This window comes from Phocoena sinus, chromosome 16, assembly GCF_008692025.1.
Source record: "Phocoena sinus isolate mPhoSin1 chromosome 16, mPhoSin1.pri, whole genome shotgun sequence".
Classification (NCBI taxonomy): Eukaryota; Metazoa; Chordata; class Mammalia; order Artiodactyla; family Phocoenidae; genus Phocoena; species Phocoena sinus.
Genome location: NC_045778.1, coordinates 42,355,155 through 42,643,512, shown reverse-complemented (window position 1 = coordinate 42,643,512; position 288,358 = coordinate 42,355,155).

Genomic DNA, 288,358 nt, shown 5'->3' with positions numbered 1-288,358 from the left:
GAATTATATATAAGGTAAGCTTTTGTGTGGCTTGATCACAAATCCCAAATGTATTATCATTAATCTCTGAATATCTTCACTTTCAAATATAACATACCTAGAACTCAATAAAATCTTATTGAATCCATGCTCCTATGTTCTGCTCGTGAACTAAATACAAGAACATATAATAATGGCACAATGAAAGGGTTTACCTAAGCTTGTTTCTTCTGCAAACAAGTCACTGGATTTTGAAAGAGACAATTAACTTTCCTTATCTATAAAATGTTTATAAATAATCTTATGATCCCACTTGATAACATTTAAATTTGTTTTAGAGGAAAATATGAACTTATGGCATGGTCTTAAAAATAGGCTAAGGCTTCATTCAATATAATTAGTGTCCTACTGGGAGCAGATAATTCAGAAATCCTAGTGTCTATAACATCTCAGGATTCAGATCCTAAACTATAAAGATGGCATTTCTGGGCTTCCCTAGTGGCGCAGTGGTTGAGAGTCCGCCTGCCGATGCAGGGGACGCGGGTTCGTGCCCCGGTCTGGGAAGATCCCACATGCCGCGGAGAGGCTGGGCCCGTGAGCCATGGCCCCTGAGCCTGCGCGTCCGGAGCCTGTGCTCTGCAACTGGAGAGGCCACAGCAGTGAGAGGCCTGCGTACCAAAAAAAAAAAAAAAAAAAAAGATGGCATTTCTAGGGAAGAATAAGGTAAATATAAGACTAAGATCCCTAAAGAGTAAAATCAATAAGCCAAGAATCAGAAGTAATCAAAAGATAAGGAACAAAATGAACAGGAAGAAAAAAGTTCCTTTGCAGGAAACATCATTTATGAATCAAATATTTAGTAAAATGCTAATTGCTAAATCACAGACAATGCTATCTACAACTGCTAGGTAGATAGTATGGTAAAAGACTAGTAAGACTAGAAGATGAAAAAAGACTAAAAGTATAGTATGTAAAATAGCCGTCTTCAAAAAGTTTATAACTATAAAAACATGCAATACAGTACTGCAGGCAATGTGGACTGTAACTTTGGATGCAGACATGTTTTTGAAGAACACCTACACAGTGATTCTGCTTTCTTTTGCAGGATAAGGATGCAGAATTGTTGGTGCCAAGTTTGGTTTAAGAACCAGATAAGTAGAAGTACAAGAGATCATTATTTTAAGCTCTTATGGAATGATGATGCAAATTTAAGTACAACAGAGTGATGTTAAGGCAATAATTGGTTTTCATTCTTAATTCAAAGTGGACCCCACATGAATAGAAAGGGCAGTTAGTAGCTGAGCACCCTATCAGAATTTAGAGACAAGGAAAAACCTTGTAAAATCTCCACTATATGTGGACCCCAATTTATGTAGCTATTCCATTTCTATAAAGGTCTCAATCCTTGGCTAAATATGAGTATGGTTTCCTCCTGCTTACGTGAAATCATTTACAATACATGATGTGATAGGAAAGAGATGGGAATGGAAAGTTAAGCACAGGCCAGCCACTGACTTCCTAAACTTTGTATGTAGTTTGAATTTTCTCTGGAGAAAAATGAGGACCATTTGAATAGTTTTAACTAAAAAGTGTCATTATCTCATCTGTGATTTGTGAGCAAGGTTGAAATGAGGAGACTAGAGCAAAGCAAGACTAGAAATATGGGAGCAATTTAAAATAAACCATTGCAATATTTTCAGGACTTGACATTAAAATTACATAGATAGGTCCCATGCAATGCTTATCTAGGTTCAATTATTTCCCACAGCTGAGGCAAGAGCCTTCCCTATAAGGTTGCTGCTCTAGTGGATATGAAAAGTCACCGTCCTCAGCACCGTGTGAGCACCAGGCACTATTATCTCTAATCTTTTGGGTTGTTCGTTCTCAGCTTCAGATAGTTTCCTCAGATATACACACTGATCAATACTCAGGTGGATACTTGAGGTGGCTCTCTCAAGATCCCTGGAGTTCTCTGTGTAGCTGTCTTTTCTTCAGTACTCTGCCCTATGAAATCTCTCTACCTTAGCTTCCTCAGGTTCTCCTCCTCCCCTCAGCACGAACTTCCTCAACCCACGGAGTCTGCACAGCTTTGCCTGGGTTGCTCTTCCCCGTACCACTATAGTAACTCTCAGGGAAATAACCTAACCGTTTCAGGTGGGAAGGTAAATCTAGTTCCCATTACTCTATTATAGCCAAGAAAGCTTCCACATCAAAGTATTTTAGTACTATAATCCTTTATGGTGAGATCCAGGGACTTGATTAAATTTAATTCTTTTAGAAAGACTATTTTATAGGTTGTACTGTATATTTCTTAATATATGTCATCAGGAAGCACATAATGTTGATTTTATTCTTTCTTTTATTCTTCTGGGGCTTATTTTAAAGTTATATATAATTAACATTCATACAGAGGTATCTCTGATGAAATACCCCAAATATAAAATTTTCAGTTGCTTATTTACTTTATAGGACATTCGAGGTAACAGTAACCAAGTTTTTTTTTAAGATTTCTAATATAACAGAGCACTCATAGTTTCAAAGACTCCTAGGACTTATTTTTCAGTATAATTTAATTCTCACTTCTGCACATAACAGAAACAGACTTTGCCAAAAATACCATATTCTGAATACATCATCTCAGGTGAAATTGCTGTATCTAATGAAGTAGTCATACTCTTACCATGGAAACATCACTACGCCACTGCCAAGTTTAGAAAATTCAATCACACTCATTAATGGCCGAGATGACCATTGTTATATCTGTAAAGAAGACATTGCTCTTTTTATTGAATCTATGAGACAAAGATAAATATATATTGATCTCAACACAGATTCACTACCACAAGTAGAACCACTTTACTAATTAAAGACGATGAATATAATGAATTTTCATGGACGTAAAATATGTTGTTAGTTTTATATATTTCCAAAAGTAACTGACATATACAATTTGTGATATATGTGTTCAAATTCTTAGGATGTGCTCATTTTTATGCCAGAACTAGGATATAACTCACACTCAGCTCTTACTTCAAGGAGGTTAATAGCCCACAAACCACAGGTCCTTTGGTATTTTTCCTATGACACACCACACACATGCAATGGGCAAGTAAAAATGGAAATGTCACTCATTCATTCTAGAAAGTAACAATTTAAAGGTAGAGTAAAAGAATTTTTACTGGCCAGGAACATTTAGAAGTTCTTCCACATACGGCACGGAGTGTCAGTATTCCCATTGCTGCTTTAAAGCATTCATAACTGGTTTCAATCAGTAATACTGTCATCTCAGGTTGGTAACCAGTATGCAACCAAAGGAAATGTACCTAACACCATGAGGTTAAAACTGCTTGTGAAAACCAGGCTGCTAAATGTATTACACCTGTTCAATCTTAACTCCAGCATTACTTTTTTTCATTAGGTGAGGCTCAATTACGTTTGCAATCTCCTGTGATCACTACAAAGTCTAGTTTCATCAATATATTTGTTCTTTTCCTTAGGCTTCGACAAATTTAATAAGCCTTGAAGGTTGCCAAGTTTGCCAACTGTAGTAAATGCAAGGAATACAGAATATACTAAATCCATAATATTTCTAGAATCACAAGTGATACAAAGTATTTCTTTTCAAGATGAGTTGGTTTAAATTAAGAGAAATATACAGGTGACTATTCTTTTCTGGTTGTGTATGGATGTTTTATGGAGTATGTGTTGATCTGAGGCAAAATCCTCACTGTGCACAGTTGCTACCTTCATCTGTCTGCACGTGAGCAAACATGAGAAAACGAGTGGGCAAATACAGTTGAAAATCAAATATAAGGGTCAGGACCCAGCAGCAAAAAGCCAAAAACCAGAAAACTGGCAATGACATCAACTACAATTCAATCATTTTAGACTGAATGAGATCAGCCCAACTTTCTAGAACAAATGTGAACAACGCAAGTTACTCAGACTTAACTTCTTGTACTAGAGTAGAATTACACTGATAGGAAATCCACCATAACGTTTATCATCCTGTAGATATTTTATTCCCCAATAATATGTATTCTGGCCTATTTGGGGAGGGGAAGAGTGGGAGAACTGGGACATAAATAGAAGATTCTCTGTTGAAGACTGGATCGATCAATGTTGCATTGTTTAAACATCATTGTTCCCAGAAGAAATACATAGAAAAATGTGAGAGCCATTGCTTGAGTATACAAATATATTTTCAACTCATTCAAAAATCCATAATAAGTCAAAGACCAGAATATAAATATTGTAATCCTTATGTCACCCCTCACTTCATCAACTCATTTTTAATAGAGGCAGCAATTTTTTTTTAAGTTTTAAAGAAAGGAACTGGGAATGAGCTTGCAGTCAATAGCATCAACCAGGAGACTCTCATAGCTTTATAATTAACTACAAAGCAAGTATGCATTTACAAACAAACACCAAAACAATGATGCTGAGGAACCTCATAAGGATGAATAAAGATTGTACAATATTGTTATGATTAAGCATTCTTTCCTCTGAGGGGCTGTTTAGGTTTTTATTGTTAGTTTGCAGTTTAATAAAAATGTAAATGCCATTCTGAATGAGAATAATGGGGAAAATATTGAGGAAAAATAGAGAGATAAGTGCCCCAGAGCACCTGAGTAACAGATGGCAAAAAAGATGGCCTGGGTCCACCTGGGGGATTTTAGGGCTCACCCGCGCATAGCATAGGTATGTGAATGAGGTAATTAAACAACTCCACAAGGCAACTAAACACAAGGCTACTTCGAAGATGTTGGTTCAAAAGCTGTAAAAATGGCCTAACACAGCAAGTTGGGGCAAAAATTATATGATCAAGCACATATTGAGAGAAACTGTGCTTGTGTAAAGCCCACTAGCTCCGAGGTAGTCCTTTCTATTTCAGCGTTTTCTTTTATTTTAATCCTTATTATCCCAACCCTTGGGTTTTTCACAGTTTAAAAGATGGAAATAGTGGTAATGAATGTGTTGTCATCAAAATAAAGACATTGCAGTGTTTTCTATCAAGAAGAAGGATACATTGAAGGGTCAGTTCCTCTAAACAAGTCACTGGGGTAAATTCAAACCCAGTAGTGGGTTTGAGCACTGGAGAGCACAACACCTTTAATCATATTTTCACTACAAGTCTATTCCATTTTAAATTTGTACCATATCACACAGTGCTTTCCAAATGTTCTCACTGGCCATAAAGGGCTAGGAACAAAACTCTGTCTCCAGACAGTTTAGACAACTCACAGTCTTTCATTAGTTGAGAGATCTGGACAAGATATTTAATCTTTCCAGGCTTTAGTTTGCCCACCTGTAAATTGGACACTAAGGTTTAAAGATAAAGCCTGTGTCCGACTAAAGCTTCGTCAGCTTCTCTAGAGAAACAGAACCAATACGATATCTGAGAAAGAGAGAAATTTATTTTAAATAACTGACTCACGCTATCGTAGGGCTGATAAGTCTGAAATCTGCAGAGCAGGCCGGCAGTCTGGAGACCCAGGGAGGAGTCGCAGTTGCAGCCTCGAATCGACGACCAGTATGGAGGAAAAACGTCTTCTTCTTGGAATTTATTTCCTGCGGGGCCTATTTAAGCACTTCGTGGAGTTCCCAGGGCAACTGCGTAACTGCACAGGTGTGTTGTATTGGGGGTTAAGAGGAGAGGATACAGGTGTGTGTAGTGCAGTGATTCTCAGACCTGACTGAAACTAGGATCACCTACAGAGCTTTTAAAACCTACTAATAGCGACCCCTCCCCCCAGTCTTAATGTGAAAGCTCCCCAGGTGATTCTAATGTGCACCCAGCTTTGGAAACCACTTTTGAAGGAAAAAGATTATTCTAGAAATAATTAGGGAAAGTATGTCATCCCTATATATCAGAGATATAAACTCAAACACTGCTCTAGCTCACGAATTGACTATACAGCATCACATTACCTTCAGTGTTGGCCCAGGGCTACCAGAGCATTCCTAGGTATAGGTGGTAAATCACCCAAAGTAATTCCCTTTCTGACATTGATATGTTACCTTATACACAAAACAGTTTGCTGAAACATTTTGCTAAGTGCAAGAAAGTTAAAACAATGTAAAATCCATGATATTCATTTCTTTACATTTCTTTAAATATTTATAGTAATGTAGTCCAAGGAAATCATAAACATGAATAAAATGCTGAAAAGCAACACGAAAAATGTCATGTAGTGAAAATGAAACTAATAAGCTTAATTAACATAAACTAAAGCTACCAATCATTCATCAAATCTCTATTTTGGCCTAGTTTTTATATTAAAACCTGTGAATGATATAGATATAATCCATGCATTGAAAGAGGTTACTACCACATTAGAGATGAGTGAAATATCATATGATGATGCTTGATAAATAATAACATCTATCATTTGTTTAACACCACATATTAAACTGTTTAAGCACTTACATCTATGAACTCAATTCTCATAACATGTATGAGTGGTAATTACCATTTTTCAGACAAGGAAACCAAGGTATACAATATTAACTAAATTGTCTCTTATACAGCTAATTACTGGCAGAATTAGAATGAAAATAGGAAACAGGGAAAACTGGAACTGAGAACAAGAGGTCAAGAAGTGTCTGACATGGAAATGCTGATCATTTACATAAAGATGACCCTGGAAGGTATAGGGAGGAGTTGAAATTACCTAGAAAAGAATATATACAAAATGCTTCCCACTCTCCCCAGATTCTCCACTCTTATTTCCCTCTACTTTTCTCTAGTATCTTATACTGAAAGCAATCTTCATCAAGTGTATTATCCAAGCAAAGCACACCTTTCTTTTTTTTTTTTTTTTGGCTATGTTGAGTCTTAGTTGAGGCATGTGGGATCTTTTGTTGCAGCACGCAGGCTCTCTAGTGGAGGCGCTCAGGCCCAGTAATTTTGGCGCACGGGCTTAGTTGCCCCACTACATGTGGGCTCTTATTTCCCCAACCAGGGTTCGAACCCCTGTCCCCTGCATTGGACGGCAGATTCTTAACCACTGGACCACCAGGGAAGTCCCAAGCACACCTATTTATAACTCCCTAGTGTTTTACCCATGATCCCTAGAGAGAAAATAGCCTGTTTTCCCGGCTGTACTCTTTCCCCTTTCTTGCCCATGCTGAATGTTTCTTTATCTCTCCCCTGGGAGGCTTCTTCAGGCTCTCTGCCAGAGCCTATCTGCTGACTCTCATAACATTTTTCACGTGTCACTCCTGTGTCACTGGAGTTTTATTTATTGGCAAACCTGTCTCCTCTCAGGGACTGTGTGTACCCTCAGAGTTCCAGTCTTACAGAGATTTATGTCCCAAGTTGCTCAATAAAAGAATGAATCTCCAATGAGGACAATGTCCAAGGTTTAAAAAACAAAAACACTAAACAAAATAAACAAAACAGAAAAAGAGGGGAAAAGACGGAATGGGGCTAGTGAAGTAGGCTTTCCAGAGTGGGCCGCAGGATTGGAACAGAGAGAAGGTAGACTGACCACTAGCTATCATGGAAAGAGGCTGGAAGGAAAGAAGGAGGGAAAGAAAACCAGTTAAACCTGGGAAGTGAGGCATCCTGGCTTTTCACAAAGTAGCAGAGGCTCCCAACACTGAGATGTCTAAGAGAAGTATAAATCTTGCCTGAACTATAAAATCCTTCACAAATCTAGAGCATGATGAAATTTGAAATGTGAAAATATGACTGAATTACAAAATTTGTTTTAAAGCTATGAGAAAACACTCATCTATATTTTCCACATTTTTCTAAGCAAATATTTTAGAAATGTACATATATGTACATATTTGCTGATATAAACTCACATTAAACAAAAAGTAAATTCATAAATGTATTCTGTAAAGAAATATATTCACTTTCTAATCCTCCTTTTTCTAATCCTGCTGCCAGTCCCAGGAGGGCTGTTTCATTAGTACCAGTCTACCTTTTACCTTTTTTCTTTTGAAAACAAAAACAAATACATATATATATATGTATATATTTATATATATATATATGGTTTAAATATACATTTTAGTGTTATGAATTCATTTTCAGTCATAGTCTATTGCTGTCAAATAAACAGTATTTAAATTCCTGTAAAAGAATCTTAGAAATTAGCAGAAAATTTTAATCCTAATTCTGTTCAGGAGTAAACAAAATAATCAGAAAAAAAGCAACATGTTTCACCAAGAATTAAAAATAAATGAGCTTTTCAGACCCTTTCCATCAACCCAATGGTACTTTCTTAACTGAGAAATTTTGCCATAAAAACTATAAATGAAGATTTTTGTTGATTGTCAGAAATCACTTATTAAAGAAGCAGTTTTTCAAGTGTTAAAAAAAATCAGTGATAGAATATGTGTAAATTGTTTGATTCTTAAGGATAAGCTTCTCAAGAAAACACTGAGATCAATTGCTGAAGGTTCCCAAACATAGACTCCAGATGGGTCTGCTGAATGAATTTTTTTTTTATGCGGTACGCGGGCCTCCCACTGCCGCGGCCTCTCCACCCGCGGCCGGACGCCCAGGCTCAGCGGCCATGGCTCACGGGCCCAGCCCCTCCGCGGCATGTGGGATCTTCCCGGACCGGGGCACGAACCCGTGTCCCCTGCATCGGCAGGCGGACCCCCAACCACTGCGCCACCAGGGAAGCCCATGAATGAATTTTTTAAAAAAGAAATCAGGCCACAAGAAGGGAAGAGGGAAATGGAATTTAGGATATCGATTTTTTTTCCAGCATAATCTAAACTTTGACTGGAATTTTATGCTAAAAGGTAATTCCTGAGCAGTGCTTAAGCTGCTTAAGCTTAAGCTTCCACCAGGAAAAGGTCACTATATGTTTAAATTTTGTCTTGTGTACCGGAAATTGAAAAGTGAAAATCACTTCAAGGCACGTTCCCTGCTATGGAACATAGGTTGTGGAATTTATCTTAATATTAAAATGAAAATACATGTTATTGACCTAATAAAATGTAATTAAAGCAAATATTTATATAAAGAATGTAACTGAAGCACTTTTCATAATTTGTTAATTGCTGTCATCTGCTACATATTTTATCCAGGGTTTAGTCTTCAGTGACAAAATAATAAAATGCCTACTTTAAAAAATATTTGGATATCATTCAAGATTTTATAGATGGGAAATAAGCCAATGAACATACCTAACACATTTAAAGGGCCTTTTTACCTACCAAAATTTAAGCAAAAAAAACTCTAACCTACATTATCTTCAGCTTTGAAGCATGAGAAAAAGCATAACAATTATTTTTTTATTTTCACACACTGTCACCTAATTAATTTCTTCAAAAACATGGGGAATTGTGCTTTGATTCTCTCCCTAAATCATCAAGATTAGCCTTTCATTCATCAACTACAAGCTGCTAAAATATCAACTGTCACTGTGAATCAAAGAAAACAGTTTTGGATTAAAAAAAACTGATACATTGGAATCTGATTAATTTTTCACACTGTCATCTTAGGAACCAAAGAAAAAGAAACAATGAAAGAGATATATAGAATGAATACAGTTATATGTTTATAAGGATTAAAATGCAAAGGCAGAAGGAACATGGATTGTGAATGATACCACTGGCTGAAAGGAAACACAATATGGAGGCCACAAATGGCTTAAGGGAAAAAATGTTCATGAAAACATGTATATGGAAAATTTTCATTTTCCTGGTTTTGCCACATTTAAGCATTACGATATATTTTTTTATCTTCTAGCTCGTTAACTTGCAACAATTTGCTCCATGGTTATTTCTCCACATTATTTCTAAGTAAATTGTTTAGGAATATACACATATGTACATATATGCTTATATACTTACATGAGTACATAACCTCACAGTTTTTTATGAAAATATTCTGCTTTATCCCTTGCCAGTATGTTAGAATCTTCTTCACTACAACCCACATACATATACTTTATTATTTTATATTGATATTGAATATGTGTTAACATTGCTATGTTATATATAATTATTACCCATTGATGAAAATTTAACTTGTGTCTTAATTCTTCCCCTAACAATTACTGCTGTGAATTTTATCATCTTTGTACAGATTTCTTTGTGAAGTTAAAAGTTTTCAAGGTTTCTGTTTTTACATGTAAGGTTATCTTTTTACTGTTTAATTTGCAGGAATAATATACTTATTATGAATATTAGGTCTTTGTCATATTGAAACAACTATTTTCCTCCAAGTTGTTTTCATTTGCTCAAATTTTTAATAATTTTATTCATGCCTTTTGGCAATTATGCCACACTTAGAAAAGTCATGATATAAAATAAAATATTAAACTCGAGATATTATGATATTAAAGCAGTTTTATGCATCTTTTCCTCTAGGGCTTTACGGTTTTATTTTTTTCACTTTTTAAGAACATTTAAATTGTTGAACTATCCAGAATATATTTTGGCTTAAGACAGCAGATGCCAATCCAATTTCTCCCCTTTTCTTCAAATAGTTAAATATTTGTACCCACTCCATTTATTAAACAATTCATTGTTAGCTTGATAAATGAATAGAAACCTGTATATTCTTAAATTCTTCAAGCTATTTATTTTGTTCAAGTAGGCTGTCTGTCAATATGCTATTCTGATTTCTATATTTTAACAATAGTTTCAATAGCTCATAATCTTAGTCTTATTTCACTACTCTTTTTCCCCACAAAATTTTATATCTGAGTTTGTATGTTCATACATTCAAACCAATTTTCATTCCGTTTTAATGATTATAAAGGTATTGTTAATTTGTTAGGGTGTGATTGAACATAATTTATTAGGTACTAACATTTTCAAATGAAGAGACTGTATCATGTAGAATTTGGTAGAATTATATAATTTACGAATAATTTATATATATCATTATATTAGGCTGGCCAAAAATTTTGTTCGGTTTTAAGAAACAATAAAAAACACATTTTTCCTTTTCACCAAGAACTTTACTGAACAACATATTCACTAACCAAACGAACTTCTTTGCCTACCCAATATATTGTAGTAAACATGGCTGATTACATTTACTCAGAGATAGTTTATGCTAGTATTAATATTTTTAACATTTTTTTAAAATTGTATTTCTAATGGATTATACTTTGTAGATAAAAGTTACTTATGTGTAAATGATATTGGCAATGAAATTATTAATACTAAACTAAGTTTAAAGACATATTAATTGTTTACTATATAAGTTAATCATGCTATATTCATATGAAAAGAATGTCTTCTCCTTTTAAAAATATATATTCTTTTTAATGTGCTGTTTTATCTACTCTAACTAGAAGAAATGTGAAATAAAAGTTGAGATAGAGGCATCTTTATTTTCCCATGAAAAGGTTATTTTTGTCTGTGAAAAATTTTAGCAATTTTCTGAAATATGTATTATTTGGCAGGATGGCAACATATTAAATTTTTAGATGGGTTTTTCTCTTATTCAGAAATAGGAATCTATCCTTATCCCTGACTTTGTATGTCTCAGCACAGCTTTAATTATTACAACATTCTCAAAACAAAAGTTATAATTCACTTAATTTAAATAATAGCATGTCTTTATACAATTTAAAGGAATGTTAAGTAAAAAAACACAAACAGTAATCAAATGTCACCCTCTCAGATAGGCTGAGGAATGTTGACTCTAAAAATTTGTTGCCTCTAAACTTTGGTTGTTAGGTTCAAGTCAGGGTCAGAAGTCATAAGTTCAAAAAGGAATTTTGAAATACAGAACTTATTTTTTATTTGAAGTGTATTAATGACATAGTTTAATACTGGCAATCATATTATTGGCCATAATTAATTGATGCTTAAAACTATCTTTCTAACAGATTCTGAAATATAAAACAGTAGTTTAAGTTTAAAAAAGACCCTTAGTATTATTCTTTTCTTTTTTTCATAATGGACCTCATTTCCATTAGGAAATCCTGTTGGTTCTACCTTCAAAATACTCTTTCCCCATGCTTGCTTCCTTGGGATTTTAGCTGTCTGTTCAAATGTTACCTTTTTAAAGGGGTCATTCCTGGCCATCCTATTAAAATTAGTAACCCCCTAACATTACTTTCTAACCTCTGGCCTGCTTTTTCACTCAGCAATATTCTCTAACTCAGTTAGTAAAACCTTGTAATAATAATAAATAACATCCAAAAATATTAAGGAATCACATTATTGTGAGGCTACTGAAAAACATCATTTTTAGATGTGGTTTGTATTGGCAGAAATTGTATACTGCAATAAGAATGTCCCAGTCACAAGGCAATCCTAGCTTACACAATCCTAGCTTACATTCATCTCCCACCCCTTAGAAGCTCAGAAATTTAGCCAGCCCATATTGGAGAACAAAACTGGGCAGACTGACAATTAACTGTCAGTCACATTATATTTGAATACAAGTTATCTCAGGTGCATTGTCTCAGGGTTTTACTTCATTTCACAATTACATATTCATTTATTTGTTGACTGTGACCGCACTACAATGTAGGCTCTATAAGGACAAGAACTTCGCTTAGTTCACTACTTATTATCCAGAGCAATAATACCAGGAGCTCAATATATACATGCAAAAACAATTATTGAATGGATTTGATTGCTACGGAACATGCCAGGGTGTGAATTATGTTTCTAAGAAGGCTTCAAAGGGATCCATTTCCTGGTCATTTAAATCTTCCACTACCCAAAAGATACTTGAAGATTTCAGTGGCTGCCTATGAGAATGGAACAACAGAATTCATTTCAGTCATGAGCAGAATTTAAAAGAGAAGCATCTGAAGCATAAGATAAAGCAGCAAATGAGTCATTTCCAGAAATTTGGTCTCTCACTTCATCATCACATAGCCAACTCCAAAACTAGTTGGTAGTTCAGGATCTTCTGAAAATTTGATATTTTAGTTGACAAAAGTTGGTAATGTTCCAAGAATATTGTCTTATGCCTTAGGAAGTTAAAATGAAATGGAAGAATGCTCCAAACTTTGTCCTTCATATAAAATACAATACAGCTATGGAAAGAATGATAGAATGACTTTCCATTAGTATATACTTGGAAAATCTAGTTTCAAAAGGAACAGTAAAGAAACATGCAGAAAAAGAAATTTCAGGTTGATTGCTGTATTATCTGGCTCTCAAAAAATTTAAACATGAAGAAAATCCCATTTTATTTAATCTGTTTAATGCTTACTTATTATGGCAATTTAAAGCTCTATAATTTTTCTTCTAAGCTATCTTGTATTAAAAATATAAGAGAATGGCAATTGTACTTACTCATGGCAATAAATATTCTGTAGATTGCCCCCAATTATCTTTTTTCCTTAATTATTGAACTGCCTAACAATCTTTCCCTTCATAAACTAAGAAAAACAAATCCATTCCTACATTCCTTTCATGAAATTTTAATCCTAGAATAAAATGCTTCCTTTGTAAAACAGCATGCAAACCATCAACTTATATTTTAATGTACTCGAATGCAAAACAATAAATTATCTCTGTATATTGTATATCCTTGACTGATAAAGAACCCAGATTCACTGAGAAGAGATACCCCTTCCCTTCCTTTTTTTTCCCACAGATCCAAATATTAGAATATAGTTATCATTCTTTTCGTTGGGCTTCAGTATCTCTTTTACTCCTGGACAGGAGAAAAGCATTTGGTTGCAGCAGAGGAATAGAGCACAGAAGTGAAGCCTTAAATGTATTGTGAAGCTTCTCTTTAGTATAGCTCCTTGGACTGGGCTTGAACATCTGTGTTTAAATGGAAGAGGGCCAGAACTCAAACACAATGTCTGTATAGGAGAAAGTATGAGATTAAGGACAACGGTTTGAGAACCAAGTCAAAAAACTGTTCAAAAGAGAATTATTAGATTCTGATCATAAGTAGGGTTGCTTCAGTGCTTCGAGGATATAGTCTGGCAGAGTGGAAAAGGGTCATTTCCTCTATGCCTGTCCAGAACTCATCAATGCTCTGAAATGCTGTGGAGTATAGATTGGGGAGCATGGCAGAAACAAAGTGCTTGGACTAACACATGGTATCACAAGGGATGACATTAGCATGCCATCATTTAGGGTTTCCAAGTGGCTTTTTTGGGCTTAGATGATTAGAATGCAATAATGTGTGAGGGCCAAGGCTGTGCTTACTGAGTTCAATGCTCTACTCAGATGCCTAGAACAATACTTTGTACAAAGTAGGTACCCAATAAATACAGGTTGAATGGATGAATGAAGTGCAAGCCTTAACAGAGGAGAAAGAATACGGAACATACTACATGAGGACCCTTCCTAGTCAGATGGGTGCTATTAACTATGGATATAAGCAAGAAACTCTTTGTTGATTCCCATGTTGAAGCAAATCTTCCTTTAGCCAAATCAAGACTGAGTCCATGTAATTTGTGCGTGAAAATAAATATTGTATCATTGTTTATGCATAAACTAGTGATATCAGGTGTCATTTGGATTTCACACACACAAAAGGTAAGGCACAAAGGTTAACTTGACCAAGAATATGATAAAATGTAAGTTAGGGAGACTTCCTATTTGTTTTTCATTTACATTTTCCCAAACACACAGTAAAGATAACTATAAAAGGATTTTTAAAACTCAGAAAATGTCTATATTTTTATAACATAGATCATGACTTCCATTCTTGGTAATGATAAGTAATACTCTTTTGACAACTACCCCTCAAAACACACATATAAAACCTGGGCACAACATTCTCCCCACACTGATCTATAGATTCAATGCATTCCCAGTAAAATTCACAAGAGAACTTTTGAATAAAATGACAAACTGATTCTAAAATTTAAATGGAAAGACAAATAAACTAGAATAGCCAAAACGGTTTCATAAAGAAAAATTTAGAGCACTTACACTACCTAATTTCAAGATTTACTCTAAAGCTGCAGTAATCAATGGAGTCCCTTGTTTGCATAAGCAGAGAGGTACAGATCAATAGAAAAGAGTCAAGATATAGATCCTGACTTATATAGTCAATTGACTTTTGACAAAAGTGTCTGGGTAAATCAGTGGAATAAACATACTAGTTTTAATAAATGATGATGGAGAAACTAGACACCTGTTTGGAAAAAGAATGAACCTTGACTTTTACTTCATAATGCATTAAACCCACAGACACACATGATGGATTTAAGACCTAAGATAGGCACTAAAACTATTAAACTACTAAAATAAAATAGAAAAAAACCTTTGTGACATTGGTTAAAGCAAAGATTTTTTTAAAAAAATAGTACAATTCATAAAAGAAAAACAATGATAAAATGTACTTTAAAATTAAAAGCATTTGTTCTTTGGAAGATGTAATAGAAAAAAAAATTAAAAAGGTCAGCCACAGACTGGGAGAAAATATCCATAAACCTATATTTGACAATGGAGTTGTATATGTAAAAATATTTTTTTTAATTTCTTATAAATAAACAAATAATAAAATATCATGTTAACATAATGGGAAAATACTCTTTATAAAGAAGATACATTACTGGACAAAATGTAATGGAAAAAATGCAAATTCAAATGACAATAAGAAACCACTAAACACACAATGCCAGAATGGCTAAAGTTAAAGAGACTGACATTATCAGTGTCAACAAGAATGTTGAAAAAATTTAACTCGTGTGTTGCCGGTAAGAATGCAAAGTGGCACAGCTGTTTTGACAAACAATTTGGCAGTTTCTCAAAATGTTAAACATAGGGCCTTAGTCTTGGTTCATACATGGTCCCCAGGAGAAAGAAATGACAATTGATTCCTTTCCTGTCATCCCAGGATACCATTAAGATGGAACTCCCAGGCCCATATATGTTTTCATACATAGGCTCTGACATTTGTATTAGTCTCTGCCTCCTCTCTGAGGCATCTCCCCACTGCTAATTTTCCTTTTAGGCAGTTTCACTGTATATTTAGAACTAATATTTTACTGGGTAAAAAACCTCTCCTACTACCTAAAACCTCAGCATTTTCACAAAATAGCTGTCCTTCATGCTTGACTTCAATGAAACATGCATTTTCCCTTTCATCAGAAAATAAAAGCACTCTCCTTAATGCTTATTTTATAAGACCATACAAAGTATGAAGACTGCAAGCAAATATAACCTTCTCTACCTTGCCTACAGTAATTTCAATCATTTATATTCTGTTCATAATCCCAAATCCTGCCTACCATTAGGGTCATGTTGTCTGATCAATTATACAGGTATATATGGGTGCTCTTCATGGCTTCAATGAAATGCTGGTGTACTCACTGACAGTCGAACAGAGCATTGAAACTTAGCTCTGAGCCCTTATCTATTCAGCTTTAATATCTTCCACCTTCACCCACATTCAGCGACACAATTGACACAATTCCATAACCACACCAGAGCTTTGTCATTATCAGATGCTTTCCACCTTATTTGCATTCAACATTTGCTTTCTTGAACCTTCCCCTTGAATTTTATTTTATTTTTTATTAATTTTTATTGGAGTATAGTTGCTTTACAACATTGTGTTAGTTTCTGCTGTACAGGAAAGTGAATCAGTAATACATATATCCACTCTTTTTTAGATTCCCTTCCCATTTAGGTCACCACAGAGCATTGAGTAGAGTTCCTTGTGCTATACAGTAGGTTCTCATTCGTTTTCTATTTTATATACAGTAGTGTATATAAGTCAATCCCAGTCTCCCTGTTCATCTCACCCCTCCCTCCCCTCCTTGGTAACCATAAGTTTATTTCTACATCTGTGACTCTATTTCTGCTTTGCAAATAAATTCATCTGTACCATTTTTCTAGATTCCACATGTAAGTGATATCATATATTTGTCTTTCTCTTTCTGACTTACTTCACTCTATATGACAATCTCTAGGTCCATCCATGTCGCTGCAAATGGCATTATTTCATTCCTTTTTATGGTTGAGTAATATTGCACTGTCTCTATGTACTACATCTTCTTTATCCGCTCCTCTGTTGATGGACATTTAGGTTGTTTCTATGTCTTGGCTACTGTAAATAGTGCTGCAATGAATATTAGGGAGCATGCAAACAAAGCAACTGACAAGGTATTAATCTTCAATATATCCAAACAGCTCATGCAGTTCAATATCAAAAAAACAAACAACCCAATCAAAAATGGGCAGAAGATCTAAATAGACATTTCTTCAAAGAAGACATACAGATGGCCAAAAACACATGAAAAGATGCTCAACATCACTAATTATTAGAGAAATACAAATCAAAACTGCAATGAGGTATCACCTCACACTGGTCAGAATGTCCATCATCAAAAACTCTACAAACAAGAAATGCTAGAGAGGGTGTGGAGCAAAGGAAACCCTCCTACACTCTTGGTGGGAATGTAAATTGGTACAGCCACTACGAAGAACAGTATGGAGGTTACTTAAAAAACTAAAAATAGAACTACCATATGATCCTGCAATCCTACTCCTGGGCATATATCTAGAGAAAACCCCTTGAATTTTAAAACGTGCACACCCATTAGTCAAGTATACAAAAAAATTGAGATATCCCATCCAGTTACTTTTTATGTCACTTCCCTTCCTTTATTTCCTTCCTCTCAGAGCATCTCCCTGAGGCATATCTAACCGCTCTACAACCAGAGCTCATAATAGTCTTGCTATTTTGTCCTTTTATTGAATGCTCTCTGATAAACTGGTTAAGTCCAGCTATCATATTTACCATTTTTGAGGGCTGCTATGAAATTTGACACCACAATCATGTATAACATTTAATTTCAAGTGTCTATTTATTATTTGATTTTCCTACATATCATCAACAACATGTATTTGAGCATTAAAACCTTACATGTTTGTAGGGTCCACTTCTAGAGCCTAAAAGTCTTTTAGAGTCTGTTCTGTAAGACTGACTTCAACCAACACATGTAATTTTAATTTATGATACTTGTTTTCACAACTCTGTATAGTTAAACTTGTGTTCGAGTCAAAAAGAAGCAAACATAATGTTTCAATAAATTCAAAGTCACAATCAAGGATTAGAAATTTAATTTTAGATAAAAAAATAGTATCGATAATTATTTCAAATGTAAGTAGGTTCAGTCCGGCAGGACTGATCAAATCAAATGTGTCATTTATTTTAGTAAAGGTAGAATTTCCAAATAGATCACTGCCAATTCATGTTGAGATGAATAAATATATAGTAATTTTCTCCAAGTCACAAGTATCCCACCCACCATATTTTAACTGAAAGTATAATTTTTAAAAATTAAAAATATTTCAAAATTTGAAATGTGGCTTTATACTTTCTTAACATAATGTGATTATTTGGCTGAGATTAATTTAAGATATTCTTATAGGTGAGGTTTTTAGTTTCTCAATAAACAATTGATCCCTACATATGAGATTGTCTACATTGCAATGTAGTTATCTAAACAGAACAGCAGTTAAACACATCAGAAGAACTTATTCTGCTATCAGTCTATGGAGGGCAACTTAGGCAGTCACATTGATTCACCGGGGCAGAAGAACTGAACTGAACTTTTTCATTAAAAGCAGAAGAAAAGCTTATTTTTAATTTTAGACATTTCAAATAAAAATATTAGACAGTCCATTTCTCTTGATGAAACTATCTTTGAGATCATTATTATGAGTTAAATATTGAATTTCATATGTAGCCCAATTTGTATAGTATTACCAGAACATTCAGACCCAATAAGGAAATAAACTGGAAAAGAAACTTAGTTTAATCCACTATTGAAATAATTTTTAAATAAAGAAGATCAGTTGAATCATCATCATCAAATTAAAATTGATCATGAGAAGTATAAAACGATTCAATTTTAGATATTCTAATTTACCAATAGAGAAAATTTGCATATAATATTGAACACTCAGAGCACACAAAAAAAGTTTTTTGTAAGCTGAAATGTTTTTCATTTCAGAATGAGTTAAGAAATACACTAGAATAGTATTCAGAAAGTAATGCATTAAAAGGTGTTGTAGTTTTTTTAAAGAGATATTTTAAATAGTTTAAGAATCACAGAAGCATCAATGGTGTTTAATAAGACATTGGCACTAATACATTCAAATCAAATTGAATTTTATTATTTAATTATAAAATAATTGATATATTCCATATACTTAAGAATATGCTTATATTCTGTGATTTATACTAACAATAAATTAATTATGCAAACTAAGAGGCAGAAATATATAAGAAAAATTTAAAAATAAGAAAAGGGTAATAATGGATAGCATTAGAAATACCTTAACCACCATAATTTTTATTTTCTTTTAGAAGAAAGGTAATTACCTACTGAAACAATTATATGGGTTATAAAAAGTTAACGCGTTACTTATCATTCAACATCATCTAAAAATTGTCACCTAAATAGTGATTGCAGAATTTTATTTCTGCCAGTGATAAATGTGGCAGAAAGAGAACAGGTTAGCTTTACCATTCCACCAGTTAGAAAACTATCGCTGTCTTGATATACCATAAAATTTTATTTAAAACCTATTGAGGGGCCTTCCCTGGTGGCGCAGTGGTTGAGAGTCCGCCTGCCAATGCAGCGGACGCGGGTTCGTGCCCCGGTCCAGCAAGATCCCACATGCCGCAGAGCGGCTGGGCCCGTGAGCCATGGCCGCTGGGCCTGCGCGTCTGGAGCCTGTGCTCCGCAGCGGGAGAGGCCACAACAGTGAGAGGCCCGCGTACCGCAAAAAAAAAAACTACTGAGAAGAAATAAATATGGAATCCCATAATGTCATTTTTGCATTCACTTTTTCAGAGAATATCTTCCCTTTAAAATATATGTTCTTACACTTTACAGGCAGTACTTAGCTTCCTAATGCAGAATCCACTTCCCACTTTTACCCCATGAATAATTCTGGTGTGGGAAGTTATCTCAGTAAATCTCTCACACATGCCAAGTAAGAAACACTTCCATTTATATCTTCTTATCAAAGAGAAATAAATAATTAACATCAAATGTTCCTTTCAAAATTCCTAAAGTTCATATTTAACCACAGACTAAGCAAAAATATGGTCTTTTATTTTTCTTCTGCCATCTCTAGAGCATTGAAATATTATATTGGCTTGGGCAGCAAATATTAGTCAATGTATAACTGATATCAATTTAAAGCTATACAAATACAGACTCAAATAACTAAACTTCTTTTTAGATGTTATCTAAAATATGAGAAATTAATGACTTGCAAGTGTAAAAGAAATGGAACTAGATGAACTTAGGTAGCAGTGTCTAAGATTAAAATAAAAGAAACTAAACTTTGCTAACCATTTCAAAAGTTGTTTTTCTGCTTAAAAGCATGTTTTTATCAATGAAACTATTGTAAAACCACCCTTCCCAAAATAAACAGAAAGAAACTTGGGGAAAAATATATGAAACAGCTCTTTTCATACATTAGGCCACAGACAGCAGATGATCCATGCGAGACAGGAAATACACTAGGTAAAGCGGCCAAGTTCCTAGCATTCTGCCAGGAGGCAATTTAACAACTACAGGGGAGAAAGGGAAAACACACAGAATCAGAGATTTTGCCACATTGAGGAGACACAGATCAGACTTCAGAGATATAAGGTTCCTAGAATTTGTAAGAGAACTGTAGAAGAAGGAGCTGTAAAGAGAAAGAGCTCCAGAAAGAGCTTCAGACCAATGGCTAACCTTGAATCTGTGGTTGAATAACAATCTGCATATTAAATTCCATGAGACTGGGCAAATAACACGTGCTAAGGAAAGAAACATTACAGTGGACTTATAAGCTAAACAATTTCCAGATCTCACAAAGTGATAGAAATCTTTTGAGCACCCACTAGCCAGGGTGAAGTGACATCATTGAGTACAGGGGGATTTGCCTAGAGACCCAAGAAGGGCTACACATTGGGAGCAGAGCTAATTAGCCCTAGAGTAAGGGAAACTCAGACTTTTCCTACAAAAGCTAAGAACTACACACACACAAATCAAGCTGACTTAGATATAAGTCTACCGTGTGTATAACTGTGTTAGCCAGAGGTGAATGGGCAAAAGGCAGAAAAAATATTTTAAGAACTCACATTCAATAAAAAAAATATAAACTAGTGATCCAAGAAGCTCAATAAAGCCCAAGGAGGACAAACATAAAGAAAATCACATAAAGACATGTCAAAATGAAGTTTCTATAAACTAAGATTTAAAAACATTTGAAAAACCTTCTATAATAAGCATTCTATTCAGGGGAAGAAAGATAAAACCAATCATAGAAGGGCTGGAATTACAGGTAAAAACTCAGTGGACCCTCTCCCCAGTAAAATAACAACTGGTGAAAATTATTCTTAAGAATTATTTAAAACCTTTGGAAATTTTCTGAAGGCCAAACAGAAAATGGAGAAACATTTCTTCAAAAGTCTACCAAATTTCAGTAAGAATAGTGAGAATCTGTGGTATTTGCGCCACAATCTGCTCCCCTACTACATCTTCCAGATCTGTGTTTTGGAAGCTCTAACCTGGAGGCTCTACCTCTGGCAGGTGTGGCCAAGAAGACTGAGGCCTCCTCTACCTCTGCCCCTCAGTCTGTGTCTGATTTCACCAGGGAGGAGCAGACTGCCAGTATTTTTCATTCTGCCTCTAGCCTCATTTGCAGAAGTTGAATTCTAGGCAGTTGTGGCTGAGAATACTGGGTCTCACTTCTCCCATCCAATTATTCTACACAGGCTCTACGCTAGGTGCAGCATGCTGAGAATATTGGCCCTGGCTTTTGCCCCTGGCCCCACTTGCTCATAAGGTGAGGTGGGTGGGGAAAGAATACGGGGGCTGTCACCCTCGCCCAGTCTCCTGCAATGGTGCAGGGATTCAGCCAAGGAGAGAGGCAGACCAGAAGAATGAAAGAATCTGCAGCTCAATTGGAAGGGGCTGCTTTTATTTGAAACAGAATATGGAAAGTTCTATTTTTAGGACCATTGTTAAAAATAGGGGAAATCTTGGTGGAGAGCAATTAGGAGGAGATGTTAGCTCCATAACACAAATAAAAATGGCAGAGTGGCCAGTTTAGTGAAGAGAATGAGGAAGAGAGCTAAGAATAGTTCTCCCGGAATTAAATTCAACTCTGGTAAAGAAGGCTGTGCATGTGTGCTGAGCTGCACCCACTTAGGGACAGTGACAGCAGGACATGTTAGCTTACATGAAATCATTCTCCAAGCTGCACATAAAACCATCAGTACAGCGCAAAAGCCTCATTGGTTCAAGGAATTTAAACACTACCTCTGATCACACACTGACTGAACAATAACTCTGACCTAGGGATGACACCTAGGAAAACAAGCTTGAATATAAAATAAAAATAGTCATTCCTGGCCATCTGGAAGAATGTGTGAACGATGCAAACTGCAAATGCTCAGAAATGATCAGAGAGGGAATATACAGTCTTCTAGTCCCAGGGCTAGAAGGACATGGGACAAAAACATAAATCCTCAGATTATGAAAGCAGCCCCTTTGTCCAAATCACCCACATATGTAATGGTAAATGTACAATTCTAACTGGCTATGGGGACTTAGGTGCAGTCTTTGACCAATAAATGGTTTACATCAATCCAGGGGCTATTTCTAGTTAACCGTTATAAAAGGTAATAAGGGAAAACAATATGAACAAGGACATCAGAGGCTGTAGACTACAGGGAAAATAGACTTCACTGAAGTAGTTCCACCACATCACTAAACAAATAAGTAAATGGCTGGGTGAGCAACAATAGCAACCCTCCAGAAGTGTGGGTAGAGATGGTGTCCATATCAAGAGTTCCAATATGTAACCTAAATTTTTTGGTTTTCAACAAAAACAAACAAAAGACAAGAAAGTCTGATCAATGCACAGGGGAAAATATGTGAGATATATATAACTCAACAGTTTGCTATAATTATTTCTTCATTTAATCTTACATTTGTGCATATAAAATTTGAAAAAGAACAAAGTTGGAGAACTTCCTAATTTCAAGACTAATGCAATGCTACAGTAATTGATGAAGTAATGTACCATCATAAATATACACATATAGGAATGTAATAGAATTCACAAATAAATCTTTGCATTTATGGTCAATTGATTTTTTTACATGAGTGCCAAGAATAGCTTTTCAACAAATGGTGCTAGTTATAACAGAATATCCACGTGCAAAAAAAATTGATATTAGACCCCGACTCAAACCATAAACAAAAGTTAGCACAAAAGGGACCACACGAAACTATAGTTTATCTAACAGCTAAAACTATAAAATTCTCACAGGAAAGCAGAGATGTATGTCTTTATGCCCTTGGGTTAGCCAGTGGTTTTTTAGATACAACACCAAAATTATGACCAACAAAAGATAAAATACATAAATTGTATTTTGTAAAAATTAAACACTTTTCTGCCATAAATATTACCAATAAGTAAAAAGACAACCAGGGAACAGGAGAAAATCTTGAAAGTCCTATCTCTAATAAGAGACTTCTATCCAGAATTTATAAAGAATGCTTTCAATTTAATATAAAAGATATAAACCGATTAAAAATGGGGAAAACATTTGAAAAGACATTTTTCCAAAGAAGATATACAAATGGCCAAAAGCACATGTAAGGATGCTCGAAATCATTAATCATTAGGGAAATGAAACTCAAGACCACAATGAAACATAGCTTCACATTCACTAGTATGACTGTATTTAAAAACACATAACAACTCGTATTGGTCAATGTGGAGAAATTAGAATACTCATACAATTTGGTGGGACTTTAAAAGTTGCAAATGCTTTAGAAAAACGATTTTCATTTTCTCAAAATGTTAACCATATGGACTAACAATTCCACCTCTACTTATACACCCCCCAAAAATGAAAATATACCCACACAAAAACGTGTACAAGAATGTTCATACCAGCATTATGAGTAACAGTCAAAAAGTGGAAATAATTCATTAGCTGATTTATGAAAAAATAAAATGTTGAATAGCCATATAATGAAATCTTATTCATTAGTGAAAACAAATGAATTAGATACATGCTACAACATGGATGAGTGTTAAAAATGTGCTAAGTGGAAGAAGCTAATGACAAAAGACCATATTGTAGGATTTTATTTTTATGAAACATCTAGAATGAGCAAATCTACAGGACAGAAAGTAGATTACTGAATCCCTGCAGGTGAGGGTGGGTGGATGTGAGAAATGGGCAGTGGCTGCTAGAGTTGGGTGGTTTTTTGGGGAAGGAATGAAAAATTTGAAATGCGATTATGGTGACTGTGCAACAATTGTGTGAACTGTTCAATACTAAAAACTTCGAATTGGGCACTTTAAATGGGTGAAATGTATTATGAGTGAATTATATCTCGGAAAACTTATATAAAAAAGAAATCACAGATTGTCAGAAACTCCATAAACCAGACATAATGGAACAATATCTTTAAAGGACTGCAGGCCAAAAAATAAAATAAAATAAAATAAAACCCCTATATATTTATATTTACATACACACACACATATACCCTAGGGTTATATAATTAAGTAAATAAGCTGTAGATAAAAAGATAGCCACGTTTTAACTGTCAGAGAAAACATAACAAATAAGCAAGAGGGGAGCATAAAATAAATCCTGTATTGCTGAATTTAAGTCTGAGATATTAGTTTGAACACATTTTAATGTTAATATATTCAGAAAACTATGGAAATATTTATAGATATGTGTACGCATATGGGTTAATATATATAAATACACTAGTTATATATATGTATATATATTATATATGTGTACACACTATACATTCATATTCACATATAAGTTAATCACACTATAGAAAATGAGAAGAAAAAGCCAAATGTACAAGATCAATAACACCTATATATTTTTTAAATTAATGTTTCAATTATTTTTGACAGATGTAATATAGGAAATATATCTGATTTCATTGTTGATTAATTTTTGAAAAGGGCAAGTTAATAAATTAACAATTTCTGCATGATTTCTCATTGACTTTAATAAGCTAATTTGTTTTATATATCTCCAAATTTGCACAAAATATACACTTTACTGGGATTTATTTGACCACAGAATATATTTCTGAGAGATTTTTCATGGGAAAAATTTGATAGGCTAGAATTAATTAGTCCAGATAGATGATGAAATAAAAACCTAAAGGAGGTAACAAAATACGAACTTACATTTATCTACATAGAAAGATGTATTTTTTTTAAACCATTTTTTAAAATTTGGGTTGGCTGTATCTTTTGCAAGTAATAGTAACAAAGCTTTGAAGAATTGATCACATCAATAATATAATTTCATAAAATTCCATCCAATTAAATGTTTCCTTGGACAGACATTTTTATATTAAACATGTTGTTAAAAATAACAACATTTAGGGATTTCCCTGGTGCCGCAGTGGTTAAGAATCTGCCTGCTGGTGCAGAGGACTTGGGTTCGAGCCCTGGTCCGGGAAGATCCCACATGCCACGGAGCAACTAGGCCCGTGAGCCACAGCTACTTCAGCCCGCGTGCCTAGAGCCCACACTCCGCAACAAGAGAAGCCACCACAACGAGAAGCCTGCACACGCCAAGGAAGAGTAGCCCCTGCTCGCCACAACTAGACAAAGCCCGTGCCCAGCAATGAAGACCCAACACAGCCAAAAATAAAAAATTTTTTTAAAAAATGTAACAACATTTAAATCAAAGAAAGCAAATCAAAATAAAATAAAACCAGTGTTTCTAAATGCCTTACCAAAATTATTTCTGGAAAAATAAAGACCTTAAGTTTTCTTAGACCATATATTAGAATCTTGCTCTCTGAATGCTGCTTCATCTCCCACTATTTGAATTCAGTTTTCACATAAGCTTACACCAAATATCTGGCAGGATGATTCTATCTACATGTAGATAAATGTAAGTGGAAAGATGTTAAATGACCAGAGTCAACTCTTGAAATTCTATCAAGTTCAAAATGTACAAGATTAACTGGCAATTGCTGGAGTTTTTTGATTTAAATTCTCTTTTATCTGTGGTTAAGTATAAATCTGTTGGGTTTAGCCTATATCTACTCTTAAGTGCAGCTTCATTAATGTTTATACTTTTGAAGAAAGAAATGGGTTCCAAAGATTCCATGTTCCTTATTTAACTGTAAAATGACTAAGTGCAGAATGCAGTTATCTCCACCTACATGTTTCTAAACAGATTCAGGCAGGTGGAGTGATTATATTTTACAGTCAAGTTTACACTTGAGGTTCCTTCTGGGTCTCATTGACTCATTGGAGATTTGGAAATGATGAAAATTTCTAAAAAAGCACAGGCTATTTAATTCGCCTTAGAGATATATAAGCCTAGACAGCTTCTTATGAACTAAAGAGACTTCTGAAGAATTGGCAACTAGGGTGCTTTTAAAATGGCATGAAGTTCTGCAGTGTGGCTGTGCCCAGCAAAAGAAGATCAAAACACCAATTTTATAATGCCTGTCCATTTATCTCAAAGGCAAAAAATAAAACCAAAGAACCTCTTAGAAGTTCAACATTTACTTTTCATCAAGGCACTTCCAAACAAGAACTGAAGCATATAATCATGGTGCCAAGTGTCTAATATACCCTGAAATGACAAATGAATTTTGGTTATACATAGTGTCACTGATGAATACTGCATTCTGTATCCTAGCACAATGAAAACTGAGTTATATTACACTAAATCTGCAATACACGAAGTACCAGATAAATAGTTGCTACTATAGATGGTTGCGATCCTTGGATGAACTTACACTTGAACCTTTTTGAATCTTAAGGCAGAAGCTGACATGGACCTTTGTGGTAGACAGAATTTCAAGATGGCTCCCCAAATTCCTACTCCCTGGTGTTCATGTCCTGTATAACCGTCTCCCCTTGAATATGGGAGATTAATCTGATAAGCCCTTTTAGAAAAGAATCTATATGTCAGAAGTAGAATTGAGATATTCAAAGAAGCAATAGATGGCTCTCCTGTTGGCCTTGAAGGAGCAAACTGCCATAATGTAGACAGAGCATCATGGCAGGGAATGGTGGGCATTCTCCAGGAGTTGAAAATGGTCTCCATTTGACAGCCAGCAAGAAAAAAAAAAAAAAAAAAGGCCTTGATCCTACAAGCACAAGGAACCGAACTCTGCCAACAATCAATGAGTTTGGAAGAGGCCTGGAGCCTTATATGAGATCACAGGCTTGGCTGATATCTTAATTTCCTTTTGGTAAGACCCTGAACACCAGATTCAATACCCATACTCAGACACCTGACCCAGTGAAATGAAGAGATAATAAATGGATGTTGTTTTAAACTTCTAAATTTGTGGTAATCTATTCTGCAGCAATAGAAAACTAATGCAATTTTAATACGATTTTCCAATGACCTGGAGAAAAAAATACATTTGAATGCAAGAACAAAATGCTATCAGTCTTCCTGAAATGATCACAAAAGGGAAATTTAAACTGTCTTCTTTGTTTAGTGTTGCTACACATATATAGATAATATTGCATTTTTCATCATGTCTCATTATTCCAGGTTTATTAAGCTTCATTCTCAAAAAAAATTCTTAATCATTTTGTTTATACTTTATACTACATTCTCTTTCGGTTTAATTGTCCAAGTCAACTGTCCAAGTATAGATGAAAGATTATCCAATTAAAAATTAATTCCCGGGCTTCCCTGGTGGCACAGTGGTTGAGAGTCTGCCTGCCGATGCAGGGGACACGGGTTCGTGCCCCGGTCCGGGAAGATACCACATGCCGCGGAGCGGCTGGGCCTGTGAGTCATGGCCACTGAGCCTGCGTGCCCGGAGCCTGTGCTCCGCAACGGGAGAGGCCACAACAGTGAGAGGCCCGCATACTACAAAAAAAAAAAAGAAAAAAAAAAATTAATTCCCTAGGATATCTAGGCAAGTAGCCCAAAAATATTCTGTGTGGAAATATAGTTTGAAATTGAGCTTAATTTGTAATGTTTTAGAACAGCAAATTAAAATATAAACCCTCCAAAATTTGTTTTTATGCAATATCAAAATGAATAGTCCAAATTAATAAAATTACATTTGTTTAGTGATAGTTTCTTTTAGAATAAAAGATTTCAATTATCATGTAGCTTAGACTAAGTAAATATGAAAGAGGTTTCAAAAATCCACATAATACATTGAAATAATTGAGTGATTTTACTACATGAGAATAAAAAGGCACACAGTTTTGCAAATTATGAGACATTTGTGCTCTATTAAATGAGAAAAGGTATTAGAAAATATAATATCTATTATAAATATGTTAGCCACAGTGAGTCATAGTGTAATATGACTATTTTAATAGTCAAAAAAGCAATTGTTAATGATGATTATGGGAATGGTCTCTTAAAATTGTATATAGGTTAATAAATCAAATAAGAACAACAGAACAGAATTTTGGAAAATGACTGGGGAAAAGAATACTGGTATTAGGATGCATGATGTTTTAAAATTTCCTATGGTTACAACAATTACTTTAGAATAAATTTGACCAAAGTATGTTCAACAGAAGATTGGAATATGTGGGAAAACTAAGCTATTGAAGTACTTACCCAAAACTATAATTATCTTTATTTATTTTTTTGATATTTACATTGATTAGCCTATTATTATATCTTTTATATTAGGTAGTGAGCAAAACAGATGATCAGGAAACAAGAATTTTTATAACATCATAGTTAGTTAAAAGACAATACAATTCTCTAGAGAAGCACTTCCTTATGTCTGGTATGAGTATGCATTTCCTAGGACTCATTAAAATGAAGATACTAATTCAGTAGGACAGGAGCAGGAACTTATTTTCTTCATTTCTAATAATCTTCCAGGTGATGTAAATGCTGCTGGTCTAGTGGCTCCACTTAGGATAGGGAGCCTCAGATCATTCCTACGGAATCATGGTCAGAGATGCTCTGTCTGCACTACCCCAACCCTCTGAATCTTTGGGCAACCTGTGTGAATTATGAATCAGCTGAACAAGAGGTAAAATCTTTGAATGTATATAAATTCAGAATTCTGTGTCTATTATTGCTTCTATGGCTATTTTAAAAATATTTAACAAATATATATTGATTATTTGACTCTATATGAGAAATGTCTCAATGTATTTCAAAGTGAGGTTGATCTTACGATCAAAATGAATGAATTGGTCATTGTTATGGGTTGAATTGTATCCCCCCAAAAAGATACATTGAAGTGCTAACCTTTCATACCTGTGAATGTGACCTTATTTTAAAATAGGGTCTTTGCAGATGTCATTAATCTAAGATGAGGTCATTAGAGTGGGCCCTAATCAAATATAACTTGTTTCCTTCTAAGAAGAGAAGACAGAGATAGGGAAAAGACTGCCATGTGACACCAGAAGTAGGAATTGGAGTTATACATCTATACGCCAAAGAACACCTGGGGCTATGCAAAGTTGGAAGAAACAAGGAAGGATCGTCCCCTAGAGGCTTTGGAGGGAGAATGGCCCTGCCAACACCTTGATTTCAGAACTTCTGAACAGTGAGATAGTAATTTTCTGTTGTTTTAAGAAACCCAGAGTGTGTTACTTTGTTATAGAACCCCTAGGAAACTAATGCAATTATTAATCATATGGGGGGAGGGGTACTTAAAGGCTTATTTGCATGAGAATACTGAATAGATCACCACATGCAATAGTAATATAGTGCATAAAAGAAATGGAATATTTGTTAAATTAAATTAGTATGTGTATATATTAGTTCTTTTTTTTAACTACCTAATATTTCACTTCAATTTCCTTATTTTTTAAATTAATTTATTTTTGGCTGCGCTGGGTCTTCGTTGCTGCACGTGGGCTTTCTCTAGTTGCAGTGAGCAGGGGTACTCTTCCTTGCAGTGCACAGGCTTCTCTTCGTGGTGGCTTCTCTTGTTGTGGAGCATTGGCTCTAGGTGTACAGGCTTCAGTAGTTGTGGCATGTAGGCTCAGTAGTTGTGGCTCGTGGGCCCTAGAGCACAGGCTCAGCTGTAGTGCATGGGCTTAGTTGCTCCGTGGCATGTGGAATCTTCCAGGATCAGGGCTCAAACCCGTGTCCCCTGCATTGGCAGGCAGATTGTTAACCACTGCACCACCAGGGAAGTCCCCATATAACTTTTTAAAATATGGATTGTAAAAAAGTTAACCACAGAATCTATGTATTTTACCATATCATAACACAAATGTTATGTTGAGGATGCATAGAATCAAAGTTGTAAAATTTTCTACAAAATAATCCCAGTCAACTGGTTATAGTGAAGATTAAAGGAAAAGGTAAAACTGGATGTAAAGCATTTACCATGTGCCCACAAAAAACTCAAAAATAGTAGTTTTCTTCCAAATGATATGAGCAGTAAGGGGTTAATATCCAACATATATAAACAGCTCATACAACTCAACATCAAAAAAGCCAAACAACCCAATTAGAAAATGGGCAGAAGAATTGAACAGACATTTTCCCAAAGAGAAAATGCAAATGGACAACAGGCATATGAAAATATGTTCAACATCCCACTAATCATCGGGGAAATGTAACTCAAAACCACAACGAAATATCACCTCACACCTGTCAGAAATGTTATCAAAAAGAACACAAATAACAAATGTTGGCAAGGACGTGGAGAAAAGGAAACCCTAGTACAATGGTGGTGGTAATATAAATTCATGCAGCCACTGTGGAAGAGACTATGGAGGTGTCTCAGAAAACTATAAACAGAACTACCATATGACCCAACAATTCCACTCCTGGGTATATATCTGAAAAAAACAAAAAAACTAATTCAAAAAGACACATGCACCCCAATGTTCATATCAGCATTATTTACAATAGCCAAGGTATGGAAGCAACCTAAGTGTCCATCAACAGATGAACAGATAAAGAAGATATGGTCTATAAATACAGTAGAATACTACTCAGCCATAAAAATAAATGAAGTTTTGCCATTTGCTACAACATGGATGGACTTGGAGGGCATTGTGCTAAGTGAAATAAGTCAGACAGAGAAAGACAAATACTGTATAATATCACTTATATGTAGAATCTAAAAAAACATTAAAAAAACTAGTGACTATAACAAAAAAGAAGCAGACTCATAGATACAGAGAACAAACTAGTGGTCACCAGTAGGGAGAGGGAAGAGGGGAGGGGCAACATAGGAATTGGGAATAAAAAGTACAAACTTAGGTATAAAATAAGCTATAAGGATATATTGTACTACATAGGGAATATAGCCAATATCTTATAACAAATATAAATGGAATATAACCTTTACTTCTCACAAAAAATAGTAGTTTTCATTGAAATCATAAAATATGTGACCACCTTTTTAATATTATAATGCATAATATTTCTTGAGAGGTAAACAGCTATCATCCACATCCGTGTGCTAGTGTGTGCACACATGTACACACGAGCTAAGTCCAGATATTGGAAACAACAGACTTAGATATCCTTCCTCAAAATATTAAAATGTAAACTAGAAAACCAAAGTAACAAAAATTTTCAAAAGAATAAAGAAATGCAAGTATTAATAATTTGAACTTTCCATTTGAACATGAACACTGTTATATGTTACAGCTGGAAAAACTGATCCAGCTGGCCTTGGGTTTTTATTGATTCAAGTTATTTATAAAATGACTAGACATTTTAATAACTTAAGGTCAACAAACACTTAAATACTAAAACCTAGTCATAGAAAAGGTAATGGTTACTCATATAGAATACTTCAGATTTAGACATGAGCAATAGCTAAGGTATATTTCTTAATCATGATCAAGTTAAGGTATCCAAATTAAAATTCTTCTAGCTACTTAAAAAATTAGTGTGGCCATTGAACTATTTTAAAAATTTAAGATATCCTAAATGACATACACAATATATACAAACTGAGGTAGAATATCAGAGCTTTGTCATTTTAATGATTTTGATAATCAAACAGAACAAATGCACCCCTACTCTTTTTAGCAGATAATCACAGAATCTTAATTTTTAAGGTTTTATTCTTACAAGTTTTTAAAAATTAGATGTTATTATGACTTAGTGGAGAAGAGCACAATTAAAGTGGGCTATATATTTACATGTTATGGCTGCACCATAGTAAACATGACTTAGAAAATAATATAAATGTATGGTTGTATTATGTAAGGACTGTGATATTGTTTGATTCAATGAAATTAGCATAGGAAGAGAATTATTCTTTTTTTTTTTTTTTTTTTTTTTTTTGGGTACGCGGGCCTCTCACTGCTGTGGCCTCCCCCGATGTGGAGCATAGGCTCCGGTCGCGCAGGCTCAGCGGCCATGGCTCACGGGCCCAGCCGCTCCGCGGCATGTAGGATCCTCCCGGACCAGGTCACGAACCCATGTTGCCTGCATCGGCAGGCGGACTCTCAACCACTGCGCCACCAGGGAAGCCTGAGAATTATTCTTTATTTAAACAATCTTTCACATATTCTACCATTAGTTATTGCTTCCCAACCAAGAAATTAACACAAGGCTTCTATGTGACGATCAATTGAAATTACAGCAGATTTCACTTCTGTACATTTGGGAAACACTGACACATTTTAACATAGCAGTGAAATTCAAACCAAAAACTACTCAGATAAGGTATTTCTAAGTAAAGTCAGATCATGTCAGCTTGTTTAATTCAAAGTTATATCCGGCCTTCAATTAGAACTAGAACGTATAAAACTGCAGAGGAGAGGAATCATGTTCATAGCTTTGAACCACTTTTCTATGACATTTCTCTGTACATAACCAGATTTTATGAGTCGACTTGAACATTTCCAAAGCCACAGGCTTTCTAAAATGGTTGGGGAAATTGTATTATTTGGTCTTTCCTCAAAATTCTCTGTACTTAATTCCTTACTTTATTCCCAAAGGGTATTACATGCCTCGTTATACTGTATGCAATGTAATAAAATAAAGTTAATTATTATAATAAACAAGCCAGATGAACAAGAGGTAAATTGTAAAGAAAGGCCAGGAACAAAACTATTAAGCAAAATGCATGTCAAATTATCCTACATAATTAAACACTGAAATTTCATATGTGAGGTCCAAATAACCAAACCAAAGTAAAACAAAACATTATTTATACCCATAAGGTAAAAGCTTAAAATACGTAAAACACAAATACATTTAATATACTATTTTGGGAGTAACACTGATATGATATAAGTACATGACAGAGAAAATCATATAAACTGATTATTTAAGAAACTGGAGTAAGGTACGGAGAGGGAAGTCAAAGCAATATGTCAAAGTACGCACATACTTAAAGGTCTCACTTAATTCAGAAATAAAATCAAGCATCAAGATCTGAAACTCAAATGCTTTCAGGATCCAGGCAATCATCGACGTGTTAAACTTCCTGATGCAACACAGTATTGAAAGGTGAAGAGGGTGATCAACTGTAAGAGTACATGCTTCCACATTAAAAATAATAAGGGTGCCCCAAACCTAAACCTAAACCAAATCCAAAAACAACAAGCAGACCTGGAAGCCAAATGAGGCACTCTGATTTACAATATCACCTACTTTAGAGGAATATCTCGAGCATAACTCAAAAAAGACTTCAAAGTTATAGTAACTAATAAAATTCTAGTTTACATACATTCTGCCCTTCAGTTAGGAGAGAATCCACCATTTAGAAATGTAAATGTGGTATATATGGCTGCCCCATTAAAATAATCACACCAATTGAGAACAGTTTACATAGACGTTTGCTTTCTAGAATTGTCAACAACCTTAGTATGGTAGGGTGCATATTAACTTTTCTTTTTTTATCATGATTTCTCAATTTCTCCACATTTGATTTGATAAGGCAGCAAAGTTAATTTTAAGCTTGTAGAAAATTGGGCTCTAAGTAAGCCATAAGGTAGCAACAAAACATGATTTATGATTCATGAGAAACAATTGTATATACCTCTGAGTCACAAATCATAGAACTACTGAAATTCCCAACTGGAAGATACCTTGGAGATACTATAATAATTTTACAGCTGAGGAAACAGCTACCTAGAGAGATGAGAAAATTGGCAGATGGCCCTGTAGTTTAACAGTGATGGCAGGATTGGAACTTAAGTCTTGGGACTCCTGAATGACAACTTTGCTACTACCTTCTACTATGACTTATTGCTTCCCGTGATATATAACAGTTTAACATCAGACAATTTATTGTATTTTGATCTGTTAGATAGGCATCAAAAGATTCTACTGAACTAAATCTCTTAACTCTAAGAAATGTAATTTTTAAGGGCAACTATATATTTGATTTTCTCTGATAATAAATTATAGCAATGTCATTTGTGTTTATAGATAGTGCTTAAATAACTACAGTATATTTTTGAAAATATGGAAGAGAAAAAGTCAAATATTTTCTTCATATAGTAGAATCATATATTAATTTGAGATAATATACTCCTGAAGCCCAAACTAAATAATTGGTGGTTCCCCCCACCACCAAATTCAGCTTCTTTGAGTCACAATGTTTACGTGTTTATAATTCAGGTAGAAGTATGAAATGTGGAAGTATGGAATTGATAGAAAAAAATGCCAGAAAAGCAACGGTTTAGAATCAGTAGTTAAATGTATTTTTCTCCCTTTAATCTTTAAAAAAGTTTCTAAACTATATACATTTCAATACTCATCATTCCTATTCTTAAAAGTCTAACTTCTTATTAGAAGACTTGATGAGCTAATTTCTGATGAATCTAGATGTGGGGCACTTGCTTATTTGTTTTAATCATATAATTTTTTAAAAGTGCTTATTCTTGTAAGAAAATTCTTCAAAATTCAAAAGCAAAACAAGGCAGAATATTGGAAAATAAGTTTTCCTTCAATTCAGACCCCAAGTTATTTAATTCTCCTTCTTGAGTCAAACAGTTTTAGTTTCTTGATTCTCTTTTTAAAAATAATTTAAGCATCTATAAGCATATATATTCATTTATTTTACACATTAATGACAACATAAATCGCTTTTTTCCCCTTAATGTTTATTGTCTCAAAATTTGTTTTGGAGAGAAAAATAATCTGATATTTTTAAAATAAATAAATATTTATTTAAAAATAAATATTTAAGTTAAACTCCATCTTTTGTGTATTTGGTATACATCAACATTTATGCAAATCAAGGATCAGAAAGAAACAGGATTAGCCATCTCCGTATTTCCCTTTGCACAGTGCATACAGTGGTTGGCATTAGTATGCACTAGCTGCAGTGTTATAGCACCTTATGAAGTAAGTAGTGTTTATTATAATAAAAAAAAATGTTAAGCTGCATCTCTGTAGAACATTTACTTTGCAGAGTGTAAAGCTGTCATATATTTTTCCAGCAGGATTTAACTCTTTCATTCCTAATTTTTTTGAAAAAAAAATCTTAAGTAATTTAACATTCCTTTATATCCTCTTAACAGTGGCAAATCTGGGGTAGAAGGGATTTTTTTTCCCCCAAAGGGCTCCATCTTTGTTATGTTTTGGTCACTCTTTGAAATCCAGTTATGATTAATAGATTTTTAACAGTTTATGGCTTCCCATATCAGCACTGGAGTGGCTGGTTGTGAATATTAAAACTTACTACTATTTTCCCTCAATAACATGTAATTGCTATGTTTTTGATTAGAAGGTATGGTTAGAAAAAATGTGAACAATCACTTAAACCAAACCAAGTTATAAGGAGTATTCTCTCCTGCTGGTTTACCTTCACCTCAGAACTACAAGAATATTACAGTACATAGTGAATAGTTGTCTATAACTTTTCTACCAGTTGTTTCAATAGCATATTTGGTCTTGGCATTTCTTGGCACTATGATTCTCTGTTCTTGGTGATGTCTTAATATTTTGTGATTTTTTTTTAATAACTAAGTGGGACTAGAAATGTAGATGTGTATCAGTACCAAGAAGTTCTTTTCTCAAATCCCTTTATTTCTGATTTCTATTCAAGTCTTTTAAACCTGTTTTTTCTTGCTGAGTAGCAAAGAACTTTTATTTTCCACTTTCCTATATACCTAAAAAGTATGGACACTGTGTTTCAATTAATTGTATTGCATACAGTTTTTTGCTGAAAAGTTTATCTGTAAACACAATTGCCTTGGTCAGTTTTGTTGTAAACTGACTTACCATAAGATGCACTGTTGATACGCTTTCTGATGTGTGTTTGTTTGATAAGGTTGATAAAATAAAGCCTAAAAATAAAAATATATACATAAAAAATTAAACTCTTTTATGGCAACAGATGCTAAGTTTCTTTCTCAGACTTTAACCAAGTCTGTATGTTGTGTGCATTGAATGTCTTGTATGTGCAAGATAAAATAGTATTTACAGACACAAATCAGACATGGTGTCCACCATATAGAAGAACACTAATATAATGTCATGTCTAACTTTTGTCCTCTTTAGTTCAAAAAATTTATCAAAACACTAATTTGATACTTAGAGGCCTTCTGTCCTCAGACATATTCTTCAGACATTAACGTAAAATCTGCCATTTGGAAAGTATTCATTACATTTTTAGGAGTTTAGCTACATATTCCAAAAACATGTTTTTACAGTAGGTGAAGATTTGGTGTGGACTTACAAGATAATTTTGATCATCTTTAGATAGCTAATAATCAGATTTGGTATTTATATTTCTGTCCACTTCAGTGCAAAGTTATCCTTATAAAGCCATCTCTTTTACCAGGCCTAAATCCAAACTTTACATACTTCAGAGTTGTATATTTGCCACTTTTCTGTACATGAGGATAATATAGGACATTTAAAATACTGCTATTATTAGCAGCTACAGGAGACTGACTATAAATATTAGTTCAGTTAATCAAGGTAAATAAATACCAGGTCAAATAAATACCACCCACACTGAAACAGTGACCAGTCTTATAAAGATTTGGATAGAGCTTACAATACACTAACTCATGGATACTATACTTATTAACATCTCGTCTCAGAATTCTTTCTGAGGGGAAAACATTTTGATGAAAAATGTTACCATTAATGTACTGAAGAATATTCAAGAAGATGCAATAAAAGGGGGTGTTGAAAATGAAGGGGATTGACTTTACTTAGGACAAGTCCATTTTCTTAGATAAAAAAGTAAAAGTTTTCCCAAGTGGTATTTATCAGAACACTGACTAGTGGAACTTTAAACGGTTCTTTAATTATAAAGTCAAAAGTTTGAGGACTACTAGTTAAACAATGATAAACTGGTTTCTTTATTTAAATATGTCTAAGATAATTTAATAAATTATTGATCTTCTGTGATATGAACATAATACTTAGAACCTTCTAAATTCATTTGTGTGAAGAATTCTTTTGTTATTCCAGGATATCTTGTGGGATTAATGCTCCTAGAATGCATTTCATAAAATGTGGCTGTAGGCAGCGTTTGGAACTTGAATTGTAGCTATAGAATCCTTCCACAGGCAACCTAAGTGCTTCCACTTTGATTTGCGTGGACCATCTACCTCTACCTAGGTCAATGACTAACGGATATTTGAGAATTCTTCCAGTGAATTGATGGAGGGGAAAATCACTAGTTTATTCTTGCTCAGTTACTGCAGAGAGTCTTTTAGTTCAAGTACCCTGACACCTTTTGTAAATACAATTGGCCGTTGGAAGAATGAAGCGTATTAAATTAAAATTTTTTTTCTAACCACAGGGGTCCAGGCCAAGCCACTGGAAGAATTGGTGTATCCTAGTTCTTCAGACTTTTGGTTCAGTGTTTTGTCATCCTCAGTCACTTGCTTTCCCAAAGCAGAAAGAACAGAGGGAGAAGTAATTAAATAAAATATCTTCCTCCTCTACAGGAAACCAAGATGACAATGGCAATTTGTTAACTTATGGAAATAAGAGAGCAATTAAGGGAGAAATAAATCTTAGAGGATATTCCTAAATCTTGAACTCCTTTTACAGCAGCTTATTACCAAGTGCCAGTGTGTATACTTGGCTTCATTTGGAACAATATCATACATATTTGTCACCTAATAAATTTGTGACTAATGGAGTGATTAGATAATCATTGGCAAAGAGTAACAAGGAGTAAAAATTAATAGTTGAGAAGATTTCAAGACAACATGATTGATAGTGTTTTTTGTGGAAACTTAGAGAAGCCAACAGTCCACCCCCATAAAAATATTTGGGAAACAAATTAAATAAATAAATAGAGAAGAAAGGGCGTATGTTTGCTGTAGGTAGTCGCTGACTCAGTTACATAAATATATAGATTGTGCCTCTGTCTTACTGGTGAAATCAAAACTCCATCCTTGTACTCAGTTCTGGTAACAGAAGTTAAACATTCTCCTCTGCTTTAAATTCAATCTTGGTCATCTATCTAGTGTCCTCTAGTATTACTCATGCCTTATATTTGCTTATACAACTCTGATTTTAATTAAAACTCGTGATTTGAACATTATATCATATTAAATATAATAAAAAATAAAAGAAACAAACATTAGAAGTACTTGGGAATAAACACACTCAATTATATCCCAGTTTATAAAACAGAAGAATAAAGTTGAAAAAAGTAAATAAGTTGTTTAATATTGCATCTTTGCATTTGATGGGATTTAATGGGATAATTCTATATTACTAATTATATATGCTTTTATTAGAAGAGTATTTTAAAATTCATATACAGATGGATAAAGAACAGTAGCTATAAATCTTGTGTTTTGACATTTTCTCTATAGCACTATGCTTTTCATATTTGTTCAGGCAGAAAAGATACCTAGAAACTAATTATATGAGGACTTCCTTGGTGACACAGTGGTTAAGAATCTGCCTGCCAATGCAGGGGACCATGGGTTCGATCACTGGTCCGGGAAGATCCCACATGCTGCAGAGCAACTAAGCCCGTGCAACTGCTTAGCCTGTGCTCTAGAGCTTGCAAGCCACAACTACTGAGCCCATGTGCCACAACTAGTGAAGCCCGTGTGCCTACACCCCGTGCTCCACAACAAAGAGAAGCCACCACAATGAGAAGCCCGTGCACCGCAACAAAGAATAGCACCCCCCTCACCGCAACTAGAGCAAGCCCACACGCAGCAACGAAGACCCAATACAACCAAAAATAAATAAATAAATTTTAAAAAAGAAACTAATTATTATAAACTCTATCTTAGCCCAAGACACTATTATTTTTGAGAATACATTATGTGTAAGGAGTCCCACTGAAAATCTATCTTTTGCAGCCTGGACCCAATCTTCTATCCCCAACTCCACTTTAAAAATAGTGTGGCAAATCATTGAAATATTCACAGTCCCATCTCAGATGCAAAATATTTCCGTATTTCTTTTAAATCAATTATTCTCAAAAGGTAGTCTGAAGACCGCTTGGATTCCTTGTCACCTTTTTTAGGGGTCTTTAAGGGCAAAATAATTCCATAATATTAATAAATGATATTTACTTTTCCCACTCCCATTTGTCCAAGAGTGTATAGTGACAATTTCCTGAGGATCCATGACATATGATGATTTTGTATAATGACATATTTCAACATATGAAATAACACAGTGACTAATATTTTCCAAATGACCGATACACAAAGTTATAAGATGCATTCAAATTACAAGACTGACAAGTGCATTTCAGCAAAACATAATGCAAAATGTTGTTTTATATGGTTTCAGATTCTCCATTGCAACTACCTTTAAGAAACTACCACTTGATGAGTTTTGGTGAAGTATCTAAAAATAATATTCTCTGTTATCTAAAAATGCTACTAAACACCCCTTTCTTTTCCAGCTACAGATCTATGGGAATCTAAATTTATTTCATGTATTTCAAGAAGAAGTACATATTGCAAAAGACTGAATTCAGAAGCAGATAGGAGAATCTGGCGGTCTTCCACTATTTTGAAAATAATCATATTTTTCATTAAAATATTTATTTATATTAATAAATAATAGGTTTAGTATTATTCTATTTAAATTAAATATTTACTATAAAATTTCACAATTACAAATTTTAATCTGGTTAGAATTAATAGGAATAGCCCACATAAACAAAAGTTATATGAAAGTCCCCAATAATTTTTAGGAATTAAAAAGAGGTCCTGAGATTTAAAAGTTTGAGAACTGCTACTAAAAAAAAAAAAACAACCCCCCCAAAAAACAGCTGTCATGCAAATCAAGGAAACTCACATATGCATATCAGCATTGTAATGTGGCTATTTCTGCTATATTTAATACACACAACTGATTATGCCCCAAAGTTTGTGAATTACTATTCCTTATATGCATTTGTATAACTTTTAAAAAGATCTTCAAAAGTATACCTATAGTCCTTATTTGCTTGTATTGAAGAAATTCAAGTTTCTAAAACACTGAGCAACCTTCAGTTTCGATCTTAAGCTCCACACATTTTTATCTCCCTGAAAAGTATGCATTTTGATTTCATTCATTGGTATAATTATATATTGTTCATACTAATTGGCTTCTGCAGGCCTTACTTTATACATGCGTCTTTAACCACTCGACAATCAAGAACTAAAGGACATAATTTCAGGTGGAAAGATGAGGAACACAACTCAGGCCACTGCCTTTTTACACAGCTAAATCTCCCTATGTTCCCTAGTTTACTGCAAAGGAAAGTTAAAAGCTTTTTAAAATTTTTCTGCTAGATTCACAGCATCTGCAAATCATACAGTTGTTAACTTTTTTACCACTCAACTCTCTCTATAAATTTTAGAATCTATTGGAGAGAATAAGGATCAGAGTTAGTAAGTTATTTTATAGGAATATTTGACTAGATGTCTAGGGGTTCATAATATTTGATATTTAGTACTTTGTACTGCAAGTTAAGCCAAAATTTAATATAATCATCTAGATCATCCATTCTGGGAAAAAATGATTTTAGAATTTTTGTGAGTGTGAATTTGATCACATAGACTGTGTATTTCAGTAACTGCTCACCTGCAATATTATATCAGCTAATGAAGACTTTATGTAAACTACCAACTATAAATACTCAAGTTTAAAATGACACTAAAAACTTGATGATTGTCACTCAATGAATACAGAAGTACAAATCTTGTGAAGGCAAATTAAATTTCTACAGGAAATATTAGAAGAATAAAGCAAAAATTAACTAGCTCAAGAAATAAGAGTATTTGAAGTATACTGAGTATTCAAAGTATTCATAAATAAAGAGGTTGAATAAAATGAGTTTAACATGATTTTAGAGGTAAGAAAGAGGTGTAAAATTCATGAAAATTGGAAAGTCAAATTTAATAGTCAACTACCAGCAAGTTCCTTCAAATAACATTTTACTTGCAAATTGGTCAAGATCAATCATGTTGTTATCCTTTGTTTTACCTCTGGAAGAAAGTGGAATATGAATTAATTAAATATTACATAGTTTGAGCATTTGAGTCCTGGTAGTTTTCATTATCTTAGGATTCAAAACACTTTTAGTATATTTCACTGGAAAGCTCTATAACTCTCTTTTAGATAGCGGAAGCACATGAGACCAGTGTACTCCAAAGTCAAGCTTTGGGCACCTGGTTTTCACTTTCAGCCATGGTTCACTCTTCTACGTCTTATTAAAATTATATCCACCCAGATAAAGGTTTAGTAATTGGATAATAGAATGGTAGAAATGAATAGACCAAAAAAATGGCCAAATAAACAAAACAGAAATGATCATTATTCAACAGTGATATTGATATTTTACCAATTTTCATGGTTATGGTAATCTGTATCAAATTGATGAAAATTTATTTGTGGAATTTATTTACTCACAAAATCCCCATTCTCACTATTTTAGCATTAAAGTAAACAGTAAACTTAATAAATCTTAGAAGATTTCCTATGATAACCTTTTGTATAAATCTATTATATCCAGAATATATAAAGAACTCTCAAAATTCAACAGTAAAAACCAAACAATGTAATTTTAAAATAAGCCCAAACGTGAGTAGGTATTTCATCATAGAGGATATACAGATGGCAGATAAGCACATGGAAAGATGTCAACATTGTTAGCTGTTAGGGAAATAAGAATTAAATCTATAATGAGATATCACTATACATTTACCAGAATGGTTAAATTTAAAAAAAAAAGCAATGACAAAATCAAATGCTGGTAAGGATGCAGAGAAACTCTATCACTTATACATTGTTGGGGGTAATGTTAGCTAATACAGCTACTCTGGAATACAATTTGGCAACTATGTGACCCAGTAATAATATTCCTGGAATTTATTCCATAGATTGAAAACTTAGATTCACACCAAACCCTACACACAGGTGTTCAGTGGAGCTTTATTACTAATATCCAAAACTGGTGATAGCCTAGATGCCCTTCAACAGGTGAATGGTTACACAAGCTGTGCTAATCCACATCAGGAAATATTCCACAATAAAAAGAAATAAACTACTGATACTGAAAAAGATTCTCTCTTTGAGCAAATTCTAGCAAGGCTCCTCTGAGTCCTCTTCTGGACTAAGCCTTAGCTTAGTCTATAAAGACTTGAACAAACACTAATATAGTTTCCAACAGCTTAAGACCACATCCCTTGGATGACCCTAGGTCCCCTTAAAGTGCCTGAGAAAACTAAAGGCCACCAAATGAGTTTAATGAGTTAAGCCTGTTCTTACCTGAAGATAGGGCCCTGTCTCCCAGTCTCTGTGGTAGGGTCAGAGCTTAACTTATAGATAAGTGCCAGTGAGCAAACCCAAATGGTTTTCCCATGGACTAACACCCCCTTTCAGCTTTTTGTAATTTTTCACTTCTCTGACTCCATTGATGTCCACTCATCCCACTCCCTATTCCTTCATTCTCCCTTGAAACTCCCAGTCATTTCTGTACAAAGAGAAGTTCAGTTCTCACTGGACTCTATTTCTATTGCTATAGCATATTACTGATTAAAATTTGTCCTTAACACTTTAACTAATGCCCGGGTTTATTTACCTTTGCCAGTACACATAACAGCCTGGATCAATCTCCAGAGAATTATGCTGAGTGAAAAAAAAAAAAAGCCAATCCCAATTTTACTGTAAAATTTCATTTGTATAACATTCTTGAAATAGCAACATTAGAAATGGAGAACAGATTAGGGGTTCCAGGGATTGAGTAGAGGATGTTCGGGGGTTGTGTGGGAGGGAAGTGGGTGTGGTTATAAAAGAGTAACATAAGAGACCCTTGTGGTGATTGGACTGTCATGTGTCTTGACTATGTCAGTGTCAATATCCTAGCTCTGATACTGTACTACAGTTTTGTAAGATGTTACCATTGCTAAAAACTGGGCAAAGTGTACATCAGATATTTTGTAGTATTTCTTATAAGTTTAAATCAATTTGCAATTAACTCAAATCTTAAAAACATTAATTAAAATACACTTATGGTAATAAAAATCTTAGAGGGCTATATGTTTAAAAATTGCAATAGGTCTTCTCCAAAAGTTAAAATATCCTTGACATTTAAGGGTATTTATATAAAACCCAAAGAGATGATTTCATTACATATATATATGTTTTACAGTTTCCCAATTTTCAGGTGTGAAATTATTTTAAAAGAGCTGTTGTTATATTCAAAACCTTTTACTGTTAATGTCAAGGAGCCCGTTTTTTTGTCACATAAGACCTAATAATATGATGTATATCAGGTGTGTGGTATTGAGTATGTTACTTGCATTCTCTGAGCCTCCTTAACTAAATCAGTATATGTGAGATATATGAACTTAGATTATAAGGTAGTTCTTTGAGGATAAAATGACTGATTCAACAAAATATTCACTGTTGAAGTCACCCTGTATAGAGCTGTAAGTTGGAAGTACTGGTTTTCTTGTGGGTACTGTTCTCATGGCCCAAGGTTTTTGAGTGTAGAAGGGAATTGTTAGATTTCTGTACAATATATTTAACTAATTTCAAAATAATATTACTCTCTGTATGTGTTGCACCAAGTTCTGATTTGCTTTCAGTATTTATTTAAATTTGGCCTATTTTTAAAGGAGATGGACAACAAAGTTTGGTAATATGAATAGAAAACAAAAGGATAGGCAAGACACAGTTATGTCTAAGTAAATTGCTCCTTCCTCTACAATTCCATAGTGCTGAGCTCTCCTTTACAGTAGCCACCAGTCACATATGGCTACTGAGCACTTGAAATGTGGCTGTAAGTGTATTACACACACCAGAAATTGAAGTCTTTGTATGAAAAAGAAGGTAAAATATGTTTTAAATGTTTATAATAATTACATATTAGATATTTGAATTACATAAACAAATTCCTAGAATTTATCTTAAATATGTATTTTACATTTTTAATGAAACCATTAGAAAATTTTAAATTATATGCATGTCTTGCAAACCATTTCTATTGAGGAGTGTTGCCATAGTGTTTTATCCATATCCCTTGTAAATCTTCATCCTACTGTAGGATGGTGAATTGTATGTGTGTCTTCCAATACCTCACCAAGCAATGAACTCTTTGGAGTCACTGATCATAGCTGATTTATTATTCTCAAAGCATAGCCATATGCCTGGCACTCAGTGGACACTCGATAAGGGCTGTGAAAGTAGTTTCTGATTATTTTCACTTTTAAAATGACAAAATTAGTCCAAACAACCAGTAAAGCAATGAGTTAAGTTCTGTAAAACAACTTTTAACATGTCTTTAAACAATATCTTTTAACAAATTAAACTCAGATTTTTAGATTTAATTACAGACTTCAATTAAGAAGTTATTTCTTGTCAAATGATTCTACTTTTGCGGGACTGTGCATATTAACTTCCACCACCACCCTAAAACACCTCAGGACCTTAACATTTAAAAAAAATTTGGCCTAGATTGGAGTAACTGCCACCCAGAAAGAGAAGAAGAACACAATGTAGGACTCTGAAATGTACAGTAGGTTGATTTTAGAGAAATATTTAGAATGAAATAGAGAGATACAAGCAACAGTAAAACACATTCGGATTTTGGCATTGTGAGTTTATGCAAGGGAAATTAAATTTTAATTCATATGGAATATTGTAAATATCTCAGAATTCTGATAGACGAGTGTCTTGTGTGAAATGTTTTTATTAGAAACCTTGTAACTGACTAGCTTAGCTATGAACAATATGTGGAGATATATTTCACTTCTTAGATAAGTTATTCTCATCATAATTTTTATATCAGGAAAAAAGTAACTAGGTAGATAAATGATTTGAGTATAAGCACTTATTCAAAATGAGGCTTACATATATTAAAACACTAAATTGTTCACCTCTCATAACAAACTCATTTATTACCAAGATATACATTGTAATATTTCTCAATTTAAAACATATTTTGCCTCATAAGGAAGTCTACCTTTAGTTTCCATATATTTCTTTTTGTAAATTGAAAGACGTTCTTATTTAAGGGATATTAAACAACGTCAAAACTTATCTAAACTGCCCAAACCCCAAAAAATACAACTTTGCAATTTGGTAGACAATATAATTTTTCTTGAAGTGAAATGCATTTAGAAATATAGCAGGCTGTTTTGAAGTACTTTCATATTATGGAATCAAAGTAACTCCTAAATCTGTCTTCAGAATTTCACTAGTCATCATTGCAGAAATAAGGTGAAATCAATAATGTGGTGGTAGAAAACAGCACAGGAAATCAGAGAGAAGCAAACAGAAGCTGAGACCTTCAGGATTTATGTGATTGACAGCATCTTGCAAAATAGTTAATCATCCTGACAAGACACTATCTCATGAAAATGAGTTGTTAGATTGAGAACTGTCAGGATCGATAAATATGCATTTTAAATTTATAGTCAAACTAATTCATGTGCAATTTGTTTAAAATTATTTCCTCCTCATATATTCAGTGTCCTTCATTTAACAGCATTACTGGGTTATAATAAATGGTCCTAGGTTGGAATACGTTTGTGCTACTAATAGACAAGATTATGGTTGTACTCAACTAATAAATTAGCTATTTAATCTTCTAAGCATTGACTTCTAAGAGATAATCAATATGCTTCTAATTTATTCATTTGGTGTTACCAAAATCAGCATTATCTTTATGAAAATTGAGACACATTCATCCGTGTATGTCCAATGACTAGAAAACAGGATATGCTCAATAAATCTTTGTGGATTTAAATGATAACAAATCTCAAAATAGTTATTAGCATCTTTAACCAAATACTTACACAGTAATTTATTTTTTACCTGTTATTTAAGGTGTAACTGGCCCTGGAATATGATAGCTAATATTTACCTCTGCTTTCTTCATATCTGGCAAATTCCCATATTAATATGTTTCCTTAGCACAGCATCTTATTGTGGGACACTCCCTAAAATACAAAATCACTGTTACACGTGAGCACTTTCCATCCAGCAATGTCTTTTCATCTTCTACTGAAGTGTATCTTTCCACAACTCTGTTATTATTGATTTGGAGTCTTTGACAGCCTAACACACTCAAACAGCATAATCAGGTTTATAATCTATACTCATGATTGTGTCATTAAGACCTGTCACTAAATTTTCTCAAACTTACAATTTCCTAATTAAAGAGAGGAACACTTGCAGAATTCAAAGGAAAGGACTTCAAGACACTCGTCTGAGCGCATAACACTCAGGAATTAACAGCATTGTTTGAAGATGGAGGAGAGAGAAAACCGCATTGATATTGGTCTCAACTAGCTGCTAACTGGAGTGCTTTAGCTATTTTAAAATCCATTATATTACAGTTTACTAACAAATCCATGGACGAGATATAGTGACACATTTTATTTCAATAGTTGCACTCGGTTTTTATCATTTTATTTTTAGGATCACATATATTAAGATTGATCTTTTAAATTCTCCTGATGTTCTTTACTAATATTGACACTTGTTCTCCCCCATGTGACTACTGGGTCCTCAGCAGCAAGGTATGTATTATCTACCTGAAATATCTTTACTTTTTTTTTGATAATCACAGATCCTAAAACTCTGCTGGAAATAGTAAAATTAAGAGATTTGAAATTTCATTTGCTTATCCAGAGTATCCCAAAGTATATCTTCCTTTTGAAGCAGGTTCCTCAACATAATTTCCTCAAGATTAAAAAAAGTTAACTGGACACCTCCCTCTGACTTCAACAGGAGTATGAGCCGGTGAAGTCATCTTTATTAAAATGAGCATGCCTCATGACTTTTCATCTCTTTCAGTCTAATTCATCTTATTCCATTTACCAGGTTTGGAGTCCTCTTATCCTCTCCCAAGAATAATAAATATTTTCATACCCTCTTTGTGTGTATGTGTGTGGCATCATTAGTACAAACACCTAAACCAAATCTTGAGTGGGGACCCATCCTTATTCTGCAGCTACAATGACTTTTTTTATTTGTATGGCTACAATAAACATCCACAGGAGAACAACTATGCATTTTTGCCTTTAAAATCTTTGTTAATATCTTTATTAAATCATGGTGTCCTAGCTAATAAAAATAATCTACATAGGGCCTTGAGTTAATAGAGCAAAATATGGGGAATGAGAGACTTCCATATGATAAGTATACATGTCATATATTTTCTTTGGTTTATTTTTAGACTTTGGGGGGTCTGAATACCATCCAAATTTCCTTTTGTAGCTATTCTCTGGAAAAGTAATTATTTTAAGCTAGCCGAATATACTTAATTCAATTCTAAGCAAGGAAGAAGCAAACATCATGTTTCTTTGAGCAAATAACTTTATAAGTGATGTGCCAGAGCTGCTGGCCCTTAAGTTTCCAACAGTTTGTGTAGTTATTCCCAACTATACGTTCAGTAATGTCATGTTGATAGTAATAGCTTGTTTTCAGCTGTAGTGGGAATACTTACCCCATGAATATGGGAAAATTCTACAAATCAGGACTCTTTTTTTCAGAGCACAGTCAGATTTTTAAAAGGGAAACACAGACAAATGATTTGATACTGGTCTCAATAGCAATGAGCATCTACTAGTTGCTAACTGCAGTGCTTCAGCTATTTTCGAATCAATTAAATTAAAACTTGCTGGGCTTCCCTGGTGGCGCAGTGGTTGGGAGTCTGCCTGCCGATGCAGTGAACACGAGTTTGTGCCCCAGTCCAGGAAGATCCCACGTGCCGCGAAGCGGCTGGGCCCGTGAGCCATGGCTGCTGAGCCTGCGAGTCCGGAGCCTGTGCTCCGCGACGTGAGAGGCCACGGCAGTGAGTGGCCCGCGTACCGCAAAAAAAAAAAAAAAAGAAAAAAAAGAAAAATTAAAACTTGCTAACAAATCAAAGTAAGATAAGAGATATACTGACAATTTTTTTTTCAATGGAGGCATTTGGTTTTTATCCTTGTAATGCAACATTAAACTCCATTGGTGTGCCAGTAGAAGGAAGGAATAGACTGAATACGCATTAGAATCAAATGTTATCTTCCTTACATCAGCTTGAGTTTATAGGCTAGAGAACAGTTTTCTTCAAACATGTTTTTTCGCTATAAAAAATATGGATAAACTTTTAAGTAAATAGCTCTTACTTACGACTATATATTAAAATAGCCCAAAGAGCTATTTACCATTGTGCACGTCCCCCTGTTAGAAAAAAAAAATCATAATGTCTGGGAGCTGAACTCCAAGAGATTCTACTTCTATTCTAAAAATAGAAACTAATTCTGACAACTATAGATTTTTCTACTAGCAATATGAGTACCCTTCCATTCTTACAACTCAAACTTGACCTTCTGAACATCTCTCTTTAAGAAGACCTTCGTCTGATAAGAAAGAACAGCCACACCTGGGGCACCGACTAAAGACACTGCAATCTGCAGAATTATTTCTGGCTAGCAATTGAGCAACAGATGTTAAAGCCAGATTGCCAACTCATTCTCTCACATTCATGTAAATAAGAAACTACTAAACACAAAGCATTATTTTGTAAACTATGACATCACTTGGTTAATCTTATGTATGTTAATTAATAGAGCAAGTGATAGCAGTTTAAGTGTTTATATAGAGATCGGTATAAGAGATCCCTTAAAACAATTAGCATTTTGAAAGCAAATGATTATATATAGAAAGGAAAACTAGCAGAAAAGTTATTGAAGACCCTTGGTGAATATGAAGAATAAACACATACTTTTTTTGATAAAATTAAAAATCTGTGCTATTGCAATTTGTTTTGGATCTTTACCAAAATGAATATACAATAAAATTTAATGATGACTGAAATATCTAGAAGATTATGAACAACAGTTATGAGTGGCTATTTTTAATTTTTAAATTTATTGTTTATCATAAAGCAGTTTAATGAAAGGGAATTAATAGAGGAACTACTATATGTCTCAAAGACTAATGATTTTCTGAGTGACTTCTGTGTACTGTAATAGATGCTGCAGATTCAAAGGTAAATAAAACAAAACAAATTTTTAAAAAGTTGCTGTCCTCATTGAAGTGGGAGACTAGTTATTTATTGAAGCTATTTTTCTAGTAATTTAGGGCTCCCTAAATTCAAATGTAATTAAGAGAAGTTTAAACCCATACAGGTTTAATGAAGCAGCTTTATTCTTCTGTTTGTTCCTCCTTCCTATCAGCCAGTGGGCAATTCTGGTAGGTGAGGAGGGAATGGCTGGATGGTGTGGCTTTTTTTTTTTTTTTTTTTTTTTTTTTGCTGTACACGGGCCTCTCACTGCTGTGGCCTCTCCCGTCGTCGGAGCACAGGCTCCGGACGTGCAGGCTCAGTGGCCATGGCTCACGGGCCCAGCCGCTCTGCGGCATGTGGGATCCTCCTGGACCAGGGCACGAACCCACGTCCCCTGTATCGTCAGGCTGACTCTCAACCATTGCGCCACCAGGGAAGCCCCTTGGATGGTATAGCTTTTGATAATTGATATCAGAATGTGAAGAGTTATTTGTCTGGAGAATTCCTATGCAGGCATACCTCAAAGATATCGTGGGTTCAGTTTCAGACCACTACAATAAGTGAATATCACAATAAAGCAAGTCACATGAATTTGTTGGTTTCCCAGTGCATATGAAAGTTGTGCTTACAGTATACTACAGTCTATTAAGTGTGCATTATGTCTAAAAACAATGTACATACCTTAATTTTAAAAAAGCATAATCTCATTGTACATCTCCATCAGAGCTCTTGGGTGAACAGGTACATTGTCAATGAGCAGTACTCTTGAAAGGAATCATTTTTTCTCAGCAGTAGGTTTCAACAGTGGGCTTCAAATACTCAGTAAACCATGTTGTTAAAAAATATGCTGTCATCCAGGCTTTGTTGTTCCATTTATAGAGCACAGAGTAGATTTAGTACAATTCTTAGGGGGCCCTAGAATTTTCAGAGTGGTAAATGAGCACTGGCTTCAGTTTAAACTCATCAGCTGCACTAGTCCCTAACAAGAGAGTCAGCCTGTCCTGTGAAGCTTTGAAGCCAGGCGTTGACTTCTCTCTAGCTGCGAAAATCCTAGATGGCATCTTCTTCCAACACAAGGCTGTTTTGTTTACATTGAAAATCTGTTGTTTAGTGTAGCCACCTTCATTAATTATCTTAGCAAGATCTTCTGGATAACTTGCTGCAGCTTCCACATCAGTACTTTCTGCTTTACCTTGCATATTTATGTTATGGAGATGGCTTCCTTCCTTAAACCTCATGAAACAACCTCTGCTAGCTTCAAATTTTCTTCTGCGGCTTCCTCGCCTCTCTCAGTCCTCACAGAACTGAAGAGAGTTAGGGCCTTGCTCTGGATTAGGCTTTGGCTTAAAGGAATGTTGTGGCTGGTTTGATCTATCTAGACCACTAACAGTTTCTCCATATCAGCAATAAGACTGTATTGCTTTCTTATCATTCATGTGTTCACTGGAGTGGCACTTTTAATTTCCTTCAAGAACTTTTTCTTTGCAGTGACAACTTGGCTAACTGTTTGACACAAGAGGCCTAGCTTTTGGTCTATCTGGGCTTTTGACATGCCTTCCAAGCTTAATCATTTCTAGCTTTGATTTAAAGTGAGAGAGGTGCAACTCTTCCTTTTACTTGAACATTTAGAAGCCATGGTAGGGCTATCAATTGGCTTAATTTCAACACTGTTGTGTCTCAGGGAATAAGGAGGCCTGCGGACAGAGGGAGAGGTGGATGGAGCAGTCAGAACACAAACAATATTTATCAATTAAGTTCCATCTTATACGACACCCCAAAACAATTACAATAGCAACATCAAAGATCCCTGATCACAGATCACCATAACAAATATAATAATAATGAAAAAGTTTAAAATACTTTGAGAATTACTAGAATGTGACACAGACACAAAGTGAGCAAATGCTGTTGGAAAAAATGGCACCAACAGACTTGCTGGACACAGGGTTGCCACACACCTTCAATTTCTAAAAAGCACAATATCTGTGAAGTGCAATAAAGCAACGAGCAATAAAATGAGGTATGCCTATACATATGGCTTTCTACAGCTCTGCCAGCAGTGTAAAACATCCTTACTTAAAAAGCTCCTCCACAACAGCAATCACCACAGATGTTGCCTTCATCAGAATTCCAGTTCATAGTCTTCCTGCCATTACTCGATTTGATTAATCATGATTGATCATGATGCTTCAAGAAAACTGAACTAACCACCATTTTGGAATCTTAACATTTCTTTATGGTTTCTGAGGACATTAATTTATCAATTCCTACAAATCTTCTTTCTCAGTTACAAACCCAATAAATTATATTGAAGTGGATTTTCAAAAAGTAAAAACATGATTCACATATACATGTAGAAAACACATGAAATATTTATAATATCATTAATGAGAAAACAAACAGTAAGGTGGTAAAGATGTCACCTTTTCCTTTGGATAAATTGGAAACTGCACAATATTTTAAGTTAGGCTAACAGAGACTAGAAATCATTGTTAAAACGAATACCTTTGTTTATCTGCACTGAAGACACACTGAAAGATAAAACTAGGAAGGAGAAGGATAGCAATATATCCCCAAGGAATAATAAAGAGAAACCCCTAATATGTTTTCACATTAAATACAGGTTTTTTAAAATAAATAATTTTATCATTAACTTTACTCTGTGCTATCATATTTTCTCTTGCTTAAATTATGTGCATAGTTGTCTCTTTATTGCATTTAATCCTACACTGGCACAGCCACTAGTGAACACCTGTCACTTATAACCGTTATGTATTTTCATTATTACTAGAGCTCTCCTGACCCTGAAATAAATTGATGTTTATTAAAATACATCTTTCAGAGTTCCTATACTTGTGACATAGAGCCCTGCAGCAGACCTGAAGACAGGACATATTTGTGTTTTATTTTTTCTATTTGTTCTACCTTTAAAAGATATGGCTCTAGTTTTAAATACACACTGAAGCTCTGGGGTTTTTGAGAAAACCGAGGTCTGAAGGCCTCATAATGATAAAATTATATTTGAATCAACTATCACAATTGAATTCAAAATTAGAAAACATTACATAAAATGATAACATGAGAAAAAGTTGATATCCAGGATCAAATCATCTTCCCCTATCAAGAGCTGCACAGCTCAAGCCCTGTGATAACAGTCCACAGGATCACAGGTGACTTTCACCTCACCTTCTACCTCAGGATTAAGCTCCACAATCAAAACCTCCTAGGCTAAGTCCCAATATAGTTCTCAGAATTATTTGAATATTTAGTGGTGGAACAATTATCCCCTAATAGTATTCACTATAAATAAATATTCATCATATAGTAGACATTTAACTAAATCCAACCCCCCTTCCAGGCTACATAAAGACTTTTTTGGGGGTAAGAATTTTCACATGATTAGAAAGGTTTTCCCTCTTCCCCTACTTCTTTCTTTCCTTCCTGCCTTCTTGCCTTCCATCCTCCCTTACTTCATTTAATATGCATACTATTGTTTCCCTTTATATTTATTTTGATACATTTCCTTCAAATATTAACCCTAATGAACATTAACCAAGTGTTTTTGAAGTAACAGATCGTTTTAATCACTGCCACTCAGTCACTTAACTAGAAACCTGGCAACAGTTTCTTCTTCTCAATAAAAATGGGAGTAATCATGGTATTTACATAGATATCATTATCATTTCTTGAACATCTACTATGTAATTATTTGAAGAGTATTGTAATGTCTCAAAATTTTAGTCCAAAATATATTTTAAGTTGATTAAATTTTTCAAAAGCATATACAAACACCTTAGGCAGTACCTTAAAAAGAAATAAAATGGTTTAATAAGATTCCCCCAAATAAATTGGAATTTATATTGCAATTTCATGTAACTTCAAGCATTATGTGCAAATTGATATTCAATATGTTTCTGGATAGTGGTCACTGAATAATATTCTTTTTTCCAAAGTGCATTTTCACCTGCCTCTCTCACTTCTCAGAATTAATTTGATCTTTAAAGAACAGAAATAAGGATATTTAGAGCTTCCATACTGTATCTCTTAACTTTTAAATATTTAATGACATATGATATTTTAATGTTTAATTTTTCAAACCATACCTCCAGTAACTTGGGATGCTTTTTCTTCGTGTGCTTCACAAGAACAGCAAACATGAATTGAGTGCCATTTATGGCCCAGGTACTATAGTATATGCTTTACAGATACTAACATTCAATTCTCACAAGTCTATGTGTTAGGTACTACCATTAGACTAACTATACAGAACAGGAAACTGAGGCATGAAGAGGTTAAATACTTACCCAACATTACATAAGGGTAGGTCTCAGATTTAATTCCAGGCAGTCAAATTGCAGACCTTATATTCTTAACTAAGTTTCTAAACATGCATGAATTAAAGTAAAAAGTGATCGTGGACTGATACAGCTTAGAGCATGACTTAGCTTAACTCTTCAAATGTATGGCCAATTTGTGGGTTGGGGTAGATTATCTTCTGTGAGTTTACTTTTTTTAAATTTTATTATTTATTTATTTATTTTATTATTTATTCTTGGCTGTATCAGGTGTTACTTGTGGCACGCGACATATTTGTTGAGGTACGCGGGACCTTCGCTGTGGCGAGTGGGCTTCCCTCTAGTTGTGGTGTGCGGGTTTTCTCTTCTCTAGTTGTGGCACACAGACTACTGGGCACATGGGCTCTCTAGTTGTGGTGCATGAGTTCCAGAGTGCACGTGGGCTCTATAGTTTGCAGCACGCAGGCTCTCTTGTTGAGGCGCGCGAGCTGAGTAGTTGTGGTGCGCAGGCTTAGTTGCCCCAAGGCATGTGGGATCTTAGTTCCCTGCCCAGGGATCAAACCCACGTCCCCTGCATTGTAAGGCGGATTCTTAACCACTGTGCCACCAGGGAAGTTCCGAGTTTACTTTTTAAAAATAAATTCATTTTTAATTTTAGGCAAATTTTTGATGGACTGACTTTTGATGACTAAAAATATAATGAAGTGAGGCCATCAAAAGTTTTAAGAAGAAAGCTTCAGAGTGAATGGATTGCATTCCCTACTTCAAAAAATATGATGCCTTTGTCTTATCCAGCAAATTAAAATGAGATAAGAATGAAGCATACTGAGGAATAGAATGAAACAAGTGATAAATGGAGAGATCCCAGGGTTGAGCTTGCAGTAGAGAATGACGGAGAGAAGGAAAAGTTTGCATCTTTGTATTTCATAAAATCCAAATGACCATGCTACATGAGAAAATGTCCTTTAGGTTGCAATTCACTGTGGGCTCTCAGGAAACATGGGCCCAGGCTGAGAATAAAGGAATATGCAAGATAAATAATTCTAGATTTATTCAAAAAATTTTAAATGCAGCTATCAAAGTTTCCTAAGGAAATATGATAGAGTTTTGTTCAAAAGGCAGGCATTCCTGGATCAACTTGTCACCATTTTATTTAACATACCAGAATTCTAATGTTTCCCCAAATATTTCTGAATGAGCTATCATGTTATTTGAACCAAATTATTTGATTACTACAGCTCATGAAGTAGCATATTGTGCTTAAACTGATGGAGAAGGCAAAGAAGTAAGCTACAAGGTTTTACACATGCAGTTTTTTTTTATCCTTCCAGTTGTACTGAGATATAATTGACAGCACTGTATAAGTTTAAGGAGTACATCATAATGATTTGACTTACAGCATGACATGATTATCACCATAAGTTTAGTGAACATCCATCATCTCGTGCAGATACAGAATAAAAGAAAAAGAATTATTTTTTTCCTTGGGCTGAGCCCTCTGGATTTACTCTCTTAACTTTCATAAATAACATATACAGAGTTAATTATATTAACGCCAACAGTAGTTTGTATTGGATTTAAAGTATTAAATATGGTGTCTGTGGAATTGCTGCTCTTGTTAGATAAAGCTTGAGTTATTAAACTTTTCTTGTGATCACATGTTAATATCTGCTGTATTAGACCAAAAAAATTCATTAAAGGGAATTTACCTTATTTATTCATTTCTTTTGTATGTCTACCTAGGATTTGGCATAGGGACTTGCAGAGAATGGATGCCTGATAAATATTTGTTAATTGATAAGCAGTGAACTGTTTATAAATAGGTAACTTAGTAACTAAAGACTAAGAAGAATATATTCATTACTTCATTTTTTAAAGTCATCTAAATGTAGAATATCATTTACACTAATAAACTTTCAAACATTCTTCAAGGGAACCCCTGCTGTTTTAATCAAGAAAGCCAACATTAAGAAAGAAAAAAAAAAATCAAAGATCTAGGTATACTGATTCTGGTGTAAACTTTATCCCTGGGTATTTCTCCTGTCATTTAACCTAAAAATACCCAGTAGTCTTATGATCATATTAAAAGTTCCCCTAATGAAGAGAGGAAAGTAATCTACATCTTCTTACTATTTTTCCAAAAAAAAAAAAAAAAAAGGAATGAAAAATAGGTGTTACATGATTCTCATTTGACAACCGTCCAATCATTGCATACATTTTGATATGTTATATCTTTTAAATTTTCACTTCATTTACATTTTTCTACATAAAAAAGAATATTTGATATATTAATAAAATTACTTACCATAGCTTTACTTTGATTCAACGTTCTTTACATTTTCTGAATCTGCTAAAAAACTATCAACAGGTTTTTCAATAAAGCAAGACTGAAATCAAATGTTCTTTAAAGCAGCAAAGTGACAGGATTCTTTTTCATTCATGCATTCACTTTAATTAAATTTTTCTTTTTGCCAAAAGGCACTCAGAAGGGATTTAAAGTCATAATACCAAGATCTAAGATATGACTCCAATGACCTCCCTCAAAAGCTAGAGTTAAAGAAGTGATTTGTCCAAACCACAGGCAAAGTTTCCACTGTAGGATCTCAAGTATCTTAAATGGATTAATTTACCTTTACTAGGCTACAATAAATGAGTCACAAAAATACAATAATTTGAGATGGAACAATGAAACAAACTTTGTGAAGTTACTAAAATTTTCCCATGTTAATCTAGTAGCATGGAGAGCTATCACAAAACTGTTATGCCATTTAAGGCTGAACAAAATATTGGATTTCTTCACAAATCAGATTTATCTTAAACTGGCGATAGTGAAGGAGATACAACAGTAAAATGGCTGATATGTTTTTATCTGAAAAATTGAACTATTCACATTTTTAACTGTCTTTCCTCCTAAATCTTCTCTAACTTTAAATCAAAATGAGGGCATAAAGATAATTGTTTTATCTTTTGGATTTAGAAAAATTACATTCTATGAATTTGTTTTTTCCTTATTACTAGGAAGGTTTTCTTCGTAATAATAAATTTGTTCCTCTTCTTTTTACAACTTATACTCAATCTTCACCATACAGAAAAGAAGAGGAAAATTTTCCAACATACCCTGTTAAAGAGTATTGCAGAGTATAACAGGTGTTTTAATTTTAATCTAGTGTATCTTTTCTCATCAAAATACACACACACACACACACACACACACACACACACACACACACACACAGAGACTAAACTGTTGGAGCAGGGGAGGACATGGAAACTTCATATGTAAATCAGAGTAGAGTTCCCTTTCTTGAAGGGAACGATCAAGTCTTAAACATCTTTAAGTATAAGATGTATCTCATAGGCCATGACTCAACCAATCTTGAAACCACAAAACTCACAGAGAAAAATAAAAGTTTCTATAAAACACTGTAAACACACTACAATTAGAAAAAAAAAAGTATTGTCTTCAAAGAAATGGCAGTTAGATTTCTCTAAATATGAGCTTTTTTTTTTACATTTTTACAAGAGTTGGTCAACAGAGGTATATTGTCATTTTTCCTTTGTTGATCAAATTTAATTGGCGGTTTTCTCTTAAGAATTCTAGATGCTAATCAATAGTTGATGGCACAACTAATTTTGGCTATTTTGAAAACCACAAGGACTAATGGCAAATCTAAATGAAAACTAACATCATAGAAAAAATAAGGGGAGAAAAAAACTAAAAATAAAGAATGTTGTGGTCAAATTAGGAATACAAATTTAATATTTTAAACCACTGACCATTGACCTCGTTGACAACTCAGTGTATCCAATTATCTTCTTTTTCTCAAAATAAATTTTAATTCACATTAATTTAAAGCAAAGATCCATGAGTGGGAAGATGTGGTAGAGAAAATGGAGAATTGGAATGAGGGACAGAATGGTCCATGGAATCAAATGAACCATTAAAGAAGATTACAATGACATAAGTAGCATAGAATCAACATAAAATTAATCAGTGCAGTCACTCTAAATTTGGGTCACTCCAAGTCACTACAGTGGGTTCATGCAAAAAGAGAACTGGGAGGAAGATAAGAATCCCCACCAATGTGGAAAAATAAGCAGGATGCTCATTTCTTAAGATCTAATTTTAACTATCAGGAAAAGCAGAATAAATATAAAGGGGATTAAAAACTACTGTGAATATTATGTAAGATTTTTATCAATATCCCTCATCCCTTATTTTCCCCTATCACTTCCTCTCAACATTTAATATTTTATACCAGAAGGGGATGGAAATGATCCAATGAACCTATTAAAGTTTGAAAAAGTTTTTAAATTTAAGTAATAAAATAAGTGTCTGCAAAGAGAAAACTCCATGAACATTATCTCTTCAGGCAAAGTATCTTCATAAGGTACTGAGTGACCATTTGTAACTTTCAGTGTAAACCTATATAGATGTAAATATCACTCACCTCACAAGCAAAATGATGAACCTGTGAGATTTTTCTTATTAGATCATAGTTAGGACAAAATTGTTTTGACATGGGACAGAAATGTACATAGAGGGAAGAAGAGTGTACAACTGACCTTAAAAAATAATAAACATTATTTTTTCACAACCTGATATTTCTGCCTGCCAGTGGTAGTAATTTTTCCTGATACAAGTTAGTAAAAGAATATATTGTTACTTATACAGATACCATTTCTTATTGTCACTATTTGATGAATAATTACACATCTATATAAATAAAATGGAAGATGCACTTAGCTTTTATTAAGATAATATGTGATGCCTACCTAGAAATAGACATAAATTATTATAAATTATAAACTATCAGTAAGAACATCACTTATCATTTTATTAGCTTCATTACAGAGAAAGGTTTGCAGGAGGGAAATGTAAATTCAAAATAATTTTAAATATACATGGTATAATTCATTAGAGGCTTTGTTTACAAATACAACATATGGATAAAAAGGTAATCTGAGGTTGTTATCAGTGCCAACTTCACTGGTTTAGAATAGCAGAATATTTTCTCTGACTAGACTTTATGCAGATGATAGAGGGGAGACATAGTTTTACCCATTTATATATTCATTCCTTTAATTATTTTTACTGATATCATGAATTGAACTCCCATATTGTCCTACGAATAGTGCAAGGCACTGGGATGCAGTGATATATCAGCTCTGGTCCTCTAAATATCAGATGGAAAGAGGAATTAGAAGGGCAAGAAATTTATTGGGAAAAAAGCACCAGGGAAAGATGAATGAGAAAGGATACAGAAGGCAGGGGAAGTTTTCAGTGTGTGATGCAGGTCTGATATCTGTGAAAGAAAAAGAAAAAGGAGGAAAACTGAAGAAAAAAAAGAGTCAGAATACAGTGCAGTTCAGATTAAAAAAAAAAAAATCTCAGGAAGACTGATAGCCACAGAACAAAGACTGCCCAGAGGAACCCTGCTCAGGCAGAAATGGCCTGGCTCTGGTACACACTGCCATCAGTCATGGGTGAGGAGCAGCTCAGGGAGAAAATGGCTTTAACATGGATGCTACAGTGGATCTAAGAGTTGCAGCAGCTGGAAGCTGTATATTAACTACACAGCAGGTTCTCCTTTGAAGGCATATAAGAGAGGAGCCCCTCCATGGTTATCACAAATGTCAACAATACAATCTCTACTCACAAGTTCACAGTATGGTAAGGGTAGCAGATAAATAATTAGATCATAAACATATGTATAATAAGCATTAGAGTAGGATACTATCGGGATACATGGAAAGGATGCCTAAAGCAGATGAAAGAGGAGGGAAACATTTTGAAAAGTCTTCTTCTAAGAGAAAGGAAAAGTCTTTGACATGCAACACCAATGGTATATACAAGGTTGAAGCACCATAAAAAAGAATGAAATAATGCCATTTGCAGCTACAAGGATGGACTTGGAGATTATCATAGTAAGCGAAGTAAGTCCAAAGGAGAAAGACAAATACCATATGATATAACTTATATGTAAAATCTAAAATATGACACAAATAAACTTACCTACAAAACAGAAACAGATTCATAGACATAGAGAACAGACTTGTGGTTGCACAAGGAGGATGGAAAAGAACACGAAACTAACACAACCTTGTAAATCAATTATACTTCAATTAAAAAAAAAACTTTAAAAAAAAAGGCTGAAGCATAAAAGAGTGAGGTGAAATCTACTAATCACACATAATTTTTCAATTCTGGATGACTGAAATTTAAAAACATTAAAGATCAAAGATGGACACAGGTATATTTTTATTATTTCCACTGAGAGGTGGAACCTAATTTCCTCCCTTTGAAGGTGGACTGGCTTTACTGTTTTTTTTGACCAATAGAATTCAAATTATGTGACATTCCAGAATTTTTGAGGCTAGGGCATACAAATCATTGCAGGTTCATCCAGTCCTCTTGAAATATTCACTGTCAGGGCAGCCAGACACCTTGTGAATGAGCCTGCTACCAAGATATCACCATGAAGTGAGGAAGCAAAAGGTAACAATGTAAGGATAACTGGGGTGTGTGTGGAGAGAGTGAGAGAGACCTGACGAACCCTAGCTGTTCATCCATCCTAGTTGAGGTCACATGTGAGCTGGGAAGGGATTCCAGCTCCAGGATCATAACATGAAGAAAAATAAGAAATTCAGATGAAAGCCAGACTGAGAATATGGCCTCAGTTGAATCATTCCATCTATCTCTAGCTCTTTGAGCTACCTTAGCTGAGACTCCAGTTAACATGGAGCAGAAACAAACTGTCCCTGCTAAGCCCTCCCCAAATTCCTGACACAAAAAATTGTGAACATAATGAAACAGTGGTTGCTTTATGCCACAAAGCTTTGGGGTGATTTGTTACACAGCAATAGATAGCTGAGACAGACATGATGGCAAGAAGAAAATGTCTGAAACATCAACTAAGGCTACATTGTTTAGGCCTTGTTTCAATCCCAAGGTGCTTGAATTCTATTCTGAAAGCAATGAAGAATGATTAAAGGACAAACTTAAGTATGACTGAGTCTGATAAAAAAATTTGAAAGGTCACTCTAGGTAATTTATAGATAGTGAATTAGAAGGCAGTGAATCTTCAAAGGGAGACTACTCAGGAGGTTGCCTTGTCATTCATGTCTGTTGTATGAAAGGCATTAAGCTGGGTGCCAGGGTGGAAAACATAATGACAAAAGTCTCTGCCTTCAAAAAGTTTATACTTTAATAAGAGTGCACAGCAAGTCTTCTCCATGAGTACTTCCTGCACGGTATGGAAAGTTTGAAGGGTCGGGAGAAGTAGATAAATAGAACTTTGGGAATTGAAATGAAGTAGAGAAAGTAGGAGACACCTTTGGAGAAGGTGGAATTCGTGTGTAGGGCTTGAAGAATGGGTAGGATAATGACAGCTGGAATTAGAGAAGCAGTAAAAAGAGAAGGAAGATTTCAGTAAAAGAAGCAATAAAGTGTTAAAATCAAAGAGGCCTTGGAAGAATAATGTTTAGAATACAAAAAAAGATTAATCATATTTAATCTATTTAATACATTGATTACATGGATTGGAACCAGAAAAGCTAAAATATGAAAAAAACATTTCATATTAAATTAACAGTGGATGACACACATTTCAATCATCTCATTTTAACTTTAAGCCTAAATGAATACAGCTACAATTCATTTTGCTGAAGAAGAACTGCCATATCTAATTAAGGTAGAGTAAGGGTTTGTTTTTTTTTCCAGAACACATTCAAATTATTCATATTACTGATTTTCAGTGCTTGAATTACCAAAATATATCCTCTAATAAGATTGGCAAGAAATATAAGTCCAATGCATTCTCAGATATCAGGTGGTTTAAGTCAACTTTACTTGTTTATAACCCTTTAAATATACTTGAAAAAAACAAAAATATGACATAATTTTGGCTAAAAGAAAATAAATACAAAAATTTTTAAATCATGTATTTTTAAGATGGGGATACATCAAGTAAACATCACAATATATCTTCTTTCTAATTCCTGTAGTTCAGACTCTGTGTAAGAGCTATGCACTCAAAAGAGTTGTAGGGCTTCCCTGGTGGCGCAGTGGTTGAGAGTCCGCCTGCCTCTGCAGGGGACGCGTGTTCCTGCCCGGTGCGGGAGGATCCCGCGTGCCACGGAGCAGCTGGGCCAGTGAGCCATGGCCGCTGGGCCTGCGCGTCTGGAGACAGTTAATGAATATTAACTGTCATTTTAGCATGTTTCTGTCCAGCTTTCTCTCCTGGGTGATATATAAAACTAGGCTCTAGTCTATTTCAAACCAATCTCTGAACTTGTTTGCTTCCTGGGCTTGGGTTTGGGGCCTGTCAATTATTAGTTATAAGAACAAGGATAAGTGACATAACTCTTTGTATCTCAAACTTTTTCATCTCTAAAATGGAGATGAAATTTCTATCTACATCACAGAACTATTATAAGGTTAAATTAGTTAACACATATAATGAATATGTAGTTGAGTGTCTATTACAAACTAAGTTATCAATAAATGTCAGGTATAGTTATGCTGATTATGGTGATGATGATGATTTTGATACCTATATCGCCTTAAAGAAACTTACCACACAAGACATTGGAAAAGAGAGTTACTTTGGAAAAGTTAAATACATGTTTTTAGATTTGCCTTTGAAGAGTCAGAACCAAGTTTAATATCTAGTTCATACAAAGAACTATCTAAAACCTTTGGGGGATCAGAAGGAAGGATATGGACTCTGTGTGCAGGAAAATGCATGTTTATATACATACAAAATGATATGCAAAACTTGTGCTGGTTCCCACTCCCTCAAACAACCCCAAGAACTCTAAACTCTGGGTTCAAACTGAGTGATCTAATAAATATGAAGCAATTTTCAAGAACACTGGGATATATTCTCCAGTGTCAACTCTGCAATGATGAGCTGTTAATTTATTTCTATGTCAGTTTCTCAGTCTTTAAATTGGGCATAACTATATTTTTCTTCCTTTTTACAATACAACTATGAAACAATACATGATAGAACATGTAAGAATACTCTAGAAAGTTTTAGAAGTTTTTTTTTTTTTTTTCTATCTGTTAACCTTATTTTTGGAACATTTTTAGGTTTACAGAAAAATTGAGACGATAGTATGGAATTCACACATACCCTCTTGCACAGTTTCCCCTACTATTAACATATTACCCTGTTATGGTACATTTGTTATGATTAGTGAGCCAATAATGATACATTATTATTAACTAAAGTCCATATGTAATTCAAGTTCCCTTAGTTTTTACCTAATACCCATTTTCTGTTCCAGGATCCCATCCAGGATACCACACAACATTTAGTTATTTTGCCTCTTTAAGCTCCTCTTGGCTGTGACAGTTTCTTAGACTTTCCTTGTTTTTGATGAATTTTGTAGTTTTAAGCAGTACTGGTCAGGTATATTGTATGATGTTACTTAAGTAAACTGTGTCTGATTTTTCTTCATGGTAAGTCTGGAGTTATGGGCTTGGGGGTCTAGAAAAGTTTTTAATTAACTCTTTCCTCAATACAAGATATCAATTACTCCTCCCCTGCCATTTTTAAGAATCAGTATTTCCATAATTAATACTTGTTTTCTACTTTTAAGATATTTTTAAATTACTTATAATTATCTATCTAAATTTATTATCTAAATTCTATAAAATTACTTAATAATATTTTTAAATTACTTATTAATTAACTACCTTTGGGGCATATTAGATATTTATAAACTGAATTGAAGTTAATACTAATAGCTACTAATTTTAAGAACGAAGTGCTAAATTTTTCTAATACATTTAATCCCCACAATGACCAAAAAAGACAGATCAGTTTACCCCTGTTTTCAGAATGATGTGTAAATGGGCCCTTCAATTAAGTAATTTGCTCTTGGTTGCATAGTTTATAATCGACAGAACTGAGACATAAATTTGCTTACTTCTGTTTTCAATCACTACACTACATAGCACTTGAAATATAAGCAAATTTTTCTTTTTTATTTCATATTTCTTCTTTTCTTCAATATTTAAAACTGATTCAATTCTAAATTTAGTAATGGGCAGTGGTCATGTGGTGTAGTTTTTCCCCCTAACTAGGTGTTTTATTACTCCCTAGAGAAAACCTGTTCTCAATTTTTGACTTAAAGGAAGCAGAGCAAGTGACTGAAGATCATTTATTTGACATGGGCTATATTTGAAATTAAATATTAAGGAGACATGGAAATACTGTAGTAGAAAATATCCTACCCTCCAGTTTCTGAAAACTTTGAATGACAGGTTGGAAGTAGTGAGAGTGTTTGATGCATTTTTTTTCCATTTGGATGATTTCAAAGAATGTAGTCTAAAATTTGCAGATGCATATAGAAGGTATAAAATTTATATAAAGAATACCAGAATATCCACCATGTAGTTGAGGAAAAAAATATTAATTTAAAAAAACTATTATGTAGTTCTATAGCTCTCCATAGTTGTATTATTCTCCTTCCCTACACTTTGCCTTACTCTCACCTAATCACTTCCTTTATTCTTAGTTATCATTCAGATATCTTTCTTAATAATTTTGCCTTATGTTTATATGTCTTAAAACATTTACTTTTGCATGTGTTAGCCTTTATATAACTTTGAGCTTCTTTTAATACTCTAATACATCTTGTCCTCCCCCACCCCCCAGCCCCCGTGTGTGTGTATGTAGCTCTGGTTCATAAATTTTCATTTTTTTTATGATTATACCACAAAATATTCATTGTCTCACTGGTGAACATTAAGGCTTTCCAAAATTTTTCATATTAAAGCATCTTATAATGAAAAGTGTTACACATATCACCTTGTTTCCATAGGAGAAAGTTCTTGTTGGCCCAAGGATTTACAGTGAAGAATGGAATTACTGAGATAAAATATTGCAGCACATATCTTTGACTCTATTAAATATTGTAACCCTGCCTTCCAAAATGCTTATGCCAATTCACATTGCCAACAGCAGTGGGAATTGCTGTTGACTTCTGATGTTCTAAACTCTTCCTCAAATTTGGAAATATGAGAGACATTATTTTTTTAACAAACTTTTAAAATTACTTATGTTGTATTTTATTGACAACTAGCAAAGTTGAATATATGACCTTTTTTATTAATCATGTGGGTTTCCTGTTTATTGAGCTATCTTTTTGTATTGTTTGGCCATTTGTCAGAGGAGAGGTTTCTTTACCTTATTAATTTTTAGGAGTTCTGTGAATATTCTGGACCCTTAATATCTGCTGTCTACGTTCTCTGCCAATTTTTTAACATTCCTTTTTATAATTTTATTATATCAGCTTTAATATAGTCAAATTCATCCATATTTTTACAGTTTGTGCTTTCATTCTCCAATATTTGGTACTAAAATAATATCTAGCTATGATATGTTTTTGTATATCTTGGATTTGATTTGCTAAAATGTTTGTCAGCTTGCTGGATCAATATCCATAAGTAGACATCTGTATCACATGAATTCCCACTTTTAAGTCCTGTACCATTTCTGCCAATTACACTTAAATTCAATCATATACCTTTTCTAGCCAATGATAATACACCTTTGGGCTAATAAATATAGGTTCAGTAAGCCACAAAACTCTGGAACTATAAAAAAGAGTTTTTCCTTTTTATAGGACAATAAATATAATTAAATATATTAGCTTTTTGCTACAATAATGGTGAAAAAGTAAGTTCAACTTCACTTATGTTTTAAATAATAAGGAATATGTTTTCTCTGGCCAAATTTCTAGTTTTTTTTAATAAACAGTTAATTTAAGATACTCTTGAATGGTCATTTAGAAACACTCTAGAAACAAGAAAGGATATGTATTGAAGAAAGAGCTCAGGTATTACTTACAGAATAACCTGAAAATCTGAGTAAAACACTTTCATATAACAAAAGCTGAGGAATTAATCTTTAAGAAGAAAGCATGGTAAAAGTACAAGTCTGAAGTAACCTTTGAAGACTGTGAGGTCAACAATTCTCCACATCATTAAACATTTAAATAAAATTTCTTTTATAGCCAAGTCAGGAACACACATGCTACACTTCTGAAAATTGGATTAATATGAACCTCTTGGATTTTTAGGCAAACCAGTCTCATTTTTTCTCTATAACACCAACCAAACATCATCATCATACCTGCTTGAAAATAACATGGAAATGCCAGCATATACTTATCCAAAATGGTCTCTATTTACACTTCTGAACAGTACAATGAGTTTCATAAATGACAAGTATGATTTTTTTCCAGGTGTATTTAGTACTATTCTTTGAAAAAGCACAATTCTGAAAATGTGATTTGAGGGCTGTGTATAAGATGTACCTGTTCCATCTTAATCCATTTCTTGTTACATAAACAAATTCCATGAAATTAGCATCAACTGTTTGCCTTAAGATAACTCTCCTACAATGTATATTTTAAATTAATAACCCCATAGGAACACTAGAGTATACTTTTGGAAAAAGGAAAGAGGCATAATTTTTTCCCAGATGCCAATAGCTGCCACTTTTCTAACTTGTTGAAGTTAGGAATCATTTTGGGGGGACGAGAAGAAGAAAAGCATGTAGTAGAGTTAATGAAATAAGAAATAAGCCTGATATTATTACAATCATAACATCTGCTAGTTACAGAGATTACCCTAGTTTAAAATTAATTTTTCAACTAAGAGACAAAATGTCATTTTGTGACTTTTAGTCAGGGGGACATTTCAGAGGACTAAGAATTAACATTTTATTAAGTCATTAGTTGACCAAGCTTCCACCTTTGTGCTTTTTATTTAAGCTTATAAATATTCCCCATAGACATTCTTTGATTTTCTGTCATATTTTCAGTGCTCTGGTTCTACATTCTTACAGTCTCAAGGTTAGTAATATTTGTGATTTAATTTTAACAATGCATTGTTGCTTCAGCATTTTAAGGTTTATTCTTCCAAGGAGGTATTATAACAAAGTATTTAAGAACGCAAAACTTCAGTTTAGCTGGAAATTCATATCTGAATGTCATTGTTGCCTCTAATTTACTGGTTTATACACTGCTCGTCAGTAAAACTAGAATAATATTAACTATTCTGTACAGCTGTTCTAAGGATTAAACCAAATAATATGTTTTAAATATTAGAAATACATATATGTATTAGATAGAAGAAAACTTGCATTGTATTCTTTTCCAAATATATATTTATAAAAGTTTCAAAGCTCTGTTCAGAATAATCTAAAGTTCATTTTCCAGAAAAAAAAATGAGAGGCATTTTGGTGTAACAAAATCAGTTTAGAATCAAGTTGATTGGTATTTAAAACCCCACTTTTGCTGCTAAGCTGAGCAATATGTTGAACTTCTATAAACTCCAGTGTCTTCACAGGTATGCCTGGGTATACTAGGTTGCTGAAATATTTAAGTAAGATAATATACAAGAAATCAGTGTTCATCAGTATGTAGGCACCCAAATAATAGTTTAAAAAAAAACCTCAGCAATACTTATAAGTTAAAATAGAAAGGACTCAATAGTAGTAAATAAAACTAGTTAAGTGATATTACAAGTTAAAATTGAGAAGATTCAAATAATATTAAATATAATTAAGTTATATTTTGGCATTAAAACTGAAAGAACTTTGTGAAGAATGATATGTAGGGATAAAGAGAAGAATGCTTAGGTTTTTTATTTATAATGAATGGACGGTGATCTTATTCATTAAAACACTATAAAAAGCCTGCTTTTAGGGCTTCCCTGGTGGCGCAGTGGTTGGGAGTCCGCCTGCCGATGTGGGGGACACGGGTTCGTGCCCCGGTCCAGGAAGATCCCACATGCCGCGGAGCGGCTGGGCCCGTGAACCATGGCCGCTGAGCCTGCGCATCTGGAGCCTGTGCTCCACAATGGTAGAGGCCACAGCAGTGAGAAGCCCGCATACAGCAAAAAAAAAAAAAAGCCTGCTTTTAAAGGATGAAATTATGAGTTTGTCTTTGAACAAGTTGAACTGGAGACATCATTGAGACATCCAAAAGAGGATGTCAAATAGCTAATGGGATAGTATGAGTCAATATATTAGAATTATTTAGAACGGGTTCCAGCATATGGTAATTGTTTTGATGCCATTTATTATTATTATTGTCATTCATAGAGTCCAAGCTCAGAAGAGAAATTTGAACAGGAAATGTAAATTTTTGAGTCATCTGCACACAGTCTCATTAACAAGGAGAAAATGGAGCTAAAACAATCTCAAACTGTCCAGTGTTGGGCAAAGATGCCCAGGCCTTTAAACCATGTCCCCCATCAACACTGCATGTGGGCTTCCCTGGGAGGGAATGACTTTGGGAAGGCAGCTCTCTGATGCTGAGGGAAATCTCCTAGGGAAGGAAGAGGTGGCTGACATCTAAAGAATATCTGCATAGAGGGTTCCCTAACACTCGGGCAACATGTTCTTCACTGATGAGGGATTAGGGCAATGAAACACATATCCACCATTCTTCTAGTTATGCATTACCTCATCTACCATACTCTAGGTAACACTATTTAACCTAATTGCTCCAAGGCTACTAATATCCTGCTACAAATTTTCCTTTTAAAGATTATATGTAATAAAAGGCATGCAGGTTTGGAAGAAAGAAAAAAAACTGTCTTTTCTCATAGATGACATTATTGTCTATGTAAAAATTCCAAAAACGTTCCTTGAACTAAGAAGCAATTATACCAAGGTTTTCACGATACAGAGTTAATATACAAAAGTCAATTTTTTCCTATATACCATCAACAAACAAGTAAAATTTGAAATTAAAAACAGCCATTTATATCAGCAACAATAGAAAAAAGTATATATTTAAGAAAATATGTACAAAATATGTGTTCTTCTATATGAGAAAAACTACAAAACTGTTGAAAAATATCAAAGAATTAAATAAATGGAGAGGTATTTCATGTTCATAGAAAGGAAGACAATAATGTAAAGATGTCAGTTCTTCTGAACTTGATCTATAGATTTCATGCAATCCCAAGCAAAATCCAGCAAATTATTTTGTGGATACAGAGGAACTGATTCTGAAGTTCATTCTAAAGTTTTACAAGCAGCAAAAGACCCAGAATAATCAACACAATGTTGAAGGAGAAGAACAAAGCTGGAGGATTGACAGTAGCTCTATCCATACTTACTACAAAACTACACCAAACAAAACAGTGTGGTAGGGTAAACAAACAAATAGATTGGTATAATACAATAGAGAGCCCCCAAATAGACCCACATAAACTGGTCTGTTACAAAGGCACAAAGTCAGTACAAAGGAGCAAGGACAGTCTTTTCAACAAATGGTGCTGGAACAACTGGAATTTCCTGTGTTAAAAAAAAAAAGAAGAAGAAAAAAAGAAAGAAAGAAAGAATCTAAACGCAGCACTTATACCGTCACAAAAATTGGATCAGAGACCTAAAAGTAAAACCCAAAGCTATCAAAATTCTAGATAACATAGGAGAAAACCTAGAAGACCTTGGATATGACTTCTGAATTAGAAAACCACAGACACAACCCATGGAAGAAATAATTGATAAGCTGGATTTCATTAATTACAAACTTCTGCTCTGCAAAAGAAGCTGTCAAGAGAATAAAAAGACAAGTCACTTGGAGAAAATATTTGCAAAAGATACATCTGATAAAGGACTCTTATCCAAAATATACAAACAACTTAAAATTCAACAATTAGAAAAAAAGAATCCAGTTAGAAAATGGGCCAAAGACCTTTAACTAATAAAAGACACTCCAGCAAAGAAAGTATATAGATGACAAATAAGCATCTAAAAAGATGTCCCACATCATATGTCATCAGGGAAATGCAAATTAAACAATGAGACACCACTACCCACATATTAGAATGGCCATATTCCAGAACACTGACAACACCAAATTCTGACCAGGATGCTGATCAATAGGAATTCTCATTCAATGCTGGTTGAAACACAAAATGGTACAATCACTTTGGAAGAGAGTTTGGCAATTTCTTACAAAACTAAACATACTCTTACCACAGAATCCAGCAATCATGCTCCTTTGTATTTACCCAAAAGAGTTGAAATATCATGTCCACAAAACTCTGCACACAGATATTTATAGTAGCTTTATTCATAATTTCCTAAACTTGAAAGTGACCAAGATGTCCTTCAGTAGGTGAGTGGTTAATTCAATTGTGGGACATCCAGAATAGGAATATTATACATCACTAAAAAATGAGCTATCAAGCTATAAAAAGACATGGAGAAAACTTAAATGCATAATACAGAGTGAAAGAAAGCAATTTGAAAAGGTTACCTACAGTATATTTCCAACTATATCACATTCTGGAAAAGGCAAAACTATGGAGACAGTAAAAAGATCAGGGGTTGGGGGAAAGAAGAATGTGCACAGAGTGTTTTCAGAGCAATGAACTCTTCTGTATGATGGTATAATGGTGGGTAGAAGCCATTATAAATATGTCCAAACCCACAGAATATATGACACCAAGAGTGAACCATAATGTAAACTATGGACACTGAATGATAATGATGTGTCAATACAGGGTCAGTTATAACAAAGGTACCACCCTGGTGAAGGATGTTGATAATGAAGGACGCTATAGCCAAGGAGTATATGGGGAATCTCTTTACCTTCCACTCAAATTTGCTGTGAATCTAAAACTTCTCTAAAAAAACTATTAAAAAAAAAAGATGTTCATTGCAACAATTCTTGTAGTGGTAAAGGGTTGGAAGCAACCTAAATGGCCATCAATAAGGGAGTGAATAAATAAAATATGATTCATACTGTGGTAGACTGTAAATGTGGTCACAAATTCTTACCCTCCCTGCATCTGTGCCCTTACAGTGTGATCTTGCAAATAGCCCTGACAAAAGCTTAAGTCTATTTATTTCTCCACTCCTCGAATCTGGTTTGGCTATGTGACTTCCTTTGTCTAATTAGCAATATGTGAAACAGGCATAAGTTTGAAAAATGCTTGCACACTGGAGCCTGTTCTCTTGCTGTACTTGGAACTCTGACACTGCCATGTGAATAAGCCTGAGCCAGCCTGCTGGAAGATGGCCATGTGTACCACTGAGGCATACTGGCTGATAGCTACCAACCTCCAGAGTGTGAATGAGGCCATCCTAGACCAACACAACTACCAACTGACCTGCCAGCTGACCACAGAGGCATGAAAAAGCCCATCAGAGATAAACCAAACTGGATTAGACTAAAAGAACTGTGCAGCTGATTTGTTAAAGCCACTAAGTTTTGGGGTGGTTTGTTTCACAGCAATATATAACTAATACCCATCCATAACATGAAATACCATGAAGCAATTTGAAAGAATGAAGTGAATACGTGCATATTAGTATACTGACATGGAAAACTTGCTGAGGCAAATTAATAAGAAAAACAAAACAAACAAACAAAACCATGAAGCCCCTGTAATTCTACAGGCTATCCTACAAGGTTCTAATATTTAATTCTTTTTTCTCGTCTTAAAAAAAGATTATATACGGTTTATTGGTCACGAATATAGTAAAATTGCCTATGCAATAAAATGCTTAAATGCCTTCAAAATTACGAAACAAGATGTGAAAAGTCTTTTATTGCAGATGGAAATGTTGCAAGATAAACCTTCAGCTTCTCAGGTCAGATATGACCGCCCTGTATAAGTTACCTACGTTATGTATTATTCTCACCCACACTCGCTCAATTTCTAAGCAAACAAAACCAGAAAAGTGTTCACTTATTCACTTGCAGACATTTAAATTCTTAAGAAAAAAATAAATTAGAAAACCCAAACAAATTATTTCCAAATTATATTAAAAACGTAAATGTTTATCTCTGACTGTTCTTATAATTTTGTCAAAACAAACAAAAAGAAACCACTTCAAATGAAACCCTGCCATGAGAATATCTTCAGATCATTTTATTCTATTTCCAAAGAAATATGGGCAAATTGTTATGTTCTACATTCCTAAATTCAGCCCTATTTTCCTCGAATCTATTTTTGGAAATAATAGAAAACAAACCTTAGAAAAACACAGTTATAAAAGATATGATATTTAACATAAAACACATTCAGAATAATCTGGCAAGCATGAACCTATTTCTGCCAATGTCTATGAATCATCACCCTCATACTAGTAAATGTTTCTTAAACCAAAGATTACTATTCTGAAGCAGGAGGGAATATGACAATAATTATTCAGAAAAAAAAATACAAGTCAATAGTGCCATTGTAATTAAAAAGACTATTTATTTCTTATAGAAAGCTAAAGCTCAGAATAAACCAGAAGACATGGCTATGTTTTAACTTGGGAAAAACAGAGTTCTTTGTTTTCAAACATGGGATAATAAAAAAAATTATCATCTTTGGGGCTTCCCTGGTGGCGCAGTGGTTGAGAGTCTGCCTGCCGATGCAGGGGACATGGGTTCGTGCCCCAGTCCGGGAGGATCCCACATGCCGCAGAGCGGCTGGGCCCGTAAGCCATGGCCGCTGGGCCTGCGCATCCGGAGCCTGTGTTCCGCAAGGGGAGAGGCCACAACAGTGAGAGGCCCACGTCCCGCAAAAAAAAAAAAAAAAAAAAAAAAAAAAAAAATCATCTTAAATTCTTACTGAAGAATTCTTCAGTAAGAATTTTTATTTTTAATCTACATTCTGGGTTGTTGAATAAAGCATTTTTTTTAATTTATTCATTTTATTTATTTATTTTTGGCTGCATTAGGTCTGTTGCTGTGCGTGGGCTTTCTCTAGTTGTGGCGAGCGGGGGCTACTCTTTGTTGCGGTGCATGGGCTTCTCTTGTTGCAGGGCACGGGCTCTAGGCACTCAGGCTTCAGTAGTTGCAACACGCGGCTCAGTAATTGTGGCTTACGGGCTTAGTTGCTCCACGGCATGTGGGATCTTCCCGGACCAGGGCTTGAACCCGTGTCCCCTGCACTAGTAGGCGGATTCTTAACCACTGCACCCAGCCACAGGAACCCCTGTTGCAGGGGGACTGACCTATTGGGAAGGCATGTATATTACTGAGGAAATACACAATACAAGGTTGCTCTCAGCACTGGATCTTGTTGAAGTCAATCCTCGGTTGGCTGCGTCAGAGGAAGAGGCCAAGGCTACAGCCAGCCTGGCAGTAGATGTGACTGCTTCAAGTTTTGGGCAGACAAGGGAGGGAGGGCACATTGTCTATGACCAACTTCCTACTCCCAGTTCACCAGATATATCGGGAAGTGAAGAACGTGTAAGAATTCAGGAAATACTGTGTGCCGACACATGTTTGTCACAGTGGCATTCCAGAGTTGGGAGGCATTTGTGGTGACAGATACTAAATGATCGTCTGGGTCAATACTGCCTTAATGAGAACATCTGTGCATTCTCACTATTGTAAAGTTTCCTTCCCCTTCATTTTGGTGACCGATAATACTACTGTAAATATATTTGGTTTTTCGAAGCTCACAGGGTATTAATATACTGGAGCACTACGTAAACTTAAAGAAGCCATAAACAGCATTTACTACCTTGGTAAAAAAAAAAAAATTTAAGTTGGCTGGAGCCATCTTAAATTTGCACTATGTCTAGAAAAGATTTGGTAAGTGAGCAAATAGAGCCACTATGAAATAAACAGAGACAAACACTATAAAAAGGTTCTTAAGTAATTTTTAGGAAGACATTAATTTCATGTGAGCTAATGCTGCTTTCTCCATAATTTAGATCCAATCGTCATAGGTTTTCAATACCGTACCAGAATGTAGGCATAGTATTTGACTTGTCTTACTGCATACATTTTATTACAGAAATAATAATTTATCTTAAAATTTAAGATTGTAAGAGGTTTAAGTCTACCATGACATTTTAGGAGGCTCAGGAGCCATTTCTTCTTTTTTTGGGAGCACACCTCTGAAATAACACTGTCATTCAGTGGGAAAATACAGCTTGATATTCAGAGAGCATAAAGTCTGGTTTATATATGACTTTTTAGTAAGCTTCTTTTCTATAAAGTAATATGTATTTACTTATGCTGGGAATATAGTGATTCATACTATAGTGTGTAATCTACTATTATATAAAGTACATGTAACATATATATGTGCATATGCTAGTAAATACGTGGGCAAAGCAGAAAATGTCTTCAAATGCTATTGATTTCCATTTCCATACTATAAAAACTGACTTTAAAAAAACCTACTTAATTTTTGTCACCACTTCCTTATTACCTGAGCTGAATTATTTCTTCTTTCAAAATGTCATTGTCTGTGTATCTTGGCATTAGCAAAGGCAATCATCATTACTTTTAGATCTTTCCACTATGTTAAAACATTTTTGCAAAGGCCACTATTAGAAAAGCAACACCCAAAGCAAAATTCTCTAAATATTTTTTTATAAAATTAAATGTGGATGGATTTATTAGCTCTTATATAAATACTAAACAGAAATCTTAAATATAAAAACAGGTAATTAATAAGTATCTTGTTATTATCAGGTAATACTTTAAGAACTCCACAATGAAGGTCTTCTGCATAACACATGAAAGGGCACCATAGAAGCCACTCATAAATTATCAACTAAAACAAACATCTTCAAATTAGTTACTAATCTTTCAAAATTATATATAAGGTAAAAAATAATTATTTTATGAGTAAACCATGGTCTTTTAGATTGAAATCATTGCACACATGAAACAGCTGCATGGCCTGAAACATAAATAGAGGAAGGTTGAGTTACAAACAGATAAACACAAAAATAACACGGAAGGTAGTCAGGAATTAGACATAGATATTCAGAAACTATAGTCAGGAATAGGATACAGATATTCCAGTTTACAGAAGCCTGAGCTTAATTAATTTTGCCAACTTGCCCTAGATTTTGAAAATTTATAGTCTATCATTTTATGCATTATATCTTTGCAAAGCAATAGAAGTGTATGTAGGGAACCAAGTATGACATATGTCCACTAGGATATTCTATTTATTTATTTATTTTTTTTCTGGTACGCGGGCCTCTCACTGCTGTGGCCTCTCCCGTTGCGGAGCACAGGCTCCGGACGTGCAGGCTCAGCAGCCATGGCTCACGGCCCCAGCCGCTCTGTGGCATGTGGGAACCTCCCGGACCGGGGCACGAACCCGTGTCCCCTGCATTGGCAGGCGGACTCCCAACCACTGCACCACCAGGGAAGCCCCACTAGGATATTCTTTACCTGCCATTTTTGTGCTATAAACCTCCTCCAAAGAATTGTGATTTTAATTTAAAATATCTTTTTTTCAATATTCTAAGAAGTTGTAAAATATCTCCATGGAATGACAGTATGATAAATACTTGTTTCATGCATTCCTTAGAGCAGTGTTCCCCCTTAGGAAACTAGTTTTGCAATCAGCAAAATAAAACTGCTGTTAAGTTTAGATACACAGAAGTAATGTTAGGGAATTTTGTTGTATCCTTTTGAGGCACAGATACTCTGGAATTATTTTAAATCATATTCATAAAAGGACTGTCTTATAATATTTAATATAAAATAAAAGTAATTTATATGATAGTATATAATATATAGTGGATACTGGAAAAGATCCAGTACATTCTATCTCCCTCACGCTTGTTTCTAGCTCTGAGAATATTAATACAAGGATTTAGAAAGTAGGACTTTTTTATGAAATATAAACAACCTAAAAGCTAGCATATTAAGTTATGCTAAATTTTAAGCATTTTTTGTTTTGTTTTGTTTTGTTTTTGCGGTACGCAGGCCTCTCACTGTTGTGGCCTCTCCCGTTGTGGAGCACAGGTTCCGGATGCGCAGGCTCAGCAGCCATGGCTCACGGGCCCAGCCGGCATGTGGGATCTTAGTTTATTTAAATTGAATATATTACACTTTGTGATAAGGATAATGTGTGTTTGCATGTTTGATGCAATGCTACATCCAAATTTATACTTCAAAATGCATTTAATATTTAAACAAAGCAATGGTAAAATTCTCTGTAAATTTTATAATCATAACAACAAACTCCATTCATCTACAAGAAGATAGTTTTACTTTCAAATAAATACAGGCAATTAGAAAAATTTAAATATTCATTATATTCATTGATTCATAATATTCATTATGATTGGGCAATTAGAAAAACTTAAATATTCAGTATGAACTGAATGTTTGGGTTCTCTCAAAATTCATATGCTGAAATTCTGATCTGAAATGTAATGGTATTAGTAGGTGGGACTTTTGGGAGGTAAATAGGTCATGAGTATGGAGCCCTCACGAACGGGATTGGCGCCCTTATAGGAAGAGACTGGAGAATTTTTTCTCTCTGCTCTGTCATGTGAGGATACAAGAAGACGATCAGCTGTAAACTAGGAAGAGGTTCTCACCACAACCAAACCATGCTGATCTTTGATGTCTCAGCCTTGAGAACTGTGAGAAATAAAGTTCTATTTTATTTCAGCCACCTAGTCTATTGTATCTTGTTATAGCAGCCCTTACTAAGAGCCTGATATTATAGATTTTGTCATGATCTATCATGTCTATACCAAAAATAAAATTAAAAAGCCTAAAAATGCTTAAAAATGGAAACAGAGTTGGACAGAAATAATGAAAATATTATGTACCTATTTTACTGAAACTTTCTTATAATATGCCTTGTTCTCATCTCACCTCCAAAGAAATTACAGAATTTTTCAAATCCTTCATAAGGTAAAACTAGTCTTACACACACACACACACACACACACACACACACACGTATTTAAATAGTTCTATTTCAGAAAAGAAATTCAAAAATTATTTTTCTGAAAATATTTTGGATGGTATGTATAAACTTGGCCAAAATTTGTTCTTCAGAATTGATTCTTATATATACAAATATATGATGAAGATCTAGAAATATTTTTAGATACTTAAATTTATACAGTAGGTATACATTTAACATCAACTTGAGTATTACATTAGAAAAAAAAAGGAAAAATTATACGATTACATACTTACAACTATTTTTTCTAGCTCTAATCTCAAGAACTTGTTAGTCTACTTAAATTCATGTAAATTATTGTCCGTGTAGTAACTATTTTTGAAGACTTTTCATAGCAATTTTTTATATGAATAAAAACACCGTTCTCATGGGTAACCACCATACCCATAGTGAAAGATAAAATAGAATAAAATCAATTATCAGTAGTTTTAGTAAAAACTGATTTTGCAGATAAGGGCTAATGTTAAATTCACCTGTGAGGTCAATCCATTTAACCTAGGTCTAGCAATACTTTAACATAAATTAGGTTGTTAACTTGATGATATTTTGCACACAAAAATAAATATCAAAATGAAAGAATCCTGGGCTTCCCTGGTGGCTCAGTGGTTAAGAATCCACCTGCCAACCTGCCAATGCAGGGGACACGGGTTCGAGCCCTGGCCCGGGAAGATCCCATATGCCGTGGAGCAACTAAGCCCGTGCGCCACAACTACTGAGCCTGTGCTCTAGCACCCTCGAGCCACAACTACTGAGCCCATGTGCCACAACTACTGAAGCCCGTGTGCCTAGAGCCCATGCTCCGCAACAAGAGAAGCCACCGCAATGAGAAGCCCACACACTGCAACGAAGAGTAGCCCCCGCTTGCTGCAACGAGAAAAGCAACAAAGACCCAAAGCAGCCAGAAACAATAAATAAATAAAATAAAATAAAATAAATAATTTTTTTAAAAAAATAAAGAATCCTTTCACAGTAGTTAATTCAATAACTGTTGAATTTCTGAGCCCCTTGAGAAAAGGGAAATTTTATCCTTTCTTAAAAATTCAATCTTTTAATTAAAGTATGATTAAAGGTAGAAGAGGGGGAGAGTGTGTGTTATTTTTTTTTAGTCTCTGGTAATAAGGTAAAATAACTGCTTCCTAAATTTGTTTAATCTTATGAATCTAAACAGGTAAGATTGATAGAACCCATGATTTCAATAAATATGACAAGTAGTTTAGGGTGTTCTGAGTTGCCCAAATGTATTAAAAGGTCAAATGACCTTGAAATACAATTTTTTTAAGTGACAATTTCCAGTGTATCAGTCATTGTATTTAGTTGAATTATACCAACAGTATGTTCACTGATATTGATTTTTAGTTTTATTTTATGTGAAAATAAGAGAATATGCACAGGGATATTTTAGATTTTAATTTTAAATATTATTTTCTAAACTTTAGTGTTTTGGTAGCAAAAGAGACTTGTCAATATTTTTAATTAATTAAATAACTTTCTTATATATCAGATGTGAACTATGAGGAGGTTTGCTTATTTTTTTATATCCAGTTACTTCAATGCAAATAGAATTACACAAAAGTATCAGACTGCATTATAAATATCATAAATCATACTATTATAAATATACTGTCTGAATTTCACTTTAAATATGGGTAACAATAGCCATAAAAAGAATTATAAGTGGACTTGTTATTGGTAATAGATAACATGGTCACCATAGGAATAATTGAGATTTTAAATTGTTGCAAAAGGACTGAGTGAGATATCTTAACCATCAGCTCCTCCAGGAAGTCATCCCTGATTTGTTCTATAGTTCCCTTGGATCTAGCCTCTGCCTGAGTTGTCCTTGTTTAGCTTATCTTTACAAGTACACTTAGGCTGTTTTTTGTTTTGTTTTGTTTTGTTTTTTTGCGGTATGCGGGCCGCTCACTGTTGTGGCCTCTCCCATTGCGGAGCACAGGCTCTGGATGCGCAGGCTCAGCGGCCATGGCTCACGGGCCCAGCCTCTCCGTGGCATGTGGGACCTTCCCGGACTGGGGCACAAACCCGTGTCCCCTGCATCGGCAGGTGGACTCAACCACTGTGCCACCAGGGAAGCCCTAGCCTGTGTTTTATATGGCACCTTTAGGTGACTTTTTGTCCCTCAAGTTTCTGAGCAGATGCTCTGTTTTATGCCTTTTTGTTAGCAACTAATAAAATCACTGTAGGACCTGGCACAAAATAGGTATTCAATGAATGTTTATGAAAAAATAAAATCTGTGTGGAAATACTGGTAAATGATTAACATGTCAAAATATTTACGTGGGGGGAAGCAAACACTATTAAGAATTTATAATCAATAATCAATACATTTTCAGTTAAAGTCCCTTTGTCATTATCCCCACAAGTTATTTTTCTCTCTGTTCATAGACCACCATTCTTAAATCAAATTTATCTCTTCTTTGTTTATAAGTATTCCTGTAAAGTATGTATTACTGTTTAAAATGCACTCAAATTAACTTTTATAAATTATATTTTATATACTTCATTTGTTAATTTTTTTTTGACTACACACCATGCCTTTAAGGTCCATACATTTACTATGTATGTATATTTTTTCTGACTGTTACATAATCCTCTACATATGGTGCTATTTCTCAATGTTCTATCCACTCTTCCAATGACAGACACTCAAATTGCCTCCAACTCCCTGTCACCACGAACAAGATTGTAGTGAACATTCCCATAAATGTTCCTTCATGGAAGCATGAACATCTTTGGGGTACCAATGAATGTCCTTGTTAACTAATATTCAATAATTTATCACTACTGCTCTTCCCTGGGAGCTCCCTAACTGGGCATAAATACCTATAAATCAAAAGCTTGTTCCATTCTAACAGGTAAAGTTGCCTATTTTCCTCAACCTTCCACTGTCTCTAGTAAAAGTTCTTGTTTCCCAGCACCACACTGTTGGATTCTGTGTCCTCACTGGCTATAGGCTTGAGGAAAGTTGCACGGGAATCTGGTGGTTGGTTTAGTGTTGAACATACACTGTTGAGTTTCATGAGCCATTACAGGTGAGAAATCTAATTTCCATCATAAGAAAGAAATGTCTCACCTCCAATCCCATTCCTTTTTTTTTCTCTTTTCTTCTAGGTGAAAACTGCAGTGGTATTGATTGTTTATTCAATTCTCTGGATCTGAGGTCCTTAACCAGGAGTCATTGGTTCCTCTGGAACCCAGAAATGTGCTGAAAGTTTATACAATATTTTGTACATGCATAATATACCATTTTTGGCCTCATGATTTTCATTGACACCTATAACCTTACAAAGAGTTTAAGAAGAATGACTTTTAAAATGGCCAAAAATAGAGACAGCAACCCCTTCAGGAATGTAACAATCTAAGATTTAAAAACTGTTTTGTTGTTTGTTTTATGATATAATCCTACATGGAATAATCAAAAGAAAAATCATTTCCAAAGCTGGACTAATTTTTGAACCAAGTAATAGAAAAAGTTGGAAAATGAATAAAATCCATTACAGAAAAAAAAAACCTATTTTCAGAAAAACATGCATTTGTTAGTAGATACCTACCCAAATTGAAATAAAATATTTCAATCTCATTTTCAACCACTGACTACATAAGTGTCATGGAAGAGTTATTACTTGCTTTTTTAAAAAAATAAACTTTGCTTTTATCTTAGCATGCTAAGTTTTTATGCTGGGCATAAGTGTTTATGAGAATAAATATAAATATTAGATGTTACGATTGATTTCAACAATGGAATGCAAATTATATCTCAAGTTTGGTTTCTGAATTAGTCAAGGTATGTTAATAAAAGATTAACTTAAACAAAAGACATTTACCAGACATCTGTCCAAATGGCTTGGTGTATGTGCTTCTACACAAAAAAGACTAAAGCTCTAGAAACAAAAGGAAGAAATCCATTCAAATCTAAACACATACACAAACACAGAGGCAGATGTTTCTCACTCTGCATTATTTTGAAATCGAGGAGATACTTGGCAGTTTCTGAAGGCATTTTTGATTATCACATCTGGGAGGTGAGGGGATGCTACTGGTTACTTGATGTAACCAGATTAACAGCTTTTTAGTTTGGAAAAGTGAAAAGGAATTGGGAGTATTATGTGCCTTAACGAGGGTTGCCAGAAAAAATATAAGGGTATATTTATACCAAAATATGGGATATATTTACACTAAAAAATGTGTTAGTGGTTTATCTGAAATTAAGTTTAACTGGGCATGTGTTTTTATTTTCTAAATCTGATAAGCCTAGAATAGTATGTGGTCCATAGATAAACAAGCCAAAAATATACTTATTAAATCGTCTCTAATCATTTGAAGATGAGGACTTGAGGAGTTAATATATTAAGAAAATCTATAGGCAACAGTTATGCCAGGTGGTGATTTCAACAATGAGATATGAGGAGAAAAAGTCATTGATGTATATTTCACTAATTATCTAAAATCACATTTTAAATTGAATGCAGATATCAGATTTTAGTAGTTTAAATATAATTGGCATTAATAAATCCATGAAATATTATTAGGCATTTAAAATTCTCTCTAGTAAGTTATTATGAAGCAACTGACATAAATTGTCAGATCGCAAATTCATTCTCCATAAATTTTGCTACCATTATCATAATATCAAAATATATTTACAGTTTTCCTATAACCATTGTTTACTTCATTATGAAAAGAGGTACACTTCTAATGAAAAATTATGAATCTCCATGAATGATTAAAATGAAATTATAAAAATTTAACATTCACTCTGATTATTTTGCACATTAATCACAGTGCAAACGTAACGAGTATAACAGGCATAAAAACCAGTCACATATTTACAGTAAAATTGAAATATTAAGTCCAGTGATTAAAGTTTTCACAGGAGAAATTATGCAGATATAAAGACTTTGCATCTTTAGCCTTTCATTACCTTAAATGCCTTCAATAGAATCCATTCTGACCCATAATGCTTCTGATAAGCTCTCATTTGTGAAGTGAATGTTCTGTTTGATCATAACCCTATTGACAAATTTCATATCATCAATTTCATAAACCCAATCTTCTTAACCTTTTCAGAAAAAATTACCATAATATAACAAATTTCTGAAACCATTTTATAAGCATCTTTTGAAAAGCAATGTTATCTATGCTTATATATGTTTTCTAAAACTAAATGCCATTTTCATTATTTTTACGGCGTGAGTTTGTCTGATTTTGCAACTGCTAGCTATCTTGAAAATCAGACCTAGTCAAAGGAGTGTGAGAAAGTCAGATTAAAGTAAACGGTATGCTTCCCTAGCGGTGCAGTGGTTAAGAATCCTCCTACCAATGCAGAGGACATGGGTTCGAGCCTGGTCCGGGAAGATCCCACATGCTGTGGAGCAGCTAAACCCGTGAGCCACAACTACTGAGCCTGTGCTCTAGAGCTCGCGAGCCACAACTACTGACGCCCGCGCACCTAGACCCCGAGCTCTGCAACAAGAGAAGCCACTGCGATGAGAAGCCCGCGCACGGCGACGAAGAGTAGCCCCCGCTCGCTGCAACTACAGAAAGCTGCGCACAGCAACAAAGACCCAATGAAGCCAAAAATAAATAAATTAATTAATTTAAAAAATAAAATAAATAAATAAAGTAGACGATAAATGATGTAAAAAGTGGCAGAGTTGGAATTTTAATTCTGGCAACTTCCTAAGAAAAATCAACTAATATCCCAGTACTTTAGTTTCCTCATTTGTAAATAGATATAGATATAAATGTCATATACTTATAATAAGGACTTTGTTGAAGATCAGAATTGGATCTATTCGAAATTTTATAAAATGTTAGGCTACAAATATAGAGGTGATTATATTTGCACATATATTATATGTAAGTAAATTTTTAGGTACCTGATAGTAATTGTTTGATTCATAAGTAGTTCTATTACTATCCCTGGAAAGTTCTGACATCAATTTGTTAAACCCTTATTAATAAGCAAGATAAATTTTATCACAGTACATTCAGATGATGGATAATTACAAATTACTCTATACTATTAAGACTAACTATAAACTAACTTCTGTGTTCTATTTCTATGGAACGTTGATAGTTATTTTTCCTCCTTCTTATGACCAGTCAAGTAGTAATATGAGTAACTCTTCGGGAGCAACTGAAAAGTGGTAATCCCACAGCCTCAAAGAATTACTGGAATGGTTTTGTACACTTCTCCTAGGATAGTTATTTAGAGCACAGAAACCAAATGTCCTTAATAAAAATTAATGTTTTCTCAGATTCTCAGGAAACAGATTCTCAGCTTTGTCTTCCTTTACAGGCACAGAATACTATAAAACCACCTTTTCACCAGATACCAGAATCTCTATCCAGGTCTCTCTTATGTGCCTGATGACAGCCTCATCTATCTGGTCATCATCATCATCAAAATAATATTATTCAACTTGATCAAATGCTTGCTATGTTCCAAGTCTTGTGCAAAAAGGGTCATTTGATTCAATCAGTACCAAAATCTCATGACACAGGTACTATGATTACCCTTATTAATAGAAGTGGAAACCTAGACTCAAAAAGTAACTCACACAATATTATATAACTACAAAGTGGCAAAGCTGGTGCTTGAACTCTTATCTAAATGACTGAAAACCCCAGAGTTCAAACATTACTCTGTACTGCATTTTAAATGATTTGATTAGAGCTCATACACCTTGCCTTTTCTTTCTATGATGAATGTAAGCCATCAGTTCCTGGCACTACCCTGGACCAGTCTTCTAACTGAAACCCTGTGGACTCAAAATCTCTTCCAAGTACTTAACTCTTTTCTGCAAATTCCCTCATTATAAAATTGAGGATGATAATAATTGCAGAGATGCCAGGGAAGTTTATAATCTTTAATGAGCTAAGCCCTTCGAAAATATAAGGTAGCATTAAATGTTAATATTACTAATCTTCTTAAAGAAAGTGGCAAATGTGTCCAAAAAGTCTGTAACTAACTTCATTACTCTTTCATTTATGTAGCAAAGTTTAAGTCCTTCAAAATGTGTTTTAAGTTGATTAAACATATGGTTGGCTGCATTTATAAATGTCCATTACTAATAATCTACACTGTGGGAAATATTTTTTTGCTGCTGTGACTAGAGATTGTGCACAAAATTTCCAAAAAATTTACATCTCAAGAATTATATGCTCTCCCTCTATTTTTATTTTCTTTGCAATAAACATGCATTTATTCGTGTATTTATATTCTTAATGAATAAAGGGTTTGAAAGAATTTAGTGTGGACAATAGAGGTATCAGAGGAAATCAGAATCTAAACTACAGAAAAGGTTAAAGTGGGACAGAAGTACCACGATAACAAAGGCCAATGCTTTGCCAGTGTTAAAACTAAAATTTGTTTTTAAACCTCCTGGCTGTTAAATTAAAGATAAGACTTAATTAGGTACATACTTCTTTGTTGTATTGTTAATAGAGAACATACTAATATGAAAGGCATTCCATACATTATACATTTCATATATCAGAAAAAGATTATATATTGGAAATAAACATTGTTATAATCACAATTCTTCAATACAGAGATGGTCATATAGTAAAGATGTAGGTTATATAATTTATCCGGAAACTCTCCTTAATTACTTACGCTGTATTCTATTTAAAATCAATGTGAATGGTAACAATATTTATATTAAAGGCCCTTTAATTATTTAAATGGGTTTGAATTCACCATATTCAGTATTGACAATGAATAGTCTATATTTTATTTTAAATATAAATTGGTTTTTATCACTTGATCTCGATTACACAGTGAGAAGGCACCCAAAAATGTCTGTCATGCTAGGTACTTTCACACATAGTTCCTCACCCAATGGTTACAGAGATATGGGGTACGTAGTTTATTTGTTGTTTAATACAATCAGAGGAAACAGTGTGATGAGATCTACAACCTTTCTTCGACAAAATTGAGATATTATTTAGTATACTCCCTGGGCTTGTTTTTGCAACACCATAAAAGATTTGGATTTTGTATTAGAGACCTGCACTTTATATTTAAGAACACTGATTCTTTTATTTTAAAATTAAATTTGCAGTCACACAGAGCTGAATAACCAGTTATGTTATTTATCAACTATTTGAGAGAATTACTTGTGAAGTCATTGGGTGGCAAATTACATTTATTTCAATGATGGTTAAAGTTGTGGAATCTACAGCCTGACTGTATAGGTACAAAGTCTGGCTCTGCTACCTGTATAATCAGGATCAAGTTATTTAAACATTGTTTGCTCAATTTTCTTGTCTCTAAACAGGAATAGTCACGGCACTTACTTCAAAAAGTTGTTGTGTGAATTAAATGAGTTACTACCCATGGATGCATTGCGCAGTGCCTGACATATATTAAATGCTAAATAAATGATTGTTATTAGCATTAGTAGTAGTTGGTCCTAGTACTGTGAAGATGTCAGTTAGCTCCCTTGTTTCAGGGGTTCCACTAAATGCTATGGTCTCAGGGTTATACATGCCTCTCCCCAATCCACTGTCCTTGGTGTCCATAATATTTCATTAGTTTATCCTTTAGAAATAATTGTGGTCATCAAAATCTTACAGAATTAATAGAAGAAGAAATAGTTGTAAAGATTAACAGTAAAAAGAGACCTCTCAGTTTTAACAACTTTGAAGAGTGCATTTCACACTAGTGGTTTTGATAAAAAGACAATTTAGATATATTTACTTTGAAAAAAGGCTTATTGAGATTTGCAGATTTTTATCCTATTGTGTCTTCCTCAAGATTTTCTTGTTAAGGGGTAAGCTAGTAGCTTTCTAGTTCCTTGAGGCCTGCATCTGGCAGAGCACCTGAAAAGTAGATGCTCAGTACATGTTTGTTAAATTGAACTGAAGTAATGTGTCACATCAAAAAAAGGATAAGGAAGAGAAATAAAGCAAAACAAAAGAACAGCTCCAATTCTGACACTTTCACAAGTTCTGAATCTACAGTATATGCCTAAGGTGTAAGCAATTACATAAGTGGGAAAGAGATTAATCTAGGCTGACCTTTTCTAATGGACAGAACAACTTCAATCCCTGATTTTAAAGCACGTAACACTTTATATGTGGAGGTGTTAGGTTACTTGGTCTTGCCTTGTCACTGGCCTCTGACACCTAATGAACAAATACAAAACTGGGCTATGTATTTTTCTTTCTTTTTTTTTTGACCAACTGGTAAATATTTAAGTAAGAACTCCAGAATATGAGTTGCTAACATCTATTTCACTTATCTGAATGGTACAAAACCTACAAACACTCAGATTTGTAAATTAATTGCTACCAAATATTTCTATTGTAGAAAGCCCATATTAATTCAAAATCACTCAGTATTATAGCTGGTCTACCTAAATACTCAATGAGTGTTGGTTTCTATATTTAAAAATATATATATTTAAAGAAGAAAGCCTGCACAAATTCCAGAAGCCCATGAGACTATGTGTTTTAGTTCTGGTAATAAAACAAGTTAGTTAAATTTCAATTTATAACTTCATTAGGATGAGAGTCATAATGATCACGTGCTGCCAGGTAAAAGCATGTGAGGATGCTCAAAGGAAAGAGACAAGAAAAGAACCCCAATATCACCAAACCTTTGCCATGTTATAATTTCTGAAAAAAAAAAAAAAAAAAAGATTTCTTTAGATCTAGGGGAAATAGGGACATTAAAAAAAAAAAAAGCCAGGAAAAGTGGAATATCATAAATTTTGTTCTAATAATACTATGAAATACTATTAGTAATAAAGGAATAAAATAACAAAAATTGAGGAAGTAATGGAATCTTTGTAAAGTTACCTGGTAACTAAATAGTAACCTTTAATTTCCCACTAAAACACAGGAGACAGTTTTCTTTTTAGACATTTCCTTGGCACTCTCCATGCATTACATCATAAAATCTTTAAAGTTATGATAGGCATTGCCATCACTTACATTTTTCAGTAAAGAAAAAAGTAATAATTTTGGTAAATAAAATTTTAAACAACAATTAAAATTTAACCACTTGTAATGATTAAAATAAATCCAAGATCTAAAGAAATACCCTATTTTACAAACTTCTGCTTTCCTTTTCTGAAAAATTTCACCTGAAAAAATGTTTGAGTTTTCAGGGAGGAGTAAGTAAGTGATGAATAGGTCTGTAAAGTTGGCTAGAGGAGTTGATGTTAAAATCTAATTTCATTTATTTTATAAATAATAAAATTATAATAATCTATTAGAGTAAGGTGTTTAGGCTTGATCATCTAAAAAATTGCCAAACTGAGCTGCAAATAGTAATACAAATAGTAATACATATAATAGCTGCAATAAATACAAATAGCTGCAAATAGTAATACAATTTTTTAAAAAAGGAATATGTGTATATTCTAAGTTTATATGTTGATTGAGGTTGCATATTATTAATATTTAGATTATATAATGCATTAAATATAATACAAATATATTATATTTATACATATATACATACATATGGTAAATTTTGTTTTATAGACATTGAATTCTATCCATGTAAATTAAAATGATTAGGATTTTCCAGATCTCACTGAAAATCACCATGAGAGTGAAAATAATATACATATATAGATAAAATAATATTCAAATATAGATGAAATATTTCAAGTAGGAAAATTCTCTTGCCAGTCGAGATGTAGTCATGAGAAAAAAAAGGAGGAATATGTCTACTGTAGGAAGACTTCCTATTGTGCTAGATATCTTTCATTTCTTCCTCCAAACCCAATCACTATTCCTCTCAAACCTACTTTGTGCACCCAGGAGGCTGTACATATAATAAACTATTTCTCAGCCTCCCATGTGGTCTGGCTTCAATTGGGTTCAGGCAATGGGAAACACTAGCAGGAAGCTGGGTGGAGAAAAGACAGTGAGGTTGGGTAGTTATGCTCCTGGATCCCTCCTCCTTCAGGGACTGCTAACACTAAAGAGCTTAATCAAAAGTCACAGATCCTGTCACGCAGCCCTTTTCTCACAATCTTCTGTCTAAGAGTTCTGGTAACTTCTTTATCTCTACCTTATAGGACTAGAGATGCTACTAGTTACTAATCTAAGGCTATTAGACTATCCCTGTGTGGTTCCCCTATAGAATGCCACATCTTTATTATATGCTTCTCAAATTACCACATTTGATTATACCAACAGTTTTTTACTGGAAACCTGAGTGTGCATCCACAGTATTTGGAAATTTGAATACTTTGTTTGCTATTTTTTTCAAGAACTTCTTTAGAAACTGCCTTGACGGGGATTTACCATAGTATTTTGGGGAAAATACCCTTAAAACTATGTCAATCTGTTATATAATAATTAGGTATTATATCTGTTGCTTTACCTAATTACATTTGCATTTCTAGTGTATGACATGCATAACAAACCATATTTGATGCAATTTATGATACAAGACATACAAAAAATTGTCCAATTAAAAGAACAGACAAGGGGCTTCCCTGGTGGCGCAGTGGTTGAGAGTCCGCCTGCCGATGCAGGGGACACGGGCTCGCGCCCCAGTTCGGGAAGATCCCACATGCCGCGGAGCAGCTGGGCCCGTGAGCCATGGCTGCTGAGCCTGCGCGTCTGGAGCCTGTGCTCCGCAATGGGAGAGGCCACAACAGTGAGAGGCCCACGTACCGTAAAAAAAAAAAAGAACAGACATTTTCTACAGGGGATTCTAAAAGCATAAGTCAAATGACTTAACATTTTTTATACCCTTTCAGTCAAGAAATAATACCACTTCTGAAAATGTATTTTAAAGAAATAATCTTGGATGAGTCGTTATGTTACATATCCTTGTAGCTAAATCTAACCGTTCTTTAGAAGTGAAATGAAATAAATCTATATGTCTAAATTTAATTGCCAGTTATAGAACACTAAGGAAAAAACCTATGCTTTTAAAATAACACTAAGTGCCCCAAATATTTGCTCAAAATAAATGAAAAGGAAACAAAGGTATGTTCTAAAAGGAGACAGAATAGGATTTTTTTGGAAAGTGTATATTAATAGGAGATTTATGACATTTAGGAAAACAGATACTTTTAGGTAATAATTTTATTAAAATAGAATTTCTCTTTCCTAAATTTGTGAGTTTTTTTACTTTTTCCTATTATTTATATGTACTGAAAATATATAATGTATGTATCAAGATAAAAATCAATGTTGAACTTTTAAAATGAAAATGGAGTCACATAACAGAGGAGAGAAGATAAGAATGAGTTTCACTTTCCCCCTTATCTGATGAGAGAGACTCCATGGTTTATGGAGAGAAACAATTTTTCCTCTGGTCCCAGCTATAAAAGGAATTTATTGTGTAGATCTGGAAATAAAAGGCACTGAATACCTAACACATATTAAGATAATTCACTGTTTTAGCTTTTTTGACAAAAGAATTGTATCAACGACTGGGAAAGAAAATTTCAAAAGATTACTTAAAATTGAAGAGTTCTGTGAAGATTTTTCACCAGAGTATTGAAAACTATTACCTACGATTAGGCAAATAGCTTTCTAGGGAGCTTTATAAGATGCCTAGATCCACCTTATTTGATGGAAATTGAACAATCTAAATATTTGGATGGTTGGATTGTCCTTTGGAGACTAGCATCATCATACAGCTCAGTTTATGGCAATTTCTGTGCATGTATTTAGTACTCACTGGAAGAAATACATACGCATTAGATGCCAGATCTGAGAATGGCATAAATAGCTTTAGAGTGCTTGTGTCCTAGCCTGAAAAACGTGTTAGAAGTCTCAAATTTCAAAGTGCCTCTTCTCTATTCTTTTCAGGTCTATGCTATCCTAGTCATTGCCTTAACTTGTACAATATAAATACATATAATAATGAGCCAATCTGAAAATATTCTTCCAGTTTATAAATAATATTAAACACTCTTAAAAACGGAGTATGTGTGTACATGTGCATGTAAATATCCTAATTGTTGAAGTGATTAAGGGTTAATACAGATTTGTTAACCTATTTATTCAAATGGAGAGCATGCTAATAATGTATGCTGTTTAGAGTTGCTTGATAGCAAATAAGACCCAATTCAAAACTCTTCATGATTCCAAAAAGAGTGATAGAAAAAAATGAAGTAAAATAAAGATTAAAATACTTCAACTGAGGAAAAAACGTTAGCTATCTCAGACAATGTTGGAGGGTGGAGTTGGCTAATTGCAATAGAAAAGCTGCTAATTATCATAAATAGCAATTTGGAGACATAAATATTATACAGGTGTGACTGCAAGAAGTTGGGATTAATCAAAGCATAGGGCATTTTCAGTGTTGCACAAATGACTATTGTAAACATTTTCTATTCAATCAAATGTTATGTGAAGAGTAAATAAGTCTGAATAATTTATGCTGTATCAAAACATCATTTTTACCATGGATTATGACTATTAAAGAGAACTGTTAATATTTCCCTTGCGTTGCACTCTACCTCACTGGACTGATGATGTGATGAGAAAGGTCTTCAGGGAACTGAAATGCTGTAGTAGGAAGATTATAAAAACATTATATATGCACATACCAAGATTGGCTCTAGGAGCCTTCTTCAGATTGCAACACTGACTTCCAGATCTATTGAGAATTGGCTCTTTCACTTAATAAAACAGTCCTGGCAATGGAATTATGGTATATATCATCCATGGATTATTGATTTTTAGTCATTATAAGTCACTGAAATATGTTGAACATGAAAATTATACAAATATAATTTGGTATGCTAGGGTATCTTTCAGATTCTTCAGAATTTCATTCTATCCATCAACCAAGATCATATAATATTGAAAAGATGAAACATATCATTATAGATTCAATATTCTGAAATTTTTTCTCTTTTAAATTATCTTAAAGTCATCTTGCTTCTTATAAAGTGTTCGTGTATCAGATAAATGAGAGCCTATTTCCTTTAAAGCTGTATTAACCAGCTTTATGTGACCAAAACATCTCCCAAATTTAAAGCATTGTACCTTAAGACCTTATATTTAACCTGGCCTCATTACAAAACAATACAACAGTTGTTCTCAAATTTAGCTTCACATTAATAAACTGGAAAACTTTGAAGCCCCTGATGAACAGGCCATATCCCAGCCTAATTCACACTGAATCTTTGGCCCTAGGCTCTAGACATCAGTATTTTTTAAAACTCTAGGTATAGTCAAGACTGAGGAACATTGCAAAGAGTGATAAATTCAACTTCTGTGTAAGTGAGATTAAAAAAAAATTGTGAGTTAGAAAGAGACTCACAGACATAGAGAACAGACTTGTGATTGCCAAGGGGAGGGGTGTGGAGGAGGGAAGTATTGGGAGTTTGGGAGTTTAGGATTAGCAGATGCAAACTGTTATATACAGGATGGATAAACAACAAGGTCTAACTGTATAGCACAGGGATCTATACTCAATATCCTATGAGAAACCATAATGGATAAGAATATGAAAAAGATCCCACTACTGGGCATATACCCTGAGCAAACCATAATTCAAAAAGAGTCATGTACCAATATGTTCATTGTAGCTCTATTTACAATAGCCAGGACATGGAAGCAACCTAAGTGTCCATCATCAAATGAATGGATAAAGAAGATGTGGCAGATATATACAATGGGATATCACTTAGCCATAAAAAGAAACGAAATTGAGTTATTTGTAGTGAGGTGGATGGACCTAGAGTCTGTCATACAGAGTGAAGTAAGTCAGAAAGAAAGACAAATACCATATGCTAACACATATATATGGAATCTAAGAAAAAAAAAAAGGGTCATGAAGAAACTAGGGGTAAGACGGAAAGAAAGACACAGACTTACTAGAGAATGGACTTGAGGACTCAGGGAGGGGGAAGGGTAAACTGGGATGAAGTGAGAGAGTGGCATGGACATATATACACTACCAAACGTAAAACAGATAGCTAGTGGGAAGCAGCCGCATAGCACAGGGAGATCAGCTCGGTGGTTTGTGACCGCCTGGAGGGGTGGGATAGGGAGGGTGGGAGGGAGGGAGACGCAAGAGGGAAGAGATATGGGAACATATGTATATGTATAACTGATTCACTTTGTTATAAAGCAGAAACTAACACACCACTGTAAAGCAATTATACTCCAATAAAGATGTTAGAAAAAATATGAAAAAGAATACATATATGTATAACTGAGTCACTTTGCTGTACAGCAGAAATTAACAAAACATTGTAAATCAACTAGACTTTAATAAAATTAAAATTTTTTTTTCTTGAATCATTGAGTTGATACTGATGTTTTTACATTTTAGTAAAGCAAGTTTATGACACTTCATCCAGATGTTGAGAATTCATTCTAGAGTTGAAATTGTAAAAGGTCTGGAAATTGAGGTGTTTGTATCTACATTTTCCTGTAAATATCAAGTATATTAATGTTCATCCTTATTTTGACTCTTTGGAAAATAAAAAAAATTATATCTCATTTCAAAAATTATAAAATTATTTTAAACACACAATTCTATCTTTTGTTAGCTCTCATCCATGGAGCGTTTTCCATTTTGAAATAAGTAACCTCAATCAGGATTTATATTTTAGTGCCCAGTAAGAAATTCTAATAATAATTTTTACACTGCTAAGCACTACATCGAAAATGGTTTATTCTTAATCCTAGTTTCATACTCAGCCATCTAGAGATGGAGTCATAACTACAGACAGGAGTTTAAAGTTTTAAGAACTGTTAAGTTTAATTCTTGTTCAAATCTTACTCTAAAATTATGTTAAATGACTGTGATTAGAATATGTGTGATTAGAACTATCTGAGGTTTGTTGATTATACCATCCTCCAGAGATACCAAAATTAATAAAATTTAAACCTCGTAAAAGAAAAACAATGTAACACTTTTGGGCTTCAGGTAATTTGTTTGAGATCCTAAAACTACCAAAACATTCTGACTTGCCTAATTTGATCCTGCTTTGTTTGTTTTAACAATAGAATAAACCAATATCTTGAGAAATGTCCCAGGAAAGTTGAGTATTACATTCAAACCCTCATCCTCACTACAGTTTAGAAAAATTGTGATGGACTGCAAATAATTAGTCAAGTTCCAGTTCTATAATGCTGTAGCTTGTTAATGCTGGAAAAAAAATCAATTAATGTATTTCCCTCATTTTCAGGCCATGTAAGACAAGAAAAATAATATTTACTTCATCTATGCCATAAGATCATTATAAGATATAATGAGAGAAAATCACTTTATAAATTTCAAAGTGTTATTTTAAAATGCACGATTACATTTGACATTAATATTAGTTTGTTATTCATCAATTAATATACTTTATGCTACTATAAGCCATAGGAGCTTAGGTTAATTCACCAATTCATGCCAGGAAAAAAGACACCATTAAATTTAGAAACTTCAAAAAATGACTTTTGTAATATCTAAGATAAACTTGAAGCAAGTTTCTATGTAAGATGACAAACTTTTTAAACAATTTACCTTTTTCTTCCTATATACATTGGAAATTTTGAGTGCCATCATGGAAATATTTACCATCCATTTCTTTCATTTGTAGACAGAGAATAGATAAAGAAAATGGTTAAGTCACTTGGCTATTAAGTGGCATTGCAGGACCAGAGCTCATGAATTCCAAGCCATTATGCTTTCTACCAAGCCACACTGCCCTTTTCCATTACTCTCAGCCTCTAAATACAGACTCAGCCCGAGAGTTGCAATAAAAATGGGAGCTAGGATACTTTTCATATTTATGGCAATTTCCCACTTCACCTGAGGTCTGTGAGTAATAAAAGTGAAGAATTAGCTTCTTTTGCCTTCTCCATGACTTCTTATTGCTTCAGTAAACTATTTAGGAGCATTTACAATCCCTCACATTGTACTATGTGCAAGGACTTCATAGAGGTATTATACACAGTTCCTCTCCCCCCACCCCCCGCCCACCGAGAGCTCTCAAAATATTAGGGGGACAAAGTGGGCAAAGAAAATGTCAATAAAATGCAGAAATACTGTGAGAAAGTTGTTAATAGAATGGTGTGACAACACATATACAGATATATTGAATTCTATCTAGAGAGATTAGGAAAGATTTCCCATAAGAGATGGCATTTGAGGGCTTCCCTGGTGGCACAGTGGTTGAGAGTCCGCCTGCCAATGCAGGGGACACGGGTTCGTGCCCCGGTCCGGGAAGATCCCACATGCCGCGGAGCGGCTGGGCCCATGAGCCATGGCCACTGAGCCTGCGCGTCCGGAGCCTGCGCTCCGCGACGGGAGAGGCCACAACAGTGACAGGCCCGCGTACCGCAAAAAAAAAAAAAAAAAAAAAGAGATGGCATTTGAACTGGATCTTTCAGGAAGAGAAATTTAATAAGAGAATTAGAAGAGGATTCTATGGAAATTGCATAACCAAAGTCACCCTTACAAGTGTGATTTCAGTGACAAGTCACTGGTTGAAGGGGAGGCACAGACGGTAATAATAAGAGACATGAGCTGCGAGAAGTAGGTTTAGACTAGATTATGCAGATTTACATACAAGACTAGAATTTTTATACAATATACTACAATCAGTGAGAAGTCAGTGATGTTAATCAAGTGGTTGGAATAGCAATGCCTAGAAAGATGATTAGATAGATGATAGTTATTCTCCATAGCATTGCCACAACCTGAGTAAAAAAGAGGAATTAAGGACAACAACAAGATGGTAGAGTAGGAGATAACAGCTATCATTCCCCCCCAACACACACACACAAATTAGGCAGCTACATATGACTGAAAAGAGCCCCAGGAGGGCTCAAGAGTCTAATTAAAAACCTACAACTACACAGTGGAACAACATATGGAGAATAACATCCTGGAAAGGACTGCCTGGGAAGATTGGTTTACCTGAGATGTCTGGAGATGGCTAAGAGTAAAGAAGATGGGCAGCGACTCTCAGTAGCAGCCCTGCAGCAGATGCCGCTGCAGTCCCCAGTGGCCTGCTCTGCAGAGGACCCTGGCAGACTTTCCTTCTGAGGACTTCAACAGCACCTATGACAGCAATGGACTACCACAGCTTTCAAAATGGAGTATCCCATAGCGTTCACTGGCGCAGACCCCAGCAGCCCGTTCTGCAGAAGACACTGGCAGCTTTAGCAATGAAGGTAACCAACAGCCATCACTGCCACTCACTGCCTGGATAAAGAGAAATGCTGCTACACATCCCCCAAGGAGGAGCTGCTGTTGCTCCACCCCAAGACCAGGGCTGCCACATCCCAACCCCACATCTGCCTTGGACCACAGAGCCCACTTCTGCAGCCACTCTGTGCATACCTGTACTTCAGAACCTGGCTTCACAGGCGCTCCACATTTACTCATGTCTCAAGCACTGGATTCACCACCTCTATAGTCTAGCCAGAGCCCCAGATCCCAGAGTTGTTGTCACTCCACAAGCGCCCACCTCCAAAACTCAGGCCCATGGCTGCCCCATGGGCACACACTCAGATACCAGTGTTATCACCACATGAGGGTGCCTTAGACAAACTGGTGCCAAGAGGGATCCCCTTGGCCATGACATCACCCCTGAAAAAAAAAAATCAGGAGGTCCCCAGCAGCCTTCACCACAAAGGCCCCAACAGCCTTTGACATGACTGCAGACACACACACCTTGGCCTCTGAGGATCCCTACCACCTTTACTGACTCTGACCTCAGCTGACAGAGCTCCATGGAGACTATGTTGTTGGTTCTTCCTGGAGCAGAACCACCAGACTCTACCCAGCTAGAGCCCTCACATACCCCCAGGTGAGAGTCTTTCCCCACTAAAACCAGTCCATAAAGTCAGAAAGAGGTAACTCCTCCATCAAGCATCTAGATCAACACAAGGCCATAAGAAACATGAAAAAAAAAACATCAAGAAAACATCACACCAAAGGAACACAATACTTTTCCAGTAACCAACTACAATGAAATGGAAAATCTAAAAATTATATTCAATATAATTGTTTTTAAGGAAGCTCATGAACCCACAGGAGATCACAGACAACAAAACCAGGAAAACAAAACATTGTAAAAAGAAGCTTAACAGAGATATAGAAATCATAAAAACAAATCAGCAAAAATTCTGGAGCTGAAGAACATAATGAATGAAATGAAGAATGCAATGAAGTATATCCATAAAAGGCTGGATCAATCAGAAGATAGCATCTGTGAAATTAAAGACAGGTCATTTGAAATTATCCAGTCAAAGGAGAAAAATTATAAAAGAAAAAAAAAACAAGTAAAGAAAGCTATGAGAATTATGAAATACCAGCAAGCAAAACAATATTCACATTATGGGGGCACCAGAAGGAGTAGACAGGGAGAGAAAGGGGCAGAAAGCATATTTAAAAAAATAATGGTTGAAAACTACCCAAATCTGGGGAGGGATATGGACATCCAGGTACCTCAAGTTCATAGGTCCCCATCCAGATTTAACTCAAAGAGGACTTCACCTAGATACATTGTAATAAAATTAGCAAAAATCAAAGACAATTTTGAAAGCAGAAACAAAAATAATATCAGGTCATACCAGGACAACCCCATAAGGCTATCAGTAGATTTCCTAACAGAAACCTTGCAATCAGGAGAGAATGGGATGATATATTCAAATGCTGAAAGACAAAACTGCTAACTAAGAATACTTTACCTGGCAAAGCTGTCCTTCAGAAATGAAGGAGAGATAAAGACTTTCTCAGAGAAGCAAAAGCTGAGGGAAATCATCACCACTAGAACTACCTTAAAAGGAATTCTTTAAAAGGAAATGAAAGGGTGTAAATTAGTAACATGAGAACATTTGAAAGTATAAAGCTCATTGATAAAGGTGGGTATATACACAAATTCAGAATCCTCTAATACTGTAATGATGGTGTCTAAATCATATAACTTTAGTTTAAGTGTTAAAAGACTAAAGTATTAAACGTAAATATAGCTACAACGATTTGTTAATGGATATACAATATAAAAAATGTAAATTGTGACATCCAAAACATAAAATATGAAGGAGTGAATCAAAGGGTGGTTTTTGTATACAACTGAAGTCAAGTTGTTAGATTGTTTTAAATATAAAATGTCTTATGTAAGTCTCGTGGTAACCAAAGAGCAAAAATCTATAGTGGATACACACAAAAAAAGAAAGAAATCAAAGCATACCACTATGGAAAATCATCAGATTACAAAAGAAGACAATAAGAGAGGAAGAAAAGAACAAAGAAACTACAAAAAGCCAGAAAGCAATAAGGTGGCAAAGTCCTCACCTATCAGTAATTACTTTAAATGAAAGTGGATTAAGTTCTTTAAATAAAAACCTAGAGTGGATGAATGGATTAAAAAAAAAAAAGAGCCAAACTATGCACTGCCTACAGAGAATCACTTCAGCTTTAAAGACTCACATAGGCTGAAAGTGAAGGGATGGAAAAAGATATTCCATGCAAATGGAAACCAAAAGAGAACAGGGAACAGCTATATTTGTATCAGATAAAATACACCTCAAAGCCAAAAGCTCAAACAAAAGATAATAAGGTCATTATATAATGATAACAGAGTCAATTCATCAAAATAATATAACAATTCTAAATATATATACACCCAACATCAGAGGCCCTAAATATATTAAGCATAGAGTAACAGATTTGAAGGCAGAAAGAGACAGTAATGCAATAATAATAGGGGACTTCAATACCCGACTTTAAACAATGGATAGATGATACAGACCAAAAATCAATAAGGAAATACAGGACTTAAACCACATTTCAGACTAAATGGACCAAATGGACATATACAGAACACTCTCCAAAAGCAGCAGAATATACATTTTTCTCACGTGTATGTGGAACATTCTCCAGTATAGATCATATGTTAGGTCACCAAAAAGTCTTAACAAATTTAGGAACAATGAAATAATATCAAGTATCTTTTCCAACCACAATGGTATGAAACTGGAACTCAGTAACAGGAGAAAAGCTGGAAAATTAACAAATATGTGGAACTTAAACATACAGTCCTGAAAAATCAAAGAGGAAATCAAAAAATATCTAAGGCAAATGAAAACGAAAACACATCATACCGAAACTTATGGGATACAGCAAAAGCAGTTCTAAGAGGGAAGTTTATAGTAATAAATGCCCATATTAAGAAAAAAAGAAATATATCAAACAAACAGCTTAATTTTATACCTCAAGGAACTAGAAAAAGAACAACCAAGGCCAAAGTTAGCAGAAGGAAGGAAATAAAGATCAGAGCAGAAAGAAATGAAATAGACTAGAAAAACAGAAAAGATTAATGAAACTGAGAACTTCTTTTTGGAAATATAAGTAAAATTGACAAATCTTTATCTATACTACAAAAAAAGAAAGAAGACTAAAATAAAGTTGGAAATAAAAGTGTTACCGAACCAGTTTCATTTTGCCTGACCTGCAGCAAGCTGAAACACTGAGTCTCTGAGGTTTAAGGCAAAGAGAGTGTTTATTCACAAGGCAGCCAAGGGAGGAAACTGGATAATAAATCTCATATCTGCCTCTCCAAAGGCAAGGGGCTGAGGTATTTATAGGATAAAGAACAAAGAAGCAGGCATGGGAAGCAAGCATGGGGAGCATGGGAAAAGGTGATTGGAAAAAGGTGTGGTAATCATCCTTCTGCGTAGGTGTAACTAAGCTATACATTAAAAAATGGAGGCCCTTATCAGGATCTGAAGGTGGAGTTTTAGGCCCTCTGATGGTAACAGGTCACCAAGCAGACACTGAAGCATGCCCAGATGGAGGGTCAGTGGTTCTATACAGTCTTAACCAGCTCAGCTCAAACTAGGCACAGCTGACTCCAAGTTCCTGGAAAATGACTTGGACAAACATCTTATTGTTTAGGCTGCCTGCAGCTTGGAGGACATGCAAGCCTTTTGTAGCAGTAAGTAAAATGACCTTGATTAGTATAAGCAGGTGAAATGGATTTGACTAATGATCACCCATGGTTTCAGGAGGAGACATAAAACTGATGTCACAGAAATGTAAAGGATTTTATGAGACTACTATGAACGATCATACACCAACAAATTGGGTAGCCTAAAAGAAATGGATGAATTCCTAGAACTATACAACCTAGTTTGAATCATGAAAATATAGTAAATCTGAGTATACCTTTAACTAGTAAGGACGTTGAATCAGTAATCAAAAGTCTTCCAACAGAAAAAGCCCAGAGCCAGATGTCTTCACTGGTGAACTCAAGCAGACATTTAAACAAGAATTAATGTCAATCCTTCTCAAAAATTGAAGAGGAGGGAACATTCCAAAACTTCAATGAACATGGTAGTTCAGGAAGACTACATTTTGATGCCCTGACTCCTGGGAATCAAGGAAGAGTTCCATTTCAATTATAGATATTAATAAATAATTTGTGTATATATATATATATATATATATATATATATCTCCAACTATTATGTATATTAAGTTATCCAAATATATATATTTCACATACACACACACACACACACATACAATATTTGGATAACTTTCTTTTCTGGACTTATGTTCATTCCTAAATGCTTCATATTAGGCTATTCCTGAAGGTAGAAATGGAATCTTACCTGATTATGAGCAGTTGCAATTTTTATATATGCAAAACAGATGAGGGAGAATTTGCAGTTTTTCAGATGACTTTAACCAACCTGAATGTATTGCACTATATAACAAGAACACTATACCAGATGTTAAAAGAAGTAGCATTCAATGGCAATTTTAGGATTACTGTGTGAATATGGGTTCCTACTATGCTTTCTAACCTTGGTCTTTATATCTTTAAATAGGTATAATTATACCTGCCCTAATAACCTCACTGCTCTCATAATAATTATGTAAGGCAATATATTAAAAAGTGCTTTGTAATCTGTAAAGTACTGTTAAGTACTGTTAAGTACTGTTAAAATTTGTACCCCCTGTTCAGACCTTTACATATCCCTGTATACCTCACCATTGGAATTATCTGTCTAAATGAAAAACATTTTCTTTTATGTATAAGAATACTGTATATTATCATCACATATTTAAGTCAGATGTACACTGTCCATAACATGGTATATGCAAAATTAATACTTACGAAAAATTTTTTTAAAAATCCATGCTCTAATAGTATACTTATGCCCAAACATACATATGAAATAATAAATAAATCATGACATAACCTAACACTTTACACTGTAAATAATATTGCTATTCTACACAGAGGTTTCATGTGTAGAATTGCTCTGAGAAAGCACTGCTCTATAAAAGTAAGACGTGGAAAATAAACACCAAACATTGTTACTGCAATACAGAAGCCAGTAAAAATAGCTCTGTAATCAATATTTAAACTGTCATAATAAGGAGCCAAAAATTCAAACCATCCTTAAAAATTAGACAGAATAGAATAAGGTACTTTATACTAAAACTTCTAGAGATATCGCTCAGGTACTTATAAGACCACAAACTAACAAAATCCTAGTTTGAACTTATCACTTGGAGATTTCATGGCTAACTCTACATTAAGGGGAATTTGCAAGCCCTAAAATAATTGAAGCTGGAAGGTTGAACAGTCAATATCTGGGGCTCCCCAGAAGTGAAGGAAAAGCAGTTCAAATTTGTTTAACAAAACCATGTTTTCAAACTAACTTTAATTTATTCATACGAGGGCCATTACACTTGTTATTTGAAAAGGAAACTTCTTAATTGGAACTAAATCATTCATTACTCACTGTGATGCAGGTTTTATACCCTTAGGTTCCATGTGATTACTCATATGTTCAGCTGACAGAAAGGAGAAAAAAGCTATCCTAATGACTTAGCTTGGCTTTGACTCACTGGTTTTTATCTAACTTTAACTTCCAATCTCAGTTACAGACTGTGTTAAAGCTGGGGGAAATAACCTTTTGGTAGATGGTAAAGGATAAGTACAAGACATTTCAAGTTGCTGAAGCTTTCATTAAATTCCTCATGCTAGGGCTTCCCTGCTGGCGCAGCAGTTGAAAGTTCGCCTGCCGATGCAAGGGACATGGGTTCGTGCCCCGGTTCGGGAAGATCCCACATGCCGCGGAGCGGCTGGGCCCGTGAGCCACGGCCGCTGAGCCTGCACGTCCGGAGCCTGTGCCCCGCAATGGGAGAGGCCACAACAGTGAGATGCCCACGTACCGCAAAAAAAAAAAAAAAAAAAAAAAAATTCCTCATGCTATTTCAAATCTTACAGCTATTTAAATGAAGGGCTAAGACTTTTCTGTTGTATTTACTTAAGAGCTTAAAAGGTATTGTTTAGAATGCAGCAGTCAACGTAATGAATGGTGTGATTAGACGTTTATTTTGACAGTGCTCAATGACGACTCAATTATGCCCCCACAGTCAAACTAGCACGACATCAAAATGTCTAAGGATCTGAGTGCTTATGAGGTGACAGCAACCCACATACTAAACAGTTTGCTAGAATTCTGTCACTGCAACATATGAATAGAACATTTGCGTGTTAGTCTAATGCACCTAAAGTCAATTTGGAACTTTGACCAAAAGAAGTAAAATTATACTTAAGCACTTCATGCAAGTTACAAAAAGAGAAGATATTCTTGAATAATAAAATGCATATTTGTAGAATCAAAGAATGTCAGTGTTAGAAAGAATACTGAGGTCATTTAAATCAGGTTTTGCTTTTTTTTTTTTTTTAATTTGGAACTGAGATTCAGACATTTTAAAAGGCTTATCCAAGATTAAAAAGTTAAAAGACAGGGCTGAGTCAGTAATCCAAAGCTCTTAATTCAGATGTTTGTTTTTCTTTCTATCATGCCAAAGTGCTTCCTGGAAATTAAAATTAACTATAACATGTCAAAAAAATACATCATTAAAAAATAGGGATTTGGGGTACTGCTGCATATAACCTTATATTTTTCTAATCAGTTGTGTAAGATCTTATTAGGAGAAAAAAATAGATATTCTAAAAAGGTTCTTATCACTCTCAGAATACTGAATTTCTATGACTAACCTAAAACCTTCAAAATGTGGAGTTGATCTAAAGTAAGATATAAAAGGTCTTTGTTGAATTTCTGAAAAAAAAGTTGTCAAATTAGCAAAATATAATATGTGTTTTAGATTCTAGTATACAAAATGGTAGAATTGTGCAAAGGCAAAAATATTAAAAAGTATTAATAAATATTAAAAAGTCAGAAATCTTGGTGTCTCTGCCAATTCACAACTTTGTAATCTAGTGTAATTCACTTAAACCCTTTGAGCATTGCTTTTAATAACTACATAGTTGGTTCCCATATGATTTCACTGAATTCAAATATGCACACTTTATACTTTGAAACAATCACCTAAGTTTCATTACATATGCTATGGAATAATGCTCTCAAGCTATCATATCATGGTAGTTCCTCCCTGTTGGGAAAGCTGAGACTCTCCAACACATATTTACTCCCAAAACAGAGTTCTCTTGGAATTCCCAGATGGATTTTGTTGGCAATTCATAGCTAGTTTTGCCTCAGATGGCCTAACCTCCTTCCCGTTAACCTTCTATCTTGAACTCCAAGTTAACGATGGGTCAATTATCTAAATCTTCTGAAGGGAGTTAGTGACACTGTAGCCTATCTTTGGCTGCCACCTTGAGATCCAGGGTTCCTAGTCATCTTTGAATTTTCTCACCAGACTATTTGGGCACATAGAAGCAGCACCAACAAAAAGCATAATTGGGATATATATGACTTTAATACTTTTAAATATATGTCCCATTTTATAATATTTGAATCAATAATTCACTTCCAGACATTCAACTTTCAAACAGATACGCTTCTATATCAAACAATAATAACAATACTCCTCTTCCCTTCTATCCAAAGGATCTGGGAGAAAGCAAAATATAATACACAGTATATATAATCTGTGATAAATGCAACCATGAACCTTATTTCTCCTTCTGCTTTTTTGAACTTGCTGATGCTCTGCAAACTAAGTATCTTGAATGACTCTGTAAAAGTTTCTATTCTAAATTCTTAGCATTATTCTTCCCTATCCTCTAGAAAGTCCTACCCAAGTAGCTCAAGCAGAATAGAAAAGACACACATTATTCAAAGGACAAATTTTAATGAAAGTTTCAATTATTAAATATATTTCCAGCCCATTACTGATGTAAATGGCATGTATTCAAGGAATGCTATATATTTCTATTCCAGTAGGAAAAGTAAAGAAAAAAGAAAATTAACTTTAAAACTTTCTTATTATTGAAATTTTACTTTAATTTTGAAATATCAAATGTATACTATTTAACAGCTGGGAAGTATATAGTAAACTCAATCTCTGTGTAGACATTACTCAAAATAGGGATGCTTATTCTCCTAAACTCACCTCTGAAATAGAGACCAGCAGACAGAGGGAGCCATTCTTTTTAGGAATTGTAATGAATTCAAGTATACTCACTAACTTTATAGCAGCTCTTTTAGTTTCACAGTGAAACATAAAAACGTCTATCTTATTAGAAAGAATACCAAGTAGTTATCTTGATACTTGATGAGAAGAAATTTGTTCTACTGTTTTAAATGCATGGGTGGTAAAGCAAGACATAGAAATATTTTTGTTAGACAGTTTCATTCTAATAGGATCTTCTATAACAGAAATGACCTACAGTAAAATAATTCAAAATCCTCTCTCTTCTGAAGGTGATTTCCACATAAAATGTGAACACAACTTTAAATAGCACATTACTATGATATGAATTTGAATGACCTTTGAAGGAATAATATTTTCTAGTGATGTTAGAGGTTTGCTGATATATATTTTGTTAAAGTAGTTTACTCACTGTTCCTGTATGATCAACCTCAAGCCATCACTGTTTAAATGACCCAAAGTGCTTAATTTATTTCTAAGTATGCATCCTAGGGGAATTCTATACCTTTTGGTCAAATATGACTTAATAAGCAATACTATGTTAATCATACTAAGCTAGTATGACAACCAAGGTTATCTTGGTAGAAGGGTGATATAATGCTGTTAATAACATCTGGTTACAATACACAAGACGTCTTATACAAATGCAAAGTGTGCCTTTTAAGGAAACATGAAATAATTTTCCTCTTATAGAAAGCCCTCAACATTAATTTGGAGCTATCTTCTAATATAATTTAAACTGTTCAATAAATAATCATTATATAATTGTTTAATATTTGAAAATTATTTTTAAAAATTAGATGCTTATTAATATCTTATAATTAACTCAGCTGTAACTAAATGAAAAAAAACTTAAAAATAGAAGACAAATGTGAATATTCAAACGACTATACAGTGAAAAATCTTTTTACACAAATCATGAAAGGCAGAAGTAATGGGAAATATCAATAGACTTGACAGAATATTTTAAACAATAAATACATACATTCAAATATACCACCAAAAGTTGAAGATGCCAACTTATAAAAAATAATAAGTGATAAAAATGAGTCACTCATTAAAAAAACTTCAAAATGACATGAAATTGTTTCAGAAATGGAGGTACATCAATGAAAAAATATATATTTAAAATCAATCTCACCATTTAAAAAAATATATAAAACAGCAAAAAAAAAGGAAAAATGTATTACTGAGAAAAAGTGCAAATTGCTTCCTCTCTTCAGGATATACTATAACCAAATAATTTTCTACCCTTAGACATACATAATAAGAAAATAATTGAGTATATGCACAAAGGTATATAAAGGTATGTCTCTATTTCTAGAAGCAATATGTATAGTACTCAAAATCAATGTCACGTTAAGGCAGGAGTACCAAGATTAAGGTGGGTTGGTGACAATTGTAATTGGAGTTAGCATGACCTATGTAGGTGAAATAACAGCTTCTCTTGCAGCCCATCACTACCATGCAGCAAAGTTACTCAACTATTTCTGAATCTGCCATGTTTTCAACAGAAGCAGAAATTTCTAAAAATTTTCAAAATACAAGTATTGATATAAAAATCAACTTTTAAAAATTGTGATCAGTAATAACAAAATACATCATTGGATTAAATTCAACCTGCTACCAAGTTGCAACATTAGATATAATGGAACCGTATATACTGGTAATATCATGGTATGATAGAAAAATATTGGCATAAAAATGTTCATAGTAATTTATAAATGAAAAAGTAGTCTACCTTATTTAAAATAAAAATGATGGATGGACCTAGAGATTGTCATACTGAGCGAAGTAAGTCAGAGAAAGACAAATATCATACGATATCACTTATATGTGGAATCTAAAGAAATGGCACAAATGAACATATCTACAAAACAGGAGTCACAGATGTAGAAAACAAACTTGTGGTTACCAGGGGGTAAAGGGTGGAGGAGGGATAAATTGGGATATTGGGACTGACATATACACACTACTATATGTGGAATAGATAACTAATAAGAACCTACTGAACAGCACAGGGAACTCTATTCAATACTCTGTAATAACCTCTGTGGGAATACAATCTAAAAAAAGAGTGGATATATATGTATGTATAACTGACTCACTTTGCTGTATAGCAGAAAAATAACACAACATTGTAAATCAACTATACTCCAATTAGAATTTTTTTTAAAAAATCCATAAAATAAAATTAAAATGAGTGGACAGAGAATTACAGGCAACTAGAAATTAACAGGAATATCTTTCAATAGTAGAACTGATGACATCTATTTTTTCTTTCTGTATTTTTTAAGTTTTCATTATTAGGAAGTATTATTCTGAAATTAGAAAAAGCAAAAGTAACATTCTGAGTAATATAGAAATGTGTTCCGAGAAATACGGTGTGTTGTAGCAAAATCTTATCTAGGGGTCAGCTAGTAGGCAGCACGGAAATTATGAGTCTGGGAAGATGGTGACCCCTGATGCATGCATGGCATTGAAAGATTGATAACACTGTGGACTGAGGTAACTTGGGAAGTAGAGCTGTACCTAATGAAGTTCTAGTGTTAGTAAGCATAAGTAAGAATACAGAATATTAATATTGGATGATAGTTGATGCCTGCATTAGGGAGGGATTATAAGAAACAGATGACCTTGTAAATAAATGGCCAGTTTATAAGCAGGACTAGGATGGAATATAGTCTACAAAGATCATTGTCTGAGATACATCTCCCATCCTTTTTCACTCCAAATAGGGGCATTTATAATAGTTACTCTGTCCCTGTTTCATATTATACATTGAGTGTGAGGTAGAGCAGATAGATTTTATTTGTAAGTTCTAGATCAAGAGGAGACCCCCATGGAGAGATGTAACACTATGGAACACTCAGTAACACTTTTCTTATAAAAATGTATAATCACTACAATTACTGCAAGGAATAAAAGACTCTAAAGTAATATACAGTGTGTTCATAAAAGCCCAATTATGTGCCCATATTTTTGCTGAAGAGAAACTACAAAACAGCAAAAGACTAGTCCAATAGATCAATGGGTGTCAGCAGAATTTCATCAAATATTTCACTGACAGAATCAGATAGTTCCATGACAGGGCAATACCTGCATTTAAATTACATTCTCTTTCTAATAATTAGTGCACACATATTCAGAGAAATGGTAGTATTGATTCCATATAGTTTTAGAGTGAATTTGTCTAATAATTTCTCTGGTGCTCTCTTTTAATTTTTATCCTCCAAATTATCTGTCTGATAATGACCATTTAAATTGAGAAAGCTCTGATTACATTACACCCTTCAGTTCAGAGTGGCAGCGTGTAAGATTTTGGCCGCAGATCTTAAGCTGGAGACTCAACCTGAGAGACAGCTCTCCCTCTCACAGTAGTCAGCTTTTAGAATTGAACACAATTCTATGACTGTATTTTCCATCTAAACTTTTAGGTTAATCTTACTCTTTTAATTGATGCTACTGAGTAGTATAGGAGACTGAAGGCCACTGTTTTGTTCTGAAAAACAAATGAAGAAAGGTGTTACATGTCCTTCTTTCTGTGACGTAGCATAAACACAATCCCAGAAGAAAGTCATAGGTTTTTTTTAACCTGTATTGCTTTTTTTTTAATTGTAGCTACTCAAAGCCAAAAACGCTGAACACCAGAAAATCTACCATCTCTCTGTTAATCTGTTTTGTTCTGTTGTTTCATTTTTTTAACTGAACTAGTCATTCAGTAGGAAAATTCACTTAGGTAAGACTTTTCAGGTATCCTCTCACAGGATTAAAGCAGTTGTTAATTCTTAGTAGTTTTTTGTCTGTGAATCTATTTTCCTAATTCTGGAAAGCTTAATATTCCTAAGAGTGTCCTAATAGCAAAAACAAATGAAAAATTTCAACTTCATTTTTAATTAAATATATAAAAATACACATTTTCCCTTTTAGGATCATGACAAACACTTTAATTATATAAGAAGATACTTTTATACACCTGAAACTATCAAGTGGTCATATCTGATATTTTCCTTTCCACTGTTCTCCTCCCAAATACTTGTTCAAAACCCTTGCCTTTAAAGAGCCTGAACTGTGTGTCAAGCACTATCATAAACATGCTACTTGAATTATCTCATCAAAGCCTGGCAATACTCAGGAGGTACTAGCAGTGAGGAAAGCGAAGCAAAGAAACTTCAAGGAAAAATGTCCAGCTTCAGATCAGCTAAACATTAGAGTTCAACTACTGACCCTGTACCATTAACCACTTTTTGTACTGACTTACAAAGGCCTAGAGGGAGATCAATCCATTAGAAGCATGATCTAAAGAACGTGGTTTGGTCTCCAATATCCTAATCTGATGAATACACATGAAGAGAACATGCCTAACAAGATGACAAAAAAATCAGGAAGAAGAACTTGTAATGCACTTTATAAGACAGCAGGGAACTCAGTAGAGCTTGGAATTAAATTAAAAGGTAAATATGTGTAAATAATAAAAGCACAATAATACATTTATACTTTTAACACTGTGCAGGTAAAACTTTCTTTTCAAGAAAAGCTATCCATATCTTATAAAAAAGGCACCCACTTATGTTGATGCATCAAACCCAATAATCCCTGTTATTTAAATGCTAAAAATAAGATATTTTTCTTTTAGTGAAGAAAGAAAAACATCAAATAGTCATAAAATTAATTTCTAAGAATATAAAATATAGACTTGAAAGTTAGGGAAATGTATATATATATAAATGTAACAAATGTGAAACTACATCAGAATAAAATATCCTCAAAGTAAAATTGGTGCTGGCAACAAGCAATCATATACTGCTAAATGTGAAATTAATAAGATTAATCAAAAGTCGTAAAATTATAGCTGACAGCAATTTTTTTAAATGCCATCAAAAGCCCTTAAAGTGTAAGAATCAAGAACATAGTATCTGGAGCTTAATTTGAACCCAGATTCCATCTCTTACACACTGAATAACTGAACAGCCATTTTCTTATAACTGGGAAAATAATAATATGTATTTTATGAGGTTATAAGGATTAAATGAGTTAATAAATGTAAAGTACTTAAAGTAATAACTTGCATAAAATAATTACTAGATTATAATTTATTATTTTGCTAATCTATATTTTTTGGGCTAAGCATATTTTAATGAAGATAAAAATATTACATATATTTTTTAAATTTCTAAAATGCTTTTCATTACCTATCATGTAGAAAAATATAGCTTTCCAAAAGAATCATATTTAATATAGAAGTCATATATAATATTTATTTTACAAATACTGGACTGCCATAATTATTAATCAGTTTAAAGCTCATTAGGGTAAGTCTTCACTGGCCAACTTTTTATTTATTAGTTAAATTTTTGCCTAGAGTAATAAGTCTTCTTTCCTAAGATTTTATTCCTAAGACCACAATCTTTCTTTTCCCATTAAAAAGATGAGTAAGGGTACTACTGATTTCCCCCACCCTATTTTTGTTTGTCAATATGCTCCTACCTAATAATATGTGCACAATTAATAATACAGACTTACTGTGCTTTTTGACCAAGTTTAACCTGTTATTTCGGGAAACAGAGTATTTACAAGTGGGTCTGCAATTCCTTGATACATTCCAAAAGTTATCAATATGTCATGACCCAGATGAATTCGAAATGCCAATAGAAAATCATTTCCGGAGTTAAGTACACACCATATATTTTAAAGAGTGAATAACTGTAGGGAGTTTGGGAACTGTGGGCATTCTTTAAAAACCAGTGTTCTTAGAGAGAGGGGGAAGATGGCGGAAGAGTAAGACACGGAGATCACCTTCCTCCCCACAGATACACCAGAAATACATCTACACGTGGAACAACTCATACAGAACACCTACTGAACGCTGGCAGAAGACCTCAGACCTCCCAAAAGGCAAGAAACTCCTCCACGTACCTGGGTAGGGCAAAAGAAAAAAGAATGAACAGAGACAGGAGAATAGGGACGGGACCTGCACCAGTGGGAGGGAGCCGTGAAGGAGGAAAGGTTTCCACACACTAAGAAGCCCCTTCGCGGGCGGAGACTGTGGGTGGCAGAGGGGGGAAGCTTCGGAGCCGTGGAGGAGAGCACAGCAACAGGGGTGCGGAGGGCAAAGCGGAGAGAGTCCCGCACAGAGGATCCGTGCTGACCGGCACTCACCAGGCCGAGAGGCTTGTCTACATACCTGCCGGGGTTAGGCGGGACTGGGAGCTGAGTCTCGGGCTTCAGTCAGAGCGCCGGGAAAGGACTGGGGTTGGTGGCGTGAACACAGCCTGCAGGAGATCAGTGCACCACGGCTAGCCGGGAGGGAGTCGGGGGAAAAGTCTGGACCTGTCAAAGAGGCAAGAGACTTTTTCTTCCCTCTTTGTTTCCTGGTGCGCAAGGAGAGGGGATTAAGCTAGCTGCTTAAAGGAGTTCCAGAGACGGGCTCGAGCCGCGGCTAAAAGCGCGGACCCCAGAGAGGGGCATGAGACGCTAAGGCTGCTGCTGCCGCCACCAAGAAACCTGTGTACGAGCACAGGTCACTATCCACACCTCCCCTCCCGGGAGCCTGTGCAGCCCGCCACTGCCAGGGTCCTGTGATCCAGGGACAACCTCCCAGGGAGAACACACGATGCGCCTCAGGCTGGTGCAACGTCATGCTGGCCTCTGCTGCCGCAGGCTCGCTCCGCATCCGCACCCCTCCCTCCCCCGCGGCCTGAGCTAGCCAGAGCCCCCGAGTCAGCTGCTCCTTTAACCCCGTCCTGTCTGAGCGAAGAACAGGCGCCCTCCGGCGACCTACATGCAGAGGTGGGGCCAAATCCAAAGCTGAACCCCGGGCACTGTGCGAACAAAGAGAAAAGGAAATCTCTCCCAACAGCCTCAGGAGCAGCGGATTAAACCTCCACAATCAACTTGATGTACCCTGCATCTGTGGAATACGTGAATAGACAATAAATCATCCCAAATTGATGAAGTAGACTTTGAGAGCAAGATTTATTATTTTTTCCCCTTTTCCTCTTCTTGTGTGTACGTGTATTCTTCTGTGTGAGATTTTGTCTGTATAGCTTTGCTTTCACCATTTGTCCTAGGGTTCTATCCGTCCATTTTTTTTGTTTATTTGTTTTTACATAAAAAATTTTTTTTCTTAATAATTATTTTTTATTTTAATAATGTTATTTTATCTTACCCTTCCTTCCTTCCTTTGTTCCTCCTTTCTTTCTTTCTCTCTCTCTCTCTCTCTCTTTCTTTCTTTCTTTCTACTTTTTCTCCCTTTTATTCTGAGCCGTGTGGATGAAAGGCTCTTGGTGCTGCAGCAAGGAGTCAGTGCTGTGCCTCTAAGGTGAGAGAGTCAACTTCAAGACACTGGTCCACAAGAGACCTCCTAGCTCCACATAATATCAAACGGCAAAATCTCCCAGAGATCTCCATCTCAACACCAGCACCCAGCTTCACTCAAGGAACACCAACCTACAGTGCTGGACACCCTATGCTAAACAGCTAGCAAGATAGGAACACAACCCCACCCATTAGCAGAGAGGCTGCCTAGAAGCATAATAAGTCCACAGACACCCCAAAACACACCACCAGACGTGGACCTGCCCACCAGAAAGACAAGATCCAGTCTCATCCACCAGAACACAGTCACTAGTCCCCTCTACCAGGAAGCCTACACAACCCACTGAACCAGCTTTAGCCACTGCGGACAGACACCAAAAACAACGGGAACTACGAACCTGCAGCATGCAAAAAGGAGACCCCAAACACAGTAAGATAAGCAAAATGAGAAGACAGAAAAACACACAGCAGATGAAGGAGGAAGATAAAAACCCACCAGACCTAACAAATGAAGAGGAAATAGGCAGTCTACCTGAAAAAGAATTCAGAATAATGATAGTAAAGATGATCCAAAATCTTGGAAATACAATAAAGAAAATGCAAGAAACATTTAAAAAGGACCTAGAAGAACTAAAGATGGAACAAGCAACGATGAACAACACAATAAATGAAATTAAAAATACTCTAGATGGGATCAAGAGCAGAATAACTGAGGCAGAAGAACAGATAAGTGACCTGGAAGATAAAATAGTGGAAATAACTACTGCAGAGCAGGATAAAGAAAAAAGAATGAAAGGAACTGAGGACAGTCTCAGAGACCTCTGGAACAACATTAAACGCAACAACATTTGAATTACAGGGGTCCCAGAAGAAGAAGAGAAAAAGAAAGGGACTGAGAAAATATTTGAAGAGATTATAGTGGAAAACTTCCCTAATATGGAAAAGGAAATAGTGAATCAAGTCCAGGAAGCACAGAGAGTCCCACACAGGATAAATCCAAGGAGAAACATGCCAAGACACATATTAATCAAACTGTCAAAAACTAAATACAAAGAAAACATATTAAAAGCAGCAAGGGAAAAACAACAAATAACACACAAGGGAATCCCCATAAGGTCAACAGCTGATCTTTCAGCAGAAACTCTTCAAGCCAGAAGGGACAGGCAGGACATATTTAAAGTGATGAAGGAGAAAAACCTACACCCAAGATTACTCTACCCAGCAAGGATCTCATTGAGATTTGATGGAGAAATTAAAACCTTTACAGACAAGCAAAAGCTGAGAGAGTTCAGCACCACCAAAACAGCTTTACAACAAATGCTAAAGGATCCTCTCTAGGCAAGAAACACAAGAGAAGGAAAAGACTTACAATAACAAACCCAAAACAATTAAGAAAATGGGAATAGGAGCATACATATCGATACTTACCTTAAATGTAAATGGACTAAATGCTCCCACCAAAAGACACAGACTGGCTGAATGGATACAAAAGCAAGACCCATATATATGCTATCTACAAGAGACCCACTTCAGACCTAGAGATACATACAGACTGAAAGTAAGGGGATGGAAAAAGATATTCCATGCAAATGGAAACCAAAAGAAAGTTGGAGTAGCAATTCTCATAGCAGACAAAATAGACTTTAAAATAAAGGCTATTAGAAGAGAAAAGGAAGGACACTACATAATGATCAAGGGATCGATCCAAGAAGAAGATATAACAATTGTAAATATTTATGCACCCAACATAGGAGCACCTCAATACATAAGGCAAATACTAACAGCCATAAAAGTGGGAATCGACAGTAACACAATCATAGAGGGGAATTTAAAACCCCACTTTCACCCATGGACAGATCATCCAAAATGAAAATAAATAAGGACACACAAGCTATAAATGATACATTAAAAAGATGGACTTAATTGATATTTATAGGACATTCCATGCAAAAACAAGAGAATACACATTTTTCTCAAGTACTCATGAAACATTCTCCAGGATAGATCATATCTTGGGTCACAAATCAAGCCTTGGTAAATTTAAGAAAATTGAAATTGTATCAAGTATCTTTTCCAACCACAACACTATGAGACTAGATATCAATTACAGGAAAAGATCTGGAAAAAATACAAACACATGGAGGCTCAACAATACATTACTTAATAACGAAGTGATCACTGAAGAAATCAAACAGGAAATAAAAAAATACCTAGAAACAAATGACAATGGAGACACAACAACCCAAAACCTATGGGATGCAGCAAAAGCAGTTCTAAGAGGGAAGTTTATAGCAATACAATCCTACCTTAAGAAACAGGAAACATCTCGAATAAACAACCTAACCTTGCGCCTAAAGCAATTAGAGAAAGAAGAAGAAAAAATCCCCAAAGTTAGCAGAAGGAAAGAAATCATAAAGATCAGATCAGAAATAAATGAAAAAGAAATGAAGGAAATGATAGCAAAGATCAATAAAACTAAAAGCTGGTTCTTTGAGAAGATAAACAAAATTGATAAACCATTAGCCATACTCATCAAGAAAAAAAGGGAGAAGACTCAAATCAATAGAATTAGAAATGAAAAAGGAGAAGTAACACCTGACACTGCAGAAATACAAAAGATCATGAGAGATTACTACAAGCAACTCTATGCCAATAAAATGGACAATCTAGAAGAAATGGACAAATTCTTAGAAATGCACAACGTACCAAGACTGAACCAGGAAGAAAGAGAAAATATGAACAGACCAATCACAAGCACTGAAATTGAGACTGTGATTAAAAATCGTCTAAGAAACAAAAGCCCAGGACCAGATGGCTTCACAGGCAAATTCTATCAAACATTTAGAGAAGACCTAACACCTATCCTTCTCAAACTCTTCCAAAATATAGCAGAGGGAGGAACACTTCCAAACTCATTCTATGAGGCCACCATCGCCCTGATACCAAAACCAGACAAGGATGTCACAAAGAAAGAAAACTACAGGCCAATATCACTGATGAACATAGATGCAAAAATCCTCAACAAAATACTAGCAAACAGAATCCAACAGCACATTAAAAGGATCATACACCATGATCAAGTGGGGTTTATTCCAGGAATGCAAGGATTCTTCAATATATGCAAATCAATCAACGTGATACACCATATTAACAAACTGAAGGAGAAAAACCATATGATCATCTCAATAGATGCAGAGAAAGCTTTTGACAAAATTCAACACCCATTTATGATAAAAATCCTGCAGAAAGTAGGCATAGAGGGAACTTTCCTCAACATAATAAAGGTCATATATGACAAACCCACAGCCAACATAGTCCTCAGTGGTGAAAAACTGAAAGCATTTCCACTAAGATCAGGAACAAGACAAGGTTGCCCACTCTCACCACTCTTATTCAACATAGTTTTGGAAGTTTTAGCCACAGAAATCAGAGAAGAAAAGGAAATAAAAGGAATCCAAATCGGAAAAGAAGAAGTAAAGCTGTCACTGTTTGCAGATGACATGATACTATACATAGAGAATCCTACAGATGCTACTAGAAAACTACTAGAGCTAATCAATGAATTTGGTAAAGTAGCAGGATACAAAATTAATGCACAGAGATCTCTGGCATTCCTATACACTAATGATGAAAAATCTGAAAGTGAAATCAAGAAAATACTCCCATTTACCATTGCAACAAAAAGAATAAAATATCTAGGAATAAACCTACCTAAGGAGACAAAAGACCTGTATGCAGAAAATTATAAGACACTGATGAAAGAAATTAAAGATGATACAAAGAGATGGAGACATATACCATGTTCTTGGACTGGAATAATCAACATTGTGAAAATGACTCTTCTACCCAAAGCAATCTACAGATTCAATGCAATCCCTATCAAACTACCACTGGCATTTTTCACAGAACTAGAACAAAAAATTTCACAATTTGTATGGAAACACGAAAGACCCCGAATAGCCAAAGCAATCTTGAGAATGAAAAACGGAGCTGGAGGAATCAGGCTCCCTGACTTCAGACTAAACTGCAAAGCTACAGTAATCAAGACAGTATGGTACTGGCACAAAAACAGAAATATGGATCAATGGAACAGGATAGAAAGCCCAGAGATAAACCCACACACATATGGTCACCTTATCTTTGATAAAGGAGGCAGGAATGTACAATGGAGAAAGGACAGCCTCTTCAATAAGTGGTGCTGGGAAAACTGGACAGGTACATGTAAAAGTATGAGATTCGATCACTGCCTAACACCATACACAAAAATAAGCTCAAAATGGATTAAAGACCTAAATGTAAGGCCAGAAACTATCAAACTCTTAGAGGAAAACATAGGCAGAACACTCTATGACATACATCACAGCAAGATCCTTTTTGACCCACCTTCTAGAGAAATGGAAATAAAAATAAACAAATGCGACCTAATGAAACTTCAAAGCTTTTGTACAGCAAAGGAAACCATAAACAAGACCAAAAGACAACCCTCAGAATGGGAGAAAATATTTTCAAATGAAGCAACTGACAAAGGATTAATCTCCCAAATTTACAAGCAGCTCATGCAGCTCAATATCAAAAAAACAAACAACCCAATCCGAAACTGGGCAGAAGACCTAAATAGACATTTCTCCAAAGAAGATATACAGACTGCCAACAAACACATGAAAGAATGCTCAACATCATTAATCATTAGAGAAATGCAAATCAAAACTACAATGAGATATCATCTCACACCAGTCAGAATGGCCATCATCAAAAAATCTAGAAACAATAAATGCTGGAGAGGGTGTGGAGAAAAGGGAACACTCTTGCACTGCTGGTGGGAATGTAAATTGGTACAGCCACTATGGAGAACAGCATGGAGGTTCCTTACAAAACTACAAATAGAACTACCATATGACCCAGCAATCCCACTACTGGGCATATACCCTGAGAAAACCATAATTCAAAAAGAGTCATGTACCAAAATGTTCATTGCAACTCTATTTACAATAGCCAGGAGATGGAAACAACCTAAGTGTCCATCATCGGATAAATGGACAAAGAAGATGTGGCACATATATACAATGGAATATTACTCAGCCATAAAAAGAAACGAAATTGAGTTATTTTTAATGAGGTGGATGGACCTAGAGTCTGTCATAGAGAGTGAAGTAAGTCAGAAAGAGAAAGACAAATACCGTATTCTAACACATATATATGGAATCTAAGAAAAAAAAAATGTCATGAAGAACCTGGGAGTAAGATGGGAATAAAGACACAGACCTACTAGAAAATGGACTTGAGGATACGGGGAGGGGGAAGGGTAAACTGTGACAAAGTGAGAGAGTGGCATGGACAAATATACACTACCAAACGTAAAATAGATAGCTAGTGGGAAGCAGCCGCATAACACAGGGAGGTCAGCTCAGTGGTTTGTGACCACCTGGATGGGTGGGATAGGGAGGGTGGGACGAAGGGAGACGCAAGCAGGAAGAGATATGGGAACATATGTATATGTATAACTGATTCACTTTGTTATAAAGCAGAAACTAACACACCATTGTAAAGCAATTATACTCCAATAAAGATGTAAAAAAAAAAAAATCAGTGTTCTTGTTTTTCTTGTGTATGTGTTGTATGCATCTGCATAGGGTTATAATTTTTTTAGTTCTGGTTACAAAAGTATAAAATCAAATTACACTCCCTCACATCCCCACAAAGTGGTCAGCAAGAATATACATATACATACACATACATATATATATGTGTATATATACGTGTGTATATATATATGTATATCTCCTAAAAACGTACCACAATATTTTTAATGTCAGTAAAATATTTCTTAGAGAAAACAATAAAACAACTGAAAACTTGGATTATTAGCTTTCAGGTTTATTACAAAGTCAAAAGGAATATGTAATTTAGCAATGTTAGAGTACTATATTATTTTTCAAATGTATTATTTTCAGGACTCAACACCTATAGCACTTTAAAATTAAACTGTATAAAATATGATGCAAACAATGATATCTGCTCAACTTTATACATACATCTTCACAGCTAAAGACCCTTTTAATAATTTTAAATTATGTTTAACATTTATGAACCCATTTAAGAGAGCATAAAATGTTATGCAGATGCTAACTTAATACATCATGCATTACCTAAAAATTGTTCTGAATAATACATATTGTGTTAATTATGCAAAATTATTTTCAGACAGTACTTAGATTCCATTGACTCATCAAATGATTAAATCATAACATAGGTGAACAGAATTTTTACTCTTCTAAGTATATGGAAATCTATAAGAATGTATAGTATAAATAATTATTTGAATAACATTTGGCTTATGTGTTTTAGCAAATAAAATAAGAACTGGGACAATACGGATTTTTAACTTATACCTATCAGATTCTTAGTTATCCTTTTAAAAATGTTCTTACAAAGGGATCTTGAATCAAAACATTAGATTAATTAATAATTAATTAATTATTTAATTTCTCTGAAAAATCTGTCCATAATAGCAATGGGGAAAGGACTTCAGAGTGAAAAGGGATAGACATGGTAATTAGAATAAAAAGTTCAATAAATCTAAGAGAAAATTCTTATATATATATATATATATATATATATACACATGCATAAACATATATATAGTTTGCTTATTATTTGAAGTATGTAAGAAAAACAGCAATATGAGAAAATAACCTTGAGAGCCTTCGTTTTTTTTTTTTTACATCATTCATAGTTAAATATCTCAAGTCTAAACTAACAGTTTTACTTCCTTTTTCTTCCTTGCTTCACACCTGAAAGGAATACAACACTAAAAAAGAGGTGAGGATTTAAGTGAGTAATTCACAAATAAAAATTGTAGGAAAGTTACAAAATACCTAAAGTCACATAAATCATTTCTAATGTTTTATTCATCTTTAAAACAGAAGCCAATATTTATATTTCACCCTATTTTATGCAGCTGTAGCATACAGTCCAGAAACAATTCAGTGTAAGAGTATTTTTACATAAATTATAAGTCATTTTATTTAAATTATGTGGTCGACCAACCATGGCTATTTTGCTGGATTAGTACCCAAGGAGATATAATTCTTAGAAGACAATTATGGTATAGTTTTAAGAATTAAAAAAAAGTAACAAAGAATCACTTTTCACCAGGAATCAAACTTTTAGTTGACATCGCATAAAACAATTTCTCAAATTGTCTGGTGAAAGAAGAACTGCAAGAAATAGGCAGGCAAATATCTTCCCTCCACTCCCAGAGACAACAATATTGACTGCACCCAGGCACTATGATTTCTCCTGCCTCTTGAATTTATTCTCTGTTCCACAATTCTGTCTTCTAGTCTGATCCCACTGGTAACCCCTGCCAATGGCAAACCAAGAAAGAGAATCTTACTTGTGGCCCGCTTACCTGATATGTCTCTAGTCCCTGGATCCCATCTTCTGTTCCCTAGATTTATTAACAATAATGTCATTTTCTCCTCATCCAAATGTCATTTATGTACTCAAGCTGTTGTATCTTGCTTGCACCTGAAGTCTTTGGATAGACTTTGGCACTCCAGATATGAGATATTAAATAGCAGAGACCAGCAGATCTCCAACAGGTTGTAGTGATGGCCTTATCTACATGTGACTGTGGTTTGTGAGACTTTTACTTGTAGGGGTTTTTGTCTGAGAAATTTAAAACCCTCACTGGAAACATGTGTTGGATTTGTCTTTCTCTAATGGTCCTCTATTAAAATGCAAAACAACCTGTTAAGGAATCCATTAAATAACTGACTTAGTCTGAATGGATTTTCTCAGGTAGCATGGAGGAATTTAATGTAAACACAAACAAACGGTGTATGTGGGAGAGGAACCATTCTGATTTTAAGACTATAGAACAGAGATGAGAATGTATATAACACTGTAGTTGATGAAAAAATATATTTATCTGGTATTTGTGAAATCACTTTAAGAGATAATATCTTCTAAAGATATGATGTGTTTTATATCAGAGCACAGAGGAAGAGAGTGGGGAAAAGATGAGTCATGGCTATTAGGTTTTCTTGGACAGATCTTGGGTAATCATTTTTTAAAACTGGCAATAATGGACACTCAGATTTTCTAATAGATAGTATATTACTTTGAAAAAAACTGTCAGAAAATATATCATTGGGGAAAGTTCAATGTTTCCTTTGGTATAGATGGTAGCTAAAGATGGTTCAAGGGTAGAATTATGCAAAATATTATTCATCACAATGGCTCCACAAAGATTCTCTCTCTCTCACCACCATGGGGACAGGGGTTATATAATAGAAAAAGAAGTATCTAGAACTTCCAAGCAAAATGCTATATATTTTTATACAAAGAAGTGGATTGTCTTTGCTATCAGTGATGTCATTACTTTACAAAAAGTCTAAAATGTGGCAGGAATCCTGTACCATGTGGCATCATGTTTCAATCTCAATATATCAATCATAACACCTATTATTTGGGGTTAATATAAAGCAAAAACATTCCTTTTTTAAGGTCAAGACTAGGATTAAACTAGTTTGGGGATTTCCTTCTTAGGTTTCCCACTTCTTAGGGTGTAATCAACCAAATAGCTAAAGAGGTTGTTGGAGTTTCAAAGAAAACAAAACTCCACCTAAAAATTAGCATATAATTCACATCAATATGCACGTGTATTACTTGAGAGGTCATATTTTCTTAAAGCATGCAACCTGCATTCCTTAATTTTAACATGCACATAGTTTAAAATAGTAGTTAACCAATGTATATGCAATTGAATAAAGTGTCTCTTTTTTTTAAACAAAATAAGAAATACAGTATACTCTTCCTCTATCTATATTTGATGCTGTGCTGTTTTGTGCAAACCTTTTAAGTAGCAAAAAGGCTGTAAATGTTTACTATTGTGAAAACATGTTCTGTGCAAGCAGTACTGTATAAGAAAATACTATAAAATAAAGAAATCAGAACACTGATACCAGAATGTCAATGAATACCACACATATTGATGACCCCAACAATGAATGACCAACTTCCTTTACCTGGAAAGAATGAGAGAAATTAAGAATTTCATGAAAATGTCAGTTGCAAAAAAAAAAAAAAAAAAGACCCAAAAGAAATGACCAATTTTACCACTGGGTTCAGGATTTCATCAATCATTTCCTTCACTTTTATGGCACATTTATGAAGTTTGATTAATGAAAACAAAGAGAATTAATAGAAAAAAAACTGTAGGGATTTTACTTTCTCTTTTTATAATTTCATGTAAGCTACTTGAATTACTTTGCGCTGTAAAGAAAACATGTAAATATATGAAATAAAAAGATCAGCATGTTAAACTCTTTTAAAGATTTTAAACCTTTTAAAAATTGTCCTCCATTCAGTGAGGAAGAGGTAATCATAATGTTTACTTAAAGATATCCTTTAAGCAAACCCATTAACAAACTGATTTTTTTAAACGTATTAATGCTCAGTAATTGTGAAGCATTTCCATCACCTCAGTTTTAGGGCCTCCTAGTTTTAATCTCAAATGGCCACCATCCAGCACTTCAAATACACAAATGATAGAAGGTTGGTATTTGAGAATAGCCATTATCTCACAGGACAGACGTGACAATAATAATGATATTGATAATGGAAAACAAGGAAAATTCAAAAGATAAATACTAAGAAAAATTTTTAGACTAATATGAGTGTACAGCACCCTCCCTAACAAAAGAAAGTTCATTAGCACCAAGCTTATATTTTTCACAGGATAATTTTTGAACTAGGAGAATTGGAATCACCCATAGTGTTAAACATGCAGTTAATTGGATCCTCTTGAACCAACTTCTCCTGTGTTAGGGGTCATAAATAATTGTTATGCATTCTTAGGCACTAAAATTTCAGAAAAACTGTTTTAGACCCTAGAACTGAAGAATTTATTTGAAAGTCAATAACTACAAATGAGAGCTATTTATTTTCTCAGGATTCTCAATCCTCTCTAAAGCTTTTATCAAGCAAGGAGTCTGACCTTTGAGATAAACTTGCCCGTGCAGATCTAAGATAAAGCTGATTTCTGCTGAAGATAATCCATCCCTCTACACACACACACACACACACACACACACACACACACACACACACACACACACACCCTCAGATTTTAGCATTATTCCTTCTCTTTCACACGACCCCAATTTTCCTTAAGTACAATCCATCTTCTTAGCTACGGTCTCACCACTTCAGTTGTACTCTAGCCTCCCCCTATACCCTCTCCCCCGACCTGGCTTAACAGGAGGCCTGGGTACATTCAGTATCTATCCAACAACTGCATACAATTTATTATTGGGGTGTTAACTTATTTCAGTTCAGAGCAACCCCAACTCAGAGCTGCCCTGTGAGGAAGAATACATGAGTGATAGGGCTTACTGCAGTGAGATTTAGGTCCAAATTGGAAGCTACAAGTGTATAGAGCAAAAGAAGAAGGAAAGGAAGGAGCTCCAGATTCCACTAGTTGCGGCTTATGTGAAGAATACCTTGTAGTGGAGAGATAGCAAGGAGTTATGAGGCCAGATCTTGGACCTTGTCTCTCTCTGCTTTACAGGACATCCTGGGATCTACAGCACACATGTGTGAGGAAGTTAATAAATCCATCCAACATTATTCTATTCCCACAAACGAGATTGGAAATGAAATGTAACAGCAGTTTTTCTACAGAGCCAAGTATTGCAAGTGTGGAACACTAACTGGTTCATTTATTTCACTGATTACCATATGAGGATGTGAAATCTCAGGCACTGATTTTCAGTAAACCACCCTTTTAAAGTTACCTTGCCTTTCTGTTTTCATCAATGTATCCATATTCTTGCCACAAATTTTAATACAGATTTTTTAAAATTTCCCCACAGTCCAAAAATATTGTTTGCCAAAAAATTCAAGGGCTGTTTCTATCATCGCATGTAATTTCTGCCATTAGCTAACGTGCAACTATAGGGATCAATTACATACACTACATGCAAAATCTTACCATGCTGAATTGCACTCACAATGTTACTCCAGTCTTATCCCAAATTATTTCTCTCAACTAAAAACGATCAGGTATTTAAATAAAAACTTCAGGCAAGGCTGGGAACAGCAAAGTCCTTCATCGTTCCTGCAGATTTTAAAACGTGTTCCATTCTCTCTACACTCACAGTGCTTTGTTACATGGGCAGCATAGGGAAAAACAGAAATGAAAGAAAACGACAATGTCCTTGATATCGTGCACTTTAAAAATAGAAGGGGAACCCCCTCCCCAGTTTACATTTAATAAAACAAGCCAACTCTCCATGCACTGCTTCTGGGCATTAAGAAAACTTGCATGGGGAAAACTTTTGCGGGGGAAATGAAGGTGATTTCCAAGCTGCTATTGCATTTATATATGACACTGATATTTATTTCCCATAATTCTTGCCCACAGGAAACACATCCTTTAAGAAACTGAATAAAATCAAGTTGGACCTTTTCAAAAAATCTGCAAGCTATCAACTTCCTGGAAAAGCTTAGATGCCCCCAACACAATCGAATAAATGTAAAGTGCGACGCATTCCGGCGATGAGCGGCGGAAGGCAGTCCACCTTGAGAGTGCTGTGAATCTGCTTGTTCTTAAGCCTGAATCCGAAAAGGGGAGGGTGCAATGGGAAATGAAGGGGAGAAGAATGCCTCCGCTCGGTGAAACCAGACACCCTTTTGGAATCTGGGCTGAGTGCTAGAATCAGGATCCCACCCCCTTGCCTACCTCCAGGCTCCAGAAAGCAGCCGCCGGCTTCCTCGCCTCCGCTCCTTCCGCAGCAGCGGACACAAGGATCCTGAGCAACCAGGAGCTTGCGTCCCGCAGAGCGCTCGTGCCAAGCGCTTCTCTTGACTTACCAAATGAGAAAAGGGACAGAGACGCGCAACCAGGATGTTGGTTAAAATCCAGTTTTTAGGCACCAGCGTCCCAGAAGGTTCCGACTCTTCTTCTGTACTCTTACCCAGCTCTTTCGCCTGGCAAAGGGTTACCCAGGGACCTGGGAGCCCCTGGCAGCCGCTCCTTTTCTGCTCCGCCTGATCGCTCCAATCTCCGCCGCCGCTGCCACACTGCGCGCCCCGCTATCCACTCACCACACAGCGAGGAGGCCTGGCAGAGACAGCGCAGGAGGAGGAGAATGGATTAAACCGATAGATTTTTCGGGTAAGGGAGGAAAAACTTTGATGTTGGAACCGCACACACAGGACTGAGAAGAAACCAAAACAAGTTGCAGGTGCCAGGGGCGGGGAGGAGGCTTTCACCAGCTGAGATAAATCACCCCCGACTGAAACCAGGGAGAGGAAGCTCCCTGCTCCCTGAGCGATCCCCGAGCGCACCTCGTAATCTCTGGTCTTCGAGTCCACCGGAAAAGCACAGGGCATGTGCAGCCCTGTTGGTTCTCTCCTGGGGTGCAAATACCTAATGCGCCTCGCGCTGGAGAGGCTGGCGGGGACTCGGTGCAAAGAGGACAGAGACAAACGCAGACCCAGGAAGAGCGAGAAGAACCGGAGCTGCCGCCTGCAAGAGCAGAGGCGCGACTCCCTTCAGGCAAAGTGACTGCTACAAAGTCTGCGTTCCCTCCTGCGCAGGGACAGACACATTCAAGGACCTGAATAGACGTCAGCACCAGCTGAGCTCGAGGGGTGAACGCCAAGGCTCCCCGCCCCGCAGGTTGTAGCGCGCAGAGGGCGACCTGCTTGCGCCGTTGAGTGACTGACTTAGGGTAGAAAACAGCGCTAGTGGAGCTGCGGAGTGTCAACCCCCCAGCCCATCATCCTAAATGGTATACCGATGATATTACTGCCGTAGGTGTGCTTACCGAATTGAACAGAGCCAGAGCTGCGTGGAGAGGGATCTGGCCACTCTGCGCGCACACAGTATTGGGTCACCAAGGCACTCAACACCTCGTTTTAAGGGAAATCACCTCCCTCTTTCGCTATGGTTTGAGTCATCATTCTGATTCATTTCTCAAAGTTAGTTGAAGTACCCCGAGACGCCTTTTATATAAAGGGAATTAAATTTTTCGATCTTGAAATTCCAATCAAGACAATAATCTTCCCTTTACCCCCACATGCCTACCTACTTCCTAATTCAGAGTTACAATGGATGTAACTATTTGACGTGTAGAAAATGACCCTTACTCCTTTTCTTAGATGATTTGTATGCTTAGATACTCATTAGGAACTTAAAGAGCCTTTGCACAAGGAAGTAGTATTTCTACGTTACTCTAAGTGTCATTTTCTAATGTTTTTGTGACTATTTCCAGGTTGGCAGTAAGGAATCAAATTCAAAGTCAGAAATGTGATGAAAAGGGAATTCTTTTTCTTTATCCTTTGTAAAATAATCAATTATGTTTATAACTGAGTTTTACATTTTTACCTGAACAATGATGTAATGTATATCAGCTATATTTTTGAAGTTACAGAGTAAGATTAAACGGAGGTGGAAAAATAATTCAGAAAACAAGATTCACATTTCCACAGCCCTCTCCTAAATTTCCCTTCAGGAAAAATAAATTACCTACCGAGAGCACTTATTAGGGGAGTAGTTGTCCTGGCTCTGTTCTGGGCACCTTGAGACTTGGCAGTATCCAGAGTAGTGAAGAAGATATAATAGAATGGAAAGTCCCAAGACCAAAAGAACCTGTGGTTGTGAAGAGAAGATAACACTTAACATTTTTCCCCTTTGTGCATTTCCAACCTAACCAAGGTAGATTCCCCTTGATCACTGTCACTCCAAGAGTTTTAAAAGTGACAAATATGGCTTCCCTGGTGGCGCAGTGGTTGAGAGTCTGCCTGCCGATGCAGGGGACGCGGGTTCGTGCCCCGGTCCGGGAAGATCCCACATGCCGCGGAGCGGCTAGGCCCCTGAGCCATGACCGCTGAGCCTGCGCGTCCGGAGCCTGTGCTCCGCAATGGGAGAGGCCACAACAGTGAGAGGCCCACGTACCGAAGGGAAAAAAAAAAAAAAAAAAAAAAGCGACAAATACAAACTCCTCCAGAGCAGGCTCCATATTTGCACCCTCGCGCACGACGGCCCGGTGGTCCTCCCTCTAGCGGCCGTCTAGGGGAAACGTGTGTGTGTATGTGTGTGTGACACACAAGAGCGTGCGTGCGTGCCGGAGTGTGTGTGTGTGTGTGTGTATACACGCAAGCGTGCGTGCGTGCCGGTTTGTGTGGGAGGGTTGATCCCTGAGAGAACCCACAGATATCTGTTGGCTCTCCATAATCCCCTCTTCGGCCTAGCTAGGACCATTCGCCTGGACGCTGCAGCTCTAGCGTTACTTCTAGAGCTTGGTTTCTTCCTCAGACGTTGGTCCTGAGTTGGGAGGGTCTGACTAAACTTCACATAGAGGCATCGCTGTAAATGCGTTGGAAACTTTGGAAACTGGCAACAGCGACAGCATTTATGCTCTTCGTAGTGAATATACCCAGAAAGATAGAAGTTGGAACTGGGGAGGGGGGCTGAACATCGAAGGGGTTTAGAAAAGCATCAACAACATAAACCAACTAGTTTTTCTTCGAATAATCAGATTTCTAGTGAAACTTCCTAATAAGTCAGATTAATTTGTTTTGTTAACGCCTACACCCCGCACTCCCGCTTGATACAGCGTCTTCCAAGTTTAGCGCTCTCTCTAAAAGCTTTTGGGTTGGGGCGAGGGCTTCATCACAGTAAAAACAGTGAAGGCTTGTGTCCGCCTGCCATTGTTCCCTGGAACCAAGGCGGTCCCTACGCACCTCCCATCTCCACGATTTTCGTGGCTTTCTGGGCGGCCAGTGAATTCAGGGATCGTCACTTGTGGCCAGCGCAGGCAAGCGTATCTGGAGAATCCCCCGGTTTTACTTCTGACTCCAGAGTCAGGGTATGAGGCGAGGGGCAACAGGGACTGAGGTGGAGACATGGACGCGTCCAAGCCTCCAGTGGGGAGGGAGCAAACCCGGAAGGCACTCGGTGGGAACCCCCTTCCCGGCAGGAGCCTCAGGGCGCCCTGGCCTCAGTTGGCGGGTCGGTGTTGGTTCACTGGAAGGAAAGAGACACCTCAACCCCTTAGGGATCGTCACAAGTCTAAAGGCCGGACCCCAGCGGCGCCCTTTGCCAAGTGGGCGGAGAAGGGTCGCGTTGGCCAAGAGGAAAACCCCTTGCCCCTCAGAGTCAGCCCTATGCCCACCCGCAAGTCGGCCTGTGTGTACGAAACCCGAGTCCTCACTTAGAGGTTGAGTCGCTGTCCTAGAAGTTGAGTCGCTTTCCCAAAGGCAGCAACGCTCAGGAAGATTTTCTAGCGCGCAACATTGCTCCCTCTCTCACCCCACTCCCACCCCCACCCAACCACACACACAGATGCCTGTGACTCGAAAGGACACATAAAGGGCCTCGCTCTCTGCTGTTCCCTCCAACGGGCCCCGGCCCGGGCGAACACCCGCAGCTGCCCGGGAGCGGAGCCCCGGCGCCAAGCTTCTGCGCGCTATGTCACGATCTGCCGAGCAGACAGGAGCGCGCGGCCGGAGCCAGCCGCCGGGAAGATCGCGTCTATAGTCTAGGCGCCCGGAAACAAATGCTGGATAGCTTCTTCCTTGAACTGGGGGAGCCGGCGCTGGGCGACCTTGCCTTCCCCAGGGGAGCCAGCCCAGCTAGCATAGAGGGAGGGGCCACCAAACGCGGGACGAGGGCGCCTCCCGCGCTGCCGGGCGCGTCAGGAACTGCAGCCCGGGCGCCCTCTCCCGCCCGCCCGCCCGCCCGCCCTGCGCGCTGTTCTCCTGGCCTGAGCGGCAGGCGCTGCGGAAGAGCCTAAGTGAAGGGAGGAGCCCCGCGCGCCTTTGTATGAGGTCCCTCCTTCCCTATTTCCCTCTGGGACACCGACTCCGCATCCCAACCAAAACCAAATCCTCGGGTCCTGCTTGTTCCTTTGAATCTGACCCGGATTCACCTACACCCCCGCCCCGAGTTAACAGGCGACCTTAGAGAGGGTGGAACAACAGGACGGGCACTAATTAGCGTGAGAACCGTTTCTGTAGATCCAGGGATCATAGGATCAGGTTTCCAAAAGCTCTAGGAAACAACTTCCTCTTGAATATGTCCTAAAGGATCAGCCTTCTCTGCTGGGGCTGATCAGTGAGAGCAAAGCTTCCTTCACTAATTAATGTAAGCATGCCTTCCTTGATTTTTTTTTTTCTTCCTCCCTCGTGCTTTAAGTCAAAGAATCAAAATTTGTAGTATTGGATAGACTAACAATTGTTTTTGCTTCTACAAGCTAAATGATAAATTTTATTTATTTTCTGTCCTAAATTAGTGAAAATATCTTGGTGCAATACCTACAGTAAAAGAGTTACATATTATTAACAGGAATTAATTAGATTAAATTTGCATGATAGTAAATAGTATTGAATTTCCTTTTATTATAATCTCATTTAGTTATTAAAAAAATCTTAAGACAAATCATTTCCTTAGATCTAGAAAAAATTCATCTATAACATTAAAACAGAAACACTACCTTTAAAGTATCATTCATTTTAAAATACATTTTATGTGTATTAATGTTCTTATAGATTAAATCATGATACTTGGAGATCCTGACTGAGAATGCTAAAAATAAATCAAAAAGATATTGGGGAAATGATGGGCATTTGGAGGGAAATATTTAGGGAAATAGTCTGCAACTGAATATTTTCTTTGTTATATATATATCTATTATATTTTTAAAGAGTTGATATTTAATATTAACATTATTTTTATTTTATTTTAAATTTATTTTAAATGTTATACTCCATTTATAGTTATTATAAAATATTTGCTATATTCCACATGTACAATATATCAAAGTAGTTTATTTTATACCTAATAGTTTGTACCTCTTAATCCCTTACTCCAATGTTGCCCCTCCCCCCTTCCCTATCCACTAGTAACTACTAGTTTGTTCTCTATATATGTGAGTCTGCTTCTTCTTTGTTATATTTACCAGTTTATTTTTTAGATTTCACATATAGGTGATAGCATAGAGTATTTGTCTTTTTCTGTCTGACTCATTTCACTTAGCATAATGCCCTCCAAGTCCATCCATGTTGCTGCAAATGGCAAAATTTCATTCTTTTTTATTGCTTAGTAGTATTCCATTGTATGTATACCTACCACATCTACTTTATCCATTCATCTGTTGGTGGACCCTTCGGTTGCTTTCGTATCTTGGCAGTTGTAAATAATGCTGCTATATGGGATTTTCCTGGCAGTCCAGCAGTTAAGACTGAGCTTCCACTGCAGGGAGCACCGGTTCAATCCCTGGTCAGGTAACTGGGATCCCCCATGCCCTGAGGTGCACCACCCCCAAAAATAATGCTGCTATGAACATGGACATGCATGTATCTTTTAGTATTAGTGTTTTGGAGGGGTTTTTTTGTATATATACTGAGAAGGAGAATTGCTGGTTCATACAGTAGTTCTATTTTTTAGTTTTTTGCGAAGACTCAATACTGTTTTCCAGGGTGGCTGCACCAATTTTCATTCCCTTCAACAATGTCTGAAAGTTTCCTGTTCTCCACATCCTCACCAACATGTAATTAGTGTTCTTTTTGTTGATAGCCATTATGACAGGTGTGAGGTGATTTCTCATTGTGGTTTTGACTTGGATTTTTCTAATAATTAGTGATACTGAGCATCTTTTCATGGGCCTGTTGGCCATTTGCATTTCCTCTTTGAAGAAATGTCTATTCAGTTCTTCTGCCCATTTTTAAATTGGGTGGTTTTTTTTTTTGATGTTGAGTTGTATGAGCTGTTTATATATGTTGGATATTAACTGCTTATGGGTCATATCATTTGCAAATATTTTCTCCCATTTCATAGGTTGTCTTTTCGTTTTGTCGATGGTTTCCTTTGCCATGCAAAGGAGAAGAAAAAAATAAAAGGAATCCAAATTGGAAAGGAAGAAGTAAAACTGTCACTGTTTTCAGGTGACACAATACTATACATAGAAAAATCCTAAAGATGCCACCAGAAAACTACTAGGGCTCATCAGTGAATTTGGTAAAGTTTCAGGACACAAAATTAATATACAGAAATCAGTTGCATTTCTATATACTAACAACAAACTGTCAGAAAGAGAAATTAAGGAAACAATCCCAGTTACAATGGTATCAAAAACAATAAAAACCTAGGAATAAACCTACCAAAGGAGGTAAAAGACTTGTGCACAGAAAACTATTATAAGACACTAATGAAAGAAACTGAAGACCATAAAAGGAAAGGTATACTGTGTTCATGGATTGGAAGAACTAATATTGTTAAAATGACCATACTACCCAAGGCAATCTACAGATTCAGTGAAATCCCTATCAAAATACCAAGGGCATTTTTCATGGAACTAGAACAAATAATTTTAAAATTTGTATGGAAACACAAAAGACCCTGAATAGACAAAAAAATCTTGATAAAGAAGAATAGAGCTGGAGGTATCATGCTCCCTGACTTCAGAGTATACTATTGTATGGTCAGGTCACTTAAGATGGCTGTTCTCTTGCTCTCTGTACATCCCCTGCTTCACCTACATCCTACTCACATGACTGACCTTCCTACATACTTGCTCCCGCCCCAGCTAGTGACTGTTCTAACCTTTAGGTCAGAACATCTCCACCATGATAACTTATCAAAGAGGTAGTGAGGGGCATGCCCTTCTGCTAGTTTCCCTGGTAACCCATGAGCCAACCTAACTCAATTCCCCCTATAACTGGTAACCTCTTCCTTCCCCTAGGAGAGAAGACTGCCATCGTGTCCTGCCCACCATCTGCCACACATGGTGCAGTGTCACTCCAGGACCTTGCTTCAGACATATAAGATCCCCCTATCCATTAAACCATTGATGTCTCTGTCGCTGACCCTGGGCTCTTTCTTTGGTCTTGAAGCTAGGCAAGTATAGGCCTTGCAGGCCTGTGGGGTACAGCCCAACAACTGCAAAGCTACATAAATCAAAATAGCATGGTAGTGTCACAAAAACAGACACTTAGATCAGTGGAACAGAATAGAGAGCCCAGAAATAAACCCAGGTACTTCCGGTCAATTAATCTACAACAAAGGAGGCAAAAATATACAATGGAGAAAAGACAGTTTCTTCAGCAAGTGGTGCTGGGAAAATTGGACAACTACTTATAAAAGAATGAAATCAGAACACTCACTAACATCATATACAAAAATAAACTCAAAATGGATTAAAGACCTAAATTTAAGACTGGATACCATAAAACTCCTAAAGGAAAACATGCACAGAACACACTTTGACATAAATCGTAGCAATATTTTTTGGATCTGTCTCCTAAAACACAGGAAATAAAAGCAAAAATAAACAAATGGAACCTAATTAAACTTATTTTTATTTTTAATTATGGTAAAAAAGCACATTACATAAAATTTACCGTTTAGCCATTTTAAAGTGTACATTACTGAGCAGTGCTAAGTTTATGTACATTACTGTTGACAGATCTCCAAAACTTTTTCATCTTGCAACACTGAAACTCTATACCCATTAAACAACTTCCCCTCTTCTCAGCCCCTCTCTTTATCTCTCTCTTTTTTCTGAATGTAAGTAACCATCTGAAAGCCAGGGAAGCTTTTGGTTCCTACCAGGAACCAAATCAGCTGGTACATTGATCTTTAATTTCTTAACCTCCAGATTTGTAAGAAATAGATTTTTGTTGTTTAAGACCACCCAGTCTGTGATATTTTGTTATGACAGCCTGAGCAGACAAATACATATGTTAATTCTACTTTTAATTTTTTGATGAATCACCTCACTGCCTTCCAGCAGCTGCACCATTTTATATTCCTATCAAGAGTGCACAAGGGTTCCAATTTCTCCACATCCTTGCCCACACTTGTTACTTTCTGTTTTATTGATAATATACTTTCCAGCAAGTGTGAGGTGACATCTCGTAGTTTTGAGTTGCATTTCTCTAATGATTAATGATTTTGAGCATCTTTTCATATGCTTGTTGGCCATCTGTATATCATCTTTGAAAAAATATTCAAGTCTTTTTCCCTTTTTTTTTTTTTTTTTTTTTTGCGGTACGCGGGTCTCTCACTGTTGTGGCCTCTCCCGTTGCGGAGCACAGGCTCCGGACGCGCAGGCCCAGCGGCCATGGCTCACGGGCCCAGCCGCTCCGCGGCACGTGGGATCTTCCCAGACCAGGGCACGAACCCGTGTCCCCTGCATCGGCAGGCGGACTCTCAACCACTGCGTCACCAGGGAAGCCCCTTTTTCCCATTTTTAAATCTGGTTATTTGTTGTTGAGTTGTAGAAGCTTTCTATACTTTCTGGATTAACCCCTTATCAGATATTCGATTTCCAACTATTGTCTCCCAGTTGTAGGTTTCCTTTTCACTCTGTTTATTGTGTCCTTTGTTGCACAGTAGTTGTTAAGTTTGGGGTGTGAGTGTGTGTATCTTTATATATTATTATCTTGTCTCAATGATAGCTTTCATAGTTTGGAAATTCACCTGTAACAACTGAAATTCTCAATATCAGTATATGAATTTTGCTGGTAAGTCATGATTTTTTCCTACTCTGTATTAATTATGAAAACTATCCTCCTGATTAACTTGCTCTATATTTCAAAATATTATTTGGTTGTGGCTTATTTTACCTATTGCTGAACTGTTGATGGTAATATATTTCACATATTAGGGAAAAGTAATACATCTGTATAATGAGCAACTGAGACTCCTTTTTTAAAGTTACTATCAAATATTCTACATATAAACAGAAAAACTTATTTATTTTAACTACAATGAAAACTTCAACCAATCCAACTTTAGAAAAAAACCAAGCAATTCATTTGATAAATGAAAACAATTAAAATATATGTGTATTGAATTATAGGCCCAATTCTACTTCTAGTAGGGCATTCTTTTGCATTATTTGTGCTGCATTCATATATGAGGGTCATATCTTGACACACTTTCAAATCCAAGCAGAATTAAGACATTCTTTACTGGACTACTGTGTTCTCTCTCTAAAGCAATTATTTTAATTTCAGATTGTACATTTTGTTTCCACACTAGGAGATAATCTGAATAAATGAATGATAAAATAAGACTTTAGGACCCTATATAATTATGTATCTTTTATAATAAAGTTCAGTTGTGTCAAATATATGTATACAATTCCAGGAGGGAAAGAGAGGAAGAATATATTTATAAAATATATCAATCCACATTAAATATGGGACAATTTATTTAGTTTAATATTTTCTAATTAAGAGATTCAGATAAGTTTTGATTGAGGTATTTATGGGTTTTTATGTTTCAAATAATCGAGTTTGGATTATATTTTGTTTGAGAAAACTTTGCATCCCCAATTTTAAAAATACAGAGAGCTTTGCTTATATAATACATGTTTAGTTTCCTAATTAATGTCAGTTTTCTCAGGGACATCCTTACACTGTGCACAGTGTAATCTGACTCTTTGGGTGAGAAGTTAAACAGGAAGATCTGTGACCAACCACAGGTTGTTGTAGATGGCACTTATAAAAATTTTCTGTAGGAACTTGCATGTTATCTTTCTTTTTGCCCTCCCTAGAGATGTAACTATTTTCTATTTGGACAGCAATTATGGATTTACTATGTCCACAAAAGCCCAAAATATCCTTAGACTAAACTGTTCTGTGTCCATGCAAACTGGTATACATCCAGATGCCACTTCTAGAGCTAAATATAATCAAGAGGAATCACTATTGCAAATCATATTGACAGCAATAACCATCTTAGACAGTGATGATTAAAAGGATATTGAACAAAATACCAGATGCAGAGACTGTTTCCTGTAAGCATAATATGCAAATAGAATGTTACAAGAAAGTTACATTCTGACACAACTTGCAAACTTAGGATATCTGGTCCAGTAGGAATGAACTCTATCAAATTAAAGGGGAAATAATTTCTTATTTACCAACAAATGTCACACAATAAAGTCTATTATATCCTCTTTATAGCTATTATATAAAATTATGTTTAAATCAACTTTAAAATCTTGCTCTGCATGTATAGTTATTCTCCTACTTTTAATTGTCATAATGTCCCAACATTAAAGGTTCCCTCTAGTTATTTTTACATACAGAATATCTGGACTGGGTGAACATTTAAATAATTACTATGGCAATCTTCCTTCTGCTGTCCAGGACTGATAAAATCACTTTCCAGGAACCCTGGGAAAATCAGACTGATTGAGAAGCAATCATATCTCTGAGTTTGCTTAAAAATTCCTATGGGATTGGAGCTAAGTTAACAAGGTTGTTACAAGGAAAATACGCTTTAAAAATAGAGGGAACTATATTAATTTATATATCTTACATAAACCCTAAGTTTCAGATCCTTAGTATATGGTAGATTTGGTCAATAATACTAGTGTAAGTTTTAAAATGAAAGAACAATTATTTCCTTTCCTTATTCCTTTTGCTTAAAAATATTGTCCTTCAGAATTTAGTGACAGCAATTGATTAAAAATCATACACAATATATTTATGCACAGGTAAATTCAGAAAAATATATTTCTTGGTTGCTTAAGATTTGTATTTCCTATAAATCTCATCTCTTACAATAATTTTTTAAAAGTACCTTGACAAGCCAAATATGTTCTTGAATATTTGAGCAGCTTATGTTAAAAATGTATTTTTTTTTTCTGCCACCTTCAGTGACTGTCATAGGAAACAGATGCAAATAGCATCTGCTTCCATGGTTGATGCCAGGGTGGAACTGGATCCTTGAAATGTCCACAGGGTCGGTCTGGACAGTGATGAGCATTCTGTGGGCCCATTTATGCTGTTAAGCTCTGCAGTAATAGAAATATTATTAAACAATCTAATGTTTTTATGGTTATCAGTTTTGTCTATAGTACTAAACTGTAAAAATGGTGTTAATGACATACTTTTCCAAAAATATGTAAGCATTCCCCAAGTACTTTTACACTATTTATAGCTAATCAGCAAATTACAAAATTACAGGAGGAATAGATAAAAATATGTATACTTTTCAGGATAGTTATCCTGTGTCCTTATCCTTTAGTTGTACTTATTATCAATAATAGTAGGGCTTCCCTGGTGGCACAGTGGTTGAGAGTCCACCTGCCGATGCAGGGGACACAGGTTCGTGCCCCAGTCCGGGAAGATCCCACATGCCGTGGAGCGGCTGGGCCCGTGAGCCATGGCCGCTGAGGCTGTGTGTCCAGAGCCTGTGCTCCGCAACGGGAGAGGCCACAACAGTGAGAGGCCCGCATACCACACACACACAAAAAAAAAGTATAACTAACATTTATTTACTATTTCTTGTTTGTTAGGTTCTACCCTAAGCACTTTAATATATCACCGCATTATTGCCCAACAAAGAATAAGCACAGCTAGGATGATTATTCTCACTTTGCAAATATGGAAATTGAAGCTTTTAAAGGCATAATACTATGGACAAATTCTAAGAGCCGGAGCCAGGATAAGATTGTGGTCCAGGTCTGGAATCAGAATGTGACTGTGGTAGGTAAAATGACTGTCCCCCAAAGAACGTCCTAATCCTAATCCCAGGAACCTATGAACATGTGAAGTTTCATGGCAAAGGAAATTAAGATTGACAATAGAATTAAGATTGCCAAAAAGCTGACCTAAAAATAAAAAAGATTATCATAGATTATTGTGGTGGTCCTGAGAAGTGGAAGAGAGAAGCAAAAGAGGAGGTTAGAGTGATGTTATGTGAGAAGGACTCAACCTACATTTGCTCACTTTGAAGACGGAGGCTGAGGGCATGGGCCAAGGAATGGTATGGCCTCTAGAAGCTGGAAAAGGCAAAGAAATGGATTCTCCCTAAGAACCTCTAGAAATGAATGCACCCTGCCAAACTTAATTTCAGCCCAATGAGATCCAAGTTAGACTTCTGTAAATATTATATTTACAGAATACAATATTATATTCTGTAGTTAAGCCACTAAATTGGTGGTAATTTTTCACAGCGCAATAGGAAAGCAATACACTGATTGAGGTCTTTCTGAATCAGAACCCTCACTTTTAATGCCTGCACTTTTTTGGGTGAGAAGAGGGTTATCTACAAGAACCAAATAAGAACTCTTTGGAGACAAAAGAATTCAGGGGAGGTTTGACACTGATTCTATTTCTTCTACACTAATGAATGCACATACATCTTGCAGAGGATATAGGTCAGAAGTACACTTATATATGACCTTTGCAATCAATTTGCAAAAAACAAAAAATCACTTTACATAAAATCACATGGGCTATTAAATTATTTATTTATCTAGTTAATTAGTTATCAGATTGCCTTGTTCTGAAAATTACATATTTTAGGACGCAAAACAAACTTTCAAAATAAGGGAGAGATCAAAGGATAGAATAAGAATTCAAAATTAAGGAGTCTGGAGTGAAGTTAGTATATAAAGTGCATAAATCATTAAAAAGGAAAATCATCACAGATTTTAAAAGGGGGTACTCCTTGTGTTTCTTACAAAAATTGCACCTAATAATTAAGGGCAATCAAATGTTGAAAACAAGTAAATGAATTATACTCCAGTCAGGAAGTAGAAATTCTATAGGCTATAGGGAGCCTCCCAGAAATCTGATGATGTAATAAATCTGAAAAAACTAAATTCCAAAAAGGGATGAGCACTTCTTGAGAGAAATAAGTTCCACATCTGGTGGTATGAGATTAGGAAAGGTAAATACACCATACAGGGGGATGAGAAGAAATGCCTTAAATTTTAGCAAATTTTTAATGTGACACATGAGTGAGCCTGTTGGATTAGAATCCAGAGGAGCCTCACAGATCTGATTTGAATGCAACTGCTAATTCTTTCTCACATGCCATTTACTGAGGGCACAAAAGCACTGTGATGAAGGTTGGGGAAAGGGCAAAAGGCCTGAGAAAGATATACAAACAGGATATCGGATTATCTTTGTCCTTTTGGGCTGCTATAATGAAATACCACTTACTGGGTGGCTTACAAATGACAGAAAGTTATTTCTCACAGTTCTGGAGGCTGGAAGTCCAAGATCAAGATTCCAGCATGGTCAAGAGAGGGTCTTCTTCCAGGTCATAGACTATTCATTTTCATCCTCACATGGCAAAGGGCAAGAAATCTCTCTGGGATCCTCTTCATAATGGCACTAATTCCATCAATGAGGGCTCAGCCCTCATGACATGATCTAATCATATCCAAAGGCACCCATGTACTAATTTAATCACTGTGGGCATTAGGTTTTCAACATATGGATTTTGGCGGACACAAGCATTCAGACCACTGCAAGGGTCTTAAAGAGCTTAAGAGTGGTGTCCTGAAGGCTGGGTTTAAGGCAGGACAGCGGTAGAAAACCAGATAATAGCTCAAGGCCTTCACTGAGTCACTGGTGGCATACTAATAGCTAGGGACCTTCAGCAGGTTATAGCAGCAGCATACAAAAGTCTGGGAGCAAGTCATCAAATTGGAAATTTCTTCCTAGGTACAGAGAGCAGGGAGCTACACTAGAGAAAAAAAGGACCCGTCCCAGCTGCCTAAAATCTGAGCTAAAAAGTAGAACTCTGACGTCTCACTGATGATCAGATCCCAGACACTGCTGAAGGGAGAGTTATATCTACTCTTGAAACATTTGAAAGTGGTAGTGAATAAAGCTGCGACAAAGCCTAGATCCAGCTAAACAATGCATTAGATGGACTCACCTAATCCTAGTGGCCTGATAAGAGTAAATGCATACCCCATGCAGTGTGTGAATATTATTTTCTATACTTTCTATTATCTTTTTATGCATATCCAGGGTATAATTACAGAATATAACATATTAGAAAAAATAAGAAAATATTACATATAATTAAGGGACAAAAAGTCAATAGAAGCGGATCCACAAAGTACCCAAATATTGGAATTACCACATAAGGGCTTTACAATAACTATCATAAATCTGTAGAAGGGATTCATAGAAAGGGGGAAAAATTTGTGAACATTTGAGGAATTTCCTAGAATGTGGGAAACTCTTAAAAATAAAATACTAACTCAACATTCTAGAACTAAAAGATAATATATTGAAAATGCATATACCACTCAATGAGTTTAACTATGGACTGGACTTAGCTGCAGAAATTATCAATTACCTTGAATACTGGTTCACAAAAATTAACAAAAAACAGAAGTACAGAGAAAAAAATGAAAATTATGTCTGAGAAATATGGGACAACATCAAAAGGAAGAACATAATTTTATTTATATTTTAGAATGAGCACAGATATTGAATAGTCAGAAAACATATATGAGATAATGAATGAGAATTTCCCAGAGATTGATGAAGCTCAGCAATCTCCAAGTAGCCTAAATACAAAGAAATCCACACTGAGATACATCACAGTAAAATTGCTGACAGACACAAATAGAGGAAAACAACAATAACAAAATTAAGACTAACAATAGTAGCAACAACTTAAAAGACCCTAGAGAAAATTGCAGAAGATACATTGCACTCATAGGAATAACAATAAAAAGCACTGACTTCTCATCAGAAAAAAAAAAAGACAAGACAATGGAATTATATATTTAAAGTGCTTATATTTAAAAGTCCATTAGAATTCTATATTTTTAAAAATACCCTTAAAATTAATATAAATAAAGATGTTTCAGACAGAGACAACTTGCAGGAAGTTGTATCCAGAAGACTGGCATGAGAAGAAATTCTAAAGTACTGACAGTAAATGAAACCAATAGATACCCAACAATGCAAGGAAAAATGAAGAATTTATACTGGAAAATATTGACATAAATATGTGAGTGCAAAATAGCATTTTATTACAAATTTGCTTCAAATTTTCTTAAAATACATGGAGTAGTTCATGAAAAATTAAAAAAAGTGTGTTGCGAACTTACAAAATACAAAGATGTGAAATAGTAGGTAAGAAATACAGGCAGGAGTAAATGGAATTATATTGCTGTAAGGTTTTTAAATTATTATCATTATGGCCTTATTGTTTTTTAGAGCAGTGTAAGGTTTACAGCAAAATTTAGGAAAAGGTACAGAGATATCTCCTATACCCACTATGCTCACACTTACATAGCTTCCCCCATTATGGACATACCCTACCAGAGTGGTACATTTGTTACAATTGAGGAACCTACATTGAAACATCATAATCACACACAGCCCACAGTTTACATTACAGCTCACTCTGGGTGTTGTCCATTCTATTGATTTGGACAAATGTGTAATGGCATGTATCTATCATTATGGTATCACAGAAAGCATTTTCACTATCTTGAAAATATTCTGTGCTCCCTGAGCTGATCAGATTAACTCTGGTACTGAAGTTGTGCTGAGTTGGAGTCAATTATGAGGCTGTCACTGGGTATACAATGGGGTCTACAGTTATTGCTTGTCACCAGGGGCTCGGGCAGGCATGGGTCCTCTCTAGTTCCAGGGTGGATGAAACTGCCTGCAGTATCTTGTTCAGTAGGCTCTGGGACTAGGGTCTGCTTCAGGGTCCACAATTGGGTCTTCAGACAGTGCATCTATTGTTGGGTGTGTGGACAGGTGTGGCTCCCGCAAGGTCACTTGGAGAGCTCTGGTCTGTTCACTGGACAGATCTTTGGGTGGGCAGGTCTGGTTGGCCCTGGACTGTGGCTATGAGGGGCAGTAACAGAGCCTCCTGGTTGTTTCAAGTTCCTCAGCCAAGAAATGAGGTGTTCAGACCTGGCTCTGAAGGCAAGGATGGGCATGTCTAACAGGTCCTTGGGAAGGCTGGACTAGTTCATGACTGTGGCTGGAGGGGCTGGAGCTGAGTATAGGTCCCTTGAGTATCTCCTGGGGCACAGCTAAAAGAGTCTCTTACTGGGTCTCTTTGCCGACAATATGTTCACAGACTGTGGCTGGGAGGGGCCTGGAGTCAAGTATAGGCCTCTTTCAGGACATCTGGGCACAGAGGTGGGAGGGTCTCCTCTTGGGACCCTGGACCCTCAGGATTATTGGCAGACTGTGGCTTGAGGAAGCTGGAGCTGCTTATGGGGTTCTTTCAGGTTTTCTGAAGGTGCAGATGGGAGTGCCTGCTGCAGGAGGGTCCCTGTACCAACAAGACTGTCAGTGGACTGCAGCTGGGATGTGCTGGAGCCCAGTTACAGGGTCTTTTCAGAATCTACAGTCTGACCTGACCAGGTTTGGTGGGCCAACCTCCAGGGGCTTCCAGCCTGTGCTGAGATGGGCTGGAGCAGGTTCATGGGCCACTTCGGAATGCAGAGCTGGGGCTGAGGTCTATATGCCTATCACCTGATTCACAGATGGGCCTGACTCTTCCCAGGGCCCTTGGCATATGGTGCCAGCGACAGAACCAAAGCCAATGGGGCTGTAGCTGAGTTCTCAGGGTATGGAGCTGTTTCCAGGTCTGTAGTTGGGACCATGGTCAGTGAGTCAACGACCTGGGTGTGAGCTTGACTTCTAAAAATGACTCTCTTTGGTCTTGAACTGCACTGAAGTTTCACAGTCTTCTGGTTTCTAAAGCTCCCATGCAGGCACTTTTGTTCATGGATGGATGCCAAATTATTGTGGTTGAGAGGTGGACAGGAGTAAGGGACATCTTATTCGGCCATCTTGCTAATTTCACTCTTTTCTGAGTTCACTTAAAGCATGTATCAGCCACGCAGGATTTGACAAAAACTCACATCCATGTCTTCCAAGTAGAAGGTCAATTCCTGATACGTGGTAAAGTTATTAAAATGATACCTCACCTATAGGCATGTGGTCTTATTTTGGTGGTTCTTGTTTATATAATTCTGAATGTCAGTGTTCAAAATAATTGATAGCTATACTCTTCAAACAATACTAATTTATTTATTCAATCATTGATTTACTCTTTTAAAATATTTATTGATATCTTCTGTGTCCCTGCACTCATTCATCTACCAGTCTTATTGAAACAACGGAGGGATGCTTCTTAACAACTCATGGCACAAAAGCTTTGAAAAGGAAGAGACAAGGAATGTAATTTTCTTAGTGTAGTGAGCTATACTGCAATATTATAACATATTCGATATTCAAAGGCCTGCAACTCGAAATGAAGAAGATAAATTGAAGTGCTGTGATTTAAGTGCAAATTAAGCTCTCAGGAGTGTTAAAATAAAGGTTTTGCATGTAATTAATGAAGCAAAGAGAGTGTATATATTATATAGTAATTAGATTGGTCAATGGTAACACTGAGGTAACTGGTGATTTATTTATCTGTCAGGAACAAATTTTAAAACAAACATAATAGGGCTTCCCTGGTGGTTGAAAGTCCACCTGCCAATGCAGGGGATACGGGTTCGTGCCCCAGTCCGGGAAGATCCCACATGCCGCGGAGCAGCTAGGCCCGTGAGCCATGGCCGCTGAGCCTCCGCGTCCGGAGCCTGTACTCCGCAACGGGAGAGGCCACAACAGTGAGAGGCCTGCGTACCACACAAAAAAAACCCATAATAAACAGCAATTATTGTTTTATGATTATAAAATCATACATTTAAGATTTGAAACCTCAACATTCTTAAAAAGCTATTTCATACCTTGAATCTCTCAGGAGTACTTTAGTCTAAATTATTGGAACTTTTCAGTTTAAGAGTATTTTCCATTTATTCAGGGTTTAAGTTATATAGTATCATATTTTCAGGAGCAACAGCTTTTATTTTTTATGTAAAATTTAAATGTATTTATTAACTGACAAGTGTATAAAATAGAATTTGATAAAACAAGGCATATATGATCATGTGCCAAGAACAAGATTATATAGATTAAGATTATTAAGATAATAATTTAATCAAATATCATAACATCAAAATGTATAAAAAGTACTGTGTACTTTTTCAATTCATTGACCTATTTCTAATTAAAAGAAATAAGAGGAGTCTTGTTTTCAATCAGAAGCTAGGAATTTTCAGCTTTTCTTATTCTATTAGGAACCTAATGCAAACAAATTTGAACTAATAAACATGGCAGACCCTTCATAATGTTTTCTCTGTCTGTCAATTCCATGTCATTTTAATTCCTCCCTCCATGCATGCTTTTGTTCATAGATGGATGCCAAATTATTGTGGCATCCATCATTTGTGCCCAAATCACACTAATTATTGTGGCATCCATCCATTTGCGCCCAAATCACACTAAGTCTTTGAGTTCTGAGTTTTTAACATATTCTCTATTATCTTTGCACTTGCCATTTTCTCTGCTAAAACAACCCACCTTCCTTCTTCCATTTTACGGCTTGCCTTTTCATTTTCCAGGGTCATCTAAGGTTTTGGTTTCTTGTGGATGTCTACATTAGCTGCCCTTCCCAGGCATGCCCATTGTGCCTTGAATTCCTCTTACAGCACTTCTTACAATCTACTATATTAATGTACAATAATTGGGATAATAACATGTCTAACCCACTGCAGACTAAGATCTGTAAAGAAAGAACTGGGATAAAAAGAGTAAGCACAAGAGGTAGAGTTAGGGTTTGGTTTAGAATACCAAGTATCTCAATTATCTAGCACACTAGGCACCATACATATATTTTTTGAATATGTGAATAACTAAATCTATAATAACATTCAAAATATTGGCCTTTAGTTTATATCTTATAAATAAGCTCCCCTATATTGTGTCATAGTTCTCACAATTTTATGATATATTCCTTGCTCTGATTCCTTAGTTTTCTTAGGCTTTCTTAGGTCCTTAATATTTGAGAGAACCTGAAGGGATCCATGAATCCTAGTCTTAGAAAATGTGTATATTCAATATTTGCATACATTTTTGCAAAATGTATGGAAACCATGAGGTTCTGGCTTTGATCATTATTTGTGGGTAACAGCAGAAGTCCTTGTATTACCATTCATTCTTCTTGAAAGAATCACCTGATTACACTGAAATAAATATAATTAAGAACTTGAAATGAGGGAATTATGGCAGAAAAGGATTGACAGTAAACACTGAAAGACATTATAAGCATTTAGTGATGTAATTAAATAATTACCTGAATTGTGTTTACAAAATTGTAATATTCAAAAGATAACCTATTAGAGTTACAAAAAAGGTCCTGATCATGTTAGTAACATTGGAGCCATCTGATTATCCATCCCCAAATTTTCTGTTAAATATTTGAAATACAAAGTGAAACGTTATGTTTCAAAAGCAGTTGTATTAGTTATCTGTTGCTATATAACAAATTACCCCCAAAGCTTAGTGGCTTAAAAACAACCACCATTATTAGGTTACAGTTTCTGTGGATCAGGAATCTGGGTGTGGCTTAGCTGGGTCTTCTACTTAGTGTCTCACAAAAGCTGCAATCAAAGTGTTGGCTGAACAACTACTGAGCCTGCGCATCTGGAGCCTGTGCTCCGCAACAAGAGAGGCCATGATAGTGGGAGGCCCGTGCGCCGTGATGAAGAGTGGCCCCTGCTCGTCACAACTAGAGAAAGCCCTCGCACAGAAATGAAGACCCAACACAGCCAAAAATAAATAAATAAAGTAATCAAATTTTTAAAAAATGAATATATCAATGAAATAGAAAAGAGAAAAATAATAGAAAAAAATCAATAAAAAAAAAAAGTGTTGGCTGATTTTTTAGATTCCACATATATGCATTAGCATATGGTATTTGTTTTTCTCTTTCTGACTTACTTCACTCTGTATGACAGACTCTAGGTCCATCCACCTCCTAGTAGCAGGGCAGGAATAAAGATGCAGACGTAAAGAACGGACTGAGGACACAAGGGAGGAAGGGGAAGCTGGGACGAAGTGAGAGAGTAGCACTGACATTTATACACTACCAAATGTAAAATAGATAGCTAGTGGGAAGCCGCTGCATAGCACAGGGAGATCAACACGGTGCTTTGTGACCACCTAGAGGGGTGGGATAGGGAGGATGGGAGGGAGATGCAAGAGGGAGGAGATATGGGGATATATGTATATGTATAGCTGATTCACTTTGTTGTACAGCAGAAACTAACACAACATTGTAAAACAATTATATTCCAATAAAGGTATTTTAAAAAGTGAATTGATTTAAAGAACAAATATTAAGTAATCTCACAGGTGGTTAAAAAAAAAAAAAATGGCTGAGTCTCTAGTCATCTCAGAGCTTGACTGGGGAAAGACGTGCTTCCAAGCTTACTCAAATTTCGTTGGTGGATTCAGTTTCTTGCGGGCTGTGGGCTAGAAGCTTTTCTGAATTCTTGTCATGTGGGCCTCTCCAACATAGCAACTTGCTTCATTAAAATGTGCAAGCCGAGAAAGCAATAGAAAGAGTCCAGCAAGACGAAAGTCATATTCTTTTGTAACTTAATCACAGAAGTGATATTTCACCACAGAAGTGATATCTCATCTATTTAATTCTATTCTATTTAATAGAAGCACATCAATCCCCCTGAGCCCACACTCAGGGGGATTACACAAGGGATAGAATCCCAGGAGAGGAAAATCATTGGGAGCTATGTTGATCTATCACAGTACCAGTATAAATTAAGACTATTTGTCAGAAAACCCTAAGGTAATCAAAGTTCTCATGTGGCACTGAGGCAGAGCAATAAAGAAACACAAAGAGAATATTATATACTGTCTTCTATAAATCATTACTACTGTGTCCCTCTACCATAGAAAGATGGGCTTTTGCAGACCAGAGAGAGACCTCACATGGCCACTGAGTGTGAATAGCTTTTTAAGTCAATCAAGGTTATTAATAACCTTTTTACTCCCATAAATAACTGTCTTTTACCTCTATTCTAATACGATAGTGCTATCAAATTAAAATAGCCATGAATATGAGAGACTATGACTTGACCTTTACTGACTTTTATTTACTTGACCTTTATTCAGTCATGGTTGGCTCTAAGAAGAGGACTCTGGACCAAGTGTGTGGGAAAGATTCTCTGACTTGAAGAGAAGCATATTAACCACATAGACAATGAAACTAAATCTGTAGAACTCTATGAGCCCAGAACTGCATGTGTGTGTTCCTGGGGGGTGGGGGGTGGAGATATATAAAAAAGAAGATTTTTGTTTGTTTTCTTCTTAAAAGGACTACTCAAAATTTTAAAAGCTTCTGCTCCAAAAATAGCTTGTTTACAGACTTTGATTAATTATTTTAAGAAAGTAAATTCAGCTCACTTAACATAAAGACAAGTGACAACAGAAGAAGATGAGGGAGAGATTTGAAGTGTGGAAGGAGCTTGATTGGCTTGGAAGACAGAGGAGTGAGCCATGGTCAAGAAACCTGAGCAACTCCTGATGGTAAAATAAATAAATAAATAATCCCTAGAGTCTCTAGAAAGGAAGGCAGCTCTCCCTACTGGCACTTGGATCTAGCACAGTGAGGTACCTGTCAGACTTCTGACCTTCAGAATTGTAATATAATACATTTATATTGTTTTAATCCACTAAGCTTGTGGTAATTTGTTACATCAGCAATTGAAACTAATACTAAATGTTAAATATTAAAGCATGTTACTATAGAAAACAGTATAGAGGTTTCTCAAAAAACTAAAAATAGAGTTGCCATATGATCCAGCAATTCCACTCCTGGGCATATACTCAGAGAAAACTATAATTTTAAAAGATACATGCACCCCTATGTTCACAGCAGCACTATTTACAATAGCCAAGACATGGAAACAACCTAAATGTCCATCGACAGATGAACAGATAAAGAAGATGTGGTATATATATCCAATGGAATACTACTCAGCCATTAAAAAGATAGAAATAATGCCATTTGCAGCAACATGGATGGACCTAGAGATTATCATACTAAGCAAAGTAAGTCAGAAAGAGATATACAAATATCATATGGTACCACTTATATGTAGAATCTAAAATACAACAAAAATGAACATATCTACAAAACAGAGACAGACTAACAGACATAGAAAACAGACTTGTGGTTGCCAAGGGGGAGGGAGTTGGAGGAGGGAAGTATTGGGAGTTTGGGATTAGCAGATGCAAACTATTATATATAGGATGGATAAACAACAAGGTCCTACTGTATAGCACAGAGAACTATATTCAATATCCTGTGACAAACCATAATGGAAAAGAATATGAAAAAGAATGTATATATATATATATATGTGTGTGTGTGTGTATGTATAACTGAGTCACTTTGCTGTACAGCAGAAATTAACACAACATTGTAAATCAACTATACTTCAATAAAATTTTAAAAATCATATTACAGCTCTAGTAACTATTATTAAAAGACACTTACATAGTAATACACATGATATGAAATAGAAATCTTAAAAATATAAACGACCAAAATACTTTTGACCTAATTTAACTTTGGTTTTTCACTAAAAGAAAATAATAAGTTTGTGAAAGCTTTCTTTATGTTCCAAAAGAGTTTATCACTTTAAAGTTGTATACTGGGATAAAATGGTTTATTTATTGTTATTATGTTTGCTGATGAGGTTAACAAATAAATAGATAAATAAATGTTTTGTGAAGATTTCCAAGACTCTTGTTAGAGAGATGAATAAAACCATATCAAATAATTTAAAAATTGTATCAGAGGTAATTAAATACTATATTGTTATCAGAGTTTGGAAGCAAAAAATTAATGACAAATGCTTTTTCCTTATATACCATAAATCTTAAGCCTGAAACAGAAAAAATTTTTACATATTATAACTATAACCATATATATCTGTGGTAATCTGCATTTTTTACTCTGAGCAAGTTAAAACTACTCTTGTTTTTTCATGGTACCTATAGTAGTCAGCGACAATTGCAATTCATGGTGTTACTTACTGCTATTCTTAGTTTAATATTTTTTCAAGTCTAAAGCCTTTATTGGGCCCAAATCTAATGTTGTAAGTTAGAATGTTCTACCCCAAGACCTCTGTGAAAACATAAAATTCTACTTATAAAAATAAATGCCTAAAATCTCTAAAACTTCCACATAAATTTAGGCATTGCCGTGGCAGAAAATATTGCATGATTACTTTATTAAGATATTTTATATTTCAGATTTATGTAATGTTTAACATATGTTAATTAAAAACAAATAGGGAAAAAGTAATAATTACAATATATTTTTTTGTAAAGTCACATGCAGAATTTGTGATTAAAATGGAAAAAATCAATGTTGCAGACTTCAGGATCCATCTCAGTATTTTTTGCCAAAATTTGAAACGTTTCTTTTTCTTTTGCCTCTGTGAAACATCAATATGGCAAGGGATCAAAGAAAGGAAATTTCAATGGAAATAAGAGTTGGCTCATGAATTTTAAAGTTCAAGTGTACCTTGTAAGATTAGATAACTGGTTCTGATGAAGACTCACGAAAGACTTTTCAAACACAGAAAGACTCACAATCTGGCACCTATTGCCACAGATAAGTCAAAACAAACAAACATACAAACAAAACTTGAGATGAGCAAAACTGGCATCCCTTGATCAAAGGTCATTTACGTAGTTCAGTGAGTCCTTAACTGCCTTCTCAAAGATTGCTGTGAATCAGTTCAAAAGAACTTCCTGAAAACCATTAATTTCAAGATCTTTCTCTGTCTTATATAATGAAGTATAAGAAGGTGAGAAGAAGCACGAGATTTTTAATGGTATGTAGAGTCATTATATGACATTAAATATAATTTTATGATTTTTTGTCACGTTTTGTAAATGTATAGAGATATATAAATGTATACACACAAATACAAAACTTTCAAAGTGTATTATTGAATGATTACTAAATGTGGATTTTGTGTAATTTTTATTTAAAAAGAAAACATGGGAATTAGAGAAAGGCAAAAAAAAAAGTGATATATTTATATACCTTCAAGTATGCCTAAAATGAAAAAAGAAGGAAAATACTAGTGTTAAATGATGATGACCACATGGAGCAAACAGAACTCTCATACATTAATGATGAGACTGTTAACTGATTTGGCTACTTTTGAAAACTGTTGAGCCCTACCAACTATAGCTGAATGTATATATTCTAAAAACCAGACATTTCTTCCATCCCTAAGTATATACTCAACAGATATGCATACATATGTTCAACAACAACAGTAAAAAGGACTGTAATATTTTTTAAAAACTTATTTGCAATATCTTATAATGGGATATTATCTAAATGCTCATTAAGAGCATAAATAAGTTGTATTATACTCATACCACAGAAAAATATCCATGAATAGAGTTTACTAGTCATAATTAGACACAAAATATGAAAAAATGTCAAAAACATAATGTTGAACAAAGTAATTCAGATAACATGATTACATATGTATAAACCTCAAAAAGAGATACATTTATTCAATGTTAACAGAAGTCATTTCTTTCATGGATGCAGCTAGAGAATGAAACGGAAACGTGAGGGCAGCACCTTAATTATACAGCATTATCTGTCTTTTATTCTGGATTCACGTTTAATTTTTGAAAAATTTATTGAGCTATACATTTATCATTTGTACACATACCTGTTTTAATGTAGTTTTTCTACAAAAAGCTGAACATCAAGAGTCAGATTTACTTCCATTACATGTGCTAGGGAAATATCAGATTTAAAATGTGCCTTTTTAATCATTAAATGTGAACAATTATCTAAATCTGTAGATTACATTAATTGTAGATGCCATATCCAGTTTCCATTTCTGGATTTGATAAATCAAGCCTATACAGATTGCCTTGAAAAGGTGGTAAGTCTGTAAAATTCTATGGAATGTTTTTCATCACTCCTCTCCAAGTCTGGAAGAGACACCCAATTAGAGTGAGATTGTGCTCTAGTATTAACCTTCACCTCTGGGCTCTGTCACCAACATACCAATCAAGAACAAATCTACAAAGGAAAAAATGCACAAGCAGAAACCTCACACCATATGCTGACATTTATATACCAGTTTTACATGAACAGTGTTTCAGCATTATACTAGTACTTTTGGTTTCTGTGTAAAAGAAATTGTTTTTATCAATAAAGATATATTTCCGTATATCTTTAAAAGTGGCTATTTCTTGCCTTTAGTTCTTTTGCTATACCTATTTGAAGAGAAAAACAACTGTAATAAAAAGTTATTTTTCAAAATACTAAAAAATAGATAGCTTTATGCTTCTTTCATAAGTTAAATCTATTAATTTGTCAAGAATACTTCAATTCTGTTTATTATTACATTTATTAAATTATACATTATATAATTTATTATATATGTGTTTATACTATACTGGAATAGAACCATCAGACTTCAAAATAGAAATCAAACAACATTCTTTAGTACTAAATGCAAAACAGCTACAAAATTATGAATTCTCTGAGGTATTTGCTTTTGTTGACTAATGCAAATTTTTATTACTAGGAAATACTTCTACTAGGATTTGTATGTGGGAGGTTACTTTGATAGCTTGCTTCCTTAAGCCAACTCCCAGGGTCTTGCTACGTTGTCAGGGCACTGCATGGGACAATGGAAGTATTCTGCTCTCAAAGTTCCTAAGAATTTACCCCCTCCATTCTAGTAGAATTTAGCCCCATCAATTTCCTTGCTTTCATAAATACTTTGACGTCTCACTTCTACTTTCAAGACACCAAGAAGTAAATACGCCACCAAAAAACTACTAGAGCTCATTGTACTAAGGGAACCAAGTCAGACAAAGACAAATATCACATGATATCACTTATATGTGGAATCTAAAAAAATGGATACAAATGAACTTATTTACAAAACAGAAATAGAGTCACAGATGTAGAAAATAAACTTATGGTTACCGGGGGGGAAAGACAGGGAGGGATAAGTTGGGAGATTGGGACTGACATATACACACTACTATATATAAAACAGATAACTAATAAGAACCTACTGTATAGCACAGGGAACTCAACTCAATATTCTGTAATGACCTATATGGGAAAAGAATCTTAAAAAGAGTGGTTATATGTATATTTATAACTGATTCACTTTGCTGTACAATAGAAACTAACACAATACTGTAAATTAACTATACTCCAATAAAATTTTTTTTTAAAAATCTAGGAATCATCAATGAATTTGGTAAAGTTGTAGGATAAAAATTAATAAACAGAAATGTATTGCATTTCTATATACTAATAAACTATCAGAAAAAGAAATTAAGTAAACAATCCCATTTACAACTGCATCAAAAAGAATAAAATACCTTGGAATAAACCTATCTAAGGAGGTAAAAGATCTGTATTCAGAAAACTATAAGACACTGATGAAATAAATTGAGGATGACAAAAAGAGGTGAAAAGAAATACTCTGTTCATGGATTGGAAGATTAATATCATAAAAGTAACCAAACTACTGAAGGCAATCTACAGATTCAATGAAATCCCTATCAAAATACTAAGGGAATTTTCCACAGAACTGAAGAAATAATTTTAAAATTTGTATAGAAACATAAAAGATCCCAAATAGCCAAAATAATCTTGAGAAAGAAGAGAGATCAAGGTGTCACACTCTCTGACTTCAGACTATACTACAAAATACAGAAATCAAAACAGTATGGTACTGGCACAGAAAAAGACACATAGATCAATGGAACAGAATAGAAAGCCCAGAAATAAACCCACACACTTATACTCAATTAATCTATTACAAAGTAGGCAAGAATATACAGTGGAGAAAAGACAGTCTCTTCAGTAAGTTGTGCTGGGGAAACTGGACAGGTACTTGTAAAAGAATGAAATTAGAACATTCTCTAACACCATATATAAAAATAAACTCAAAATGGATTAAAGACCTAAATGTAAGATGTGGTATCATAAAACTCCTAGAAAAAAACCTAGTCCTTGACATAAATCATGGCAATATTTTGGGGTATCTGTCTCCTAAGGCAAAAGAAATAAAAGGAAAAATAAACAAATAGTGTCTAATTAAACATAAAAGCTTTTGCACAGAAAAGGAAACCATCAACAAAACCAAAAAGACAATCTACTGAACAGGAGAAAATATTTGCAAATGATATGACCCCAAAGGGGTTAATATCTAACATATATAAATAGCTCATACAACTCAACATTGTAAATAAATAACCCAATTAAAAAATGGGCAGAAGAACTGAATAGACATTTTTCCAAATAAAACAGAAAGATGGCCACCAGTCACATGAAAAGATGCTCAATACCACTAATTATTAGGGAACCACAAATCAAAACCACAATGAGATATTACCTCACACCTGTCAGAATGGCTTACTTGGGAAAGAACACAAATAACAAATGCTGGCAAGCATGTGGAGAAAAGAGAACATTTGTACACTCTTGGTGGAAATGTAAATTGGTGGAACCACTGTGGAAAACAGTATGGAAGGTTCTCAAAAAATTAAAAATAGAACTAGCATATGACCCAGCAATTCTACTCTTGGGTATATATCCAAAAAACAAACAAACACACTAATTTGAAGGGACAAATGCACCCTAGTGTTCATATATTTACAATTGCCAAAATATGGAAGCAACCAAAGTGTCCATCAACAGATAAAGATGTCATATATATATATATATATATATATATATATATATATATATATACACACACACACAACAAAAATACTATTCAACCAGAAAAAAAGAATGAAACTGCCATTTGCAACACCATGGATGGACTTGCAGGATATTATACTAAGTGGAGTAAGTCAAACAGAGAAAGACAAATACTGTATGATATCACTTATATGTGGAATCTAAAAAATCAAATGAATTAGTGAATATAACAAAAAAGAAGCAGACTAACAGAGATACAGACTTGTGATTACAAGTGGGGAGAGAGAAGGAGGGAGGGGCAAGAAAAGGGTAGGGGATTAAAATTTTGTATAAAAAATTTTATACAAACTACTATGTATAAAATAAATAAGCTACATGGATATATTGTACAATACAGGGAACACAGCCAATATTTTATGATAACTATAAATGGAATATAACCTTTAAAAATTTTGAATCACTATGTTGTACACCTGGAACTTATATAATATTGTAAATCAACTAAACCTCATTTAAAAAAAAAAGACACCTAGGATTATCTTTGCAGTGGGTGTTTTCTAGTTTTTTTAAAGAAAAGAAGAAGCTGATTCTTCAATTTGTTTATGTTTTCAGTCTAGAAAAATAAGCTCTTAATCAGGGAACAACAAATGGATATGCTTCAATATTTGTAATGGTAGAGACTGGAAAATATAAGAAAAGTTCCTGTCAATCGTATTTTAATAAGTTATCTGGTAAAAGATGGCTTTTGTACATTTTAGGCATTCACAATTGTTAATGATCGAGTTTGTTATTCATGATTAATTGTTCAATGATAGGATATTGGGAAAAAATAATATATGCTTTGGTAAGTAAAAAAAATTCAGTAAAAGTATATTCTCAATATTTGTATGTCTAGTCAACTCTGAGGTCAAGTACCCAAATGGTTTATTTTTGCATCCCTCTCAGCACTTGGCAAAATATTCTTGAAATTTTCTTTTTAAAAATATATTTACAGAAAAAAGGATATACAGTATCTTTCAAAATAATTGAATGATTACTCTAAGTACTGCTCCGAGTGATACAGTCTAGAGAAAGTTGATTGGTTGTGTATATTATAATTTTATTTATTATGTAATTATACAAATACTTTCTAACACTAGAATTCAACAAAATAAATATTCACGTGATTTGGAGAGTAATTTTGTTTTTTCTTCCCCTTCTGAGTCTTATTTTAGATAAAATGTAATTTTTTCAATTTTAGATTTATTGAATTTGTTTTGCTTTGCTTGATTTTATTCATTTTATATATATTTACTGTATATATTATATTTATTGTAAATATTCTATTTTCTATTTATTGTATACAATAATTAGAATTTCAGACTGACTAAAATTAGCAATTTGATTCATATTAATTATTAATTAAACTTTTTATTTTGAGATAACTGTAGACTGACATGCAGTTGTAAGAAACAATGCTATTGAAGACCATCTGGGTTGTTTCCAGTTTTTGGCTATTAGGAATAAAGTTGTTATGAATATTTATGCACAAGTCTTTATGTGAACATTAATTTTCATGTCTCTGGGATAAAAGACTAAGAGTGCAATTGCTGGATTGTATGGCAGTTCCATGTTTAGTTCCTTTCAAAAACTTCTCAACTGTTTTTCAGAGTGGTTGTAACATGTTACATTCCCAACATCAGTGCATGTGCAATCCAACCTCTTTGTGTCCTCACCAACATTTGGTGTGGTCATAACTTTTTATTTTAGACATTCTGATAGATGTGTAGTAATATTTCACTGTGTTTTTAATTTGCATGGCTAAATGGCTAATAATTTTGAACATCTTTTCATCTGCTTGTGCACCATCTGTATATCCTCTGTGGTGAAATGTCTGTTCATGTATTTTTTTTTTTTTTTTTTTTTTGCGGTATGCGGGCCTCTCACTGTTGTGGCCTCTCCCGTTGCGGAGCACAGGCTCCGGATGCACAGGCCCAGCGGCCATGGCTCACGGGCCTAGCTGCTCCATGGCATGTGGGATCTTCCCGGACTGAGGCACAAACCCGTGTCCCCTGTATCGCAGGCGGACTCTCAACCACTGTGCCACCAGGCAAGCCCTGTTCATGTATTTTGACCTTTTTTTTGTACAAGATAATTAGTTTCTTTTTACTGTTGAGTTTTTGGAAATTTATATATATATATATATATAAAATTTTCCTTCTGTTTCATTTATGTATTTTTTATTTCTTGCCTTTCTTCATTATCTACAACTTCCAGTACTATATTAATTAAGAGTAGTGACAGTGGACATCCTTACCTTATTCCAAATCTTAGAATAAGTATTGTCTTTAACCATTAAGTATAGTGCTGGCTGTAGGGTTTTTAAATGGTCTTTACTAAGTAGAGAATGTTCTTCTGTATTATTTTTCTGAGAGTCTGACTCACAAATGACAAAGAATTTTCACAATTTTTTTTTGTGCTCAATTGGTATATGATCTTTCTTCTTAATTCTGATGATATGATCGGTTACATTGATCAGTTTTAGAGTACTGAACTAACCCTGCATCACTGGAAGGAACCCTACATGGTCATGGTGTATAATTATTTTTATTTGTTGTGAAACTATATTTACTAATATTTTGTTAAGGTTGTTGTGTCTATAGTTACAAGGATTATTTGTCTGTAATTTGTCATTTGTTTTGTCTTTGTCTGGTTTTAACATCAGAGTGATACAAGCTTCAGAAAAATAAATTGGGAAATGGTCCCTTCTCTCCTATTTCCTGGAAGAAATTGCATAGAATTGGTTTTAATTCTTATTTCAATATTTGGTAGAATTCACTAGTGAAACCATTAGGTTCTGGAAGGTTTTTTTACATAGACTTTTAGTTAGGAATTAAATTTTCTTTAGCGTTATAAGGCTATTCAAATTAACTGCTGCATATTGAGAAAGTTTAGTAACTGCTACTTTTTGAGGAATTGGTCTGTTTTATCTAAATTGTCAAATTTATGTGTTTAGAGTTGTTTATAGTATTTTCTTATTGTCCTTTTGATATCTGCAGTCTGTACTTTCCTGATATTCATAATTTATGTCTTTTTTTTTCTGTCAGTCTTGCTAAAGGTTACCAATTTTATTGAGCTTTCCAAACAATGTTGTTTTTTATTCACTTTAATTCATTTCTATTGATATTTCTGCTTTAAATATCCATGGTTTCTGTTCTTAGATTATTGACTTGAAGTGCTTTGTCTTCCCCAAAGTGAGTAGATGTGTTTCACAAATATTGATATGTTGTATATTCATTTTCATTTACTGTATTTTAAAATTTCCCTTGATACTTCCTCTTTGCTCCATGGATTATGTAGAACTATGGGATTAGTTTAGAAATCTTTGGGAAATTTTCAATTTCTATTTTGATTTCTAGTTTGATTCTATTGTGGCCCCACAGTACACCTTGTATGACAGCAATTATTTTAAATTTATCAAGCTTTGTTTTATGGGCCAGGATATGGGATATGGTCTATCTTGGTATATGTTTCATCGACACTTGAAAAGAACGTGTATTCTACTATTGTTGTTTAAGTGCTTTATATGTATCCTTTTGATTGATGGTGATGTTAATTCTATTTCTATCTAGTTGTCCTATCAATTTTTGAGTGGGATATGGAAGATTTCAACTATAATTTTGGATTTATCTATTTCTTCTTTCAATTCTATTAGCTTTTCTTAATATACTTTGTCACTATTATATATTGCACAAACATTTGGATTGCTGTCTTTTTGGATGATTGCTTCATGTGTTGTCCCTCTCTGACCCTGGTAACTTTCTTTGATTCTAAATCTACTTTATCCGATGTTAACATAGCCAATCTTGCTTTGTTTTGATTAAAGTGTGTATGATTATGTGACTTTTGCATCCTTTTAATGTCAACTTTCCTATTTCATTATGTTTGAAGTGAATTTACTGTAGAAAGCATATAGTTGATTGCTCCTTTTAATCCACTCTGCCAATCTTTGTCTTTAAGTTGTAATTTTAGACCAATTTCATTTAACATAATTATTGACATGTAAAAAATTGTCTGTCATTTTATTTATTTTTTTATTGAAGTATAGTTGGTTTACAGTATCATATTAGTTTCAGGAGTACAGCATAGTGAATCAGTATTTTTGCAAATTATACTTCATTATAAATTATTACAGGATAATGGCTATAATTTCCTATATTATAAAATATATCTTTGTTTCTTATCTATTTTATACATAATAGTTTGGATCTGATAACCCCATATCCCTAATTTGCCCTTCCCCCCTTCCCTGTCCCCTTTGGTAACCATAAGTTTGTTACCTGTTTGTGAGTCTGTTTCTGTTTTGGAAATAAATTCACTTGTTTCATATTTTAGATTCCACATATAAGTGATATCATATGGTATTTGTCTTTCTGACTTAACTTCACTTTGTATGATAATCTCTAGGTCCATCCAGGTTGCTGCAAAATGCATTATTTCATTCTTTCTTTTATGGTTGACTAGTATTCCATGATATGTATATATCTCACATCTTCTTAATCCAATTGTCTGTTGATGGGCTCTTGGGTTGCTTCCATATCTTGGACATTGTAAACAGTCTGCTACAAACATTGGAGTGCATCTATCTTTCTGAATTAGTGTTTTTGTGTTTTCCAGATTTATACCCAGGAGTGGAATTGCTGGGTCATATGGTAGCTCTATTCTTAGTTTTTTTGAATCTCCGTACTGTTTTCCACAGTGACTGTACCAATTTACATTCCCACCAACAGGGTATAAGGACACTCTTTTCTCCACATCCTCGCCAACATTTATTATTTGTAGACTTTCTGATGTTAGCCATTCTGACAGGTGTGAGGTGATATCTTATTGTTTTGATTTGCATTTCTCTATTAATTAGGGATGTTGAGCATCTTTTCATGTGCCTGTTAGCCATCTGTACGTGATATTTAGAAAATGTCTGTTTAGATCTCTGCCTATTTTTGATTGGTTATTTGCTTTTTGCTATTGGGTTATATGAGCTGTTTATATATTTTGGAAATTAACCCCTTTATGGGTCATATCATTTGCAAATATTTTCTCCAATTCAGTAGGTTGTCTTTTTGTTTTTGTCAGTGGTTTACTTTTCTGTGCAAAAGCTTTTATGTTTAATTGGACACTATTTGTTTATTTTTTCTTTTATTTCTTTTTCCTTAGGAGACAGATATGCCAAAATATTGCCATGATTTATGTCAAAGAGTATTCTGTGTTTTTCTCTAGGAGTTTTATGGATTCAGGTCTTACATTTAGGTCTTTAATCCATTTTGGGTTCATTTTTTTATATGGTGTAAGGGAACATTCTAAATCTCATTGTTTTATAAGTAGCTGTCTAGTTTTCCCAGTACAACTTGTTGAAAAGACTGTATTTTCTCCACTCCATATTCTTGCCTAATTTGTCATAGATTAATTGACCATAGATGCATGGTTTATTTCTTGGCTCTCTATTCTGTTCCTTTGATCTATATGTCTGTCTTTGTGCCAATACCACAATGTTTTGATTACTGTAGCTTTGTAGTATAGTCTGAGGTCTGGGAAGGTAATACCTTCAGTATTGTTATTTTTTTCTTAAGATTACTTGGGCAATTCATGGTCTTTGCGGTGTCATATGAATTCTAGGATTATTTCCTCTAGTTCTGTAAAAAATACCGTGGGTGTTTTTAAAGTGATTGAATTAAATCTGTAGATTGCTTTGAGTAGTATGGCCACTTTAAAATATTAATTCTTCCAATCCAAGAGCATGGAATATCTTTCAATTTATTTGTATCATCTTCAATTTCCTTCATCAATATTTTATAGTTTTCAGAGTATATGTCTTTCACCTACTTGGTTAAATTTATCTCTAGGTATTTTATTCTTTCTGATGCAATTTTAAATGGGATTTTGTTTGTTTGTTTGTTTTCTACTTTCTCTTCCTGATATTTCATTATTAGTGTATAGAAATGCAACAGATTTCTGTATATTAATCTTGTATCCTGCAACATTGCTGAATTCATTTATTAGTTCTAATAGTTTTTGGGTGGAGAATTTAGGGTTTTCTATACAAAGTATCATGTCATTTTCAAATAGTGAGACTTTACCTCTTCCATTCCAATTTGGATACTTTCTATTTCTTTTCCTTGTCTGATTTCTGTGGTGAGGACTTCTAATAGCATGTTAAATAGAAGTGGCAAGAGTGGGAATCCTTGTCTTGTTCCTGAATTTAGCAGGGAGGCTTTCAGCTTTTCACCATTCAGTATGATGTTGGCTGTGGGTTTGCCATAAATGGCCTTTATTATGTTGAGATATGTTTCCTATCACCACTTAAATGAAAGTTTTTATCATGAATGAATATTGAAGTCATTTTATTTTTTGTTTTCAGTTTGCTCATATCTCTGTTTTCTTTTTCATATCTGTTTTCTTTTCCCTGCCTTCCATAGGTTACTCGGATATATTAAGATTTACATTTTTTTAACCTATAATGCTTTCATGTGTATCTTTTTGCATAGCTTTACATGTTTTAACAGTTTTATTGAGATATCTTTTTATCTGTGTCCACTTTAATTTCCTCGATCAATGTTTTATAGTTTTCTGTATACAAGTCTTTCACAGCTGTGGTTAAGGTTATTGCTAAGAGTTTTACTCTTTTTGCGGCTATTGTAAATGGAATTTTCTTAATTTCCTCTTTGGATAATTCATTGTTAGTATATAGAAATGCCATCAATTTTTGTATGTTGATTTTGTATCCTGTAACTTTACTGAATTTGTTAAAATAAACTTAACTATTGAGGAAGTGTGAAAATAGTATTATTGATGTTAGATGGGTTTCAGAGTAGAACTAGTTAAAATAAACTGAAAAACAAAAATTAGCACTGGAAAAGTAAATTACATAAATAGGAAAGACTCGTGCCCAAAAAAGTTGTCAAAAATAAATATATATCTAGATGAATACGTTTTTCAAATGTTTAAATGTAGTGAAATGATACTATATTTTCAAATGTAAAGATCTAGAGTTAATGGTTATCATTGGCATAATGTTGTAAACAAATATCTTCTAAAAATGGGGAATGATCTCAAGCAAGCTCTTATACAAATGGCCTTGACACAGTCTCTGTGCATTATGTTTGTGTTATAATTTTTTTAATTATTAAAGAGTACAGTTCAACTTGTATACATTGACTGAATACACATTCAGCGTGTATTCTTACATAAATGGAATTTTTATTAGAGGTGTAAATTCTTGCTGGAATATTAATCTCAATGCTACAGGAATACAGAAATTCTCTATTATAAATGTTAGCTGTAAATCATCATCCCTCTAATTACAAGAATAACCTGATGATTAGAATATCATTCATGTGGCAACTATTAAAACTTAAACTTAATATAGGGTTATATTACAGCTTTCTTTAAAAATGGTTTATGATGCAGTATTTCACATCTGCTAAAAAGTACAGAGAATTTTGAGCACTCACACCTACCATACACTTCTATTAACTTCTTATATTTTTCTATATTGATTTTATTTACATATCATTTATCTAATACTATGGAACAAACCATCTCAGTAACTTTCTATTAAATATGAATTGACTAGGGTCAGTGGGTGTTTCTTCTGTTCTACAAAGTGTAGCTGAAGTCACTCATGTGGCCACATTCACTTGCGAGCACACAGAGAGGTGATTTACAAAAGATTATGTGTCTACCTTGGGTTGAAAGTCAGAATGCTCTAAAACAATTCACTTACACTTTGTAGATGCTCTAAGAGGGTTTATGAGCATCATTTTAAATCATCCTGAAGTCTTAACAAAAGGCCCTATAGCCTCACCCATAATTTGATCTAAACCCTAAGACCATATTTTACTAAAAGCGTCCTGGATTTAATCTTTTCCCTGAGGTTATTTCTTGCTTTGAGAATGTGTTACCAGCTGGAGAGATTGGGAATAAAAAATAGTTTTGTTTTTCAACTCAAAGTTCTAGGGTAGACATATTTTTACAAGTTCTGCTTAAAAAATGAATAGCTCTTTAATAAATCACCTCTTTCTTAAAACAACATACCAAAAGTAGCAAAAAGAAGCCTATTGACATTCTGCATGAAAATTTCTTTAACCATAGCCACAATTTTATTTGGCTTATGTTGTATTTTTCAAGTTACCTCTGGAAATAGTCTCACTAATAGGTCCACCCATATTTAGCATAAGTTCCTCTTTCTACAGATTTCTTCACTGATATTAAAACGTCCCTTATTGTACAGAAAAACTCATTGTGTTTTCCTTTACTTTCTCTCACACTTAAAATACTTCTCATACTGGATGTGTGATTTTTTTCCCACAATAACCAATTCTCTAACACCAGCTGGGTGTCCTCCAACAATTCCCTTCTGACACTACTTGAATTAATGCAGACCCCAGAGGTTAAAGGCTCAATCCAACAAGACTGGACCCCACTTCAGGTGCCAGCCAAAGGTCCAGGCTTCTAGAAAGTCCAGGCTGTTACTCTGACTGACCAGCTATAAATCAGGGTTTATATGACCCCCTACTTAGAGTTAATAATTTGCTAGAGTGGCTCACAGAACTTAGGAAAACAGTTTACTTACTACCGCTAATTTATTACAAAAGATATTGATATTTTAAAGGATGCAAATGAACATACAGATAAAAAGATACATAGGGTGAGGTCCTGAAGGGTACTGAGCACAGGAGCTTCTGTCCCCTTGGAGATGGGGTACCCCACACTCTTAGCAACTGGATGTGTACACCAACTTGGAAGCTACTCAAATCCCATACTTTAGAGATATTTATGTAGGCATGATTGATTATTAACTCATTTCCAGCCCCTCTCCTCTCTTGGTGGGGGCATAGGGCTGAAAGTTCCAAGCTTCTAATCATGGCTTGTTCTTTCTAGTGACCAGCCTCCATCCAGAAGCCCATTAAGTTTCACTTCATTAGAACAAAAGATGCTCATATCATCCAAGAAATTCCAAGGGATTTAGGAGCTCAGTGTCAGATGCTTCTATCATTCAGGAAATTACAAGGGTTTCAGGTACTCCATGAGAGGAAGTGGTGTCAAAGGCCAAATATTAACAGGAACTGGGGACAAGATAATTTTTTTAAATTATTATTTCACAGTCCATCCCTTACAGCAAATTGATCCAATCTGTTCATTGTGTTCACTAACCTTGGGAAATAAAAACTCCATCATAAGAGCCAAATGTCCAATTAGGCTTGGGATATGAGTCAAGGAATTCCCTAAAGATCCCTGGTGGTGGCGGGGGAAGGGAGTCAGTGAGTTGCTGCCTGCCTTGTGAATCTGGGCAGGAAGACTGGAAAAAGACCCTCAGGGTATATTTGCAATTTAGTTTTCAAGAATAACTATTTTTAATAACTATTATTAGGCCTATCCTATTTTTGATAATAAATTATGATCAGTATTCCATTGCTAAAGTTACAGTGGAATGATCAGCTGCTGACACTAGGAACAGAATCATGACTCGCGAACAAGAAGATAGCCAAAACACGATGGAAACCAAACTAAGAATGCAGCAGGTACACTACAAAAGAGAAAAATTAGATCTGCCTCTGATGGGGCTTTGGGCACACAGAATGGATGTATGGAAAATGAAGGTGTTCTCCAGTAATTTTTAAAGATTTCAGGAATGGAAAATCTGGTTTAAGTTCTGACTCTGGGCAGTTATACATTAATGGAAATTTTTATTACAAGTATTTTTAAAAAAGGAAAATCATATTCTAAATATTCACACTGATAAAACATGACATGCAGCTTATATTTGGTTATTTTCAATCATCAGAATTCCAATTTTTATCTATATATGTTAGTGAGGTTGAGTCATTCATTCCATTTCTTGATCTCAAAATGCATTAGCATTTAAATCTTTCATAAATGTAAGGTATATCATTTTTTTTTGGTCTGAAGCTACAATTGATAAGGGCAGAGATAAAAATTGTCCTTACTCAATAAGAAGAAATACTTTAGGTAAAATAGCTTTTTACTGACTAACTTCATCTTTCATTTTCTCTAAATTAGCTGATATCACCACTTTTTTTTCAAGTTTGATTTTTGAAATAGAGGAAATATGACACCTGTCCTTGTCTTCAATTGTCAGTTTCATTCAATTGTTCCTTTCTGTTTCCAACACATTTTTAAAAGAAACTGAGATAATTAGATATACCAATCTTATAAATTTTAAAAGAAATACCCCCATGTATTATTTTGGAGGGATAGAGTCCTTAGATCTCAAAAGAAGTTAAAAGTTACCTATATTAAAAGTTGGTATAATTGCATAGCAATACAAGGTAACAAAATGTTTACAAGGGAAAATACTAGAACAACTATAATTATATTTCCTTTTATTTATTTTTAACATCTTTATTGGAGTATAATTACTTTACAATAGTGTGTTGGTTTCTGCTTTATAACAAAGAGAATAAGCTATACATATACATATATCCCCATATCTCCTCCCTCTTGCATCTCCCTCCCACCCTCCTTATCCCACCCCTCTAGGTGGTCACAAAGAACCGAGCTGATCTCCCTGTGCTATGATTTCATTGAAATGGGTTTAATGTATAGGCAAAAGGACTCCTCCCAGATTTCTATTGTAATTAGACAGCTAAACAAACACCCATACAATATGTAATAAACTTGTTAAATTTTTTTAGAGTAATAGATTCATTTATCTGGAAATCTAAAATAAAGTCTTCTACATGACATGCATAATTCATTGTGACCTTAAAAAAAAGATGGCTTCAATACTGCACAATGTCTCTGATTTCCAAAATTCATTCTTCGTTATATCCTGATGGGTCAAATTATCCGAATGAATCAGTCAGGACATAATTTCTCAAAATGAATTTTACCATGAAATTCCACAGAACATGGCTGATGCAGTGTGAAGAAAGAGACAATCGTTTTTATAGTTATTATTACTTTGACAAGTAGAGAAATAACAGGGAAGCATATGAAGGGAATGGCTTAAAAAACAATAAATTTTGAGGGGGGCATGGCAGGTAAGAATGAATCAACTTATTTCACTACTTAAAAGAAATTTAAAATTCTAATTTTTCAAATAAAAAATGAATAGCTCTATACTATGCATATAAATGCATTAAAAATATTTTTGATAGTCAAGAAAGTAAAAGCTAGGATGTTTTCAAAATTATTTGTCTTAATAAGACATTGTCACAGATGCTGAATAATCCTGTGTGCTCCAGCTACATATACATTATATTTAAGAATCCTGTAACATACTCATTTAGTCAAATCATGTAAATATTTTAACATTTATTGTAATACAAACTATATTAATAATGGAGCTGTTGGTAAAAGCCTAGGATATCCTTCCATTTATTACAAAAGACATAAATAACCTCCAAGAATGAATGAAGAATTCATTAAATAAATCAGAACAAAATTTTTAAACATACAACATGCTTGAGCAAATGCCAACACAGTAGTCAGTAAAATGATATATACGAAAGTGTTGGTTCTATTTAGTGAAAGTGCAGACAAGAAAATAATTGCAACAACATGCTAAATACTATGATAGATCCACCAGAGGGCAGACAGCAAAAGCAAGAAGAACTACAATCCTGCAGCCTGTGGAACGAAAACCAGATTCACTGAAAGGCAGACAAAATGAAAAGGCAGAGGACTATGTACCAGATGAAGGAACAAGAAAAAAACCCAGAAAAACTAAATGAACTGGAGAAAGGCAACCTTCCAGAAAAAGAATTCAGAATAATAGTAGTGAAGATGATGGCAGACCTCAGAAAAGGCAAAGATCAAGAAGATGCAAGAAATTTTTAACAAAGACCTAGAAGAATTAAAGAACAAACACTTAGAAGAATTAATAGGTTTTCATTAACCTATTTCGAAGGTATATTAATCAGTCTCTTAGCATAATAAATATTTATTTTTCACCCAAACTTTGATGTAAGTTAGTGTAGCCCTCATCTATCTTGTAACTTCTCAATTTGTAATATAGGGCCTCAAAGGTTATTACTGGAGGTTTGCATCTGAAGTTTTTAAGGGGCCAGTACTGGAAGTGTTTTAAATCATTCTCACCCTACGACTCCTTTTTAGAAACAAACCAAGCCACCTAGCCTCCTTATGACTCAAAGTGAGACTGAGAAATGTGGTCTTCCTGTGAATCCACAAAGACAAAGTGATAAACTAAGCACATACCATCACCTCTGTCACATCAGAAATAATTACTAATAATAATCTGCTGTATTCAATTCTAGTTACATTTATTTTATTATGCTCTCTATAAAATTACACATAAACATGATTATGTTTTTTGTTTGTTTCATGCTTATACTACTTAAAACTCTTATCAGGGTAATTTTTATATACAATCTTATAGATCTACTTCATTATTTTAATGGGAGCATAGTTTTCTTTTTTATTGCAATTACTTTAGCTAGTATTAGGCTTAAGGAAAAGGGAGGAATCAAGGAAGATTATAAGATTTTCATTTTGAGTAATCAAGTAGAGAGTTTTGTCATTGGTTGAAATGGAAAGAGCTAGCTTGAGGGGAAACAAGATCCCTACTTTGGATCTGTGAGGTTGAGATGTCTATTAGAGTGGAAATGTAAAATGGATGATCAAGGGTGCCAAACTGGAACTCAGTCAACACTTTCTATTCAGATTGACTGAATAACTGTCCACAATTTGAAATGCGACCTTTTCAAAGACTAGATATCTACATATATGTTGTTTCTGCTATTTTGTTCCATTAAGTGGTTTTTATTTCCAGTACTATCCTGTTTTCTAATAGTTTTATTATTATTATTTTAAGGTATTCTTTATCTATAGGACCTTTTCATATTGTTCTCTTCTTTAGAGTCATATATTTAACTATAAAATGATGTCCAGAATCAATTCTTTAGCCTGTTTCCCTTCCAAATAATACGTGCTTTGACCCAAAGTCTGTGAGATTGAGGATTGCCTAATAAAAATCTTTTACAAAAATCTCATAAAAATCTTATACAAATCTCTTTTTTACTTGAGCTAACTTGAGTGGGCTTCTGCTGTTTGAGAAGAAATGTGCCCTAAGTTATTGATTTTTTTTACACTGTTCATGTAAAAATTATAAGTAAATTTTTTTTGATAAAAGTTTTATGTGAATAAACAAGGAAAACTCTCAATAAAACAAAATCACTAATAAATAAGTACAGCTGATTTTAAAAAATTATACATTTCAAAAGATATGGGGATATATGTATATGTATAGCTGATTGGCTTTGTTATAAAGCAGAAACTAACACACCATTGTAAAGCAATTATACTCCAATAAAGATGTTTTTTAAAAAAAGATATTATGCCCTTATTCCCTTTAAGCTGCTTAAACAAATTAAACATAGTAAATACTCATTCATGGATTCCATACTTGTGAATTCACGAACTTGCTAAAATTTATCTGTAACCCCTAAATCAATACTCAAGGGGATTTTGCCATCATTCGTGAAACACGCACACAGTAGCAAAAATTTGAGTTGCCCAATGCACACCAGATGAGGCTGAAAAATTCAATGCCCTATCTTCTTGTTTCATCTCTCAAGTCTATACAGGTATCCTTTTTGTGGTCTATTTAATGCCATGTTTTCTGCATTTTTTGCTTATTGTTGGTGACTTTGCTATTTTAAGTGTCACCCCACCCGCCAGAATAGTACTGAAGTGCTCTCTAGTGTTCCTAAGTGCAAGAATGTTGTGATGTGCCTTATGGAGAAAATATGCTTGTTAGATACGGTTTGTTCAGGCATGAGTTATAGTGTTGTTGGCTGTGAGTTCAATGGTAATAAGTCAACAATATACATTAAACAAGTTGTCTAAACGGAAATACACAAAACAAGGTTATGTAAATAGAACCTAATTACACTTAAAAGCTTTTGCACAGCAAAGGAAATGAAACTGACAAAACAAAAAGACAACCTACTAAATGTGAGAAAATACTTGAAAATGATATGACCAATAAGGGGTTACTATCCAAAATATATAAACAGCTTATACAACTCGATATAAAAAAAATACCCAAACAGTTCATTCAAAAAATGGGCAAAAGACCTGAACAGACATTTTTCCAAAGAAGACATACAGATGGCCAACAGCTACATGAAAAGATGCTCAACACTGCTACTCATCAGAGAAATGCAAGTCAAAACCACAATTAGATATCACCTCACACCTGTCAGAATGGCTAACATCAAAAAGTCTACAAATAACAAATGTTAGAGAGGATGTGGAGAAAAGTGAACCCTTGTACACTGTTGGTGAGAGGATAAGTTGGTACAATCACTATAGAAAACAGTATAGAGGTTCCTCAAAAACTAAGAATAGGGCTTCCCTGGTGGCTCAGTGGTTGAGAGTCCGCCTGCCAATGCAGGGGACACAGGTTCGTGCCCTGGTCTGGGAAGATCCCACATGCCGTGGAGCGGCTGGGCCCATGAGCCATGGCCACTGAGCCTGCGTGTCCGGAGCCTGTGCTCCGCAACGGGAGAGGCCACAACAGTGAGAGGCCCGTGTACCGCAAACAAACAAACAAACCTAAGAATAGAGCTACCATGTGATCCAACAATTCCACTCCTAGGCATATACCCAGAAAAAATGATAACATTAATTCGAAAAGGTACATGCACCTTAATGTTCATAGCAGCACTATTTACAATAGCCAAGATATGGAAGCAACCCAAGTGTCCATCAACAAATGAATGGATAAAGAAGATGTGAGATACACACACAAACACATACATACACAATGGAATATTACTCAGCTATAAAAAAAGAATGAAATTCTGCCATTAGCAACAAGGTGGGTGAGCCTAGGGAGTATTTTCCTTAGTGAAATAAGCCAGACAGAGAAAAACAAATACTGCATGTTATCACTTATATGCGAAAACTAAAATACTAAAACAAATGAACGAATATAACAAAGCAGAAATGGACTCAGAGATATAGAGAACAAACTCATGTTTACTAGTTTGGGGAGAGGGAATGGGGGGGCAAGATAGGGGTATAGAATTAAGAGATACAAACTACTATGTTAAAATAGATAAACAACAAGGATGTACTGTACAACACAGGGAATTATAGCCATTATTATGTAATAACTATAAATGGAGTATTATCTGTAAAAATACTGAATCACTATGTTGTATACCTGAAACTAATATAATATTGTAAATCAACTATACTTCAATTAAAAACAAGGTTATGTGTTGATTTGTTGGTGGAAGTGTGTGACCAGAGTCTCACAGGATGTGAATTCTATATTTTCCCTAGGAATAGCGGCTCAGTGTTCCCTAATTCAGTGTATACACAGATACATATAAACACACACCCACACATTCCAGCATGGACCTCCTCCTGCCTCTAGGCTACAAGAAGCCAAGTTTGTGTACCTGTTGCCTCAGGGGCCTGGAGAAGGGGTTCAGTGCCCCTGCCCTTTCCTTACTTAGGGAGCCCAGGCAGTTGTGACTCCTGCATCAGTCTGTGGCATTAGCTTGGCCTTCTAGATGGAATTTGGGTGCCTGCTTCTCAGCTCTGCCCATGATGACAGCTTGACCCCTCCTTCTAATGAACTCAGACTTATCTGTTTCTATTTTTTCTTCTAGAAATTAGAGTTTCTGGTGTTCCCAGCACCTATGCAGGGTTGTGTGGGAATGCGATTGACTATCAAGAGGGATCCGAAGGATCACACCCCCAAATCCCTACCAAGCCGGAAATATTTGAAGTGATATAGATATAGTTTTACATTTTTCATAAAATGAGTTATATTTTAGAAGAAGTTGATGTCATTTTAATGCAAAGTGTTTCTATATTATGGATGTAGCTTCTATTTATTTTTAATTTGGAGTTTTAGACTTTTATAATTATATGATTTTTCTATTCTAAATTACTACTGTAATGACTTACTACATTTAAAGATCTCCTGAAATTGTAGCATTCTCGCATTCTTAGAGTAAACCCTAGTTGAAAATACACAACATACCTTTTTTACCAAAATACTTACCAAAACATAAATAACAAGCAAAAATAATATAGATCATTATTGTGAAACTGGATTAATTTATCACAAATTTTAAAAAGCCCACATAATCAATGTTCAGATGAAGCAAAGGAATACTAGTGGGACAAAGGAAAGGCCCTCTCTCTTATGCCCCTTCCCAGATATTACTTCACATCCAAGGTAACTATGATCCTGTTATCGAGGACCATGGTTTAATACTGCTTATATCTAAATTTATGTAAATAAAATCATAGTATATAAAGATGTTAATGTCTTTCTTCTTTTTTCAGAATTACTGTACATTTCTACAATTCATTCATGTAGGTGCACATAGTATAGTTTGTATTTTTTTTTAATGCAGCTCATTAGAAAATTCTTGAATCTTGCCTTGCACATAAATAAGGGCAAGTTGCCCAATTTTCTATTTCATTCTCTCACGCCACCTTAAAAATTAATTCAATGATAATGAATCTTAGTCCATAGATTTAGTTGTGCAAGAACAATGACACCAAAAAATAACGTATTTTCTGTATCTCAACACTAGCTCTGAATTCAAGTCCCTTTCTTCCTTGACCTGTTTTTGTTTCATTATCCTAGGATAATTCAGAAAACGTAATTAGGAGAGGCTACATCTGAGCCTTAGTAACAGGTTAATAAACGTTGTGGCTCAAATGTCTATTATTCCTGCTCTCACTGTTCCTTTTGGTCTAGAAATAACCTGCTACTTCTGTGCCATGACTGGGTTACAGGAGTCTTCTTTGAGATCATCTGTGATCCCCCACGTCTAGCTGTGCTATTCAAGAATTTCTATCTGACACCTCCATCAATCCTTCATAGTGACCCTAAGCACCAGGGCTTATTGTTACTTCTGTGTTAAGGACCTTTACAACTCCCCTTATTTTCCTCCTATTACCCAACCAGGTTTAATATCCCTTTTAGCTTCATGACTATTTTTTCCCCTTCAAGATATTATGCTCTTATATGGAATCTAAATTTTTTAAAAATGGTTCTGAATAACCTAGGGGCAGGACAGGAATAAATACGCAGACATAGAGAATGGACTTGAGTACACGGGAAGGGGGAAGGGTAAGCTGGGACGAAGTGAGAGAGTGGCATGGACATATATACACTACCAAATGTAAAACAGATAGCTAGTGGGAAGCAGCCGCATAGCACAGAGAGATTAGCTCGGTGCTTTGTGTCCACCTAGAGGGGTGGGATAGGGAGGGTGGGAGGCAGACACAAAAGGGAGGAGATGTGGGGATATATGTATATGTATAACTGATTCACTTAGTTATACAGCAGAAACTAACACAAAATTGTAAAGCAATTATACTCCAATAAAGATGTTTAAAAAAAAGATATTATGCTATTATTCCCCCTTCATTTATCTTTACCAATTTCAAGATTTTTTTTGAGCTTAGACATTTCGCTGGGAAAAGCACACCAGACACAAAGGCAACTTCTAATTTTTGCTTTCCCATTTGCCTCCTCTCAAGTAATGAATTAGAGATCAGTTTACAAATTTAAATGGGGGAAGAGACAGGGGATTAAATATTGTTAATAAATATACATATTTTTAAATCTTGCTTTTTATATATCACCGGTTCCTCAAAATTTACATATGGTACAGACATAGAATGAGGATAAAAAATTATTTGGTGAGAAAAAAAAAAACACAAACTTTCCTATTCTTTATATCCAGCTGTTCAGATGCTTTCTAATTCTAAATTTTTATTACTCTAAATATTGAAAGTCTTTGCCTCTTCTGAGTTATTAAAGCTCTCCAAATCTAAAACATCCTGGTAGACTCAATTATTTTACTCCTTCTGAGAGTATACATATTGGTTTTTTAAAATGTCAACAGCAAAAGGAGAATTAGAGATTATTTAAGCTAATCTTCTCATTTTATGGAAGAGAACCCTGAGATCCAGAGGAAAGAAATGACATAAGTGAGCCTAAAGTATTTGCCCCAATGGTATACCTTTTCACACATTGATGCCTGTTTTGAATCAAGGTGAAGTCTGTGGGAATTACATTAATTACATGTAACTTACCTTTATAAGAATTAGTGCTGAATCCTGAATACTTTTTTTTTTTTTTTTTTTTTGCCGTATGCGGGCCTCTCACTGTTGTGGCCTCTCCCATTGCGGAGCACAGGCTCCAGACGCACAGGCTCAGCGGCCATGGCTCACGGGCCCCCAGGCGCTCCGCGGCATGTGGGATCTTCCTGGACCGGGGCACGAACCCGTGTCCCCTGCATCAGCAGGCGGACTCTCAACAACTGCACCACCAGGGAAGCCCCTGAATACATTTTTTAAATCACATTTTATGATCAGAGTTGAAAAATATATTATTTTCAAATACTTTAACCTTATTTCTCACAGAGTGGAAATCTTTCTCTTTTCATTAGATTTAGTAATACAAAGGTAAGAAAAGTAGACTATTGAATACTGTAAATTATTTCAGTTTAATATTATATCCCTGAATATTATATTCCCTAAAATTTTAACAAGATTTTGGAGAAACAAAAGAGTATCATATATTCATATTTTTATGTCTAAGTTCCCAAACATCTTAGTCAACCACATATAAATATGCAATTTTATAACTAGCTTCCCTTAAGATACATATGCAAATGATATGGCTGATAATCAAATCAGACTCCTTTATTTTTTTGTTGCATCACAACTTAAATTAAAGCATAATTTTATTTTATCTGCCAACAAAATTGTCATTCTGCAAAATAGCCTTCATAATATATATTAAGGCCATATAAAATGAATTATTACTGTAACTAAATGTGCACTGTGAAATGGTTTAGTAAAACACTGGCTTGCATGACATATTCTTGTCTTGCTTAACAACTGTAATAAAATAGGAATGATAGGGCTTTAAAGAACAGTGAACAATTAGAAATAGAAATTACTGTGCATTACATTGCCATTTGATATGATGCACTGTAGATTGCTGACAGTAATCTTAATGAGGATTATACCAGAGATATCAAAAATATATGTTGTCATCTATTAACAATCAAATACTCAAAGGTATTTATCTTGTGTCTACATTTGCATGCTACTTTTAAAAGGCTCTTATTTTAATTAACAGAATATTGAAATCCCATCTAAAAAGAAATTTGAATGCTAAATTAAACCATCAATAAAATTCAACAGAGACAACATACTGAGAAAATGCAGAAAACATAAATGGCTTTGAAATTTGGATTGTGAAAGACAAATTAAATTCAACTGGGGAGATGTATTATCTGGTACTGACATTCAGAAAAGTTTTCAAGATTTGGCCATTGGCTCACCAAGTGGATAACATAATATGTATCTATTCCCAGGAGATGAGTAGGATACGTAGTTGTTTAAATCCTCAAGCAATCATACAATTAGTGGTCTATATTTTCTGCATTGCCATTGAAGAATCCAAATGTATCTTTAATTATTTAGGACTTTCAGTTAAACACATCAGAGATCCTAATCTAAGTAATATAGGGCTAAGGTTGGGGTGAAGTTTATTGGCTAAATAAATCCAATTCATTGAACAAATCAACAGAAAGGCAGGGAGGAACCTGGACCAAAAATACATTTGGATCTCAAACACTGACTGGTTCATCTAATATGTTCTTCTCCACTTGTGTTGGGTGTATTAGTTTTTTACATATTTCTTGCTACATGATGGAAAGTTGGCAACCACAAAGTTCAAAATTTCTATTTTACATCTTAAGCCTTTTCTGATTTCAAATTTTATAATCTTAGATAAAGTTTCTAGTTATCCCATCTTGGGTTTGGTTCTTACACATGGCCAAGGTTTAGCTGGATAATGGAAGGATGAAAAAGTTATACTGTGGGCAAAACTGTCTGGAGTAGGGCAAGTTTTATAAAAGGAGCCGTTCTTCTCAGAAGACAAAATAAACAGAAATAATTACTGCCTTGCACTCAAGTTGTAATTGCATATGAGATATATGCATATACAGAAACTATCCATGGTCTCAGTTTAGGTTAATTAATTCATCTGAAATTAGTTATTGAGTACCTACTATGTGCTAAGCACATAGCTGTGCTAAACACCTCAGATACCACAGTGAAGAAGACTGATAGCTTCTTTGCCCTCACATAATGCACATTTTAGTGTGAAGGTAGCCAAAGGTTATAAACAAATACAAAAACTTGGTATCATGTGAAATAAATAAGGGATTGAGATAAAGAAAGGTGTAAGGTGGCTATTTAAATAATATGGTCAGTGAAGAACTTTTTGGGGAATCATTCTGGTCAGTGAAAAAAAAAGAAAAAAGCATGTGTAGTCTCTGAATTGTAAAAGACTGTGGTCTATAACTAGTGAAATGCAGGGTAGTCTTAGTTAAGGTTGGAGAAACGATTAGATCATACAGAAACTCAAAAGCCTGTAGTATGAATTTTATTCTAAATGCAATGTGAAGCTTTTGAAGCATTTCAAGCTATGGAGCGATATGATTACATTTTTAAATGTTTCACTCTTGCTATTATGTAGAGGACGATTGGGGTGATGGATGAAAAAACTTATTTGGTGATATCTTGGATATGGGGGTTGTGAGAAATTAAGAATCTAGGATACATCCTTGTTTTCGAAATTTAGTAAGTAGATAGATGGTGCTACCAAGTAGTAAGATGGAGAAGACTTATGTATGCACAAATAACTGTGGTAGAAAGAAATGGAGAGCTCGCTGCAGTGCATGATAATGTTGAAATAAGAGACATACAAATAAAAAAATCAGGTCACTAGATGCATGAGTCGAGAGTTCAAGTGAGGACAGAAACTGCTTTTAGTATGGTGTGTTGTCTCTCAGGCATATTCCATGATCTCGATTCAGAACCTTAGGGGTTTACATTAAGACGTCCTCTTCCATTATGGCTAGCCATAAGTTCTATACAAATTGTCTTCCTACCAATGATATCTTTATAATATTAGAGATTAGAGGGTCCATTTGGTCCTATGGTCCAAATGGCACAAATACCTGGAGCTCCTGCAGATTTTGTTTTCTATTCTACACCTAACTTAAAACAATTAAATTACTTAAGTAAATTAATGTAGGTCTTTTGTGGGAGAATATATATCTGCTAATGATAGTTGCCATGATTTTCCATTGTCCTTTCAAACAGGAATGTGGGCTCTCTTTCAGTGGTTTCATAGTCTAAGAAATGGCTCAGGTTTGGTAACTGACCATGAACCATGACTATTTTGGGGCTGCTTTTCTTGATTTCCTCATAATCCCTGGATAATCTGAGTTATTATAAAGGTTAAGCAATATTTTTTTGAGTCTTCATGTTTCTTCCTTCTAGAAACAACTGCAATACATCAGTTATCTCCAAGACCCTCTGAAGATGAGCCCCTTCAACTGCCACTCTGATGTTGCTGTTCATTGCAAATACTGTGCCCACCTGGCTTTTGACATTTAAGTGCCACCACCTGACCTCTTAGGGGACCAATTCCTTTACAGCATCATCTGCGGTTAGCCCTGACCTACAAGAAGGGGCCACCACTCAAAGATGGTGATGCACCTTTCATCAGCACACTTTGTTCTTGTTGTTATAACTTTGGTAAATGGAGTATCCTCTAGGCTCATTAGTGGAATATTGTTGGCCAGTGGAATTTCTAACCTTATGCTGTACATTTACTTTACAATTCCCAATTCTCTAATACTATGATCTTTTCCTTCACTATCACAGAATATTGGCATTTCTATTTCATTTAACATGAGTCATCACTTTATCCAAGCTTAAAAGAGAAATCCTAATAGCATGGCGGCACCACCTACCAGAATTCTTCTCAGGGTGTTAAATTTTGTATCATGGGAAGATATTCCCATATCAGCAAACTTTCCCTTTTATCAACTTTATGTTTTCCCTTTTCTATCAAACACCCTCAAGATCCAGTCACAGCTCCTGAAAATACTTATTAACCAGATCCTGAAACTTTTTTTTCCATTACCTCTCCTCCCTTTGAAATCCCATTTTCAATTCAGCCAGGCTATGCTAGGTTTGAGTTCTGTTATTGATCTAGCTGCCTAGAATGGACAAAAAGGTGAATCCTAAGGCAGGAAAGCTTTGCTTTGTAAGGTACGCTCATGATCTTCAAACAAGGAAAAAGGGAAACATCTTCTAAAGGGGTAACATGCTACTTCTGTGGGCTCAGTTAAGAGGAATCTGCAAGTAGAAAGTTCTCGATTGTCCCTAAGCTCCTATCCATATACCATAATTCTCTCTTAGATCACTTGTATTTTTATTTAAGTCATAACATGAAATCTTTAGTGAAAGAGAAAGGCTTGAATAAACATGTATAATAAGCTCATGTGAAAATATAAAGAAGACTAATTAGCTAAATGTGTTTCAAAAGAAAAGAAAATTACCCTTCTAAAGAGTATTTTTTTCAAAATGACAATACTTTTACCATGAGCAGATTCTTATAATTCAGAAAACAACAACTTGAACATAATATGTTTCAAAACTCAAATGAAATCACATACAGAAATGATCTTACATGGCTATATATAATGGAACTAGATAAAAGTGAAATGGTTTTCTAATCTGTGGTTACTTTGTAACATTGTGGTGACATTTTGGAAAATTATTTCAGTTCTCTAATAACTGTTACTCATCTAAAAATTACAATAAAAAAGAATACACTTCATAGTGGTCTGCTATAAGTATTGAAAATAATAAATATAAGGGTCTTAGTACATGGTACATAGTAGGTACTTAATAGATGTTTGTTGAATAAATGAATTTTAATCATTCAATGCAAATTAACAATTATCTTTAAATTAATTACAAATAACGTATGTCCATGTGGGAGGAAATTCTCTGAAAAATATCATAGGAAACAATAAAACTAACCAAAAAGACAAGGCTTTTATATGAACATTTAAATTTCTATTCCTAGCAGGTCTAAAGTTGCCAAGATTTGTAATATATTCTGAGTAAAAAGAGTTTCATATCTTTTTTTTGTGGTTGGTTGTTTTTTTGTTATTGAGTTCTATGAGCTATCTGTATATATATATTTTTTTGAATTTTATTTTATTTATTTTTTTATACAGAAGGTTCTTATTAGTTGTCCACTTTACACATATTAGTGTATATATGTCAATCCCAATCTCCGAATTCATCACACCACCACCCGCTCCTGCTGCTTTCCCCCCGCGGTGTCCATAAGTTTGTTCTCTACATCTGTGTCTCTATTTCTGCCCTGCAAACCAGTTTATCTGTACCATTTTTCTAGGTTCCACATATACGCGTTAATATATGATATTTGTTTTTCTCTTTCTGACTTACTTCACTCTGTATGACAGTCTCTAGTCTCTACAAATGACCCAATTTTGTTCCTTTTTATGGCTGAGTAACATTCCATTGTATGTATGTACCATATCTTCTTTATCCATTCATCTGTCGATGGGCATTTAGGTTGCTTCCATGACGTGGCTATTGTAAACAGTGCTGCAATGAATATTTGGGTGCATGTGTCTTTCTGAATTATGGTTTTCTCTGGGTATATGCCCAGTAGTGGGATTGCTGGGTCATATGGTAATTCTATTTTTAGTTTTTTAAGGAACCTCCATACTGATCTCCATAGTGGCCGTATCAATTTACATTCCCAGCAACAGTACAAGAAGGTTCCCTTTTCTCCACACCCTCTCCAGCATTTGTTGTTTGTAGATTTTCTGATGATGCCCATTCTAACTGGTGTGAGGTAATACCTCATTGTAGTTTTGATTTGTATTTCTCTAATAATTAGTGATGTTGAGCAGCTTTTCATGTGCTTCTTGGCCATCTGTATGTCTTCTTCGGAGAAATGTCTATTTAGGTCTTCTGCCCATTTTTGCATTGGATTGTTTTTTCTTTTTTTAATATTGAGCTGCATGAGCTGTTTATATATTTTGGAGATTAATCCTTTGTCTGTTGATTCATTTGCAAATATTTTCTCCCATTATGAGGGCGGTCTTTTTGTCTTGTTTGTAGTTTCCTTTGCTGTGCAAAAGCTTTTAAGTTTCATTAGGTCCCATTTGTTCACTTTTGTTTTTATTTCCATTACTCTAGGAGGTGGATCAAAAAAGATCTTGCTGTGATTTATGACCAAAAGTGTTCTGCCTATGTTTTCCTCTAAGAGTTTTATAGTGTCTGGTCTTACATTTAGGTCTCTAATCAATTTTGAGTCTATTTTTGTGTATTGTGTTAGGGAGTGTTCTAACTTCATTCTTTTACATGTAGCTGTCCAGTTTTCCCAGCACCACTTATTGAAGAGACTGTCTTTTCTCCATTGTATATCCTTACCTCCTTTGTCATAGATTAGTTGACCATAGGTGTGTGGGTTTATCTCTGGGCTTCCTATCCTGTTCCACTGATCTATATTTCTGGTTTTGTGCCAGTACCATATTGTCTTGATTACTGTAGCTTTGTAATATAGTCTGAAGTCAGGGAGTCTGATTCCTCCAGCTCCCTTTTTTTCCCTCAAGGCTGCTTTGGCTATTAGGGGTCTTTTGTGTCTCAACATAAATTTAAACATATTTTGTTTTAGTCCTGTAAAAACTGCCATTAGTAATTTGATAGGGATTGCATTGAATCTGTCGATTGCTTTTGGTAGTATAGTCATTTTCACAATATTGATTCTTCCAATCCAAGAACATGGTATATCTCTCCATCTGTTTGTGACGTCTTTGATTTCATTCTGCAGTGTCTTATAGTTTTCTCAGCACAGGCTTTTTACCTCCTTAGGTAGGTTTATTCCTAGGTATTTTATTCTTTTTGTTGCAATGGTAAATGGTAGTGTTTCCTTAATTTCCCTTTCAGATTTTTTCATCCTTAGTGTATAGGAATGCAAGAGATTTCTGTGCATTAATTTTGTATCCTGCAACTTTACCAAATTCATTGATTAGCTCTAGTGGTTTTCTGGTGGCATCTTTAGGATTCTCTATGTATAGTATCATGTCATCTGCAAACAGTGACAGTTTTACTGCTTCTTTTCCAATTTGTATTCCTTTTATTTTTTTTTCTTCTCTGATTGCCATGGCTAGGACTTTCAAAACTATGTTGAATAATAGTGGTGAGAGTGGACATCCTTGTCTTCTTCCTGATATTAGAGAAAATGCTTTCAGTTTTTCGCCATTGAGAATGATGTCTGCTGTGGGTTGGTAGTATATGGCCTTTATTATGTTGAGGTATGTTCCCTCTATGCCACTTTCTGGAGAGTTCTTAACATAAATGGGTGTTGGATTTTGTCAAAAGCTTTTTCTGCATCTATTGAGATGATCATATGGTTTTTATTCTTCAGTTTGTTAATATGGTGTATCACATTGACTGATTTGTGTATATTGAAGAATCCTTGCATCCCTGGGATAAATCCCACTTGATCATGGTGTGTGATCCTTCTAGTGTGTTGTTGGATTCTGTTTGCTAGTATTTTGTTGAGGATTTTTGCATCTATATTCATCAGTGATATTGGTCTGTAATTGTCTTTTTTTGTAGTATCTTTGTCTGGTTTTGGTATCAGGGTGAAGCTGGTCTGAAGAATTAGTTTGGGAGTGTTCCTTCCTCTGCAATTTTTTGGAAGAGTTTGAGAAGGATGGGTGTTAGCTTGTCTCTAAATGTTTGACAGAATTCACCTGTGGAGCCATCAGGTCCTGGACTTTTGTTTGTTGGAAGATTTTTAATCACAGTTTCAATTTCATGACTTGTGATTGGGTCTGTTCATATTTTCTATTTCTTCCTGGTTCATTCTTGGAATGAATTCTTTCTAAGAATTTGTCCATTTCTTCCAGGTTGTTCATTTTAGTGGCATAGAGTTGCTTGTAGTAGTCTCTTAGGATGCTTTGTATTTCTGTGATGTCTGTTTTAACTTCTCTTTTTTCATTTTATTGATTTGAGTCCACTCCCTCTTTTTCTTGATGAGTCTGGCTAATGGTTTATCAATTTTATTTATCTTCTCAAAGAACAAGCTTTTAGTTTTATTGATCTTTGCTATTGTTTTCTTTGTTTCTAGTTCATTTATTTCTGCTCTGATCTTTATGATTTCTTTCCTTCTGCTAACTTTGGGTTTTGTTTGTTCTTCTTTCTCTAGTTCCTTTAGGTGCAAGGTTAGATAGTTTGAGACTTTTCTTGTTTCTTGAGGTAGGGTTTTATTGCTATAAACTTCCCCGTTAGAACTGCTTTTCCTGCATCCCATAGGTTTTGGATCATCATGTATTCATCGTCATTTGTCTCTAGGTATTTTTTGATTTCCTCTTTGATTTCTTCAGTGATCTCTTGGTTATTTAGTAACATACGGTTTAGCCTCCATGTGTTTGTGTTTTTTACGTTTTTTTCCCAGTAATTGATTTCTAATCTCATAGTTTTGTGGTCGGAAAAGATGCTTGATATGATTTCAATTTTCTTAAATTTACTGAGGCTTGATTTGTGACCCAAGATGTGGTCTATCCTGGAGAATGTTCCATGTACACTTGAGAAGACAGTGTAATCTGCTGTTTTTAGATGGAATGTCCTATAAATATCAATTAAAACTATCTGGTCTATTGTGTCATTTAAAGCTTCTGTTTCCGTATTAATTTTCTGTTTGGATGATCTGTGCATTGGTATAAGTGAGGTGTTAAAGTCCCCCACTATTATTTTGTTACTGTCGATTTCCTCTTTTATAGCTGTTAGCTGTTGCCTTACATATTGAGTGGCTCCTCTGTTGGGTACATATATATTTATAATTGTTACATCTTCTTCTTGGATTGATCCCTTGATCATTATGTAATGTACTTCCTTGTCTCTTGTAACATTCTTTATTTTAAAGTCTATTTTATCTGATATGTGTATTGCTACTCCAGCTTTCTTTTGATTTCCGTTTGCATGGAATATCTTTTACCATCCCCTCACTTTCAGTCGGTATGTGTCCCTAGGTCTGAAGTGGTTCTCTTGTAGACAGCATATATACGGGTTTGTTTTTGTATCCATTCAGCAAGCCTGTGTCTTTTGCTTGGAGTATTTAGTCCATTCATGTTTATGGTAATTATTGATATGTATGTTCTTATCACTATTTTCTTAATTGTTTTGTGTTTGTTTCTGTAGGTCCTTTTCTTCTCTTGTGTTTCCCACTTAGAGAAGTTCCTTTAGCATTTGTTGTAGAGCTGCTTTGATGGTGCTGAATCTCTTAGCTTTTACTTGTCTGTAAAGCTTTTGATTTCTCCATCGAATCTGAATGAGATCCTTGCCAGGTAGAGTAATCTTGGTTATAGGTTCTTCCCTTTCATACTTTAAATATATCATGCCACTCACTTCTGGCTTGTAGAGTTTCTGCTGAGAAATCAGCTGCTAACTGTATGGGAGTTCCCTTGTATATTATTTGTCATTTTTCCCTTGCTGCTTTCAATAATTTTTCTTTGTCTTTAATTTTTGCCAATTTGATTATTATGTGTCTCAGTGTTTTTCTCCTTGCATTTATCCTGTATGGGACTGTCTGCACTTCCTGGACTTGGGTGGCTATTTCCTTTCCCATGTTAGGGAAGTTTTCGACTATAATCTCTTCAAATATTTTTTCGGGTCCTTTCTCTCTCTCTTCTCCTAATGCTAATGTTGCTACATTTAATGTTGTTCCAGACGTCTCTTATGCTGCCTTCATTTTTTTCATTCTTTTTTCTTTATTCTGTTCCACAGCCGTGGATACCACCATTCTGTCTTCCAGGTCACTTATCCATTCTTCTACCTCAGTTATTCTGCTATTGATTCCTTCTAGTGTATTTTTCATTTCAGTTATTGTATTGTTCATCTCTGTTTGTCTGTTCTTTAATTCTTCTAGGTCTCTGTTAAAGCATCTTCTCGACCTTTGCCTCCATTCTTTTTCTGATGTCCTGGATCATCTTCAGTATCATTATTCTGAATTCTTTGTCTGGAAGGTTGTCTATCTCCATTTAGTTTTGTTTATGGGGTTTTATCTTCTTTCTTCACCTGGTACACAGCCCTCTGCCTTTTCATCTTGTCTATCTTTCTGTGAATGTGGTTTTTGTTTCACAGGCTGCACGATTGTAGTTCTTCCTCCTTCTGCTGTCTGCCCTCTAGTGGAGGAGGCTATCTCAAGAGTTTTATATCTTAAGGCACCGAATATTCAATTGATATATGTTATTTAATTCCATGATAAAAATAGCTCTATGAAGAAATATAAATGTTTAAATGCAGGTTTAAAATATTTTATTTAACATGTTTCTCAAATCCTATGCATATAAATGACTATTTTGCAATAACCTAGGTGTTACATGTTGTTTTGATGATGATTTTATTGTTCCCAAACATTTTAGAATCCCTCTTTGGATACAACTTTAGAACTAATACATGAGAGCACACAACACATAAATACACACACATTATATCATTTTATAATCAACATTTATATCTTAACAAGAACTTTATCATCCCGTTTATTCATCCCACCCACACTATTCACAAACACCAGAAACATATTTGATAAGATTAAGTACACTCAGAGAAATGTGTTATAAAATGTGAAGGCAAATCCACAAAATATAGCTGCCAAACATAGTTTGGCAAAGGTGGCATCACCAGAATTGATGTATGACCAATGAAGGCAATACCTTAAAAATTCTTAATGCTTACTTTCAAACATAAAATCAATAAATTTTAGGTTAGTTTAATTAAATATGCTATATCCTCTCTGGATATCTACTCTTTCATTAATTTCCACCTAGAACAAGGAGGCTTTATGCTGTATATTATTTTAATATGGTAATTTGGTGATCATTGGTTTCTCGATGGATGTTAATATTTCTGAATACAACATGGGTTTTTAATAACAAATTAAATTAATATGATAGATATTTCATTGCTCAATAGTACACATGTCCATGCTAAAATAAAAAGTCATATGTAATGGTTTCAATGTAGAAAAGAGAAATTCTCAGTTATTAGAAAAAAGCAAAAACCCCAAAAAGCCTCAAAACATAGAATTGCATTATAGACATTAAAATTCTCTTGATTTAGTATTTTTGAGGGAAAAAAAAAATATCAAATAAAAATGCTTCCATCTATCATTTTAGAAAAAGAGCTAGGGTTTCCTAAAGGATAAGATTGGAGAAGATAAATTGAAGGGATACTGGTAAACAATTTAAGAAGCTTACAAACCCAATTAACTTTATCATTATTTCAAGTTATTCTTCTTAATTTTTATACACATAATGATTTTTGTAGATATGAAATACTTAGAAATAAATGCTCAGCTATGCACAATCTACCTAAAAATATAGTACATAATAATGGTTTGAATGCCTAAATATATCTCTAATTATATTCTTATCTCTTCACCTCAAGAATAATACAAATTTTATCACTGCCATGGATTTTAAAATTAATAGACTTCACTTTTAGCAGAGTTTTAGGTTTATAGAACAATTGAGCAGGAAGTGCAGAGAGTTCTCATATATCCCTTCCCCCAAATTTTCCTCTATTATTAACATCTTGCATGAGTCTGACACATTTGTTATAGTTGATGAACCAATACTAATATATTGTTCTCAGCTAAATTCCGTAATACATGAGGGTTCACTCTTTGTTTTGTACAGTTCTGTAGGCTTTGACAAATTTCTATGCCATACACCCAACATTATAGGATCATATAGAATAGTTTCATTGCTCTAAATATCACATCTTCTCTAGCCATTCATCCAGTACCCAACTCGTGCCCCCCACCTCCCAAATGAGACTCCCTGGCAACCACTGATATTTTTATTGTCTCTATAGTTTGGCCTTTTCCATAATATCATATAGTTGGACCAATACAGTATGTAGGCTCTTCAGACCAGCTCCTTAGACTCAAAATATTCATTTAAGATTCCTCCAAATCCTTTAGTGGTATGATAGCTCATTTATTTTTATCATTGAATAATATTCTATTACATAAGTGTACCACAGTTTATCTATTACCCCATTGAAGGACATCTTGGTTTAGTCTAACTTTTGACAATTATGACTAAAAATTCTGTAAACATCTGTCTGCAGGTTTTTATATGTACATAAGATTTTCATTTGCATAACACAATTGGTGGATGATAATCTGTATGTTTACTTATGTAAGAAAATGTAGTTGTCTTCCAAAGAGGCTGTACCATTTTGCATTGTAACCAGCAATTAGTGAGGTCCCTTGTTCTACACTCTTGAGCATTTGGTGTTGTCAGTGTTTTGAAATTTACTAAATATAAAGATGTTGTGTATCATCTCATATGTTTATTTGCCATCTTGTATATCTTCTTTGGAGAGGTATCTGTACAGGTATTTTGTACATTTTTTAATTAGGTTGTATTCTTGTTGAATTTCAGTATTGTGTATATTTTTGATAAAAGTCCTTTATTAGATAGTGTTTTGCAAATCCACAGTCCCAGTATGTGGCTTGTCTTTTCATTCTCTTACCAGAGAAATTATTGCCAAATGAAGGTCACCTATATTTTATCCTGTTATTTTCTAGAATTTTATAGTTTTCATTTTACACTTAGGTCTACAATTCATTATGAACTAATCTTTGTAAAAAGTGTAATATCTGTGTCTGGATTCACTTTTTTGCATGTGGATGTACTGGTGATCCAGCACCATTTTTTGAAAAGACTATCCTTTTCCACCAAATCGCCTTTCCTTTTTTGTCAAAGACAAGTTCACTATATTTTAGTGTGGTCTCTCTGGGCTCTCTGTTCTGTTACAGGAATCTAGTTATCTATTCTTTCACCAATGCCACACTGTCTTGATTAGTGTAGTTCTAGAGTAAGTCTTTAAGTTAGTAGTGTCGGTCCCCCAGCTTTGTTCTTGTTCAGTATTGTGTTGGCTATTCTGGGCGTTTTGCTTTCCACATAAGAGTTAGAACATGTTACTATCCACAAAGTAACTTGCTGGAATTTTTATTGTGATTGCATTCAACTTGTAGATAAAGCTGAGAACTGACATCTTTATAATAATATTGAGTCTTTCTATCCATGAACATGGAGTATCTCTCCATTTATTTAATTCTTCTTTGATTTTGTTTATCAATGTATTGTAGTTTTCCTTATATAAATTTTGTAAATATTTTGTTACATTTACACTGAAGATTTAATTTTGGGGGTACTAATGTAAATGGTATTGCACTTTTAATTTCAAATTCCATTTGTTCATTGATGGTATATAGGAGGCAATTAACTTTTGTATATTAAACATATGCTGTAACCTTGCAATAATCAATCATTTATTAGTTCCAGGAGCATTTTTCTTAATTCTCTGGAATTTTCTACACAGATGATCATCTCACATGCAAAGACATTTCTATGTCTTCACTCCCAAGCTATATAATTTTTATTTTTCTTATCTTATTGTATTAGCAAGGACTTCCAGTACCATGTTGTATAGGAGTGGTGAGAGAGAATATCCTTGCCTTGTTCCTGATCATAGAAGAAAGCATCTAGTTTCTCAAGATTAAGAGCAATGTTTACTGTAATTTTTTGATAAGCATTCCTATCATACTGAGGAAGTTCCATTTTTTCCTAGCTTGTTGAGAGTTTTTATCATGAATGGGTGTTGTGTTTTCTTAAGTGCTTATTCTCCATCTATTGATATGATCATATGATTTTTCTTTTTCAGCCTGATGATGTAAACAGCCTTAATTGATGGTTGAATGTTGAACCAGCCTTGCATACCTGTCCTTATAAATTTGGAAGTGTTCCCTTTGCTTCTGTTTTCTAAAATATATTCTAGAGAAATTGGTATCACATCTTATTTAACTTCTACCTGTCAACTCTGTTCATTTCTGGTGTTAAAGTTTCCACCTATAATGTATTTGTTTATTACTCTTTGCAGTCTTATCAGTTTTTACTTCACGTACTTTGATGCTCTGTTGTTAGGCACATGCCTTAAGGATTGTTATTTCTTCTTGGAGTATTGACCATTTATCATGTAATGCCTGTCTTTATCCTTGATAACTTTCCTTGCTCTGAAATCTGCTATGTTGGATATTAATACAGCTACCCCTGTTTTCTTTTGATTAGCATTAGTGTGGTATATCTTTCTTCATTCCTTTACTTTTAGTCTACATGTATCTTTACACTGAAAGTGGGTTTCTTGTAGACAACATATAATTAGGTGTTGTTTTTTGATCCACTCTGACAATCTCTATCGTTGACTTGGTGTATTTATTCCATTCATATTTCATTTGATTATTTATACAGTTAGAATAATAGTGACCATATTTTAACTGTTTCCTAGTTGTTACCCTTATTATTTGCTTCTTTTTTCTTTTCACTCTTTTTCTGCTATTTATTGTAATAATTTAATGTGATCTCATTTTCTTTCTTCTATTAGCATTTAATTATGCTTATTTTTACAGTGGTTGCTTCTGAGTTTATGATATATATTTACTACTAATATTTTTTCCACTTTCAAACAACAGTATATTGTTACATGGGTAGTGCCAGTACCTTATAACAATTTATTCTCAATTTCTTTCTCCCATCTCTTATTATATTTCTGTCATTCATTTCACTTATCTATAAGTTATATTTATCCAATACACTATGCAATTATTAATTTGAACATAGATCATTTAAGAATAAGAAAAATAAAAGGTTTACCTTGTCAAATGCTCTTCCTTTATTTCCGTAGATCCACATTTCTGATCCATATTATTTTGCTTCTCTCTAAAGAAATTCAGAGAGAAGTTAGAAATTATCTCAGAGAGAAATTCAAAAACATTTTTTGCCAGGTAGTTCTACTGGCAACAAATTCCCTCAGTTTTTGTTTGTCTGAGAAAGTCTTTATCTCTGCATCATTTGTGTAGGATAATTTCATTGGATACAGAATTCCAGGTTTTTGGAATTTTTTCCTTTCAATGCTTTATATATTTCACTCTGTTAGTCATTTTGCTTGAGTTTCTGACTTCTCACTCTTGTGGTAGGTAGTAGCCTTGGGTTGAAAAGAGGAAAATTAAAAGCAGCAGGAAAAGATAATCTTTTACTTCTTAAGTGACAAATTCCTGCTACTCCCAAATCCAATCCCTGAATCTATGGCTGCCATCATTCATCTTTCTCCAGGATGGGTTTCAGACCACAGCATTTGTGCATTTTCCTGTAGTTCAGGACACATCTAATTCAATAATTTTATGTAAAGCAGCAGTTATTATTTTTTAATTAGATTCATCTTATTGAGTAGAATTTGCTACTAGGTACAGTCAGTTTGCACACAGTCCTACAAACATACACGGAAACACCCATATGATCAGAGTTGGCCATTTCCACTATCCTTGGCCTCAACTGTGAAGCACTGAAATATAAAGCATTATTATCAAATATTTTCCTGCTTAAGTTAATCCATTATTGCATAAGAAAATATAATTAGCTTAGGAAAGCTTCTGATAATGTTTGTGCCTATGACATATGAACTCTCATTCTGCTGTTTATATAGGCAGGAATTTGAGGAGATAAAAATATTCTTTCTCTTCCTGAGTTATGATTTAATATTTAAAGTTTTATTTCTAGTAAATATAATTAGAGAATATGTCTTAGGTCTATGGCTAGGGAGACTTCCTAAGTATTATCTAGTCATTATTAAGGTGAACAACTGACCACTTGTAGAATAAGGGCAGGTCATCTAACAGAGGTAACAGAGAGAACTGTGTATTCTGAGGGCAGAGTAAGTCAAAACACGAGAAAAAGAGGCTAATTCACACATTCTCATACTTTCTCCCCAAATCTCTAATTAGATATATCAGTGAGTAGAAAGGTGGAGAGTTCATGTCACATTCTTTTTTCTCTCTAGAAATTAGAGAGAAGTTTTGATCTGTCATGGAAATTTGAAGTAAATTTTATCATTTAACAATATAGTGTCTGATAGCTACTAGGATCAGCTCTATGATTACTCTTCCAATTTCCATCTTCATGCTTAAGTACAGTTTATTAAGTACGTGAGCTCTCTGTGATATGCAATATTAATGAATCTACAGTCTCTAGTTAAATTTGGAGAGAAACTCATATGTTGTGAATGTTCCTAACATATTAGGGAGGACATGTGCAATTCTGCATAGTTCACTCTTTTTGTGCTTACGATTTTTAGGCACCAATGAAAACAGGTCCTCTTCTTGAACATTTGAGAAAAAATTTAAATACCAGAAAAATAATTTATATAATCTACTGGATATAGAACCAAATAGTGATTAACAAAAAGTACCTTGTTATTTTAATATAACTGACATTTTCTTACATGAAACTTGTTACTCTCAAAGATACTCTTAATAAAATAGCAAGATTACCTTGAGTTCAGGAAAACTGTTGACAATTAATATATAATGGAATGGGTAAATTGCCATGATATGATGTTAAATTCTAAAAAATGTCTATTTTTTCAACATTAAGCCAACACACACATGAAAATGCATACATGTGAGCTCACTAAATTTTTTAAGCGATAGGAAGCATACTTATATTTCTAATATAATTCTGCCTGGTGAAATATGGGTGGATTTTAGTTTTGTGGCATGTCTCTCTAGAGTCTCCAATTTATCCTATGTGTCTATGAGCTTAACCCAGGGATTCTGAGGGGATACTCTGTATAATTAGTAGTGTGTCTCCTAATTACAACACTTTAATTTTTTTTTTTTTAATTTTGCTGCGTTGAGTCTTAGTTGCAGCACACGGGCTTTTTGTTGCGGTGCACGGGCTTCTCTCTAGTTGTGGTGCACGGGCTTAGTTGCCCCGCTGGCATGTGGGATCTTAGTTCGCCGACCAGGGGTTGAACCTGTGTCCCTTGCATTGGAAGGCAGATTCTTAACAACTGGACCACCAGTGAAGTCCCTAATCTTGTTTTAAGTGTTAAAATTACCTTGCAGGTAAGTAACCATAAAAGAAAACTTTGGTTATTTGGGGCTAGTTTTAATTTTGCTCCAAGTCCTTGACTCAAGTTAAAAGAAACTATGCCCTTCAGTACAACTGAAGATTAACTGCAATGTTTTCAGCTTAATTGTTCATTCATTTGCCACAACAAAGGCTGCACAAGGAGAGATTAAGAGTGCTGGTCTGGAGTCAAAAAGATCTAGGTCAGAATCCTAGTATTGCAGATTCCAGTTATATGATTTGTGGCAAATTGCTGATCCCACACTGTGTTAGTGAACATTAACTGAGTCAGTGTATTCATACCAACTTCTTAGTCTTATTATTATTATTCTAATCACGTTAAAGAAAATTAAGGTTAACTGAGAAATACTGAAGAATTTTTTAAAAATATTGGTGTTCATTATGTAACATTTTCTCATTTAAATTAAAAAATGCTTCCCTAAATGAATATACATTTTACAAAATTATTTTCCAGGTACCTTTCTTATTACGATATATTAAAATACCTATATCCCAATTTTAAAGACTGTGCAGTATATAATGAAAGAGAAAGTTGTTTGCAGTATAAATTTTCATTTCTCTATTATCTCATTGTGAAAATGTTATAATTAGGTGACTATCAACTATTTAGGTTAAATACATTGAAAATTACTTTAATATAAGTACTGTTGCAAAATTTTGGATAGGTACTGTATGAAAATATTGTACTCTAACATTTTAGGAATGTCTACAAAGTAGCATCTAAAAAAAGATTATGCTGCTGCAAATGTTTAGTTTTTTTCAAACATTTATATATTTTGATAAATGCAAAAAATATAATTGACTTAAACATATAGAAGTATATATTTGAATACCGGAAAAGTGAATATATTTTAGGTAAATTATTTAGAAATATAAATAAGCAGTATTTTGAGGAATCAGGGATAGGAAAAAAGGCCATGGTTTAAAAACTATAAATACTAGCAAAAAGTTCTATCTTGATATATTAAGAAATTATTCAGGCTAAATTTACCATCCAGTTGACATGACAACATGCATTTTGCCTAATGCGAATATTTGGCGAGGGAAAAGAAAATCTAACTTCCGGACAAGGTGTTGTTCTGATATGTAGAAAACACTTCACTCCCTTTTAATCAATTTTGTTATGCATTATTGAAATTATTTGCCTCATAGCTGTCTAACTCAAAGAAAAGTAGGATTCATTTCAAACTATCTGTAGCATTAAAATGATTTTCTTAATATCTGTATTTTTACATACAATAAAATCACTATGTATTTCCAGAAATAAGTTTCTCTAAATTAAATACTTCAATTAGGTAAAACTATTCCAAAAATATGTAGAGAAAAAATAAAATTTGACATTTATATATTTATAGATTAGAAACAAAATTGAGTGTAGATGAAAGCCTTTTAAAAAGAGACGTTTCTTTCACAACATATTACTTTTACTAGAAAGAAAGACATAATCTGGGCCAAAGTACTTTTGCTAATGTAACAAGTCTATAGTTATTAAACATTCAAAATATTCAAGTGTTAATTTTCTTTTCTGTTTGAGTCACTGTGCAACATAATTGATTTTTACTTTTGCTTAATTTTAAAATATTTCCCATGAAAATGAGTGAAACTTACATTTGCCTGAATTTTTTTTTCTTACTTTTCCTTTTGAATTGACTACACTGATTGCTAGATCTATTGTCACAGTTAACTGATGCTGCCTTATGGAAGAAAGGCATAGGCTTATCATCATTTAAATGATTTACAGGTCATACCTTGTTACCACCAGGAATGAGTGGTGGCTACTACGTCATGAAGCCTGCATTCCTTAACCACTTTCATTATTTTTCTGACCCCAGAGACCTCTTGGTTTGCAACCAACCCATGAGTTAATACAGTTCAAATGACTGAGGAAGATGAGTAAGAAGGAAAAAAAAAAAAACAAAACAGTGCTGGGAACTCAAATCTATAAATAGTTCAGCTGGGGTTCCATTCTGGGAATAGATTCATGCTCATTAACTCATAGTAGAATGGGTTAATATATTTAAAAATAGCTTACACTTTGTGATGGCATTATGCAAATTTGAAACATTAGGATTTAACCATCTAGGACAAGATTCAGTAAAAATTAGAGTCTGACTTCAGCATCTAAAATTTGCTTGACCAGCAGAAAGAATTCAATGGAGCTAACGCATTGGAAAATGAGATTTTAACCAAGGTTTTTCTGATGGTCAAAACATAGGATAGTCCATTATGCCACATTTTCTCTCTTTAAAAAGAGAGTAAGCAGGCTTCCCTGGTGGCGCAGTGGTTGAGAGTACGCCTGCCGATGCAGGGGACACGGGTTCGTGCCCCGGTCCGGGAAGATCCCACATGCTGTGGAGCGGCTAGGCCCGTGAGCCATGGCCACTGAGCCTGCGCGTCCGGAGCCTGTGCTCCGCAACGGGAGAGGCCACAACAGTGAGAGGCCTGCATACCGAACAAAAAATAATAATAATAAAAAAGTGTTTGATTTTCAAAAATGGGCATATATACTTTAATAAACATATTAAAATAGCAACCCAAATTAACTAAATTAAGACTATAGAGTCAAACCAAGAAATATATCAAAGAAATGTTTTAAATTACAGGTTATCTTAGTTAAGAGCACAGTGTTTGAAACCATGCTACTTATGATGAATCCAGTTTCTGTCACTTAGCTGTGTGATTCTATCCATGTTATGTTAAATAAATTATTGGAGTAAAAGAAAAGAAACAAATATATAAGTTTTAGAGAGATAGAGTGAATCACTTAAAAGTAGGAGCTATTCAAACAAAATATTACCTCTAAAGGATTATATTCTGTGCATTTGGTGGTTTGGTGATGTGTTTATCATTACCTACTCTATGCTTACTACTAAGAGGTTTGTTTCTATTCTTATTGCAGTACGTCTCCCAGTGACTTAGATTTCTTTAAGAGCTAGATCATAATAAGCCTAGTCCTCTTGCCATAATTTTTAATAATTTGCAACTGCTAATACCGTAATTCAACAGGGAGGTTAGGAGTTTCTGAAATAAAATGATCACACTAATGATGATTAGCTTTCTGTTAGGCCTATTAGCAGAATGGATGTCCAGAGAGGTAGACGCTATTATTAAATGTACTCTTCTTGTTAACAATGGTGCTGTGATGCCTCCTAAATTACAGGAATGCAGCAAAGAGCCCAATGAGATTAAGACATGGTGGATTAAAAAGAGGAGAAACAATTAAAATGGAGTTTCTGTTAAGTCTGTTAATACGTGTACAATTTGGAACAATCCTAGAATATATTTAGACAATGAAATAAGTAGAGAGGATTAACTTTCTCATTAATAATTTCAATTCAGATATCTTACCTTAATATACCAAAATTGAGACAGTAATTGAGAAATAAATGGGAATGCAAAGTTATTAAATTCTGTCATTTGTCATATCATTCTAGTTTTATATGACATATTGAAATGGAATATAGTAAACATACATTATAAAGAAAACAATTAATTTCCATGACTAACCCAGTATTTTTTAAGTTCCATGAAATATGCTATTATTAATAAGATCCAATGTCCCAAGAGTTAGCCAATCATTACTAACTTATTTATACAGCATTTTCCAATATATTCAAGGATTACTTAATGAGACTCAGGTTCCCTTACTTGAACTGAATCTGCACTGGGACACATTCTAAAACATACTAAATGTGCTCAAACATATGTGTAATGGGAATACTGGGAAAAGAAGAAAGAGAGAAAGGAAAAGATGAAATATTTGAAGCAACAATGACTGAGAATTTCCCAAGATTAATATAAGACACTAAACCACAGTTCCAGGAAGCTCAAAGAACAAGTGAAGGAGAAACAAAGATGTTGTCAGACAAACAAAATTTGAGGGAATTTTTTACCAGTAGAACTGATTTGTAGAAATGTTAGAAAGAGTTCTTCAGAAAGAAGGAAAATGAATAGGTCAGAAATTTGGATTTACATAAAGAAAGAAAAAGCATTAAAGAAGAAATATGCAAATAAAGACTTCTATATTTTTTATTCTTAATTGATCTAAAAAAGTGATTGTTAATTGATCAAATAAACATATTTCTTTATATGTTTGAGTGTACATGGTGACTTAGTTGTCAAGAGCCTATATATTTTGGTGAAAGTATCACGAGGATTTTGAGCTATGACTGAAATACTGTTATGCTTAGTTTTGTGTACTTTTATACTCATCTATTCTTAAACTAGGTATAAATTATTTTATGCTAATGTGACATTTTTAAAGAAAATCTAATTTTAATTTTACACACACACACACACACACACACACAGACACAGAGCAGCTACAAAAATTAGGTATCTTCTTTCGTTAAATTCCAAACGGAAGCGACAATGAGCTAAGGTGAACTTCATTAGAATCAGAATCCTTCCCAGTATAACCACGTCTCTATCTCTGGCTTGTCAGGGTCTTGAGAAATTTGGTGTCAAAATTTCTTTCAAATGACTTACTTCTCTTCCTGTTCCATGTAAGGTATCTATTTGCAATTTATTCATAGGGAATGGAGGACAATCTCTTAAAGCAAATTTAATTTTCAATCAAATTTTACCAACTCTTAGCCCTCCTATAGTGCCTTAAAAACTCATATGAACTACAATTTGCTACGATGTCTTATTTGATATGATCTCACTTTCACCACGGAAGAAAATCAATCAGGATTTCTAATACATGCAGATCTTAATGATCAAGGTTTTGCTTTCCAAAAGTAAAACTGTTTGCGAAATAAAGTTTTAGATGTAACACTTATTTTAGACATAAACTTGACTTATGACATAAATCAAAATATTTTAAAAATAAATATATTACTTTTCTTAAATTGTAATTATGACCTAATAACACCATCTACAAGCCTGATAAAAATTCAATAATTAGGCACAAAATCCTCCAATTTAAATCTACTAGAAAGTTCTCAATGGTATAGATTCCACTACTGTATTTTTCTCTCAGTAATTAAGAGGAAGGAAATTACCAAATGTCAAACATAAATAAATAAAGAGGTACTCTATGCACATGGTCAAATGGTCTCTATCTGTTCTATTTTTAAAAATTATGAGAAAAGTAAATATTTTACCAGATTAGTATTTGACTAAAAGACAGTTAATATCTTTTTCAGATTAAAAAAAAAAAAAAACAAGGAGGATACTTCTAAAATTTTTATTTTTGCTTGTCATTTAGAGGAAAGGAGGCCAAGGATCGCAGCGCTCTGTAACCACGTTGTTTTACTACTCAGTTATCAGAATTCAGTCTTTCATGATTATCACCCAAACTGACTTTCTATAAACATTGCTCCTAAGGCATTAGGATTCTTCTGTGAGATAGAATTACAAAATCTAGATCAACAATGTGCTGGTATGTTATCAAAGTATAAACTGCAGAGAGGCTTTTATCTATATTATCTGTATATGGTTTCAGAAGGGCCAAGTTATTTTTGTGGTTTAAGATAAGCAGGGAAATTTTAGGTCATGTATCTTTATCTAATCTTGAATCTCATTCTTGGCCTCCTGTGGGACAAACTTCTATTGTGCTTTAATAGTCTTCCCTTAGTACCTATCTGTATACAATGCAGAGAGGCATTGTCTAATTCTTCAAAAAGTCACTAAGGTATTATCCCATCATTTTTGACACTGACTTGATGAAATGCATCATTAATTTGAAAAATTTGTTTCATATGTATTAGGTTTTTAATGAAATTTTGCCTGGCTTATTTTAAATATTATCTATCTTCATGCATTGGAGTCCACATTTGCTAGTGATGATAGATAGATAGATACAGACATAGATGTATTTTTAAGTTTGAAGCACTATTTTGAATTGTAATGGAAGGGAAGCCAAGTATGCTTACTTACATTATATTCTGGTTACCTTGTTCAGAAAATTACATTCATTAGTATGAAATTTCATACTGGAAAAATAAAGGAGAGAAATATATTTTTCTTCTGGGAAGGTCCAATGGCTCTGTTAACATATTGTAAAAAAAAAAAAAAAAAGTTGTTCTGAACAGACACAATTGTTTTTGAAGAAAAATCGACTGGCAGTAACCAAAGTCCACTTTATATATTTACTATTATTTACTTTTGAGAAGAGAATAACTTCAGAAAAAGACAAACTGAAACGTATGGATATTTAAAGTTATGATTAATATATTAGAACCCCATCTCCTCTCCTGACCAGAACATATGGATATTTTCCCACCTTATTTGAAAATGACAATCATTTTATGATTTTTATATTTGTAGTTTACCTAATCAATCATCATTTTTCATTTGCAAACATGTGATCGAGAAAGGTAGTCCCTGATAGCTATTAGGTAGGAGTGGGTTTGGCTTTAAGAGGTAAGCCATGGTTTTCTCCTGTTGAACATAAACAATTTCAGAGATCATGAGACACAAAAGCAAAACCACTCTTTAATCATGTTTGAGCACAGACAAAAATAAGAACTCTGTCCAAACCACAAAAATGACCAAGCGTTCCCTTTTTCATGATAACATGAGTTAATGATGTTTCTTTATATAGCTTTAGATCTGCTCCAATTCGGCCATCATCTAAATAAAACATGTTAACCTACCCAATCCTAGAATTACCCTTGCTTTCCAACAGCACTCAATGCAAAGCAAAACACTGCCATCCTGAACCGTCTCCAAAATCATCTAACAGAAGCTAAAATCTTATAACAACGTCCTACTAATACCCTCTTGCTGAGATGCTTCCTCTTTCCCCATGGTAGGCTATCTTCCTTGTTGCAATGAGCCTGTAAACTAAACCTCCTTTGCCCATATAGGTGCTCCTAATGATCTTTGACTAAAGGGCAGTTGCATGACTTTGCAAAGTAGTAATTTTGCACATATATGAAACTGTACATACCTGACACTCTGTAAACATACAAGGCTCCTTTGTATTCCACTGACTTATTTGTGACTTTTCCTTTCTTTTTGAGATTTGTGTTTATGTGAGACTATCAGAATAGAAACTTAAACTTTCATTTCTCCTTAATTAACCTGTTTTAATTTAGTACATTAAACATGTAAATATATTGAGCAAATATATTTTCTGAGTGCCTATTATATGCTGGACACTCATCTGTGCACTTGGCAACACTTGAGAAAGCAATACAAACAATGTTCTTGCACTTTAGTTAAGGAGCTATTATGTGCCAGATCCTGGTATCTATTATTTGATTTAAAAATATCCGCATGTAACTAATATTGCCAGGGAAAAGGGCACTGTATAAATAGAAGTATTTAAGTAACTGTGGAGTAGAGGGAAAGTATTAGTATGAGTAGGTGAATGTTAAAACAATTTTCTGTTTGTTAAAGGTTCTTGCTCTCTAGTCTGTCTATATTGCCTTTAAAATTATTTTGAGAACCAGCCCCTTTCTGCCTGAGCTCTTTGTTGTTGTACTTCGTGGAAGGCAAAGAATGTCAAAAACACACAAACATGCCTACTCTTTCCTATCACTTTCCTCTACCACCTGCTCCATAGTCACCTGTTCTGCCTTCCAGGTTATCATAGATAAGATTTCGTTAAATATTTTGCATTTTACAATGTGGATTTCTAGCTTTCCAGTATGCTATCTCATTGCTAAAAGCCCAACTGCAAAACCAGTGTCAAACATTTTATAGGTTTTTATTGTAGCATCCCACTCGAAAGAACTAATTTCTCTATTAGCTTAGTTATCACTCACTGCTGTAAATACATCTTGACTTATCCATGGCTTAAGAAAATAAGAGCTTATTATTCATTCATGTCACAGTGCAATGTAAGCGTTCTCGCCTTCCATCTGACTACTCTGGGACTTGGACTCCTTTCTTGTGATGCCACTACTCTTTAGGTCCTCAATGTTTTCATCATTCTCCCAGAAGATAGGGAGAAAGACTGTTGGGAAAGAACACGCCTATGTTAACTACTTGTCCTGAAATAGACATAGATAACAATTCTTACATTTTATTGGCCAGAACTCAGGAAATTACCTCATTTAAGTGCAAGGAAAATAATAAAATATAGCCTAACAGAGTATGTGGTAGGAAAATGAAATAGGTTCTGATGAACACATCATAGTCTCTGCCACAGGAACTTCAAGCATTTACAAATTTTTCACACTGATATTGTTGTCACTTAAAGCTTTCCAAATCCAGTGTAGCAAATGAAAAGAACTGAACCTAAGAGAATCAAATTCTATGGCATTTCTTTTCTGAACTGTCTTTTTCTTCTTGCTAAGTTCACTTAAAGAACTGTCATTTGTTATGTGACTCATAAAAATTAGAGAGAACAAATATTGGGCCTCAACTTTCATGCAAGTTCTCATCTAAAATGTTCTTTTTAATACCAACTGGCTAGTTCAGAGCATTTATTCACAGGCATTAACACTTTGTACAGCTTTTGAGAAGACAGTAAAAAGGCTAATTTTGCCTCTCTTTCTACTATGTACAGTTATTTCTTCTATGTGCTATGGAGCACATGACTTAAATTCACCTAATTTCCACTTTCAGGGTTTAAGGTAGAGCCCCTGGTTTCCATTTTAAGAGCTCTATGACAATCTGGATGACAAAAATTTAAGCACAAAATATGCAAGCTCTTCTCATTTCTATAATAACTTTAGATTCATTAGTGAGAAGAGGAAACAAAAATGTTACTTGATAGTAGCTCTTGCTCTTTTGAATATCTGGATTTTTGTTTCTCAATTAGCATGTTAAATTGATGTTTCAGGAAGTTTTCTAGACTATTTCCTCATAACACAATAAATAGGAAACTCTTGAACTACTTTTTTTCTAAATTATATTAAAGGATGCCTAAAATAATACATATTTAAAAGTTAGAGAGTCCTCAATGAGAAGTTTACTTCAGATCTTTTCTTTATGTTCTTACTTATGCATTCATACTTTTATCTTTCAAAATTGTTTCCTTTATTTAGACAAGATAGTCTAAAATAGTCTAATCCTGGGATTTTAAGAAGACGTTTGAGGAAGTTGGTTTGGTGGATGGAGAAACTGAATAAAAAAATAAATTGATTCATTGGGACATATTTTTGACTGCAGTTGATTTACATGAATGAGCAGAGAGCAGTATTCTTCCTCTACCATTGACACTATGACACTAGTCCTGGTCTCAAAATGTCCACAGTGGGCAATTCTCAGCCAGGGGTTCTAGTTCAGGGTTTCCCTATGTTCTAACAACCTCAAGGTTTGTGAATTACTGGCTGAGAATTATCTCTTCCCGTTCTTATAGAGTAAGAAAAAAAACTTCTCAAACACTAGGAAGACAATTCAGGACACTCTAAATGATACTCAACATAAGCTATATGAGTAGGAGGAAGGGAAAAATACTCCCAATAATTTGACATTCAGGTCCTTATTGATCACTGTTCTTGACTTCAGAAAATTGTGTTTCAGGAGAAAAGCGAAAATACAAACTGGGGAAATTACAAAGAATACAAATTGAAGGACAGAATATAATAGATAAAAATATAGAAACTGGGTAAATACTTGAAAATAATTGAAGTTACAGTACATTTTTCACATATTTAATCTGATTTGAGAAAAATATTTTGAAAGATTGAATGGAAAATAGGTTACACCTCTGAAAACTTTAGGGCATTGACAAAGTAACACTTCTCAAATATTCAGACTCTACCAAGCTGAACCTATAAAAATATAAAAGTAAGTCACACAAAATTTCTGAATATTGGACTAAGTGCTATGCATTTTATTGCATTGCAAGGGGAGAGACTACTCTGACCATCCGTCCATACCCTCTTGATTTCATGCCAAATGATGTTACACTTAATTATTAAATTATCCTTGCTTCTCCTATTACTCTGATATTTTGTTTAGCTCTAACTCATATTAGAAGGCAGTTTAGAGGCAGGAAGCAAGTGCTTGTCTTCATATAAGCCACATAACAGAAACAAGAAATAAAAACCAATATTAAAGGAAATGTTATTCAGCAATTTCTGGAAGATGAAAATGAGTCCATTTAGCGTAATTCAAAAACTTCAAATTGCCCATGAATATAAGGGATCCTTGTATCCCTGGCCTGAAAAATTATATATGGTTTAATGGTGATCCAGAGACATCGAGAAGCAGTAACTTCAGAATAATATAAAGTTTATTAAAGAAGGCCTATTTCCATTCAAATGAATTTCAAGTTTTAAAGACCTCAGCAGATATGGAAAGATCACTATTCAAAAAAGATCACTGCTCAGTGATGTTTGCTCCCAAAGAGGTTTTATTTCATTATTTCAATTGCATTTTTTAAATGTACTAATCTTGTAGCATTAGAAAACAGTAACAGCTCGCGTAATCTGCATTGCTTTTCTGTTTAAGTGAAAATTGGCTAGTATTGAATTTAGCAGTCTGTACAGAAGGCTTAAAAAATTACTCATGAGCTAGAATACATTCAAAATTAAATTCCTTACAATTCATAAAATGTCTACAATCTTGGTTATTTTATTATTGTTTTCTAAATTTATCTTGTTCAATACCATAATATGTATCAGAAAGGGAAGTCATGTTTTACAATAGGAAATTAACTTTGTCAGGTGCATTTGTTAATGTGTTTAATTTTCAGTTGTTATTGGAGAGAAACAGTATCACTGATTTATCACATAAACGAGACTTCATTGTTCCGATCAATTTTCTTATTTTCATTGGTTTCAAGACGTACTCAGGTATCTATTTTTCTACTCCGGTGGATCACACTTTCTTAATATATTTTTATATTTATATAATATATTTTTCACCACAGGACTTTTGAAAATGTCGTAAATCAGTTTATACAACAATAAACTCTGGCTACTCTTGTAGTTTGTGCACCATTTGATATATTGTTGATTTTTCTAAGTTTCCTTTCCTCTCCACTTGCTACAAAATGCTTCTGTTTTTTCCAGTTAACTCATTGCATTTTGTCTCTCTTTGCTTTAGCTCCTTCTTTTGTATTTAGCTTGCTGTTTTATTTCATTATGTATACTCACCAAAAAAACGTTTTTGTTTGTTATTTTTTTGTGGTACGCGGGCCTCTCACTGTTGTGGCCTCTCCCGTTGCGGAGCACAGGCTCCAGATGCACAGGCCCAGCGGCCATGGCTCATGGGCCTGGCCGCTCCACGGCATGTGGGATCTTCCCGGAACGGGGCACAAACCCGTGTCCCCTGCATCAGCAGGCAGACTCTCAACCACTGCGCCACCAGGGAAACCCCCCAAAAAAGTTTTATAAATTGTTTAATGAGGCAAATCACATTCAGAAATATGTTTCTGCAAATACTCAGACAATTCTAAGAACTCTTTCTTTCAAAACTAGTGGCATTGGACGTCTGCAAAGTCTTGTTCAAAAACTGAAATAGTTTGGTGCTATAGAATGGCACATTTTCTTTTCTCTAAGGGATAGTTTACACACCATAAAATTCACTCATTTTATTTTTGCAATCCAATATATATATATTTTTAAAATATAGAGTTGCAGAAGCATCATGACAATCAAAGTTTAAAACATTTTATGACCCCAAGAAGAACACTCTTTCCTATTGTAGACACTCCTTTTTCTTCTCTCAACTTGCAGACAACCATGGATCTACTTTTTATATGCACAGGTTTGCTTTTTAAGAATATGTCATATAAATGGAAGCAAACCATATGTGATCTTTTGTTTCTGGGTCCTTTCACTTAGTATATTTTGGAATTCATTAATCTTGTATCATACATCAGTACTCCATTCTTTTTTTCTTCCAAATACTATTCCATTGCATGGATATATAACATTTCATTTATCTATTCACCAGTTGATGGGCATTGGGGTTGTTTCTGCTTTTTGCTATTATGAATAATGCTGCTATGAACATTCATATACAACTCTTTGTGTGGATATATGTTTTCATTTTTCTGTATATCTTGGAGTAATATTGCTGGCTCATGTAATAAATTTAACAAATTATGTTTAAAATTTTAAGAAATTTCTAGGCTTTTTCCCCAAGTGGCTGCACCAATGTACAATCCAACCAGCAATGTATGAGGTTAGAATGTAGTTGAAGCTATTTGAAAAAATAAAATCCATGGTGATGTAGTTCAAATATATTCTGAAAAACAAACTTATGTTTCTAAATGGTACTCTACATTAAAACCCTCTGAAAATGTTTTAGCATATTCATAAAAGGATTAATATTGAGTGTACTATATGAATGTCTTATTATAAGCATTTTAAATGTTTGTGAAACTATTACCCATTAGTATCATTCTTTTAACATTAATATATTAAGTGCACCATCCTACGTACTGGGTATACAGCAGTGAACAAATAGGCACAGCCTCTCTGCATATACACATATTGCAGCATAGAGGAGAAGATATCAAATAAATAGTCACATACACACCTATTGTTTTTGTTATTATTGCTGCATAATACTTTATCTCCAAAATTAGCATAACCATTTTATTTTGTGGGTCATGGTCTTAGGACGGATTTGAATGAGCAGTTCTTGCTTGGGGTCTCTTATGCAGTTACAGGCAGATGTTGGCTGGACTCCAGTCATCTCATGATTCTTCTGGGCTGAACCTCCAAGATGACTCTTCCACATGGCTGGAAGCTGGAAACTTAGCTCAGCTACTGACTGAAATTCCTACCAGTGGTTTCTGTCACATGATTTTCTCAGGCTAGTCAGACTTCTTACATAGTTCTTGACTTTCCCCAGAGCAACATCTAAAGAGTCAGAATCTGCACTACATTTTAAGGGCTTTTCTGAGCTCAAAATTATCTTTCAACACTTCAGATGCATTCTATTGGTTACAAGTGAATCACTAAAATTGACCTGTATTCAAGAAGAAGTGAACAGAGAACTCACTTCTCAATAGAAGGAATGCCAAAGATTTTGGGAAACACATTTAAAAACCCCCTCATACATATTAATTAAAAATGTGATCAGTACTCTGGAGGAAAGGTAAAAGGTATGATGAACTAGAATAACAAAGAGAACTAGTTTAGATTCAAGGTAAGGGCATTCTTTTCAGAGAAGGTGACCTAAAACACTACTGAATTATGAATAGGAACTACAAAAGCAAAGAGTTGGAAAAAGAGTTTTCCAGTAATGTGTGTAAAATCTGAAACAGGCAAGAGCTCCACATATTGGAGGAAGGCCAGTGTGGCAGAAATTAAGGGGAGCTAGCAAAACTCTTACTAATGGGCTTCCCTGGTGGTGCAGTGGTTAAGAGTCCGCCTGCTGATGTGGGGGACACGGGTTCGCGCCCCGGTCCGGGAAGATCCCTCAGGCCATGGAGTGGCTGGGCCCGTGAGCCATGGCCACTGAGCCTGTGCATCAGGAGCCTGTGCTCCGCAACAGGAGAGGCCACAACAGTGAGAGGCCCACGTACCACACACACAAAAAAAAACTCCCACTAATGAGTAAAATGATGCTGGAGCCAGATCATGCAAGAATTTTTAAGATACTTAATGAGTTGATGTTATATTATAAGTTCAGTGTTAAATCATTAAATGGTTTTAAATGTGGATTTTTCTGTGAGTAGGATAGTTGGGAGTGGGTACAGAATACAAGCAGTAACAAAAACCCAGAAAATTAGAATCTCTCTTTTGTTAATCTCTCCACTTTCCTTTCTCTTTTACTTTTAAAGCATCACTACTATTATTTGTTGATCCATAAAATACATGGAGCACTATAAATGGTAGAAAAACAGGTGGTAAATATAGACCTACACTCTCAAATTCATAGGTGGAAATACTAGGCCCAAAAAGATTAACACTGCACACTGATTTTCCTACTCTCATCTGTGGAAGAGATTGAACTACTCTCATCTGTGGAAGAGACTGAATCAGAGCTTAAGCCTCTTGACTCCTTGGGTTCCAAGTCTCATTTTCTTTATATGCTGCTACCTTTCAGTTTATTGAGTGAAGCCAATCATGAATTTCTCACTTCAAGAGTCCAACACTGTCTGTGAGATTTACATTTGTAGGCAAGAAAACATGGAATTCAGGATTGGTCAGAATAATTATTGGCATTTCTCCTTATTTTCTAAGGTATTAATTACTTTTTGTCATGGCCTCTTGTATCCAGAATGCTGAACCACTGTGGCTATTAAAATGACAAATAATTTTACAAACTTTGAAAGTAAAACAGTTCAAGATTTCCTAGAGAGACCTTCAAGATAGCAGAGGAGTAAGACGTGGAGATCACTTTCCTCCCCACAAATACATCAGAAATACATCTACACGTGGAACAACTCCTACAGAACACCTACTGAATGCTGGCAGAAGACCTCAGACTTCGCAAAAGGCAAGAAACTCCCCATGTACCTTGTAGGGCAAAATAAAAAACAGAGACAAAAGAATAGGAAGGGAACCTGCACCTCTGGGAGGGAGCTGTGAAGGAGAAAAACTTTCCACACAATAGGAAGCCCCTTCACTGGCAGAGACAGGGGATGGGCAGAGGGGAAACTTCGGAGATACAGAGGAGAGCGCAGCAACAGGTGCAGAGGGCAAAGCGGAGAGATTCCTGCACAGAGAATCAGTGCTGACCAGCATTCACCAGCCCGAGAGGCTTGTCTGCTCACCCACCAGAACGGGAGGGGGCTGGGAGCTGAGGCTTGGGCTTCAGAGGTCGGATCCCAGGGAGAGGGCTCAGGTTGGCTGCGTGAACACAGCCTGAAGGCGGCTAGTGCTCCACAGCTACCCGGGAGGGAGTCTCGGAACAAGTCTAGACCTGCCTAAGAGGCAAGAGACCATTGTTTCGGGGTGTGCGAGGAGAGGGGATTCAGAGCACCGCCTAAACCAGCTCCAGAGATGGGTGCAAGCCGTGGCTATCAGCGTGGACCCCAGAGACAGGCATGAAACACTAAGGCTGCTGCTGCAGCCACCAAGAAGCCTGTGTGCAAGCACAGGTCACCATCCATACCTCCCTCCCCAGGAGCCTGTGCAGCCGCCACTGCCAGGGTCCTGTGATCCAGGGACAACTTCCCCGGGAGAATGCACGGTGCACCTCGGGATGTTGCAACGTCACGACAGCCTCTGCCACCGCAGGCTCGCCCTGTGTTCTGTACCCCTCCCTCCCTCCCCTGGCCTGAGTGAGCCAGAGCCCCCTAATCAGCTGCTACTTGAACCATGTCCTGTATGAGTGAAGAACAGATGCCCCCAGGTGACCTACACACAGAGGCGGGGACAAATCCAAAGCTGAACCCCAGGAGCTGTGTGCACAAAGAGGAGAAAGGGAAATTTCTCCCAGGAGCCTCAGGAGCAGCAGATTAAATCTCCACAATCAACTTGATGTACCCTGCAGCTATGGAATACCTGAATAGAAAAGGAATCGTTCCAAAATTGAGGCAGTGGACTTTGGGAGCAACTGTAGACTTGGGGTTTGCTTTCTGCTCTAATTTGTTTCTGGTTTTATGTTTATCTTAGTTTAATATTTAGAATTCATTTTCATTGGTAGATTTGTTTATTGATTTGGATGCTCTCTTCCTTTTTTTTTAATATATAGATATATATATATTTTTCCTTATTCCCTTTTTGTGAGTGTGTATGTGGATGCTTCTTTGTGTGATTTTGTCTGTATAGCTTCATTTTTACCGTTTGTCCCAGGCTTCTGTCTGTACTTTTTCTTTTTACTTACTTTTTAATTTTTAATAATTTTTTATTTTAATAACTTTATTTTATTTTTTTCTTTCTTTTTTTTTTTCCCTCCCTTTTCTTCTGAGCCGTGTTGTGAACAAGGCCTTGGTGCCCCAGCCGGGTGTCAGGCCTGTGCCTCTGAGGTGGGAGAGCCGAGTTCAGGACATTGGTCCTCCAGAGACCTCCCAGCTCCATGTAATATCAAACAGTGAAAGCTCTCCCAGAGATCTCCATATCAATGCTAAGATGTAGCTCCACTCAACGACCAGCAAGCTACAGTTCTGGCCACCCTATGCCAACAACTAACAAGACAGGAAAACAACCTCACCCATTAGCAGAGAGGCTGCCTAAAATCATAATAAGGTCACAGACACCCCAAAACACACCACCGGGCACAGTCCTGCGTACCACAAAGACAAGATCCAACCTCATCCACCAGAACACAGGCACCAGTACCTTCCACCAGGACGCCTACACAACACACAGAAACAAACAGCCACTGGGGGCAGACACCAAAAACAATGCGAACTACGACCCTGCAGCCTGCAAAAAGGAGACTCTGAACACAGCAAGTTAAGCAAAATGAGAAAACAGAGAAACACACAGCAGACGAAGGAGCAAGGTAAAAACCCATCAGACCAAACAACTGAAGAGGAAATAGGGAGTCTAACTGAAAAAGAATTCAGAGTAATGATAGTAAAAATGATCCAAAATCTTGGAAATAGAATGGAGAAAATACAAGAAATGTTTAACAAGGACCTAGAAGAACTAAACAAACAATGATGAACAACACAATAAATGAAATTATAAATTCTCTAGAAGGAATCAATAGCAGAATAACTGAGGCAGAAGAACGGATAAGTGACCTGGAAGATAAAATACTGGAAATAATTACCGCAGAGCAGAATAAAGAAAAAAGAATGAAAAGAATTGAGGACAGTGTCAGAGATCTCTGGGACAACATTAAACGCACCAACATTCGAATTACAGGGGTCCCAGAAGAAGAAGAGAAAAAGAAATTGACTGAGAAAATATTTGAAGAGATTACAGTTGAAAACTTCCCTAATATGGGAAAGGAAATAGTCAATAAAGTTCAGGAAGTGCAGAGACTCCCATACAGGATAAATCCAAGGAGAAACATGCCAAGACACATATCAATCAAATTATCAAAAATTAAATCTAAAGAAAAAAATATTAAAAGCAGCAAGGGAAAAACAACAAATAACATACAAGGGAATCCCCATAATGTTAACAGCTGATCTTTCAGCAGAAACTCTGCAAGCCAGAAGGGAGTAGCAGGACATATTTAAAGTGATGAAAGGGAAATACCTAAAACCAAGATTACTCTAACCAGCAAGGATCTCATTCAGATTCGATGGAGAAATTAAAACCTTTACAGACAAGCAAAAGCAAAGATAATTCAGCACCACAAAACCAGCTTTATAACAAATGCTAAAGGAACTTCTCTAGGTAGGAAACACAAGATAAGGAAAAGACCTACAATAACAAACCCCAAACAATTAAGAAAATGATAATAGAAACATACATATCGATAACTACCTTAAGTGTAAATGGATTAAATGTTGCAACCAAAAGACATACACTGGCTGAATGGATACAAAAACAAGACACACAGTACAAATGCTGTCTACAAGAGACCCACTTCAGACCTAGGGAAACATACAGACTGAAAGTGAGGGGATGGGAAAAGATACTTCATGCAAATGGAAATCAAAAGAAAGCTGGAATAGCAATTCTAATATCAGGCAAAATTGACTTTAAAATAAAGACTATTACAAGGGACAAAGAAGGACACTACATAATGATCAAGAGATCAATCCAAGATGAAGGTATAACAACTGTAAATATTTATGCACCCAACATAGGAGCAGCTCCATACATAAGGCAAATGCTAACAGCCATAAAAGGGGAAAGTGACAGTAACACAATCATAATAGGGGACTTTAACACCCAACTTTCACCAATGGACAGATCATCCAAGATGAAAATAAATAAGGAAACATAAGCTTTAAATGATACATTAAACAAGAGGGACTTAATTTATATTTATTGGGCATTCCATCCAAAACCAACAGAATACACTTTCTTCTCAAGTGCTCATGGAACATTCTCCAGGATAGATCATATCTTGGGTCACAAATCAAGCCTTGGAAAATTTAAGAAAATTGAAATCATACCAAGTATCCTTTCTGACCATAATGCTATGAGACTAGATAACAATTACAGGAAAAATTCTGTACAAAATAAAAACATATGGAGGCAAAACAATACACTACTAAATAACCAAGAGATCACTGAAGAAATCAAAGAGGAAATCAAAAAATACCTAGAAACAAATGACAATGAAAACAAAATTACCCAAAACCTATGGGATACAGCAAAAGCAGTTCTAAGAGGGAAGTTTATAGCAATACAATCCTACCTCAAGAAACAAGAAACATCTCAAATAAACAACCTAACATCACACCTAAAGCAATTAGAGAAAGAAGAACAAAAGGAAACCCAAAGTTAGCAGAAGGAAAGAAATCATAAAGATCAGATCAGAAATAAATGAAAAGAAAATGAAGGAAACTGTAGCAAAGGTCAATAAAACTAAAAGCTGGTTCTTTGAGAAGATAAACAAAACTGATAAACCAGTAGCCAGACTCATCAAGAAAAAAAGGGAGAAGACTCAAATAAATAGAATTAGAAATGAAAAAGAAGTAACAATTGACACTGCAGAAATACAAAGGATCATAAGAGATTAATATCAGCAACTATATGCCAATAAAATGGACAACCTGGAAGAAATGGACAAATTCTTAGAAAAGCACAACCTTCTGAGACTGAACCAGGAAGAAATAGAATATATGAACAGACCAATCACAAGCCCTGAAATTGATACTGTGATTAAAAATATTGCAACCAACAAAAGCCCAGGACTAGATGGCTTTTCAGGCGACTTCTACCAAACATTTAGAGTAGAGCTAACATCTATCCTTCTCAAACTCTATCAAAATGTAGCAGAGGGAGGAACACTCCCAAACTCATTCTACGAGGCCACAATCCGCCCAATAACCAAACAAGACAAAGAGGTCACAAAAAAAGAAACAATATCACTGATGAACATAGACACAAAAATCCTGAACAAAATACTAGCAAACAGAATCCAACAGCACATTAAAAGGATCATACACCATAATCAAGTGGGATTTACCCCAGGAATGAAAGGATTCTTCAATCTATGCAAATCAATCAATGTGATAAACCATGTTAACAAGTTGAAGGAGAAAAAATATGATCATCTGAATAGATGCAGAAAAAGCTTTGGGCAAAATTCAACACCCATTTATAATAAAAACCCCCCAGAAGTAGGCATAGAGGGAACTTACCTCAACATAATAAAGGCCATATATGAGAAACCCACAGCCAACTTTGTTCTCAATGGTGAAAAACTGAAAGCATTTTCTCTAAGATCAGGAACAAGACAAGGTTGTGCATTCTCACCACTACTATTCAACATAGTTTTGGAGTTTTAGCCACAGCTATCAGAGAAGAAAAAGAAATAAAAGGAATCCAAGTTAGAAAAGAAGAAGTAAAGCTGTCACTGTTGGCAGATGACATGATATTATACATAGAGCATCCTAAAGATGCTACCAGAAAACTACTAGAGCTAATCAATGAATTTGGTAAAGTTGCAGGATACAAAATTAATGCACAGAAATCTCTTGCATTCCTATACACTAATGATGAAAAATCTGAAAGAGAAATTAAGGAAGCGGTCCCATTTACCATTGCAACAAAAAGAGTAAAATATCTAGGAATAAACCTACCTAAGGAGACAAAAGACCTGTATGCAGAAAAGTATAAGACACTGATGAAAGAAATTAAAGATGATACAAACAGATGGAGAGATATACCATGTTCTTGGATTGGAAGAATCAACTCTGAAAATGACTCTACTACCCAAAGCAATCTACAGATTCAATGCAATCCCGATCAAACTGCCAAAGGCATTTTTCTCAGAACTAGAAGAAACAATTTCACAATTTGTATGGAAACACAAAAGACCCCGAATAGCCAAAGCAATTTTGAGAAAGAAAAACAGAGCTGGATGAATCAGGCTCCCTGACTTCAGACTATACTATGAAGCTACAGTAATCAAGAGAGTTTGGTACTGGCACAAAGACAGAGAGATAGATCAATGGAACAGAATAGAAAGCCCAGAGATAAACCCATGCACCTATGGTCACCTTATCTCTGATAAAGGAGGCAAGAATATACAATGGAGAAAAGACAGCCCCTTCAATAAGTGGTGCTGGGAAAACTGGACAGCTACATGTAAAAGAATGAAATTAGAACACTCCCTAACACCATACACAAAAATAAACTCAAAATGGATTAAAGACCTAAATGTAAGGCCAGAAACTCTCAAACTCTTAGAGGAAAACATAGGCAGAACAGTCTATGACATAAATCACAGCAAGATCTTTTTGACCCACCTCCTAGAGAAATGGAAATAAAAACAAAAATAAACAAATGGGACACAATAAGACTTAAAAGCTTTTGCACAGCAAAGGAAACCATAAACAAGACAAAAAGACAACCCTCAGAATGGGAGAAAATATTTGCAAATGAAGCAACTGACAAAGGATTAATCTCCAAAATTTACAAGCAGCCCATGCAGCTCAATATCAATAAAACAAGCAACCCTATCCAAAAATGGTCAGAGACCTAAATAGACATTTTTCCAAAGAAGATATACAGATTGCCAACAAACACATGGAAGGATGCTCAACATCACTAATCATTAGAGAAATGCAAATCAAAACTACAATGAAGTATCACCTCACACTGGTCAGAATGGCCATCATCAAACAATCTACAAACAATAAATGCTGGAGAGGGTGTGGAGAAAAGGGAACCCTCTTGCACTGTTGGTGGGAATGTAAACGATACCACCACCTAGGAGAACAGTATGGAGGTTTCTTAACAAATTAAAAATAGAAATGCCATACAACCCAGCAATCCCACTACTGGGCATATGCCCTGACAAAATCATAATTCCAAAAGTGTCATGTACCACAATGTTCATTGCAGCTATATTTACAATAGCCAGTATATGGAAGCAACTTAATTGTCCATCGGCAGACGAATGGATAAAGAAGATGTGGCACATATATACAATGGAATATTTCTCAGCCATAAAAAGAAATGAAATTGATTTATTTGTAGTGAGGTGGATGGACCTAGAGTCTGTCATACAGAGTGAAGAAAGTCAGAAAGAGAAATACCGTATGCTAACACATAAATATGGAATCCAAAAAAAAATGTCGTACTGAAGAACCTAGGGGCAGGACAGGAATAAAGACGCAGAAAATGGACTTGAGGACATGGGGAGGGGGAAGGGTAAGCTGGGACGAAGTGAGAGAGTGGCATTGACATATATGTACTACGAAATGTAAAATAGATAGCTAGTGGGAAGCAGCCACATAGCACAGGGAGATCAGTTCAGTGCTGTGACCACCTACAGGGGTGGGATAGGGAGGGTGGAGATATGGGGATATATGTACATGTATAGCTGATTCACTTTGTTATAAAGCAGAATCTATCACACCATTGTAAAGAAATTATACTCCAATAAAGATGTTAAAAAAAAAAAAGATTTACTAGAAGCAAAAGTGATGAAGAGTAGAGAAAAACTATGAAGAAAGAAGGTGGTTTCCTTCAGTGAAAGGGGTGAAGGCAGCATAAAATACAGAAGGAATTGCAAATATGACGGGCATTCCTAGTTGAGGTTTATGGGCAACACAGGAATCTCAAAATGTAGAGTCAAGATGACCTAAGGAGCCCAAATGGATATCTTTCATATCTTTTTTAAATGTTAGTTTTAGATTTACAGAAAAATTGAAAACATAGCACAGAAGTAGCACCATATACTCCTTAACCAATTTCCCCTATTTTTAACATCTTGCATTAGTCTGATATATTTGTTAAAATCAATGAACTGATATTGATACATTATTATGAATTAAAGTTGACCCTTTATTTGGATTTCCTTAATATTTAAGTAATGTCCTTTTTCTGTTCCAGGATCCCATCCACGATATTATAGTTCATTAAGTTATCATGTCCCCTTAGGCTCCTTTTGGCTGTAACAGTTTGTCAGGCTTGTTTTTTATGGCCTTCACAGTTTTGAGTAGTACTTGTAGAATGTCCCTCTATCGGAATTTGGTGTTTCTGTTATGATTAAACTGTAGTTCTGGGTTTTGGGGAAGAAGATTACAGAGAGGAAGTACTATTTTCATCACATATCAAGGATGCTTACTATCAACCTGCCTAATAATCACTGCTGATGCTGACCCTGATCATCTGCCTAAGGCAGTGTTTGTCAGGTTTTTCTACTGTAAAGTCATTATTTTTTCTCCTTCTTTTCCTACTGTATGAATTAGAAGGAAGGAAGTATGTATAGCTTAAACTTAAGGAATTGGGAGTGATGTTCCCTCTCTTTGAGGATGAATTATCTACAGAAATTTTTTGAAATACTTATATATGGGAGATGTGACTTCTCCCCCACTTATTTATGTATTCAATAATTTATTTTTATTGCTTTTTAAAATGCACATTTCTGATGTGTCATAAGACTATTCCACTAAAATAATTTTAGCAAGCAATAGTTGTTATTTTTGTAGAGAAACTTATGTATTTTAAGAAATTTGAATTTGGGTCCATATTAAAATTTTTTCTACATTATATTATTTTTTCAAGCATGTAGAAATAATTTATTTATACCAGTATGGACTTATGGGTATTTACTTTACTCTTTGGGTTATAATCCAAAACTATTTTGTTGCTCAAATTGTCCTAGCTCTGGCTACTAAGACCTCCTTTAGTTTGACTCCTGTGCCCTTTTGGCACATCTAATATTTTTTTTAGCACTTTCTTACTTTTTCATCCTACAAGATGCTGCAGTATCATCTAATATAGATATTGCCTCAGTCCCAGAATGAGACCTTTTTCTGAGGAGCCCTGGTTTCTTTAAATGGAGAATGGTATTGGGAACAAAGATCTGGGTATTAGCTGTGCTCATTGCTAATGAGGTGTGGTTGCTTTTAGGTCTTCTCAGCTGACTGAAAAAGAGACTATATGGATATATATAACCATCTGTATATACACATATCCTTAAATACATATATATGTTTATTTATATATATGTAACATCTATGTTAAGCTAAATATGAATTAATACTGATTTCTCTAATTCTAATTCATACCAAATAGATTATTCTAGCTTTTTCCCCTTGCTTATCCATAAATTCAAACTCTAACAGTGAGAAACCTTGCCCCCACCATCAACCATCTCTTTAATTAACTGTTCAGTTGCAGTATACATGTGTACAGGTATCAGAATTGTGAAGGATAGCCCATGGAAATCAAGTGCTGTTCCTTATGCCTTGAGTCTTTCAGATTCCACTCATTTCCAAAGGTACTTAGTTCAACACCTTAGAACAACCTTCAGTACCATTGTTTCATATATTCATAAAGTACTTAGATACTTTTGTCACAGTCTGCATTTCTTTATAGAATCCCCCAGAGTCCTAAATGATTGTTTGAATTTTATATACATTAAGTTTCCTTTTTAACTGCTTTAAATTCTATGGGTTTTGGCAAATGCATAATGTCATGTGTCCATCATTCCAGTATCATGTAGAATAGTTTCCTGCTCTAAAATCTCCCTGTGCTTCACCTATTCAACTCTCTTTCCTTCTCCCCTTCCCCAAATCCTGACAGTCAGAATTTTTTAAATGGTTCTATGGCTTTGATTTTTTCAGATTGTCATAGAATTGGAATCCTACAGTATCTAGTCTTTTCAGGCCTACTTTTCTCACTTATCCATATGCATTTAAGATCCCTTTATGTCTTTTTAATTAAAAAATTATTTTTACATCTTTTTATATACTACTATTCCAGTACATGAATGTACCACAGTTTGTTATCCATTCATCTATTGAAAGGCATCTTAGTTGTTTCCTGGTTTTGGTGACTATAAATATAGCTGCTATAAATATTCACATGCAGGTTTTTGTATGAACATAGGTTTTCAGATGAATGGGGAAAATGCAGGATAGTGGTTGCTATATCTTATGGTAACTCTACATTTAGCTCCATAGTAATCTATAAACTATCCCCCAAAGTGGCCTTCCCCATTTTGTATTACCACAAAAGGCTTGTGTTGCATCCTCACCAGCATTTGGTTTTTCTTTTTTTAAGCGTTTCTGAGGGTTGTGTAGTATTACCTCATTTCCGTTTTAATTTGCAATTTCCAAATGAAAATTATGTTGAGCATCTGCATTTTTTATTATGCTTATTTTCCATTTCTGTATCTTCTTTGGTTAAGTGGTTAGTCAGATCTTTTGGCCATTTTTAATTGAGTTATTTCCCCAATTTTGTTCTTTTCCAGCAGTGTGAAATTTCAATTTTGTTTTAATTCCAGGTCTTTTGCCTTTCCATGTAAGTTTTTGTTACTATTATTGGGGGTATTGCTACTGTTATTACTTTAAACACATTAATTATCTATTAGGTCAATTAAGAATAAGTAAATTAAAAGATTTAATTTTACCTTCATTTATTCTATTTTTGTATCTCTTCCTTTTTTATGTATCTCTTCCTGGGTTTTTTTGTTTTGTTTTGTTGTCAGAGTATTTCTTCTTCATTTTTGAAGGGTAATTTCAATGGGTACAGAATTGTAGGGTTTTTGCCCTTCAACGTTCTAATATATATTCCACTCTTCTCTCTTCTTGATTCCAAGGTTTCTGATGAGAAGTCTGATGTAACTCTTTTTATTTTTTTATTCCTCTATAGTAAGGCTTATTTTTCCTTGTATTTGGTTTTCTGCAACTTGAATATCATACGACTAATTGTAATTTTTTAAAGTGTATTTACTGGTTGGTGTGCTCTAATATTACTGGATCTGTGGTTTTATACAACTCAACAATTTTGGAAAATTCTCAACTTTTTTTATTTTCCTCCCCTATCTCCTTCTTCTATTTGGGTATTTCTACTATACATCCTTTACCATCCAAACTTGCACCACAGTTTTGGGGTATTATGTCCTGTTCTGTTTTTGTTTTGTTTTGATTTTAGATTCTTCTTCCTCAATTTTAGTTTGGGAAGTTTCTATTGACATATCTTCTTGGTCACTGATTCTTTCCTCAGCCATTTCCCATCTAGTGAAGAGCCCATCAAAGGCATACTCCATTTCTGTTGCACTGGTTTTGATTTCTAGCCTTTCCTTTTGATTCTGTCATAGAGTTTCCATTTCTGTTTACTTTACGCAATCTTTTTTTATGTTGTCTACTTTTTCCATTAGAACCATAATTGAGTATGGGTCTGACGCTTGCTTTGTCTCTTCAGACTGATTTGTTTGTTTTTTCTTGCTTTTTTCCAATGCTTTGAATACTTTTTTTGTTGCTCAAGCCAGGCATGATGTATTGAGTAATAGGAACTGGGGTAAATGGCCTATAGTGTGAGGTTTTATGTTAATCTGGCTAGGAGTTTTTCTTTGTTCACCTTTGCTGCAGTTACAATTGTCAGAGAGTTCAAAATTTTTATTGTTCTTGCTGTATTTGGGTTTTCCTAAGAACTCTTCCTTAAATAAAGTTTGTACCTTCCAGTTCTTTCAGCTGATATTTACTGTTTTTATAGTGATGCCCTGTTTTTGTGGTGGTAAAGTATGGTGGAGTGAAAACATTCTATAATCTTACAATTAACTATTTGTCATTTAGTTGTCTTTTGTCCAGGGGCTATGAAATTCACAAGGTTTTTTAGCTCTCCCCTTTCCTCTTAGGTGATAAAGGAAAGCTAGATGTTGTTAGAGTTGTGTCAATGTTCCTTCCCTTGGTAAGATAAGGTTTTAATAAAGTCTTGCCTTTGGAGAATATGCCTTTCTTATGGAAAACACTCTAGAAATATTTGTAAATTGGTAATTTTCCCTTTCTCCTGCTGAAGTCCTGAAGGGATTTTTTTTTGATTCCTCATCATGAGACTCTTGTGGAGCTCCTGGAGGTTAAACTCATGAAAGTGTGGGCACCCCATAATACTGTGGTCCCTAGGAATTTCTCACTCTCACTGTACTCTATGCCTGACCTGTAGCAATTCCTCACAATTACTACTTATTTCTTTCGACTAGTTTATGGCTCCAATGGCTCCTGTTCCCAGCCTGATTCTCTATATATTCACCCAGCTCTCCAGATTTCAGAGAAGTTGTTCGCCCTGCAACATTTTTTTCTCTAAACGAAATATTTAGCATACATATACAATGTACATCTCCTCAATCGTACATAAAACTATTGGATGGTTACTTATTTTTCTTGAGGCAGAGACACAATTATCAAAGGCTCTGTATAAATTGGCCTAACTATACCAACTTATCTCACACCACTCTGCCTTACTTGCAATAATCTGGCAACTCAGATCTTTCATTTCTTCATTCATGCCATGCTTCCATGACTCAGGGCTTTTCTAAGTGCTGGCTCCTCACCTTCCAGGAATGTTGTTTCTCTCTCATACACACATAAACACATACAATTAACTATATTTTCATACTGTTTTCAGTTCCAAGCTAAGAGCTTTGCACAGAGTAGGTATTCAATTTATATATAATGACTGAATGAAAGGCATTTACAGCATTCAACATCTGTAACAGCATAGAGATGTGAGGTGCTCAATTGCATAACTCATGTCTTTTTTCTTTTTGATCTTTGAGATAGTTATCAGTATGCTGTTCTTAGTAGGTTTAAAAAATATGTTGAATAAATTATTTTATTGTAAATTTATATATCAAATTTATACTGATTGCCTACTCTGAGCCAAGCATTAAACTAGATGTTTTATCTTCATTATCTCATTTAATATTCCTACAGTATAAACAGATATTAACTACAGATAATAAAACTGGGTTCAAGAGGTTACATAAAGTGCCAAAGGTAACAGTGGTAGTAAAATAGTATTGAAACTCGTGTCTAAAAACAATTTTAACTGTATCTTATTGAGTACTGATTGCCTTATATTATAGTGAGTCTTGTATATGCCAATATGCCCCACCACATGTGAAAACTGTCAGATTAGGAACTAAGTCTTACACACATTTGGATCTACACCTCCCCTCTAAGCAAGTGCAATTCAACAGTTTTATTCTCAAACATGTGGTATAAATGTTTCCACTTTTGTTATAATTTTTTCATTCTGGGATATTTATTGAGCCCCTACTATGTGTCAGACACTTATCCAGCAGTAAGAATACAGCAATTACTAAAATAAATATGATCCCTACTCTCATGGAGTCTATAATCATTAGTGAGGGGCGAAAATCAAATTTTTATTAAAGTAAGTATAGAAAACACATTTTTAGTATGTAAAAAGAATGAAAAGACTATAAATAGAATTATAATTAAGAAAGAAAATAGCAATACCATTCTTCAGTGCATTGTTATTTCTAAATTGCCACTTATTTCATTTTCATGAATCTAATAAGATACTATCAGTAGAATGACTTAAACTATATACAGTTGTGCTGGTGGATCTCTGAGATTGTTCTGAAATAAGCCAGTCAGCAATTGGATTGACAGTAAAATCCCATGGGACTTTGACAGTCACAGATACTGTGATTGAGACAGATACTGGATCTATATTTGCCTTTTCAAAAGTGAAGTTTGAGGTGGCTGAGACTCTGTGTATTTGCTTTTTTGTAAACCCTACAACAAGAAGGTAGAGACCAGAATGACTGATCACTTACTAACACAGCCAGAGACTCTTTATCCAGAACTCCAAGTGTCCAAGAGTAACCTAGAAAATAAAAGACAAAGATGAAACAGATTTACAGTCATTTGGGAAATTCTTTTATATTCTGATGTAAAGAGATTTCACACAGAAGAGTAATTTGACCTTTCAAACTCATCTTAAAACAGCACATTTGGCACAAGTATGTATGAAACAGAGGAACCACTTCTCCCCAAAGTATAACAGGAAGTGAGGGCTTAAGTAGATCTTTTCTGGAGTTGTATATTCTGTATGAAATGGTTATAAAGATTTCAATTGTTTCAAACTTTAACAAGCTCAATTCAGCAGGAATCTAAATCCCTGTGAGATTAATAAGGGGCTGGAGAAGAGAAGTAGATGGGGTACAAAGAAGGTAGTGAACTAGCAGTAATAGCCTTAATGATTAACTGGGTTAGTGAATGAAGTAAAAGGAAATGCACATGTGGAAGCCATTCAACCATTTAAGATCTCTACAGTGAATGAAAATTCGGAAGAAACATAATGAGCTAAAGTATATAACATGCTTTCATAATTTATTCTATTCATTTATTACATGGAATTTCTGTAACTTTATTACATGTCAACAACTATCATGAGCATTTCATGCAACTATTACATAGCTATTATATAATTTCTGGTAGCTATTATCATTTATCCTCTGGGAATGATTCTATCCATAATATTAAGAGAATGTATCCATCCGTTCAGCTATTCTGCTGTTCACAATTCTACTTAGTGTACAGGTATTTACATGGGTCCAGTCACATAAATGAGCATCCTCAGAAACAGAATGCAGGATAGCACTTGCCCTCTCTCTCTTACTGTTTCTCTCTATTTCCCTTCTCTTCTTCTCCCATATTCATTTTGCTAAGTTGTAAGATAACCTTTTTGGTAGTTGCTTTAGAAGGATGCATGGGAAATTAATATTCTGAGCATATAATGATTCCCTGGCGATTTCCCATCTAATTTTGAAAAGTGCTTTAACTACATAAGATTAAGAAAGCATTATTCAACAAATTATTACCTTAGGTCATCCATTAGTTCATTTACTCATTTATTTAGTCTTTCATTCAACAATCATTTATTATCTACCAAATTCCAAGAACTCTACCAGGTAGAAGGACATCATTTCTTTCCTTAATTCTATGAGTAGTGATCAGTCACTCATAAAATAGTTTAAATATGTTTCCCAAACATTCTTAATAACATCCTTAGTAGTAACTAAACTGGAGAATTATATTAGTTTTCATCTTAAAGTTCATCCTAGAATATTGGTATTTGGGAGGTAATTCAGAGAGGAAGTGATTAATATAATTTAATTTGGGGAAAATCATATTTTTGTCAATAAAACCAGACCAATTATTGATTATTTACCTAATCACATTAAATTCTAACTCAGGATTTTCTATATTTCTGTGAATTATTCTTCTTCACTTAACACTAAATCTTTCCTGTATTATGATTTCAAATAATATATGGTATAATAGGGGTCATACCTTTTCATGGAAAGAGAAATGAACTTAGTTTCAATATCAGGTCCTGTTGCAAATCAACTTCCCTCTATTACCTCAGCTTTCTAGCTGGTTAAACTAAGGGGAAAAGTCGATGATAGTTCTTATAGTTCTTTCCAGAACTAAACTTCCATAACTTTAAGAATATTTAACTTAAATAGTGTTCAGGCATTAAAAATTCATTTGTTCCCCAATCTGTATATCATTATAGATTCATAGGGAGTTTCAGAAAACTTAATTAGTCACTGAAATAAAAGCAATTATAGTTGAAATGTGTAATCATTAAAGATTCTAAGATACATTTGCAGCAAACTGAAACACTCATCCCTTTCTTTAATCAACAAACTCTAATGCCACATGCAAATGTAAAGAAAAGAATACATATTTCAATTAATACTTTGATAAATACTAGATCAACACTCAACAATTGAATGCTCAAAGGAAGCATGGACTTAGAAGCTGGAGAATAAGAGAAATTTCCTGGATAATGGGGATACTACTTCAGAAGCCCTTTAAATATTGCATTGAAGTATGTTTTTCACATGCGTTTTAATTATGTGGTATCCTGGTTTTCTGGAACCAGACTAAATGATTATATTTTGCATGTGTAAAATATCTGTACAGATGTTAAAGTGCTTTTCTTCACATAATCTTAATTTGCTTTTCATGATTCGCTTTTTATGTGAAAAATCATAGTAAGCCACAGCTCTTCAGCAATTAAAATGCCTTGGTTATTATACATGCTTATTTCATATTATAGTCACAAAACTTATAGTAAGGGCAACAATATCATAGTCATTTCTCTGATGAGGAAACTGAGATGTTGAAGAGTTAAATTCCTTGTTCAAAGTGATGCAATTAGTAGGAGGTAGAGCCAAGAATCAAACCCCCTTCTGTCATGTGCTTAACAACCATGTTACATTGCAGGAAGGCAGTCATTTGTAAGAAATAATACAGGTCAATGTGAGTTGTAATTCATATTGCCACAGAATTTTTAAAACATTATTTACAGTTGAGGCAGTAGAGACTCAGAAGTCTGAGGATCACATAAAACATTTCTGTTGGGGCTAGGATTGGTTCTTGTACCTTTTGATTATAAACTCATTGCTATTTCTAGTGTACCATATTTGTCTTCATTATATCCCACAAAAAAAGGTAGGGCTCTAAGACCTCACTTAAATAGTCTACCAATATTCTCCATCCTTTCTGCCTAACATACTGGCTTGTGCTCTTCACAAGCTAGATACTTCCCTCTCAAAACTACTCTCAAGTGGGCCCACCTACCTCTGTTCCATTAACCAAACCAGCTCCCAAGTGAAGTTCTGTTGGGGACTAGAGCTTCTACGTTACAATAAATAAGTTCCCTCAGATTCATACTCTGCAAACGTATCTATTTTAATTAAAATGTTTATCTTTCCATCCTTGCACTTAGAATAGAGTGATTGGGGTATCACATTGGTCCACTGAGAAAGCTTCTGTAAGACCTTTTGTGATATAAACTTGGAAATCACAATTGCTTAACTGAGAGCTCAGGCTTTCACAGCTGAGTTAAACCTGTAAGTACTTGCAGTTTCAGAAGCCAAATTTTCCATCCAAAGATCACTTCTGTGAGAACTGTTTTTTTCACTGCTGAATCATCAATCACCAGTGCTTACAACAGTGCTTGCCACAGAGCAGGTGCATAATAAATATTTGTTGAATGAATGAACAAATGATGTATTTTAAACAGCCCTCACTTCCATCATCCCTTTCTTCACTTTCAATAAAAGTAGTATAAACCCCGGGCTTCCCTGGTGGCACAGTGGTTAAGAGTCCACCTGCCGATTAAGGGGACGCAGGTTCGTGCCCCAGTCCGGGAAGATCCCACATGCCGCGGAGAGGCTGGGCCCGTGAGCCATGGCCGCTGAGCCTGCGCGTCCGGAGCCTGTGCTCTGCAACGGGAAGAGGCCACAACAGTGAGAGGCCCGCGTACTGCAAAAAAAAAAAAAGTATAAACCCCAAAATGGGGAACACTACCTGTCCTATGGAAGCTTCTGTTACAGGTCTTTATATATAAACCTATCTTCAATAACAGATGCATAATGAGATATCCATTTCCTGAAATAATCACAGCAGGGTCAGCACCACCTTGTGTTAGCTTTTCAGTTTTGGAGGTATATACACAGTTGTTGATGACACAAAAGTAATCTGCTTGCTTGAGTCAGCAGATTATTATAGTTTCAAGAGGCTCTTCTCTAAGATTTCTATACTGAAGGACTATGAAAAATGGGTGAATAATGGGTTTTGCTGATTACTACTTTGATTTTGCTGTGATTTTAAAATAAAGATTATTTTCTATAAAATGCTAGTAGATTCGATTCCTAGATTAGTTTTAGATAGTCCTGGAGAAAATAATTATTAGGGTAACCCAGAACATTGGAAATGGATTCACAGAAGCAGAGGTGTGATTTAATTGGCTTAATATTTACATTTCTATTGTGAATTTCTTCTCTAACTTCTAAGCAATTCTGGGCTTTTAAATGAGACATAAAAAAAGCATATTCACCAGAAGAAGCATATTTCTTAAGGCAACATTAGCTGCTTCAACATACTAACCCCCAGATGTCTCAAAATAGAGAATTTTATGTTTTGATCATATGAAGTCCAAATACAGCGATTGTTCCTGCTCCATTTTTTAAGTGGTTCTAAGTGAGGAATCAGAGACACAGATTTACTTTAACTTAAAGCTTCCACAGTGGTCATGTTCATCAATGTTAAGTGAGGAAAAGACCATGGGAAGTTAGGAACAGGACATTTTAATGAGCCCAGTCTCCCAGTTTGGAAGAGGTGCCACTACTTCTCCTAACATCCCATTGGCCAGAAGTTAGAAACATGGCTACAGCTAACTAACATGAAAGAAAGCTGAAAAATGTAGTACTGCTGTATTTCCAGGAAGAAAAATAAATTACTTTGTAAAAGAGTTAGGCAATATAGTCTAAATACATAAATGATATTTCCTAACACTTGATTCTGATACTCTGTACTTTTGCATAATCTTGCCTGCTTTCTTAACTTCCAAACTTCTCTCCTTGCCTCCCTTCTCCCTTGGCGCTCTTCTTTTATTCCTTTATTCATTGAGACAATTAACAAATATCTTGTGACCAAATTTCTACCAAATGAGTGGAAGCCCCACAATTTCTATGTAGGAAGGATAGGGGGCATTGATTTTGTTGGAAGAGAGACCTAGTAATTTTCTAGAAGTCTCAAATATTTTATTTACTCAATTATGTTTGTTAGATTATACCTTTGTTTGAAGTAAACTGGAGGAATTGGAGGGAAATGATGACAGTTTTGGAGGTTAAAAATTGTGCTATTTTTCCTTCAGTTTCCCAGTAAGACACGCTGTAGGGATAAGTAGCTTCCATGCCATTTTAGCTGCATACTAGTTTTCACAGCCTCTATCTATAGAAAGGCTTTCTTTATTTTGGAATCATTGAGCTCTATTGCTCTTTCCTACCATCAGCATTTGACACATATTTAAAATCTAGAACATGAAATGTGAAAAAATTGACCTGTTTATTGTTTCTATGTCCTTATCACATGCAGCAAAGCATGCACGTTTTAATTCAAGGAAGATGCCAGGTATTTGTTAAACTTTTGAAGAAGTATTTATTTCAATAAGGCTTGAATAAAAGGAGAACATTCTATCTTTATTTTTAGTGTGCTCATAAAAAGGTAAATACCCAGCTAGCTATGATTTTGAGTGTCATTGAGAGACATCTGGCAAATATATATATATATTACTAATTATGATGATAGTCTAAAAATTGTAAAACACGTTTAATAACTGTATACATATCACATGTCCCACAAATAAAACATATCATTTCTACTTGGTAGGCACCAGTGACTTTAAAATAATGGTACTTTTTTTTTTTTTTTTTTTTTTTTTTTTTGTGGTACGCGGGCCTCTCACTGCTGTGTCCTCTCCCGTTGTGGAGCACAGGCTCCGTACGCGCAGGCTCAGCAGCCATGGCTCATGGGCCGAGCTGCTCCACGGCATGCGGGATCCTCCTGGACTGGGGCACGAACCCATGTCCCCTGCATCGGCAGGCGGACTCTCAACCACTACACCACCAGGGAAGCCCCTAAAATTATGGTACTTTTAAGTTACTGATGACAAAGCGTTATAGTTCCATATAGAAGAATAATTATTTCCCTGAATAACAGATCATATATGAGCTTTTCTTCTTTTGGATAGTTGAGAAACTGCTATCTAATGAATGACTGACATATTATTTCATGACACTATTTTTGACACTAGGGCTAATACAAAGGAGTATATAAAATCATTGATTTCCTCAAATATCTGTAATATAGTTACAAAAATATGCCATTACACCAAAACAGACACACATACAGAGTTAAACTAATACAGTATTCTAAGAGCTTAATTCATGAAATAGGCTGTCTGAATAATGGGGATACATCAGTGGACTTGTTTGAAATAATTGGAAAAGTCTTCAGACAAAAAAAAAATCTTTAATTAGTCTTAAAGGATAACTAGCATATTAGAGTTCTCTAGAAAAACAGAACTGATACGATTTATATACAGGGAGAGGTTTATTACAAGGAATTGGCTCATGCAATTACAGAGGCTGAGAAGTCCCATGATCTGCTATCTGCAGGCTGGAATCCCAGAAAAGTCAATGCGGTAATTCTGACTGAGCCCAAAGGACTTAAAATCAGTATCACCATGGTAGGGAGAAGACTGACATCTCACCTCAAGTAATCAGGCAAGAAGGGACAAATTCCTCCCTCCTCTGCTTTTGTTCTACTCAGGCCCGCAATGGATTAAATGCTACCCACCCTCCTTGAGGAGAGCCATCTATTTTACTGAAGCCACAGATTCAAATGTTAATCTTATCCGGAAACACTTTCACAGACACACTCAGAAACAGTGTTTAATGTGGGCATCCCATGGCCAGTCAAGTTAACACATAAAATTAACCATCACTAGTGGTTGGTTTATCAGAGTGAAGAGAGGATGGTATCTTAGATGAGAGGTAAAATTTGAGTAAAAAGGCAGCTCTGTGAAGGCTTTAAGTAAGTTTGGAGGATGCATTATTCTAGATTGTTTTGGTTACAAAGGGCAAACAACAAACTTTAACGTAAGCAGAGAAGTGCTTCACATGATTAAGAATTCTGAGGCACTGCTGAATCCAGGGACTCAAATGAGGTCAGGGGTGTGTCTGTATTTCCATTTCTGGGCTCTGATTCTTTACGTATACTGATTTAATTCTCAGATGGACTATTTCTAAACAGCAGAAAATATGGCTGCTGTCAGTCCCAGGTCTAGATTTCCCTTACAGATTCCCTCCAATACAGTCATCTCTCAGTATCGGTGGAGGATTGCTTCCAGAACCTCCCCAGGTACCAAAATCCACAGATACTCAAGTTTCTTATATAAAATGGTGCAGTACAGTTGGTCTACCCTGTCCGTGGATACCAAGGGCCCACTGTATATAACAACTTTCAAAAGACCGAGCTACTCTTCTTGAAAGCACATGTACTAATCATCTGTTGCTACATAACAAATTACTCCAAAGTTCAATGGCATAAAACAGCAAACACTTATTTTTTCACAGTTTCTATGGATTAGGAATCTAGGAGCACACCTTAGGCACCTCTTGTTCAGGTCTCTCATAAGGCTGCAAAATAGGAGTCAACAGGGACTGAAGTCATCTCAAGGCTTGGGTTGTGGAGGATGTACTTCCAAGTTCACCCACATGGTTTTCAGCAGACTACAGGCCCTTGTTAACTTACAGTCTTGGTCTCAGACTTGCCCTTGGGTCTCTCCACAGGATTATGTACAACATGATAGCTTGCTTCCTCCCAAGGGAGGGTGGGGATAGGGGGAAGAGAAAGGGGGGGAGAGAAAGAGAAAGAGAGAGAGAGAGAGAGACACCAAGACAGAAATAATAATCCTTTTGTTACTTGATTTTGGAAGTGACATACCATGACCTCTACCCTATTCTAGTCATTAGAAGCAAGTCATGTCAGTAAGTCCGGGCAGAGGATGACACAGGATCTGGATACCGGGAGGTGGGGATCATTGGTGGTCATCTTTGAGACTGCTTAACACAATCACTAAACTAAACTTCTGCTCTTTATACTAGCTTCTGCTCTTTATACGCAAATATTTTGTGACTAGGAATCTTTAAGTATTACATCAGACTTAGGTATAAAAGGAATGGAAAGTCAGGAAATTTGAGTGATTTTTTAAAAATGTTAAGACACTGGGGAGGCAATATCTCAACGCTTGATTTTTTGTTATGTGGATTATGTTGACTAAAGAGTGAAATCTGGAGAATATTGAACTAATAAATTATGTAACTGATACAAAAAATATTTACAGAATACCTACTCTGTGCCAAGCTCTGTGCTAGGTGCTGGGGATAAAATTGTGAGCAAAAACCTCCGTCATTTTGGAACTTCCAGTCTGGTGCTATGGGGAGGATAAGTTTTACATGTAACAAATAACAACCAAAATAAATATAAAATTATAACACTGATAATTGTGACAAGAGCTAGGATTATGAGACTTGACATTGAAGAGAAATCAAGAAAGTTTCTTTGAGAAGTGATGCATTTCTAAAACCTGAAAGATTTTAAAGCATTAAGTAGGCTAAGAAAGAGGGGTAGTGCAATCTGACAACAGAAATAATGCATGTAAAGTTTCTACATCTGGAGAAAGCATGGCATGGTAGAAAAACTGAAAGATGACCAGTAGAGCAGAAGTACAAAGAGTGAGTAAGAGTGTGATGCAAGATGAAGGAGCAAGTAAAGGACAAAAATGGCTGAACATTACAGTTCATATTAAGGATTTTAGTCTTTAATGAAAAACGTACAGTAATGGGAAATATTGAAGTAGTTCAGGGTGTGATATCCTGAAATAGCTGCTGGCTGAGGACTAAAGAATGGGAAGGGGGAAGACAAATACAAATACTTCTATTTCCCAAAAGTGGAAGACAGCTGAACTAATGAAGTCTCTAGCTACAAACACTACATACCATACTTTGCATAACATATATCTACAGCAATGACAAGAATGCAATACATATCTACATTTGTTAAATAAAAGGGAAGTGTTCAGTTTCCATTAATGAAGTGAGCTCTGAAAGAGTACCTTCAGAAAAGACACTGAATTTGCTCTTGGGGTTAGATCCAGAGTTCTTGGTTGGTTCCACTCAAAATGAGGGCTTTTATATTAACAGATATGCTAGGTAAATAAAGGAGGACAAAAAAAGGATATTATGTACGAACTTATCCCCTATAAGACCCAATACCATCAATGTAAAAGGACAGAAAATTCACCTATTTGCCCAGAAAGATGACAAACATCTATTCTGAAGACTCCAGGTTAAATGAAAGGAGAATAAAAGCCCAGAAGACTCAAAATTAAGGGCTTGTACTTAGAGTGGATTTAGGCATCACTTTTTACATTATTCTTTTTTTTTTTTTTGCTGTACGTGGGCCTCTCACTGCCGTGGCCTCTCCCATTGCGGAGCACAGGCTCCGGACGCGCAGGCTCAGCAGCCACAGCCCACGGGCCCAGACGCTCCGCGGCACGTGGGATCCTCCCGGACCGGGACACGAACCCGCCTCCCCTGCATCGGCAGGCGGACTCCCAACCACTGCGCCACCAGGGAAGCCCTTTACATTATTCTTGAGGTTCTGGAATAGGCAAACTCAGAAAATAATTTTAAAATTATCTGGACTGGTGATATCCCAGTGCACTTGACAAAGCAAAAGAAAACTTCATTGGTATGGAAAAAACTCACTAACAGGCCCTACGTTCATAACAGTCATACAGGAAAAATGAAGTCCTTCTACAGATAGGTTCAGAATAAAAAACAAATTAAGAAACAAAGGAGGATGCTATCTAATATAAGCAAGAAGTCAGCTTTGCAAAAACTATTTAGTAGCACCTGCCATCAGGTCTTCACTGATGTTGCTGGCTTACTCCACTGCTAATGCAACTGATGTTTCTGATAGCCTACAATGTCAACATCTCATGAAAACTTTTGATAATGAGAAACTTTAGATATAACATCTTGCCCTATGACTTGGACATATTTTTAAAGTTCCTGACTCACAGGAAAATCTGAAACAAACACAGTTCTACACTTGTAAATATGCTACTCCACTGATCCTGATTGTCTTTGAAATAAACTTGGCAACTTTTGTTCTTTTCCCTCCAAAAACATCTTTCTCAGGAAATTCTTTGACCCTTCAGTTAAACAGATTCCTATTAGGCCTGTTTTACTGGTGCACCAGACATATCTGGACATACTGACATTCTGATGTACAAACAGGTTAGACCCACATTGTGCTCCTGCTGCAAAATAATACACTTTCCACTGTATGGGGTTATTATTGGGTTAAAATGGGTGAAATGTATGAAAGACTATCAATCATGTATACTATGTGGAATTATTTAATTTGTCCATTTTATTTTAGTGCTTTACAAAGCTAATCCATCTTTCTAATACCAGAAAGGACAGGGGTACCATTAAGGGCAGGGAGCTACTCAGCTTATAAACTACTGGCCAATATTGAAAGAGAGATTCAAGATTTCAAACTTCAATAACTTACTCTAATAGTTATCAAATAGCTTGAGACTCTCCATTTAACCGATGATAAATATGCTCAAAAAAGTGCTTTATACCTTAGGTATCCTCTCATAAATCAGGAATAAAATGGATATGGGTATTTTGACAGTCATTTATTTGGGCTACAGGGGTGCCAAAACTACCAAACAATTCTGTACAAAATACTTTCAACTGAGTAATTTTGAGTTGTCCATATTTCAGAAGTTTTTCTGTAAGCTATGTGTCAATACCTGAATGGACTATGGTTGCATTCACTGCTTCCATTTACTGTGTAATAATTTGGATGGCAATGGATAGACTGGTTTGAGGCTTCTAGTTCTTTGGCAGTGCAGTATGCATGACTGCTTTCTTGAATGGTAATCACAAACTGTTCAAAAAGGGCAATACAAAACCACCTTTCCGATTTCAATAACTGAGGTCAGTTTGACATTTAAAGACCACGTGCTTGGACTTCCCTGGTGGTGCAGTGGTTAAGAATCCACCTGCCAATGCAGGGGACACAATTTCAAGCCCTGGTCCGGGAAGATCCCACATGCCACGGAGCAAATAAGCCCGTGCTCCACAACTACTGAGCCTGCGCTCTAGAGCCCACAAGCCACAACTGCTGAGCCCATGTGCCACAACTACTGAAGCCCATGTGCACAGAGCACGTGCTCCGCAACAAAGAGAAGCCCACGCACCACAACGAGTAGCCCCCACTCACCAACTAGAGAACTAGAGAAGCCGCAATGAGAAGCCTGCACACCACAACAAAGAGTAGGCCCCACTCACCAACTAGAGAACTAGAGAAAGCCCACGCGCAGCAACGAAGACCCAATGTAGCCAAAAATGAATAAAATAATTTAAAAAATAAATAAAGACAGTGAACTTGTTGATGGTGTGTCTGCATACCTTAGCATGATTTTAAATGCTAAATAAGTTTTTAAGCAAACAAAAGTCGAGCAAAAATAATATTTTCTGCTTGACTGAAGAGGATGATGATGGTTTATACTTTCATTATTCTAGAAATTAGTTAAAGATTTGCTTAATTAAGATGAGATGGTAGGGAAAAAAACAAAATAACATTTTAAAAAATCTCAGCACTATGAAAGTACAGGAAACTTGAGGTCATTTTGTGTTTCATTTCCACTGAATGTACTCAGTTCTGGAAACCATCTCTGTATTATTGTATCTTTAAAACTGGGGGCTTTAAAAATAAGCATTTAAACAAGACCTCTCTCCCTCAGTCATTCCTCTACTCACCTCTGTCTCTACCTAGCTACCCTCATTTATGTTAAATGTTTTGTTGGTATGACACATACTACCCCCATAGATGGTTTCTCAGTACTAATACTTCTGATTGTTCCAGTTATTTCCCTCTTTGAAGTGTGTAATGCCTCAGTAGATTAGCTGATCATCAGCAAAGTGGCATTAGCTCTGTTGGTGCCTTGGTCTACCTAGAAATTTTATGTAAGAAACTGAGTTTAAAAATTTAATTATATAAAATAAAGGCTCACACTATTATGAAACAACCCCACAAGATTTTAATCAGTTTGTAGTGTCACCAATAAAAGAATGAAATTAGGATAACAAGGAGTCTATAACTGAACTAAGGAAGTCCCATTTGATCACCATCAATTACTTCCTAATCATTTCTCTCCTTTCTACTCATGCTACCCAGAGAAGATGAGATCTTTACAGAGGAAGGGAGCTAAACAATGTTTATCTGAAATCCTGCTATGTTATTTACCATAAGTTTAATTGTTTTGGTATATTTTTGCCTTTAATAAGCTAAAGTAGCAGTGCAAAAAGTATGAGCTAAAAATCCTACCTATACAAGTAAGAAAGAACATAATTTTAGGGAGACAGGGAGTTATTCTTACAAACTGAGCTGACCTGCTGACTTGCATTACAAAGCAGCTATATTAAATTACACTTCCCTAATGTTTGCACTGAATTACAACTACAAATATTTGGGTTCCAGTTCTACACATTACAAATTAGCTTGGGTTAAGTCACTTAATCACTCTAGCAACTGACATAATGTACACATTTAATCTGTAAATAGGAGGTTGCAGTGAATGAGTTCTAAAGTTCTTCATAGCTCAGTAAAATAATATTTCAAGATTTAAAAAAGCAAATATTCTAATACAACTCGTATTAAAACCAATCTCTCTCAAGTTTGAGAGTCCACTTTATTTTCAGAAAGTCAGATGACCATAATAATATAACTTCTTTGATGTGCATTACAGAAATACGATTGGGATTGACTCCAAGCCTCTACACAACTGCTGTTGTCAATAGAGGCTTGTTCTGTCAGGTGGGCAGGAGTTGTTCCAGGGGAAAGAGTCAGATGTTACCCCTACATTCCATATTCTTCTGGCTCCATGTTTCCTGATCAGGAGTATACAATTGGAACAAATGAATTGGGACATTCTTGGAATCTCTGCCACTGTCTTGGAAGTGCCATCATCCATAAGACAGAATTATCCTTACTGATACTAAGTAAAATACGTATTAGCAAGTAGGGCCAAACAGAAAACACACACACACACACACACACACACACACATATATATATATATATAAAATGCAAACAAAAATATATATGTAGATAGGGCCAAATAGCAGTGTTCCTAGACAGATTTGAATTTGTAATTAGATCCCCAAACTCTAGGCCAGCTAGCTGTGACTCTGGTCATTTCATTATCTTTGTAATTAAGGTACCCTGCATTATGAATATTGGTTCCCATTGTCACCAGATGATAGGTCTTTATCTGTTTGGAGATGTACAAACTTTTTTTTTTTTTTTTGCAGTACAAGGGCCTTTCACTGTTGTGGCCTCTCCCGTTGCGGAGCACAGACTCCGGGCGCGCAGGCTCAGTGGCCATGGCTCACGGGCCCAGCCGCTCCACGGCATGTGGGATCCTCCCGGACCGGGGCACGAACCCGTGTCCCCTGCACCGGCAGGTGGACTCCCAACCACTGCGCCACCAGGGAAGCCCGGAGATGTACAAACTTTTTCAAGGAACATAAGTTTGATTTAAATCTTGCCAAGGATGACAAGATTTAGTGTGCTATAACAAAACCGTTATTTATTTAACCAAATTTTTTAAAAAATGCAGCCTACTGAAACATGCAATGTTTTGTAGAATCAGAATGCTTTGTTTCATTAAGGAGCTCTGCATAGGATTCTTTCTCTGGTTCTCGCTTTCCTTTTACTGCCTCTAGTCTTGGCTCAAGCACATCTGCAGCTCTCCAAGCAACAACAATTTGGAGCTTACATGAGAATTACCTATCACTAGCTACACAGAGTAATTCATTTTTTAAGAAGCAGTATCAAAAAGCTTTCAGATAAGTATCGGTCAAGGCATGGTCTGGTATACCATGTACCTCAAAATTACCTGAGAAGCTTCTTATAATTTTGATTTCCTCTAACTGCTGATACAAAAACTATGGGTAGAGGCAAGAAAATGTTTATTCTAAACATGTTACCCATTATCTCTATCGCAAGTGAAGTTGATAACAACTACTCATTAGAGGAAAAAAATTCTGATTTAAACTTTTTTCTGTGTGTAGATTGTTCATACTGTGATTTTTACCTACTGAATTTCAATTTTGAACACTAGAAAATTCCCTACCCTTATCTCTGTACTATGTTATAATTTTCACTTATTTTCTAGGGTACAGACATTTTAATGTTTCAGGTCAAAAAATAACTATCAAAGTGATTTTTGTTTTTGTTTTTGTTTTTGTTTTTTGCGGTACGCGGGCCTCTCACTGTTGTGGCCTCTCCCGTTGCGGAGCACAGCCTCCGGACGCGCAGGCCCAGCGGCCATGGCTCACAGGCCCAGCCGCTCCGCGGCACGTGGGATCTTCCCAGACCAGGGCACGAACCCGTGTCCCCTGCATTGGCAGGCAGACTCTCAACCACTGTGCCACCAGGGAAGCCCTCAAAGTGATTTTTAAACAACTGCATTTATTCTGTAAGAAATTGTGTTAAATTAAAAATTACAAAATGTTGTTAGAAATTATGTCCTTGGTTAAAAAAAAATATATATATATATATATACAAGTAAAATCTAAAAGAAATGAGTACAACTCTATAATGTTAAATGAGAATTAGAAATAGCAGTATGAACTCATTTTTATTTATTTTTAAATGCATATTTCATAATTTTGACCACCAAAAAGAAAAGATTACTGGGAAGCAATTACCAGTAATGATATGTACTCTAATCATGTATATATTTTTGTCATTAAGTTTCCTTTTCAAATGAAAGAACTAGAGCTCCTTGGAAAAAATGGTTGAATTAAGGTCTGAGGCAGGAAATATAAGATGGGCATTAGCAGAATATTATTTTTCGTGACAGAAAACAAAGAAATGAAAAAACAAAAAAACCGAAAGACTAATGGTTGTAACAAAAAGGCATGCTCCACATCTGAAAAGGATCCCACAGGGCAGGGCAAAGATGTGATAATTTCAGCAACAAACAAAAAACAAAGTATGCAACTGATTGAGACATATAGATTATCTGAAAGTCCATGATTTCACAATGATTTTCAAAAAACAAACAAAAAAAATTTGTCACTATTGAAAATAGCTACTTCACCAAATACTGACTCTGAAAATTGAGAAATTAAAGGAAAAGAATTAAGCCTTTACTTTGATTTGCCTGATCCAACTGTCTGTAAGGACAACTAGAAGGCCATGATTGAGTAAATAGGCTTTACTACATTATAATTCTGATTTTTAAAATGTAGGTAAATAATTATATCAGTAAATTGCCTTTTTATACTCCCTAAAGATGTAATAATTATCAACAGATGCTAAAACAGGTACTTGAAAACTTGTTTGGGGACTGTACACTCACAAGATATCAAAGCATTGCTATCCTAATTATCTGCTCATTGTAAGGAGAAAACGATAAATTTACACTGGAGGAATCAGGCTGTCACCATCTGAACCAGATGATCAGTCACTCAAGGTGGAATTTCCAGCATCCTGTGCTGCATGACCTATGGTAAAATTAAATAGATACAACTACCTATTTTTATGGTCTTGCAAAAATGGTAAACAAAATTTCCTGAAGCCTTTGCATCTATTTTTAAATTCACAAGAAATACAAGAAATATAAAAACAAGTTAAATCATACCACAAAGAAACAATCAGATTTCTAGGATTCTGAACATTGTAAAGGAAAACGGATGTCCTCTCTCCAAGCCAATGTCTTAAATTAAGAAATATTCACAAATGGTAATTCTCTTAAAACAAACCTATTTTGATATTGATTCAATCATCCAATGATAAAAATACTATTTTGCTTTAGCTATCAAAGAAATTTAAATGTGGATTGGGTACTATGAATTCAGAGACTTCTAAATTCTGTTATATTAAAAAACTGTTTCTTTTAAGAGATGTACACTATCATTTCATGATTGCATATTTGATTCAAATACTTCAGTAAATGAAAAGTAAAAGAAGTAAATATGGCAAATGTTGAAATTTGTTAAATCTTGATAATAGGTTGTTAGATTGACTAAAATAATCTCCATTATTATATATATAATGGAGATGATATGCATGAAATTTTATATATAAATATATAAAATAATCTGTTTATAGAAATTATATATGAATTATGTTTTGCATTTTATAGATCTGTTATATACATTTATATGTGAATTTCATACATATATGTTCATATATATACATATACACGTGAATTTTTCACAATTTTTTTTTTTTAGCTGTGCCATGTGGCTTGTGGGATCTTAGTTCCCTGACCAGGGATTGAACCTGGGCCCTGGCAGTGAAAGCACAGAGTCCTAACCACTGGACGGCCAGGGAATTCCCCACAAAAATACTTTAAAAGATCTAATTTTAAGGCATCTGTAGTATTCTCTACTACATTTTGGATAACTTTGACCTGTTAATGACTACCTAACTTGTAAACCCAGCATTCTTGGTCTGTGATCCAGGTTTCATTCATTTCTCTGCACTTTTATAGTCTGCCCAATCAGTTATTTTAACCCCATACGTACTGTACTCTATATAATTCACAATAAATTAATAGTACCAGGCAAAATTTGTCAAGATATGCTCCCCACTGATGCAGATATAACTAGTCTCGTAGTCTGTTTGGGCTGCTATAACAAAATACTATAGACCGGCTAGCTTATAAACAACAGAAATTTATTTCTCACAGTTTTGGAGAACAGAAATCCAAGATCAAGGCACCAGCACAGTTGAATTCTGGTGAGGGCCCTCTTCCTGGTTTATAGCCAGTGACTTCTCCCTGCACCCTCACATGGTGGAAGGAGTAAGAAAGCTCTGTGGGGCCTCTTTTATAGCGGAATTAATCACCTTCCTGCAGGCTCATCACCTAAGCACCTCTCAAAGATCTCAGCTCTTAATACCATCACACAGGGTGTTAGGTTTTCAACATATGAATTTTGGGGAGTAGGGGAACAAACATTTAGACCATAGCGACTGGTGAAAAAAACAATAAAAAAGAACACTTTAAAATCTTATGAAATGGTCTTAAGAACAAAGATGCAGTCTAAGAAACATTTATTTAAGAAAACCTACTGTCACTCAGTAAGGCAGAGTCTCCGGCATTTGAACCATGAACTACTCCCTCCCTCCCACACACCTTCTTGAGCCCAATAAGATGGAAACTCAACTCCAGGTGGGTGCAACTAGAACACAAGAATTGTTCTCCCACCTCCAATTTGAAGGTTATGACATGTTCCAGAGGGGTGTGGGACAACAATATTTCTCATCCTCTCTACCCAGTTACCTTTTGTAGAGGCTGAATTCCAAGTGAGTTGGAGGCTCCATTCTTCTAGGCAGACCACCACTCAGAATTGGAGGCTCCAGCAAAGGTGCAACACACTGAGAATACTGGTGACCAACTGCCTTTGCCCCAGCTCATTCTTAGAACAGAGGTTACATTCTTCTCTTTGTAAAGGTAAAAGGAAATTAAAATAAGCGAACAAAAAAACACAGATTGTCAAACCTACCCAGAGCTCTGCTTCTAAAGCAGCAGCCCACTCAGAAACAAGCCACTATCCCAGGATCAGCTCCAGAGTCATACCTCAGAGTTTTTGCCCAGGGGGCGAGATATGCTAATAGGAAGCTCTATAGCTCTCCCCAGTTTGAAAGAGAATGTGAGAAAGTTCAGGCCTAAGGACACTCTCAAAAACAGTGGTTTTAGTGGAAAGCATTTAAGTGGAGGATAGTGGCTTTATGGGAGATATAAACTAAACCGTAGCCCAGCAAGCTTTCCAGAAACAAACAGGGAAAGAGTTGGCTAAGAAAGCCTTCCTGGAATCAGAACAAACCTCAAAAACAACCCCTTTAAAGGAGCCAGTATATCATTGGATCTGTCTGTGTAGTAATTTATGCTGCAGGGCATGGTTGAAAACAATAGAGCAATCCGCTGTCAATTACTTGAGCACTGCTCATCCAGTACAGCTGGATGTATTCAGGAAGGAGACAATCAAAAAACAACAGCAACAAAGAAAAAACAAATACAAAGCCAACCAGGCAACAGAAACTGTCTGAGAAGGGCCAGATTTTGGATTAAAAAGGATTGCAAACCTCTGTATACATTTAATACTTGATTTAAATTTTCAGCTAACTTTTGTAACTAAAATTAGAGCATTTACAAAAACAGTTCAACATCATCTTAGGACAGTTATGTGGATTTACAAAGTAGTTCTGCAAAGGTACAAATAATTTTGAAGTCTACCTGATGGTAGATGATCAATAAAGAGTCAATGGGTGTATTCCAGGGTGTATGTTTTTATTTTAACATGAGAATTGTTAACAAATGTGGTAGTAAAATTAATCTTTGTATATTGAAAACATTTATAACAGTCTATAACTTCTATTTTGATTTATAAAATATCATAGTTTACTTGATATAATTATGTCTCCATAACCAATTCCAAGTACATTAGTGTTCATGAATGTCTTAATTTCCTATGAACATTTTTAACCACAATATTGTGTTCCACCCAAAACTAAATTTTGTCACAAAACTATTTTCTCCAAATATTGAGCTTTTAAATGAATTTACAATAGCATTAATAATTATGTCAGGTGTTTTACCTTTATGGAATCAACTTCTAAAAGTTTATCTGTTGCCAAGATTTGTATAAAAAAATGGAACCATTAATTGGAGATAACCTATTCAAAACATCTGTTGAAACTGACGTAAGTCAAGCATAATTTAAATATTTAGGTAGTTCTGCTAACAGTGCTAACACATTAAAAGCTATCATTCCACTTATATTTGTGCTCTAGGACAGTCATTTTTTCTCAATGAAAAGTCAGGCTTCTCACTGTGACAGGTAAACCCAGATTTTGCAGTTGAATCTGTTTCCATTGTTTTCAAGTATAGTCTTCTCGATTATTGACTTTTGGAGTGGGCATTAATGCTGTTAAAAGATTCATGTATTCTTATTTTCATGTTTTCTGTGACATCACTATTATTACTACAGCCCCAATGGTAAGTGTTACATGTCAGTGAATATTTTATGAAAATTATACTGTAATTGGTACCTTTTTGAGTATTTAAAATGCAGTAATTAAAATCGTATTTTCAACTTATTATTTCTAAAAGTATTTATTGCAGAATAAAAATGTGTTCCTAAAAACCAAAATCAACTTCAGTAGCAAGAATGCTCATAATAATTTTTATAAGTGCTATAGTAGAACTATTCAGCCATTTTGTGAGCATATTTTGTGTACACCCTAAAGTACAATTTCTCACATCTCTTCCTGACCCTATCTACTAGCAATCTAGAATGGTAGGGCATTTTGAAAGGAACAGGATAAGCCATGACAGCATTGCCAAACATCCAGCAAACATCCATCAGGCTCAGCAGCATTCAATACTTCTCTAGTTTTCCTTTTGAGCTCACCCTGCATAATGTTTTTTTGTAAGGAAGGAGTTTGTAATGCTGCATATAAAACAGCTGAGGGAAAGAGTAGTTGCACAATTAGCCATCTTTTTTTTTTTTTTTTGACAGCCATCTTCACTGAAAATGCTTAATTAGACAAAAGCAGAGTGGAAAGGGCAGAGTGGAAAGTACAAAGTGGAGTCCTGTGGAACCCATCACGGGTTATTTTCATAATTTTTGAACAATAATATGTTCTTCACAATGGAAACCCAGGAGATGCTGATGCTGAATTGAATGGGATGCAGAACTATAGCTGTAACTGGGATTCTCGAAGGCAAACATTTTGTATGGTTACACTAACATTGATAGAAAAAATGCAAACTCACTCAAGATATTTAATCAAAACAGGTATTTGATTATAAGGAGACAGAATGATCGAATAGAATTGAGGAACACCCAGAAAGTGAAGCTGTGCCTCTAGAGGGTCTGGATTCTAAGAGGCCCTTCTCTTTGCATATCAGTTCTTTCTGAGTCTGTGCAGTAACTAGTTTAGTCTAGTAACTAGTAAATTTATTCTCTGTCTAGTAATTTTTTAATTTTCAGAATTTATCCTGAAGGCAATGCGGAATCTGTGGAACTATATGAAAGAAAATATGATCAGATTTATATCTTACAAAGATGAGTGTGATTGTAGAAAGAAATGCTTTCAAATGTTCCCACCTCTCCTCTTTAAAATCCCAAGAGAAGAAAACATAAAATCTCCTTTTGGAAAGTTTCTCCGGCCTTAACAAAAGCAGGTCCCAGGAAGTGATTTGCTTGCTGATAGTATGTGTCCCAACTGTACAAATTTAAGCATTCTTTCCAAACCAACCTTATAGGCACTAGAAAGAATCCTTTGAATTGTACTTATAGTTCTCATTACGCTCCAGGTACTCAAATTAGCGTGAAATTACTTCCTCCGTGAATAGTATTTTGGGTACTGTGTCAAGGGGAATACACCACAGCACAATAAATGCAGATGTTTTCTGAGTGGAAGCTCTGCTAAGGTAAGATCATATTATAATTCTGAGCAACTTTTTTTCATTATTTTGAATATAAGCATTATCAGACTACAGAGGAAATGGTTTAATATATATAAACATTAAATTTAAAGGCCCAAAACGTTAAGTATAAATATTAGGAGTTTATTTCTGTAATGTATTTTACATGTATTTCCTTTTAAATATTTCCTTTAGAATGTGTATTTCAATGTAATATTCATTTAGTATTTTTACTTCATAGGTCATGTAGGGCTGTGTTCCAGAGTCTTTTCTGTAGATCAATGGCAGTGTGCTTGCTGAGATTCTTCTTTACAGCTTATTCAAATACATGTTTCTTAACTTCCCTCCTTAAAAGTCTGATTCAGTGGGTCTAGGTCCTCTGTATGCAAGTATTACAAAGACAGTTAGGGGTATTCTCTACCTTTAAATATTTACAGGTTAGAAATGTTTCATATAAGACCCTTGTATTCCATTCTCCCTGCCCTACCTGAATATATATTCACCTTTGTTCATGCTTGCACTGTCTGAGCCTTCTAAGTGAAAATATTCCTACCTATAGTTTTATCTGATTTTATCTATCCCTATACATGGTATATTTCAAAGTACTTTGTGTCTACATATTCCTGTCAATTTTGCCTCCTACCAAATCCAATTACTCCTCTCCATTTTGATTACCACCAACTTTGTCTGTTACATGCATATCTTTAATAAACTACAGGTGTAGATTCCTAACTAATCTATCTAATCCATGTTCCCCTCCTTCTAATCTATTCCTCATAATAAAGATGCAGTCAACTTTTTAAAGGGGTTAATCATGGTACTGTGTTTCCACTGGTACCAATGTCAGCTCAGAACCTGTATGCCATAAGCCTCACAAGAGCTATATATTTTTTCATCAGTGTACAGTTTTTCGGGAAAATGACCATAGGTCTCTTTGATAAAAGGACTCATGAATTTGCTGTTTTACATGCTTGCTGTGGCATTGCTGGGACTTTTCTTAAGATAACTGGGCTTCCCTTCTATAGACTGACTCTAGGTCTGAGAACTTGCTCGTCTGGAAAATTGAAAGAGAAATTTTGATTTTCTATTATGATGGATAACTTTTGTTCTTTTTTTTTTTTTTTTTTTTTTTTGCGGTACGCGGGCCTCTCACTGTTGTGGCCTCTCCCGTTGCGGAGCACAGGCTCCGGATGCGCAGGCTCAGCAGCCATGGCTCACGGGCCCAGCCGCTCCACGGCATGTGGGATCTTCCCACACCGGGGCGCGAACCCTCATCCCCTGCATCGGCAGGCAGACTCTCAACCACTGCGCCACCAGGGAAGCCCAACTTTTGTTCTTCTATTCACCAACTGTTAAAGTTTTTCCTGTATGTAATTCAACCAATGCTCTTCTTAGCTGCCATCTTATCTCACTAAAGTAATTATGTCACTTTGCCTTTGTCATGTGAGTACTGTTATTTGCCTTATGCTATTCTGGAATGCTACTGTTGCCATTGACAATAGAAGCATCCCCGGAGAGTAACACTAGCCTATAGAGGAAAGACAGCTTTGTCCTTATAAACAATATTGGTACCCCTCTACTTAGTAAATTCTACAGTGCTTTGGTGAAGAGTGTGTCCCTTGGACCTGCCTGGATAAAGCTTTTGACAAAATCTAACATTCTTTCATGATGTCAAATTTTCAGCACACCATGAATAGAAGGGAACTTCCTCAATCTGAAAAAGGGTATCTTAAACAAAGAAACCAAAAAACTGTGGTTAACATAATACTTAGTGGTGAAAAACTGGGTGTTTCCCCTCTAAGTCTGGGAAAAGCCAAGTATGTTCATCCACTCTTCCTATTCCTATTCAGCATCAGAGAGGAGATCCTAGCCAGTGCACTATAAGCAAGGAAATAATAGACATAAAGAGCGGAAAGGAAGAAGCAAAATTATAACTCTTTGCAGACACATATTATTTGGAAAGAAAATCCCAAAGAACTAATAAAATGCTAATAGAACTAATACACAAGTTAAGCAAGTTTGCTGGATACAAGATCAATATAAAAAATCAGTTGCTTAAACTGATTTAAACAGAAATCAAATGAGCAATTAGAAATTGATATTGAAAAAATACCATTTATAATAGCATAATAAAACATGAAATTCTTAAGTACAAATCTTCTAAAATATACACACTGTCTATATGCTGAAAACAAACTAAAGAAATAAAGAACTAGATGAATATATGTATATAACATATACACATATTGTGCTTATAGATTGGAAGACTCAATATTGCTAAAATCTCACTTGTGCTCAAAGTAACCTATAGTTCAATGCCACCCAAATAAGAATTCCGGTAGGATTTTTGTAGAAATTGACAAAATTTACACAAAAAGGCAAAGGAACAAGGAGAGCCAAATCCATTTTTAAAAGAAAAAACAAAACTGGAGGACACTAACTAGCTGATTTCAAACCTACGGTAATCAAGAGTGTCATATTGAATAAAGGACTGACATATAAATTAATGGAAAAGAATAGAATGCCTTTAAAATACATACATGTATGACTTCTGTACAAATCCAAAGGCAGTTAAATGGAAAAGTGGTAGTCTGTTCAATAAATGATGCTAGAAAAATAAATATTCCTCTGTGTAATGGTTATCATATATATATATCTAATAATTAAATAATACTCCTTATTTGAAAATATTGGGGTCTAAATCCTCTCCCCTTGAATGAGGTCTGCACTTAGAAACTCATTTTTATCAAATAAATGTGACAGAAATGAAGGTGTGTGTTATCTGATACTACATCATAAGGCATTGTTGCTTCCTCCTTGACATGTCTCTTGGATCACTTAGTCTGGGAAATGCCCTTGTCATGTCATGAGGACACTAAAGCAGTCCTAAACAGATTTCTGTTTGGCAAAACTGAGGCCTCATTCCAACAGTCCTGTGAGTATGGCTCTTGGAAATGGATTCTCCTGCTCAGTTAGGCTTTTGGATGAATGCAACCTCGAGGATATCCTGATTACAACCCAATGAGAAACCCTGAGCTAGAGCCATCATGCTAGCCAGTCCCAAATTCCTAGCCTTCAGAAAATGAAATAATAAATAATTGCTGTTTTAACTGCTAAGTTCTGAGGGAATTTTTTTACACTGCAAATGGTAACCAATATGCAAAAGAATGGTTTACATTTGAATCATATACAAAACTTAACTCTTATGGATCATTGAATTAAATGTATAGTTTAAAATAATAAAACTCTTAGAAGAAAGCATAGAAAAAATCCTTGGGTTAGGTCATGATTTCATAAATAAGACTACAACAGTGGTCTTTTTTCCCCCAAAAAGAGATAAATGAAAAATTGGAATTATGAAAATTTAGAAATCCTGTTCTTTAAAAGACACCTTAGGGCTTCCCTGGTGGCGCAGTGGTTGAGAGTCCACCTGCCGATGCAGGGGACACGGGTTCGTGCCCCGGTCTGGAAAGATCCCACATGCCGCGGAGCGGCTAGGCCCGTGAGCCATGGCTGCTGGGCCTGCGTGTCCGGAGCCTGTGCTCCGCGGGTGGAGAGGCCACAGCAGTGAAGGGCCCGCGTACCGCAAAAAAAAAAAAAAAAAAAAAGACACCTTAAACTGAATAAAAAGGAAAGTCTGGAAGATATTTGCAAGTGCATATATAATTAAGGACTTTTATTGAGAATATATAAAGACCTCTTAAAACTTAATAAGACAACAATCCAATACAAATGGCCAAAAGATTTTTAACACACCTTTCATCAAAGGAAATATATGTCACTAAAGGAAATACATGCATGATAAATAAGCATATTAATGTCATGTCACTAGAGAAATGAAAATTAAAACAATGAAATACTCCTCTAAAAGTATTAGAATTGCTTAAAAACAAACAAAAACATTTTTCTGTACCAAGTGGTAGCAAGGATGTAGAACTCTTGTTGATTGCTGGTTGGAATGCAAAATATTGGTAGTTTCTTATAAAGTTAAATTTAAACTTACCATATAACCCAGAAATTCCTTCTCCAGGTATTTACCTAAGTAAAATGAATCTTTTTGTTTGCACAAAACCTGTAGATAAATGTTTATTAAATAAAGTGGCTTTACTCATAATTGTGCAAAACTAGAGACAACTGAAATGTCCCTCAACTGGGAAATGAAAAAACACAATATTTATAAATTTAGCAATAAAAAAGAGTGAAATCTTGATGAATGCAACAACATGACTAAATCCCAAATGCAGTATGCTAAGTAAAAGAAGACATACTCAAGGGCTTCCCTGGTGGCGCAGTGGTTGAGGGTCCGCCTGCCAATGCAGGGGACGCGGGTTCGTGCCCCGGTCTGGGAAGATCCCGCATGCCGCGGAGCGGCTGGGCCCGTGAGCCATGGCCGCTGAGCCTGCGCGTCCGGAGCCTGTGCTCTGCAAAGGGAGAGACCACACAGTGAGAGGCCCGCGTACCACAAAAAAAAAAAAAAAAAAGAAGACATACTCAAAACACTACATACTATATGATTCCACTTATATGTCATTATGAAATATGCACGAATTTTAGTTTCATAAATTATACCTTATCTAAAAAATGAAAAGTATAATAAACATAATCAAACAACTATATAATCCCTAAATCATAAATATTCAATAAAGATGAACTTTTAGTAAGACTCATTAGGAGACATTTATTTTCATAGTTTATTTCTCAGCTAATTTTCTTATTTTCAAGTTTAATTTAGTCACTCAGTTTTTATAACAACTGACTGAGTCGGTAGATCACTGAGAAGTTTGTTAGGAAGAGCTAGGAATTGGCTGACTCTGTTTTATTTATCCTCCTCTTCCAGTCTCCAGCATTTCAAATATTTCCATTGCATCCTGGAGAAATCCTTGGCTTATCTAATAATATTTTAGGAATTAGTTACAAATTGTTTCAGAATGCTCTGAATACTATTTTAGCTTTTTCTCTACTTTTTACTCACTAATTTGCATTACAAATTAAAAACTATAATCAATTTACCCATTAGTGAGGTTCAAAGCAATGAATAAGGCAGTGAAATTGTCAGAGCTAATGAGTTTGCTAATGCTTATACTTTGTCCTTATTAGCTCATTCTTTATTCCAGGCATTCATTCAGAATTATTTTAATGATTATTTATTTAGACTCAAGAATTATTGAAGAAACTGATTATTTAAATGAATAAGGTGCATAAATTATCTTCCCATAGCTCATGGAATAAGGAAGAAATAGAAAAGCAAACAAAATTATATATTACATTATATTACAGTATAGTATACACTTCATTATATTATAAACAAAATTATGATAATATATTAAAATGTATTTGCCTGTCTACCTTTCCATGTTCAAGGCAGGGGTTTGTCCTGTGCCCTCCCTGATCTTATAAATCCAGGAAGAGTTAGTTTTTCAGTCTATTCAGCTTTTTTGTTAGGACAGAGTGGCAACTTCTAAGGTCCTTATATGAGGAACTAGAAACTGCACGTATATTTTTAAAATTCATCTATATATTTCTTTAGGTTGTACACAACTTATTTGTATGTACATGAATAAATTTAAAATGCTGAAAATTAAGAATAAATTTATACACAAGCAAGGATGACTGTTTATAAGTGGAGTCAGTGGCTGCCTACATCCCATAATGCCAAGTACCACAGACAAGCCTTTATTCACATAAAGTTCTGTCCATGTGTTTGATGATAATTGTTAATCTATGACACAGAAAGAACAATTTGTAAACCATACACAGAAAAAATAAAAGCTGCAAATAAGATGTGATTTGACATATCATATAAAGGTGTGACTTACCAGATTTTTTTTTCATGTAATACAGATAATTGTAGATCCACATGCAATTATAAGAAAAAGTGCAGAGAGATTCCTGGTAAACTCTACCCACCTTCCCTCAATGTTAGCATTTTTCAAAACTATAGTATAATATTGCAACCAGAGAATTGATGATACAATCCACTTATGCTATTCAGATTTCTCCAGTTTTACTTTCACTCATTGGTGTGTGCACGTGCATGTGTTACGCTCTATCCAGTGTTATCATCTGCACAGCTTCTACCACCAGTCAAGATACTGAACAGTTCTGATGCCACAAAGCTCCCCTCTGTTAATGTTTTATCCACCCCATCAGATTTTTTGAGATATATTTTGTTTATCATTTATTTTTTCAGTTTTTAGGTAAAAATCACATGCATCCCAAGAAAAATATTTCAATTAGTAGGAAGAGAAGTAGAAATAAAGGAGAGAGAGAAAGAGAGACTTTTTTTACGATTCCTATTATTTTGGTTTCCGTGAATAAGCACCATCTTAATGCTGCTTTATAAACTGCCTTGGTCATGAAATAGCTTCTAGCCTATCACTAGATTTAGTTACGATTTTTGTTTTCTGGCTTTTCACTGTGCAGAATGCTTTCCAAGTAGAATATAAAACTAGTTCATTTATATCATGCTAAGTCTGTATCATCAAATTTTTAAACAAAAACATCAAACCATCAACTTCATGGAAGTCTAATTAATTTTCAGAACTTCATTGATTCCATTCTTTTAATAAGTAAGTAAAGAGACTATAGACATGTATCTTTGAGGTTGATGTTTTTTTGTTTGTTTGTTTTGTTTTGTTTTTGCGGTACGTGGGCCTCTCACTGTTGTGGCCTCTCCCATTGTGGGGCACAGGCTCCGGACGCGCAGGCTCAGCGGCCATGGCTCACGGGTCCAGCCGCTCCGCGTCATATGGGATTTTCCCGGACCAGGGCACGAATCCATGTCCCCTGCATCGACAGGCAGACTCTCAACCACTGCGCCAACAGGGAAGCCCGAGGTTGATGTTTTAAATTAGGTCATTTCTCTTTCAAGAAAGAATAAGACATTAGAAAGCATATATTCTTTCTAATGTCTTATGTAAAAAATGAGTAATCTAAGTTTGGAGTCCCTACTTCCTCAGCTTACATATATTCACTTCTCAACCGTTAAAATTCACTTCTCAACTGTTAAAATATAGTCTTTGCTCTGATTAGTAAATAAAATTTGTCTCTATCAGTTTACTAATTAAGTCTTATTTGGTCAATAGATTAACAGATTTCAGCCCTCCTATTTCACTATTTTATTGCATTGGCTATTCTGAAAGTGCAGCTTCAATTTTTTTGCTCTAAACTACATGAAATTATTTTGTATAACTGTGTACTTCCTTGGCTGATTTTAAATCGAATTTTATTGAAATGCATATTTTAGATATTTGCAAAGAGTATAAATTCTGAAATATTAAATTCTGTCATTTAAAAAAAAATGCTTCATTTTTCATATAAATTAATAAAATCAAAAAGTTATAATGATTCAGTATCTATCATTAATTTAAACATATGAATATGATTTTTTTCAGTATTCATAAATTTTATGCTGTTTTTCTTCTTTACGTATTCATGAATTCTTTTCACTTCCCCTATAGAATTATATTATTAAATGTTCTATTTAATTGCTTAAAATATTTTATTGATTTTATTATTTTTAAATTTATCTTTTACTTTTAAATAATTTTTTTATTATATTGATTTTATTGATTTCATTGACCAGCTTATCATAATTCTGTCACAAAATTATGTATTGCATTAAAATGTAATTTTCTATAGGGAGTGTCAATCCTTAAATATTAAAAAATGTCCTTTGTTATTATTAAATATGAGCTATCATTGATATTACAATTAATACTCAATACAATAGTATGAATAAATTACTGTATTATACAAATAATTATTAAATGCAAATAGTAAATATTAATGGGATTTTATTTATTAACAATATTAATTAATGGTGAGCTATTATTAGCTTTTTTCAAATAATTAAATCATTGAATAGGTGGATTTTATTACTACATTGATTTTATTAGTCTTCTATTAGTAATGAAAACTATCAGAGAAGTTATTATGATTATCACTGCCAGTGAAATTCTGAACTACTTCTGTTATTTAATCCCATTTTTGACTCAGCTAATATGAACTTCTAATATGGTTATCATTAGATAGTATATTAGACAGTGGAGCCTCTCTGCCAGAGACAAGTAATTTGGAAAAATATTTGGAATTTCAAAGTATCTAAAATAACAATAACAACCATTTTCTGATTGCTTAAAATGTATGAGATACTGTGATCAATGCTTCATGTATACTGTTTTATTTTTCTCATTATAATTCTGTGAGATAAGTTATGATTATACCAATACTACATATAAAGGAAAACTGAGGTTCCAAAGATCTGAGGGGTCAAATGAACTTTCAAAATTCTTACACTTATTTAATAGGGTGGAGAACCAGAATTTAAAAATAAGAATTGTCCAAATCCAAATCTCATAACCACTGTTCTAACCTCTCACCATGTAAACTGAGTCTCAATATGAACAGACTTTTTAAATTGCACCTGACACTCAATTCACTTCATTTTGGGGCTTCATTGATAAACCTAGTAACAAGTGTAATTTAATATGTATACTAAACTCTTTCTGGTGAATTGTTTCTCTTATTTTATATATTATAAAGTAAAACTAAGGGTAATTCATAGATTTTCTTTTTTAATATGATATACTCAGATCATTTTAGAAAAAACATATTTCTAGCTTTAAACTCCAACATTACAATTTATCTTTCATATTGTTATTCTTTGTACTACTAGTTGAAATATAGTTAAACAATTTAGCTGTACCTCAATAATTAAATTCGCTTGGTGTCATTTTGTGCAAAGTAAAAGAACACATATGTTTTATGCCCTATCATCTTGCAAGTCAAGACTAAATATACATATATGAATTTTAATAAAACATGCTGGGATTGCAGAGTGGTTTAATATCTTAACTTTGATTAAATAATTTCTAAGCTGATTATACCACTATTAATGTTCATACAAACTTTATTAGAGTACATTATTTCTAGAAAGTGTATACTAGATTTTTGGAACATAGAAAATAATTACAGTTGTTGCCTTCATCATGAGTTCAATCTGGATTAAGGAAATATGACATATATGAATAAACAAAGTATGTGAGGATATATGCAATATAGAAAAGATTTCTCAGAGGAAATGATTCAGACTATAGGAATTCAGAGGAGGAGCAGCCATATGGGTGACAGGTGTAGGGTCTGAGCACAGGGAGGTCAAGTGAGCAATAGACTTTATAGAAAGAGACCGAGAGAGACATTCCAGAAAGTTGAAGAAAAATTACTCAGGTTTTCTGGATGGAAGAGTGGAATGCCAATAGCTGAATGCTAATGTTAATGTGACAATAATTGTTTAAGGCACATTCAAAAGGAAAACCTGAAGTCAGGGACTCTGGTGAGAGAACTAGTAAAAAATATCACCCTGGCGTGTGGTGATAAAAGTGTCAGAATATGTCAACTTTCTAAAATGATGATTTAACAGATTTATTAATTACCTGTGTGATCTTAGATTGCTGTATCTAGGAGTCTAAATATTTCACTGGTAAGTATTCATCCAATAAATGCTAAATAAGTAAGTAAAAATAAGCTATTATAACTGGGAAACCCTAGCACTTTTGGATGTTTTTTTAAAAATCACTCTCAAAACTGTATGCTAACAGCTACAAAGCATTGCCATTTTATTCCCTTACAGTGTCTGGACTTCTCCTGGTTGGAGATCATGCATTGTTCATCTCTGTATTCCCTTTACCTAGCACAATGCCTACATTAAATAAAAACAGGGATATTATCCTTTAAGATAACATAGAAATGTGGAGATAAGCAATTATGTGCAGCGAAGTACAACTAATCAGATCATGTAAAAGGTACAGTGGAAACCAAACCGAAAGAGAGAAATAGTTGTGTGAGATTTAGAGACTGCTTCACAGGCTGACTAGTTTTCAGCTGAGCCTCTAAGGATAAGTAAAATGGAGAAAAAGGAAGAGAGTATGCGAAGGGTATTCTAGGTCTAGGCATTAGAAAAGATATTCTGTGGGGACATGGACTACAATGTGAATACATGACAATATATTAAATATATAAATATACATTAAAAGTCTTTTTTTAATACAGTAAATATTTGTATTTCATTTCAGGTTTTTGTCATTGATCATAATTTGGCAAAGATAATGATGGAAAACAGAATGCAACTTGATATTGATATTTTACTATGATGGCATAAATACCCCTGTATGTTTTTGGTGGTGAGATGCAAAGGTAAAATATAACTGAAGTCAAAGTTAATGAAAGATACAAAAGGAATGGGAAGAAAGCAATTAGCATTCAATTATGGTATTGCTGAGACATATCTAGGATGCATCAATAATCAATCACAGTTATTTGTTAAGCATCTACTTTTTTGCCCAGTGCTATGTTACAAAATTAGATACAGAATTGACCATCTTCCCTTGGTGTGCTTAATTACTCTGTTAAAAACAACTTTTTTTTTTCTTTTTCCTCATGAACACCATCTCTTTCCCCTCTGCTCTTTCTTTTTTCACTTATTTCCCCTTTTAGGGAAAATTGCCTCTTTCATAGCCCATGTATTACCCATTGGCATAAGCCCAGGCTTGACTATTTATCTGGGTAGATTTGAGCTTGATTCAAGTTACATAGCATTTGGGGTTCAATAATCAGATTGCAAAAGTTTAGAGACAATCCTTTCATTTCTGGGAAGGAGTTAGGAAGATCCTATCTTTGAAGAAAGGGCGTGGGGAGGAGATAATTAGCTTATATATTTAGGGAAATAAGAGATGGAGAATAAAGAGTTGCGGAAGTGGTGTGCCTGTGTGTGTGTTTGTGGGGGGGGTTATTTGAGCTTTTGAGCACATGGATGTAACCATTCAAACTAGTATTGACTTCGCAGTGATAAGAATCAGTAAAGCACCTCTCTGCATTTAACTGTTTTAAGTTCTGTTTCTGACTTTTAATAACTAAAGAGCTCTGCTTAATACAAAAACATGTAGTTGCTTATTACCATGGTATATGCTACAAAGAAAAAGTATAGCTTGTATGACAGTATATTCGTAAGAGAGATATATTTGGAAAGTAGAAAAGACATATATAAGTGAATTTATTCTTAAACCCAATTTATATTAAACAATTATTGACTTTGCATGAGCAAACTAAAACATATCCCAAAAGGTCTACATGAAAATTTACAGATATAAAAGAAAGAAATGAACTTGTTAACCCCAATTTACCATTTGACCATTCAGTCCAAACTGAACAAATGATCTGAAGTACTACATAGCTGATTTACGTTTTACATTTTTCTTTGGTAGGAATAAGAAAGGCAATGACTGGGTAAAGAATATGAAGTGAATAACTGTTATAATTAATCACACCGTTTAGTTCAATAGAGCATCAGAGGCAATTTTTCATACTGAATGGATTGACTAGTCAGATGAAACTATTTGGAAATCCATCTTTCTAGCACATTTAGTGTGTAAAGAAACAGTCTAAACTGGAGAAGCCAAAGAATAAAATTAAAATTTCAGCAGTAAAGAAAACTGAAATGAAAATATCAATAATTTATCTCAATATTGAAGCAAGAGGAACCTGATGGCATCTTTGCTATGATTTGGTATCAAGAAGTACAGCCTTAGTCTACTTTTACAATGACTTCTCCTTCTGTATCCACCTTCCTTTTCCTTCTTCAGTGTCTCTCTGTTGCTATAGTCAACCTTGCCAAAGAGACATGGTGTTGATTTTGTTTTCAGGCTGAATAGTTTTGGAAATTATTCAAGTGTACAGTTACCAAGTCAGGGGTGAGAGAAATTATGTTTAATTCACCTAGAGGCAACTTTTGCCGTTCTTTTGTTCTATTTGTACCATTTTTTGCCTTGCACATTAGTGTTCTCAGAATGAGTTTATGAAACTGAAAGTTGGCTCATAACCAGAACACTATATTTTTGACAATTCTTAGTTGAGAAACATTACTTTTACAGATCAATGTCAGATGAGAGTAAGCTCGTAAGTGTTATTTCCTAAAACTTAAAGAAATCAATGGTTATATCCCTCTGGATTTCTTAGTGCAGCCATTGGCAGCTGAGGTAGTATAAAAACACATGGTTATAAATTGCAAGCAGGCATTTACATCCATCAACATGTCATTCTAAATAACCCCAATTATAAATAACCAACAACTGAGCCAATCTCTAATGGGTACTGAGAGTAAAGCAGCTATCCCACCTATCAGTGAAACAATTTGAAAAATAAAACTAGTATACCAAACTTACTTTTTAACATGAAATCTAGTTTGTCTTACATAAAAAAGAAGAGATTTTGTCTTTGTCTGAACATATGCATCCTGTACCTCAGTCCATTTAATAACTGTCAAGACCTCTCTATATTGAGTCCAGAGAACTAAATTAGAAAACTTGAGTGAATTCTAATTCCATACTTATCTTTTACTGGGACATCTTTTTTCATCAGTAAAACTATGTTTTACACACTATGTCCTCCAAACAGACAGATGCCCCCAAACACGTAGAGATATTAAAGGAAAATCAATTGAAGTACATGTTTTTGTTTGTTAAAAGCACAGATCACATGGATGTGAACTTTTTACCCACTGAAAGCAATTACAGCAGAAGATATAACAAAAAATTAAAATGAGACATCACATCATTTGTCATAGAAAGAAACAAAGCATATTCCATCTTTTCTTACAGGAAAATTACCTGCTGAGCTTCTTACAACCAGGAGACAAAAATCTCTCCATAACATGTATCTTAATGAAAACCTGGCAATTATATTAAAGGTCATAAGACTTCCTGCTTCTATAAAACATTCTGATCGCTAAAGAAGTAGTATACCAGAAAGACAAGTTCCATTTCACTGAGTAAAAACCCTAGTGGCACCAGGAATAGAACCCACAGACACTATGTTGCTTTTGTCTCTGTGCCCTGGTGTTTAATGAACTAGTTTTCCCCTAATCCAGCACACTTTACTTATAGCATTAAAGAGATCTGGAGAGGTAAGGAATGCCATTAATAAATCCTTTGTGACAAAGTAGCATTCTTTAGTTACAGTTTCCATGCCTATGGAACTTAAAAAATCAAACATAACTTTTAAGTTTTCTTCTCTACGAGCCATTCTATATAATTACGCTGCAAATTCTAAGGACATTTCTATAAAATCATGTGGTTGCCATTGTGGTTCAGCCTACTAAATTGGACACTTTTGTCTCAGTTACGCTGAAAAGCTTGTCTTAATTAGGTATTCATTGCTTCTTAGCTTACCTATGCTCTATGGGATACTGTTGTTAGAAGAAAGGAATGAACTCATCAAGAATACCATTAGTGCCTTATTTTTGACTTCTCTCTGACCTTGGACTACATAATACTCTTAAAAATAAGAAGAATAATGCTTAACTGTCAGTACTCACAGACCATATTAAATAAGGTACCCAAGGTGATGCCAAAGATGTGTTGAAATTAATCACTTAACACATTTTTAGCTCAATGTCTACATCTTCGGGTTCATGGTAAATGGTACACTGTAAGCCAGTGTTCAGTGAGGACAGAAGTTTTCCTTTTGTATTAGGTACCTATAATAAGGAAGAAAATCTCATTATTTTTCTTTTGATTAAATGGAAATGATCCTCAAAGGTGATATAACATGTAGTTCCATTTTTGAATAATGATTTAGGCCTTTTTTCTTTTTCTGCATATATGATTAAAAGTAAGATTACATTTCATATGAGTCTTTTTCTAAATATTTCTTATCTTCCTTAAATATTGTTGCCTTATTTCAGTGGAAAGCCTGACAGAAGAGAATAAAAATAGGTTATCTATTCTTATGTTTTCATACTTTTCGTATAATAAAACAGAGAAATTTGGGGGCTTTGAAAAACCTAGAATTATGGTATATTATTTAAAAACAGAATATCATCCAGACTGAGTGTGTGAATCATCCTTGCTCCACCTCTTGTAATTCCTCTTAGTTTCTGTATACTTATTTATGAAATGGGCACAGTAACAGTGCCTTCCCTAAAGAGTTTAATTATTTAATACGTTAATGTGAGTAAAAAACTTAAAGTAGTATCTGGCACAAAATAAATTCTCCCTAACAGTTATCATACACTGCACTGCAGAGGAGCTTCAAGATGGCAGAAGAGTAAGACGTGAGATTACCTTCCTCCCCACAAATACATCAGAAATACATCTACACGTGGAACAACTCCTACAGAACACCTACTGAACGCTGGCAGAAGACCTCAGACCTCCCAAAAGGCAAGAAACTCCCCCACGTACCTGGGTAGGGCAAAAGAAAAAAGAATAAACAGAGACAAAAGGATAGGGACGGGACCTGCACCAGTGGGAGGGAGCCGTGAAGGAGGAAAGGTTTCCACACACTAGAAGCCCCTTCGCGGGCAGAGACTGCGGGTGGCAGAGGGGGGAAGCTTCGGAGCTGTGGAGGAGAGCACAGCCACAGGGGTGCGGAGGGCAAAGCGGAGAGATTCCCGCACAGAGGATCAGTGCCAACCGGCACTCACCAGCCCGGGAGGCTGTCTGCTCACCCGCCAGGGCGGGCGGGGCTGGGAGCTGAGGCTCGGGCTTCAGAGGTCAGATCGCAGCGAGAGGACTGGGGTTGGCTGTGTGAACACAGCCTGAAGGGGGCTAGTGCTCCATGGCTAGCCAGGAGGGAGTCCAGGAAAAAGTCTGGAGCTGCCAAAGAGACAAGAGACTTTTTCTTGCCTCTTTGTTTCCTGGTGCACAAGGAGAGGGGATTAAGGGTGCTGCTTAAAGGAGCTCCAGAGACGGGTGCGAGCCGCGGCTATCAGCGTGGACCCCAGAACCGGGCATGAGACGCTAAGGCCGCTGCTGCCGCCAACAAGAAGCCTGTGTGCGAGCATAGGTCACTATCCACACCTCCCCTCCTGGGAGCATGCGCAGCTCGCCACTGCCAGAGTCCCGTGATCTAAGGACAACTTCCCCACGAGAACACACAGCGCCTCAGGCTGGTGCAAAGTCCTGCTGGCCCCTGCTGCTGCAGGCTCACCCCGAACTCTGTGCCCCTCCCTCCCGCCAGCCTGAGTGAGCCAGAGTCCCCGAATCAGCGGCTCCTTTAACCCCGTCCTGTCTGAGCAAAGAACAGACGCCCTCAGGGGACCTACACTCAGAGGCAGGGCCAAATCCAAAGCTGAACCCCGGGAGCTGTGCGAACAAAGAAGAGAAAGGGAAATTTCTCCCAGCAGCCTCAGGAGGAGCGGATTAAATCTCCACAATCAACTTGATGTACCCTGCATCTGTGGAATACCTGAATAGACAAAGAATCATCCCAAATTGAGGAGGTGGACTTTGGGAGCAACAATATACATATATTTTTCCCTTTTTCTCTTCTTGTGAGTGTGTATGTTTCTATGTGTGATTTTGTCTGTATAGCTTTGCTTTTACCATTTGTCCTAGGTTCTCTCTGTCCTTTTTTTGTTTTTTTTTTAAATGTAGTTTTTAGCACTTGTTATCATTGGTGGATTTGTTTTTTGGTTTGGTTGCTCTCTTCTTTCTTTCTTACTTTTTTATTACTTAAAAAAATTTTTAATACTTATTTTAATAACTTTATTTTATGTAACTCTTTCTTTCTTTCTTTCTTCCTTCCTTCCTTCCTCTCTCTCTCCTTCCTTCCTTCCTTTCATGCGCTCTCTCTCTCTCTCTCTCTCTCTCTCCCCCTTTTATTCTCAGTTGTGTGGATGACAGGGTCTTCGTGCTCCAACCAGGCGTCAGGGCTGTGCCTCTGAGGTGGGAGAGCCAAGTTCAGGACATTGGTCCACAAGAGACCTCCCAGCTCCACATAAATCAAATTGCAAAAATCTCCCAGAGATCTCCATCTCAATGCCAAGACCAGCTCAACTCAACGACGAGCAAGGTCCAGTGCTGGACACCCCATGCCAAACAACTAGCAACACAGGAACACAACCCCACCCATTAGCAGAGAGGCTGCCTAAAATCATAAGGCCACAGACACCCCAAAACACACCACCAGACGTGGATCTGCCGACCAGAAAGGCAATATCCAGCCTCATCTACCAGAACACAGGCACTAGTCCCGTCCACCAGGAAGCCTACACAACCCACTAAACCAACCTTAGCCACTGTGGACAGACAGCAAAAACAACAGGAACTACGAACTTGCAGCCTGCGAAAAGGAGAACCCAAACACAGTAAGTTAAGCAAAATGAGAAGACAGAGGAACACACAGCAGATGAAGGAGCAATGTAAAAACCCAACAGACCTAACTAATGAAGAGGAAATAGGCAGTCTACCTGAAAAAGAATTCAGAATAATGATAGTAAAGATATGCAAAATCTTGGAAATAGAATGGAGAAAATAAAAGAAACGTTTAACAAGGACCTAGAAGAACTAAAGAGCAAACAAACAGTGATGAACAACACAATAAAAGAAATTAAAAATCCTCTAAAAGGGATCAATAGCAGAATAACTGAGGCAGAAGAACGGATAAGTGACCTGGAAGATAAAATAGTGGAAATAAATACTGTAGAGCAGAATAAAGGAAAAGAAATGAAAAGAATTGAGGACAGTCTCAGAGACATCTGGGACAGCATCAAATGCACCAACATTCTAATTATACGGGTCCCAGAAGAAGAAGAGAAAAAGAAAGGAACCGCAAAAATATTTCATGAGATTATACTTGAAAACTTTCCTAATATGGGAAAGGAAATAGTTAATCAAGTCCAGGAAGCACAGAGAGTCCTATACAGGTTAAATCTAAGGAGAAAAACGCCAAGACACATATTAATCAAACTGTCAAAAATTAAATACAAAGAAAAAATATTAAAAGCAGCAAGAGAAAAACAACAAATTACATACAAGGGAATCCCCATAAGGTTAACAGCTGATCTTTCAGCAAAAACTCTGCAAGCCAGAAGGAAGTGGCAGGACACATTTAAAATGATGAAGGGAAAAAACCTAGAACGAAGATGACTCTACCCAGCAAGGATATCCTTCAGATTTGACAGAGAAATTAAAAGCTTTACAGACAAGCAAAAGCTAAGAGAATTCAGCACCACTAAAACAGCTTTACAACAAATGCTAGAGGAACTTCTCTAGGCAGGGAACACAAGAGAAGGAAAAGACCTACAATAACAAACCCAAAACAATTAAGAAAATGGTAATAGGAACACACATATCGATAAATACTTTAATGTAAATGGATTAAATGCTCCAACCAAAAGACATAGACTAGCTGAATGGATACAAAAACAAGACCCATATATATGCTGTCAAAAAGGGACCCACTTCAGACCTAGGGACACATACAGATTGAAAGTGAGGGAATGGAAAAACATATTCCATGCAAATGGAAATCAGAAGAAAGCTGGGATAGCAATTCTCATATCAGACAAAATAGACTTTAAAATAAAGAATGTTATAGGAGACAGAGAAAGACACTACATAATGATCAGGGATCAATCCAAAAAGAAGATATAACAACTGTAAATACTTATGCACCCAACATAGGATCACCTCAATACATAAGAAAAATACTAACAGCCATAAAAGGGGAAATCAACAGTAACACAATCATAGTAGGAGACTTTAACACCCAAATTTCACCAAAGGACAGATCATCCAAAATGAAAATAAATAAGGAAACACAAGCTTAACGTGATATATTAAACAAGATGGACTTAAGTGATATTTATCAGACATTCCATCCAAAAACAACAGAATACACTTTCTTCTCAAGTGCTCATGGAACATTCTCCAGGATAGATCATATCTTGGGTCACAAATCAAGCCTTGGTAAATTAAGAGAAAATTGAAATGATATCAAGTGTCTTTTCCGACCAAAACCGGATGAGACTAGATATCAATTACAGGAAAAATTCTGTAAAAAATACAGACATATGGAGGCTAAACAATACACTACTTAATAACCAAGAGATCACTGAAGAAATCAAAGAGGAAATTTAAAAAAACCTAGAAACAAATGAAAATGAAAACACAGTGACCCAAAACCTATGGGATGCAGCAAAAGCAGTTCTTAGAGGGAAGTTTACAGAAATACAATCCTACCTTAAGAAACAAGAAACATCTCAAATAAACAACCTAACCTTACACCTAAAGCAATTAGAGAAAGAAGAACAAAAGGAAACCCAAAGTTAGCAGAAGGAAAGAAATCATAAAGATAAGATCAGATATAAATCAAAAAGAAATGAAGGAAACTATAGAAAAGATCAATAAAACTAAAAGCTGGTTCTTTGAGAAGATAAACGTAATTGATAAACCATTAGCCAGACTCATCAAGAAAAAAAGGGAGAAGACTCAAATCAATAGAATTAGAAATGAAACAGGAGAAGTAACAACTGACACTGCAGAAATACAAAGGATCATGAGAGATTACTACAAGCAACTATATGCCAATAAAATGGACAACTTGGAAGAAATGGACAAATTCTTAGAAACGCACAACCTTCTGAGACTGAACCAGGAAGAAATAGAAAATATGAACAGACCAATCACAAGCCCTGAAATTAAAACTGTGATTAAAAATCTCCCAACCAACAAAAGCCCAGGAACAGATGGCTTCACAGGTGAATTGTATCAAACATTTAGAGAAAAGCTAACACCTATCCTTCTCAAACTCTTCCAAAATACAGCACAGGGAGGAACACTCCCAAACTCATTCTACGAGGCCACCATCACCCTGATACCAAAACCAGACAAAGATGTCACAAAGAAAGAAACCTACAGGCCAATATCACTGATGAACATAGATGCAAAAATCCTCAACAAAATACTTGCAAACAGAATCCAACAGCACATTAAAAGGATCATACACCGTGATCTAGTGGGGTCCATTCCAGGAATGCAAGGATTCTTCAATATATGCAAATAAATCAATGTGATCCACCATATTAAAAAATTGAAGGAGAAAACCCATATGATCATCTCAATCGATGCAGAGAAAGCTTTGGACAAAATTCAACAGCCATTTATGATAAAGACCCTCAGAACATAGGCATAGAGGGAACTTACCTCAACATAAAAAAGGCCATATATGACAAAACCACAGCCAACATCGTGCTCAGTGGTGAAAAATTGAAACCATTTCCACTAAGATCAGAAGCAAGACAAGGCTGCCCACTCTCCCCACTATTATTCAACATACTTTTGGAACTTTTAGCCACAGCAATCAGAGAAGGAAAAGAAAAAAAAATGGAATCAAATTTGAAAAGAAGAAGTAAAGTTGTCACTCTTTGCAGATGACATGATACTATATATAGAGAATCCAAAAGATGCTGCCAGAATACTACTAGAGCTAATGAATGAATTTGGTAAAGTGGCAGGATACAAAATTAATGCACAGAAATCTCTTGCATTCCTATACACTAATGATGAAAAATCAGAAAGTGAAATTAAGAAAACACTTGCATTTACCATTGCAACACAAAGAATTAAATACCTAGGAATAAACCTACCTAAGGAGGCAAAAGACCTGTATGCAGAAAAGTATAATACACTGATGAAAGAAATTAAAGTTGATACAAATCCATGGAGAGATATATCATGTCCTTGCATTGGAAGAATCAACATTGTGAAAATGACTATACTACACAAAGCAATCTACAGATTCAATGCAATCCTGATCAAACTACCAATGGCATTTTTCACAGAACTAGAACAAATTATCTCACAATTTGTATGGAAACACAAATGACCCCAAAATAGCCAAAGCAATCTTGAGAAAGAAAAACGGAGCTGGATGAATCAGGCTCCCTGACTTCAAACTATACCTCAAAGCTACAGTAATCAAGACAGTATCGTACTGGCACAAAAACAGAAATATAGATCAATGGAACAGGATAGAAATCCCAGAGATAAACCCACTCACATATGGTCACCTTATCTTTTATAAAGGAGGCAAGAATATACAATGGAGAAAAGACAGCCTCTTCAATAAGTGGTGCTGGGAAAACTGGACAGCTACATGTAAAAGAATGAAATTAGAACAGTCCCTCACACCAAACACAAAAATAAACTCAAAATGGATTAAAGACCTAAATATAAGGCCAGACACTATCAAACTCTTAGAGGAAAACACAGAAAACTCAATGACATAAATCACAGCAAGATCCTTTTTCACCCACCTCCTAGAGAAATGGAAATAAAAACAAAAATAAACAAGTGGGACCTAATGAAACTTAAACGCTTTTGCACAGCAAAGGAAACCAAAAACAAGACAAAAAGATATCCCTCAGAATGGGAGAAAATATTTGCAAATGAAGCAACTGACAAAGGATTGATCTCCAAAATTTACAAGCAGCTCATGCAGCTCAATATCAAAAAAACAAACAACCCAATCCAAAAATGGGCAGAAGACCTAAATAGACATTTCTCCAAAGAAGATATACAGATTGCCAACAAACAGATGAAAGAATGTTCAGCATCATTAATCATTAGAGAAATGCAAATCAAAACTACAATGAGATATCATCTCACACTAGTCAGAATGGCCATCATCAAAAATTCTACAAACAATATATGCTGGAGAGGGTGTGGAGAAAATAGAACCCTCTTGCACTGTTGGTGGGAATGTAAATTGATACAGCCACTATGGAGAACAGTATGGAGGGTCCTTAAAAAACTAAAAATAGAGCTACCATATGACCCAGCAATCCCACTACTGGGCATATACCCTGAGAAAACCATAATTCAAAAAAGTCATGTACCATAATGTTCATTGCAGCTGTATTTACAATAGCCAGGACATGGAAGCCATCTAAATGTCCATCAACAGATGAATGCATAAAGAAAATGTGGCACATGGGCTTCCCTGGTGGTGCAGTGGTTGAGAGTCCGCCTGCCGATGCAAGGGACACAGGTTCGTGCCCCAGTCCAGGAAGATCCCATGTGCCATGGAGCGTCTGGGCCCGTGAGCCATGGCCACTGAGCCTGCACGTCCGGAGCCTGTGCTCCGCAACAGGAGAGGCCACAACAGTGAGAGCCTCACGTACTGCAAAAAAGAAAAAACAAAGAAGATGTGGCACATATATACAATGGAATATTACTCAGCCATAAAAAGAAACGATATTGAGCTATGTGTATTGAGGTGGATGGACCTAAAGTCTGTCATACAGAGTGAAGAAAGTCAGAAAGGGAAAAACAAATACCATATGCTAAAACATATATATGGAATCTAAGAAAAAAAAAATAGATGTCATGAAGAACGAAGGGGCAAGACGGGAATAAAGACGCAGACCTACTAGAGAATGGCTTGAGATTATGGGGAGGGGGAAGGGTAAGCTGGGACAAAGTGAGAGAGTTGCATGGACATATATACACTACCAAATGTAAAAGATATAGCTAGTGGGAAGCAGCTGCATAGCACAGGGGGATCAGCTTAGTGCTCTGTGACCACCTAGAGGGGTGGGATAGGTAGGGTGGGAGGGAGGGAGACGCAAGAGGGAAGAGATATGGGGATATATGTATATGTATAATTGATTCACTCTGTTATAAAGCAGAAACTAACACAGCATTGTAAAGCAATTATACTCCAACAAAGATGTTAAAATATATATATATATATATATATATATATATATAGCCCTGTAATAAAATCATATAGCATTTAAATAAACTTTAGGAATGTCACATATTTGTGCTTGTTATTAACGACTTAAAAAAACACTTAATTTAAAATAAGCAAATGATAATAAATATGTAAACTAGCCTTTTATGAATTTGTTAGGTTTTCTCTTTCCTATTGGACAATCTTACAATAGATTGTCCAATAATCTTACAATAGATTGTAAGAGCCCAAGTAAACACTGAGTTGGATGCCTATGTTTTTCTGACAAATTGACAGTGTTTTTGTAATTTACACTGAAAGAGGAAGAAGAGTTTTTATTGTGTTTTTAAACATTTTTATATATTTTCACTTGAAAAACTGATGGTTCAAAAGGAAACTAAATTATAAACTATACTCCATGGGCTGTTTTTGACCTCAGAGGAAGAGAAAAGTTGATTTCTTTAAAGACTTCATAGGAACTCACACACAAGGAGTACCACTTCAATGTCTAAGTGAGAGAGTGTGAGATGTAATTTTGAGAGAGGGCCATTACACACAAGCCTGACAACTTCATAGAGAACTGGGAGTTGTGCAAGCATCAGGAGGCATAGGCATTGACATTCAAACTTGAAGCACAGTCTACAACAGCTACTGTTAAAACTCTCTCAAGCAGCTTGCTGCATAGAGAGATGCGACAAAGATAAGATGAAGCAGAAAAGAATCAGAAAAGAAGTCACTGCGCATAATAACTAACAAACACATACAGTTTGTGAGCAATATGTGATGTGTCTTGGAAACTTCCCGAAATCATTGGAAGCCTTAGAAGGAAGGGCTGAATGTTTCTAAGATGTTGTTTGAATTTGCAGACCTAAGACATTTGCCTATATCTATGTCTAGTAGTTGTTTACTTGTCAAAGGATGCTACAGATGTGAAAGAAACATTTTACATAGTCTGGAGGAGGCAGATGGCAAATTCTCCCGCTGATGCTGTGACTAATAATTTTTACTGACTACTGAATCTTCAGTAATAAAGAATATTTGTTTTATTCATTGATGGTTTTAAGTCATGTGTTAGCAATTTTTTCCATAAATTCTCAGCATTCACAAAAGGATACTTATCTTTACTAATGTACATTTTAATGCATATTTAAAGCTTATGAATTAGTCTTTTAAAACATATAGACAAACATACACACATACAAATATTTTTAATAAAATGCTCTCATACTATTAATATTTCTACACAATTTCTTTCCTGACTTTGCGGTTGGTAGACATCTCTGGGAAAATAAATATACTCTCACCACTATTATTCAACATAGTTTTGGAAGTTTTAGCCACAGCAATCAGAGAAGAAAAAGAAATAAAATGAATGCAAATCGGAAAAGAAGAAGTAAAGCTGTCACTCTTTGCAGATGACGTGATACTATACATAGAGAATCCTAAAGAGGCTACCAGAAAACTACTAGAGCTAATCAATGAATTTGGTAAAGTGGCAGGATACAAAATTAATGCACAGAAATCTCTTGCATTCCTATACATTAATGATGAAAAATCTGAAAGAGAAATTAAGGAAACACTCCTGTTTACCATTGCAACAAAAAGAGTAAAATATCTAGGAATAAGCCTACCTAAGGAGACAGAAGTCCTGTATGCAGAAAAGTATAAGACACTGATGAAAGTAATTAAAGATGATACAAACAGATGGAGAGATATACCATGTTCTTGGGCTGGAAGAATCAACATTGTGAAAATGACTATACTACACAAAGCAATCTACAGATTCAATGCAATCCCGATCAAACTGCCAATGGCATTTTTCTCAGAACTAGAAGAAAAAATTTCACAATTTTCACAATTTGTATGGAAACACAAATGACCCCAAAATAGCCAAAGCAATCTTAAGAAAGAAAAAGGGAGCTGGAGGAATCAGGCTCCCTGACTATACTACAAAGCTACAGTAATCAAGACAGTATGGTACTGGCACAAAAACAGAAATATAGATCAATGGAACAGGACAGAAAGCCCAGAGATAAACCCACAGACATATGGTCATCTTATCTTTGAAGAAGGAGGCAAGAATACACAATGGAGAAAAGACAGCCTCTTCAATAAGTGGTGCTGGGAAAACAGGACAGCTACATGTAAAAGAATGAAATTAGAACACTCCCTAACACCAAAATAAACTCAAAATGGATTAAAGACCTAAGTATAAGGCCAGACACTATAAAACTCTTAGAGGAAAACATAGGCAGAACACTCTATGACATAAATCACAGCAAGATCCTTTTTCACCCACCTCCTAGAGAAATGGAAATAAAAACAAAAATAGACAAGTGGGACCTAAAAGCTTTTGCATAGCAAAGGAAACCATAAACAAGATGAAAACCCTCAGAACGGGAGAAAATATTTTCAAATGAAGCAACTGACAAAGGACTAATCTCCAAAATTTACAAGCAGCTCATGCAGCTTAATATGAAAAAAACAAACAACCCAATCCAAAAAATGGCAGAAGACCTAAATATACATTTCTCCAAAGAAGGTATACAGATTGCCAACAAACACATGAAAGGATGCTCAACATCACTAATCATTAGAGAAATGCAAATCAAAACTACAATGAGGTATCATCTCACACCAGTCAGAATGGCCATCACCAAACAATCTACAAACAATAAATGCTGGAGCGGGTGTGGAGGAAAGGGAAGCCTCTTGCACTGTTGGTGGGAATGTAAATTGATAGAGCCACTATGGAAAACAGTATGGATGTTCCTTAAAATACTAAAAATAGAACTACCATACAACCCAGCAATCCCAGTACTGGGCATATACCCTGAGATACCATAATTCAAAAAGAGTCATGTACCACAATGTTCATTGCAGCTCTATTTACAATAGCCAGGACATGGAAGCAACCTAAGTGTCCATCAATAGATGAATGGATAAAGAAGATGTGGCACATATATACAATGGAATATTACTCAGCCATAAAAAGAAGTAAAATTGAGTTATTTGTAGTGAGGTAGATGGACCTAGAGTCTGTCATACAGAGTGAAGAAAGTCAGAAAGGGAAAAACAAATACCGTATGCTAACACATATATACGGAATCTAAAAAAAATAGAAAAAGCAAAAAAAATGGTTATGAAGAACCTAACGGCAGGATAGGAATAAAGACGCAGACGTAGAGAACTGACTTGAGGACACAGGGAGGGGGAAGGGTAAGCTGGGACGAAGTGAGAGAGTGGCATGGACATATATACACTACCAAAGGTAAAATAGATTGCTAGTGGGAAGCAGCCGCATAACACAGGGAGGTCAGCTCAGTGCTTTGTGAGCACCTAGTGGGGTGGGATAGGGAGGGTGGGAGGGAGACACAAGAGGGAGGGGATATGGGGATATATGTATATGTATAGCTGATTCACTTTGTTATAAAGCAGAAACTAACACACCATTGTAAAGCAATTATACTCCAATAAAGTTGTTAAAAAAATATTTTAACAAGTGCATAATATTTCATAGTGTTGTTATATTAAAGGTATTAAGCAGTTTTCAACTTGTGGATATTTTGGCTCTTACCAGTTTTTTGTCACAACAAGCAGTGATGAAATAACTATTCTGGTTTATATCTTTATAAACTGAACCTTTTCCTCTAGTACTTTCTCAGAAAAATAATTGGGGGTCAAATGATATGTGCATTTAAAATATTAATAGATCTTCCCCGATACTTTCTGACTGGGCTCTTTGGTTCTTATAAACTTGTGTGAGTGCTTTATTATGGCTATTTCATTTCTTGAAATTCTTAGTTATAAGCAATACAAACTGGCTCAGGCTGAGTTTTAAAAAAAAATTATTTGAGCTCAGCATATAATTGGGAGGGTAATCAGTGAGGAAAAAAATGCCCCAAATCATTTCAGTGAATTTTAACTGGTAAATAACCTACTGGAGAAAAAATGATAACTACTTGTTCCTTGCACATTGTGTGGCTGGCTTTGCAATTAAAGTTTGAAAATTAAGTTTGGGTAAATCTGGCTAGAGTGCTTAGGTCTTTCCCAAACTTTGCTACTTTCTGTGAGTATATCCCAAAGGATTAAAGATGGAAAATAAAAATAAGGTAAACTTAAAAGGTAATGAGACTAACATTCATTCATTCATTCATACTGGATGCCTTCCATGTACCACATTCTGTTATAGGCACTGTGGATACCACAGTGAACAAAAATGACAAAAATCCTTGCCTTCATGCAGTGTACATTATGTGGCAGGTGACATATAACAAAATAAATAATGAAATCACATGGTATGTTAGTAGTGATAAGTTATATGGAGAAAAGTAAAGCAGAAGAAGCAAACAGGGAATGTCAGGAAGAGGATTTAATTTTAACTAAGGAAATCAAGGAAGGTGTGATGGAGAAAGTAGCATGAGTGAAAGTCATGAAAGAGGTAAGAGAGAAATCCAGGTGGAAATCTGGAGATAGGTATTTTCAGTCAGAGAAAACACATACAAAGAATCTAATGTAAGAAAATCCCTGGCATTTTCAAAGATCATCAGGAGGCCGGGACAGCAAGGAGGCTGGAACAGGGTGAAGGGGAGAGCAATAGTCAATGTGGTGAGAAAGGTACACCTGGTGGGGAGCATGGACAGGGCTTTGTAAACTATTATAATGACTACCTTTCACTCAGAGTGAGATCATAAGTTATTGAAGGTGACTGATCAGATGACTGATATGATTTCAGTTATTTTCTGTTCTTGCTTATGTACTGAGGCAAATGATAGAAGTGTGACAAATGTGGAAGAAAGAAGGGGAATATTTAAAAATTCAGATGAAATATGCGTTGACTTGAACTGAGTGAATAATAATAGTAGTGGGAATTGTTTAGATATTTTTGAGGGTAGAGTTGCTGAGAAGTGAGACCTATGCATGTGAAAATTGGACTGAGGATTGTATATTGTATGAGATTGTAGGACCGGAAGGAATCAAGAAATTTTTGGAGTTGTAGTAGTAAAGGAGTGAACTGGAAAGATGGCAGTTAACGTTCAGAGAGTAGGTGGCTAAAAATTTAGATTGTAAAAATTTGTATTATGAGTAATGACACGGTTTGAACTGAGATAATGGGATTGAGTGATTGAGGTACTGAAGATGGCAAGAATATTGAAAATGAGTAGGTCAAATATCTAAGAATGAGGAATTTTATGGAACACCAAAATTATGACAGTGGCAGAATTGCAAATATTGACAGTAAATCAGGATATAAAGATTTCAAAGAACGAGGGAACATGCCTACAAAAATGGAAGAGAGTAGTTAACAGATTCTAACGGCATATGATTCCAAATTGGAGGGGCTGGAGGAGAAGGAAGTGAGAAAGCTCTGGAAGTATCAAGAGCAAAGAGCAAGAGAGGACATTTATTTCACTTCTAGAGACAGTGGATAAGGGAGCTGAGGGTAAGAAATAATCTACCACTTAGAGGGCTATATTGGAAGCAGCAGCATTGTGGAGAAAGGTGACAATAAGAATGAGAAGGTAAAGGAAAAATTCAGAAATTTCTGAAAATTGAAAATCTTCTTTGCACTTTGTGTCCTGATAGAATCTTTCAAAAAGGAATTTTTTAAATGCCATTTAAACCACACAATAGCCTTGAGAATGGGAGATATTATCATTCGCTTTTGCTAAGAGGAAGCTCAGTAGCCAAGTTCAGATGGCTATTAGAAGGCATAACTACAATGGCAACCCAACTAGTGTTACACGATCCACATAATTTACAATACATTAAGAGAGCATATTAACCAATTAATTAAATAATAACTCTTTCAAATGATATTTTAAAGTTATCAAGTTGAAGAAGAATGAACATATTACTACTTAGAAGTGGACCTGGATTAGAGTCCCAAATACACCATTAAATAATTGTGGGGTTTTAGGGAAGCCATGTAAAATCACTGTGCTACCTAAATTATAGATTGTCATAAAGATTTATACATAGTTATTACTCAATTATAAATCACTTACTCGATTATAAATGTATGATGAGTATTAAATGAAATACTTAATCTTAGACCACAAGGTCATTTCTTAGAAAATATGCAAATGTAAGATACTATATCACTAACAGTATAATAAATATACAAATAAAATAATTTATAGCCTTCATAAAAGATTTTGGAAGTGCATTACTAAGGCTAAATTTACAATTAGTAAAATGCACAGATCTTAAGTGTACACCTTGATGGATTTTACATGTTTATGCATTCATGTTCACTTTACTCATATCAAGATAAGGAACGGTTCCACTACACCAGAAAGTTTTCTTGTATTCCATTCCAGTCAATAACCACACAGGGCTAAGACTATTCTAATCACTATCACTACAGTTTTCTTTTGCCTACTGCTGAACTTCATTTATTTGGAGTCATATAGTATTTAATCTTTTGTGTCTGGCTTATTTTATTCAGCATCGTGTTTTTGAGATTTGCCCATGCTATTGTATGTATTAGTACTTCATTCTTTATTGCTGTGTATCATTACTTTATAGGTCAATATCATAGCTTTAAAATTTTTTCTCCTCTTGATAGATATTTTTCCAGTTTTTGCCTATTATTAAAAATAGCTTCTGTGAATATTCTTACACTTGTCTTTTTTGTGTGAAAATTACAATCATTTATTTTTGGTATATACATAAAAATTGAATTGCTGTGTCATTGGGTATGCATGCAGTTTAACTTTATAAGAAATTGCTAAACTTCTTTAAAATGTAGTCGCACTCCCACAAAAATATATGAGAGTTCCACTGATCTGTATCTTTTCTTCAGCTCTTGGTATATTCAGCCATTTTAATTTATCAGTTATCCTGGTAGGTACTGATACCTTATTGAAGTTCTAATTTTTATTTGCCTGATGACCACTTGTGTTTCTTACTTTTATTATCCACTTGACTGTCTTCTTTTATGAACTGACCATTCAAATTTTTTTACCAAATTTTTAATTTGGTGGTTATCTTTTACATATAGATGGGTAGGACTTCTTTATTCTGGATAGAAATATGTTGTTAGATATACATTATTGCAAATATGTTCTCTTATTCTGTGACATGCTTATTCATTGTGGTAAGAACACTTAAAATCTACCCTCTTAACAAAACTTTAGGTGCATAATACAGTATTGTTAAGTATAGGCACAATGTTGTACAGCAGATCTCTAGCACTTTTTCATCTTATATAACTTACATACCTGTTGAACAGCAAACCCCTCCCCCATTCCTTGGCAATCACCACTCCACTCTGTTTGTATGAGTTTGACTATTTTACATAGCTCATATAAGTGGATTCATGCAGTATTTGTCCTTCTGTGACTGGCTTACCTCACTTAGCATAATGTTCTCCGGGTTCATCCATGTTGTCACATATAGCGGGATTTCCTTTTTTTTAAAGACTGAATATAATTTCCATGGCACATATTTTCTTTATTCATTCATCTATAGATGAAAATTTAGGTCATTTCTAACTCTTGGTTATGGTGAATAATGTTGCAGTAAACATGGGAGTGTAGATATCTCTTCAAGATCTTGATTCCATTTTTTTGGATATATACCCAAAAGTGGGATTGCTGGATGCTATGGTTGTTCTAGTTTTAATTTTATAAGGACTCTCCAAACTATTTTTCATAGCGGTTGAACCAACTCATTCCTACCCATAGTATACAAGGGTTCTAATTTCTCCACATCTTCACCAACACTTTTATTTTGTTTTGATAATAACTATCCTAACGGGTGAGATGATATCTTATTGTGGTTTTGATTTGCATTTCCCTGATAGATTGTTGAGCATTTTTAATATACCTGTTGGTCATTTGCATGTTTTCTTTGGAGAAATGTCTATTTAATTCTTTTGTCCATTTTTAAATTGAGTTATTTGGTTCATTTTGTTTTGTTTTATTTTTGCTATTGAGTTGTTGGGGTTCCTTATTTATGTAATGAAGTTTTTATGAGTAAGTGAATATAAGTTTAATATAGTCCAATGTATCAATACAATTTTTAAATGTTCTGTGCTCTACAAAAATCATTGTTGATTTCAAGATCATGAAGATATTTCTCCGTTTTATTTCTAGAAGCTTCAGTATTTATATTTTTGTGAAGCCATCTCAAATTAAATATTGTGCTTGGTATGAGGGGTTAAGGTTAATTCAAATGCTCATTATAATGTAAATTCCAGCTCTAGCTGAAGCTTTTTATATTGGACTCTTTTGAGACCTAAGTTCTTTAATGTTAATAGATGCCTAGTATTAATGAATTTGTTTTCTTTTTCTAACCTGGTGGTTCTTAATCCCAGTTTCATGTTGGAATCAAGTATTATGTTTTGTTTTGTTTTGTTTTTGCTTGTTTTAATGGCACTGCCTTATTTTATCTAATTTAAACAATTCCCATGTTTGTATATTTTGATGTACAAAATATATCAGTACAGTTATATGTGTGTAAACTTAAGAATATATATACTTTATATATAGTCTCTGACCAAAATTCTTTTACCAATATGAATGAAAAATACTGTTTAGAAAATAAAATTTCTGACTATTCAAACCATTTTATACTTACTAATATTAATGATAATTATTTAACTCACTTTCATTGCATAGCACCATATAAATAATAGGAATGATGATATCTAATTCTAATCTAGTATTCACTATGATCCAGAGTCTGTAAAATAATCTCTATTAGACACTCAGTCAATCATTACAACAAATATATGAAGGACATAGTTTTACTAGTCCAGTGTCAGGGATTTAAAAATTCTTGGGAAGGAAGGGGAACTGGCCCTTAAGTAACTGGGACAATATTGAAACCAAAGTATTTTACTTGCTAGAGCTCAAGGTCTTAAATACTTGGCTGCATGACCCCTCAATCAAAAGTCCTAAACTGTCCACAATTCATACAACGGATAGAAAATTCATACAATCACTACCTTCTAATTTTCTTCTAGAGGAGCACTTCACAGTACCAAGAAAAAAGGGTTATAGTGTTAAAGAAGGTATTTAACTAGGGAAACTGAGAAGGATGATTATGTAAATAAGGCTGTTAACCTTTGGGGAAAACGCAGGACTTCAAATGGATTGCTGATAAAGTCAAAAAAAAATAGACAATTTTGATTTTAAAAACTTCCTTGAGCAGAACACATTCTGATTCCATTTTTGTATTAGGCTTATATGTTGTTACAATTAACCCCATGTGGTTTTAATATTATGAACCATCAACACACATAAACAGTCTTTTGAAGAATGAATAAATCCATGAATAACTGAACAGATGAAAATTTATTCTTGTATTTTTCCAATACTGTCCAATCGTACTTACTTCCTTTAATCTGTTGCCTCATTCTAAGAACACATAGCCATTAACTCATATAAAGAAAACTTAGGCTTACTACAGTTCTTGATGGATTTGGTACTAAAGTTCTTAACCTATATATCATATATATTATATATATATATAAAATTTGTTGTCACCTGTTATTACTCTTTATTGTGTTTAACCTTATAAGTCATCCTCCTAATTTGGGACTAACCTAATGCCTTAAGAGCCCTAATGTTCCAGCTCTGAATCATTTCCTCTTTTCTGAGCCATGGTTTGAACTCTGCCATTGCTTATGCTATCTTCAAAATCTCCTACTTGTTTTGGATACACTTCTGGACCATCCTACTTGTTGGAGTTCCTTTCAGTCAGAACTCTATCCAAAAAATTTGAAACTGTCCATTTAGTTTGGGAGGGTGTGAGAATCAGAAAATAAAGAAAACCCCAAGGATAGGCAATAATCTCACTTTTTTTCATAAATGTTCATAAATTTCATAAACTTTTCATAAGTTTAATTTGTTTAAAAATTAATAATCAGAAACCTCAATTAAATAGAGTCCATAGACCAGAAGGGGAAGCTCTCATGCCCTGTGGTGACAGCTGAGCCCAACAAAAAGGAAGACTTCTTTTCTTTCCTGGCAAGGGCACATCCAGTGGAAAGTCATGGACTCTTTGTTATATACAGCGGGAGAGGAAGTTGGAAGGCTTCCTCTCCCACTGTATATAAGCACAATCCTTCCCTTGTCCTGCAGGGACCTGCACATGGCTTGCCATGGTTGTAGACTCCCAAAGTGCAATTCTCTCCTGATCCTGAATAAACCCATCTTTGCTGGAGAAATATCTGGCAGTCTGTTTGTTTTGGGTCAACAGCCCTTTCTTACATCCCCTTACAAACACTTTCCCATTCTTCCCTGTACACATACATTCACAAATAGGAGGTGAATTCTAAATGATGTACATGTTTACATTCCAGAATTTGAAAAGAAAAGAGGAAATTGAAAGAAAAAAAAGGCCTATATGAGCCAGTGAGCTGATATACAGAATCCTTCTTACTGAGCATGATGTCTGCTTTATTTATAATGAGAATGGAATACAGAAAGTATAAAAGATGGCTTTAACCTGTATAACTGGATGAGAAAGCTGATATCCTTGATAATGCCTAGATCCCTGACCACAGGTAGAGACCCTGTAACTTATAGATGTCGCAGGCATTTTTGCACCATCCTCAGAGTTTTCCCACACAAAATGTTTACCAATTGCTACTTGATTTTATTAAATGCAGACAGTGTCCTGAACACTTCTACTGATTGCATGCTCCAATTCATCATTTCTTAACAAGTGACAAGAACCAAGACAAAGACTGCTAGATGATGTTGAATGACTTCTGAATAACTGAGGACAGGGCTCAGCCCCACCTCACATACTTCTGGTTCCATGGTCCCAAGTAAATGCTCTCCTAATCAAAATATACAGAACCATCTTTTATTTATTGTCATTTCACTACAAATGTCACTGAGCACATCTCTAAGCTCTCGCTCTCTTTCATAATGGAAGAAAAACTGAGCATAAATGATTAGAAAACACCACTTGCTAGGTACTTAATACAGAGGAAAAACACAGCTGTACCATTTGAAACGAAAAATCCATTTGTTTAAGCTCAGCACGTCACTTATATTACCAACTGTGAAAGGCATAAATCACTGAAGGTGTGAAATAAAATATTGCATGACAGATACCTGTTTTCTCTTTGGGAATTTCCATTTAAAGACTGTCAAGCACAAGAGTGTGACTGATGAGACCACTGTAGCCCTGTCTCTAACTCAACACTTGAAGTTTGGAGCATGGTAATAACAGTTGTTACAAGTGAAAATAATAACTCATCAATACAGTACATCAGATGGCCTAAAAGGTGGCCTGTTGAGCACTCAGTTGTGGCTGACAGCTGCCCTGATGTAAAGAATAACGGAAAAGATGGTTTTCAGCAGGATTTTATTGATGATTTTCATTTACCTCTAAAAGCAGAAGGGAAGACTGCAGATCATGTGGTTTCATACCTACATTATGGAGCAAACACAATCAAGGGAGACAATGACGCAGCAAACTGCAAAGGGTCAGAAGAATCACTATTGAAAGAATGTTTTGTTTGTCTCCATTCCCTAACACGTAGCATCCTGCCGAGAACATAAATGATTTTTCTTGCTTGAAATTCCTCACTTTGGGTCCATTTGTAATCCATTTCCTAGTTTTTTTTTTCAGTTAGAGAAGTGATATTTAATAAAATTACATTTATATTAAAAGCAGTTTTTAGTTAAATTAGACATGGTATGAAAACTTTCACTTTACTTGAATAAATACTTGTAGCATAAATTTATGTGTGTGCAGTTTTAATATTTTAAGGAAACAAAATGCCAGATTCTAAAAACCCCTAAACCACAAACTAAAGGAATAGCAGTTTGCTTCCAGATCTTTTGAATACTATTGCAAAAATCTCCCCTCCTATATTTGTGGGTTCTAGGATATAGGAACCATGTAAGGGTAAATGTTCTAGGTTCTAGTTATGGGACAGAGTTGGTTTACTACAAATCCACAGGTTCCAAGGGTAATGTAGAAAGCTGACAGTGAAAATAACAATTAGAAGGGTCAAGATGTAAGAATTATTTATTATATTCAGACACTGCACTAAGCATCCTACATACAATATTCCTAAAATCTTCATAGCAATTTTGTATGGTAGATGGTTTTGTTATCACCCCTCTATAAAACAGGAATGCTAATTTAAGGAGGTTAAATAACTTGTTTAGATTGACACAGACTATGAAACCAATTGGCTGTGCCCTTAGGGGAGAAGCTATAAGCACTGCACTGAACTATACTGGGCTTGACAGCCTGAGAAGGAAATTCCTTAAGAGGAAATGGTATCTATCACACAGTATTTCATCTCACCACCTCATCAATTTACATCATCCATATGTTAAATGCCAGAATGGATAGCCTAATAGAAAATATGTATCTAAATGGCCTGGGCAGAGATGTAGAAGTCAAGTAACTGGCAACAGGATCAAATCTGAGATAACAGCAAGTACATTTAGAGTGGACAATAGAAAAAGTGACTAGACTGTAACCTCAGAAAAATAATGTTGAGCACCAACAGCCTTGCAGGAGTGTAGGGAGCTGACATAAAAGACATTCTGTTCATTCAGACAACTGTGGAACAAATTGCTTACTGTGGATGGAGTGGTAGACATAAGAAATAATTACTGTTACTTTAAAATATGTTTATTTTACTCAAGAGAAGAGAGTGGAACTGTGGCTCAGAATGAGTTTATGAAACAGGAAAAAGAGAAATGGTACATGCCTTTAAAAATGCTAATGTTATATTTACAATGATTGTGGTGTGTTTTATTTACCTTTTAGTAAAGTTTTCAGAAAATTTTTAAAATCCTAACATGACAGTTGTAGAACTTAATCTGAATAACCAAATATTTCTCAAAACAAAGATTATTTACATACAGTGGTTGTGATATGTGGTGAATTAATAGTCCTTCTGCACTATGCTCTGGCTCTATAGTATGAGAACATAAAATGCTTTTATTATGTCAGAGGAGATCTATCAGGATGGTGAAGAAAATCCAACTATATCTGTGAAATAAATGAAGAAAAGACTTGGATATTTTAGAAAGACAGGAATGTGATACTTCAATACATTAAAGCAGAAAAGGGCTTCCCTGGTGGCGCAGTGGTTGAGAGTCTGCCTGCCGATTCAGGGGACGCGGGTTCGTGACCCGGTCCGGGAAGATCCCATGTGCCGCGGAGCGGCTGGGCCCGTGAGCCATGGCCGCTGAGCCTGCGCGTTCAGAGCCTGTGCTCCGCAACGGGAGAGGCCACAGCAGTGAGACACCCGCGTACAGCAAAAAAAAAAAGCAGAAAAATTAGCAGGTTTCTTCAATGTTACTTTAGGAGATGAACCTAACAAATATATGTAAGAATGGTAGTGTCAATTTAAAGAAAGACACACAACATAAGAGTTGTGAGTTTAAGTTTTATTCAGGGTCTTACTGAGACCCAAAGCCTGGGAGACAGTCTCTCAGTAGCTCTGAGGAAATTGGTCTGAAGAGGTAGAGGGGAAGCCAGTTTATATATAATTTTTTTTGGCTAGGGAATGCGCGCATTCAAGCATACATCTTGGTAAAAGATTACTGCTAGTCACAAAGAACAGATATCTCAAGTCAATGATTTTAGTGCCTTTCTATGTATGGGAAGATACAAGAATCTGGGTTCATTAAAATTCTTCCTGAGATATACATCTAACTCTCTAAGGAGCCATCTTGTCTAAAGCACAGAGTTCCTTATCCTGTTACCATCTTAATTTCCTCTCAGTGCACTGTCAATCAGCAACTGTAGTAGTTTATAACTTAATCCTTGTAGAACGGGGTAGTGAGCAACGTTTTGTTCTGTTTTTACAGTCAGGACAGTACTATCAAAATATATAAAGTAAATTTTTAAGATGGAAATTTTACAAAGTGGAAACATCTGCCAAAAAAAGTAACAATAATTCCATCTATACATTTTTTCAAGCAGAAGCAATCACTTCTTTGTAATGTTATAAAAAAAAATTCAAGTAACAAATGGAAAGCTGGATTTTGATGAATGACAAACTGGTTGTCTTTAGGCTGACAATATATTTGTTTGACTAAAAGACATCACTACATTTTTAAACAAGTTAGTAACTAAAATATAAAAAATGGGAATTTTTCACATGAACAATTTAATTTCTGTTACATCTTGAAAAAACAGAATATCTACTCATATTCTTCATAGACAGTCATAAGTCTTAATAGCTGCTGCCATAGTTAGGCAGATGTTTTCTCCATTTATCTTTAATGCCCAGCATTCAATAGTGTTAATTGTGACAATGGTGACACTTATCATTTATTGTCATGCTTCAGCTATTGTTTTTCACACCCAGGTTGCTTCCCTCATTTTAATTTCTTGTATCCAATGTAGGCTTTTCAGTTTTCTACTCCTGCTCTGAGATGGCAATAGATCATTTTTGCCTATAGCTTTCTTTTTTCCCTTACTTTAAAAAAAAAAACTATTTCCTCTGGTTTGAGAATAGAACCCATGAAGCTCCAAAGAGTGCATCTAAGTTCAATCACTCCAAGGAAAGCAATGCTAAATTATTTAGGATGAGTTAAGAGAATAAAAGAATTGTCCCCAAACCCAGAGCTAATGAGTGACAGATCTAAAAATAAAAGTCTTAAGTCTTAACTTAATGGGTTAGTGCTGCTTAGAAGTATAATTATTGAATCTGATTAACCCATTTTAATAATTCAAGTGAACTGCTGAACAGTCAAATATTATATGTGTAAAAGAACAAAACTAGCTTGAATATATAATCAAATAATTCCATTTTTTGACTCCAAAGAGCAAAGTGTTTTGATGCAGTGTATTGAATCCTCTATGGAAGAAAGCTGACCCATAAATCCAGGTAAAACTTTTCAAAGTTTTACTTATAAAATATCAATATTGTGGGCAATTATAAAAAGCGCTCTACCAGAGCATATCATTTCCTTTTTTAAAGGGAAAAAGGGGTAAAGATTCAGCCTAAGCTGAGTCTTTGCTATATACCCATTGTCACACCGATTTATTTTACCCTTAATCTTCATGGATACCCTATGATAGGATATTGTTATCCTCTCCATATTTTTGTGGATTAATCTTCTAAAATCAAATATTATTAAGATGCAGGCAGACTATTTCTAAATTCATGAGTTAATTGCCAATAATAACACAATAATTTTTCTCACACAATTATTTTCACTCAATGATTTAATGAATGGAAGCAGTGGGATTACCTTTGATAAACCCATGACAGTGTATTTGTGAGACAGGTGTGTGTGTGTATGTGTGTGTGTGTGTGTGTGTGTGTGTGCACATGTTTGAGTGGTGGAGGAAGAGGTGATGAGGTAGGAGCAGTCAATTGAGAATCTGAATAATGATGATATATGTTATTGATCTTGGTGACTGAGCAGCCTTTTATCTAGTAATTCCATCAGTGGGTACTTCAGTATGCATCATACTTAGTGACTATAATGTTCACGTGATAACCTGAGGTTAAAACTGACCTAACATGAGTTCTGACTTTTATAAATTCACTCTGAAACATTTACATATTTCCTAATGATGTTTATAAATACACCTGAAAAATAGTGTATATGGTGTCCACTTTTCCCTGAAGTTTTGTAGGATAATTAGACAAACTCATCCAATAAATATGAAAAGAAGAACTGAAACAGCTAGTGCATATTGAGTGAGAAAAACCATTCAAAGTAACACAGGCCTTATATCTTTGGTCCAAATTACCTACTTTCTTTTTCTTCTTAAAATAAAAGTGTTAGAGGTGGAAAACAATAAGCCATAAAAAATCAAGCACAGATAAAGGAAATACTAATGGGAAATAGTGTTTTACAAAAGCCATTCCTTCCTGAGTGTGTGTGTATCTGTATGTGTGTACAGTTGTGAGCCAATTTAAGTGAACAAATTAACGAACTGAATAAAAAGGACAGTGTGCCTTTGTATGTGTGTATGCATGTTTGTCTGTGTGTTGAGGATTGATATCCAGCTTTTACAGAACATTCAAGTAGAAAATAAAATAGTTTTGTCACCTGCGTTTAACCTTGACAGAAATGTTGAAAATAAATGCAGATAATTTTATTTAGAGTAAGAATGCCCAAGTGCCTTACAGTCCTGAAAAAGCAATTAAGCAAAAACAACAACAACAAAAAAAACCCCAAAACCCTTTATAGGCTGAAAGATTTAAAATGTAACCATTAAAGTTTTAGTTGAATATTGCTCTATTAACAGAATATATCCTTGAACACTGTTATCCTGTACATTCGAATGGATGCACTTTGTATAAAAGACATAATAAGTAAGTCCATATTGGACTTACTGCTAGTCAGAAATATCTCTATTAACAATATTCTTATCTTTTCTAGACGTAGATCCATTTTACAGCTGTAACCCACCTGAAGTAGAAATCTATCTTAGGAAATAAGATTCAGTCTTTTTATTTTAGATAATTGTGTTTGCCTGACAGAATTCCTACATTAAAAACAAAAACACGAAGACCTTCTTCTTGATGCCAAGATATTCTTTTGTTCATTTGATGGATTTTATTGTTATCTCTGTATTTATCTATCTATCCATGCATCCATCCATCATTTATATACATATTACTTTTTATATATATTATGTACATATATGTTACTGGATTGCCTAGTTGGTTTGATATGTATTAATGTAGACTGGTAGAAAATCAAACTATAGACAAACTTTTGTTTGCATGGAACCTCCTAATGTCAGCAAAGGATTCACCATGAACTCTGTGTTCTCAGGTTTGTAACTATGTAAAAATATTATCTGAAGAACACAGTTCTGGGACCAGACAGAATTTTTAATCATGGACACTGTCTGACTGTGATTTTGGTTACTTAAATAACTCAGACTTTTGTTTCTCATTTATAAATGGGAATGATAAAAGGCCTAATTTTATTATATGTTTATTTATGTAAATTACTTCAAGTACTCAAAGAGAGTTGTCATTGGATTGTGTAACTCAACTATAAGCTTGATTTCTCAAGAGTGAAACAAATTCAGCAATACTTGCTTGACTACTGAAGAACCAGGCTACTTAACCAGGCTACATGTCAGTACAAAGACAATATTTTTTAAAAATATGCATATTAGGGAATGAGAAATGATTTAAAACATTTCACTACAAAAAATATGAACTAAACACAAAAGAAGGCAGTAAGGGAAGAAATGGCAGACAAACTGTGTAAGACATACCAAAAACAAATAGCAAAATGGCAGAAGTAAGTCTTATCAGTAACCAAAAAGTAAGTCTTATCAGTCACACCAAAAAATTTGTGTGACTCTCCTTATTGTGGCATTCACTTTACTGCAGTGTTTTGGAACCAAACCTGCAATATCTCCTAGGTGTGCCTCTATATCTACTAGCCATATATAGAACACTCCATAACAGCAGAATACCAATTCTCCACGATTGGCCATAAGTTAACCCACAAAAAGCGTCATAATAAATTTTAAAAGATTAAAATCATATAAAGTATCTCTTCAGACCATAATTGAATGAATCTTGAAATCAACAACAGAAATAAAACTGGAAAATATATAATTATGTGGAAATTAAACAAAATATTCTTAACCAGTAGGTCAAAGAAGGGAAAATAGAAAATACTTTGAGATAAATAAAAATGAAAACACAATATATTAAACATGAGATGAAGCAAAAGCATTGGTCAGAGGTAAATTTATAGCTGTAAAGGCCTACATTTAAAAAAATAAGATCTCAAATCAGTAATATAATTTTAGGCCTTTATGAACCAGTTAAAGAAGAGGAAACTAAACTCAAAACTAGCAGAAGAGGGGAAAATAAAGATTTGAATGGGAATAAATGAAATAGAGAATAGAAAAAAAATAGGAACAATGAAAACAAATGCTGTATCTATGAAAGGATCAACAAAATAGACAAACCTTTAGCTAGACTGACAAAGAAAAAAGAGAAAGTAAGCAAAAAACTAAAATCAGAAACAAAATTGGGGTCATTGCTACTGACCTTATAGAAATTAAAAAGATTATAAGAGAATAATATAAAAAATGGTGTACCATATATTAGATAACCACAAGAAATTGGCAAATTTCCTAGAAACACACAAATTACCTAATTCAAGAAGAAAATTTTAAAACCTTAACAAAAGAATAACAAAGAGATTACAACTGTAATAAAAAATCTCCCAAAGAGGAAAAGTCTAGTACTAGACAGTTTCACTGGTAAATTCTACCAAACCTTTAAAGAACTAACACAAATTCTTTTCAAACTCTTCCAAAAATAGAAATGGAGGAAACACATCCTAACTCATTCTATGAGGCCAGCATTACACTTATTCTAAATGTAGATGAAGACATCACAACAAAAGAAAATTACAGACAAATAGTCTTCATAATGTAGATACAAAAATATTCACCCAAGTACTATCAAACCAAATCCCTTAAAAGGATTATGCACCATGACCAACAGGAAGGCAAAGGTAATTCAACATAAGGAAACCAATCAATGGAATACAGCACATTAATAGAAGAGAAAAATGAGCAACTTTATCAACACAGAAAAGATATTTGACAAAATCCAAACCCTTTCATGATAAAAAAAAACAGAGAACTAGATATAGAAGGTAACTTCTTCCATACTACATAGGAAATTTATAAAATACCTAACAGCTAACCTGTTAGCTAACCTGAGGGAAAGGCTGAAAGCTCTTCCTTAACACCAAGAAAAGTCAGGGATGCCTGTTTTCACCAGTCAACACTGTTCTGGAATTCTTGTGGAACAATTAACAAGGAAAATAAACATAAGGCAGCCAAACAGGAAAGGAAGAAGTAAAACTATCTCTCTGCAGATGGCATGATCCTACATAGAGAAAATCCAAAAGAATCCAACAGAAAGCTATCAGAGTAAATTAAACAAATTCAGCAAAATTGCATGTTACAAGGTCAACACAAAAGTTACTTGTGTTTCTCTACACCTTCAATGAATGATCTTAAAAGAAAATTAAGGAACTAATTCCGTTTACAATAGTATCTAAAGACTAAGACACCTAGGAATAAATTTAATGAAGATGAAAACTTGTACACTGGAAACAATAAAGCATTGATGAAAGAAATGTCTTTAAAAAAAAGTCATCCCATGTATATACATTGAAAGACTTAATATTGTTAAGATGGCACTACCCAAAGCTATCTAAAGATTCAACAAAATTTCTATCAAAATTCCAACAGTCATTTTGCAGGAATGGAAATGCCAATCTTCAGATTTGTATGCAATTCCGGAAGACTTCAAATAGGCAAAACACTCCTGAAGAAAAAGAAAGTTGAAAGACACACACTTCACTATTTCAAAACTTACTAAAAAATGACAGTAATAAAACAGCATGGTCCTGGCATAAGGATAGACATATGGATCAACTGAATTGAGTCTGGAAGTAAACCTACACATTTATGGGAACTGGTTTTCAACATGGCTGCCAAATCTAATCAATGGGGAACAGGGAACAACAGTTTCAACAAATTGTGCTGGAACAACTGGATTTCTATGCGCAAAAGCATGAATGTGAACCTCTACTTCACATTATGTAAAAAAAAAAAAAAAGACTCAAAATGGATCAGTGACCCAAACACTTAAGAAGTAAAACTATAAAACTCTTAGAAGGAAACACAGAGGTAGATCTTTATGAACTTAAAGTTGGCAATGGGTTTTTAGATGTGACACTAAAAGAATGAGGAACTAAAGAAAAATAGATAAATGAGAATTCATCCAAATTTAAAACTTTGTGCATCAAAGGACATTATCAAGACAGTGAAAGACAACATGCAGAATGTGAGAAAATAACTGCAAATCATATAATAAGCATTTAATATCCAAAATATATAAGGAACTCCTACAGCTCAATTGTAAAATGACAAACAACCCAATTTAAAAGTATGCAAAGGACTTGTCTAGACATTTCTTCAAAGAAGATATACAAATACCCAATAAGCACATTAAAAGATGCTTAACATCTAACATCATCAGTAATTGAAGAAACACAGATCAAAACCCCAATGAGATAGCACTTCACATCTCTTAGGATGGCTACAATGGATTTTTTTAAAAAAATGGGTGTGAAAGAACATGTTGGCTGAGATGTAAAGAAGGTGGACTACTCTTACCTTTCTGGTGGGAATATTTAATGATACAGTCACTGTGGAAATTTGTTTGGCAGTTCCTCAAAAAGCTAAACATAGAATTAACATATGATCCAGCAATCTAATCCTTGGTATATAACCAAAATAAGGGAGAAGAGTGACTCAGACAGATACCTGTGTATCAACCTTTATTGTAGCATTATTCACAATAGCCAAAAGGTAGAAACAACCCAAGTGCCCTTGACAGATGCAAGGATGAACAAAATGTGGTATATAAATAGGAAGAAATCTTATTCAACCATAAAAATGAATGAAGTTCTAATATATGCTACAATATGATAGCCCTTGAAAACATTATGATAGGTGCAATAAGCAAGACACAAAAAGACAAATGTCATATGATTCCACATATATGAAATATCTCAAATAGGGAAATTCATACAGAAAATATACTAGAAATTACCAAGGGCTGATAGGAGGAGCAAAGAGATGTTATTGCTTAATGAGTACAGAATTTTTGTTTTAGATGATGGAAAATTTTTGGAAATAGATGGTTTTCATATTATACTATGAAAGTGTTATATCACTGAACTGCACATTTGAAAATGTTTAAAATAACATTTTATGCTGTATATATTTTACCACAATAAAATATTAAAACCAAAAAAACAATTAAATGGGGGCTAAGTTTGCCTCATGTGCAGTAATTTGCTGATCCCTTGCCCGTAGCACTGTTCTTAATATTTTAATAATTACAGGATTCATTTGAGGGTTTGTGAAAACACAGATAGCTGTTTCCCCAGAATTTCTTATTCACCAGTCTAGAGTGGGACTCAAGAATACGCATTTCTAACAAGTATTCATGTGATGCCGATGCTGTTGGTCTGGGGACAGCACTTTGAGAACTGTTAGACTGTATTATGTAGAGATTGTTCCTCTGTCTCATCAATATAATTGTTATTTATTTTCTGCAAGGGAACAGGTTAAGTTATTGTAATCTAATCTATTATGCTATTATAGTTTGGTCCAGTCAGTCAAAAGTAAACATATGTTTAACATCATTATCACCTGACAAGAAATCGGGAGGGACAGAGTAGTGTAAAGTTTAAATATAAGCCCTGATGTCAGATTGCCTGGATTGCACAAAATTCCTAGCTTTGTCACCTTTCTGCTGTGTAACCTTAGAATAATTAGTGAAACTCCCTGAAACTCAGTTTTCTCATCGGTAAAGCAAAATAAATAATAGAAACCCCCTTAGAGCATTATGCTTATGCTTGTAAAATTTCTGGCAAAGGAAAAGTCCTAATAAATATTTGCTAATACAAAAGGGAAGGGCCGGAAATAACACACATGATATACCAATTTGAAAAATGCCACTGAGAGAAATTCTGAAATTCTTAGAATATTTTCATAAATTTAAAAGAAACATACAGACCTTCAGATCTGGGCCTTTAAAAATGGTGATTTGTGGAAAGTGAAAAGAGAGAGGGTCTAGGAGACAATTATTTGTAACATTTAGTTTCTAACAAAGCAAAAACCACAATGTGGTGTTATTAACTGAAATGGTAGCACATTTGAGTTATGAATTATTCACATATTTCTGAATCTATGTAAAAAATGTGTATAAGAGTAAAGCAGCTGGTTATAAATGTGGTTTTATCTTCTCTTTTACTTATTTTAAGCTAGGGACAGGCTGGATAAATAATGCACAGTGCTCTGCATAGTGAGAGTCTTGGCTAAGCTTAAAGGTGTCTTGATTTCTCCTAGAGAAATAACACACTTTCCTCCTTTTGAAGAAAAAAATTTTCACACATTCTATTACTGTCCAATAAAAAAAGCTCAAAATCTACACAAATGGATTTCCAAGATTTTCAAGTTGTTCAACAATTTAATAAGCAGAAGTTTATAGAAGCTAGTAATTGTGTCCTGTGGTGCCTGGCAGTCAATTTCTGCCAAGTATTCAAGTTCAGTAGATAACTTTGGGGCAGGCACTTTACAAGTGATGATTTTTGCAGAGTTTTTTCCTGGGTTTGCTCCAGTGAGCCTAAGCAGGGCTGAAAACAGGGACCTCCTGTCCCTTGTTTCCTGCTTCTTCTCACAGGATGTTTGGTGTTTGAACCTATCTCCAGGCATGTCAGGGGCCTCTGTGCTCCAGCCTTTTTTGGTGCTACCAAACAGCAGATTTCTCTTCTTAGCAGTTTTGCCAATCACCAATTCTCCTTTGTAGGGGTTCAGGTTTGGTAAATTTATTCTCAACAAATATTTAGTAAATAGTAAGTATTTATTCATTCAATAATTATTTATGGAGCTATTATTATATCCTGGCAGTGTGCAGATGATTAAATGAGGATTTTTTTTTTTACCACCCTTATTAAAGGAAAAATTAAAGGTCTCAGATGGGAGACAGAAAAGGAAGATAAATTGGGCAGAACTGCAGTAGTAGAGATTTTTGCAATGCACATATTAGAAACATGCTGGGATAAGTAAAGTCATCTAGGAGCTCTGAAAAGTGTTTTGGTGGAAGAGGAGGAAAACTACCTGAAAAACAGGCAGGTAGAGCTGCTAACCAGAGGGTTCTGTTGGATTGTTAGGTATGATGGGTGATAAAATGAACCTTTACAGTACGAGTTCCTAAAAAATTTACCCACATATCTCAGATTCACATGTTAAACTCAAATTCATTTGCCAACCCCCAGAAACCAGTACTTTCAGCATATTGTACACCAAGCTCTTAAAAAGTTGCTAAGTGGGTAAATACAGTGGATTTTTCTGTCTATCTCCACTGTCTTCTCTATTCACCCGGAAAAATATTTATTTGTTCCCTTTGCTTTTATTGGCTACATTTTCTCTGGTTATCTTTCTACTTTGGGACTATATCCCTTAGTCACCATTTTAGATTACTCTTTTGTGTAGACTATACCTTAACTATTTTGGGAATCAGATATCAGCAGAGACTCTCCTGCTCCTTGACAATTAAATAAAATTACAAATAGTTTCCTCTCCACAGGTTCTATGGGAAATCAAATAACATTTTTTAAATGTCTGAAAATTCTTGGGGGTTTACTTTTTGTTCCAAATAAATAAAATAATGCTGCTGAAATTCAATTTAATTTCCACCTCATTTAGTGAGACTTTCTTCTTCCTTCTGCCCTTATTCAACCTACACATGTAAGTCTCCTCTCATAATATTAAAAAGAAAGAAAGAAAAAAGAAAACCTCTCACAAAGGGTTATTAAACTGCAGCCAACTTCGTTGAATTGGGGAAGACAAAGTGACAAAGGGGATTAATATTGAAGCAATGGAATAATATAAAGTTGAATTTTAGACATCCTTGTGATAAAAGTTCTCTTGTTATACAGCTGTTCCACATCTGCACACTTTTAGGAGTTTCTCTTTAAAAAATTGTCTCACAGTCTCTAGGCTACTACCATTGCTTGATGCTTTTCCCCTTAGACTCCCCATTTTTCCACATTCTATTCCTCTCATTTTATGTCTTTTAATAATTTCTGTGAATTATTATATTAACAAAACTTCAAATTTACAGAAAAATTGCCAGACTAATTCAATTGACTCCCATGTGCATATTATACACAAACAGAGTATATATTTGTACTCTCAGTATATAGTTACAGACTCTCACAAATATATATATATATATATATATATATATATCCCACATATGTAAATATTTATGTATGAAATATATGTTTATCTATAACTATATATAAATAATTTTTCTTAATCATTTGAGAGTAAATTGGAGATTGAATATCCCTTAAACTTAAATACTTCTGAATGTATTTCCTAAGAACAAAGATAATCTCTTATGTAACCATAAATTATGGAAATATGGAAATTGAACACTAATATATTACTATTATCTATTTTCCAGTTTTGATTCAAATTTTATCAACTGTCCGAATACTTCTATTATTGCTAGTTTTTTTGGTCTAGGATACTATTCTTAATCACATGCTTATTTTATTTGTTACACATTGTAATCTTTAATTTAGAATACATTCTCAGTATTTCTTAGATTTCCTTAATCTTGGCATTTTGAAGAGTTCAAATCAAATATTTTGTAAAATATTTCTCAACTGAAGTTTGTTTGATATTTCCTCATGAAATGAGGAATTGTTACTGGCCAACCAACTTCACCTTGATGAAGAAACTAAAACTCTCCTGGCAAAGCAAAATAGAAGAAAATCAGACCCCAAGGGACCACACGGAGGGGACAGTCCCTCGCAGTTCTGGGCAAATTAACTCTAGATTGTATTGTAAGGAAAAACTTTAACCTTATTAATGTCTCCAAAGTTTAGGGGTCTCTGTTCAACTTTCATTGTGCTTCCTGGGAGATCATTCTAAAATACAAATGAGTATATTTGTGTGATTATCAACTGTCTGCACTTTACAAAAGCTGAGAACATGGGCTTATTCATTTCTATACATCAAATACCTAACGAGTATATACCTAAGGCTACTAAACAAATGCTCGTTGAATGTGTAAATCAATATAACTTTCAATAGTAATAGCTTTTTGTTTGTGCTATCTTGACCCAGTTTTGAGGCCTTCACCAGATGTCTGTCAGTCCCTTCTTGAGCAGCTGATTAAGTCCACACACTCAACCACCTGCCTTATGATGTCCTCACACTCCAGGTCCACTAGGCACCCACCCTAATCACCCCAGGGGCCAGGCACCAGACAACCAGGGACAGCCCCTATGCCCAGCACCCACCAAAATTATTCATATTCGCCAATCCACAGGGACTCCTTGAAACTAATACCATTCTGTGTACCATACATAAGCTGTCCCTTACAATTTCAGCTAAATGCTTTGTGCCTTTCTAAGATATATTTACCATACCACTTACAACATTTAAAAAATATTTTATGTAAGCATGTTCCCAATTTTAGACTATACCTTTTTTACATATTTTCTCTCCATTTTTTTTAACATCTTTATTGGAGTATAATCGCTTTACAATGGTGTGTTAGTTTCTGCTGTATAACAAAGTGAATCAGCTATACATATACATACATCTCCATATCTCCTCCCTCTTGCATCTCCCTCCCTCTCCAACCCTTTTAAGTAATCACAAAGCTTGTGATATTTATCTGATTAATAAATGCATAATGTTCTTAGAAATAACATTGGGATTTATAAAAATCATCTGGGCTCATCTTCAGTACTGGACATTAAAAACACCAAGTCAAGTCCACTCTTGTCTATCACATAGTAATCATGCAAGGCAGTGGTTAAGGACATGGGCTCTAGAGCCACCTCAGTTGGTCTGTTGGCTCCATTACTTACTTATGTCCAAGGTGATCTTGAACAATTTAGTAATGTTTCCATGTCACAGTTTTCTCATATGGAACTGTTAACAGTTCCTACTTTAAAGATGTATTATGAGGATTAGAGATTAGTTAATATATTTAAAGTGCTTATATCAAGCCTGCCTGGCATTCATGAGCAGTTAATAAATGTGAGCTATTATTATTGAGGAAAATGTATAGAGCAAAGGACATGCAAAAGTAACTGCTCAAGATATTCCCAAGTCAGATATAACAAAAAAAGACAATTAAAAAACAGTAAGGTATCATTTATGAACTATTAGATAAAATATTTTAAATGTTACCCAAGACTGTGAAATGTCTTCTCATATGTAGTGCTGTTGAAAGTGAAGAGCAATGGCCATTTCCATGCAGTACCAGTGAGAGTCTCAACTGCCTAGATTCTGTGAAGTACAAATGGGTCATGTCTGTCAACATTTAAAGTCACATATTCTTCCACTTAGCAATCATTCTACTATAAATTAATGCTACAAATATAAAAACAAAAAAATGTATTATATGAAAGTGCACACACACTTTTCCCTCTGTGCAATCATACAAAAAATATTTAGTGATGACTGTAGATTAAGAAATAGGGAAGAGACACCCCAACTTTCTATTACATTAAACACAATATTAATACACACACGCACTCTCACAGAGAGCCTGACGTGACTGTAGAAAATAAACCTCATTTCAACATGGAGCAACTTTAAAAAATGCAGTGGCCTTTAAAGTAGCTTGGAATGAAGCTGAAAGCTTGGAAGGTCTGAAACAAGATTATGCCAGATAGAAGCCTTTGTAAATAATAATTCTCTTGTTTTGGTAGAGACAATAAGTTTGCCTATGGGCTCTTCAGAAAAAAAGACTGCGATCTGCAGTGTATCATGACTGGATGCTGAATATTTTAAGAAAATACAGGAGAATAAAGTCAGAGGGTCAGTTGTCATTATAAATTCATGTACTCCCTGTGATTTATACATATATATATATATCGACAACCAATATATAAAAATATTTGGAGCCAACATAGACAAATCTGAAGCAGAAATTCAAAGTGGATATTTCCCAAGGAAATGAAGTGGAGAGAGAACCTTGTTCAGGAATTAAGTTATTTTAGGAAAAAATGAACCATATAAGCAGCAGGTGTGTATGCTAATAAAATGACTTTGTGTTTTAATTAAGCAGCATTTCCCTACAGAATAATTACATATGTTGTTTACTCAACTATGTTTAAGGCCATTAACACTCCTGTAATGTATTCTCTTCCCAGGTTACAAGTTAAAAGCTTTAACATTTGCTCTAGTAGAGTACAATTAGTACTCTACTAATTGCATATATTTATTCCCTACAAAATAGTGCATCCAGGAATTCAAACATATTCATAGACTTACTTTCATAGTTTCCTTTAAGTTTATAAAATTTGTCATAGCTTTATTGTAAATAATTATTCTTTGGATTTATAGAAGTGCACACATTTTTGAGATAGCCTCACGTGAATATTACGACCCCAATGGAAACTTCTGCAGCTGTGATTAGTTCTCATGGTTGCTGCACGGAAGAGGAGGACTGCCACAGCATGTACTGCTGGAAAATCATGATGTATTATCTTTTGAACTATATATTTGTCAACTGAATTAAAACCATGAAACACTCAGAAGGGAAGCAACTGTGTTCATTTTGAAGAATCTCTGGAAATCGCTACAGAATTGCCTTATAAGCACAAGAAATCTATACATTTTAAAGGCTTATAAAAGACTTGACAACGTAGAGAGTATATGTAATTCCCTTACTTGGACTATCATAAATCAACAGAATTTTGGATAAAAGATTCAATAGAGCAGTACTGCTCATCAGATAAAATTAGCTAATTGAATTCTTTGAAACACAAGCTCATAAAAAGCCCCGTGAAAGAAGCCTATATTTTATCTTTCAAAATGTTGAACTTGGGGCTTCCCTGGTGGCGCAGTGGTTGAGAGTCCGCCTGACGATTCAGGGGACACAGGTTCGTGCCCCCGCCCGGGAAGATCCCACATGCCGCGGAGCGGCTAGGCCCGTGAGCCATGGCCACTGAGCCTGCGCGTCCGGAGCCTGTGCTCCGCGACGGGAGAGGCCACAACAGTGAGAGGCCTGCGTACCACAAAAAAAATAAAATAAAATTAAAAAAAAAAAAAAAAGTTTAACTTGGCTTCTTAGAATCCTCTATTTTAGGGCAATTTTGATTCTCTCTCTGAGGTAGTGAAATCACTAAAGCAGGCTCAATATACTCATTGTCAGCACAAGAATCTTAAGTAAAGGTGAGAAAGTGCTTGATTAGACTTAGGGAATTGAAAAAAGATTTCTCTTATATTTTTATATCTACTTATTAGTTTTATAAATTTTTGTCAAAAATACTCATATATATGACTAAATGATAATGTTTGGCAGCAAGCACTTCTGACAAATATAATTCTAGACAAATCATGCCAGTTTGTCTGGGAAGGCATCAAGTGTGAATGACTGTTGAGTGGAAATATCATGGCTGGCTAAATTCCAGTTTCTTTCTCTAAAATAGTTGGCCCCTGAGGCTGTTAAAGTTGGATATCCAAAGGACACAGCTTCACACAATACAAACAGATATTAATGCAAAATGCATTCTAAATGTATGTGTCAACTGTAACAAGCATCATACACACTTTTTTTTTTCCACACAACTATATTCTGAGGAAGTGAATTAAAAAGTTAAAAAAAAAAAAAAAAAGATTTCCAGCATAGACAATCTAAGAGGGTAGGTTTTACAAGAAAAAGATTTTGAATGTTTTCCTCAAATAACTGTCTGATATTGTAGAGTTACATTTTCCTTCATGATAAAGGATAAAGTTTTTTCTTAGAATTTAAAAATGGTTGTCATTTAATGAAGTAACCATATACAATTGAATTTTTGGTGGCTTTTAACAGCCCTCACCTTACAGTTTTGTGAAAGAAACAACAGGAAAATCAGTTTAAAATATTTTTCAGTTAGATATGACTGTTTTTCCTTCTCGTCTCTATCTCTGTGTCTCTTCTCTTCTTATAAGGAAAGTGGTCATATTGGATTAAAGGCCAATCCAATTTCTGTATGACCTCATCTTACCTTAGTATATCTGCAATGGCTCTATTCCCCAATAAAGTCACATTCTAAAGCACCAGGATTTAAGAGACTTCAACACATCTTTTTGAGGGGGATACAATTCAACACATAACAATACCATGGGTTAAAAAATTAGATGTATGCATGGTCACAATATTGTGATGAATGGCATTAGGGATCCATCATTGTGGAAGGAAGTAATGATGAGAGAATGTTTCTCAATAGTTAAGTAGACTTTTATGTTTGATATTTGCCTTGACCTTCATATTCACTTTAAACTTACACCATATAACATGTCAGCAGACACTGTGTTGTCTTGCCTATAATGAAATGCCAGATTTGCAGTGTTTCCTTTTACATACTGAACATTTAATAGAATTTTCATATAAAACTGAAATTTTAGCATTAGAATGGGTTATGTACTACTTCCAACAGTGTATCTACAACCCAGTAGGTAATATTACTATTTAATCAGGTATATTCCTGCTGTTCTGGATTCTTATTAGGAATCATTAGAAAAACAATATAATTTAGATATGGTCATATAATCAATTCCTTTATGCTTCATTTTCTCATAATATTATTTCAATTTTGGCTTCAGCTGTAGGACCTGAGTTTCCTCAAGTAGTGCAGTTAGTTAATTGATTTGAGGCTTCCTGGTTAGAATATAGATTTTAGCTTCAAGATTTTATCTAAACATTATCATAAGGAAATAAAAGAAGAAAATATATGACTATCAAGAGAAGTTTCACTTAACATATATGATGAGGAAAATATAAGAGAATATGTACCACAGATATCACATTTGTAACCAAGTGTTACTGCTCTGTTTTTAATGAATAATACTTTTAAAAATAGAAACTCAATGGATATTTCAAGTAATTCCTTGAAAAAATGTAAAGCCGGTGGCTGTCTTTACATTTTTTTGGCTTTATGAGTTTAATACTGCCCTAGTTTTATACAACACTGTCAAATATGGTTGCTGAATGTGGCTATGAGCACTTGATATGTGCCTAAGGAGTTGAATTTTTAATTTAAATTATTTAAATTAAACAACATTTTAAGTAAAAGCTAAAGCAGAGTAAACATTTTTTGTTAGACATATTTTTATTGTTTCCTAGGACTATATTTTACCAGAACTTTGAAAATATAGAATTCAAATTGAGATGTGTTGTGACTGTACACAACAGAATTTGAAAACTGAGAACAAATTGATGTTAAGTATCTCATTAATAAGTTTTACCTAGATTACATGTTGAAATGATAATATTTTGCATACATTTTTCATTTTTATGTGAACACTATACACTTTAAAGGTACATATGTGGCTTACTTTATTTTCTATTAGTGCTACTGTAATCTAGAAAACAGAGTTGTTTTATAGTTTCAGAGGATTTACAAACAATTCAACTTTAGGGTGAAGCAGGGTATATATTTGCTGGAAAAATAAGAAGGAAAGGAGCATTTCAAACTCAAGTCTGCCAGTAAAACATGTATGCTGGTTACATAACATTTCACAGCAAATTATACTTATTTGGGTGCCTCAGGACTTGTATAAGGAATGCTATTTCTTCTTTTTCTAATCAAAGTTGGATTTACACACAAATAACACCCCACTATACACACACACACACAGGCTCAGATGCATTTTAAAACACATTCCAAGTGGTTTTATACCTTCATTATGGAACTTGTGATAGTAAAGTGCATAAAATATGAAGATTTAGTTTAAGAAATATAAATCTAAAAGTGATGAATCTGTTGGAGGAGAAATTTAAATATTTTTATTCTTTAATTTACTTAATCTTGCATTTGGTAATTGTTTTGTCCTAATGAAAGAGGAAAAGGAAGTGAAAGATGAATTATATCAAGAAAATAGAGTAAACAGAATGCTATATTTGTATATCCATTCTTTTCATATCAATCATTTCACTTAAAACCTCATATTAACCTGAATATGTAGTAGTGGAGCATGTAATATTTATTTTACTAATAAGAAAATGAGTGAGTCTGTATTTCTCTTAAAATTACTCTGCATCTACTTATAGAACAAGATACACTGAATTCTTTTTAGGTCATCCTTCACTACAATATGCAACAGAGATAGAGTTTAAAGAATAATACAATTATTGTTTAAAGAAGGGAATGGGACAAGATTTAAATAATTGTTCATTTGTAATATTTCAGCCATTCTTAATAATGGTACTAATAAAGAAAAGATCATATATATAGTCTCTATTATGATATTTAATTTCAAATGAAATAACTTGGGGAAAACCACACAACAATGAATTATACTTCAGTGTTTGACATTTCATTATATTCAGTCTATTTTCATATAAGAATTATCCTCATCACCTTAGAGGAGTTAGATCAAGGGTGGTTTCCCAAGATACATAGGAAAAAAATATCCGCTCTTAAGGAGCTACCACACACTTGGAGAAATGCTAATCAAAAGCATACTATGTGCAAGGCCCAATACGATATCTTGTTCTTTCCATTAGTCTGTTTTTCTAAAAGAAAATACTGAGTCTACCATTTGATTGATTGCTGTTATTTTTTTAATGGTTGTAAAAATAACCATTCCTGAGTAATTACTGCTGTCACCTGCTTAGTAAGGTATTATATGTGAGAGTTACATAAAGCTAAGCAAAGCACAAATCATTCAAACCAGTATCATCAGCAGGCCTATTCTCTGAAAAATCATTGTTATTATTTTGGTAACTTGCTTTCTGTTTTTTTCTTCCCTTATATGCATACAATACCTATGAATGCATATACCATATATGCATTTTTGCAACCTTACTTTCAGTTAACAGAATGCCGAAAATACTTTCTATATTATTAAATATTTTAATATTTTTCAAAGATTATCCTTAACTATTATATACTATTCTTTTCATTAAATGCAAAATATTCCCTTTAACTGTACATAGTTTTCAATATTTCCCTATTATAAATAGTTATCTGGTGTTAATTATTATAAAATAAATCTTTTTGTGTATTTCTGATTAGTATAAAATAATTTCCATAAAGTAGAATTACAGGATAAAGGAGGCAACTATTGAAAAGACTTTTGAAATATTGCAAAAAAGAAAAAAGAGTTATTTAGAATAGCATATCAATTTATATTTACACTCGTAGTTTATAAAAGCATTATCTCACAAATTTTTATGAGTACTGTACATTTTCTAAATTTTTGTCTTAATATTTCATATACTGTGAGTTTTTTTCATATCATTTATCAACTTTATATTAAGAATTATATTCAATTTTGCATTTATGTATTACATTTTACGTTTAGTCACTTTCCTTTTATTAATTTAAAACCAGTAATTTTCTTAGAATCCTGTCCTTTTTGTGGCATAGTAATTAAAAACAAAGCAAACAAACAAACAAAATGGGAAATAAAAAAGGAACAGGAAGTTAATTCTTTGCACAACTCATTATTCCTCATCTGGGGGAAGAATAATACAATCCTCTCTCCCCATGTACATTTTATTGTATCCTTTAACATCAGAAGTAGAAAAGCATTGTGAATAGACATGCTTAATTTGAGAGTAGTAAGCCTCCCATGAAGTATAATTTTTTGAATTGATGAAAATATTCAGTATCTGTGCTTTCAAGGCACAAAAGAACTATCACAAAATTAAGTAAAAGTAAATCCTGACAAAAATGAATAGATTTTGTAAGATTTTATACATACCCATTATCTCTGGGATGTGTATATTTTCTATGTCCTGAAATGGATTAATGCCTTTAACAAGTGTTTTTTAATATTTCTAATATAGTGAGATTCTTTTCAGATTACAGTTTTCTAGGTGTGAAGGCATAATGTGGATTAATCAACTATTCTGAGAATCAGGTTACTGAATGGAGGGAGTAGCTGAAAGGAATGCACATTGGCTAGGATCTGCAATTTAGTTCAAGAAGCTTTAAGACTCAGCTCCACAGCAGGAAACCAATCCTCTATGAAAATCTGGACATAAATGCAACTGAATTTAATTGGAAAAGCCTTGAATTTTGGAGTCAATCTTCCAGAAAATGCCAAATTAAATGGAAAATTACTCTGGTTTACCTTGGAGATAGCTTCACACTTCAGAAAATTGCCTTGAGGAAGCTGCTTCTTTCTGTGATAAAGCTTTCAGTGTGTCTTTAATATGATACAAGTGCCATTATGACCCCAAATAACAGTATCAAAACACGAGCTGTATGGTATAGTTATAAAAAATAAGAGAAGTAAGCAGAAGACTAGCTTGAGTAAACTCAATTGTACATCTTCTAAATGTTAAAGTATGAAAACATGAGTTCTTCCATTTTGGAATGATAAGAAATAACCCCATAGATTTTTGTTTGTTATCTTTGGTTTTTATTTCATTTTTGTGAAAACATCTAAGAATGTTTTTATGCATAAATGGGAGAGACATCCATTACTATATATCTCAGTGTATTTAGCACATAGAAGTTGGAAAAAATACATGGATTGACTAACTTGTAATGAGAAAACACTGTTTCCTTGTTGAAAAAGGGCAACTTGAGCCATTCAAAAAGCCTTGAAATAACAGCTCCCCTGTGAAGTGCTCTTTGGTCCTACCAACAGAACCTCCTATTCCTTTTCTACTTTATTTCCATTACTGGATCGTAACATTACCAACACATATACAGTCTTTTATTAAAATAGATTTATATATTCTACCCAATGGTACAACAACGTGGGGTGGGGTGGGGTGGGTAGGAGCTATTTACTACAGGTGCAAATGATTAGGGAAGTTCATTGGCTATAGAGAATTAAAAAATAAAACAAACCTGACTACAATGCAGGCTGCTTTTTATTGTTACCATGTGTCAGCAATTCTACATAATGACAATGATAAAATATTCCTCTCCTCCAGGGAGGATCATTCCTCCCCACAGGCACCCTCCACTTCCCACCCCTACCCCTATTTGGAACATCACTCGTTATATCCCTCCTTCAACTGTCATATATTTGAGGATAGAATCAGTTTTAAAATATAATTCATCTATCTATCTATCTACATCTGTGGTAATACAGAAGACACTCAAGAAAAGTTGGTAGATCATGTCAGTAAAATAATGAATAGCACAATTAGAAGATCTAAAATAAAGGGAAAATGAGAAGGTTGGGTTTCTTACTAAAGGAATATCAAAATATATTTTTGTATTAAATCAGAGAAAAACAGTACACAAAATCAAATAAATTGTGGAAATATTCCATAAAATTATTTTCCAAGTTGTCATAAAAAGTTATTGAAATATAGAGCAAAAAAAAAAAATAAGCAGCAACTTAACAAGGAAATGTGTATCTCACATCTGCTCACATGTTTAACTGTGTCCACAGAGGATGAATATTGAAATAATGACTTCTCCTTCTCGTTAGTTTTCCAAATCTCAAAAAGTGACTATCAGAATCAAATCCAGAAAAATGGATTTTGGGAATTGTACATCATGATATAAAAGAAACTTTATCCTGGATGGTATCAATGATAAGTTGACAACAGTATAAACTAAGTTCAGTACCTCTGTACTGGGAAAGAGGAATTTGACAAAGTCCACAGAGAAAAACAGTAGGAGAGGATAAATTTCTTTAAATAATAAGAAAAAAAAATGTTAAATCCCACCAAAGTAGCAATATAATGGAGAATATATATATCACTTTATGTAATATATATATGTATATTACTTTGGAGGAGTCAAAAAAATTTGGAAAGTGACATTTTTAAAATGCTGAAGGAAAACAGAATTCCTATGGACTAAAAAAGCAAAATAGGCATATGCATTACAAATATCATGGTTAACCACGTATCGAATGATGAAGAACTCCTGATTTTGATATTTAGTAATTTAGAAGTCATTTTATCCCAGAAACAAGATTGGCTATGAAGAAATTAATTTTTAGACTATGATGGAATTGAACTTCATGCAGAAAGAACACAAAAGAGAGAGGATCATCTGTTATACTAAGTACAAAGGCACTTGGTGTCACTGCAAATATAAGTTGAAAGGGGAAAATATTTATTGCTTGATACACACTATCCCCCAATCAAATCAAATTGGAAATGATGTTTAAGTATATAGACTTCCCTGCATACAGCAAAGCTAGAATTTGAAAGGACTTCAACTTGTGGCTATTAAAATCATATTATATGTATCATATATATATATATAAAATGCATGTGTATATATGTAGTATATATAATGTACTAGTAACAGTATATACACATACTATGCTATAATTGATATAAAATGTATCATTAGTTTAATTTATATTACATATAAATTATATATTACATAAATGCTAAATATTGTCTATAAATTATAACCAAGTTTTTATGGATTCACATATCATCAGCTTAGAAAAATTTGTAAAATTATAACTAA